The 270982-nt window shown below is 45.2% G+C and overlaps 3 protein-coding genes across 4 annotated transcripts; 1 reads left to right on the top strand and 2 right to left on the bottom strand.

The window, feature by feature from the left end:
- Positions 1-31103: 31103 nt before the first annotated feature.
- LOC143961472 (NXPE family member 3-like) lies at positions 31104-112888 on the bottom strand. 2 transcript variants are annotated; one of them, XM_077470767.1, is made up of 8 exons: positions 112771-112888; positions 60253-60471; positions 45967-46094; positions 44107-44607; positions 40051-40271; positions 38253-38326; positions 37110-37316; positions 31104-31875 (listed from the first exon to the last, which is right to left on the bottom strand). In XM_077470767.1, exons 3-8 carry the CDS (start codon positions 46060-46062, stop codon positions 31343-31345), a joined length of 1632 nt encoding a protein of 543 aa, XP_077326893.1. In that variant the 5' UTR covers positions 46063-46094; positions 60253-60471; positions 112771-112888; the 3' UTR covers positions 31104-31342. The 2 variants fall into 2 exon arrangements, with proteins under 2 accessions (XP_077326893.1, XP_077326895.1); XM_077470769.1 differs by lacking the exon at positions 60253-60471 and having other exon boundaries at positions 112771-112851.
- Positions 112889-125450: 12562 nt separating this feature from the next.
- Positions 125451-133686, top strand: LOC143961471 (olfactory receptor 11A1-like). Its single transcript, XM_077470766.1, has 3 exons — positions 125451-126864; positions 129604-129702; positions 131001-133686. The coding sequence occupies exons 2-3, from the start codon at positions 129687-129689 to the stop codon at positions 131960-131962; spliced, it is 978 nt and encodes a 325-aa protein (XP_077326892.1). The 5' UTR covers positions 125451-126864; positions 129604-129686; the 3' UTR covers positions 131963-133686.
- Positions 133687-135967: 2281 nt separating this feature from the next.
- Positions 135968-256603, bottom strand: LOC143961470 (NXPE family member 3-like). The gene is made up of 6 exons (XM_077470765.1): positions 256387-256603; positions 189659-190156; positions 169181-169401; positions 155935-156008; positions 143028-143234; positions 135968-136779 (listed from the first exon to the last, which is right to left on the bottom strand). Exons 1-6 carry the CDS (start codon positions 256438-256440, stop codon positions 136247-136249), a joined length of 1587 nt encoding a protein of 528 aa, XP_077326891.1. The 5' UTR covers positions 256441-256603; the 3' UTR covers positions 135968-136246.
- Between the last annotated feature and the right edge of the window lie 14379 nt (positions 256604-270982).

Raw genomic sequence — 270982 nt, 5'->3', positions numbered from 1 at the left:
TCTAGGCTGTCCTTAAAGCAGGAAAAGTAAGTAAAGCTGGGTCTTAAAGTATATTTTTTATAACCTAACCCTGCTTTAAATGTCCCCACAAATGTATCCCTGACCTGTCTGGTGTGTTCCTTGGCCTTCATGATGCTGTTTGTTCACTAAGCTTCTCTAACAAACTTCTGGGGGCTTCACAGAACAGTTGTATTTATACTGAGATTAAATTACACACAGGTGGACTCTATTTATTAATTTGGTGACTTCTGAAGGCAATTGGTTCCACTAGATTTCAGTTAGGGGTGTCAAAGTAAAGGGAGCTGAATACAAATGCACGCCACACTTTTCAGATATTTATTTGTAAAAAAAAATGAAAATCATTTATCTTTTTCCTTCCACTCTACAATTATGTGCCACTTTGTGTTGATCTATCACATAAAATCCCAATAAAATATATTTACGTTTTTAGTTATAACATGACAAAATGTGTAAAATTGTAAGGGGTATGAATGCATCTTCTCAAGGCACTGTATATATTTTAAAGTTGATTATTCCTGATGTACGGACAGTCTCTCATTTATTGTGGCCCTAAAATGCCAGAACAGTACACAAATCCCCCAAATTAAAAATCCATGTACAAATCCAAGAGCTTACTTTTTGTGGAAATCGTGATTTCAATGCTCCCTTCCTGTTATTAAAGCGGTGGTAAACTGCAAAAAAGAAATAAAAATTTTCTCTCCAAGTTTGTTTTCAAGTTAAGACTTACCTGAAAACAAAGCCCTCCAGTGGCGCGCTGTTACGGCTCACCGGGGGTTTCATCTTCACCCAATCTTCCTTCCAGGTTCGCTGGTTGTGGCTGTTTAACTGGCCAAGCCGCAAAGACATCATGGCCACAGCCCGGCTTTCTCTATGGATGGCATGCCATCCATTAAGTGCAGTGCACATATGCCGGTAACATCACCGGTGCTGCTAAAGTAAATATCTCCTAAATGGTGCATGTTTAGGAGATACTTACTGTACCTAAGACTAAGCCTTATTATATCATTATTTGTGGGTATAAATCATTACAAGGGCTTTACTGACACTTTAAGCCTGTGCTGTGTGGGCGGGGCAGAAAGAAAACATTATGTCACCACAGCTCCATTGACATCACCACAGCACAATTCATGTCACTACAGTTGTTTTTCAAGAGCTGCAAGCCAGGGACAATTGATGTAAAGCAAGAACAGCTGGGTGTGGGAAGTGGGTCATCAGCAGCAGCTCAGTTTAGGAGAGTGGTGCTTTGTAATTGTAGGTCGTTCAGCCCAAACGTTGGGAGAGGTCTAAAAAATCTAAGATGGTTATTATAATGGATTACAATATGCAATACAAAAAAGTTGATAATAATAATAATAGAATAAAATAGCTAGAATAGATAAATATTTGAATTCTGTAACACATGACAGACCTACATTTGTCTATAAGTGGGTACCAACATTAAGAGACAGATTAGTAAAAAAAAAAAATAGAGGAAAGGGGGACCTTTAGTGCTTCTATGATGGGAAAATATTATATTATTAGAAATTGTATATACATATTATAATAATATTGTGTCATACTGAGGAAGTGATCAATCTATTTTACATTTTCTACTAAAATCTTTTTCTATATTATGATTGATAATTGTAATACTGTATTGCACATTGTAATATTTTTCCTTTTTCCATCTTCAAGAGTTTTTATTGCGCCCCAGAAGAAGCATCATTGGAACGCGAAACATGTCGGGCATAATCATGGGATGCTAAATCAGCACATCTTTTTAGTGAATATACATGTGAATGTTTATCCTCAATGGGTTATGTTTTAGCTATTACATACTTACCATTATGTTGTGCTGTATTGTGATGTTATTGCTGATATAGGTCCCATTGAATGAACACAATCTCTGTTTATGGTTTTTAATCATTATTTTGAATTTTTTTGAATACATTTATAAAAAATTCATCGCATTTTGATTTATACTGGTGCCTTTAAAGTCCCCAAGTCCTGTGTAGTTTGTATTTGCTGTATTCATTATGGATGGTGGCACCTTCTTTTTTCTTTGAATGATTATTTTGGGATATCCACTTCTTACCACAAAGTGTTGCGAAGATATCTCCTAGTCCTTTATTTATTGTTTCAATTTGTCGAGATAGTTTTGTGATTTCCCCTTCTCTCTCCCTCTTCTTCCTGGCACCCCATTTTATGAGTTCTCCTCATATAACTGTTTTATGCGCCTCCCAATTGTTTAGTGGATTTTTGTCTTCTTCAGCATTATTTCTAAAGTAGTTGTTGATGGTATTGTGGATTTCATCTTTTATTGTTTGGTCATTGAGGAGGGTGGCGTTGAGTCTCCAGTTAAATGTAGGTTGATTGGGTGTATCTAGTTTTAATGAGATAGCTCGGAGAGGGCTATAATGCCTATCTCAGCTGTGATTAGGTTGTCTAGGTCTCTTTGTGAGATAAAGATTAGATTGATACGCGAGTATCTTTTATGTAGTGGAGAGAAAAAGGTGAAGTCTTTCTCTGTAGGGTGGGTAGCTCTCCATGTGTCTACTAGTGTCAAGGATTATAGTAGGGATGTTATTTGTTTGAGAATCTTACAGGTGACAAAGGTGTGTCCTGTCAAAGTGTCCTTGAGGTATGAAAGAGGAATGTTGAAATCGCCTCCTAGGATGATACAACCTTCCACGAACCATTAAAGTTCTTCAATTATTTTGCTACAGAATGATATGTGGGAGGTGTTCGGGAAATATACATTTGCTAATGTAATGGGAGAGCCTTCCCATGAGCCTTTTAGGAAGATATAGCGTCCTTCAGAATCAGTAAGTTGTTGTTTTAGTTCAAAGGGGGCGTCTTCGTTGAGTAGAATGGACACCCCTTTGGTTTTGGCTGGAGAGTTGGTAGCATGAAAGGCTTTTGTGAAAATATTGTCAGTGAGTTTAGGAATGTTCTTGTCTTTGATGTGTGTTTCTTGTCAGAATACAATTAAGGGGTGTACTTTTTTGAGTTCTCTTAATAACTTAGACCTTTTCTCAGGAATGTTTAGGCCATTTACATTATGTGAAATAATAGTTGGTGTTTTCCCTAGAAAAGCGTATGCCATTTTTTAGACTTAGAGGTGGGTTGGGTGAAGTCTTGAGAGTTTGTGCCTCTTTGCTGTGTTCGATGGGTAGGGAGGTAAGGTGGAAGGTGAGGGGGTACAGAGAGTTTGGTTTGAGTGAGAAAGTGGGAGTGTGGGAGAAAAGCATAAAAGTGAGGTGGGGAAGGAAAGAAATAGAGGGGCTGAGAGAGAGAGGGGTGAGAGGGATAGGACAGTGAGAAGAGGGTAGTAGAGCAGCTGCTCACAGACTGCCTGTAGGTGATGAGCTAGATTGGCGTCTGGAATTTGCATCACAAAGTAGCACTTTTCCTTTGGGGGAAAGTGGGAGGTGCACCAGTGGAGGACTGAAAGTGAAGTTTTGCAATAGTGATGTTTGGTTTGTATCAGTAAGAAAGGAATCGTGATAAGGAGCCTATAAGGGTCTGAGGGGCCTGAGAGTCAAGTAGAGAGATTGTGAATGGATTTCTTAGACCATCTTAGAAATTGGGTTAGGTAATAAGCAGGTAAGGGTGAGAGTTGTTTGATGACAGAGGTACCTAATAATTTGTTATTGACCAGTTTGTGAAATAATTACACAGTTTAAGCAATCTATATTCTTAAAAACTATATATTGTGTGTCAATGTAAACCACTGTAAACGTATAACCCATAATGTGAGAGCCTTAGAATGTTTGAGATATTTGTTGCATAATGGGCTCCAGACATCTCCATATCTGCAGTCCATTGGTCACCTATCCTTAATACATCAAAAGTAAGCAAACAAAATAAAACAATTATGTCTCGAGAAAGCATTTATAAAGAATGTTAAAGTAAGTTTAATCTCCTTCACCTGTAAGAGTGAGGTAGAGCACCCACAATGTTGTACTTTACTCATTTCTAGAAAGGACATTCAAACCTGGGTAGGAGTAGATTATCTCAGCCTCAGGTCAAGTGAATTTTTACAAGGTAAAATGATAAGGCGACAAGGTCTGAATGTGAGATGTGACATTGTTTTCTTCTTTGAGATACTTATTGCCATTTAGGGCCAATAGGGGGATACACATCACCATATTTTGAGAGAAGGTGAGTCCTGAGTGAGGTAGCAGGTACACAGTCTATAGTGGTGAAAGATTATTTCCAAGCACGTTATATGTGACTTTTTCCTTTCTTTACTCCTATCCTTAAATGGACAGGGGGTGATTTCCAAATCTGATTTAGGAGGAGTAGGCAATAGTACTCACAGTTAAAGTGGAGGGCCACTCTAAAAAAAAATTGCCTAAAAATGTTCCTAAAAAAATTGGAGGAAAAAAAAAATTTAATTTACCAGAAATGCCTGTTGCTAGGCAGATCATCCTAATCTGCCTCTTCCTATTCCTCGGTGATCCTCAGTCTTCTCCTCCTCACGTCATCTTCTAGTGAATGGCACGCGGTGTGTTCTGGGAACTGTGTGTCTCCCAGAACACAGCGCGCCCCATTCATAAAGCGCTGAGTGACTCGTGCATGTGCAGTAGGAAATGGCAGGTGAAGCAGCAAGGCTCCACTGCATGTTTTCCTTAGTTGGAATGGCGGCGCTGAGACCCGAGAGCCGAGGGATGGTCGGCCTCGGGCGGCCGACATCACGGGCACCCAGGACAGGTAAGTGTCTTTATTAAAAGTCAGCAGCTACAGTGTTTTACATTTTTTTTTCCTGGCTGGCTCCCCTTTAAGTAAGTTTGAAGAAGGGGTCTTCTCAGTAAAGTATAAGAGTGCTTCATGCTCCATGGAGACGTCATCATTGGTAACCTGCTATTGTGGATGTGAATTCCATTTGGATAAGAGATAAAGGATAAGTTGCCAGCTCAAATAGCTTTGGACGCTGGTAAAGTAGATTGGTGGTGTCACACAACAGGGTGGAAGAATGATGCTCATGTAAGCCCTTGTACACACGGTCGGACATTTCGACAACCAAATCCGTCGGATTTTGTCCGTCGGATTTTGTCCGAAACAGTTGCATACACACGGTTGGACAAAGTTGTCGAAAAATCCGATCTTTCAGAACGGGATGACGTAATTTCGTTACGATGGGACTACGTTCAGGCTAGTAGCCAATAGCTTTGATGTAAGAATTTGATCTGAGCATGCGTGGCACTTGGTCCGATCAAAATTCTCTACACATGATCGGAGTATGTCCTATCGGACCAGTTTGTTGGAAAATATTTCCAGCAAGTTTGAAAATTTGGTCTGACTGATATTCCGACGGAAACAGTCCGATGCATACCACATACAGTCGGATTATCCGACAACACGGTCCAATAGGACACATGGATTCTCTGACCATGTGTAGAAGGGCTAACAGAGGATTGAAAATACGGTTTACTTTACAGGCTGGAAAAAAAAAAAGATTGAAATCAAGATTCAATGAGAACTTAAAGTGGAGGGCCACCCTGAAAAACAAAAATACATTAAAATTTAGAAAAAAATCTGAAAAAAAATGATTTTTTTTTTTTTATAACTTACCAGAAATGCCTGTTGCTAGGCACATCGTCCTAATCTGCCTCTTCCTCCTCCGTGGTGATCTTCTGTCGTCTCTCCTCTGCATGGTGTCTTCTGGGTAATGGGTCACACTGTGTTCTGGGAACTGTGTGTCCACAGAGCGCCCCATTCACAAAGCGCTGCGCGACTCACGCATTCGCAGTAGGAAACGGGCAGTGAAGCCGCAAGACTCCACTGCCTGTTTCCCTTAGCTAAAATGGTGGCGCCGGGACCCCGAGAGCTGAGGGACGGGTCAGCCTCGGGTGGCCGACATCGCGGGCGCCCTGGACAGGTAAGTCTGCTTATTAAAAGTCAGCAGCTACAGTGTTTGCAGCTGCTGACTTTTAATTTTATTTTTATTTTTAAATTGGCCCTCCTCTTTAACAAAGTGCGTTTCTGGAGCAATGGCTTCCTCTAGTGGAGACAGAGGGGAATAACCTCTAATCAACATTAAGATATGTGTGTTTAGAATTAAACATCATGAGATTGTTTTCTGAAGACAACTGTTAAAAGATATTGAACTGATTAAAGTTAACTGGTAACAGACATAACTATAGCGAGTTGAGGAGAAAATTGTTTCGGTATCCTCTTGTTTCTCTCATTCTTGGACTTTTGGTATTTTTAGATGAAGCAAGGGAGTCATAGCCTTTTCTGTCAGAAATTCTGCGTTGTTTTACTTGTTGGTAGGGAGAATTTGCGATGGATGGTCCTGGTGCAAATTGTGGGTTGTTGATTGCAGGCGGTATGCAAAATTCAGCGTACCACCCCGGAAGATCTACTGGTGCGATTTGTAAGTCTTCGCAGAATTTTTGCAGGTCGTCAGGTACTTTTAGCATGTGTTGTTTACCTGTGTAATTTGCTTGTAGTGCGAAGGGGAACTTCCATCTGTAGTTGATGCCTTTTTGTCTCAGTACTTCTAAGAGGGGTCTCAGTGCTCTCCTGTTCTTAAATGAGATGAGTGATAGACATGAGCACTGTCAAAAAATTTGTTTCGTATCGTATGACAAAAAAATTTGTATTTGAATTTTCATTAGATTTTAAAACTTTTCATTAAAATAACAACAGTTCGTTATGATGAATTTATCATTATGAGGGGTTCCCACCATCCCTGTGCTGTGCTGACTTCCTCTTATTGGTGAACAAAACACCAGTCATGTTTCTGTTCATTTGGTCCTGAAATTCGTTATTTGTGTGCAATTTGTAAGCATAGAAATTCCCATAGGGTTCCCACCATCCCTGTGCTGAGTTCTCAGATCTGTACACCTGCTGTGTGTCCATTATGAGTGGCTCCCACCATCCCTGTGCTGTGCTGACTTCCTGGGTTTTTAACTTTTCGTTTCGTTAACTTTTTTCGTAAAAATAATAACAGTTTGTTATGATGAATTTATCATTATGAGGGGTTTCCACCATGTCTGTGCTGAGTTCCCAGGTCTGTACACCTGCTGTGTGTCCATTATTATGGGTTCTCACCATCCCCATGCTGTGCTGACTTCCTGGGTTTTTAAATTTTAGGTTTGTTAACTTTCCGTAAAAATTGCGAATGTTCGTTATGATGAATTTATAATTATGAGGGGTTAATTTTGTTTATTGAAAATCTTACAAACAACAACTTATATACAATAAAACCATAATAAATAAATAAAACATATTTACAAAATAATTGAATATAATTATACAAACCAGAAAGAACAAGAATAAAATAAACGGTGCAAACTAAATTGTGCCCAACATAATCCCTATGGGAGAGCCAGACTAAGGAACATCACCATCACCATGCATGTAGCCTTCTATCAAAATTATATTGGATCTGAAAATCTAGGGGAGTGAAAGAAGAATACAAAGAAAGCCACACACCCCAAGATCAACAGGCAGCAGCTACAGAGTCCTGATATTCCTCCACGCCTATTTCCAGGCCTCCTGCTGTCACCTGTCTTTCTAAAGACCCCAAATCTTCCCAACCTCACCCAGAATGTTCTGCATCACCATTTCCACAGGGAGGATTTTACCCCGTAAGGATACCTGACACCGTGCACTCCACATGAAATAACGGACTACTAAACTAACTAAAAAAATTGTTTCCAAATCATAATCCCGACGAATCTGGAACGCCCCATACATCCACTCTGCATAACTCATATGGGGGAGAAAGGGTATACTCAGAGCCCTCCCCACCCTCTTGTACACCTCTATATTAAAAGGACACTGAAGTAGAAAGTGATCCATGGACTCCACCACTCCTCCACACTCCACTCTCGAGCAGCCCCGATCACTCATGGAAAGAAACTTCAAGTTGCCCTTCACATATAGTTTTCCATGAAAGGCAAGCCAAGCCTGATCCCTAAACTTCATTGGGATTCTCTACAAATTAATCAATCACAAACCCACCCCCAAAACCAGCCTTGGGCAATCCCTCAAGGCCAGTGGCTCGCAAAAAGCAGAGCTCATGATCAGCTTCTCAAGAAGTTTCCTTGGAAGAGATCTGACTTCTCCTGCTGTTACTTGCCACTGCCGAAGTATTTTCAAACACGGGGCAACATAAGCCGGGAGCTTATCATGCTTGGCCCTCAGGCTTTTCACTGGCCCACCATTTTCCCAGTCTCACAGAAAGGGCCTAAACCAGGACTGGAAAATACCAACCCACCCAGGCGGTCTCTCTGCCAACATGTTACTAAGCTTGTACTTCACAAACATCAGAGAGAAAAAGACTACAGGGTTGATCATCCCTAGACCACCCTCCCACCTAGAAAGGTAAGTCACATTCCTTTTGACAAGTTTTATTCTGTTCCCCCATAACAGCTGGAAGAAACAAGTATAGACCCTGATATAGAGAGAAGCTGGCAAAACAAAACGGACTATTAGGAAAATCTTAATCAGGTAAGTTTTGATCAGATTAACATTTTCCCTCAAGGAAAACTGCCAACCTTTCCAGCTTGCCACCTTGGCATTGGCATTCTCCAGCCTGCTCACCCAATTTGCATGACCATAGTCACCTGGGCCAAATTCAATGCCTAGAACTCTAATTTTTTGCTGGGGCTCCGGGAAGTCATCCGGGAGAACAAAGCTCTCACCTTCCACACCCATCCAGAAAGTTTCACACTTATCCTGGTTGACCTTTGAACCTGATGCCTCTGTAAACTGCCTTATCACTGAGACCACCTCCTGCGCCTCCCCAGTCCCAGAGACAAAAGCGTCATCAGCATAGGCCACAACCTTCAAAGGAGGCTCACCAGCGATGCCCATAGGTACCCCACACAATGGTCCATTCTGCAGCCTTCTAATGAAGGGGTCGATTGCAAACACGTATAACAGAGGACTCAATGGGCACCCCTGACGCACATCTGAGCCGACCACAAAGGGTTGCCCGACCCAACCATTAACCAGAGGAAAGCTTTCAGCCCCTTTGTACAAAATCTTGAGCCAATCAATGTAACCCCCCTCCAGGCCATATCTGCCAAGAAGGAGCCATAAGTACTCATGATTAACCCTATCAAACGCCTTAGCCTGATCCAATGTCAGCAAAAATGTACCCCAACCAGCAACCCTACAATGCTCTAAGGCCTCCCGGACAGCTAACACTGCTGAGAAAGTGCTTCTACCTTGGACCGAACAGTGCTGATGGTGGGATAACAAACTGCCTGCCACTGGCGACAATCGCCAGAAAAAAATCTTTGCCAGTATCTTTCTGTCGACATTAAGATGGCTAATGGGGCGCCAATTCTCAATCATCAAAGGATCTTTACCCTTTGACAGAAGGATCACTGCAGATTGCCTCATGGAGGGAGGGAGGGAACCCTCATACAAACAGCCATTAAAAACCTCCGCAAGGTAGAGAGCCAGGATCGTCTTAAAACATTTATAAAATTCAGCTGTCAACCCATCTGGCCCTGGCGTTTTCATGATGGCCAGTTTATCAATAACCTGGACTACCTCATCTGCAGTGATTTTATCTGTCAAACCCATCAAAGGAACATTACTTTCCAGTCCTGGTGTAGAGTCCAAAAAACCCAACATCCTTGTCTGATCAAGGTTCCTTTCTCCCAGGAGATCGGCATAGTATGACCTGACAACCTCCAGGATCCCTGACCTAGACTTCGTTCAGAGAGCCCGTACTGTCCTTCAGGCCATTGACCGTCTTAACTGCTACGGTCTGTTTACAGTTCTGGTAAGGGTCAGGCGAATGGTATTTCCCGTAATCCCTCTCCTGAACCAAAGAGGCATGCCGGTCATATTCATGTCTCCTAAGGAGGAGCTTCACCTCAGAGATCGCCCCAGAATCTCCTCCATTCGAAACAAGGCGGTCAAGTTTCCTCCACAAACGCTGGTAAGTGATATACTTATCTTGGTGCTTCTTTCTTCCTATGGCCTTGAAAAGCCTAACAGTCCGCTGTTTTACAAGCTCCCACCATTCTGACTTGCTGTTGCAAATGTCTAGGATTGTTACCTGTGCTTGAAAAAAATCCTCAAAGGATTGTCTTACACTCTCGTCTTTCAGGAGTCCTGAATTCAATCTCCAGATACCCCTCCCCCTAGGTGGCATGTCTGAGGCATTCAGAGTCACAGATAGAATACAGTGATTAGAAAACTCCACTACCTGACACAGAGGTGCCGAAAAAGCAGAGTCTCCCTTTAAAAAAAAAACCTATCTATCCTACTCTGACTACTACCTCGCTGAAAAGTGAACCCCGTGCTGTCTGGGCAGTGCTTAATGAGCGCATCTACCAGACCTGCTTCCCTAACTATCGCATTGAGAAAAAGGGTGTCATAGCCCAGCTGATCTCTGAAACCTCTCCTGTCTTTAGACCTAGTAATGGTGTTGAAATCACCTCCAAAGATAACCTGCTGGGCCGTAAAAAGAAAAGGCTTAATCTTTGTAACAAGGCATTTCCTGTCCCACTTCGTCTGGGGACCATAGATGTTAATCAGGCGCCAGTCCTGGCCCCTTACAGAGACGTCCAAGACCATGCATCTCCCAATCTCTACCTCAATTACCCGCCAGCATGTTACCATACCAGAAAAAAGGACTGCAACCCCGCTGTAAGGTTCGGCTGCAAGAGACCAAAATGAGGGACCACATCTCCACTAGTGATGGGCGAACGGTTTGCCCGGCGGACGTTTCGCGGCGAATTTCGGCTGTTCGCCCAGTGGACTTCCGCGTTTACTGTGTAAAAGAAATTTGACCTATGATGACACATCCATCAAGGGGTACAGGATAGCCAATTGAGACATTACAGCACATGGACACTTGGACATTCCCCCTAACTTATAAATACACCCTATCCGGCGGCCATTTTACATTCTTTCTTCTGTCACTATAGGGAGAGGTTGCTGTGTGGAGCAGGGAGAGATTACAGCGACCAAAACCACTAGCTATTTGGTACACAAAAGTTATTTTCAGGACTGGTATAGGTGTTAGGTGTATATAGGTTTGCTGTGCTACTGATTGTTGCAGCAGCCTGAGTGTCTTTTGTCAGTTTAGAGAAAGGGACAGGACGTTGTGTCTGCTGTAGGGACAGTCAGTTTAGTCATCATCATTAGCTGTTACTATCAGGTCCACAAAAGAGCTATTCCAGTTATTGTTCCAGTAGCCTCTGTTTTGTCAGTTTATATAGGGACAGGCAGGAAGCAGTGTGTGAGGCAGTGAGGGTCAGTTTAATCAGTAGCTGTTACTATTAGTTCCACAAAGGTTCTTTTCAGGACTGGTATCAGTGGTATGGTAATAGGCTTGTACACGTATAATATTCTTTCTTCCAAATATAGAAAGAATATTATACTTGACTGCTGCCCTTCTGCTGCAGTCTGCTAATCAGTCACAACTCACTTGTTCCACAAAGCTCTTTATCAGGACTGGTAACTTGGTCTGTCTAGGGTGCTACAGTACATAGGGTTGAGTGAGGTACAGTCTGCTATTCTATAAGGACTGGTATCGGTCCACAATACATAGGGTTGAGGTGCACTACTGCTGACCGCTGCCCTATCCTGCAGCATTCCTTCATCGGTATAGGGACTGACGTACAGTCTGCTAATCACTCACACACAACTTACTTGGTCCACAAAGCTCCTTATAAGAAACTGGTAACTTGGTCTGTCTAGGGTGCTACAATACATAGGGTTGAGTGAGGTACAGTATGCTATTCTATAAGGACTGGTATCGGTCCACAATACATAGGGTTGAGGTGCACTACTGTTGACCGCTGCCCTATACTGCAGCATTCCTTCATCGGTATAGGGACTGACGTACAGTCTGCTAATCACTCACACACAGCCTACTTGGTCAACAAAGCTCCTTATAAGGACTGGTAACTTGGTCTGTCTAGGGTGCTACAGTACATAGGGTTGAGTGAGGTACAGTCTGCTATTCTATAAGGACTGGTATCGGTCCACAATACATAGGGTTGAGGTGCACTACTGCTGACCGCTGCCCTATACTGCAGCATTCCTTCATCGGTATAGGGACTGACGTACAGTCTGCTAATCACTCACACACAACCTACTTGGTCCACAAAGCTCCTTATAAGGACTGGTAACTTGGTCTGTCTAGGGTGCTACAGTACATAGGGTTAAGTGAGGTACAGTCTGCTATTCTATAAGGACTGGTATCGGTCCACAATACATAGGGTTGAGGTGCACTACTGCTGACCGCTGCCCTATACTGCAGCATTCCTTCATCGGTATAGGGACTGACGTACAGTCTACTAATCACTCACACACAACTTACTTGGTCCACAAAGCTCCTTAGGCCGCGTACACACGGGCGGACTGTCTGGCCAACTAAGCCTGTCAGACAATCCGACAGACAGTCCGTCCTACTTTTGAATGAACGGACTTGACCACACACGATGAACAGACAGTCGGCTGAAAGCTTGCGCGATGACGTGTACAGCACGTACGACGGGACTAGAAATACGACGTCCAATACACTGCAATGCAACCTTCGGCCGTGTAAATCCTTTCTGAGCATGCGCCATACTTAGTGCGTCCAATTTGCCTACTCACGAGCGGACTGTCCGCTGAAACCAAAGTTGGACGGACAATATTACGGAAATTCCGAAAGACTTAGTCTGCCAGACTGTCCGCTGAAAAAGTCAGCTGAAGCCCACACACGAGCGGACTGTCCACTGAAACACGTTTCAGCAGACCAAGTCCGTCAGACAGTCCGCCCGCGTGTACGCGGCCTAATAAGAACTGGTAACTTGGTCTGTCTAGGGTGCTACAGTACATAGGGTTGAGTGAGGTACAGTCTGCTATTCTATAAGGACTGGTATCGGTCCACAATACATAGGGTTGAGGTGCACTACTGCTGACCGCTGCCCTATACTGCAGCATTCCTTCATCGGTATAGGGACTGACGTACAGTCTGCTAATCACTCACACACAGCCTACTTGGTCAACAAAGCTGCTTATAAGGACTGGTAACTTGATCTGTCTAGGGTGCTACAGTACATAGGGTTGAGTGAGGTACAGTCTGCTATTCTATAAGGACTGGTATCGGTCCACAATACATAGGGTTGAGGTGCACTACTGCTGACCGCTGCCCTATACTGCAGCATTCCTTCATCGGTATAGGGACTGACGTACAGTCTGCTAATCACTCACACACAACCTACTTGGTCCACAAAGCTCCTTATAAGGACTGGTAACTTGGTCTGTCTAGGGTGCTACAGTAAATAGGGTTAAGTGAGGTACAGTCTGCTATTCTATAAGGACTGGTATCGGTCCACAATACATAGGGTTGAGGTGCACTACTGCTGACCGCTGCCCTATACTGCAGCATTCCTTCATCAGTATAGGGACTGACGTACAGTCTGCTAATCACTCACACACAACCTACTTGGTCCACAAAGCTCCTTATAAGGACTGGTAACTTGGTCTGTCTAGGGTGCTACAGTACATAGGGTTGAGTGAGGTACAGTCTGCTATTCTATAAGGACTGGTATCGGTCCACAATACATAGGGTTGAGGTGCACTACTGCTGACTGCTGCCCTATACTGCAGCAGTCCTTCATCGGTATAGGGACTGAGAGTTTTGTCACAGGGTCATTTAAAAAATGACAGGCAGAGGAAGAGGCAGGCCCTTTCGCAGGGGTGGTAGGGGTAGGGCAGGAGCAACAGGCTTGAGCCAAAGTGGGAAGTTGCAGAAGGTGCGTTCAATTACTTTAAAGGGCGCACCAGACTTGGTTGAATGGCTCGCTCAGCCTTACTCTTCTGCACCCTCCTCATCCTCTCTATCTGCACCCTCTTCTTCACTCTCTGCTATGTGCACCCCCAAAGACACTACCACCACCACCACCACCACATACCTTCCGCTTGAGTCACAGGAATTATTTTCTGATCCATATCAAGAGGACATTTCTGATGCGCAGCCACTCTTGGTATTGGATCAGGAAGAGGAGGTAGCAACAACCGCTACTCAGCAGTCTGACGACAGTACCCAGATGAGCCCAAGGAGGAGGTTGGTCCCCGGTGTTGCTGCCTACTCCGAGATGTCTACTTATAGCGGTGGGGAAGGTGACGTTGATGATGACGTGTCTAGTGATGTCACGTGGGTGCCCACAAGAGAGGAAGAGGAGGGGAGTTCAGAGGGAGATATGGACCAGCAGATAGGAAGGGAGAAGCAGGAATAACTTACATTGCACAGGAGGGACAAAACAGACTGCAAATGTATCAGGAGCGAGTCATCGACCATGTACGGTCACATCTGGCGCTTCCAGGACACCGGCACATGGCTCCGCAGTGTGGGCTTTTTTTAACGTGTCCGCTGCTGACAATAGCGTTGCCATCTGCAATCTTTGCAGTCAACACATTAGTTGCGGTAAGCCCAACACTCACCTAGGGACGACCGCCTTAAAAAGGCACATGGGCAGCCATCACCGAGCCGAGTGGGAGCAACGGAACACACAAAGCCACACTGCAGGCTCTCACCGTCCAGCCTCGTCTTCTACTTCTCCTTCTCCTCTCTCCTCACAATTGTCCTCCACTCCACCTTCCATCACGCCAAGCTCACATTTTTCTGCAAAAAGGCAGGCTTCCATGGGCCTTATGTTCGAGCGTAAAAGAATGATGACGCCGGATAACCCTCTTGCCCAACGGTTGACGGCTGGCTTGTCAGAACTCATAGCCCGCCAACTACTGCCATATAAACTGGTGGACTCGGAGGCCTTTCACAAATTTGTGGCCATTGGAACACCACAATGGAAGGTCCCAGGAAGGAAGTATTTCTCAGAGAAGGGCATCCCAGAGCTATATGGCCATGTTCAGCGGCAAGTGAATGTATCTCTGGCACACAGTGTCGGTGCCAAGATACATCTGACCACAGACACATGGTCTAGCAGACACGGGCAGGGAAGGTATATCACTTTTACTGCCCACTGGGTGAACCTTCTGACGGCCGTCAAGCATGTAACCCGTGGCACCCGTGTAGATTTTTTTTACCGCCACGGATTGCATGCAGGACTGACTCTTCTTCTCCTCCTCCTCCTACTCTATCCTCCTCCCTCTCCTCCTCAGCTGACTCCTCCTTTTCCGCTGCTAGCGTCTCTTCCGCTTCGCCGCCCAAGCTCCCCAGAACCTATTCGACATGCTAGGTGAGACGTTGCCATGCCGTGCTGCGTCTGTTGTGCCTGGAAGCCAAGAGCCACACTGGCCCGGCAATCCTTTCAGCTTTGCGTTCACAGGCAGATCAGTGGCTAACACCGCTCAATTTGACAGTTGGTAAAGTGGTGTGTGACAACGGTGCCAATCTGCTTAGCGCATTGAAACAGGGCAAAATCACGCACGTGCCATGCATGGCACACGTCTTAAACTTGGTCGTGCAGCGATTCGTTGTCAAATACCCTGGGGTCCAGGACATCTTGCGGCAGGCAAGGAAAATCTCAGAAATCTCAGAAAATTTCAGAAGATCTTACACGGCCATGGCTCGCCTTTCTGGCATTCAGCGGCGACACAATCTGCCGGTCAGACGTCTTATTTGCAATTGCCCGACGCGATGGAACTCAACCTTCTATATGCTTGATAGGCTGCTCCAGCAGAAACGTGCAGTTAACGTCTACCTGTATGAACTCTGCGGCAGAACCGGTTCTGGGGAGCTGGGTTTTTTTCACCGCGCCAGTGGCTGCTCATGCGCGACACATGCAGACTTCTGCGCCCATTTGAGGAGATCACCAAACTGGTCAGTCGCAGCCATGGCGCCATCAGTGACATGGTACCTTATGCCTTCTTTATGTAGTGTGCATTGCGTCGTGTCATTGATCAAGCTGTGGAGGAGTAGGAGCGGGAAGATGAGGAAGTCGCAATGCTGGAAGAATTCCAAGGGGGGGCTACTCTATCTGAGACAAGTCAACAACAGGAGTCTGAAGAGGAGTCAGAGGAGGATGGTGCCGGGGCAGATGAGGAGGAGCAAGAAGAGCATGCTTTAAACATTTCTGGGATCCCTGTTGTGCGAGGATGGGGAGAGGAGAATGAAGAGGACAACATTATTCTGGATGATGAGCAGGAGCCAGGCCACCACACCGCTTCCACTTTAGTGCAAATGGGGGCCTTCATGCTCCAGTGTTTTAATAGGGACCCCCCGTATAAAAATCATAAGGGTCAAGGACCAGTACTGGGTGGCAACGTACTTAGACCCCCAGTACAAACACAAAATGGCGAAAATGTTACCGCTGTCACAGAGGGCTGTCAGAATGCAGCACTTCCAGGCCTTGCTTCGAGAAATGCTGCATTCTGCTTTTGCGTGCGCTGGCAGAGGAGCAATTCCCACTCCCAGAGAAGGAGTTGTGGGTACCAATCCAACAGCGCCTGCAAGAAGAGGCCGGTTTGAAGATGTGTTGGTGACTTCGGATATGAGGTCATTCTTTCAGCCGACCCATCGACAGGTGTCACCCGGATCCAGCATCAGGGAACGCCTAGACCGTCAGGTGTCCGACTACATCGGGTTAACGGCCGATGTGGATGCTCTGAGGAGTGATGAACCCCTGGACTACTGGGTGGGCAGGCTTGACCTCTGGCCAGAGCTTGCCCAATTTGCAATGGAACTGTTGGCTTGCCCCTCATACAGTGTCCTGTCCGAAAGGACATTCAGCGCAGCGGGGGGACCGTGACCGATAAGTGTACTCGCCTAGCTCAAGACAGTGTTAACTACCTCACATTTCTAAAAATGAATGAGGCATGGATCTCGGAGGAATTCAACACATGTGACCAGTAGACCATGTATATGTCTATAAACAATTTTTTTAATCGAGCACAGAGACCTTCTTTCTTCATTTGGCTCACTTCCTTGTCCAAAAAAAGCACACCGTACTATATGCCCGTACCCTCCTCTTTGAAGAGGTTGAGCGGTGTCATATTTCTACTGGGGCTGCTTATTATGAGGGGCTCCTACCATCCCTGTGCTGTGCTGACATCCTCCTGGGGCTGTACCTCTGCTGTGCATATTATGAGGGGATCCCACCATCCCTGTGCTGTGCTGACTTCCTCCTGGGGCTGTACCTCTGCTGTGCATATTTTGAGGTGCTTCCACCATCCCTGTGCTATGATCATTATGAGGGGCTCCCACCATCCCTGTGCTGTGCTGACTTCCTCCTGGGGGCTGTACCTCTGCTGTGCATATTTTGAGGTGCTCCCACCATCCCTGTGCTATGCTCATTATGAGGGGCTCCCACCATCCCTGTGCTGTGCTCACTTACTCCTGGGGCTGCTTATTATGAGGGGCTCCCACCATCCCTGTGCTATGCTGACATCCTCCTGGGGCTGCTTATTATGCGGGGCTCCCACCATCCCTGTGCTATGCTCATTATGAGGGGCTCCCACCATCCCTGTGCTATGCTGACTTCCTCCTGGGGCTGCTTACGGTGCAGGTGTCAGTGCTGTATATCACGGTGCTGATGTCAGCGCTCTCTATCACGGTGCTGCTGTCAGTGCTGTATATCACGGTGCTGGTGTGAGTGCTTTATGTCACGCTGCTGATGTCAGTGCTCTCTATCACGGTGCTGCTGTCAGTGCTGTATATCACGGTGCTGGTGTGAGTGCTTTATGTCACGGTGCTGATGTCAGTGCTCTCTGTCACGGTGCTGCTGTCAGTGCTGTATATCACGGTGCTGGTGTGAGTGCTTTATGTCATGCTGCTGATGTCAGTGCTCTCTATCACGGTGCTGCTGTCAGTGCTGTATATCACGGTGCTGGTGTGAGTGCTTTATGTCACGCTGCTGATGTCAGTGCTCTCTATCATGGTGCTGCTGTCAGTGCTGTATATCACGGTGCTGTTGTGAGTGCTTTATGTCGCGCTGCTGATGTCAGTGCTCCCTACCACGGTGCTGTTGTCAGATCACTCTATCACGGTGCAGGTGTCATTGTTGTATGTCACGCTGCTGATGTCAGTGCTCTCTATCACGGTGCTGCTGTCAGTGCTGTATATCACGGTGCTGGTGTGAGTGCTTTATGTCATGCTGCTGATGTCAGTGCTCTCTATCACGGTGCTGCTGTCAGTGCTGTATATCACGGTGCAGGTGTCATTGCTGTATGTCACGCTGCTGATGTCAGTGCTCTCTATCACGGTGCTGCTGTCAGTGCTGTATATCATGGTGCTGGTGTGAGCGCTTTATGTCACACTGCTGATGTCAGTGCTCTCTATCACGGTGCTAATGTCAGATGACTCTATCACGGTGCAGGTGTCATTGCTGTATGTCACGCTGCTGGTGATCATCTCCTGCACCCTCTTCTTTGCCTACCCTGGTCCCTGACCTTCCCTCTCCTCCATTGCCTTCATGCGCTCCACAGTCCTGAATTGTCACAACAATTTCCCATATAAAAAAAGAATGCTTGTAGTTATCGATCCCAGATTCACCTCATACATGTGTTATATCATTGGCCATGTGGTGGGACTATGTTTGCACAGCTATTAATTATTTTGTGGCTGCAAATTTGACCTGTAGGTTTGCGAAGTTCGCCTCCCATTGAAGTCAATGGGGCCCGCCGCGAACGTTCTGGTTCGCGAACTATCCGCCGCGTTCGCGAAACGTCCCGTCGGAAGTTCGTCCATCACTAATCTCCACTCCTTCTTTGCCAGATGTATATCAGCCAGACTACTCAGATGGGTCTCTTGTAAAAACAAAATGTCAGCATAAAACTCGCTGAGCAAAAATAAGGCCATATGACGAGCGCTTACTGATCTTAAGCTGGCAACATTAATGGTTGCCACTTTTAACGGAGTGGGAACTGCCATTAGGGTAGTTGAGGCAGACGTTTCTTAGCCTGACTACTCCCTCTCCTTGGAGAACCAGCACGCTTTGTTGCACCCTGGCACTCATCATCCATAGAGGATGCTGAACTGAACGAGTCCCAATCATCATCATCATCATCATCTGACAGTACCTTAAACTTATTTTCCAAAGGCAAAACTTTAGGATTGAAGGGAACTGAACCCCTTTTTTTTATTCTTTTGCCCCTTCTCCTCCTATCCTCCAACCACTCCATATCATCCTTGGATAAACAAGAACCAGCCTCCCCACACCTATCCTCCCCTTCAACCCCCTCCCCCCCATTCTCCCTTTCCTTATCTACCACCAGGCCAGCCTCCCCACTATTTTCCCCAACCCTCTGCACCCCACGATCTGCAATAGAAACCCTGCAGCGTCGGGGGAGGGGGACTGGCACCACACCTGACACACCTCTTGCTGCCTCTGCAATTTTAGAAGACACGGAAGGATTGGACACATTCTTGACAACTGGAACTTTACATACAGACTGGGAAGACACGGGCACACTAGGTACACGCACAGACTGGGAGGACACAGACACATTGGGTATTGGCACAGACTGGGGAGACACAGACACATTGGGTATTGGCACAGGCTGGGGCACCACAGACTGGGGAGACACAGACACATTGGGTATTGGCACAGACTGGGGAGACACAGACACATTGGGTATTGGCACAGACTCAGATGGACTCACAGGCCCTCCAGCTACTGAGCTCTGTGCATCCTCCATGTCCAGATGAAAGAACTCTCTCATGAGCTCAGGCTTGTTGTGCATTGCCTCAGGACATTGACTGTAAGGATGCCCCACTGCATTGCACAGATTTACACCTGATGATATTACAGTCCTTCGCCAAATGTCCTACACCCTGACACAGAGAGCACTTCATCACTGGACAGGAGGATGCAAGATGTCCTTTATCACCACACTTGTTGCAGAGCTTTGGCTGCCCGGGTAGAAGATGGTCAGCCTGTCCCTCCCCAGGAAAGCCAAGGATGGCAGATGCTGGACAACATTGTCAATAACCTTTAATTTTAGCTGCACAGACCATCCCCTGTCCATATTCCCCGATCGTCTAAAATCTTTCTTAGGGGGCTCAGGACATCCTCATACCTCCTCAACCATACAATGAAATCCCCTTGTGGTATGGACTCATTACGGACAAGAATTGTCACCATTTTAATGGAGGGTTGGTGTGATATAAGCTTGGGGATGAGCCCTTTCCAGTCCAGCAGGCCCCTACACACACACACGTGTTCAAACTTCTCCCAAAATATGTCCAAAGACTCTGGACGGATAAAGGACAAATCATACTCATAGGAACCTGCCGGACTGATCAGGGCGAAGATATCTGCAGGCCTAAATCCCATCTGCAGAATTTTATCCACCACTGTCCTATGTGGGGGGTTTCCATCGCCTTCCCATTTCAACAGGACAACATTCCTCCTTTTAAACAGGGAGGAAGATAGAATGTTCCCATGCTCCTTCCCTGCCTGCTCCCCCTTCCCAGAACCTGTGGCAGCAACACCAGCATAAGTTTTTCTTCCACCACCAGCATTTGCAGTCTTGTCCTTAGATACATTCAAACCTGCTGGCAGAGAGTCTGAATCAGCTGGGATAGCAGTCTTCTGATTAGCAGAGGCAGGACCCACCCCCTCCCCCGAACACTCAGCTTCAATCCTGGGAGCCATCACAGTCTTGGCTGCTTTAGACTCCTGGAAAGTTGTAGCACTACTGCACCCAGCATCTCCTCCACCATTTACAGGAACAGCCGCTGTGCCTGGTCCAGGCAAAGTCTCTGTATTGGCCATGGACCTCTCTGCAGACTGAAGCTGACAGTTATTAGCAGATGTTATTGCTTTCTGTATTTTGTCTATGGGTCTGGGCTGACTGTCTGTAGCACTACAACCCTCAGCAGGCCCATTGTCATTAAAGTTCCCACCATCCTGGACACACACTGTACCTGCACCTGCTCTCTCCACAGGTCTTTCTTCCACAGAGCTAGGAACGGTGTCCATCTTCTCCTCACCATCCCGGGGAACTGAATCTGGAGTGGACTCCAGTCTATTGATCAAATCCAGCATGTCAGAACTTTCAACCTCCTGCTCAGATGTTCCACATTGCTGGGGAGGGAAGGGGACAGAGGCCTCTGCCATTGAGGGATCCGCCATCCGCTTCTGCATTTCCACAATCCTCCATCTAAAGGCAGACAGAGATTCATCCTTCCTTGGGCCAGGCCCAGTATCTTCCACAGGCTGAGGCCTATCCAGGGGACCCCCACCAGGGTCCTCCCCAGGATCCAGCATCCTTCCTGGGGCAGAGAAGTAACTCTAGCTCTTGGTCTCTGGAAGCACAGGAGCAAAGGAACTAGCAACCTCACACCTCGCTGTCAAGGAGTGGAATGGCATTATGATGGGTTCCCACCATCTCTGTGCTGAGTTCCTGGGTCTGAGTGTACACCCGTTGTGGCCATTATGAGGGGTTCCCACCATCCCTGTGCTGTGCTGACTTCCTCTGATTGGTGAACAAAACACCAGTCACGTTTCTGTTAATTTTAATCCGAAATTCGTTAATGAAATTTTGTATTTTGTATGAAATTCGTAAGCATAGAAATTCCCATAGGGTTCCCACCATCCCTTTGTTGACTTCCTGGGGTTTTAACGTTTAGGTTCTTTAAATTTTTGTAACAATTACAAATTTTCGTTATGATAAATGTATTATTATGAGGGGTTCCCACCATCCCTGTGCTGTGCTGACTTCCTGGGTTTTTAACTTTTAGGTTCTTTAACTTTTCGTTAATTACGAATTTTCGTTATGAATTTGGGTCTGAAATTCGTCAAAGAAATTTCATATTTCGTACGGAATTTGTATGCATAAAAATTCGTATTCGTACGAATGTACAAATTTCCGGAAACTCGTACGCATTTTCCTTTCGTACGAAACAAATCACACATGTCTAATGGGTGATAAATCTTGAAAGATTTGAATCGTTGCTTCTTCAAACACAATCTGTTCCTTAGACCTTGCTTTTTGGAGAATGTCTTCCTTCAGGGAGACAACATATGATATCTCTTGGGGGGTTTCCGTCTTGCGCTCTGGGTCTAAGGGCCCTGTACGCTCTGTCAAAGTCAATGGGGGATTGTTCAGGCCTTTCAATCTAGAAGCATATACACGCCTCCTGCATGTATACTTTTCTGTCAAATGTCTCCCCTCTGCCTGCTATGAGACCTGAAAAACTACAAATTTTGTGGGCCCACCTCTACACTCCCCTTATCAACATGCATTTTCTCCTGTGTATTTCTTACACTGAACTTCTGCTATGATCACTAACATCCAGTCGAAACCCAGAAAAGTCCCCACATGACTTCAGCATGCCAAATCATCCTGAGGTGTGGAACAGCCAATCCTTGCAGAGCAGCAGAAGAAAGGAGTGGGAGGGAATTAAAAAATAATGCATGTCTCTTAGGCCAGTGCACAAGATATGTAAATCACCTGTCCAGTGCTGGGACAAGGTCATCAAGAGCACAGGGTGACCATGCCAAATTGCGCCCCCTCTCCATATTTATGAGCATTATGTGTAAGCAAAAAAAAAAACTTCCCTTCCAAAAAAAAAAAGATTATGCTCAATTCCTAAGGAAGAATCCCCCCCCCTCTCAGTACAAATCCCCCCCCCCCAAAAAAAGTCCCCCCTCCTACCACATATCCCCTAACCCTCAAATTACCCATCTAGGCACAAATCCTCTCCCACACTCCAAATCCCCCTTTCCAGCACAAAGTCCCTTCCCCAATCTGGCACAAATTCCCTCCAGCACAGATACCCCCAACCACCCCTACTAACGCAAATCCTCTTCCCCTATCCCCCCTCCCAACACAAATCCCCCTAAATCACCATTCCTAGCATACCTCCCCATATTTGTCCTCCTAGGACATTTCTTACCCACTTCCTCCCCCCAAATTCCACTTCTGAACACAAATCCCCTCCCCCATTGCCTTGTAGTGCCCCCCCCCCCACTTCACATGATACCACAGTGCCCATGGCAACTGTCCCTCCTGCCCACCCCATGTCCCGGCCCTGCACCTGTCACTCGCAACAAGGGGGAGGATTTGACAACGTTTTTCTCTGTTTGTCAAGATTTATCTGACTGAACAATAAGAGAGGATTGCTCAGAGCTGGATTAACTCTTTGTGGCAAGACTGGGCTCAAATGATAGGACATCTTATACTCTACATTATGACATCAACAACAAAAAAAAATATGTTTTTTTTCGGGTTTACATCCACTTTAACAACACCCCAAAATCGGTTCACAAAGCACAGTGCAATTTGCAGAATCTGATCGCATGGGTGTGAATACCCATGAGCTCCGATTCTGGTGTGGCCAGAAAAGGGGTCCTGCACGAATTTGGTGCAATTTGAGCAATACGGAATAATGGCTCAAATCGCACTGCTGAAGATTTACATGTGATTTGAACAGGAATGTGGTGCGGTTCCCTTGCACTGTGTAGTGTGAACCAGGGCTCAGAGCTATCTGTAACCCACCTTGATCACCCTGGGAATGTAAGTGTAAATGCAAACAGCTTTGTGAAACAACAATTGATGTTTCAGCAAGCGCTGGTCTGCTCAGATAAAGAGACAGCAAAGAGATTGTGCTTGCATTTCCAGCCAGCCTCCCCTGCAGCTTGCCAGGCTGAAGCAGTTAATATTTCACTTTTTATTTTTTTATAACCCTGTGTACAGTCTTTTGTTAGATAAACCTAAACAGTAAATGATACTTGCTTAGTGGACCTTGCCATTAGAGAAGCTATATACTTCAGAGATGAGATAGCAAAGGGTAACTCTACTTTTGTGGGGGAAAAAAGGCAAAAAAAAAAAGATAATATAGCATATACAATTGCTACATATATGAGGTTCACCTTCCAGCAGGACAATGACCCCAAACACACTGCTAAAGCAACACTTGAGTGGTTTAAGGGGAAACATGTAAATGTGTTGGAATGGCCTAGTCAAAGTGCAGACCTCAATCCAATAGAAAATCTGTGGTCAGACTTAAAGATTGCTGTTCACAAGAGCAAACCATCAAACTTGAAGGAGGTGGAGCAGTTTTGCAAGGAGGAATGGACAAAAATCCCAGTGGTAAGATGTGACAAGCTCATAGAGACTTATCCAAAGCGACTTGGAGCTGTGATAGCAAGAAAAGGCGGCTCTACAAATGATTGACTTTAGGGGGGGGGTGAATAGTTATGCACATTTACTTTTTCAATTATTTTGTCCTATTAGTTGTTTGCTTCACAATAAAAAAAAAAAACATCTTCAAAGTTGTGGGCATGTTCTGTAAATTAAAGTGGAGGTCCACATTAAAGTGGACCTTCCGCTCATTGGAATACTCCCCCCTCAGGCGCCACAATTGGCACCTTTCAGGGGGGAGGGGGGTGCAGGTACCTGTACAGTACAGGTATCTGCACCCACTTCCGGGATAGCTCTCTGCGGAAAGGGGCGTAGATTACGCCCCTTTCCGAAAGTCCCCCGCTGCCTGCTGGGAAACACACAGATCCCAGAGGCAGCAGGTCCATCCTTATTGCGCAGCGCGACTCGCACATGCGCAGTAGGAAACCGGGAAATGAAGCCGAAAGGCTCCACTTCCTGATTCCCATACCCAAGATGGCGGCGGCAGCACCCGAGAGACGATTGAGAGATCGTCTTCGGGTGCCGACATCGCGGGCGCGCTGGGCGGGTAAGTGTCCTTATTTTAAAAGTCAGCAGCTGCAGTATTTGTAGCTGCTGGCTTTAAAAAAAAAAAAAAAATGGCGGAACTCCCGGTGGACTCCTGCTTTAAATGATGCAAATCCTCAAACAATTTATGCTAATTCCAGATTGTGAGGCAACAAAACACGAAAAATGCCAAAGGGGGTGAATACTTCTGCAAGGCACTGTAGATTAAATTTGTTTGGTAAATAAAAATACATTTTGAAAAAGTCATTTTTTTTTTATTGGGGTGCAATTATAATATTGTAGTTGAATGTTATTAAAAATATCCTTTCCTTTTCAAACGGCATTGCTATAATTTCCTAAAACATGCAATATGGCCACCTGCAGGCATACTGTACACAGAGGGTGTGCAGAATGCATGCCCCCACCACCCCCCAAGATATGTCATTTCCTGCTTGTGTCATTGGCTCACTGATTTTCCCAGACATCTGTAAGATACAAGTCAGATTTTGGGCATCCCCTGCAAACAAGATGCCATTTTTGGTGAGATACTCCCAAAAGGAAATCATGTCTAAAGAGATTGTAGCGCCGGTACTCCTGAAGAGTATGCGCTATGTTGTAAATTTATTTTTTTCCCAAGACTATAGTTGAGTCTTGAGTTTAATTGTGCTAAATTGTGGTTTTAACATCAGTTTGGCTGGGCTGTATTATGTTCTGCCTGGTCATAGGTGTAGGTAGCACCTTTGACAAGCATTGGAACGCAGTCTGGTTGGACGCATTGGGTACCAATCTCTCTCTCAGAGCCAATCAGTGAGTGCGTTGTCTCACTGTGTATTCCAGGAGAGGGTACTTAAGGTGCTGAAGATACAAAGTTTGGGGTTGCGGTCCAGAAGTATTTTCTGACTCCATGGTCCTGGTCCTTCTGACCAGCCCCCAGAGGCCCTCATGGCCTGGGGTGGGGATCCATCTGTTTCCGAGCCTCAGAACCGGCTAGTCCGAGGTGCAGTAACTGGAAGGAGGATTCTAAAGTGGTCCGGTGCTGTCTCGAGTTTTGGAGAGGCCCAGCAACTCCACATGCAACCAGGGGAGGACTCTTCAGAAGAGGGCCATGCATGAGGCTGGCTGCTCGGTAAGAGCCTGGAAGCTGAGCTGTAAGGACACTAATTGAATCCACATTTCTTACGGTATTGCCGGATCAGCTGCAATATTCTGGTACGGTAAGAAGGTTCCTAATTTTATCCTTCAGTTGCAACTAAGTTCCTGTGAGAGACTTTTTGTGCTCATGTAAAGTTTTACAACCAAGTCTGTGGCAGAGACTTTGCTAAGCTAAAATCACTTGTTGGCTGCTAGATCCACAAACAAGGATTTATCCAACAGTTGAAGTATCTAGTTGAGAGTGGCTACTCCTTGGATCATCTAGAGAGAGACATTTATAGAGTTTCAGCAGTTCCAAAGTGTCTGAGCTCTATTCCCAACTGAGAGACTGGGTTTCTGTTCTATTGTATTAAGCAAATAAAAATTCCAAAAGAAATTCAAGTGTCGGTCTCTGCAGTTATTGGGCCATCAGCCTCGGGAACCCCTAGACAAGAACGACGAGCTATGAGGTGGAGAAGGTAAATGGTAAGCCCAAACAAACCAGCCGCTCCTTAGTGGGTCAGTGTTACAGAATGTAGACCCTGCAACTTTCCTTATTAGAACTCTGCAAGTGCAGCAGCTAATTGATAATTATAAAACAACTTCCATTCACATTCACCTTGCACATGGACACAGAAAAGCAACAATTTCTTCAGAATAAAAAAAAGATAGGAATCTGAAGCAATGTTTGTTAAAATTCCTGCAATGTACACAGATCACTCAGAGTGATGTACATGTTTTTTAGTAGACACGTGCACTTCCGAAAAAAATCAGAAAAAAAAAAAAATTTGGATCAGTTTTATTCATATTACAAGGAATGTAAACATCCTCTGTAATAGAAAAAAAAAACATGAGAGGACCTCTTTAATGTGAGATCTGGGGTCAAAAAGACCTCAGAACACATATTTACAATATTTTTTTTTCAATAACATTTTTTCCCCTTTAAGCCCCTGTACACACGGTCGGAGATTCCGTCGGAAAGTGTCCTATCGGACCGTTTTGTCGGATATTCCGACTGTGTGTGGTATTCATCGGACTACTTCTGTCGGAATATCCGTTGGACCAAATTTTCCAACTTGCTGGAAATATTTTCCGACAAACTGCTCCGATCGGACATACTCCGATCATGTGTAGCCTACTCCGACGGACAAAGTGCCACGCATGTTCAGATCAAATTCCTAGACCAAAGCTATTGGCTACTAGCCTGAACGTAGTCCCATCGTAATGAAATTACGTCATCACGTTCTGAAAGATCAGATTTTCCGACAACTTTGTCCGACCGTGTGTATGCAACAGTTTCGGACAAGATCCCTTGGACAAAATCCGACAGACAAAATCCAACGGATTTGGTTGTCGGAATCTCCGACCGTGTGTACAAGGGCTAAGGGCATTGGGCAGAAGTGACGTTTGACGTTGCTTCCATCATTCCATGTTATGAAGCCGAGTGGGGGCCATCTTTCCCTCACTCAGCTCCAGGCCTCTCAGGGCAAAGGATTGGATCATATCCACCGCTACCAGTGGCTCCGGTAGGCAGCGGAGATGACCTTTCCCACCGCTGATAAAAGTGATCTTGTGGCGATTCCACTCGAACAGGACCGCCCGCCGTTTAAGAATATACCGGGGTTTATGGCAGCTATCTGCTACCATAACCCCAGTATTCTACATCAAAATACCGACATACAATGACGGTGGTTTGTGGGAAGTAGTTAATAAATATAAGTATTGGGGCCCCTGCCTTTCCACACACATGAACTTTAATGGCATCCCAGCCTTAGTCTTTAGGGTTCAACATTGTGTTGGCCCACCCTTTTTCAGCTATAACAGCTTCAACTCTTCTGGGAAGATTGTCTACAAGGTTTAGGAGTGTGTCTATGGAGTGTGTCTACTTTAAAAAAACATTTTTTTCTAAATAAAATTGATGTACTTCTTTTTAATCAGTTTTTTTTAATTACTGGGTATCAAGACAGTACTTAATCACCACAAGGGTTACATGGTAACCTATTTGGAGTAGCCAATGTTAACCCACCCCTTCTTCCGCTTTAACTTAATGAGGATACCAATTTATATATTCAAACTTTAAATTCTTATGAGGCATTACACTTATTACATATGTATATGTATGTGTGTATATCTCTGTCTCTCTATCTCTCTATCTCTATCATCATCTCTATCTCTATCTCTGTCATCATCTCTATCATCATCTCCACCTCTATCATCATCTCTATCTCTATCATCTCCTCTATCTCTATCATCTCCTCTATCTCTATCATCTCCTCTATCTCTATCATCTCCTCTATCTCTATCATCTCCTCTATCTCTATCATCATCTCTATCTCTATCATCATCTCTATCTCTATCATCATCTCTATCTCTATCATCTCTATCTCTATCATCTCTATCTCTATCATCATCTCTATCTCTATCATCATCTCTATCGTCATCTCTATCGTCATCTCTATCGTCATCTCTATCGTCATCTCTATCGTCATCTCTATCGTCATCTCTATCGTCATCTCTATCTCTATCATCATCTCTATCTCTATCATCATCTCTATCATCATCTCTATCTCTATCATCATCTCTATCGTCATCTCTATCTCTATCATCATCTCTATCTCCATCATCATCTCTTACCTTAGAAATGGATTTATAAATAAGGTCCCAAGTGATTTAAACCAAACATTGGCTTAAAACTAAATTCACCTTTGTTCACCTTTTTATTTATTTATTTTTTTACATTACAGCTATCCCCTATGCACTTGTTTTGCAGAAATGATAAAGCGTTCTATTTATTCTACACATGCTTACCTCACTGTCCTCATGGCACAGGAGACCCCAAAAGAGGAGGTTCAGGGATGTTCTGTACAACACCATTGCACAGAGCAGGTAAGTATAACATGTTTATTATTATTATTATAATAAAAATACAAATAAATACCCATTATTACCACTTTAAGACTAGTGCATGTATGTAAAAAGAACACTAGATGGTGCTAGTATACAGTGCATCCGGAAAGTATTCACGAGCTTCACTTTTTCCATATTTTGTTATGTTACAGCCTTATTCCAAAATTGATTAAATTCATTATTTTTTTCAACATTCTACAAACAACACCTTATAATGACAACATGAAAGAAGTTTATTTGAAATCTTAGCAAATTTCTTAAAAATAAAAAATGAAAAAAAAAATCCCATGTACATAAGTATTTACAGCCTTTACTCAATACTTTGTTGAAGCCCCTTTGGCACAAATTACAGCCTCAATTCTTTTTGAGTATGATGCTACAAGCTTGGAACACCTATTGTTGGCCAGTTTCTCCCATTCTTCTCTGCAGGACCTCTCAAGAGCGCTCTGGAGCAGGTTTTCGCACTGAGTCGTTTTGCAGGCGCTATTGCGCAAAAAAAATAGTGCCTGCAAACCGACCTGAAACAGCGGGTGTTGCCTCCCCAATGTGAAAGCCCGGGAGCGGTGCGCTAGCAGGACGGTAAAAAGAGTCCTGCTAGCAGCATCTTTGGAGCGATGAATGAGCGGTGTGTATTGAAATCAATGGCGCTATACCACCGGCAAAGCACCTCTGCACAGGCGATTTGTGGTGGTTTTTAACCGCTTGCCGATCGCCCGGGGCAATGACGCCGGTGCCGATGCATGTGGCCGGTGGCTGCAATGTCCACCACGATCGATTCAAAGTGAGCCAGAGCGGGGATCTGTGTATGTAAACAAACAGATCCCCATTCTGACAGGGAAGTAGAGAGGGATCTGCTATCCCTAGTGATCAGGAACAGTGATCTCTCTCTACCCCCAGTTACACTACCCCCACAGTTAGAAACACCTCTCTAGGGAACACTTAAACCCTTGATTGCCCCCTAGTGTTAACCCCTTCCCTGCCAGCGACATTTATACAGTCATCAGTGTCTATTTTTAGCTCTGATCGTTGTATAATGCAGCAATGTACAGATACATCCTTAGGCCCCTTTCACACTGGGGTGGGAGGTGCGTCAGCGGTAAAGCTCCACAATTTTTAGCGGCGCTTTACTGCCGGATTTGCGGCACTATTTGGCCTCTAGTGGGATGGTTTTACCCCCCGCAGTTAGAGGAGAAAGGGTTAACCACTTCAGCCCCGGAAGGATTTACCCCCTTCCTGACCAGAGCACTTTTTGCGATACGGCACAGCGTTGCTTTAACTGACAATTGCACGGTCATGCGACATGGCTCCCAAACAAAATTGACGCTCTTTTTTTCCCACAAATAGAGCTTTCTTTTGGTGGGATTTGATCACCCCTGCGGTTTTTATTTTTTGCCCTATTAACAAAAAAACTGATAATTTTGAAAAAAAAACACATTATTTTTTACATTTTTCTATAATAAATATCCCACAAAAATATATAAATAAACATTTTTTTTCCTCAGTTTAGGCAGATACGTATTCTTCTACATATTTTTGGTAAACAAAAAAATCTCAATAAGCATTATTGATTGGTTTGCGCAAAAGTTATAGCGGTTACAAAATAGGGGATAGTTTTATGGCATTTTTATTAATAATTTTTATTTTATTTTTAAATGGCGGCGATCAACGATTTTTATCGTGACTGCGACATTATAGCAGACAGTTCGGACATTTCTGGCACATTTTTGGGACCATTGTCATTTATACAGCAATCAGTGCTATAGAAATGCACTGATTGCTGTGTAAATGACACTGGCAGTGAAGGGGTCAACCACTAGGGGGTAGTGAAGGGGTTAAGTGTGTCCTAGGGGGCGTGTTTCTAACTGTGGGGGGGCGTGGCTACTTGTGACATGTCACTGATCTCTACTCCCGATCACAGGGAATAGAGATCAGTGACACTGTCACTAGGCAGAACGGGGAGATGCTTGTTTACATTACCATCTCCCCTTTCTTCCTCCCCGTGAGACGATCGCCGGTATCCCCGCAGCGATCGAGTCCGCAGGACTCGCGACCCGATTCACAGAGCTTGCCCAGGGGCCCAATAATCTTCTCCTATTGCCCCATGAGTTGTCAGTCCACCCCTGGCATTATCCTATTTGCTTGATCCTAATGAAATTCACTTATAATAGGCCAAATAATGACCGACCAAACTACTCCATGACTTCCTATAGGAAAGGATTTTCCACATCCCCTGCCCACTGGTATATGCATATATGGTGGTGACGATTGATGATCTGTACCGTAAATAATATATTTATTTTTTTCATGACATACTAACTGTACTGAAATATCCCTATCCCCCCTCCCTCTTCCCTCCCTCTCCTTTTCTCCTTCTTCCCCCTCCCTTACTCCTCCCCCCCCTGTTTTTGTTATTAATATTATTGTTTCCATGTACACTTATACAAGTGTAAGATATTGTAATCTGGTTATTTCTATATTTTCAATAAAAATACAATAAAAAAAAAAAAATAGGCCAATTAATAGAACCCATTCCATTTTAATTGAACAATTGAGTTTACTCTGAGTGGCATATGAATAAAAACTGAAGTCTGATCAGGCCACAGTGGGCTGGTCTACATTTGAATATGTTTGCTATTTGCTCAGAAGATTTGTCCATCAGCAACCAGAGCAGTTCATAACATTTACTGTGTTCTTTCTATAGCAGGTGCTACTAAGATCTACAGAATGTCCTCCAAACACTATTAAAACATGATTCTTACTGAGGACATATAAATGAAAGCATCAAGTCTACCTCATTTTTAATAATTATCTTTGGGGGATGAATATTTTCAGGTTCTCGGTGGCAAGAGGTCATCTGCCAAACGTCAAGAATGGTGACTGGTAGCTTAGAGAACATAGCCCTCATCAAAGTGTCCAGCTGCAATGATAACCAGTCACTTCCATGGACAAACCCATAGCCAGTGTTGGCCGATTTGATGATGATCTTCGTTTCAGGGCTGCGCTCTAATAGCTGAGATACCGCTTCTCGAATATGATATAGCCGTCGGATATACAGTCCAACAGGGTAAGTAACGAAGTGACTCCAGCATGTTATCACAATGACCATCCCGTTCCGGATCCCCAATTCATCCAACTCTGAAGCAATGTAGTGTATGTCACGTACTCCAATACGTGCCATACGTAAAGGTTTCTGGTGGGCTCTCCACTGGACCAAATAATTGAGTTCTGCATCTGTGGCTAGAATTGGACCTATTGCTTGAGGAGCATGAAGACTGATCACCTTCAGAGCTAAGATTTTGAAAATACAATAAAAGGCATCATTAACAAATTAATCAAAATTAAAGGGGTTGTCAACCCTTTGTGCTTTTTCACCTTAATGCATTCTATTCACCATTGAAAACAGCTCAAAAACATATAAAAAAGGGACCCAATAGTGGTTTCTGTTTTGAACTGTAGGTCACTTTATTAAAACACTTTAAAAACCACTACTCAGCATACATTGTTGTGCATGAGATAAGAAAAAACACACATAGAGGGGTATACCCACGGCTCACCACTATACAGGAATGTCCCACTGACAGCTCAGGGAACTGATGGACACTCTGTAGCTACCATGCCCGGGGAACCACTGTTCTGGAGCCGCAAAGAAAAAATCTCAGCCCTACACGTTTATCATAAAAGATTTACTCACCGAGGCCAAGATGCCGAAAGTGAACGCTATTGCGACTCGGCGCACACCTGAAGGTGGCACAGAGGGTGGTTGGCACCAAGAGGCAAAAGCTACCAGCGGGACAGTTACTTGCTAGGAAATCAGTAGGTAGCTTGAGCCGAGCAGGTAAGTAGTGACCCGTGCGGGTCCAGGAACAGCAGCAACAAGTCCGTCAGGCAAACAGCAAAGTCCAAGAAGCAGGCAGAGGGTCAAACACAGTTCAGATCAGGAATCAGTAGTAACCAGGAACGCTGAAACGAAAGGGTAATCCAAGAACAGACCAAGGGTCAATCACAGGAGACAAGAGACAAAGTCCAGGTACAGGCCGAGGGTCAAACACGTGAGAGAGCAGAAGTCCAAGAAGCAAGCCAGAGGTCGGGTCCAGGAGAGGATCAACGAGGTCAAAAGGCAATCCGGGTCACAAAGGGTAAGACAGGTCACAAGAACAAACACAGGAATCACAGGTAGCTGAAGACGAATTAGCAGTTTGCTTGAGTGCCGATGCTTCCTTTATGGGTCAGCAGAAAGGTCACGCCATGCGCCGTAGCACAGTTCTATTGCGCACAAATGTGTGCGGGAATGCACAACTAGAACAGCCTATTCTTATGACAACGTTATGTGAAAAAAATCAACTTTATCAAAGCCTTAGCTTTTTAGTTTGTGCCTCCAGAGCAGTGGTTCCCCAGTCATATCAGCTACAGACTGCCCATCTGCTCCCTGAGCTGTCAGTGAGAGATTCCTTATAGCAGTAAGCCAGGGGTATATGGCTCACTGCTATATGTGTTTTTTTTTTCTTATCTCATGCACACTTACTGTATGTACTCTTAGAAGTGTTTTTAATGCTTTTAAAAAGTAACCTACAGTTTGAAACAGAGACACTATTGGGTCCCTTTTTTATATGTTTTTAAACTCCTCCTTTCGAAGATGAGTTCATCTGGGAGAAGGGGGAGAGATGCATATGGAGTGATGGCTGTGGTAAGCTGATCCTGGCTTACTAAAGGGGAATAAGTGTGTCCTGACCTTTGGAATTAAAGTTCTATGTTTAAGGTGAGCTGATAATCTGTGTAGTGGTGGTTCCATCCCCAGCACGTTTTAGAGGTGATTGATCCTATTCGAATTACAAGATGTTTTAAATTTACTTCAGGACTTTGAGGAATTGCAATTTACTAAGATATAGTGATCATCTATGTTTCAAGGTGGTGGAACTTTTATATACTCACATTGGTGGTTCGTTTACGTATAAAACCACTTCCAACCCTAGCCAATTCTGACATTCCTCTCCTACATGTAAAAACAATCTTTTTTTTTTTTGCTAGAACCCCCAAATATTATATATACATTTTTTTTTTTAGCAGAGATCCTATGGAATAAAATGGCAGTTGTTGCAATTTTTTATGTCACATGGTATTTGTGCAGCAATTTTTCAAACATGATTTTTTTGGGCAAAAAAATAAAATAAAAAAACACAATATTTACCCCAATTTTTGTACAATGTGATAGATTATGTTATGCCGAATAAATAGATACCTAACATGTTAAACTTTAAAATTGGGCCAAATTTCAGTACTTGCCGACCGCCGCACGCCAATGTACGTCCCTACTTTGGGGACGGATATTGTTGTTATGGCAGCAGCTAGCTGTCATAACCCCGGTACCCCTGTGTTCGGCTGGTGGTCGGCTACAAGATAAAAGTGGTCTCTGTGGCAGAGGCAATCGCGTGTGTATGGAGACGAGTGAGGGGAAGATGGCTCACCCATCTCCATACCATAGCTGGCCTGAAGTGACGTCAAAATCTCACTTCTGCCCATACTTCTTAAAGGCACTTTTTTTTAATGTCATTTATCTCAATAAAAATTTTTTTTTGCATTTAAGTCCAAATATGTCATCTGAGGACTTTTTGACCCCAGATTAAGAGGATCTGTCATGCTTTTTTCTATTACAAGGGATGTTTACATTCCTTGTAATAGGAATACAAGTGATGCAACTGTATATTTTTTTTAAACAGTGTAAAAATAAAAAATAAAAGGTAAAATAAATAAGAAAAAAACATTTTTTAAACGCGCCCGTCCCACCGAGCTCGCGTGAGAAACAAACGCATACATGAGTAGAACCCACATATGAAAACAGCACCAAACCACACATGTGAGGTATCGCCACGATCACTAGAGCGAGAGCAATAATTCTAGCCCTAGTACTCCTCTGTAACTCAAAACATGCAACCGGGAGAATTTTTTAAATGTCGTCTATGGAGATTTTTAAGGATAAATGTTTGTCAGTATTCCACAAGCGGGGGCAATTTTGAAGCGCGACATGTTGGGTATCAATTTACTCGGCGTAACATTATCTTTCACAATATAAACAAATTGGGCTAACTTTACTGTTATCCTATTTTTTTATTCAAAAAACTGTATTTCTTCAAAAAAAATAAGCTTGTAATATGGTGTGAACTAATAAACAGAAGTAGTGGTGCGCTGTACTATGACAGGAGGTCCAGCCTTAAAGCTGGTGGGCTGTATAGGCACTTGAATAATATAAAGTTATTAAGAAGCTAGTTTGTCGTCAAATACGACAAAACGTATATATAGGTCAGTGTGCGCTTTTATGGGGGGATAGTAGAGAACCCTCAAGAGCACTGTAACATTCCTTATAACATCAAAGGTATATTCAAATGTAAGTGAAAAATGCAGAACAAAACACAATCAAAATATTTAAAACCAGTGATTCCCAATGCGATTTGTTATAGCTGCCAAAAATCGCATAAAGTGCCAGTGCCAGAAAAAAATCAATACTAAAATAATAAGTGCAAAATTCATCTACACCCTGAAGAATACTGAAACAATACAGATAAAACAATGAATAGAATATCCGTTCTACTGTGCAAACTGTGGCAATTACATCCAAAAAAATCGCATAAAGTGCCAGTGCTGAGGGAATAAAATATAAGTGCAAAATCCCTCTAAAACAATATGAAAACTATGCAAATACAATGGCGAAAGAAAAAGAAAGAATAAAATTATCATAAAAATGTCCGTTACACTTGTGCAAAAGGTGGCGATTATATCAGAAAAAAATGGAAATAAGGTGCTAGTGCTTAAAAAATAATAAAATGTGCACAATATTATGAACGCAATGCAATTGATGGTGATGCTGGTGATGGTGGGTATATCCCTCGTGATCCTGTGTGGTCAGGTTATGGGTGTCCCCTTACCTTACAGCTGTAAGGTAACAGCATGTAACATGTATATCCTCGGGGCCCTTGTGCTTTATATAAGGAATTTTTTTATAAGGAATACTTTCTTATACTTGTAATATGGTGTGACAAAAAGTATTGCAACAACCACCATTTTATTCTCTAGGGTGTTAGAAAAAAAATGTATAATGTTTGGGCATTCTAAGTAATTTTCTAGCAAAAAAAATGTTTTTAGCTTGTAAACACCGAGTCTGAAAAAGAGGTCCGGTCCTTAATTGGTTAAAAATCTCCATAGGCGACACTTTAAAAAATGTTTACAGTTTAACAGTTTAGAGATACAGAGGAGGTCTTGTGCTAGAATTTTGCTCTCACTCTCATAACATTTACGGCAATACCCCACATGTGTGGTATGAACGCCATTTACATATGCGAGTGTGACCTACGTATGCAACCGATTTTGAGTACAAGCACGAGGGGATGGGGGCTCTTTAAATTTATTTATTTTTTGTTTATTTTATATTTATTTTTTATTTTTACACTCTCTCTTTCATTTTTTATTTTTTGATCACTTTTATTCCTATTACAAGGAATGTAAACATCCCTTGTAATAGGAATAGGGCATGACAGATTTTCTTTATGGAGAGATCTGGCCTGAGATTAAAAAAAAAAAATCGCTCTAAGGCTTTCCAGACAAAAAAACATACATCTGCTAGAGTTGGAAGTGATGACATGACGTCGCTTCTGGCCTCCAAGGGTCATAGAGATGGCTGGGGACCATCTAGTCCACAGCCAGCTCTATGGTAAACTGATGCCAGCGGCAAATTTATTCTCTGGCTCCCCAATTGCACAGAAAAAAAACAGAGAAGCACTGGAGGGCAGCGGGAGGGGGAGCTTCGTCTCCCATCACCTGTAAAAGCAATCAAGCAGCTAAACAGCCAAAGATGGCTTTAACATGTGAGGGAATTGCCAGCTGAAAAACAGATATCTGGATGATGCTTGAAGCTCCAGCCTCCACTCAAATTGCAGGACTTCATATGATGTTGTCCACCTGAGAAGAAGTCGTTTAGAACACAATCAAAGACTTTTGTTTGAGATACAAGGACACTATACATTATACCTTATATAATTTATAAAGTTCATACACTCTTCACAGGTAATTTGTAATGTTTTGTCATGTATTGTCAAATTATATATATATATATATATATATATATTTTTTTTTTTTTCACCATTTTGTTGCACATGTGATGGTATTTTTATTTATTTTTTTTAAGTTAGAAACTTTATGTACTGTAGCCGCGTTTTTTGGTCTTTGTGATTGTTATACTTTATTTTATAGATGAGAGCAGGAGTGTTTTGAATTTTATTTAGGCACATATCTCCACTACTCTTCTGCAGCACACCAGGAATGCATTGAGATATATTTGTAGTGTGGGAGAAGGTTGGAATCAATGGTAAATTGTCATTGCTGTATGTTTCCCTATCAGAGATGTGCCCTTTTATTTCCTTCTGCAATGACAACTTTGTTACTTGGTCAAGAAGCAAAGGGAAATGTACCCAGCAAGACATAAAGAGTGCGAAAACCTGACAGGGAATCTACTTGCTTTCTGTTTTATAACATACTTGGTATGAAAGCCACAAGGTATTCCCACCACTGTCGCAATGTGGAGTCTCCAAACATGTAGACAATCTTCCCAGCAAGGCATTTTGCTGCTTCACTATGATTATCGAACTGTTTATTGGAGCAGACCAGAGACTTCCAGACATCTTGGTAATAAAATCCTGAGGGGTTTGGATTCTTTAGTCCAGGATTACAATCAACTTTTGTACCTAGAGCAAAAATAGTAACAATCACTATTGTTATAGATGCCATCAACATCAAATTTACATTTACTACTGTGAATGTGGCTAAGGCTTGGTTCACACTGCCACGACCTGAAAGCCGTGTGACTTACAGTGTGACTTTGCCAGGCGACTTGAGTACTACTTTGATAAAAGCATGGAATAGAATTCACATAGAAGTCACCTTGCAGTAGTACAAGAATGACTTCAGTAGTGCTAATTAAGACAGCTTTCATTGACTAACATTGAATTTTGCATGTCATTCAACTTTGGGTCTCAAAAGTTGGATCCCAAGTCTAATGCCACGTACACACGATCGGAATTTCAGCCAGCAAAAGACAGATGAGAGCTTTTCATCGGAAAATGCGACCATGTGTATGCTTCATTGGAATTTAGCTGTCCGAATTTCCGCCAGCAAAAAATTGATAGCATGTTCTCAATTTTCCGGATGGAAAAACTCACGCATGCTCAGATTCAACTACGAGATGGAAGCTATTGGCTACTGGGTATTGAAATTCCTTTTTCTAGTCCCGTTGTACGTCACCGAGTTCTTGGCGGTCAGAATTTGGTGTGATCATGTGTAGGCAAGACAGTTTCAGCAGAATTCCGTTGGAATTCTATCGGAAAAACCATCAGAGCTTTTTCCGTCGAGAATTCGGATCGTGTATACGTGGCATTACACTGTTTTTTTTACCATTCCCTATTTATTAAAAACAGAAAAAAAAAAAGAATCAAATATTATCCTTGAGCACAAAGACTTGCTTTAATTAGGAAAGTTCCTTTATGCACATGAATCGGCAAATATCAATAAAAAAAAAAAACCTGAAGGTTTGACATAGTATAGAATAGTTTGGCACATGGTTCAAGCAAGTTGGATTCAGTTGCATTTAGTAAGAAACATGTTTTTGAAATTCAAAAACATACCCTTTGTGACATTCTTCTGAGGAAGGACGTTAAGCGACCCAAGTTTTGATGGGATTTCTTGGTCAATGAGTGACCTGACAGGGTTGAAGAAATAAGGTTCTTAAAAGTTGAAAAGTTGAAACTGTGGCATTTATTCCTTAATAAATCATATGAAAATAAAAAATGTTGGACAGAAAACTAGTACTGTATGCCTGGTTAAGTATTTTGTTCGCTGTGAAGATTTTTTTTTTCTAGTTTGCGTGAGAATAAACATGTACCTGCTTTAGTGACCTGCTTCTCTTAACTATGTTTCAGCCTTTTGTCTAGCATCCCTTCATTGGGGTTGCTTGTTCAATGTGATATTCATTGCAGACATACCAGGGATGTTACTTCAGTGCCTTTCATTACTTCCAGAGCACACAGCCTATGACAGTTTGTGTGAGCTAACTGTCCCATCCTTCTGTCTAGTGTTAAAGTACACTTGTCTGCTGTCTAGCCTGATCTGTAGCCTGAACCAAACCACATCTCTGTATTATTTTGGCACTTTCCTAGCTTGCTGTCTATTTGTCATTTGTTCCCCAAGAAAGCCAAAGAGCTGTAGCCTGAGAGTTGCCAAGCAGCCCTAACCAATCAAAATTTTGGAAAGGTTACCGTTGAAAATTTTGTGGGTTTCTTAACTAATTCATGCTCTAGGATTTACCTTAGACATCTACTATTTTTTCTACACTGGGTGCAAAATCCCAGGATCCCCTATCAGCTTGACACCCAAGGTCTAGATCTGAGCAGCTATGAAAGAGCCCTGGGGCCACCCTAAACTTTTTTAAACACAATTCTGAGTTTCAAAATCAGAATTCTGAGATTAAACGTCAGACTTCTGAGATTAAAACTTTGGGTCATACAAAAAATTCTTAAACACAATTGTGAATTTGAAAGTCATAATTCTGAGATTCCCAGGGAAGCCAAAGAACTGTAACCAGAGATTTGCTAAGCAGCCATAACCAATCACCTTTTTTTGGGGGAAAGGTTACTGTTAAAAGTTTTGTGGACTCTTAACTCATGCTCTAGAATTTATCGTGTACATCTACTATGTTTCCACACTGGGTGGATAGTGGCAGGATCCCCTGTCAGCTTGACACCCAAGGTGTAGAAGTGAGTAGCTATGGAAGAGCCCTGGAGCCACCCTAAGACATTTTTAAACCCAATTCTGAGTTTGAAAGTCAGAATTCTGACATTAAAACTTTGGGCTGTACACAATTTTGAGTTTGAAGGTCAGACTTCTGAGATTAAAAGTCGGAAATTCTGACTTTGAAAGTCAGAGGTATGACTTTCAAAGTCAGAATTCTGTCTTTTAATCAGAGAATTCTGACTTTCAAACTTAAAATTGTGTTTGATACATTTTTAGATGGCCATATGGCTCTTCCATTGAGTAGCAGAGCCACTGTGTGGATATTTTTTCACCAACTGCTATAACAGCATTTTATTGTAAAGTTTCCTTTAAAATGCAAACAAAAAATGTTACAATGCAATTAGCTGCAGTTGTCAGTTGCAGAAAACTAGAATGTAACTTTTGTTTGATCTGGAAGATGGCCAGCCCTGGATCGCAAAACAGCAAGTCAACATGAGACAGCACAGGGTGAGTATTGCAAGGAATGATTTATTTATTTATTTATTATTTTTAAATGTGAAACACACACAATTAAAAACATGGGGGGACTGGCTTTGGGTTATAACTAAACTTTACTATAGCTTGGCTATAACCACTCAATGGTTAATAAACAGTATTGCGGAACAAGGTGAAATTAGAAAAAAAAAAAGTTACATTGAGAAGAATGGCTTCTCTTCTTTGCTGAGGACATTGCGAGTTCCTCCCATTGAGTGGTAAAAATAGGAGTCACATGGCAGAACTTTTGGCCGCTGACACACCCACTTTTCACCATTGCGCTGATCATAATATTCACAGACGTCCTGCCCGGGCAGATCAAAATTGCATTCAACCACTTCCTGGGTCCCATTTTTCTCAAAGTAGCCATTAAAAAACACCTGTAAGCCAAAAAGAAAACACATTAGAGGGGATTTACTAAAACTGGTGCACACAGAATGTGGTGGAGCTGTGCATGGTAGCCAATCAGCTTCTAACTTCCGTTTGTTCAATTAAGATTTGGCAATAAAACCTGGAAGCTGATTGGTTACTATGCACAGCTGCACTAGATTCTGTGTACACCCATTTCAGTAAATCTCATGCAGTCTAACAAAATATTCATGAGGATTTCCAGTAGAAGTGGAAAATAACTATATGACTGGGATCTATCCTTGTAGTAAAATAGAATCATCCCTACATATTACAATTCCCAAAGGAACAAAAGTGAAGATATAGATATATATATATATATATATATATATATATATATATATATATATATATATATATATATATATATATATATATATATATACACATATACATACACATATACATATATCATATACACCCCTCCCATTTTTGTAAATATTTTATTATATCTTCCCATCACCTTTACCCTCAGTTTTGGCATGGGAATGGTTGTCTTGGAGGTGTGTTTGGGGTCCTTGTAATTGTCATGTTGGAATACTGCCCTGCGGCTCAGTCTCTGAAGGGAGGGGATCATGCTTTGCTTCAGTATATCACAGTACATGTTGGCATTCATGGTTACCTCAATGAACTGTAGCTCCCCAGTGCCAGCGGCACTCATGCAGACCCAGATCATAACACTCCCACCACCATGCTTGACCGTAGGCAAGACACACATGTCTTTGTACTCCTCACTAAGCCCAATGTTCAAGTCGAACGTAAGTTCGAATGTAAGTTTGACTGCCGAATAGCGAACAATTTGGGGTGTTTGCGGCAAATTCGAAAGCCGCGGAAGAAAATAATGTGTGTACAGCTTGTAACAGTGTACATTTGCTCTCACCTCAAAATAACTCAACACACAGCCATCAATGTCTAAACCGCTGGAAACAAAAGTACACCCCTAAGTGAAAATATCCAAATTGGCCCCAAACTGTCAATATTTTGTGTGGCCACTATTATTTTCCAGCACTGCCTTAACCCTCTTGGGCATGGAGTTCACCAGAGCTTCACAGGTTGCCACTGGAGTCCTCTTCCACTTCTCCATGATGACATCACAGAGCTGGTGGATGTTAGCGACCTTCCGTTCCACCACCTTTCGTTTGAGGATGTCCCACATATGCTCAATAGAGTTTAGGTCTGGAGACATGCTTGGTCAATCCATCACCTTTATCCTCAGCTTCTTTAACAAGGCAGTGGTCATCTTGGAGGTGTGTTTGGGGTCGTTATGTTGGAATACTGCCCTGAGGCCCAGTCTCTGAAGGGAGGGGGATCATACTCTGCTTCAGTATCTAAACAGTGCTGCGCAAAGAATATATTAAATGTCCATAATCTATGGAAGACAATCCGAAAAGGTGCAGGTGGATAGATGTAGATGGATAGATCTGATATTCAGTGATCCCTTCACCACATAAAAGGATGGCCTCTCACCTCCAACCATCAACCTAAAAGGTCACTATGCAGTAAACGATTGGCAGGATTCATACATCTTACGACCATCAATCTATTGCCAATCACTATAATGTGAACGAACGGTGAATTAAACAGGTCCTTGTATCATGGAAATGTCAGGATCCGAAGTTTTAAAAGGTCCTTTGTAAAAAACGAATGGAATTGCACTTACAAAATATCACACTCAAGCCGAGTCTGCTTGAGTGCAATATTTTGTAAGTGCAATTCTGTTTGTTTTTTATTATTGACCAACGATAGTGGTATTACTGCTTTGTGTATTTGAATTATTATTATTATTATTATTATTATACAGGATTTATTTAGTGCCAACACTTTACGCAGCATTTTGCAATTTAAAGGAACAGTACGATTACAACATAGTTCAATACAGAAGGAATAGGAGGGCCCTGCTCATGGAGCGTAATCTAAAGGGAGGTGGAGATGGTACAAAAGGTAATAGATGTGGGTGATGATTTGATGGAGGTGGCTCGGGTAAAGTTCTTAGGTGGAGATGGGGTAGGGGTCCCTGAATGAGTGAGTTTTCATGGATCATCTAAAGGTGGACAGGATAGGGATTGACCAGACATACTGGGGCAGAGAGTTCCAGAGGATCCTGGAGGTGAGAACCTGTTTTTTTAATTGCTTTTATTTGGTTAGGGTTTAGTACGGTATGTCCTAAACCAGGATAGGTGTGGCTTTTTTTGCACTTGTATTGTTTCTAAGTTTTTAATGATGGTATTTTTGTACTTTTCAGATTGTTCAGTTAGCCATTAAATAAATGCTTTTTATATGTAGCACCCTTCTAGAATAGGTTGCTAGAGAGCCTTAGGTAACTCTATTATTTGGCTTCTCTGTAAACATTGGAGCAGTGTGTGATTATTTATGGCTGTTCTAGGTCTCACTGACTGCAGCCTCAACTATTTCTTTTTGCCTTCTACTGGATTCTAGAATGTGGTGGGTTGGAGGAGGCCAACCCTTGGCCTGAATATTTATGTGGTCTCAGCCAATTCCAGGGGGAGAATGACCATTAGGTGACTAAGGGGGGGAATAAATAGTTTGATGCCTGGAGTAGCAGGGTTCTTGTCCAGTAGGAGAAGATTCCAGCCTAGAGGGCTGCAGGAGTTAATCGAGGTCTCAGTGAGACCTGGGTGGCATATTTGTTGGAAGGAGTTGGAGCCAAATCAGGAGAATTCACTGAGGATTTGGCCTGGAGACTCACAGGAGAAGTGTCTGGCCGATATTGGACAGAGACATCTAAGTATATGGGGACATTGTGAGTATAGGCCTGGATATAGGACCCTAGCGATTGTTCACTGCTTTAACCCCTTGGGTGTCTGCTCCAGGGATGTTGTATTGGGACCTTTCATTTGCTTTGAGCCCCAGAGTGGCTCTCCTCCTATTGTTTGCTAGGAAGGGAATTATCTTGAAGAGTGTAGACATGGCAGAAAGTGTCCTCTGGTTTCTTTTTGCACTAAATCCAGAGTATCCCAAAGCTCACCCTGCACCCCAACCAAGTTCAATGAGCATTAAAGCATAAAAAGACATCCCTTGCCTGGTCATTGAGTTGTGAGACTGTCTGAGTTGTTGTGTGTCTGGCTGTGTGTATACCCCCTAGTCCTCTGGCATGTCAAGTTTGTGATATGGGAGCAATTGTACATTTATATGCACATTGAATTAGTCAAGGCCTGTGGTGAATATACTACAGAGCAGATACAGCAGATACAGCAGATAAGCAGCTTAAAGCAGAGTTCTGCCCAGAAAAGGAACTTCCATGGATCAGATTCCTCCCCCACTCTGGTACCACATTTCGCACCTTTCAGGGGGGAGCGGATACCTGTCAAATTCAGGTATCTGCTCCCACTTGTGGTGAAAGATTGGCACAATCTGTGTGGTGAACTACGCAATGTCCAGCCCCTCTTCCTTCCCCCGCTGATATCAGGGAGACACACAGGTCCCAGAAGACAGCAGGGACCATTCAGAATGAGGCTTCACTCCCTGTTCCCCTTTGTAAGGATGTCGGCACCTGCACCCGTAGCCAAGGGGCAGGTCGGCTTCAGGTGCCGACATTACGGGCTGCATGGACAGGTAAGTGTCCTTATGTTAAAAGTCAGCAGCTACAGTATTTGTAGCTGTTGACTTTTTTTTTCCCAGGCAGAACTCTGCTCTAATAAACAAAAATAGGAGTATCTGCTTTAGTACAATTTTTTCAAAATTTATTTAGATGAAAATGCTCTGCTCATTACCGTAAGCAGAGGTAAATGTAACTCTTTCTTGGAGAACCTTTTCATTATTATTTTAACCAACCATGCGTTGCATTACCTTGTCTGGTCGGGTATCCCTCTTCTGATGTAAAATTGCGATAGCTTCACTGGAATGCATGAGTCTAACAGAGATCATAGTTTCTCCAGACCACTGAAGAATAAACCTTGCTGTATAGGAACCATTATTATGGTCTGTAACAGAACCACTCACTCCGGCTTTCAGACTCAAAGAGTGAAGCTTCACATGAAATAAATCCCCTCCATAGTTCTTTGTCCGACCTTTGTGGTCCTTAGCTATAATTAGAACCTCCAGCGATTCACCAATCACATAAATAGCCTGAGGATTGATGATAAAATATTTGGAAGTCTTTGAGTAGGTGGAAAATTCTAAGGATACATTGGTTGGAGCCAGGGGCCATTCAATCATCTTCAGCAGATTGTTAAGCTCTTCACTTTGAGGACTGGTCACTGGAAATGTTGGTGTAGATGTGGCTTCAAATGTAACTGGATGATTACCCAAAATATTGAAATGGTCTCTCCATAAAATATTGGAAATAATCTGGTAATAAACATAGGTTAAATAATATTAATAACAATTGGTGCTAGTTATTCATAAAGCATAAGTTCCGTTTGGCCAGACAGGTTACTTAATATGAAAAAAGGAACCTTGATATGCAAAAAGAACCACCTTCCTGCTGTCAATGGTTTCTAAGGATGCCTGGTTGTGCAGGCACCATCTAGTCCTTCACTAATAGTGATGTGGCCAACCCCACTGACTTAAATTGACAGGAATTCCAATCATGTAAGCAACTTCATATATGAAGGAGACCCTGCCCCGTTGTGTATAATGGCTGTCATCCACCAAAATTTCCATTCAGTGGATGATATGAGAACGAGTAGGATATATCTCATCAGCTAAAGGTTTTATTTTTCTTTTGGTGATGACCAGGGCCGTCTTTAATATTGATTGGACCCCGGGCAAAAACAAAATTTGGTGGCCCCCCTCCCATGCAATTTCATTCTCCACCTGCTCTGAGACATACAATAAATAGAAGTTGGACTTAAAATCAGTTTAGTGTATCAGATCAGGCAGCAATTGTGATTGGTTGCCAGAGGTTACAGCATATCATTACTGCTTACTGACTGGTTGCTAGAAGTTACAGCACACATTACGGCTCACTGATTAGTTACTAGAGGTTACAGCAAATGATTTCTGCTTGTTAATTAGTTGCTAGAGATTACTGTACAGTATTACTGCTCACTGATTGCTAGAGGTTACAGCACATCATCTTCTCACTGCAGGGAAGCATGATATACATATGAATGCCACCTTTATTTACATATCAATGCAGATGGCCACAGCTCTTTTCTTAATAATGCCACTGCTATTTACATATGAATGGCAGTTATTTACATGTAAACACAGGGTCTGCGGGTGAGTCATCTGTACACAACAACAGGGCTAAAACTTCAAAGGACAAGGACATTTAAACTGGGATAGTTGGCAAGTATGAGGCAACTGCTTTGGGCCCCACAACAATGACAGGGCCCAGGGCAGCTGCCCCTTTTGCCCTGCCTTAAAGACGGCCCTGGTGTTGACATGGATTTGCATTGCTGGGCAACATGATTGCCAATAGATTACAAGGGGATTTTTGGGGCTTTCTCTTTTTTTTTTTTTCCAAAAAAGGACTTGTCAAATGTTTGGGTGTCTTTGTTTCTAGGGTCACAGCTTTTTCTTTTGTGAATGAGTATTTCATACTCATCGGGAAGATGCCATCAGAGTTCTTAACTCTCCAGTAGCCACCAAACAATCAACTATCTGTTTTAGACCAAACTAACTGAAGCCTGGGATTTCAAAGATGACACCAAGAAATGAGGTGTATTTGACTAGAAAACGTAGAGTGAAATTTAGACTCACCCCTGTAAAACAGACGACGCCCAATACACCGAGAAAGACAACTAGTTTCTTCATCTTCTCTAAGTGAGGTTTACAAGAGTTATTAGTCCAGAACATTCATATCAGTTACAACTTTGAAGGACTTTGTCCTGTTAATATAGTGATAAAAAAGAGAAAGTAATGAAGTAAATATTGCCATCAGCAATCTCAGTGGCAAGCCAGAACAAAACAATGCCAGTGCAGTATATAATGCAAACAATAATGTGTAGCTAGCATAATCCAGTTACAGAATGCCAAGTGTATCCAGCTGGTTTGTGTTATATACTAAACCTGAACGTCAGGTAAACAGCTGAACTCCCATTTTCACCTACTGTACCAAAGAATATGCTCAAGTCTGCCAGTCTTGTGATCTAGGTAACCCCAACAGACAGCATTGGCAGATTCTTAAATCCTTGAGACCTCTCAGTCTGTATCTGAGCAATGCAAACTGGTCTACGACCGGCTCCAAACTTTGAATGGACTTTTGATAATTGTTTACACAGGAACAGCAGTCCATCAACTATTATCATTCTACTCTGGTCAGAAAGCTTCCAGTGTTAAACAGACAGCACTGTGTAATGAAATTGAGACTGACAGTAGTGCACAGGGTGAGCTGGGTTTGCCTAGGTTTGCCCTGCTCCCTGGGGCCCCCTGTCTCCCCTTTGTAGAGCAGTCAGCTTCTCCCCTCTTCTCTCCCACTGGCTGCTGCAGGGGAAGTTTCTGGAGAAGTTTCAGGATGGAGAGTGGAGAGTTCCTTTTCTGATAGAGCACATTAGTGATCTGTACCAGTTGCACTTGTGTTTATTCTTAACATAAGCATAATAAACTCTGTGAAAAATCAAAAGTGCTAATTTTAAGGGTTAATATGCAAGTTATTTTCATAAAAAGGGTTTGGGGACCCGGCTCCTGCCCCAGGGTATATGTATCAATGCAAAAAAAAAAGATAAAAAAAAACAGTTTTTTCAGGAGCAGTGATTTTAATAATGCTTAAAGTGAAATAAATAATATAAAAGTGAAATATCCCTTTAAATGTCATACCTGGGAGGGGTGACTATAGTATGCCTGTAAAGTGGTGCCTTTTTCCCATGTTTAGAACAGTCCCTGCACAAAATGACATTTCTAAAGTAAAAAAAGTCATTTAAAACTACTCAACTAATGAATTGTCTATGGGAAAAGTCAAAAGTGCTAATTTTAAAGGCTTATATGCATGGTATTTGCTGCTATAATAAATTGTCTGGTCTCGGCAATGCAGATAAAAGTCATTGAAAAAAATGCATGGGAGTCCCCCCAAAAATCCATACCAGGCCCTTTGAGTCTGGTATGAATATTAAGGGGAACCCTGAACCAAAATTTTTAAAAAGAATTGTGTGGAGGTCCTCCCAAATTTCATACCAGGCCCTTCAGGTCTGGTATGGATATTAAGGGGAACCCTGCACCAATTTTTAAAAAAATGGTGTGGGGTCCCCCCAAAAATCCATACCAGGCCCTTATCCGAGCACGCAACCTGGCAGGACGCAGGATAGAGGGGAGACGTGAGAGCGCCCCCCTCCTGAACCATACCAGGCCACATGCCCTTAACATTGGGTGGTTGCTTTGGGGTAGCCCCCAAAGCACCTTACCCATATGTTGACGGGGACAAGGGCCTCATCACCACAACCCTTGCCCAGTGGTTGTGGGGGTCTGCAGGCAGGGGGCTTATCGGAATCTGGAAGCCCCCTTTAACAAGGGGACAAAAGATCCCAGCTCCCCCCTGTTTGAAATGGTACCTGGTACATTGTACCCCTATCATTTCACAAAAAAAATGTCAAAATGTTAAAAAAGACACAAGGCACATCTTGGGACAAGTCCTTTATTAAAAAAAAAAAAAAAAAAAAATGTCCCATGAAGCCTTTGTCCCCATCAACATGGGGACAAGGTGCTTTGGGGTAGCCCCTGTTGAGGGCATGTGGCCTGGTACAGTTCAGGAGGGGGACACTCTCTTGTCCCCCCCTCTTCTTCAGCGGCCTGCCAGGTAGCGTGCTCAGATAAGGGTCTGTTACGGACTTTTGGGGGGACCCCACACCATTTTTTTTTTACTTTGGTGAGGGGTTCCCCTTAAAATCCATACTAGGGGGGGCGTGGCTAGCGCGCAGCGGCATGGACGTGCAGTAAAAGAGCTCCGCTCCAGCGACGGGATCTAAAGCAGACGGAGGCGGCGAATCTCCACTCCAACTACACTAGATCGCTCCTGAACACATACTCACCCACCGGAGATGACCCGCAAACGGAGCAATTCCTCCCAGCCGAAAAAACTCCGGGACTTCTTCACTCCTAAAGGCCGCGAGGCCCAAGATGGCGCCGGAGGCGGCTCCTCTTCCCCATCGGCCGGACCCCTCTCTCCATCCCTATCAGCGACGCCGAGTCCGGGATCGGACAGGGAATCGCAGCGGCGCTCTCCGGCTGTCTCGACGCCACTGTCCTGCAGTCCAGTTAAATCAAAACCTCGCCTGACGGCAGATCCACCGGGAGAAGAGGTTAGTACGCAGATGGGATCTCTGGATGACATTAGAGAGTTAGCTGACACCATCAACTCTTTTCCTACTACGAATCAGCCTATATCTGATACTACCCTAAAAGACATGCTAGTTTCCCTGCGGGGCTCACTACATTCAGATATGATGGAGTGCATGAGGAATTTTAAATCGGAAGTGACTGAATTGGGATGTAGAATTGATCATGTTGAGAAAAAAATGGGGGGATATGCCACGTCATACAACACACTAGTAGACTCCCATAACGACCAGGCGGATGAAGTGGCCTGGCTTAAGGCTAAGCTGGCGGACCTCGAGGATAGGTCCCTCCGTAACAATATTAAACTGCGTGGGGTGCCTGAGACCGTGCTCCCTGCACATCTGCACCAATATGCCAAAGACCTTGTATTGGCATTCCTACCCTCACTCCCATCCACTGAACTGGTCATAGACCGAATACACCGCCTCCCTAAGCCGTCACACCTCTCAGACAACATACCCCGAGACGTGTTGATGAGGGTGCACTTTTACCATGTGAAAGAACACCTTATGGCTGCCTATCGTAAGAATTCTAATTCCCCGGAACAATACTCAAATCTACAACTGTATGCGGACCTCTCACAATACACTATGCAAAAACGTAGGTCCCTTCTATCAGTCACCAAAGCATTGAGGAACCACAATGTCATGTACAGGTGGGGGTACCCGACCAAACTTATTGTCACTCGGGACGGTAAGACATTCATAATCTCTGACCTGGATGAAGGCTTAACCATGCTTCGTTCGTGGGATATTTTACCAGCCCAGGTCTCTGACGACCAAGCCACTACTTCACCGCCGACCATAAGTGATGAATGGCAAGTCGTGTCCCGCAAGAGACATAGCAAGAGGTCTGACAAGTGAACACTCCGGCCGGATGGTAACTAGACCGACAAGATCCCTGGCGCTCTGGAGCTCTCAGCCCGTATTTCTCCCCAGTTTCTATTATGTGCAGTTTCTCTGCCACCGGATTCCTGAAGGAATCTAACTTTTTACCTCTTCACAAGTTGATGTTTTGTCTTTACTTGACTGCTGTTTTTTTTTTTATATGTTTATCCCTTTTATCCTTCTCTTCAAAACTCGGACATGGACATGCCGGACCGCACAAGGAGACGACTTCTTCGACATCCTCACCAATGGCCCTCTCCACCGGACTTCCGAGACACTAACTTAGTCACTAAGGTACTTTCTTTTGCAGTTCTTCACATCTACAATTTAAAATTCAAGGTAACCTCTTTTAATGTTCGGGGTTTAAATCACCCGGCCAAGCATGCCTCACTGTGGAGGGAGGCCCTAAAGCTGGGATCGGAAGTCCTGTGCGTACAGGAAACACATTGGTCATCTTCCAGTGAACCTATTTTTAAACATAACAGATTCCCACATATTTTCAGAGCCTCTGCCCCTGCTAAAAAAAAAGGGGAGTTCTCATTGCTATAAAAGACTCACTCGCTTTCACTCTCCAGGATTCCCTCATTGACCCTGAGGGACGGTACATTGTATTAGTTGGCAACTTCGACAACAAACTTGTCACCTTGGTTAATCTGTACGCACCCAATACTCATCAGATACGCTTTTTGAAAAAGCTTTTACATAAAGTAGAATCACTGAAACGAGGCGAACTGTTAGTCTGCGGAGACTTTAATATTACGCCTAACTTTGAAGTGGACACAACCTCTAAAGCGCAGCGTCCCCTACCTACCCTGCAACCTTTGCTATATGCCGAAGCCCTATATGATGTCTGGAGATGCCAACACTCCACTGAACGTGATTACTCCTTCCATTCTTCCAGGCACAACTCATATCCCCGTATTGACTTATTTCTAACTGACAAACTTTTGCTTCAAAAAATTTCATCTTCAACTATCCACGACATTACTTGGACAGATCACGCCCCCGTGTCCATTACGGTGGATGGGGGGTGCGGTCGGACACCTGTTAGTGTCTGGCATGCCAATCCTCATATCCTTCAACAACCGCAGCAAGTTGCTTTTATTTCTAAACAACTGAAAGAATATTTTTCTTTTAATACTACATCTGTAACTAGCCCGTTTACTGTATGGTGTGCCCATAAGGCTTTCATTAGAGGTATCCTTATTCAGCTCAGCTCGCGGGCAAGGAGGCAGAGGACACAAAAACTAGATTCCATTCTCTCTGAAATTAAACAATTAGAGGCCAAAAACAAAACCTCAAGCAATCCCAATACCACTGTAATGCAACAATTATCCAAACTACGTTCGGATCTCAGGCTCCTCCTATTGGAACAATATGACAAACATGTCCACTCTCTGAAGGTATCTCATTATGCATCTGGTAACCGAGCCGGTAAACTATTGGCTCGGAGATTGAAAGATAGTAAAATCAAAACCACTATCCCATTTTTAATCCGCACTTCTGATAATGGTAAAATATACAATCCTCTAGACATAGCAAATTCCTTCGCAGAATACTACTCTTCCTTATATAACCTTAAGAATGATTCAGCCACACCACAACCTACTATTGCTGACATTCAAAAATTCTTTGCCGACCTTTCCCTTCCCACTCTATCACAGGAGCAGTTGGAATCCCTTAATTCGCCGATCACGGAGCCTGAGATCCGACGGGTTATAAAAACTCTTCCTCAAGGAAAGTCCCCGGGACCTGATGGACTCCCGAACTGTTACTACAAGAACTTCTTGGAAATTTTGTCCCCAGCTCTAGAAGCGGTCTTTTCAGCCACTGTGTCCTCTGCCTCATTCCCCCCTGATATGCTTAACGCATTTATTGTTACTATTCCGAAACCTGGGAAGGAGCCTACTACCCCAGCTAACTTCAGGCCGATATCACTATTAAACACTGACGTGAAGTTATACGCCAAAATCCTGTCTCATAGGCTCCTTCCTATTCTGCCATCCCTGATTGGACCGGAGCAAACTGGTTTCACAAAGGGTAGACAGGCATCAGATGCCACTAGGAGGGTGGTGGATGTAGTTTACCATGCTGGATCCTGTCGGATGCCTTCTCTGCTGTTATCTTTGGATGCGGAGAAGGCGTTCGACAGGGTCCACTGGGGATATATGACTCAGACTCTGGGTAGGTTTGGGTTTTCAGGTCCCATACTGTCGGCAATTTTAGCTTTGTATTCTTCCCCCTGTGCCCAGGTATACACCTCCAACATGTTATCTTCCCCATTTTCCATCTCAAATGGCACTAGGCAGGGCTGTCCCCTGTCCCCCTCCATTTTTAACTTGCTGATAGAGCCCCTTGCCGAAAAAATTAGAACCCACCCTGATATATCAGGATTCAAGTTCTCTGGTAAGTCCCATACTATAAGCCTCTTTGCAGACGACGTCATCCTATTCCTCTCCTCCCCATCTACTTCTTTGCCCAGTGCTCACTCCATTCTCAATGATTTTAGTTGTATATCATATTATAAAGTCAATTTTACGAAATCCCTCATCCTAGGCCTTAATCTCCCACCTCCACTACAACTTAGTTTAAAAAACAATTTCCCCTACTCATGGGCTGACACAAGTATTACCTATCTAGGCTTACAGATAACGTCTGACTCATCAAAATTGGCTGATGCCAATTATATTCCACTTATTGCCAAGATAGAAAAAGAGGCGAACAGGCTCGCAAAAACAGAACTTTCCTGGTCAGGTAGACTAGCGTCTTTCAAGATGCTCTTACTACCTCAGATATTATACGTGTTCCGTACGTTGCCCATACCTCTTAAAAATAGCCATTTAAAAACACTTAACCGTATTTTCCGACAATACATCTGGGGGGGTAAACGACCTAAATCCCCCCGAACTCTTCTAATTAAACATAGGTCGGTAGGGGGAATGGGTATGATAGATTTAAAAGACTACTATAGAGCAGCCATACTCACTTCACTTAAATACTGGTTCTCTCCCTCGCAGGATATTCTCTGGTGTGGAATAGAACAAACTCTCAGTCCAACAAAGGATTTGCGTCTGCTTTTAGTTCTGGACGCATGGAGACCCCTCTCCTTACGCGGCCTTCCTCCGACTCTTCAGGCCTCTTTGATGGCTTGGAGGGATGTATGTAGCCTAGCTGACATGTCATCCTCAGTCACTAATATTCCTGTATCTGTAGAAATTTTAGATCACATGATCCCACATACAGATTTCTCGAGGTGGAAAGCCCAGGGTATCTCTCTCATTGAGAATCTATATCAAGGCGACTCACCTAAACTATTCGACACACTTAGAGTAGAATTCGATTTACCTCCTACGGAATACTACCGCTATTTACAAACAACACACCTTCTCAAAACGTTACGCTCCCCTTACGTTCCTATTCCAGATAAAATTTGGCAATTTTATACCAAGTCTCCGCCCTCCCCTAAGGGGATTTCCCTTTTTTACTATGTGTTTCAACACAAACGTACGTTCACTAACTCTGGCCCTTTCGCTAAGTGGGCTTCAGACTTTAATAAACATTTTGCCCCGCAAGACTGGCAGGTCGCATTTCAATCTATCCATAAAGCGACCAAGTGCGTGAACCACTGGGAACTTTCACAAAAAATAGCCTTGAGATGGTACTGGACACCATTTCTTATAGCAAAATTTTCATCGTCCAACTCCCCTCTGTGTTGGAGGGGATGTGGCGAAGTGGGCACCATCTCACATATGTTTTGGTTCTGTAAACACCTTACCAGTTTCTGGAATACTGTGTTCCGTTGCATCTCACGCATCACAGGGATATTAACTCCACTAAACCCGGAATTTGCAGTTTTAAACCTGGACATTCAGCGTTTTCCCCATAGCTGCCGCACGGTTATCACACACGTCCTATTAGCTGCTAGACTATTGATTGCCAGAAACTGGAAGTCCAATAAGGCTCCCAATCTCTCTGATGTGCTAGATTTAACTAGACAGAATCACATCTTCGAGTCATTGATAGCCAGTAGAAATGGGACTCGAAAGAAACTTGACAGTAAATGGAAAATATGGGTTGACTGGTTTGAATTGAATTATTGATGTCCAGATGTCTTTTGTTGTTCTTGATTACGAGTATATCCTTGCTACTTCTCGTTTAATAGAAAATTTCAAGGTATTGCACTGCATTGCTAGCCTCCTTGTCTGTATCTCCATTGGTCCGAGTTCCCTGTATTTCCCCTGCTTTTGTTTCTCCAATTGTTACCCCTATTTTGCTTTTATGTTTCCCTTTCCCTTTTTCTTTTCGTTTTCTGTGCGATGGATTATATTTTCCATACAGTGATAAGAACTACATGTATGTATGTAAACTTACTATGCTAGACATATACATCTCTCCCTACTTTGTGTATTGCTATTGCACATGCAGTGTAATGTGTACACTTCTTGTCTTTCTTTGTTTGATAAAAACTCAATAAAAACTAATTAAAAAAAAAAATCCATACCAGACCTGAAGGGCCTGGTCTGGAATTTGGGGGGACCCGACACAGTTTTTTTTTATTTTGGTTCAGGGTTCCCCTTAATATTCATACCAGACCCAAAGGGCCTGGTATGGATTTTTTTGGGGGAGGGGCCAAGCCTTTTTTTCAATGACTTTTATCCGTATTGCCGAGACCCGACAATTCATTATAGCCATGTAGTTTTAAATGACTTTTTTTCTTCAGAAATGTCATTTTGTGTAGGGACTGTTCTAAACACGGGAAAGGCATACTATAGACACCCCCCAGGTATGAAATTTAAAGGATTATTTCACTTTTATTGTTTCGCTTTAAGCATTATTAAATCAGTGCACCCGAAAAAAATGTCAGTTTTGAAAACTTTTTTTTTGCATTGATACATGTCCCTTGGGGCAGGACTCAGGTCCCCAAACACTTTTTATGACAATACCAAGCATATAAGCTTTTAAAATTAGCAATTTTGCTTTCTCCCATAGACTTTTAAAGGGTGTTCCACGGCTTTCGAATTTGCCACAAACACTCCAAATTGTTCACTATTCGGCGAACAGGCGAACACTCGATGTTTGAGTCAAACTTACATTCGACTCGAACATTGGGCTCATCCCTAGTGAGGAGTGCAAAGAAAAACCGGAGTTAGACTTACCGGTAACTCTTTTTCTAGGAGTCTTCCAGGACAGCCTTTGAGATATAGGGCTCCTCCCTCCGGGACAGGAAACACGTCAAGCCAATTAAATAAAAGGTGTGGTCCTCCAGGCCCTCCTCAGTTTTACTCCAAGAACCGCCGGGAGGCTCTGAAAGACATAACACACTAACAATCATGTTAATACACATCCTCACCACTTAGTCCAATTTAAACAACTTTGGGTGGGAAGCCAGGCTGTCCTGGAAGACTCCTAGAAAAAGAGTTACCGGTAAGTCTAACTCCGGTTTTCTCATATCGTCTTCCAGGACAGCCTTTGAGATGATAAGCAAGGAGCTCACCTTGTCAGGGCGGGACCACTGCCTGGAGGACCTTACGTCCAAAAGTCTGCTCTTTATCAGACCATAAATCCAGACGGTAATGTCTTGCGAACGTTGAGTAGCTGGACCACGTTGCTGCTTTGCAGATCTCCTCCGGAGAGGCTCCAGCCCTCTCTGCCCATGATGCGGAAACCGCCCTTGTAGAGTGTGCCTTAACTAAGGGTGCCTGCTTCCCCTCTAACTCATAGGCTTTAACTATCGCCATTCGTATCCACCTGGCGATAGACGCTTTGGACGCCTTGCAGCCCTTGCGGGCGCCCGAAAAATTAACAAAAAGTGAGTCTGACTTCCTGAAGACCTTAGTGGCTTCTAAAAAAATCAATAGACTTCTCCTGACGTCTAACAAACTTAAAGATCTCGCCTCATCCTTGTCTGAGGTTGAGAAAAAAGCTGGCAAAATAATATCCTGTGTCCTATGAAAAGTGGACACCACTTTAGGAAGAAAACTAGGATCAGTCTTAAGTACTACCCTGTCCTCTAAGATTAACAGAAATGGCTCTCTGACCGAGAGCGCTTGTAGATCACTGACCCTTCTAGCTGACGTGATCGCTATCAAAAATACAGTCTTTAGTACAATCCACTTAAGTGAAGCCCCCTCTAATGGTTCAAATGGATCTTGGGTCAGAGCTCTAAGAACCAAGGCCAAATCCCAAGTAGGACAGGACTTCATTCTCACAGGCCTGGATCTAGATAGAGCCTTGAAGAAGTTCCTGACAAATGGATTCTGCTGAAGGGAGGACTGAAGGAAAACACTTAAGGCCGCCACCTGTACCTTTAGAGTGCTGATAGATAGGCCCAGTTCTACCCCTGCCTGTAGAAAATCTAGGACTGCCGGGACCCCGGGACTTGCAATCCCCTGTTCTCGCAACCAGGAATTAAACCTCTTTCCTACCTTGGCGTAAATTGCCCTAGTAACAGGTTTACGGCATTCTAACAAGGTCCTAATCACTCTCTCTGAGAAACCCTGTGACCTTAAGATTTGTTCCTCAGATACCAGGCCGCAAGCTTGAGCCTCTCTATCTGAGGGCACAGGATCGGCCCCTGGGAAAGTAAGTCCTCCCTGACTGGTAGAAACAGCGGAGGATGTACGGCCAATCTCTTTATGCTGGCAAACCAGGGTCTCCTTGGCCAAAAAGGAGCTACTAAAATGAGGTCCGTAGTTTCCGAACGGAACTTCTGCAGAACCTCCGCCACCATCCTTACGGGAGGAAAGGCGTAACACAGGCCAAACATCCATGGATTGGCAAGGGCGTCTATCCCCCTGGCCCGATCCTGTGGGTGAACCGAAAAAAATTGTGTCACCTTCCTGTTGCCTTCTGTTGCAAATAGGTCTATTTCTGGCCTTCCCCAGCATGACACGATCTCCTCGAACACTTCCTTGTTGAGGGCCCACTCGTCCTGACCTATCTTCTGGCGACTGAGAAAGTCGGCCAGGAAATTCTGGGTTCCCTTTAGGTGAATGGCTGATATTGAGGACAAATTCTTCTCTGCCCAGCAGAAGATTTTGTCCGCAATTACCTGCAGTGCAGGGCTTCTGGTTCCCCCTTGCTTGTTCAGGTAGGCTACTGCTGTCACATTGTCTGAGCGAACTTGCAGATCCCTGCCATGTAACCGGGACTGGAATGTTTCTATAGCTTTCCAGACTGCCAGAAGTTCCTTCTGGTTTGAGGAACGACCTGTCTCTAGGTTCGACCAGGAACCCTGGGCTAAGGTTCCCTCTAGGTGGGCACCCCAACCCAGCACACTGGCATCGGTCGTGACCACCACCGTAGCTTGTGGGGACCAGGGAAGACCCCTGTCTAGGTTGACCTGGGCCCGCCACCACCAAAGAGACCTCCTGACTGCCGAGGATAGGGGCATAACCTGATCCAGGCTCTCCTGCCTGCCATCCCAATAACGGAGCATGAGTCTTTGTAAAGGACGCTGATGATGTCTTGCCCAGGCCACCGCTGGAAAGCATGATGTCATCAACCCTAGGACTCTCATCACCTCCCTGATCTGGGCTTCCCGACCAGATTGAAGCTGGGCTACCGCCTGCTCTAGCTTGCCGATCTTCTCCTCTGGAAGAAATACTCTCATTTCCACTGAAGAAATCCTGTATCCTAAATACAGGACCTCCTGTGAGGGGGTCAGCTGGGATTTTTCCTGGTTTATCAGCCACCCCAGTGAGCGCAGGAAAACCAAGGCCTCCTGTATGTCCCTCTGCAGCTGTTGGGCCGACTGGGCTATGAACAGTAGATCGTCCAGATATGGGATCACTGTTATAGCCTTGAGCCTTAATGGGGCCAGTGCCTCTGCCAGAACTTTTGTAAAGACTCTTGGTGAGGCTGAAAGCCCGAAGGGGAGAGCTCGAAACTGGAGGTGTAACACCCCCGTGTTCAACCTCACCGCCAACCTGAGAAATCTCTGAGATTCCGGATGAATCGGGATATGCAAATATGCATCCCTGAGATCCACTGTGGCCATGTGACAGCCCTGAAACAGGAATTTGGTTACCGAGAAGATTGACTCCATCCGGAACCGCTTGTATTTTATAAATCTGTTCAGGGGACGGAGATTCAGTATTAACCTGAACTTCCCCGAAGGTTTCTTTACCACGAATACGTGGGAGTAAACCCCCAAGCCTCGCTCCTCCTGAGGTACCTGCACCATTACTTCTTGGTCCACCAGATCCCCCATAAGAAGAGCCAAAGCCTCTGCTTTCTCTTGGTCCCTTGGTAACCTTGTTACTTGAAAGTTCGGGAGGGGAACTGAACCAAACTCCAACCTGTAGCCGTTCCTTACAAGATCTCGAATGAACGGACTTTCGGTTGAAGCTTCCCACTGTGGGAGGAACTTCCCCAGTCTTCCTCCCACCGGGACGCAGGAGTCACTGGGTTTTAGGGGAGGGTTGAGGAGGATTGAATAAGATACCTCCTCTGCCTCTTCCCTTGTGACCCGTCCAATGCTTTTTGGGGCGAACCTCCCTTTCCTGCAGGTTTTGCTGCCTGGGGCTTCGAAAAAGGCGTTTCCCTTCAGGTCTCTTTTTCCTTTCTGGGAAAGCTTTCTTCCTATCCTGCGTGCGCTCTAACGCCTCTTGCAGGCCGGGCCCAAACAAATGGTCCCCTGAAAAGGGTAATCCACACAACTTTAGTTTTGAAGCTGTGTCTCCTGACCAGGTCTTAAGCCAAACGGCCCTTCTGGCAGCGTTCACTAGTGCTGCTGATCTAGCAGCCAGTTTGACTGATTCTGCCGAGGCATCCGCTAAAAAGCCCACCGCTTTAAACAGTAGCGGAAAGGACTTCAACAGCTGTTGCCTAGAAGTACCTGCAGAAATATGTGATTGTAACTGTGTAAGCCAACACTCCAAGTTTCTGGCCACACAGGTAGCTGCTAGGGCCGGTTTAAGCCCGATGGAAGAGGCATCCCAGGCTCTCTTGAGCAGCAGATCTCCCCTCTTATCCATAGGGTCCCTGAGTGAACCCATATCATCAAAGGCCAAATCTGTCTTCTTAGAGACCTTAGCCAAGGGAGCGTCTAATTTGGGAACCTTGTTCCAGGGATGCACCGCATCCGATTCAAAAGGGAACCTCCTTCTAAGGCTACCTGAAAAAAATGGCCTTTTTTCCGGTTGTTCCCACTCCAGCAGAATCGCCTCCACTAGCGACTTATGGACGGGGAATACCCTGTCTTTCATTACACTCGACCCTTGATACATCATGTCGTGTTTTGAAAGCTGGACCTGTTCTTCTCTGATCTCTAAGGTGTCATATATAGCCTTGAGGAGGTCACCCACATCATCCAAAGACAGCTTGTATCTGGCTGATCTAATGGCCTCTTCCTCCCCCTCAGATTCTGAAGTAGACTCTGTCCTAGAGGAGGCTAATGACCTGGATAACCTCTCCCTATCCACCCTGACTTGGTTCGGATAAGGAAGGCATACTCACGGCTCTGGGTAAAGAGACAGAAGGACCCTGCATCCTATCCATCATGTTTTTAAAAGATTGGAAGGTGGATGCAATCTCATCCTTTACGGATGTTAAAACATTGTGACAAGCTGCCACCGAGTCCTCTTTTACCAGGCTACTGACACAATCTGGGCAAAGCGGCTTCTCCCAACCGGTGCCTAACTTAGCCCCACACACGGCACATTTCCTTCTGGGTAAAGGTATCTGGGCTCTGTCCTGTTTAACCTAAAAACAAAGAAAAACAGGGTCCCATTAAAATACCACCCCTGACCACACCACTGTGCTTCTAGGGTCTGTTTAGGAAGTGCCCCCCTTCACCAGCAGGTTCTCCACCCCGGGAAGGTGCTACGGGTCAGAGTGACCCCCCACCCCCCAGTGTAAGTCCTGGTCTGCCCTCACCAAGCTTACCTGAGAGGTACTGGAGCCTGTTGAACCGGAGTCCACCTGCACAACCGCACTCTCCATGGTTCCTGTGTATCACTCAGTCTCTCTGAGCCTTCACACTGCTCCAGGCAACCCTGTAGTCACACCGCCGCGCCCAAAGGACTGGAACGGGTCCTGCGGCGCCCCCTGATGACGCGAATCCGGCGGAAGTGCGTCTCTCCCACTTCCGTACGCCAGAGCGCAAAAACTCCGCCCCGACGCCGTGCGTTCTTACGAACGTACCGCTCACAGTACCCGAACGCCGGTCGGTAGAGCGAACGTCTCCCGCCGCCTCCGACCGACAGGTACGAGCGGTTAGCGCTCCGAGGGGGAGATTGCCGCGTATCGGGGTCCCGTTCTCTCCGAACGTTTAAATGGCAGCGGGGACTGAAAGCTACCCTCTCCTCCCTTCGTTCGGACCGAGGGGTGCTAAGGGCCAGGTCCATCAAGGCGCTCTCCCCAGGTAAAACCCCTGAGAAGGAGCTCCCCTTACCAGTTCCAAGACGTGCTCCTTCCCGTCCGGCAGGAAACACAAAAAAACTGAGGAGGGCCTGGAGGACCACACCTTTTATTTAATTGGCTTGACGTGTTTCCTGTCCCGGAGGGAGGAGCCCTATATCTCAAAGGCTGTCCTGGAAGACGATATGAGAAAGTGTGTTTTGCCCACAGTGAAGCATGGTGGTGGGCAGGCCCGGACTGGGACAAAAAATAGGCCCGGGCATTTTAGCTTTTTGGCTGTTGTTGGTCCTCCACACTGTAATGTGCAGGGACACTGTGATATAAAGGGAACTGCACTAAAAAGGGGCACTGCAATGATTACAGTGCCCTTTTACGGGGCAGTCCCATTTATATTATAGTGTCCCAGTCCTATTGTGGCCATGCCAGTACTGTCTGTCTCCTATTGTGTCCATGGCCCAGTGACACTGACCTGCTCTCTGGCGCTGCGGGTACAGGGTGGCTCCCTCTGGTGCTGTGGGTACAGGGTGGACTCCAGGAAGCTGGGTAGATCAGCTTGTTTCGTAGGGTAGATTGCTTGCCATCCTTAATAGCAGAGAGGCTAAACGGGAAGCTCCACCTGTAAGGCAGTTGAGCATCTTGTAAAACCGCCAACAATGGCTTCAGAGTGCGGCATTGCATCAGTGTGCATCTGGAGAGATCCGGGAAGAAGGTTAATTTGGCACCTCAAAATCCACATCACTAGACAAAAAGTAATAATCAGACTAAGCCCTTGTACACTCGGTCAGAGATTCCGTCGGAATGTGTCCGATCGGAGCGTTTTGTCGGATATTTCGACTGTGTGTGGTATGCATCGGACTGTTTCCGTCGGAATATCCGTCGGACCAAATTTTCCAACTTGCCGGAAATATTTTCTGACAAACTGCTCCGATCGGACATACTCCGATCATGTGTAGCCTACTCCGACGGACAAAGTGCCACGCATGCTCACATTCAAATTCCGACACGGAAGCGCTCGTTCAGGTAAAACTACTGCTCATAATCGATATAGCACATTCGTCACGCTGCAATGTTAAAAATTCTTTCATGAAGCTTTTCTCTTTCTCTTTTCAAATATTTTATTGAATATAATGCAATAAAAAGAGTCATACAATAGATTTATAGTTAAGTAGAATGTATAAAAGTGTGAAATGAGGCTTCTCAGTATATTAACAGGAGGTGAATACTATAATAACAGTCATGTAATTTGGGATAACATTTTAGCTAAAGATAAACATGTATAAAGTTTAATAACTGGATTAGATACATAGTAAAAATTGTAGTTTCAAAGTTTAGGGTTGGAGGAGATTTGGTATAATATAGGGTAAAAGAAAGGTTGTTACCAGGAAGGTATAGAGAGGTAAGTAGATAATTCAGGGCCAAGATCCAACCATGTGGCTTGGTTATTCCCTGAATAAAAGATACTTAATTAAACCATCCCTAAAATCTCCTCTATAGTAATAACATTAGGAAATATATAACTCATTAATTTAGCTTGTACATCTATATATAGTAAAAGGAGAGGGTGTGGGGAAAGCAAGGGTGGGGGAAGCATATATAAGGGTTGTGGAGGGAGGAGACCACTCCGAAAGAAAATGGTATGTTAATAAATTCTACATGTAACATAGGGGGTAAGATATTTGTTTGATTAGTTGTTTCATGAGAATATAAGAGATTGGTCTAGACCATGTGGTAAGTAGTGTTCAATCCAAGGAAGCCATAATGATTCGAACATGGGAACTTTATCTAGTACGGTTGCCTCTATTTTAGCGTGAATCATGGCTTGCGTCACTCCATGTTTGAATGATACCATGCATAAAGTGGGTGTTTTCCAGGCTTTTGCAATATTTTGTTTGGCAGCCGTGGTTATCGATAATAGAAGTTTAAATTGGTGGTGAGTTAAAGTTTGAGGTTTATTATTCAGGAGTGCTACCGTAGGGTCTGGTTCTACTGTGGTTTTGAAAATGATAGAAAGAATTTTGAATATTTCTGACCAAAAAGCTCTGACTATGGGACAATCCCACCAAATGTGTAAGTGTGTGCCTAAGTCAGCACATCCTCGAAAGCAGTTAGCTGGGTATTGCGGGAGGAATTTTGAAATGAAGCACATTCTCTTGTTCTTTACAATGCTGCAAGAAGGAACTTCTTTTGATGCTCATAGTCACACACACTTCTCCCGAACGTATTTCATGACTCTTTTTTAACCATTTCGGCAATACAATTTTTGTTTGCGTCACATCTACACAATTTTAGATTTAGTTTATTCTTTTTTGATGCATTTTTTTTTCATAAACATCTCCTTTAAAGACAGTTTGCTCATTTCTCCTTTTTTTGGGGTGTTTTTTGTGTGTAAACTTACCACAACAACATTATTGTATTTTTTATATTTGGTTTTTCGTTTTTTAATATACAGGAGGTTGTTTAGTGTTGGTACCCCTTGTTATTCATTTCACTTTGTATTTTTGAAATGTACCTGCCTGCTCACAAATAAACTAGCCTTTTGGAAGTAAAACACATCCGCAAGTATTTCATCCAAACCAAAAAACCTTTATTTTGGTCTCAAAAAAAAAAAGGGGAACGCAGCGCTGGAGAAACTTGTTACTTTGGTGCAGCCTTTGGCCCCCAGGGCAGACATGAACAAATTAGAATAAGAAAAATTGGCGGCCTGAGAAGTACATATCTCAGGGAGAGAAGTCTGGTCCTGGGGTCCTAGAGAACAGGAAATTCAGATGCCATTTATGTACCCAGGATGTGGTTCTTCAAGAGGCTGCATCTTCTGGCAGACCAGACTGAACCCAGGCCATCACTTTCTAGTCTTCCTTAGGCACTTCCCATCAGGCATCCTTCGAGGCTGTGGCTGGGCTCCTGTAGTTGGGGCAGGAGGAGGAGAAGGAGGGTGTTGGTCGACCTCCTGGCTGCCACCTGCCACAGCCTCCCCCCGACTGAGGTCTTCCTGTGTATGAAAAGGGGACATAGTTTTAGTTTTTTGCTCATCAATCACACCATTTTGTGCTCCTGGCTTTTGCAAATTGAATGTTACCAAATAGAACAGACTATCATTCTGAGCCCAGCATTTTTCTTTCCTGTCCCAATCATTTTTGGTCACTACTGTCTCTTGATATGTAAACCACTTTGTTAAATCACAACTTACTGATCAATAATAACATCTAGTTAACATCATTAAATGTAACACAAGAAATATGTTCAACAATGCAATACCTGTCTCAAGCTGGGCCTCACCACATGTTGCTGCCTGGAAGGCCCAGGTTTGGCGTTGGAAGCCTCAACTGGGGGTGAAGGATGTCTTGAAGGAAGACGGTCGAATGGTGGCCTGGGTACCCCCTGGTCTACCAGAAAATGCAGCCTGTGGAAGTAAACCATCCTGGGGTAATAAACTGCATCTGGATCTGGTGCTCTCAAGGAATCCAGGTGCGTCTTTCTCTCCCTGAGATATGTAATCTTCATGGCCCCAATTTTCATATTCATATAGGCCATGTCTGCCGTGGGGACCATGATCCGCACCAAAGAAAGAAGTTTCTCCAGCTCTGCCTTCCTCTTTATTCTGTCGTAATAAAACTTGTTGTTAATCTGCCACAGGCAGGGCATCTCCCTGTACATTTGGAGGAATAGCCCCATAAAACTGGGGTTTTGGAATGGATCCATATTGTCTGCAAGACACAACACAAGACCCTCAAATACTAATAATGCCATTAAAAACCCTCATAATCTTGTCCCAACATCGGCCTAGATAGAAGCAGTCTAGTCTAGTGATGCACCAAGTTAAAAATGTTACCTTCGTTTGCACGATCGTCGTGTCCGCGCCTCTCTCTTCCCAGATCGTACGGACGACACACACGTGTTGCGTTTTATATACAGTGTGCATGCGTGAAACTCCACCCGCCCCTGACGTTCTTTCTAGACTATTCCCCGCCCCTTCGCTTTCGGCGCAGTGGGGAGAGCACATGGCGGAGAGAACGCAGGTGCGCAATCACAGTTCCACTAACGAGGAGGAGAGCCCGGAGCCTGAAACGTCCCGATCCAGGAAAAGAAGATTTAAGGCCTCAAATATGTCTTTTGGAGAGATGTTGGAGATGGTGGACATATTGAACAGGACTGACTATGATGGGAAGTATGGACCTTACCCAAACCCAAATATCAGAAAGGCCAAGATCATGACTAAAGTTGTGAAGAGTCTTCAGAAGAATTTTGGGGTACGCCGATCCAAGGATCAACTGAGAAAACACTGGTCAGACCTGAAACTGAGGGAGCACGAGCAGTACATAAGGATCAAGCATGTTCTTAAAAAAAGTAAGTAGTTGTTGTGTGTTCATATGATTATTCTTGCTTGCATACTGCTCCATGTGCTTTGATTTCATGTTGTGCATTTTAAAATGGCCACTTTCAAGTTCATGGTTTCATTCGTTCATAAGAAACATCGTTCGCCCGGGAAGTATTCCAGCTTAACAAAGTGTCCACAATAATGTTCTCACCTTGGAACTCAGCCAAAAAACACAATTGTACAACACTTCCAAGCAATGTTTCATATTCCTATTTCTGCCCTCTGTGTGCTATTATTTTTTTAATACATTCTCATAGGGGAGAGAAGACTCGTCAAGTATGAGGACACCAGGGACCACACCCCTTCCAAAGAAGGGCAACTTCAAAAACCAGAAACAGAGGAGCAGGAGGAGGAGGAAGAGGAGGAGGAAGGAGAGATTGTTGAGGTTGGGCAAATTGTCACCACAACAGGTGAGTGTCGGAGAACACAGCTTCCGGTAAGCTCTTCAATGTATGTCACCATATTTTTATTACATGGTGTGTTTTTTTGCTTTGTTTTGTAGGTGATGTGGAAGAAGATTCCCGTTTTACCAGTGAAAGTGCCCATATCCTGATTGGGGAGATAATGGGGTGCAATCGGGATTCGGAAAATATACAGCAAAACATCAATGATGTTAAAAATAAAATGAAGAACATCATTGATGTTTTGGGGAGAGTGTGTAACACAAAAAACTAGCTAGGGTTTTAGTTTTGATATTTTAAAACATAACTTTTGTATTTATTGAAATTACAAATTTGGAAGATGCACAGAGTGGGTAAACATGCGCTATCTCCCATCATGGGGGATCAATGTACGTGTTTTGTGGAAAGTGGGTAAGATGAAGGGATTGCAGCCCCAAAGCATGTACATTGATCCCCCATGATGGGAGATAGCACATGTTGACACTGTATGCATCTTCCAAATTTTGTTTTACAGGGGTCACACCCCATGTGATGAAGGTAATATCAGCCCAGTTTGTACATACTCATGTCTGATATTGTCTTCACTTTTCAAAGTTGAACTTTGTAAGTTCCTGTGTTCTGTAAATTTCGCTTTGATACATACCTGTTTACACAAAAACACCAAGTTAAAAAAAAAATTGACGAAACTCTGTTTTTGATACACACAATTTGTTGGTTTGTTGTAAAAACCTTTTCTAAACGCACATGTGAATGTGCTTGGATTAAAAAGTGAAATTATCAACAATGTGTGGCTTCCTTTTTCATTGTGCCAAAAATTTATTTGTAGTAAAATTTTAGTTTGTGCTGAGAAGGAGTGTGATTTACTAAAGGAAACTCCACTTTGCACTCTAAGTGCAGTTTCAGGTGTACTTTTGCAGTACACTTGTAGGGCATAGTGGATGTGCCTTTAGTAAAAAACATCCACAGTGAGGTGTAAATTTGGACAATCATGTCATTTTCCTGCCATGGTGCTGAAAATGAGCATGATTTTGGTCAGTAATTCACTACATACATTAGTTACCAAAAAAAAGGTGTGTGTGTAGCAGCCCCACAACATAATAAGATTATCTGAAGAAGAGGCTGTCCCCTCATCACGCTCTGAACTTGGGTTTGCACTGTTGTTGAAAAAGGCACAACTTGAAAAAACATAAATATACCTAGGAGACACCTAAAACCAAGCCAAGCAGTAAATGAAGGAGTTTCAATGAAAAATGTATTGTGAAAATGCCTCTCAGCCATTGACTGGCATATCAATGGCCCCCCTACCCACAAAGTAGTCCATGTATTGGGTTCTAACCTCACGGGCGCATTGGGGGGGCAAGCCAGGATGAGCAGGTTCAAGGCCCGTGAGGTTATCATCATTTTGCAGCAAGTCTGCTTCTTGTTGGCCAACTGAGACCACATAGTTTGCAGAAACTTTTTTTTTCATAAAATTGTGTAGAACACAGCACGCCAGCACTATATGATTGAGTTTTTATTCCGCCATGTGGAACCGGCTGGCCAGTATACCAAAAGTGTTCTCCACCACACTTCGGGCTCTGGACAGGCGGAAATTAAAAATACTCTGGTCCGGGGTGAGGGTCCTCATCGGGAAAGGCCGCATCAGATGGTTCGCCAGGGCAAACGCCTCATCCGCGACAAATACGAACGGGAGTCCTTCCTGATTCTCCTCTGGGGGTGGCAAGCCCAGACTGCCACTCTGGAGTCGCCAGTAGAACTCAGTCCGTGCGAAGACTCCACCATCCGACATCCCTCCATTTTGCCCCACGTCCACATACAAAAACTCATATGTCGCAGACACCACTGCCAACATCACGATACTATGAAACCCCTTATAATTATAATAGTATAATAGTTGGGTGGTGGGACAATGCGGACGTGCTTCCCATCTATTGTTCCTCCACAATTGGGAAAGTCCCAACGACTGGCAAAGTGGGAGGCCACAGTCTGCCATTCCTGTGGCGTTGAAGGACACTGTGGAGTGAAACAAGAACCAAAATTAGTAATTTGACAAATCAACATTGCAAGCAGATTAGACACCAACATATTTGGACTAAATTAGTCAAACATTTTGGGAACTGAGTAGTAAAAAACCTAAAGTCTAAGGTCCCCTTATGAGAGTCATCACCCCCATCTCTCCCCCACCCCCCATCCCCCCATCTGATGGGCCCTTGCTAAAAAAGGAGGGGGGGGATGTTTTGGACAGGTAACCCTCTCCACTTGATTGAGAGCTGAATGCCTAAATAATGTGTGATACTTCGGGAAGCCCCTCCTTAGTTACACTATTGGCAGCCCACCGGACAGGTAAGAAGTGTCATAATCCCAAAAAGAAACCAAAATGAAAGCACATTTTGACATTCTGCTATTAATTATCCAGATAATTAATAGGTTAAAAAACAAAATAAAAATAGCATTTGAAAGTATTGAGGCAGGCCCTTGCACTACATGCTTAGGTGAATTCATCCATAAATGTGATCATCAAAAAGTAAGGTATAGTGTGTATTGGGTTTGGTAAAGTCATCATATAGAGGATTTCTGTCAGCTGAGCTAGCAGTTGGGGGGAGGGGGGTTCCTAATGAGTTTGGCACAACCCCAAAAATTTAAAAAAGTGACTCTGCATGAATTAAAGCACACACATCACATTTGTAGATATTATAGGGGGTGTTTAGGGGAAAGCAATACTATGGAGCTGACAAAAGACATTGGTAAGTGACTAGACTATAGTTTTATGGGCCAAGAAGAGCATGGTGGTGAAGTTAGTGAGGCAAATATGCCTGAGGACAAAGGGGCAGAGCATATGAATTAGAGCATATTGCAATGATGGTAATTAGGGAATGAGGAAAGAGATGCAAGACATTAGCAATCATGAAATACGTAGAATGTGATGCTAAAGGATAAAACTTACCTTCATATAGTCCTTCTGCAGGACCTGAATGATGGCAAAACAGGTCTCTGGAATAATGATCCCCAGAGCCTGGGGGGAGATGCCTGTAGAGAACTTGAGGTCCTGAAGGCTTCTTCCTGTCGCCAAGTAGCGCAACGTGGTGATGAGCCTCTGCTCCGGAGTGATGGCTTGCCGCATGCAGGTATCCTGCCTGGTGATATAAGGGGTCAGCAAAGCCAGCAGACAGTGAAAAACAGGGTCCGTCATCCGTAGATAATTCCTGAAATAATCAGGATTATTCTCGCGGATCTCACGGAGCAAAGGCGTGTGCGAGAACTGGTCACGCTGGCGCAACCAATTCTTGGTCCACAAAAGCCTCCCCTCCCTGTTCATGGACCGGGCTTGTGTCAAAGTAAGAACCCCAACACGAAGCCCCTGCACAGCACAAACTCTATGACGAGTACGTAGACGAATGGTTTCATGGTTTCAAAATGGTCGGCTTGTCAGAACGGACAACAGAAAGCACCGATAAACAGCAAGGCCTGAAAGAACGACCTGAATAGCAGAAGCAAGCAGACAATAAGAAATGCAAATCAAAGTGTACTATACCAAGATATAGTCCACAATGATAAACAAATACTTACTGACTGCACACACTGATTATCAGATACGCACACACAAGCACAAACCGAAGAGCAGTAGCGATCTGAATCACTAATCTGAAAAGCGTGAATCATCTCTCACCAAACTTCTACTAACACGCGATAGACAAGATCAGCAGAAGGAGCCTAAAGGGTGCCAGACGTGGTACTGAACTTCCCTTTCGTAGGCCCGCCGTACACGGCTTATGTCACCGCATTCTTGGCAACCGCAAATTCCGACAACTTGGTCCGACCGTGTGTATGCAACATCACTTCCAGACCGGGTCCGTAATTAATCCGCCGGAATTTGCCTCCGACGGATTTGGTCGTCGGAATGTCCGACCGTGTGTACAAGGGCGAAATCTAAAAATTACTTCCTCAGCGCCCTTGGACACAGCTATTTATATCTAATCAGTATCAGCAGCAGCTACTATCTAAAACTTCATGATGATCCTGATAAGCCCAGAGACATTATCTGCAATTTATAAAAGTACTCACTTAACCACTTCCCGACCGCCGCACGACGATGTACGTCGACAGAATGGCACGGGCAGGCATCGTGGCGTACATGTACGTCCCTGCCTTCCCGCGGGTCGGGGGCCCGATCGGGCCCCCGCCCGGTGCCCGCGGCGGTCGGTATTCGTTCGGGAGCGATCCCGGACGAGGGGACGGCCATTCATTCATGGCCACCCCCTCGCGATCGCTCCCGACGAATGAAAATGCTCCGTGACATCACTTCCTCTCCTGTAATGTAAACACAGGAGAGGAAGTGATGTAATCTCTCCTCCGTGTCGGTATTTTTCGTTCCGACACCGAGGAGAGAGGATCGGTGAGTTGCACCAACACGACACTACACAGTAGAACATGCCAGGCACACTCACACCCCCCCGATCACCCCCCCAATTACCCCTGCCCCCCAGTCACAGTGACACCAATGTCATTTTTTTTTTTTTTTTGCATTGGTGTCATTTGTGACTGTAATAACTGTTAGGGCAGTTAGGGTTAGCCCCCTTTAGTTCTAATGTACCCCCCTAACCCCCCCAATAAAGGTTTAACCCCGTGATCACCCCCCGTCGCCAGTGTCACTAAGGCTGGGTTCACATTGCAGCGGTTTATGAGAACGAATGTGATTCGCACCGCACTGCAGTGCAAATCACATCCGATCTCTGTGCGATTCGAGTTCAGCCATTCGCCGCACCCGCCGCACCCGCCGCACCCGCCGCAAATTCGCACGGGACCCTTTTTTTGGTCCGCAGCAGAATCGGATCGCATGGGTGTTCACACCATGCGATCCGAGTTTGCAGATCGCACTGCGATATGCGAACTGATCTGGGGGTGTCATTAACATTTCACTGACACTCCCAGCAGTTCGCATAGGGCAGTGTGAACTGCCGCCGGGAGGCATGCGATGCGGGAACCCGCCGCGGATTCGTGGCGTTCCCGCATCACTCCAGTGTGAACCCAGCCTAATAAGCGATCGTTTTTCTGATCGCTGTATTAGTGTCACAGGTGACGCTAGTTAGGCAGGTAGGTATTTAGGTTCGCCGCAGCTTTTTATAGCGCCAGGGACCCCCATATACTACCGCATAAAGCCCCCTGATTGCCCCCTAGTTAACCCTTTCACCAGTGATCACCATATAACTGTTACAGGTGACGCTGGTTGGTTAGTTATTTTTTTATAGTTTCAGGGCACCCGCCATTTATTACCTAATAAAGGTTTAACCCCCTGATCACCCAGCGGGTGTCATTTGTGACTGTAATAACTGTTAGGGCAGTTAGGGTTAGCCCCCTTTAGTTCTAAGGTACCCCCCTAACCCCCCAATAAAGGTTTAACCCCGTGATCACCCCCCGTCGCCAGTGTCACTAAGGCTGGGTTCACATTGCAGCGGTTTATGAGAACGGATGTGATTCGCACCGCACTGCAGTGCAAATCACATCCGATCTCTGTGCGATTCGAGTTCAGCCATACAGATAGTATGGCTGAATTCGTGTCGCACCCGCCGCAAACTCGCACGGGACCCTTTTTTTGGTCCGCAGCAGAATCGGATCGCATGGGTGTTCACACCATGCGATCAGAGTTTGCAGATCGCACTGCGATATGCGAACTGATCTGGGGGTGTCATTAACATTTCACTGACCCTCCCAGCAGTTCGCATAGGGCAGTGTGAACTGCCGCCGGGAGGCATGCGATGCGGGAACCCGCCGCGCATTCGTGGCGTTCCCACATCGCTCCAGTGTGAACCCAGCCTAATAAGCGATCATTTTTCTGATCGCTGTATTAGTGTCACAGGTGACGCTAGTTAGGCAGGTAGGTATTTAGGTTCGCTGCAGCTTTTTATAGCGCCAGGGACCCCCATATACTACCGCATAAAGCCCCCTGATTGCCCCCTAGTTAACCCTTTCACCAGTGATCACCATATAACTGTTACAGGTGACGCTGGTTGGTATTTTTTTATAGTTTCAGGGCACCCGCCATTTATTACCTAGTCTCACTAGTGTACCCCTAAATTTAGGGGTGTCTACTTTCCAAAATGGGGTCATTTGGGGGGGGGGGGGGGGTTTGTGCCATCTTGGCATTTTATGGCCTTCAAAACTGTAACGCCCTTAGAAAGCCTGAAGGCGGTGCTTGGTTTTCGGGGCCCCGTACGCGGCTAGGCTCCCAAAAAATCCCACATATGTGGTATCCCCGTACTCAGGAGAAGCAGCAGAATTTATTTTGGGGTGTCATTTCACATATGCCCATGGCATGCGTGAGCAATATATCATTTAGTGACAACTTTGTGAAAAAAAAAAAAAAAAGTTTGTAATTTTCCCGCAACTTGTGGCAAAATATAAAATATTCCATGGACTCAACATGCCTCTCAGCAAATAGCTTGGGGTGTCTACTTTCTAAAATGGGGTCATTTGTGGGGGTTTTGTGCCATCTTGGCATTTTATGGCCTTCAAAACTGTAATAGGTAGTGAGGAGTGAAGTCAAATATTTACGCCCTTAGAAAACCTGAAGGCGGTTCTTGGTTTTCGGGGCCTCGTACGCGGCTAGGCTCCCAAAAAATCCCACACATGTGGTATCCCCGTACTCAGGAGAAGCAGCAGAATTTATTTTGGGGTGTCATTTCACATATGCCCATAGCATGTGTGAGCAATATATCATTTAGTGACAACTTTGTGAAAAAAATAAAAATAAATTTTTTTTGTCATTATTCAATCGCTTGAGGCAAAAAAATAAAAAATATTCAATGGGCTCAACATGCCACTTATCAATTTCCTTAGGGGGTCCACTTTCCAAAATGGGGTCATTTGGGGGGGGGGTTTGTACTGCCCTGCCATTTTAGCACCTCAAGAAATGAGATAGGCAGTCGTAAACTAAAAGCTGCGTAAATTCCAGAAAACGTACCTTAGTTTGTAGATGTGACAACTTTTGCGCAAACCAATAAATATACAATTATTGACTTTTTTTTTACCAAAGACATGTGGCTGAATACATTTTGGCCTAAATGTATGACTAAAATTGAGTTTATTGGATTTTTCTAATAACAAAAAGTAGAAAATATCATTTTTTTTCAAAATTTGCGGTCTTTTTACGTTTATATCGCAAAAAATAAAAATCGCAGAGGCAATCAAATACTATCAAAAGAAAGCTCTATTTGTGGGAAGAAAAGGACGCAAATTTTGTTTGGGTACAACATTGCATGACCGCGCAATTACCAGTTAAAGCAGCGCAGTGCCAAATTGTAAAAAGACCTCTGGTCATTTACCAGCAAAATGGTCCGGTCTGAAAGTGGTTAAAGAACGCATCATGAATCAAGTCAGAGGAGTCAAATATGTGGATTTTGATACTCACACAATATGTCACAGGGAAATTTCCATAAGACATTAGCAGCGCTTTTTAAAATCATCCTTAAAGGGGCGTGGCCGGCGCGTGACCATGATGGCTGCATGAGGAGACTGCTCTTCCCCAAACGGCGTATACAGCGACATCTCAGCGACCCCAAACCGATTTTCCTGCTTCTGGCAACCTGGGGGAACACCCGCTCTACCTCCCGGGATGTCGCTTAAGCGTAAAGACAGTCGGCTTCCCCGCAAACTGACGGCATATATGTATCAGCCGTTCGCGCGGAAGAAGCAAGATGGCGCCAGCGCGGACTCACAGATTACACAGGCTGAGGCCGCATCTCGTCCGGACAAAGGGGGAACCTACCGCCTCACAACAGACCCTCTGGTAAGCAGGGAAGGATTATCTTTCTCACCCCCGGGGTCACCCACAGCCCAGAGCCCAGTTAAGGCCAAAATGCGCCTAGATGGCACGGGGCCGGTCCAGTGCATGGCTCAGAATAGCGGGATTCCTCAGGCCTACCCTCAGCAGCACCAACAGCCTGATGCCATAGCAGCATTTCCTACCACTGGACAGACTGTAATAGACTCTACCTTGAAAGACATGTTCATGTCTCTTAGGAGCTCATTACAATCTGATATGCTCTCCCTCATGAATAGTTTTGGCAACAAACTAGGAGCAATGAACGACAGGATTACACAAATGGAGGTTCCTGTAGGTGACATCACGGGCACAGTGAATGATATTATTGATACTCAGGAGGCACAATCTCAGGATATTGTTTGGATAAAAGACAAAATGGCGGATTTAGAGGACAGGGCCAGACGTAATAACTTTAAAATCAGGGGGATCCCAGAATCTGTCCAAAATACTGAGCTACCTGCCTTTGCTAAAGGTCTCATCAAAACTGTGCTTCCTGAGGCGAAAAATATTGAGCTTGTCATTGATCGCATTCACAGGCTACCTAAACCCGCATTCTTACCGGATGCAGTGCCTAGAGATGTCATCCTAAGGGTGCACTTTTATCACATCAAGGAGCAGTTTATGCACAAAATGAGGGGGATGGAATCACTACCAGACCCGTACTCTCGTCTCCAAATCTATGCTGACCTCTCACAGCACACCCTGAGTAGACGGAGACAACTTAACACGATAATTAAAGCTCTCCGTAACCATCAGCTCCAATACCAATGGATAGCACCTGCCAAATTGTCCATCCATCGTGAAGGGAGAAAACACGTAGTAACGTCTTTGCAACAAGGTTTGCACCTATTACAAAGATGGGACATTATCCCTGCTCCCCCCGATGCAGCACCCATGGACCAAAGTAATACAGGCTCTCTCTCAGCCCAACATCTACCCCCAAGGAGCCAGAAAAATGCCTCCCTCTAGTTATTTGGTTTGGGACCATGCATTACAACTGCCGTTTGGCGTTGCCATCTGCTCACACCCGGTCTTAAGACTCGTTACCCCTGTTTAGTGTTTCTACGCGCTGAGGTAGATCCTCACTCGAAACACTTATTACAGCTTACGGTCAAATACCACAAGGCTTTACAAGCTACATCACCTCACTGACTTTGCTGCCTTTGGGACCGTTAAGCTACGATTGTGTGTTTTTGTATTTTTCTTTTTTTCTTTTTGGTCTTTCCCTACACTCTTCTCCTCCCCATTTTTCTTCCTTCCCCACCTGTTTCTCTGCCTTACACAGCACTCCGAGAGCCTCAACTTACTTGACTGAACGTACCTATTCCGGATTTACCCCTACCTCTACTACAAGCTCATCAGCACGGTTCATACACCTCTTGTTGTCCACCTTCAAAGCTCACTCATTCTGAAAGTTGAAACATCGTTCATCGCTCATTGAAGTCCCGGTCTCCTCTAGTAAAGCGCCTTACCAGGTAATACCTTTTTCATCTTTTTTGACACTCCTGCACTCCACATGCCATTGTCACAATCAATGTAAAGGGGCTAAATCAACCGGCGAAGAGAAGATCTTTGTGGGCACTGACCAAACATACCAAATGTGACATTCTATGCGCACAGGAAACGCATTTCCAAGATAGTAACCCCCCTACATGCACCCATAGAGACTTCAGTAATATCTTCACAGCTAATGCAAACAAGAAAAAGAAAGGAGTGCTTATTGCTATCAAAAACTCTCTGGAGTTTCAACTTGTTCAGTGCACCATTCTTATAATAATCCTATCTTGTATCATCAATGTGGCTCCTTATACTTTTGTTAATGTCTACGCACCCAATACCCATCAAGCTCATTTTTAACACAAATTATACAAAAGAGTAGAAACAAACAAACAAGGGCTACAATATGGTGTGGAGACTTTAACCACTTTCAGACCGGACCATTTTGCTGGTCAATGACCAGAGGTCTTTTTACAATTTGGCACTGCGCTGCTTTAACTGGTAATTGCGCGGTCATGCAATGTTGTACCCAAACAAAATTTGCGTCCTTTTTTTCCCACAAATAGAGCTTTCTTTTAAAGGTATTTGACTGACTCTGCAATTTTTATTTTTTGCGATATAAACGTAAAAAGACCGCAAATTTTAAAAAAAATTATATTTTCTACTTTTTGTTATTAGAAAAATCCAATAAACTCAATTTTAGTCATACATTTAGGCCAAAATGTATTCAGCCACATGTCTTTGGTAAAAAAAAAGTCAATAACTGTATATTTATTGGTTTGCGCAAAAGTTGTCACATCTACAAACTAAGGTACGTTTTCTGGAATTTACGCAGCTTTTAGTTTACGACTGCCTATCTCATTTCTTGAGGTGCTAAAATGGCAGGGCAGTACAAAACCCCCCCAAATGACCCCATTTTGGAAAGTAGACCCCATAAGGAAATTGATAAGAGGCATGTTGAGCCCATTGAATATTTTATTTTTTTGCCTCAAGCGATTGAATAATGACAAAAAAAAAATGTATTATTTTTTTTACACAAAGTTGTCACTAAATGATATATTGCTCACACATGCTATGGGCATATGTGAAATGACACCCCAAAATAAATTCTGCTGCTTCTCCTGAGTACGGGGATACCACATATGTGGGACTTTTTGTGAGCCTAGCCGCGTACGGGGCCCCGAAAACCAAGCACCGCCTTCAGGCTTTCTAAGGGCGTAAATTTTTGATTTCACTTCTCACTACCTATTACAGTTTTGAAGGCCATAAAATGCCAAGATGGCACAAAAACCCCACAAATGACCCCATTTTAGAAAGTAGACACCCCAAGCTATTTGCTGAGAGGCATGTTGAGTCCATGGAATATTTTATATTTTGCCACAAGTTGCGGGAAAATTACAAACTTTTTTTTTTTTTCACAAAGTTGTCACTAAATGATATATTGCTCACGCATGCCATGGGCATATGTGAAATGACACCCCAAAATAAATTCTGCTGCTTCTCCTGAGTACGGGGATACCACATATGTGGGACTTTTTGGGAGCCTAGCCGCGTACGGGGCCCCGAAAACCAAGCACCGCCTTCAGGCTTTCTAAGGGCGTTACAGTTTTGAAGGCCATAAAATGCCAAGATGGCACAAACCCCCCCCCAAATGACCCCATTTTGGAAAGTAGACACCCCTAAATTTAGGGGTACACTAGTGAGACTAGGTAATAAATGGCGGGTGCCCTGAAACTATAAAAAAATAACTAACCAACCAGCGTCACCTGTAACAGTTATATGGTGATCACTGGTGAAAGGGTTAACTAGGGGGCAATCAGGGGGCTTTATGCGGTAGTATATGGGGGTCCCTGGCGCTATAAAAAGCTGCGGCGAACCTAAATACCTACCTGCCTAACTAGCGTCACCTGTGACACTAATACAGCGATCAGAAAAACGATCGCTTATTAGGCTGGGTTCCCACTGGAGCGATGCGGGAACGCCACGAATCCGCGGCGGGTTCCCGCATCGCATGCCTCCCGGCAGCAGTTCACACTGCCCTATGCAAACTGCTGGGAGTGTCAGTGAAATGTTAATGACACCCCCAGATCAGTTCGCATATTGCAGTGTGATCTGCAAACTCGGATCGCATGGTGTGAACACCCATGCGATCCGATTCTGCTGCGGACCAAAAAAAGGGTCCCGTGCGAATTTGCGGCGGGTGCGACGCAAATTCAGCCATACTATCTGTATGGCTGAACTCGAATCGCACAGAGATCGGATGTGATTTGCACTGCAGTGCGGTGCGAATCACATCCGTTCTCATAAACCGCTGCAATGTAAACCCAGCCTTAGTGACACTGGCGACGGGGGGTGATCACGGGGTTAAACATTTATTGGGGGGGTTAGGGGGGTACCTTAGAACTAAAGGGGGCTAACCCTAACTGCCCTAACAGTTATTACAGTCACAAATGACACCCGCCGGGTGATCAGGGGGTTAAACCTTTATTAGGTAATAAATGGCGGGTGCCCTGAAACTATAAAAAAATAACTAACCAACCAGCGTCACCTGTAACAGTTATATGGTGATCACTGGTGAAAGGGTTAACTAGGGGGCAATCAGGGGGCTTTATGCGGTAGTATATGGGGGTCCCTGGCGCTATAAAAAGCTGCGGCGAACCTAAATACCTACCTGCCTAACTAGCTTCACCTGTGACACTAATACAGCGATCAGAAAAACGATCGCTTATTAGGCTGGGTTCACACTGGAGCGATGCGGGAACGCCACGAATCCGCGGCGGATTCCCGCATCGCATGCCTCCCGGCGGCAGTTCAGACTGCCCTATGCGAACTGCTGGGAGTGTCAGTGAAATGTTAATGACACCCCCAGATCAGTTCGCATATCGCAGTGCGATCTGCAAACTCGGATCGCATGGTGTGAACACCCATGCGATCCGATTCTGCTGCGGACCAAAAAAAGGGTCCCGTGCGAATTTGCGGCGGGTGCAGCGGGTGGGGCGCGAATTCAGCCATACTATCTGTATATAAATACAGAAAAAATCAGCGCAGTACAACCCCTTTACGAAAAGCTGCTGAACACCAAGGATCAATTACCAAATCCCAAAATACAATATATCAAACAGATGGTACAGCGCTCTAACTAAAATAAAATGATTACTAACATATTAAAATTAATAAAAAGTCCAAAGATAGCTTTTGAGTCAAAAAGTCCACGTGAGGAATCTTCAGTGGTATACAGTCAGTTCATGCATAAAGTGACTTAGTGCCAAGGGGGGGACCACCACCAATGGTAAAATTGGCTGCTCACCTCATCGTATGCACTTAAATATCAACTCATCCAATCGCTGTACTCCTCTCCGACAATATCCGACCGATTCACAAACGAAAACACAGCTTTCTCCCATTCAGAGTCAAATGAACTGACACGTTCGTGGAATACCCACACTGGATCGGTATATAGCAGTATTCACAATTCCTCAGACCATGTGGATAGAAAGACAGGCCATAGTGCTCTCCATAGAAAAACGTTTTAATGATGAATATACATAAAAAAGACACTTACAATAACGAAGCTTCATACGATCTTTAAAATGATCAATGACCGCGGGTGACGTCACGTGATCTCCGTCCGTACGTTACGTCCCTATGGGCGGGACTTCATCAGCGGACACGGAAACTACGTGACACCCGATATATGAATAGACAATACGGGGTTCCTATAGTGCGCTTACGGTGAGCACGACGTGACGGACAGCCTCTCCATGTTTACGAAAGTTACCAAGGTAACAACACATCCTGTCGTGTAGTACGAATCTACACGATAACAGGCAAAGACCTCAGGGAAGCCCTTGTGAATTTAAACAAACGTTACCATGGTAACGGCTCATCCCATCATGCCTATCCGCACTATGCAAATGAGCACAGCAACGAGCGGAATATAAAAAAGGAATCATATAAATATTTGCAAACATCGCCGTTGCCACAATGAATCCCTTCCCCTTATGTATATAATGTAATCAAACAAATAAAAACTGCTTAATGGGTACCAATACAAAAGAACCCCATTATTAAACACATTTTTAAATTGCAAAGCATGAACTTTTTTATCCAAACTTGAGTTTACAAAGTCCACCTCCTACAAAATGCAAATAAAGATGTGTTTCGAACTTAATATTCAAAAACAATTAAGAATATTAAAATGTGTATAATACACATATATCAACGTGACATCACCTGCAGCCAATAAATTAAATAGTACTAAAAATACAATAAAAAGTAAACAATAAAATCATCGATCAGTAATAAAACAGTTAATATCAAAATCGACATTCAATCCACCAGGCATTAATACATTGGTCTCATGTATCCAGTAAGATTCCCTACGACTTAACTGGCGTATGAAATTACCCCCCCTCCAATGTTTTGTGACCCTCTCAATCCCCCAAAACTTTAGGCCTTTAGGGTTTTGCTGATGGAATTGTTTAAAGTGTTGGGACACATTGTGGGTTTTCAGACCTTTTTTAATATTATCTACATGTTCTGCTAAACGCACATGTAAAGGTCTAGAAGTGCGTCCTATATATTGTAACCCACATTCTCACTCTAACATGTAAACCACTCCGATCGTGTCACATGTAATCAATTGCCGAATATTGTATTCCCTATTAGTTGCAGAGGCCAGAAACGTCTTCCGTTTCTTAATGTTGACTTTAGAATGCTTACACGGCTTTCACCGCCCACAAGCATAAAACCCCCCCAAAAAGGAGAACAATCGGTTCTCTGATGGAATAGGGGGGTTAAGAACGCTGGGAGCAAGACGGTCCCTCAGAGAGGGAGCTTTTTTATAAATAAACTGTGGACGAGTAGGTAGTACGGGTCCCAAAATTTTGTCCTGCTTTAAAATGGACCAATGTTTAGACACTATCTTTTCGAATTTTTTGTGTTGAACATTGTAATCTAAAATCATTCTAAAATTTTGCTCACTATTATTAGTCTCCCTAGGTTGACTGGAGACTAAAGTAGTCCTATCAATCAATTTGACCTTTTCAAATTCTGCCTTCAAGACCGACCGATCATATCCCTTTTGTTCAAATCTGGAGATCAACACATCGGATTGAGATATGTAATCCTCACTCCTCGTACAATTACGATGTAACCTAATGAATTGTCCCCTGGGGATGTTGCACAACCAAGATTGGTGATGACAACTCCCCAGGGGAATATAAGCGTTACGATCAGTAGGTTTAAAATGGTTAACCAACCTGAAGTTACCCAAATCTTTGTTGATCTCCAGATCCAAAAAGACTATATGATCTTGACTCACATTCCATGTGAGCGAAATATTCCTATCATTGGAATCCAATGATTGAATAAAAATATCGAGTGACGATCTAGTACCATCCCATCTTGAAGGCAGAATTTGAAAAGGTCAAACAGATTGATAGGACTACTTTAGTCTCCAGTCAACCTAGGGAGACTAATAATAGTGAGCAAAATTTTAGAATGATTTTAGATTACAATGTTCAACACAAAAAATTCGAAAAGATAGTGTCTAAACATTGGTCCATTTTAAAGCAGGACAAAATTTTGGGACCCGTACTACCTACTCGTCCACAGTTTATTTATAAAAAAGCTCCCTCTCTGAGGGACCGTCTTGCTCCCAGCGTTCTTAACCCCCCTATTCCATCAGAGAACCGATTGTTCTCCTTTTTGGGGGGGTTTTATGCTTGTGGGCGGTGCAAGCCGTGTAAGCATTCTAAAGTCAACATTAAGAAACGGAAGAAGTTTCTGGCCTCTGCAACTAATAGGGAATACGATATTCGGCAATTGATTACATGTGACACGATCGGAGTGGTTTACATGTTAGAGTGCGAATGTGGGTTACAATATATAGGACGCACTTCTAGACCTTTACATGTGCGTTTAGCAGAACATGTAGATAATATTAAAGGTCTGAAAACCCACAATGTGTCCCGACACTTTAAACAATTCCATCAGCAAAACCCTAAAGGCCTAAAGTTTTGGGGGATTGAGAGGGTCACAAAACATTGGAGGGGGGGTAATTTCATACGCCAGTTAAGTCGTAGGGAATCTTACTGGATACATGAGACCAATGTATTAATGCCTGGTGGATTGAATGTCGATTTTGATATTAACTGTTTTATTACTGATCGATGATTTTATTGTTTACTTTTTATTGTATTTTTAGTACTATTTAATTTATTGGCTGCAGGTGATGTCACGTTGATATATGTGTATTATACACATTTTAATATTCTTAATTGTTTTTGAATATTAAGTTCGAAACACATCTTTATTTGCATTTTGTAGGAGGTGGACTTTGTAAACTCAAGTTTGGATAAAAAAGTTCATGCTTTGCAATTTAAAAATGTGTTTAATAATGGGGTTCTTTTGTATTGGTACCCATTAAGCAGTTTTTATTTGTTTGATTACATTATATACATAAGGGGAAGGGATTCATTGTGGCAACGGCGATGTTTGCAAATATTTATATGATTCCTTTTTTATATTCCGCTCGTTGCTGTGCTCATTTGCATAGTGCGGATAGGCATGATGGGATGAGCCGTTACCATGGTAACGTTTGTTTAAATTCACAAGGGCTTCCCTGAGGTCTTTGCCTGTTATCGTGTAGATTCGTACTACACGACAGGATGTGTTGTTACCTTGGTAACTTTCGTAAACATGGAGAGGCTGTCCGTCACGTCGTGCTCACCGTAAGCGCACTATAGGAACCCCGTATTGTCTATTCATATATCGGGTGTCACGTAGTTTCCGTGTCCGCTGATGAAGTCCCGCCCATAGGGACGTAACGTACGGACGGAGATCACGTGACGTCACCCGCGGTCATTGATCATTTTAAAGATCGTATGAAGCTTCGTTATTGTAAGTGTCTTTTTTATGTATATTCATCATTAAAACGTTTTTCTATGGAGAGCACTATGGCCTGTCTTTCTATCCACATGGTCTGAGGAATTGTGAATACTGCTATATACCGATCCAGTGTGGGTATTCCACGAACGTGTCAGTTCATTTGACTCTGAATGGGAGAAAGCTGTGTTTTCGTTTGTGAATCGGTCGGATATTGTCGGAGAGGAGTACAGCGATTGGATGAGTTGATATTTAAGTGCATACGACCCTCTGTAATTTAAAGGGTCCATACGATGAGGTGAGCAGCCAATTTTACCATTGGTGGTGGTCCCCCCCTTGGCACTAAGTCACTTTATGCATGAACTGACTGTATACCACTGAAGATTCCTCACGTGGACTTTTTGACTCAAAAGCTATCTTTGGACTTTTTATTAATTTTAATATGTTAGTAATCATACTATCTGTATAGCTGAACTCAAATCGCACAGAGATCGGATGTGATTTGCACTGCAGTGCGGTGCGAATCACATCCGTTCTCATAAACCGCTGCAATGTGAACCCAGCCTTAGTGACACTGGCGACGGGGGGTGATCACGGGGTTAAACCTTTATTGGGGGGGGGGGGGGGGGTTAGGGGGGTACATTAGAACTAAAGGGGGCTAACCCTAACTGCCCTAACAGTTATTACAGTCACAAATGACACCAATGCAAAAAAAAAAAATGCAATTGGTGTCACTGTGACTGGGGGGGCAGGGGTAATTGGGGGGGGGTGATCGGGGGGTGAAGGGGGGGTGTGAGTGTGCCTGGCATGTTCTACTGTGTAGTGTCGTGTTGGTGCAACTCACCGATCCTCTCTCCTCGGTGCCGGAACGAAAAATACCGACACGGAGGAGAGATTACATTACTTCCTCTGCCTGTGTTTACATTATAGGAGAGGAAGTGATGTCACGGAGCATTTCCATTCATCGGGAGAGATCGCGAAGGGGTGGCCATGAATGAATGGCCGCCCCCTCATCCCGGATCGCTCCCGAACGAATACCGACCGCCGCAGGCACCGGGGGGGCCCGATCGGGCCCCCCACCCGCGGGAAGGCAGGGACGTACAGGTACGCCCATATGCCTGCCCGTGCCATTCTGTCTACGTATATCGTCGTGCGGCGGTCGGCAAGTGATTAATAGCACCCCTGATCCTGATCTTGATTCATCCTTCCAGCCTAGGCAAAGTAGGCTGGCACTGAATCCTTTGCTGAATACGCTACAACTTCTGGATGTTTGGAGATGTCAACACGCAGATGAGAGGGACAATACCTACTTCTCCCCAGGACACAACTCCTATTCCCGCATTGACCTCTTTTTGACAGACCCCTGGACTCTTCAAAACGTATCCTCCTCTACCATACACCTGACTACATGGTCACACCACTCCCCCGTCAGCATAACCCTGGAAGACAATATCAGGCATTCTCCAGCGTATCTTTGGAGAATGAATACCAGAATTTTACAATCTGAACCCTATGCTCACACACTGAAAGACGAATTGGAGGCCTTCTTTTTCCACAACAAAGACTCTGTTGCAGATCCCCATATTCTATGGGCCTCGCATAAAGCATTTATGCGGGGACTTTTCATTCAACTTGGAGCTAGGGACAATAAGCGAAGGAGGCAGCAGATGGCCGCACTTCTCATGCGCATCCAAAATACTGATTTACTTAATAAATCCCAACCCATCCAAGCACTTAAATCTGAATTAATATCATTAAGACTAGAACTTAGGGCTCTTCTACTAGAAAAACATGACCATATTCAAAGGAGGCACAAAATGAAATTTTACGCTGCAGGTAACAAATCTGGCAAACTACTCTCCCACCAGATTAAAGGTCCTATCACTAGACGTCCAATTCCTTATATTCACCATCCTGACTCTAACTCCAAACTGCAAAATCCACAGGACATCGCTAATGCCTTTAGCACATACTATGGCAAGCTATACAATTTGAAAAACGCTACTGACCAAACCCAACCCACTCATTCGCAGATACAAGCATTCTTAGACTCAGTGAAACTCCCCAGCCTGTCTCTACAACAGCTGGAGGAATTAAATGCCCCTTTCACACAAACAGAAATTCAATCCGCTATCCTAACGCTACCCAATGGTAAAACACCTGGCCCTGACGGTTTTGTGGGAGAGTATTATAAACAATTCAGCTCTATTCTCACTTGGCACCGCTGTTCAACTCTGCTGCCTCCTCTGCCTCTTTTCCGCAAGAGATGCTGAAAGCCCTAATAGTGACTATATCGAAGCCAGGGAAGGAACCAAACTTACCTCAAAACTTCCGCCCTATTTCACTATTGAACAATGACATGAAACTTTATGTTAAAGTTATATCAAAAAGATTGAACGACGTCTTGCCAATGCTGATACATCCTGACCAATCGGGATTTGTTAAGGGGCGCCAAACCTCGGATGCTACACGACGGATGATCAATCTTATCCACCACGCAGTGGCCCATCGAACGCCTTCTCTGCTTCTCTCGTTGGATGCGGAGAAGGCGTTCGATAGGGTTCACTGGCACTACTTAAAATTGACCTTAGAGAAATTTGGATTTCAAGACCATATTCTTTCAGCTATTCTAGCCCTTTATTCCAACCCTTCGGCCCAAGTTTACTACTCGCCCATGCTATCAACGTCATTTCAAATCACGAACGGCACTCGCCAAGGATGCCCCTTGTCGCCCCTGATCTTTGACCTACTGATCGAACCCCTGGCTGCTAAAATTACATCCCACCCCACCATTTTTGGCATCAACATTGGCAACACTGACCACAAAATCAGCCTTTTTGCTGATGATGTTATCCTCTCTCTAACTCAACCCACAGCTTCCCTGGCTTTGGTACAACAAATACTTGATGAATTTAGTCTTGTTTCATATTACAAAGTGAATGTTTCTAAATCTTATGTACTCCCCTTGCTCTTATGGGAACACCAATCTCTGTTCCTACAAAATCGTTACCATTATGCATGGTCTACAGGTTCTCTGAGCTACTTAGGTATCACCCTCACTTCTCGCCCTAAAGATCTATTCAAAACCAACTTTGTCCCTTTTCTCAATCAACTCTCACCAGAATTAGATAAAATGTCCAAACTGATGCTCACAAGTTCGGGTAGACTAGCAGCGTTTCAAATGATCCATCTTCCCCAACTGTTGTATTTATTTAGGGCAATGTCAATTCCCATACCTTCAACCTTCCACACGCGAATCCAAACACTCCTTAGAAAATTTGTGTGGCAGGGAAAAAGGGTTAGAATAGCACACAACACCCTCATGAAACACAAACAGGTGGGAGGTATGGGCTATATTAATATTAGAGACTATTACAACACGGCTATACTGGCTCAAATTAGAGCCTGGTTCAATCCTGATCCTTCCAATCAATGGAGCTCCATAGAATCCTGCCAAATACCTGGTAAAAACCTGGGAATGTGGCTCCTGTCAGCCCCTAAACTAAGAGCGAATTGTACTCGCCTTTCCCCACCCATAATAGCATCAGTGTTAGCGTTCAACTACTTGATCGAACACACAAAATCGAACATCACCAATTGTAAAATTCCCCTCCCAATTGATACTATTGGTTTACTAATCTCTCCAAAAACAACTTGGCAATACATCACGGGTAATAATGTCACAACCAAGGGTATCTCTTTGTTTTATGCCACACTTAATGATAAAAAGACCTTTGCTAAACTACCCCCTATGGTGAAATGGGAACAAGACACTGGTACATCATATTCATCACAACAATGGTCACTCACATATAAAATTAATCTTAGATGGTACCTCACCCCAACCCTTCTACACAAATACTTTGAGAACGCAAACTCTACCTGTTGGAGACAATGTGGCCTCCCAGGAACCCTTTGTCATACCCTCTGGTCCTGCCCCAAACTGGTCCCCTTCTGGACAGACATATTCAATCTTATATCAGAAGTCACCCACACTGTTACCCCAATTGATCCTGCTCTAGCTCTATTCAACATTGGCATTGCACAATTCCCACATAGACTTAGCTGCATAGTAACACACATTTGCTTAGCAGCAAGATTGACCTTGACCCGAAATTGGAAATCCCCTGACACGCTTTCCTGTGCTGAAGTTGTGAGAACAACACATCTACACGGAATGTATGAGCGCATGTACGCCACTGCTGAGGGTCACCTACCCAGAACCATGAAACTATGGGAAGCTTAGTTAAAATGGTTTGACAACTCTCATCCCTTACTTGTCTAATACTCATGATCCAACATAGGCTCACGTACCCGCTCTCCTTCCCCTTCATCTCTCACCTCCCCAAGTCCGCCTTTTCCCCATCTCCCCTCTCCCCTCCCCCCCCCTCCCAACTGTTTTTGTTTTTGTTTTTGTTTCTGCTTCTGCTTTTTGTCTTCTCACCTACTACCATAATCGTGCTCTAATACATTCACTATTTACCCGGATCCAAGTACACATGAGATAGCTATTATCTGTTCTTGAATTTGCTCCATCCAGAGGAATTTGAGCGTTATATATGTTTTTTTTTCTTCTAAAGTTGGTTATATTTGACTCGAGTTGTTTAACTTTACTCTCAGGGAAAACTTTAGTACTGTACTTTTATTCTTATGCTGATTTGAGGCTGATCCTTGACCCAGTACACAGCAAGATCCCATTTGGGGTGTCTGGAAAGAGGATACTCCCTGAGTACTGATGTTCATTCTCTTTACTGTTATAATTTTACATTACAAGCAGCTCTAAATTAATCTGTTCAGTTTCTGGATTCACGGTGGATTGTATCACTAATGACTGTCATATTGGTACTACGCTTGTCTTTTATTTTGCTCTTTTGTTTCTTGTATTACTACAAATTTCAATAAAAATCATTGAATCATAAAATCATCCTTAAAAAAACTCTTAATAATTTTACATAAAATTTCAATGTGCAGTCTAAAATCAACACAACATTATATTACAATCCCTGCATTCATTCAGCCGCAATTCATTAGCAGTCCATTATAAAGTTCATTAGTGAGCTAAAGTGACTGTGCCAACACACACAAGATCCATATGATAAGGTTGTGTGCACCTGCCTTGCCTAAATCCGGTACTCATCTGGCTCTTTCTATCATGTTGCAGCTTCCCGGAAGGAATATCCCAGTATCAGTCATCATTGACTCCGGAGCATGTAGCTGCTTCATTGACCTAGTCTTCGCTAACCAACCACTAGACATGTGCAGAGTAAAATATTTTGTTTCGGAATTTCGTTTTCGTCCGAAAAATTAATTTATTTAGTTACTCCCGAAATTTTTATTTTTTTTTTAAATAAAATTTTATTGAAAAAGGCATAGAACAAATTGTACAAAATACAAAGATGAAAATTTTTCTCATTGAAATAGAAAGATCGAGTGAAAACAATCATTCAGCTTAGGGTTTGGTAGTAACTAAACATTGTGCACATAGCTTAAGGGAAGACTTACCATTCTCCCCAAAGAAGGGAGAAGGGGAAGCTTCAACTGGATGGATCTGGAGGTCAGAAGGTAACCTGGTATGTTTTATAAAAGCAAACTACAGGGTAAAATAAGGTATATAATGAATATGAAATAAAATAAATATAAAATAAAATAACCGTGGGGGGGGGGAGCGGAGGGGGGAATGGTCAGTAGTAGGTGCAGTTCATTGCATAGTGGGGGGGGGGAGAGGTGCTGCACAGATCCCGGCTGTCCATGAAAGGTGGTGAGTCCCCGTGTGGGGGGGAGAGAGTCAGGAGCACAGAGACCCGCTTGGTACGGTTTCAGGTTGCAGCGATTATCGCTGTTGGCGCGTGTCCCTTATGGATGAAGGAGTGGTCCTCAAGGTGGGCTCGTTCCTGTGGGGTGAGTCTAGATGCCATATATAAGCCCCATCTGTTGTGAAAACGTAGTTTGGCTTTGGCGTGAAGAAAGCTAGTATTTAATTTGTCCCGAAAGAGGAGATGCATAAGTTCTCTGTCTATTTGTGGAACAGAGGGTTTAGTCGTGGTTGTCCAGTTGGCTAGGATGGTTCTCCTAGCGAGTAACAAGCAGAGCAAGGCCCACTCCTTGCCCAGAGGTGTGGGGGTAGCCGACCAGGGGAGCAGTTTGGGGTCCCAATACCCAAAGATAAGGAGTAGCGGGTCCTTGGGGAGTTTCAGGAGTGTTATCTTGAAGATAAATGCCAAAATTCCATCCCAGAATGAGGAGATGACCAGGCAAGACCAATAGCGGTGAGTAAGGGAGGGTCTCGGATGCTGGCATAAAGGGCACAGAGAAGCAGCGGATTGACACGAAGGTGAGGAATGTAGAAAAGGTATGTGCGCTCGATGTACAATTTTTAGTTGGGTTTCCCTCCAAGTTTCATTTGGGACCAAATTGTAGACTGATTTGAGTCCGTGTAGGATCTTATCCACAATATCGGTACTTGGGAAATCTTTGGCCCAGTTAGAGACCGAGGAAGATTCCAGAGAGGGTGTAGTATTCAGTAGTAGAGGTTTGTAAATATCAGAGATGCCATAAGAGTCTTTGTGGAGAAGTACTTAGATGAAAGAGGATTGGAATCTTGCATGTTCCGCTCTGCAAGTTTTCTGCAAGAAGCTGAGGCATTGACCATGGTGGAAGGCGGATGAATCCGGCAAGGAGAACTTGACAGCTAGCCGGCGGAAGGGAAGTGCTCGACCAGAGTCCGGGTCACATAAGGAGAAGAAGGTGTCGAGGCCCTGTTGACGCCATGTTTCATAGGGTTGGCGATCCAGCCCCGGGGTAAAGTTCGGGTTGCCTTGTATCGGGAGATGTCTAGAAATGAAGGGAGACAGCTTAAGGCTCTTCCGTGTTTCTCTCCAGGCAATAGCCGTGTCTCTCAGTAAAAGGTTGTGTTGCAATGACGGATCTAATTGTTTCCATTTGCAGTGGAGAAGAGCAGCTAGGGAGTAAGGGTGGGTCATTGCAGCTTCCAGTGGGTAATTAGAGCAGCGGGATTTTTGGGATATCCAGTCTAGACCTACCCTCAAAAGACATGCTAAGTTATACATTCTAAGATTGGGAAGGTTAATTCCCCCTTCGCTCCTGGGAAGGTGAAGCTTAGAGAAGGCTATGCGGGGTCTCTTGCCTCGCCACAGGAATTTAGAGATTGCTGAGTTTAAAAGTTTTGTATCCTTATGTCTAAGGAGTAAGGGTATCGTCTGAAGGGGATACAGGAGGCGTGCAAAGCTGACCATTTTTACCAGGTGGCACCTTCCCAAGAGCGAAAGAGGCAGATCCATCCAGTTGTCTAATTCCTGTATAAGTTTGGTAAAGAGGGGGGGGGGGGGGGTAGTTCAGGTGATAGAGAGATGAGGGGAGCCTCCCTATCTTAATGCCCAAGTATGTGATATGGGTTCTAGCTACTTTGAAAATGGAGTGGTTTGCCCATGTCGGAGGTGGAAGGGATCCCAAGGGGAGTATTTCGCTCTTGGAGTAGTTAATACGCATTTCCGAGCACTGTCTGAAACGGTCAAATAAGGATTTGATCGTGGGCATGTCTGTTGAAGGGTTGGCAGAGAATATCAAGACGTCGTCGGCAAAGAGGGAGGTTCTTAATTCATGCGACCCGATTTCGATCCCGTGTAGCGGAGCTTTATATGTCAGGTATCTGGATAGCGGCTCCAAGGCCAGATTAAAGAGGAGTGGGGACAGGGGGCAGCCTTGTCTGGTTCCCTTATGTAGCCGGAACTCATCTGAGAGGAGGCCAGCGGCCACCAGTCTGGCTGCAGGGGAGGTGTACATGGAGCTGATCAGGTGTAGAAATGGTCCGGCGAAGCCCATATCCCCCAGTACCATGGAAAGCCATTCAAAATTGACATTGTCAAAAGCCTTTTCGGCATCTAGAGTAATAATGGCTAGATCGCTGGTAGGGTGACATCTGGCATGTTCTAATGCCATCATCACCTTCCTGATATTGATAGTTGCCGTTCTGCCCTTGACAAAGCCTGACTGGGCGGAGTGGATCAGGGAGGGGATGATGTCAGCCAGTCTATTAGCTATTATTTTGGAAAGAATTTTGACGTCAAGATTTAGAAGCGAGATGGGTCTATATGACCCAGGCTCTTGTGGGTCTTTACCCTTTTTTTCTAACAACTTAATAATCGCTTGGTTACCGGACGGGAGATAGGGGCCACCAGACCATATATGTTGGTAGACATCGGCCAGGGTCGGGGTTAGAAGTGCGTTTAAAGATTTATAAAACTCGCCTGATAGGCCATCCGGGCCTGGGGCTTTGGAGGAAGCTAGCTTACGAATCGTATCGGATATCTCCGAGGGGGAAATGGGGGCGTTTAACGAGTCGAGTTGGGAGGGAGATACTCGGGTCAATTGTACTTCGCCGAGGAAGTCGCGAGCAGTGGGTCGGTCAATAGGGTCCGCCGCATATAGGGAGGAATAAAAGCGGAGCATCGCCGCATTGATGCCCTTCGGAGTGGTCATGACTGTGCCATCGGGGTCGCGTAGCGACGATATGACCGTGGGGCGGTAGGTTCCCTTGCATAGTCTGGCAAGAAGCTTGCCAGCCTTGTTGCCAAATTTGTGTAGAGTGGCGTCGAAGTGAGCTTGTTTAGTGGTTTCCAAGGTTTCGGCCCAAGTGTCAAATGACTGCTTGGCTGTATGCCAGGCCTCGCGATTTTCGGGGGAGTTTAAGGCAGAGAGTGCTCGCTGGGCCTGATGTAATCTGGAACTGGAGGCTTTGTATTGAGACTGGGCGTGTTTCTTGAATGAGGAGGCATAAGAGATAATGCGTCCCCTAAGGAACGCCTTACCTGCGTCCCAAAACAAGTGTGGGTTATCAGCATGTATTGCGTTTGTCTGTGAATATGATGCCCATTCTTTCATCATGTAAGCTTGAAAATCTGCGTTGTGCTGCAAATAGGAGGGGAAACGCCATATTTTGGGATTGAGGTGTATGTCAGGGGTCTCTAGAGTCACTGATATCGGAGCATGATCTGATATGGCTATGTCATGAATTTCCGCTGTCGGAAGGAAGGGGATTAAGTCATTAGAACTAAAAAAATAGTCAATCCTAGAAAAGACATTGTGGGGATAAGAGTAAAAGCAAAATTCTCGGTCGGTCGGGTGGTGTAGTCGCCAAATGTCATGTAGGTGAAGGGATTCCATAGTCATTGCCAGGCTCGTGGGAATGGTAACAGTTGAACAGAGTATGGGGCGCAATGATGAGGATTTGTCATCTACCGGGTGGGCAACAGAATTGAAGTCGCCCCCCACCAGATGCGGGAGGTGGGGGAAGCGCAGAAGCCAACTAGTCAATGCGCCGAAAAAAGGTTTTGTGGGGCTATTGGGGGCATAGACGTTTGTAATAGCAAGTTCCTTGGTCCCTATGAGGGCCCTGATCGTGAGGAGTCTGCCCTGTTGATCTGTGTCCGTAGATAGGATCTTACAAGGAAGATTCTTATTGATAAGAATAAGAACCCCTGCTTTCCGGCCTACAGCCTCAGAACCTACCACCTCACCCACCCAGAGCTTCCTCATCCGAACAAATTCCGATGAGGAGAGATGGGTTTCTTGTAGCAACGCTACGTCTGTTTTGAGTCTCTTGAGGTGTCGCAGTATCTTCATACGTTTGTTGGGGGAACGGAGCCCTTTAACGTTCCACGAGACTACTTGTAGCATGGTGGAGCGTTAAGTGCAGTAACAGTGGGGATTAATAGTACCATGTGGTAGGGAGGACCTGGGGCATGTAACAACAGGAGCTTTGCTCCAGATAAGGCCAGGGCGGCCCCTGGTATGGTAGCAGCAAGGGAGAGTAAATTGGGTAAAAGTGCAGCTATGGGAATAAGTAGAAGGAAGGGGCGGGGAAGGGAGCGGCAAATGTGCCAAGCATAATAACAAAGAAAGTAAGAACAACTCACTGTGAACTTCACTTTTTTCCGCATGGGGGTCACTGTGTAGACCAGCTCCCAGAACCAGGCCTTCGAACTGACATAGAAATGGCTGCCCTAGAAAGAAGGAGCATGGCATGCCGTCAACCCAGGCAAGGATCAGAACGAAGTGAGATGGTCTGCACAGAAGAATCCACAGGGGGAACAAGTGGGTATAACCTGAGAGAAGAGAAAAAAAAACACATACATTGAGGAAAAACAGTTATAATAGGACAATAAAAGAACAACCAGAAGCCGAAGGCGTATGGGGCATGGTAAAAGACATAAGTTCAGTCAATGTAGCGCACGGGGCCAGTCACGGCCCTGGTCAAATATTACCTGAGGAGCGCATGCATAGCGCAAGTGGCCCAGGAGGGGATTGATTCAAGCAGAAGCCACTTCTACCGTGAGAGAACGGGTGGTAGGCAAAGCTTCGTCCCTGAAAGGGAGGGAAGACAAAAAGGTAGCAAGGTCCTGGGGTTCATCAATAGTGATGGCCGAACGGTTCGCCCGGCGGTCGTTTCGCGGCGAATTTCCGACTTTCGCCGTCCGCGGGTTCGAACGCCTTTTTCCGTCGTTCGCCCCGGCGGACTTACGTGTTTAATGTATACAAGAACTTTAACCTTTCGTGACACGTTTATCATGTGTTACAGGACAACCAATTGAGACATGACAGCTCATGGACACTTGGACATTCCCCCTAACCTATAAATACACCCGATCCGGTGGCCATTTTACATTCTTTCTTCTGTCACTGTAGGGAAAGGATCCTGTGTGGAGTAGGGACAGAGAAAACGCTAGCTATTTGGTACACAAAAGTTCTTTTCAGGACTGGTATAGGTGTTAGGTCAGCAGCCTGAGTTTCTTTTGTCAGTTTAGATAAAGGGACAGAGCGCTGTATGCTGCTATTTTAGGGACAGCTCAGCCAGATTAGTCTTTCTTCATCATCATCATCATCATCATCATTAGCTGTTACTATCAGGTCCACAAAAGAGCTGTTCCAGCTAATCGTTCCAGCCTACTCTTTTTTGCCAATTTGTATAGGGACAGGCAGGAAGCAGTGTGTCAGGCAGTGAGGATAATTTTAAAGACTTGCTGTTACTATTAGTTCCACAAAGGTTCTTTTCAGGACTGGTATCAGTGGTACGGTAATAGGCTTGTACACGTATAATATTCTTTCTTCCAAATATAGAAAGAATATTATACTTGACTGCTGCCCTTCTGCTGCAGTCTGCTAATCATTCACAACTCACTTGTTCCACAAAGCTCTTTATCAGGACTGGTAACTTGGTCTGTCTAGGGTGCTACGGTACATAGGCTTGGGTGCGGTACAGTCTGCTGTTCTGTAAGGACCGCTATCGGTCCACAATACATAGGGTTGCCGTGCACTACTGCTGACCGCTGCCCTATACTGCAGCAGTCCTTCATTGGTATAGGGACTGACGTACAGTCTGCTAATCACTAACACACAACCTGCTTGGTCCACAAAAGTTCTTATAAGGACTGGTAACTTGGTATAGGGTGCTACGGTACATAGGCCTGAGTGCGTTACAGTCTGCTGTTCTGTAAGGACCGCTATCGGTCCACAATACATAGGGTTGCCGTGCACTACTGCTGACCGCTGCCCTATACTGCAGCAGTCCTTCAGCGGTATAGGGACTGACGCACAGTCTGCTAAACACTAACACACAACCTGCTTGGTCCACAAAAGTTTTTATAAGGACTGGTAACTTGGTATAGGGTGCTACGGTACATAGGCCTGAGTGCAGTACAGTCTGCTGTTCTGTAAGGACCGCTATCGGTCCACAATACATAGGGTTGCCGTGCACTACTGCTGACCGCTGCCCTATACTGCAGCAGTCCTTCATTGGTATAGGGACTGACGTACAGTCTGCTAATCACTAACACACAACCTGCTTGGTCCACAAAAGTTCTTATAAGGACTGGTAACTTGGTATAGGGTGCTACGGTACATAGGCCTGAGTGCGTTACAGTCTGCTGTTCTGTAAGGACCGCTATCGGTCCACAATACATAGGGTTGACGTGCACCACTGCTGACCGCTGCCCTATACTGCAGCAGTCCTTCAGCGGTATAGGGACTGACGTACAGTCTGCTAAACACTAATACACAACCTGCTTGGTCCACAAAAGTTCTTATAAGGACTGGTAACTTGGTATAGGGTGCTACGGTACATAGGCTTGAGTGCGGTACAGTCTGCTGTTCTGTAAGGACCGCTATCGGTCCACAATAGATAGGGTTGACGTGCACCACTGCTGACCGCTGCCCTATACTGCAGCAGTCCTTCAGCGGTATAGGGACTGACGCACAGTCTGCTAAACACTAACACACAACCTGCTTGGTCCACAAAAGTTTTTATAAGGACTGGTAACTTGGTATAGGGTGCTACGGTACATAGGCCTGAGTGCGTTACAGTCTGCTGTTCTGTAAGGACCGCTATCGGTCCACAATACATAGGGTTGCCGTGCACTACTGCTGACCGCTGCCCTATACTGCAGCAGTCCTTCATTGGTATAGGGACTGACGTACAGTCTGCTAATCACTAACACACAACCTGCTTGGTCCACAAAAGTTCTTATAAGGACTGGTAACTTGGTATAGGGTGCTACGGTACATAGGCCTGAGTGCGTTACAGTCTGCTGTTCTGTAAGGACCGCTATCGGTCCACAATACATAGGGTTGACGTGCACCACTGCTGACCGCTGCCCTATACTGCAGCAGTCCTTCAGCGGTATAGGGACTGACGTACAGTCTGCTAAACACTAATACACAACCTGCTTGGTCCACAAAAGTTCTTATAAGGACTGGTAACTTGGTATAGGGTGCTACGGTACATAGGCTTGAGTGCGGTACAGTCTGCTGTTCTGTAAGGACCGCTATCGGTCCACAATACATAGGGTTGCCGTGCACTACTGCTGACCGCTGCCCTATACTGCAGCAGTCCTTCATTGGTATAGGGACTGACGTACAGTCTGCTAATCACTAACACACAACCTGCTTGTTCCACAAAAGTTCTTATAAGGACTGGTAACTTGGTATAGGGTGCTACGGTACATAGGCTTGAGTGCGGTACAGTCTGCTGTTCTGTAAGGACCGCTATCGGTCCACAATAGATAGGGTTGACGTGCACCACTGCTGACCGCTGCCCTATACTGCAGCAGTCCTTCAGCGGTATAGGGACTGACGTACAGTCTGCTAAACACTAATACACAACCTGCTTGGTCCACAAAAGTTCTTATAAGGACTGGTAACTTGGTATAGGGTGCTACGGTACATAGGCTTGAGTGCGGTACAGTCTGCTGTTCTGTAAGGACCGCTATCGGTCCACAATAGATAGGGTTGACGTGCACCACTGCTGACCGCTGCCCTATACTGCAGCAGTCCTTCAGCGGTATAGGGACTGACGTACAGTCTGCTAAACACTAATACACAACCTGCTTGGTCCACAAAAGTTCTTATAAGGACTGGTAACTTGGTATAGGGTGCTACGGTACATAGGCTTGAGTGCGGTACAGTCTGCTGTTCTGTAAGGACCGCTATCGGTCCACAATACATAGGGTTGCCGTGCACTACTGCTGACCGCTGCCCTATACTGCAGCAGTCCTTCATTGGTATAGGGACTGACGTACAGTCTGCTAATCACTAACACACAACCTGCTTGTTCCACAAAAGTTCTTATAAGGACTGGTAACTTGGTATAGGGTGCTACGGTACATAGGCTTGAGTGCGGTACAGTCTGCTGTTCTGTAAGGACCGCTATCGGTCCACAATAGATAGGGTTGACGTGCACCACTGCTGACCGCTGCCCTATACTGCAGCAGTCCTTCAGCGGTATAGGGACTGACGTACAGTCTGCTAAACACTAATACACAACCTGCTTGGTCCACAAAAGTTCTTATAAGGACTGGTAACTTGGTATAGGGTGCTACGGTACATAGGCTTGAGTGCGGTACAGTCTGCTGTTCTGTAAGGACCGCTATCGGTCCACAATAGATAGGGTTGACGTGCACCACTGCTGACCGCTGCCCTATACTGCAGCAGTCCTTCAGCGGTATAGGGACTGACGTACAGTCTGCTAAACACTAATACACAACCTGCTTGGTCCACAAAAGTTCTTATAAGGACTGGTAACTTGGTATAGGGTGCTACGGTACATAGGCTTGAGTGCGGTACAGTCTGCTGTTCTGTAAGGACCGCTATAGGTCCACAATAGATAGGGTTGACGTGCACCACTGCTGACCGCTCACCTATACTGCAGCAGTCCTTCAGCGGTATAGGGACTAAGAGTTTTGTCACAGGGTCATTTAAAAAATGACATGCAGAGGAAGAGGCAGGCCCTTCCGCAGGGGTGGTAGGGGTAGGGCAGGAGCAACAGGCTTGAGCCAAAGTGGGAAGTTGCAGAAGGTGCGTTCAATTACTTTAAAGGATGCACCAGACTTGGTTGAGTGGCTCGCTCAGCCTTACTCTTCTGCACCCTCCTCATCCTCTCGATCTGCACCCTCTTCTTCACTCTCTGCTATGTGCACCCCCAAAGACACTACCACCAACAACACGACCACCACCACCACCACCACATACCTTCCGCTTGAGTCACTGGAATTATTTTCCGATCCATATCAAGAGGACATTTCTGATGCGCAGCCACTCTTGGTATTGGATCAGGAAGAGGAGGTAGCAACAAGCGCTACTCAGCAGTCTGACGCCAGTACCCAGATCAGCCCAAGGAGGAGGTTGGTCCCCGGTGTTGCTGCCTACTCTACTTATAGCGGTGGGGAAGGTGACGTTGATGATGACGTGTCTAGTGATGTCACGTGGGTGCCCACAAGAGAGGAAGAGGAGGGGAGTTCAGAGGGAGATATGGACCAGCAGATAGGGAGGAGAAGCAGCAATGACTTACATTGCACAGCAGGGACAAAGCAGACTGCAAATGTATCAGGAGCGAGTCATCGACCATGTACGGTCACATCTGGCGCTCCCAGGACACCGGCACATGGCTCCGCAGTGTGGGCTTTTTTTAACGTGTCCGCTGCTGACAATAGCGTTGCCATCTGCAATCTTTGCAGTCAACGCGTTAGTCGCGGTAAGCCCAATACTCACCTAGGGACGACCGCCTTAAGAAGGCACATGAGCAGCCATCACCGAGCCCAGTGGGAGCAACGGAACACACAAAGCCACACTGCAGGCTCTCACCGTCCAGCCTCGTCTTCTACTTCTCCTTCTCCTCTCTCCTCACAATTGTCCTCCACTCCACCTTCCATCACGCCAAGCTCACATTTTTCTGCAAAAAGGCAGGCTTCCGTGGGCCTAATGTTTGAGCGTAAAAAAATGATGACGCCGGATAACCCTCTTGCCCAACGGTTGGCGGCTGGCTTGTCAGAACTCATAGCCCGCCAACTACTGCCATATAAACTGGTGGACTCGGAGGCCTTTCGCAAATTTGTGGCCATTGGAACACCACAATGGAAGGTCCCAGGAAGGAAGTATTTCTCAGAGAAGGGCATCCCAGAGCTATATGGCCATGTTCAGCGGCAAGTGAATGTATCTCTGGCACACAGTGTCGGTGCCAAGATACATCTGACCACAGACACGTGGTCTAGCAAACACGGGCAGGGAAGGTATATCAGTTTTACTGCCCACTGGGTGAACCTTCTGACGGCCGTCAAGCATGTAACCCGTGGCACCCGTGTAGATTTGGTTTTACCGCCACGGATTGCATGCAGGCCTGACTCTTCTTCTCCTCCTCCTACTCCATCCTCCTCCCTCTCCTCCTCAGCTGCCTCCTCCTTTTCCGCTGCTAGCGTCTCTTCCACTGCACCGCCCAAGCTCCCCAGAACCTATTCCACATGCCAGGTGAGACGTTGCCATGCCGTGCTGCGTCTGTTGTGCCTGGAAGCAAAGAGCCACACTGGCCCGGCACTCCTTTCAGCTTTGCGTTCACAGGCAGATGAGTGGCTAACACCGCTCAATTTGACAGTTGGTAAAGTGGTGTGTGACAACGGTGCCAATCTGCTTAGCGCATTGAAACAGGGCAAAATCACGCACGTGCCGTGCATGGCACACGTCTTAAACTTGGTCGTGCAGCGATTCCTTGTCAAATACCCTGGGGTCCAGGACATCTTGCGGCAGGCAAGGAAAATCTCGGCCCATTTCAGAAGATCTTACACGGCCATGGCTCGCCTTGCTGACATTCAGCGGCGACACCATCTGCCGGTCAGACGTCTTATTTGCGATTGCCCGACGCGATGGAACTCAACCTTCTATATGCTTGATAGGCTGCTCCAGCAGAAACGTGCAGTTAACGTCTACCTGTATGAACTCTGCGAAAGAAACGGTTCTGGGGAGCTGGGTTTTTTTTCACCGCGCCAGTGGCTGCTCATGCGCGACACATGCAGACTTCTGCGGCCATTTGAGGAGATCACCAAACTGGTCAGTCGCAGCCATGGCGCCATCAGTGACATGGTACCTTATGCCTTCTTTCTGGAGCGTGCATTGCGTCGTGTCATTGATCAGGCTGTGGAGGAGCAGGAGCGGGAAGATGAGGAAGTCGCAATGCTGGATGAATTCCCAGGGGGGGCTACTCTATCTGAGACAAGTCAACAACAGGAGTCTGATGAGGAGTCAGAGGAGGATGGTGCCGGGGCGGATGAGCAGGAGCAAGAAGAGCATGCTTTAAACCTTTCTGGGATCCCTGTTGTGCGAGGATGGGGAGAGGAGAATGAAGAGGACGACATTATCCTGGATGATGAGCAGGAGCCAGGCCACCACACCGCTTCCACTTTAGTGCAAATGGGGGCCTTCATGCTCCAGTGTTTTAATAGGGACCCCCGTATAAAAAGCATGAGGGTCAAGGACCAGTACTGGGTGGCAACGTACTTAGACCCCCGGTACAAACACAAAATGGCGGAAATGTTACCGCCGTCGCAGAGGGCTGTCAGAATGCAGCACTTCCAGGCCTTGCTTCGAGAAATGCTGCATTCTGCTTTTGCGTGCGCTGGCAGAGGAGCAATTCCCACTCCCAGAGAAGGATTTGCGGGTACCAATCCAACAGCGCCTGCAAGAAGAGGCCGGTTTGAAGATGTGTTGGTGACTTCGGATATGAGGTCATTCTTTCAGCCGACCCATCGACAGGTGTCATCCGGATCCAGCATCAGGGAACGCCTAGACCGTCAGGTGTCCGACTACATTGGGTTAACGGCCGATGTGGACGCTCTGAGGAGTGATGAACCCCTAGACTACTGGGTGGGCAGGCTTGACCTCTGGCCAGAGCTTGCCCAATTTGCAATCGAACTGTTGGCTTGCCCCTCATCCAGTGTCCTGTCCGAAAGGACGTTCAGCGCAGCAGGGGGGATTGTGACCGATAAGCGTACTCGCCTAGCTCACCACAGTGTTAACTACCTCACATTTCTAAAAATGAATGAGGCATGGATCTCGGAGGAATTCAACACATGTGATCAGTAGACCATGTATATGTCTATAAACAATTTTTGGAATCAAGCACACAGACCTTCTTAATTCATTTGGCTCACTTCCCTGACCCAAAAAAGCACACCGTACTATATGCCCCTACCCTCCTCTTTGAAGAGGTTGAGCGGTGTCATATTTCTACTGGGGCTGCTTATTATGAGGGGTTCCCACCATCCCTGTGCTGTGCTGACTTCCTCCTGGGTGTTCTTATTATGAGGGGCTCCCACCATCCCTGTGCTGTGCTGACTTCCTCCTGGGGGTTCTTATTATGAGGGGATCACACCATCCCTGTGCTGTGCTGACTTCCTCCTGGGGCTGCTTACGGTGCTGCTGTCAGCGCTGTATGTCACGGAGCTGCTGTCAGCGCTGTATGTCACGGAGCTGCTGTCAGCGCTGTATGTCACGGAGCTGCTGTCAGCGCTGTATGTCACGGAGCTGCTGTCAGCGCTGTATGTCACGGAGCTGCTGTCAGCGCTGTATGTCACGGAGCTGCTGTCAGCGCTGTATGTCACGGAGCTGCTGTCAGCGCTGTATGTCACGGAGCTGCTGTCAGCGCTGTATGTCACGGAGCTGCTGTCAGCGCTGTATGTCACGGAGCTGCTGTCAGCGCTGTATGTCACGGAGCTGCTGTCAGCGCTGTATGTCACGGAGCTGCTGTCAGCGCTGTATGTCACGGTGCTGCTGTCAGCGCTGTATGTCACGGAGCTGCTGTCAGCGCTGTATGTCACGGAGCTGCTGTCAGTGCTGTATGTCACGGAGCTGCTGTCAGCGCTGTATGTCACGGAGCTGCTGTCAGCGCTGTATGTCACGGAGCTGCTGTCAGCGCTGTATGTCACGGTGCTGCTGTCAGCGCTGTATGTCACGGAGCTGCTGTCAGCGCTGTATGTCACGGAGCTGCTGTCAGCGCTGTATGTCACGGAGCTGCTGTCAGCGCTGTATGTCACGGAGCTGCTGTCAGCGCTGTATGTCACGGAGCTGCTGTCAGCGCTGTATGTCACGGTGCTGCTGTCAGCGCTGTATGTCACGGAGCTGCTGTCAGCGCTGTATGTCACGGAGCTGCTGTCAGTGCTGTATGTCACGGAGCTGCTGTCAGCGCTGTATGTCACGGAGCTGCTGTCAGCGCTGTATGTCACGGAGCTGCTGTCAGCGCTGTATGTCACGGTGCTGCTGTCAGCGCTGTATGTCACGGAGCTGCTGTCAGCGCTGTATGTCACGGAGCTGCTGTCAGCGCTGTATGTCACGGAGCTGCTGTCAGCGCTGTATGTCACGGAGCTGCTGTCAGCGCTGTATGTCACGGAGCTGCTGTCAGCGCTGTATGTCACGGTGCTGATGTCAGTGCTCTGTATTACGGTGCTGCTGTCAGTGCTCTGTATCTCCTGCACCCTCTTGTTTGCCTACCCTGGTCCCTGACCTTCCCTCTCCTCCATTGCCTTCATTAGCTCCATAGTCCTGAATTGTCAGAACAATTTCCCAAATAAAAAAAAAATGCTTGTAGTTATCGATCCCAAATTCACCTCATACATGTATTATGCTATTGTCCAGGTGGTGGGACTACGTGCTACCCCCTAATAATTACCCCGTGGCCGCAAATTCGACCTAAAGGTTTGCGAAATTCGCCTCCCATTGAAGTCAATGGAGCCCGCGGCGAACGGTCGTTTTCGCGAACGTTTGTGTCCGTTCGCGTTTCGCGTTCGCGAAACGTCCCGTCGGAAGTTCGTCCATCACTATTCATCAACGTGGGTTGAGAGCGTGAGGAGCTGGACCTGAGGCCCTGAAGCGCTTGGGGGAATCCTTCCGTGGGCTCCTCTGGTCAAGGGCCCTATTGACTGGGGCCGCTTTGGGAGCCGGGCTGAGTGGAGGGCCCGAGCGTAGCGATTTCAGAAAACGCGATGTATCGTCTGGGTCTTGAAAAGAGAGCTGTTCTCCATTGGGTGCTTTGATCCGTAGGATTGCCGGAAATGCCAGAGTGAATTTCATCTGCCGTTGGAATAGTTCCGTACAGATATGTTGAAAGGCCTTCCGTTTCTTGGAAACATCCACTGAATAGTCAGCAAAGATCAGGATTTTGACCCCGTCGATCTGAAGTGATCTGGACTGACGATACTGCTGCAGAATGGAGGCTTTGTCTGAGTAATTCAGGTATTTGGCAATTATCGGGCACGGGGACTTGTGATCCGAGTTGGGCGCCCCCACACGATGTGCTCGTTCCACGACGAAGGGTCCCCCCAGGCCCAGAGCCTCCGGGATGCGGCTTGCACACAGGTCTGACAGGGCAGATTGGTGAAGCGACTCGGGGATACCTACAAAACGCAGGTTGCTCCTCCTGGACCTATTCTCAAGGTCATCGAGCTTTTCCAAAATATATTTGTTAGTTCTGTCCTGAGCTTGTTCCAGGGACTGCGTTTGGTATAATTCTTCCTCTAAAGTAGAGATGCGATTTTCAGCCTCATTGAGTCTGGATGCATGTTCCCCGAGTTGGGCTTGAAATTTATGCATGCCTTGGGTGACAGCTTTCTCAACAGAGGCAGCTATCATAGGGGAGAGGAGAGCAGCAACAGCTTGTGCCAGAAGCTCTGTCTGTGGATCCTGCAGCGGTGGGGATGGCAGAGAATGCAGCATGGTCACAGGCGCCACAGGCCCAGGTACATGTGTGGAGGTTGGAGATTGTAGGGAAGAGGGTGCCTTGGAGGTTGTCTGGCCTTGTGCTGGGTCTCCTACCTCCATGGCTGGTGCTGGCTCCTCCGGATAGGCCGCGCAGGCCGGAGCGGTGACCGGAGCGGTGTAGGCCGAAGCCGGGGCCTCGATTTGCGGTGCGGCCTGCCGCGCGGTGGCGGCCGCGTACGAACGCGGCCCGGTTTTTTCCACGAACCGGTCCATCCTGGAGCTGGTAGCGTGGGGAAGTCAGCTGGCCGGTGGAGCGGGCGAAATCGCCGGATTTGAAGCCAATTTAGAGGCCGGTCTGCGGGAGCTGTGAGAGGGGACAGCTACTCCATGCGGCGCCGGAACCGGAAGTTTGAAATTTGTTTTTATTTATTTCGTTTTTCATTAAAAAATTGCATTCGTCCGAAAATCCACATGAATTACGGTCCAATCTGTCTTTGAAGGCTTATGGTGTCTGTCAAATGTATAAAGAAGATTCGACGGAGCTAGTATATAGCATACTTCGTGTGAACTTTAGAACCCTATTAAAGTCTATGGGACTCCAACGTTCAAAATCTAAAGTGCTAATTTTAAAGGCTAATATGCAAGTTACTGCCCTAAAAAGTGTTTGGGGACCCGGGTCCTGCCACAGGGGACATGTATCAATGCAAAAAGAAGTTTTAAAAACGTCCGTTTTTTTCGGGAGCAGCGATTTTAATAATGATTAAAGTGAAACAATAAAAGTGTAATATTCCTTTAACCACTTGACCACTGGGCACTTAAACACCCTTAATAACCAGACCAATTTTCAGCTTTCAGTGCTCTCACATATTGAATGACAATTACTCAGTCATGCAACACTGGACCTATATGAAATTTTTGTTCTTTATTTCCCACAAATAGAGCTTTCTTTTGGTGGCATTTAATCACCGCTCGTTTTTTTATTTTTTGTGCTATAAAAGAAAAAATACCGAAAATTCTGTAAAAAAATAAATCTTTCTTTGTTTCTGTTATAAAATTTAGCAGATTAGTAATTTTTTTCTTCATAAATTTTGGCCAAAATTTATACTACTACATATCTTTGGTAAAAATAAGTAGACATTGGTGGATATTATTTGGTCTTTGTGAAAGTTATAGAGTCCACAAGCTATGGTGCCAATATCTGAAAATTGATCACACCTGAAGTACTGATGGCCTATTTCAATTCTTGAGACCCTAACATGCCAGAAAAGTACAAATACCCCCCAAATGACCCCTTTTTGGAAAGAAGACATGTATGTATTTAGTAAGAGGCATGATACGTTTTTTGAAGTTGTCATTTTTTCCCACAATTGTTTGCAAAATCAAGATTTTTTTAACTTTTTTTTTTTTTTTTTTTTTTTTTTACAAAATTGTCATATTATTAGTTTATTTCTCACACACAGCATATGCATACCACAAATTACACCCCAAAACACATTCTGCTATTACTTCTGAGTACGGCGATACCACATGTGTGAGACTTTTACACAGTGTGGCCACATACAGAGGCCCAACGTGCAGGGAGCGCCATCAGGCGTTCTGGAGCACCCAGGACAATTCTGACATTTCTCTCCTACATGTAAAAATCATCATTTATTTGCTAGAAAATTACATAGAATCCCAAAATATTATATATGTTTTTTTAGCAAACACCCTGGAGAATACAATGGTGGTTGTTGCAATCTTTTATCTCGCACGGTATTTGCGCAGCAATTTTTTGAATGCTTTTTTTTTGGAAAAAAAAACTGTTTTGTGCTTAAAAAAAAAAAAACACAGTAAAGTTAGCCCAATTTTTCCATAATGTGAAAGATGAAGTTATGCTGAGTAAATAGATACCTAACCTGTCACTCTTCAAAATTGCACACGCTCGTGGAATGGCGCCAAACGTCGCTACTTAAAAATCCCCATAGGCGACGCTTTAAATTTTTTTTACTGGTTATATGTTTTGAGTTACAGAGGAGGTCTAGGGCTAGAATTATTGCTCTCACTCTAACGTTCGCAGCGATACCTCACATGTGTGGTTTGAACACTGTTTTCATATGTGGGCGGGACTTACGTATGCGTTCGCTTCTGCATGCGAGCACATGGGGACAGGAGCGCTTTAAAAAAATATATTTATTTTAGTTTGCCATTTTTTTCCCCAAAAATAAATTTTTTGATCACTTTTATTCCTATTACAAGGAATGTAAACATCCCTTGTAATAGGAATATGGCATGACAGGTCCTCTTTACAGTGAGATATGGGGTCAATAAGACCCCACATCTCACCTCTAAGCTGGGAAGCCTGAAATAAAAAATAAAAAAAGATTCTGGCTTTGATCGTATTGGCGAGTCGGTAGAAGCACCGGAAGGCGGCGGAAGGGGGGGATGTCTCTATGGCTGGGTATTGCAGGGTATCACCAAGTATGGCTGGGTATCTCCGGGTATGGCAATTTATGGCAGGGTATTGCAGAGTATTGGCTGGAATTGTACTGCAGAGTATTGGCGGGTACTGCGGGTGTTGCAGAGTATTGGCGGCTGTTGCAGAGTATTTGCTGGTACTGCAGAGTATTGCAGAGTATTTGCTGGTACTGCAGAGTATTGGGGGGTATTGCAGAGTATTTGCTGGTACTGCAGAGTATTGCAGGGTATTGCAGAGTATTGGCAGGGAATTGAGGGGTTAAATTTCAGTGAGCAGCGATGTGAGCACTGCAGATGCAGCCCAGAGCGCTGCTGACACCGATCTCTTCCCCTCCGCTGTACCGATTGGTACAGAGAGGGGGAGGGAGGAACCGGCGTCATAACATGACACCGGTTTGTTTACAAGTGATCACTCCGTCATTTGACTGGTCACGGATGCTCTCGAGTGCGCGCCCCAGGGGGCGCGCGAGAGCGGAATTCTGGGAGGACGTCATATGATGGCCTCCCAGAGTTAAAGAACCGCCCTGTAGCCGTCATTCGGCTATGGGCCGGTTGTTAAGTGGTTAAATTTCATACCTGGGGGGTGTCTATAGTATGCCTGTGAAGGGGCGCATGTTTCTGGTGCTTAGAACTGTCCCTGCACAAAGTGTCATTTATGCAGGAAAAAAAAGTCCTTTAAAATCACTCGCAGCTATTATGAATTGTCGGCTTCATAATACAGAGAACACTCATTGAAAGTCATTGATAAAAATAAATAAACTAAAAAAAAAGCGTGGGGGTCCCCCAAATTCAATTATCGGGCCCTTCAGGTCTGGTATGGATATTAAGGGGAACCCTGCATCAAATTGAAAAAAAAATTGACGTGGTGTTCCCCTAAATATCCATACCAGACCCTTCAGGTCTGGTATGGATATTAAGGGGAACCCCGTGTCAAATTTAAAAAAAATTGACGTGGGGTCCCCCTAAAATTCCATACCAGACCCTTTATCCGAGCACGCAACCTGACAGGCCGCAGGAAAAGAGGGGGGAACAAGAGAGCGGCCCCCCTCCCTCCTGAACCATACCAGGCCTCATGCCCTCAACATTGGGAGGATGCTTTGGGGGTCTTAACAGATCCCACCCCCCCATTTGAAATGGTAAGGGGGCACAAAAGTACCCTTACCATTTCACAAAGAAAGTGTAAAAAATTGTTAAATAACACAAACACACTTTTGAAAAATTCCTTTATTAAAAATAAAAAAAAATAAAAAAAAAGATTCCAGCGGTGCTAATCCACTCTTGCTATCCAGCGATGGATGAATGATCATCTCTCCGGGGTCCAGCGATGGCTGATCTTATCCAGCGCAGCGAGTCCATCCATCTTCTGTCTCCACGGAGGAGACACTGCGGGGATCCCGGCGGCCTGACGTTTGTTATATGCGGAGGGCGGGGCCACCCATCACCTGACCCCGCCCCCTCTGACGCAAGGGGAAACCCGGGCTTCCCCATGACGTATGGGTGACCCCGCCCCCCTCTGATATAACAGGCAGGTTTCCGTTACATCAGAGGGGGTCACAGGTTGTGGGGTGGTATGATTCAGGAGGGAGGGGGCCGCTCTCTCGTCCCCCCCTCTTTTCCTGCTGCCTGCCAGGTTGCGTGCTCGGATAAAGGGTCTGGTATGGATATTTAGGGGGAACCCCACGTCAATTTTTTTTTTTTTTTGACGCAGGGTTCCACTTAATATCCATAGCAGACCTGAAGGGCCTGGTAATTGAATTTGGGGGACCCCCACACTTTTTTCTTTCTTTATTGTGACTTTCAATGAGTGTTCTCTGTATTACGGAGCCGACAATTCATAATAGCTGCGAGTGATTTTAAAGGACTTTTTTTCCTGCATAAATGACACTTTGTGCAAGGACAGTTCTAAGCACCATAAACATGCGCCCCTTCACAGGCATACTATAGACACCCCCCAGGTATGAAATTTAAAGGAATATTACACTTTTATTGTTTCACTTTAATCATTATTAAAATCACTGCTCCCGAAAAAACGGCAATTTTTAAAACGTTTTTTTGCATTGATACATGTCCCCTGGGGCAGGACCCGGGTCCCCAGACACTTTTTAGGACAGTAACTTGCAGAATCTTTTCTCTCTGTCAAATCTTTTTTCTCTGTCGAATATTTTCTCTATATAATCTTGGACTAATAGAGGTAAGGTTAGGCACATTCGACCACAGGTTCTATAGACACAGATTGTTATTGTCAGAGTTACATCGAATCTCCTATTCTATATCGAACTGTTGTAACAACGAAAATGAAAATAAAGCATTTATGCCGGATCTTTTGTTTTTCGGATTCTGTGCTTTTGTTATCGTTTGTCAAAACGAAAACGAAAATACCTGAAATTCGGACAAAAATGCATTCAGATGAAAACGAATGCACATGTCTACCAACCACGGTATTCCTCTCCAAGCTAAGGCCCAGTGCCTTGCAGTACACCTGGCAGATGGCTTCAACCTCAGTCCCTTGCTGGCCGTCATGGGTCCCCATCATCAGGAACTTCTATGTTTGGATGCCATCTCATCTCCTCTCTTCCCAATCATCCTGGGAATGCCCTGGGTGCAGGCCCACAATCCCAATATTAACGGGTGAAATCCAATTCCTTTCTGAATACTGCCAGCAGCACTGTCTACGTGGAATGTCTGTGAAGTCATCACAACTTCTCTTCTTGGGTTCAGACACTGAGTTAACCTTATCAGGACTTTCTGGATGTATTTATAAAAAAGGGAGCAGAGACTTTCCCACCACACAGGCCTTATGACTGCCTGATAGAACTCTTACCCAGGACAGAAGTCCCCTTTGGAAGAATCTTTCCATTAACTGAACAGGAGTTAGGCATCTTGAAGGACTACATAGATCAAAATCTGAAGAAGGGATTTATTTGTCTTTCCACCTCCCCAGCCGGTGCGGGCATTTTCTTTGTCGAAAAAAAGACCATTACATCCCTGCATCGACAAACCGGGAGTTGAACAAGATTACTATAAAAAAACGATATCCGCTGCCACTAGTACCTGAACTTTTCCAAAGACTGGGAGCCGCAACCATTTTCACAAAGTCAGACCTCCGCGGAGCTTACAATTGAATCCGTATCTGAGAAGGGGATGAATGGAAGACGTCCTTTTGTACTCAATTTGGGCACTTCGAGTACATTGTTATGCCCTTGGGTTTGTGCAATGCACCAGAGACATTCCAACTTTTTGTCAAGGACATCTTCCGTGATTACCTGGACTTGTATGTCATAGTTTACTTTAACGACATCTTAATTTTCTCTGCTTCACTGGCCGATCACCAGAGGCATGTCCGGAATGTACTTACTCGACTCAGGCCAAATGGGCTTTATGCTAAACCCAAAAAAATGCAAGTTTGAACTCCAGTGCGTTCAATTCTTGGGCTTAGTCTTCTCAGCTGAGGGCATTAAGATGGACCCCCGAAAAGTATCTGCCATCCTGGACTGGTCTGCACCCGCAGATAAGAAAGGGGTGCAGCGCTTCATTAACTTTTCCAATTTCTACAGGAAGTTCATCAGAGGTTTCTCTTCAATTATCGCTCCTATTACCGAGCTAACCAGACAAAGGACCTGATTCTGCTGGACTCCTAAGGCGCAGTTGGCCTTCGAAAAACTCAAACAACTGTTCGCCTCAGCTATTATTCTTAAAAACCCTAATTCTGCTCTACCCTTTGTCTTGGAAGCCTCTGAAATTGCAACAGGAGCGGTGCTCTCCCAATGGCAGGGGCCAAGGCTCTCCTTTACCCAGTGGGGTAACTTTAAACATCGGAAAGGAATTACAATGTGGGGGATTGGGAACTTCTAGCCATCAATGCGGCTTTTTTGAATGAGTGGCGTTATCTACTGGAGGGTGCTGCACATCCCATTTTGGTCTATACTGACCATAAAAATCTGGAGTACTTGAGAACAGCCAAGAGACTAAAACCTCGGCAGGCCAGATGGGCACTTTTTTTCTCTAGATTCCAGTTCCATTTTAACTACAGACCCGTCTCCAAAAATATCAAGCCAGACGCTCTCTCCCGTATGTTAAATGAACCTTACCTCTGGACACCATTCTTCCTTCTGGGAACTTCTTGCTTCTTCAAGGGGATCTCATCTCCCTGATTAGATAGGCCTCTATGGGAATGTCCCCGTCTGCTGAGACTTATGCTAAGGACGGCCTGTTCTGACACAAGGGCAAGATTGTGGTCCCTGGGGGCCTAATGCCCTGTACAAACGGTCGGACATTCCAACGACAAAGTCCATTGAATTTTTTCAGACGGATTTTGGCCCAAACTTGTCTTGCATACACATGGTCGCACAAAGTTGTCGGAAAATCTGATCGTCCTTTGTCCATCGGAATTGTCTGCACACGATTGGAATTTAAGTGATCGGATTTTATTGTCGGAAAATTTTAGATCCAGCTCTCAAACTTTGTGTGTCGGAAATTCTGACGGAAAAAGTCAGATGGAGCCCACACACGATTGGATTTTCAGACAACACAATCCGATCACACATTGTCCATCAGAAAGTCCGACCATGTGTACAGAGCAAAAGAGTACATGTACTGGAGCTTTGCCACGACCATAAGTTGGCCGGACATTTTGGTGCACTGAAGACTACTGACTTGGAAGAGCATACCTTCACCTGATCAAGGACTGTAAGGATTATGTTGACTTGTGCAATACTTGCGCCCAAAGTAAGAACAGCCCGGGACAAGAGCCTGGGGTCTATTAAGACTTTTACCAGTCCCAGAGAGACCATGAAGTATGATCTCAATGGACTTCATTGTTGAAATCCCTCCATCAGAAAGCTTTTCCTCCATCTTTGTTGTAGTGGACAGGTTGTCCAAAATGGCACATTTCTTTCCTATGAGGGGTCCCAATGAGTATTGTGTCCAATCGAGATGTCCAGTTTACTTCTAGGTTCTGGAAGGCCCTCTGTGGCTCCCTGGAAATAGAATTGGCATTTTCTTCAGCTTATCGTCCCAGATGAATGGGCAAACTGAGAGAACCAATCAAACTCTGGAGCAATACCTCCGCTGCTTCTCCGATTTCTCTCAGGATGATTGCGCCTCCTTGCTCCCTGTTGCTGAGTTCTCTTATAACAATTCTTTGCATTTGTCCATCAATCAGATGCCATTCTTCGCCAATTATGGTTTCCACCCATCTTTTCTGCCCAGATCAATACCTTGGATTTCTTCTCCTCTAACAATAAATTGCTGTAAGAAACCATGGCCAAGGCTCAAGAGTATTATAAGAAGATGTTTGATAGGAAGAGGCGCAGGGAACTTATTTTGGAACCTGGCAACCAAGTGTGGTTGTCTACTGCCAATCTGAAATGAGCTTGTCTTTCTAAAAAATTGGGCCCTACGTTCTTGGGTCCTTTCTCGGTGAAAAGGAAAATGAATGATGTCACCTATGAACTTGACCTGCCTGACTCCCTGAAGGTTCACCCGGTCTTTCACGTGACTCTCCTGAAACCTGTTACTCCTAATTCCTTTGCTGGTCGTAGTACCAGCCCACCCAAGCCTGTTGTAGTCAATAATGAGGAGGAATTTGAAGTGAAAACAATTCTGGATTGCAGGAAAAGATGCAATCAAACCCAGTATCTCACCAAATGGAGAGGGTATGGCTCCAAAGACAGCTCCTGGGAGCCCGAGAGTAACCTACGTGCCAGAGAACTTTTACAAGCATTTAATAACTCTCATGCCTCCAAATTGGCTCAACTAGGCATCCAGAGTCTACCCTTGAGGAGGGGGCAATATCAGAGAGGTTACCTGGATGGACGAGCTGCTGGCCACTCTGGTGGGCGCCAGTGCGCGCGTTCCTGTGCATGCTGGTGTGCACACTCCTGTGGGCACTGGCGTGCATGATCCAGTTGGCCTTGGTGTGCGCGCCGGTGTTCGGGCGCAATCGCGTGTGTGTGCTAGTGCGCATGCCCCTGTGGGCGCTAGTCTGCATGTTCCTATGGGCACTGGTTTGCGCGCTAGTGTTCGGGCACACGCGGGTGTGTGCGTGCCTGTGTGCATTTGCGCGTACACACGTGCGCAGCTTTTGGTGCCAGTCAGCCTATTTAGGTCTGCATCACACTCTGCTTGGTGCTGCCTGATCATCAGCTCCCTGTGTCCTTGCTCCTGTACCCGTATCTGCTTTCCTGATCTCCTGATGACTCGGCTTGCTTCTCGGATTCCCTTGACTTCTGCCTGCACCTGACCTTGGCCTGTTTGACTACTCTTCTGCCAGCTCCTCTGTACTTTGTTGCCCGCTTGTTGCTGAACCCAGCCTGTACCTGGACTTGCCTGCTCTGCTCCTGCTCAGCACCTGTTGCCTGTATTCCTGTTTACCAACCTGCTGTCTGAAGATCACCTACCTTCCAGCATCAGGATTCTTACTATCAGGCTCTCATACCACTCCGTACTGCCACGCCTGTTCTCTATACCAGGAGCCACGAGTCGGACACATAAGGGAGACCACCCTCTGCCCAAGCGGACTCATCAGTCAGATACGTAGAAGTCTGATACAGACAGATTTGGGTGTCATCGGCGTATAAGTGGTATTGGAAGCCGTGGGTGGTTAACAAGTGACCAAGGGAGGAGGTGTAGATAGAGAACAGAAGGGGTCCAAGAACAGAGCCTTGGGGGACCCCCACAGAAATGGGCAATGGAGAGGAGGAGACAGAGTTAAAGGTGACACTGAAGGAGCGCTGCAATAGATAGGCAGAGAACCAGGATAGAGCAGAATCTCGGAGGCCAAAGGAATGTAGTTTATTGAGAAGGAACAGGTGATCAACAGTACAAAAGGCCACAGAGAGGTCAAGTAGTAGGAGTATGGAGTACTGGCTGTTGCTGTTATAAGTTAGTAAATCGTTAGTGAGTTTTAGTAAGGCAGTTTCCGTGCGAAAACTGCCGAAAGCCAGACTGTAATGGGTCAAGAAGGTTATTTTCACTGATGTAGGAGCTAAGATGGTTGTAGACTAAGCATTCTAGAAGTTTAGAGGTGAATGGGAGCAATTAGATGGGTCTTTCGTTGTTTAGGTTGGTGGGTTCCAGTGAGGGCTTTTTAAATATGGGAGTGATCTGTGCATGTTTTAGAGGGGAGGGGATGGTGCCACTAGAGAGAGATAGATTGAAGATGTAACTGAGGGAGCATAGGATAGAAGAAGAGGGTGACTGTAGTAGTTGTGAGGGAACAGGATCCAAAAGACAATTGGTTAGGTGGGCATCTGAGAAAAATTTTGTAACCTTTTCAGTAGTAGCCAATTCAAAAGAGGAGAGTGTTGATTGTGTTGTTAGGTAACGTATTTTCGGTGGGGAAAATGTATGCACAGTTGAGGTGTCCTCACAAATTTCATCAATCTTGTATTTGAAGTGATTGGCAATCTCTTGAGCAGTGAGTGAGTTAGTGGGTAGAGGGGGTGGGGAATGAAGCAGAGAGTTAAAGGTTGAGAAGAGCCAACGGGGACTGGATGACAAAGTAGTAATACGAGAGACAAAGTAGGCTTGTTTGGCAGCATGGAGGCAGGAATTACCTTAAATTTTTATTTCCATGGTCTCTGCTTTCATAAAATATATGATGTTTTCGGATTTTTCATTAGTTCTCAGTTCTAAAATTATTTTTTAAAACACCTCTGGTGGCAAAAGTGTACTAAGTGATCATTCATACATTACAACTGAACAGAACAACCCTTTATCTATACATTAACTTATCAAAATCTCTGTTCCCACCTTTGGTGCAAGTCATTCTTAGCATCTAAGATTTACATCCATAAATGATAAACTCTGTGCTTTTTTAAAGCCAAATCCTTCCATTTTACATCAAGGCCTTCAATGAAATATCCTATAATTTCTGTCTTTCCTGTGTTACACATGGCACTGGCAACATTCCAAAGAATATGAAGGACCTTGGAGGTCCTTCACTTGAGCCCGGGTTTCCCCTTGCATCAGAGGGGGGCGGGGTCTGGTAACGGGTGGCCCCACCCTCCGCATATAACAAACGTCAGGCCGCTGGGATCCCCGCAGTGTCTCCTCTGTGGAGACAAAAGATGGATGGATTCGCTGCGCTGGATCAGATCAGCCATCGCTGGACCCCGGAGAGATGATCATCCATCCATCGCTGGATAGCAAGAGTGGATTAGCACCGCTGAAATCTTTTTTTTATTTTTTTTTATTTTTAATAAAGGAATTTTTTAAAAGTGTGTTTGTCTTATTTAACTATTTTTTACACTTTCTTTGTGAAATGGTAGGGGTACTTTTGTACCCCCTTATCATTTCAAACAGGGGGGGCGGGATCTAGGGGTCCCCTTGTTAAAGGGGGCTTCCAGATTCTGAAAAGCCCCCTCCCCGCAGACCCCCACAACCACCGGCCAGGGTTGTGGGGATGAGGCCCTTCTCCACATCAACATGGGGACAAGGTGCGTGCTGGGATAAAGGGTCTGGTATGGATTTTTAGGGGGACCCCCACGTCATTTTTTTTAAAAATTTGACACGGGGTTCCCCCTTAATATCCATACCAGACCTGAAGGGTCTGGTATTGATATTTAGGGGGGAACCCCACGTCAATTTTTTTTTTTATTTGACGCAGGGTTCCCTTTAATATCAATACCAGACCTGAAGGGCCTGGTAATTGAATTTGGGGGACCCACACACTTTTTTGCTTATTTATTTATTTTTATCAATGACTTTCAATGAGTGTTCTCTGTATTATGGAGCCGACAATTCATAATAGCTATGAGTGATTTTAAAGGGCTTTTTTTTCCTGCATAAATGACACTTTGTGCAAGGACAGTTCTAAGCACCAGAAACATGCGCCCCTTCACAGACATACTATAGACACCCCCCACGTACAAAATTTAAAGGAATATTACACTTTTATTGTTTCACTTTAATCATTATTAAAATCACTGCTCCTGAAAAAACGTCCGTTTTTAAAACTTTTTTTTGTATTGATACATGTCCCCTGGGGCAGGACCCAGGTCCCCAAACACTTTTTAGGACAGTAACTTGCATATTAGCCTTTAAAATTAGCATTTGATTTTGAACGTTGGAGTCCCATAGACTTTAATAGGGTTCTAAACTTCACACAAAGTATGCTATATACTAGCTCCGTCGAATCTTCTTTATACATTTGACAGACACCATAAGGCATAAGCCTTCAAAGACAGATTCAACCGTAATTCATGTGGATTTTCAGACGAATGCAATTTTTGAACGAAAAACGAAATGAATAAAAATGAATTTCGGGAGTAACTAAATTAATTAATTTTTCGGACGAAAACAAAATTCCGAAACTAAATATTTTACTCTGCAAATGTCTACTAACCACATCCATCAAAAATGAGGAGGAAACTACTGTCATTTTTCCTCAGTGTTGCACATTTTTCCTTCAGATCTCTATTGCAAATTCCGGAATGGCAACATGATTTACCACCACTCATTATCCCAGTTACAGCCTATACACATTATTTACAGAAAAAAAAACAAAAAACTTTTACTTACAGACAATAAGCTCCTGTATTTTAACTGATGACTCCCACTTTGTCCGCAAGCTAGTATGTGAGTAAAGTCCTTTCGGTTTAATTCAGGTCAAAGATCCTGGGCACACCTAACCCCTCCCTTTTATTAGTATAGTCAGGCAGTAAAGTAAAAAATGAGCTTTATACCTTTGTGAAAAAAAAAAATAGCTTTAGAATGTATCATGAGAGTGAGAGATAAGAGAGAAATACATACATTTTAAAAGGGGAAGTCCCTGATTCACAGCCCGTGGTCCTTTGGTACTTACGTGGCCCTTAGATGACAGCACTCTGCAGTGGTAGTGGGATGGAGAGTGGAAGCATTGATTTATAAATGGATAATAGCAATGATCACTAATAGTCTCACTGTCTTCTGCAACATGTCTGCAGTTTCCAGCAATATGTTCTCTCTAGTATGTCTCAATCATCTGATGGCAATTTATAGTATTATATATACTGTACATTATGTGTTGCAATTTGTTCAGGGGCTGCATTTGAGGGTGACTATATCTCCAAAAGTGGGGTTGAAATTTGTGTTTAGGTCTAACATGGGTTTGAGGTGAACTCAATACAGGGCCGGGACAAGAGGAGGAGAAGGGACACTTGTTCTGAATACTAATGTGATCTAAGGTCAAACGGGGGCTCCATTGGCATAACTGCATATTCCCTGCATCTCTTGTCGGGTGCCCTGGGTCTCTGAAACTGTTGCAGCTGGCATCTTCCCCATTGTTGTATATTTTAGAGCCAAGGGGAGCTTCCTCTTCAGCTCTGATGTTTCTTATGGAAAAATATGAGGAGGAGTCTGGGAGAAAGACAGACCCTGCAGTGTGCAGGGTCTGTGCTGGGAGGGGGGATGGGAAGGGGGAAGTTAAGGGGGTTTTGTTATAGAAGAATGGCTTTGTAGGCCAGGGAGACTTTATGGGAGGGGGTTGTGGGGGTTGTTCTGAGAGGGGGATTTGGGGATCAGGATTCATGCTAGAAGGAGGAATTAGAGGGGAGAGGTTTTGTGCTGGGAGGGTGTGGAGAGAGGGAGGATTTGTGTAGAAGGGCATTTGGAAAGGAATATATATATATATATATATATATATATATATATATATATATATATATATATATATATATATATATATATATAGCACTGGCTCCTGACGAGCATGCACTATATGTTTTGAAAATTAATATTCCTGAAACCACAGTTGGTTTTTAGGGCTAATCTTATTAAATTATGATTTCAGTATCCGTCCAGCTGGGTTGCACTGGGTTCTCATTGGCCGCAGGTGTCACTGTCACCGCCGACAAGTGGTAGAACGCAGTTTAGCTGGGTGTATTGAGTGTCACGTTTTCTTGAAACCAGTCGGAGTGTTCTCCTGCTATGCATTCTGGGAGGGGGTATTTAAGGTGCTGTCATCACATGTGACAGGGTTCTGTGCCAGAGGATTTTCTGTCTGTTTGGTTCTGGTCCTCCTGACCAGCCCCCATGGCCCTCCTGGCCTGGGGTGCGGTTCCATGCATTTCCAAGTCTCTGGTTCGGTGCCGTCTCATCTAAGGAGAGGCCCAGCAACTGGAGAAGCATCCAGGGGAGAACTTTTCAGGAGAAGGCTATGCACAAGGCTGGCTTCTCTGAAGGAGCCTGGAGGCTCAGTTGAAGGACACTTCATGGATCCACACTCATACAGTATCGCCAGATCGGCTGAGAGATACTGGTACCGTATAATAGCTCTATAAATTTGTCTATGTCCCTCAGTTACGCTCAAGTCTACGGCAGAGACTTTTTCTCAAGTATTCTACGCTCAAGTCTGTGGCAGAGACTTTTTCTCAAGTATTCTACACTCAAGCCTGTGGCAGAGACTTTACATTACTTAACACCCTACCAGCTGCTAGGCTTAGTGAGAGGAGGTCTATCCGGGGGGTTGTGGAAATCCAGCTGTGAAACGGTTATTCTCTGGATTCTTTCTATAAAGACTTTCCATTTTTCACAGTCCAAAGTACCTGAAGTTCCTCCTAACCCTCTACCCTAACCTGAGAGATCTTGTTTCTTTTTCAAATAAATAACCCAAAAGAAGATCCAGTGTAATTTTTTGCATTTCTTTGGACCATCTACCATGGGAAACCCTAGACAGAGACGAGGTCAAGAAGGTATAGATAAGCCCAATAAAACCAGCAAAACCAGCAGCTCCTTCGGGGGTCAGTGCTACATATATATATATATATATATATATATATATATATATATATATATATATATATATATATATATATATATATATATATATATATATATATATATATACTGAGCAAAATTCTAAATGCAACACTTTTGTGTTTGCCTCTATTTATCATGAGCTAAACTCAAAGATCTACGACTTTTTCTATGTACACAAAAGGCCTATTTCTCTCAAACACTGTTCACAAATCTGTCTAAATCTGTGTTAATGAGCACTTCTCCTTTGCTGACATAATCCATCCACCTCACAGGTGTGGCATATCAAGATGCTGATTAGACATCATTATTATTGCACAGGTGTGCCCTAGGCTGGCCACAATAAAAGGCCATGCTAAAATGTGCAGTTCTACTATATTAGGGGGGGGGGGGGGGGGTCCAGGGGGTCTGAAAAACAGTCAGTATCTGGCGTGACCAGCATTTGCCTCATGCAGTGCAGTACATCTCCTTCGCATAGAGTTGATCAGGTTGTTGATTGTGGCCTGTGGAATGTTGTCCCATTCCTCCTCAATGGCTGTGCGAAGTTGCCGGACATTGCCAGGAAATGGAACACGCTGTCGTATATGCCAAACCAGAGCATCCCCGAATATGTTCAATGGGTGACATGTCCAGTGAGCATGCTGGGCATGCAAGTTTTGGGATGTTTTCAGCTTCCAGGAATTGTGTACAGATCCTTGCAACATGGGGCCGTGCATTATCATGCTGCAACATGAGGTGATGGTTGTGGATGAATGGCACAACAATGGGCCTCAGGATCTCATCAGGGTATCTCTGTGCATTCAAAAGGCCATCAATAAAATGCACCTGGGTTCGCTGTTCATAGCATAAGCCTGCCCATACCATACGCCTGCCCATACCATAACCTCTCTGCCACCATGGGCCACTCGATCCACGACAATGACATCAGCAAACCGTTCACCCACACAATGCCAAACATGCTGTCTGCCATCTGCCCTGTACAGTGGAAACTGGGATTCAACCATGAAGAGAACACCTCTACAAAGTGTCAGACGCCATCGAATGTGAGCGTTTGCCCACTCGCTTACGACAATGAACTGCAGTCAGGCGAGATCCTGATGAGGACAACAAGCATGCAAATGAGCTTCCTTGAGATGGTTTGACAATTTATGCAAAAATTCTTTGGTTATGCAAACCGATTGTTGCAGCAGCTGTCCGGGTGGCTGGTCTCAGATAATCTTGGAGGTGAAAATGCTGGATGTGGAGGTGCTGGGCTGGGCTGGTGTGGTTACACGTGGTCTGCGGTTGGATGTACTGCCAAATTCTCTGAAACCCCTTTGGAGAAGGCTTATGGTAGAGAAATGAACATTAAATTCAAGGGCAACAACTCTGGTGGACATTCCTGTAGTCAGCATGTCAATTGCACGCTCCCTCAAAACTTCCAACATCTGCCGCATTGGAACTGATTTACAAAAGGTTTGCGCCATGAGTTGCGGTGCACGCCGATGCGCAATGGCCATTTTCGTATTCGCAAAGCATTTGTGCCTGTAACACATCGCAATTCCCCATTCACTAATAACATGCCAGCGCACGGGAGGCGGCGATCGGTGCGCCACTATAGACCTGGTGCACGCATTATTCAACTCAGAATTAAAAGAAGGTGGAAGTGCCAATATTATGGGGGTGATGTGGGTGATGTGAGGAAGTATAGTTATAACTGTCCAAGTAACAAATATGTCCAAAATAGAACGGAAAAATAACTTTCTGTGAACAAGCTTGCTGCGCCTGCAAATACACTCAGAACTGCGTGAGATCATTTTATGCACTGCACATGCACATGCACAAGCGACATTTGCGCACGTTCAAGTGCTCTGGTTCACTGCCCCGGCAAAATCTTAGTAAATGTCAAGCCACAGAGATTCGTTTGCATAAGCTGAACGGGCGCACCTCTCAATTTTTTTTTTTTTTTTTTTTTTTACGCTGGTTCACTTCTATGGGTTTTTTTAAGGCTTTTGCACACAGGTCATGTTAGCATTAAGAAAAAAAAAATGTGTGGGGGTCTCCCTCAAAATCCATACCAGACCCTTCTGGTTTGAAGGGTCTGGTATGGATTTTGAGGGGGACCCAGATGCCATTTTTTTTTAAAAAGTCGGCCTGTAGGCAACTTAAAGTCGCGTTGTAAGTCGCCCCAAGTTACGCTGGGATTCACACTCAAGTCGTGTCCAAGTTGCCTCCCAAAGTCGCGCTGGAAGTCATGTTGCCCCTGTGTGAATGGACTGTTAATGATACAACATTCGCTATTATCAATGGGAGCTTATTATCGCGTGCGCATATTATCTGTTGCGCTTATGCATGCACAGGTTCATACGCTCACTTAATAATTTATCTGCCGTGCAAATTGAGGTATGAACCGGCGCAGGACATTCATCTTAGTAAAGCAGCCCCATTGTGCTGTGTGATAAAACTTCACATTTTAGAGTGGCCTTTTATTGTGGTATTAAAGTCTAAGGCACATCTGTGCAATAATCATGCTGTCTAATCAGCATCTTGATATGCCACACCTGTGAGGGGGATGGATTATCTTGGCAAAGAAGACGTGCTCACTAACACAGATTTAGACAGATTAGTGCTCTATTCAAATTATAAAATTGTACATGATGTTGCATAGGAAAAAAAACCTAGAGGGAGCTGGAACACATATCACTGTGCATGTGTGAACCAGCTGCGGCCATCTTAGTTTCTGGCAAACTGACTAAACATGTGATATAAAGTGTTTGTATACCATCCCCTATTAAATAGTGTATACTTTACTGCTTTACACTATAGCAAGTGCTTTTTTTCCTTTTATAACATCATTACTATATTGTGTTTTGTTGCGTACGGATTGGTGGGAAACATAGCAGTGTGGCTGTTTGGCAAGGTGCTTGAGAGAAGTTGGAGGTTTCTAGGAGTACAAACTAGGCATTGTTCTACCTTTCTTTATTGGGGGTCATCTGCTTTTGGTAAGCCCCCACCTTTTCAAGCAATGTGCTGGTTTGCAATCCTATTGTTGGGAAGCTTAAAGGTTGTTGGGATCCACATCTGTTCTCCTCTTGTCACATACAGAGAAAATTGCTTCATCTTTCCTGTCTCTTCATTGGGACTTTTGCTCACCACTTTTATGCACTTATTTGATTAACACAATTTTTTATTTTTTAGTATACACTTTTCTTATTCAACTAATGTGATTCCTAGATCGCTGCACTGTTGTTTTCTATATTTTATGTACACCACGTTTTAGGGTATTCTGCTAGCTGATATCTCTTATTAAATATTTTGGAGTCCTATCATGATTTCTTTGAAGTTCAGGGTTTATATGTTGGGGGAAGTATTTTTATTTATCTCAGCACAGCCCCGCCTTTACTCTGCCCCCTCTTTTGCTGAAGTGGAAGCGTAGGTTCGAAGGTTCGAAGGGAGCACGCTCAAAAACCCGGACGTTGAGGAGAACATACAGAGAGGAAAAAGCCTATTTATCTAACAGGTAAATAAAAAATTTCAGCAGAAATAACAGCTAGATTCACGATCTATATAGCATATAGATCATATAGATCAGATATTGGCAACAGATATTGGCAACATTTTTTTTAGCTTTACGACCCCTTTAAAAATGCCCAGTGCTGCTTTTTCTCTGTGTGACGACGAACCTGACTCACACTTCCAATTCAGCAAAAAAGGGGGTTGAGTAGGGCGGAGTAAAGGCGGGCTGTGCTGAGATGGCCATTCAGATTACAATAGCAAGGCATGGAAGGCGGAGCTACAGCGTCTTGGACATGCCTGCGGCTCCCCTGCCTCCCGTGCCTGTGAGCGCAACAGTGTCTCTCCGCAGGGATGTAGTCACAAGGGAGAGGGTGGGCACGCTGACTAACCCCCAGCCACAATGGCTTGGACGATGGGGGAAAGCTTGTAGAGGAGGAATAGGAAGTTGAAAATTCACACACAGAAATAAAGCATTTACAAAGGATAACCGGCCGAAAGGTAGAACTTTCATTCAAGCTGTCCTGGATGGCCTCTATATCAAGGAAAATGGGAATGACGCCATCTATTTCCCTTGGCATCCTTTTATCTGGTGGTGTGATTGCACAAACGTGCGCAATGGCGTGGTGCACATTGATGCATCACTGCGCATGCCAATGACGTCACTGCGCATGTCTGTGCGCCATGGTGCATATCCGTGCGCCATTGCACATACATATACACCACGGCGCACATTAAATATATTGCTTCATACTGCATATTTGTGCGCCACGGCGCACATTGGTGCGCAACAGCGTTTCGGCGAAGAGCAATTGATCTGATATCCTACCCGTTGTCATTGGGCCTGCAGAAGGCCTTTGACTCTGTGTCGTGGCCCTACCTTTTTGATATTCTAGAACGCTGGGGGTTTGGTGACGGATTTCTTAAAATAATACACACACTTTACTCATCCCCCACAGCTCAGGTGTGACTAATGGGTCACTACTCCCAGCCTTTTGACATTTGCAGGGGAACCAGGCAGGGCTGTCCTCTTTCGCTCTTGGTTTTCGCAATTGTGATCTAGACATTGGCCATAGCCATAAGAGCAAATAAGAACATCAAAGGGGTTCAATTCAGCCAAGAAGAACATAAGTGTGCCCTCTTGCAGATGACATGTTATTATTTGTGACTGCCTCTAATCTCCATCCCCAATGTGTTCCGACTTCTCCAGGAATTCGGAACCATTTCGGGGCTTCAGGTCAAGGTTTCCAAATCAGTAGCCCTCAACTTATTGGTCCATACTGACATAACCGAGTGAGTTAAACAACATTTTCCCTTCACGTGGTCAGGAGACGCAATTCCCTATCTGGGCATCAAACTGACTAAATGCATTGACAACCTATATAATGCCAACTACCCCCCCATGTTCCGTTCACTAGAGACGAACCTAACAAATGGTTAAAGGAGGGCCTATCCTGGCTAGGTAGACTGAACACTGTCAAAATGAATCGTGCCCTGTATTTTATATTTGTTCCGCTCCCTCCCTAATCCTAGTTACAAAATCTATCCTGTTAAACTTTCAATCCAGGGTGGTTATAATTGTCTGGGGAGACTGTGGTCATCGCTTTGCAAAGGATTCTGACTTAAGACTCAGGATGGCTTTATTACCAGGCAGAACAGCTGGCTCCGTTTTCTGCCATATAAAGTACCAGACCTGACTGGATTTCCCTCGAAAGGCAGGCAGTACCACATTTTACACTCGACTTCTTAGCATGGAGACCTTCCAAACACAGACCTGTCATATTAGCCCCTACTATATCCCACTCTCTAGCGCTCTGTGATCAGCTATATAAAAATGTGAATTTGATTTCTCCCCTAAAGCCCCTCACGCACTGTCACGTACCTGACGGTAGAGCCTGATATGGAGCGGACGTCCTCTCTTACATCTCTGACTCGAGGCCCCCCCGGTAGAACAGACAGGGAGCGCAGGAGTGCAGAGTCACATTAGTGCCTGATTGGTTGCAGACCATGGAATCCGAAACAGCTGTAGAAAGAGCGGTAGCTCAACAGGATTTTCCAGGCAGAAGAGCGGGATGGTACAGGCAGGCCGGGTCATACATTGGTGGACACGTCAGGATCAGATTCAGAGGCAGAAGAATAGTCAGTATGCAGGCCGGGTTGGCAATGGGCTGGCAGCAAGGTAGCAGAAGGAGCAGGCAGGTGCGGTGGTCAGACAAGCTGGGTTAGGTGCAGGTGGAACACCTACGGAGGTGTTCATATTCTTTGGCCGCCATCTTGGATATTGGCTAGCCTTCCTGACACGCACCTATTTCATAACCCTCACTTCCCTCCAGAGATGAATATACATGCGTTTCACTGGTGGCTGAACAAAGACCTCTTCAGAATAGGCAATTTCTTTACACCTAATGGCCCTATTTCCTTGGGTCATTGCCTGAGTACACTAGAAATGCCAGCTTCTGAAAAATTTAGATTGTCACAGATCAGGCACTTCCTTTGCACACTCTGGACTGACAAACTGAGCATCCCTAAAGTCACAACATATGAGCAATGGTGCTCTAATATAGGACCTCAAAAAGGCGGGATCTCCATTATTTACGCTTCCCTGGCACATAGGACAGGCGCCCCCCTGTATATGCTCGATCCTGGGAGTCAGATATGGCCATCCATTTGGACCCTGATATGTGGTTCCAGGCCTTCAGCAGATCATCCAAAGGTATCTTAAACATTGCTTTGATAGACGCTAACATTAAGGTTTTCACTAGGTGATACTATGTCCCTGCCAGGCTCTCCAAGATATTTCCAGATGCCTCCCCCCTCTGCTTCAGAGGATGCGGACATGTGGGCTCGATGCTTCATATATGGTGGACGTGCCCCCACATACGGAGCTACTGGAAGAAATTTCTCCACCTTCTATGAAAGGTCACTGGTATTGATGTTCCTCAAGATCCCACATACATCCTACTAAGCTGCAGAGTGCGCAACATGCCTAAGACCACACATTATCTCATTTTTTTTATGTGTTTGGGAGCCAAGATCACATTAGCGAAAGCCTAGAAAATTCCCACAGTGTCAATCTTGGCTACCAAACAGAAAATTTGTGGATCATGTCACAGGAACAAATAGTGGCAAAACTGCGGGACACGGTACAGCGCTTTGAAGTGATCTGGGACCCATGGGCCACATATCAGTCAGGATCCCCCTTTACCCAGGTCACCTACTAATGCGAAGGATGGTCCAGCAAGACCACACTCCTTTATTCTACACCCTTCTCCTACCTCCTCACTCATTTCTTTCTTTCTATCCTGCCACTTCTTCCTCTCTCATTATCTATCATCAGATACTGGATTTACAGGGGGTAAACCATTCCGTAGGCTCCACATGGATCAACCTCAGATGTATGTTAGATAACCCATAACAAGGAACAGCCAATCACTTTTGGTCACCCAGTCATGGAAAAGGACCCGTTTGCTTCATCCTGGGGGATACGACACCCGGGGAACTTCCTGGCGGGTGCGTCTTCTGGGAGGAGCTGATGGGTAATAGGCGGGTCTTTCTGCCGGGAGTGGTCCTGGAGCTCTCTCACTCCACAATGTGTACCCATTGGGGTGGGGTGATGATCTCGGGGACTTGCTTAGGGAGGCATCCCTGTCAAAATTTCTCTCATGCTGACCATTATCTGTAGTATCTGTGGTTGCCTTCCCCCCCCAGTCTGGTGACTCATAAACACCCGAAGGAGCCCACTTTAAGTTACTTAACATGTACTAGCTTTTCAAAACCTGTTTTTGGGAACCATTATATCCTGAGATTTAATGTTTTCCCTAGTTTTGGTTCCAGTATCTCTCAGATTTTTGTTCCTTCCTTGCAAGTTATAATTTATTGGTTACAAAATGGGAGGGTACCTTATTAGACTTACAGTATTATATCTGTAGACATATCAGTGCCTTAATGTTGTATTACCCCTGTAAGAGATATCTCATTTATTTAAATGTATTTTCCTCTTTTGGCTATCTTGGCCAGTGAGGAGTCTTATTCAGGTTTGAAATGTCATTGTTAATATTATATTGCAAAAACTTAAATAAAAATATTGAACAAGACAATAAAAAAAAACCTCTGCTATTGAAATACATTTTTAAACTGTGCAGACTGTTTATAATTTTTTGACAGGATGGTAAATGTAGGGGGGTAGTAGAGTATGGTGGCAGCTGGTGCTATATATTTGGGGGGGGGGCAGCAAACAAGACACCCTTCAAAACCCCCGGGTTGGGCCGTCCATCCTTCGCACTTAACCCATCTAGCAGCTTCGGCTCCTTCTTGCGTCTCCTCTTCCATAGAGGCAGCTTCATCCTCTGTGATTTCCCTTCTCCTTCTAATCTATTCTATTGGCCAACTAGTGTTGTCGACCCACAGACGTAAGATGACTATACCCGAATCAAATTACACCCAATTCCCATGGAATCAGCCAAAGTATGTTCATTGGGTGACTCTTTCCATATCACCCAACCTGGCAAATTTTTCAACTGACTTTTGGAGTTGGGTGGACAATTCTGTGAGTGCCAGCTGTCAGCATAAAATATCCAGCATTAATGATTCCTCTCTCAAAACTGTTTAGCCTGGGTGGGGAAATCAAGTGAAGTCTTAGCTTGTATAGCCAGATTTACATTATTGATTATTTTTTAGAAGAGTATTTATTAAAGTTTGTTGTCCCATAAACACAACAGCAAACGAGAGGAAATCCCTTCCAAAAGAAGGCAATCCCCCGTTGTCACTATGGTCACCAGAACTAGTGTCCCCATTGGAAGATGTCCCCACTATCCCTGTTCTGGTGACAACCCAAATTTTGAGATTTTCTTTCACTTTCATTCTCGCTGATAACAGTAAACAGGACAAATAGAGAGGGTAAATCTTCCTAACAGGGCACATACAGCAATAAAAACCTGTCTCTATCCAAAACTTTAAACAAAAAAAAAGTTTTACCTAAGTTATATTTTAGGCTGGTTTGAGTTGGCCTTTAAAAATGTTGAATGGGTAGGAGGGAGATTTAACTTTGCCTGGAGAGGAGCTTTGTATGAGATTTTAGTGATTGTGTTCATCTCTTTGGTTGGATTATCAAAAATCCACACACCTTTGTAGAACAGCCCAATGGTCAAAGACTTCATACCGTGAAAATATTTGCAATCCAACAACTGGATAATTGTGATACAACTTCTAAAAGCCAACCTGCCACAGTACATGTGCAGGAGCTGGTCGGCTAGTGGTTAAACTACCTTTCATATATCATAGGTTTTATATTAAATTATACTTTAAAGTTTTAAGTTAGGGTAGGAAAGGTGTTAATTAGGACACTAGAAAATATACAGGTTTGTTTATCAATCTCACATTCCATGCCAGAAAAGGTTAAGTATATAATTTCCACTGAGGGACTACTCAGTGTGGTCTGGGGATTCAAGACTTAATTGATCCCATAGAGAATGAACAATGTAAAATACAGGCTTGAAAGGATTGGCGTATACATAAAAACCTTCATTCCATGAGCATGCAGGGCTACTCCAAATATCTGTCTTCAAGTCTATCTATCTATCTATCTATCTATCTATCTATCTATCTATCTATCTATTTATCTCTCTTTAAGCTTTCTTTTTCGTACTCTCACTCTTTCTGTCTCAGCAGTTAACCTGCTTAAATTCTTACTCTACAGGTTTTCACATTCAGACTCCCAGCTCCTCAAATACAGAGACCAATGTCATCACTCAAGTTGGCTCCTCATCTTCTGCATCTTTTGCTAGAATAATACTAGGAGAATGGAACAGAAAGGTGAAAATGATACATAACCAAAAAGGCAAGTGAAAAGGCTAAATTTTTATTTACACAATTTCAGATCAATGTTCCATCACACTGCACCCTTACCACCACTTCTAGTAATGGTAACCCTTGTTAGGGAATTCATAACCCGTGCCTTGTAATGAAATAGGCTTTAAGTTGCACTTTAGGGCACTTTGCACTCAATGCAGTTGGAAAACTATAGATAAAAGAGATCACACATGTCACATAAAAAATATACAACTTGTTTGGCACTCTTTAGACAATCGATATCATGTTTGTTGCCCAAGGCCTGTCCTTAGACGCGGTGGCTATATTTTTTAAAATGTTTATTTCCCTTCATTTTTCCCTGTTACTCGTACTAGTAACCCACCCACTGTCCTAGATAGCACCATGTACTCACAATACTGTGTCTATGAAGAAGAAATCTTGTCACTCTAGGGCAAGACTACAGAGATCTCCCTCTTTCTTTTTCTCCATAACACAGATGAGATGGATTCTGTAGTCTGTTTTTGCACTTCAAGTTTATCAAAAGGCTTTCAATGGTATGTTTAATTGACCAAAAGAAACCAAATAAAATATGTTTTAGTTAGGGTTTACATACACTTGAAGACACAGTTAAAGCGGATGTCCAGGCATTTCCTAACTAAGTTTAAACCTGCTCCCACTTCCCTTCTAACTCTTATTTCAACTACTCTGTGGTATTCTGGGAGGAGGTTTTCACTATCCTCAGAGTCAGCTTGGAGCTTGGGCGAACTGCTATCTCTTGTTTAGCCGGACATCATCTTGGAGGGAGCAGAGCAAGCTTGTACAGCTTGTGTACCGGCAGCTTCTTTCCAAGGTTTGTAATACTGGCTCATCCTCTACTAGAAACAGACAGGTGTGAGCAGAGTCTCCTGAGCATGATCCGCAGGGCCAAAAAGCTGGTGCACTGTCTGAAGAAGGTTGGCCTATGCCCAAGATGAGCACAGCAACTTCAAAAGGCAGTCATATTCTGTTGCAGCACACATGAACCCCGTCTAATTACTCTGTGAAAAGAAGATGTGTATACATACCTATCGTGAGAGCCTTCTGGTCCAGACATGTGATTGGCTCTCAATGGTGGCTTCAGGGAAGAGAAGGAAAAGCCAACAACAGATGCCCCATAGTATGTCTATGGGTGGCATTACTGCACAAGCATTGCAGCCGTTATTGGCGATCTCTTCTCTCTCCTAAAGTCAACTGATGGGGAGGGTTTGTGACCAATACCAGAGCACCCTCAGGGTAGGAAAGTATAAGCATCTTCCTTTTACAAAAAAAGTTAGAATAGGAGTAATATGGGGGGGCTGGAACAAGTTTAAGCTTAGATAAGAAAAGCCTGGTCTTCACAATAAAGTCCAACTCCAGAAATTACAAGACATCTACCTTTGCAGTGCCACCCCAGCCCCCCATACTCCTGGGTACAGGAACAGGGATGATTACTTATCCCATACCTGGCTTTTGCCAGCTCCAGTGCTCTTCTATTCTCTCTGAAGCTCCAGTCTGTGGGTGGTCCCTTGACATTATCACATACAATGCAGGGCTACTAACCAAGTATTAACCTTTTTACTCAAGCATTTAACCATGGCCAGGAGTGCCCTAAAGAGAAGGGATTGCTGAAGTGACCCTGCTGGAGCACAGAATAAGGTAAGTATTTCTTGTATTTCTTCTTATTCCCTGCTGATGGGGAAGGCCTCCCACAGCACCATTGTATTTTTCCAGCGGAGGGGCATGGGGAGCCATCCCTGCCGGGAGAACACAGGGATTACTGCTAGCAGCTATAGCCACTGGCAATAATCACATACTAAAAATCCATAAAGCTGGCTGTACCTAAATTGATTGATGGACCAACTCTGCCTGCCCATACATGAATCAAAATTCAGCCTGTCCCTGGCTGTTGAACTGGCCAAATTGAAATCCATGCATGGCCAGCTTTAGCATATGCACCCTCTGGTTTGTAACACATTTTGGAATTCTTTAAATTAAACCTGTAAAGGGGAAGTCCGACTGACGTGCTGTTTGTACCCAAGTCAATTGATGGATCGACTTGGATACAATCACTCTGCCCATAAATGGTTTGAATCTTGGCCGGGTCCTGCTGAACCATCTATGGCTGGATTAAGGCAAATTTTGATAAGTCATAACATGAAAAAAATTTGTACACACAGTAGTTACCTTCAGCAAAGAAAACAATCAGTCAATCCTGAGATATAGCCAAATAAAGTTAACGGTAAAGTTCAAGTTTTTTTGTAAATGACTGTCCTGGCTTCACCACCTCCAGCCACCCAAGGCTCCCTGTCTGTCAATAAAATCTATCCAAAACCAAAACTTATCCTTTACAGTTCAGAAAGAGTGTGGAAGTTTTGAAGTCCAATTGAACCCTGGAGAGGGACAGTCCACCACTGGAGCATAGAGAGGTGACTTCTCCTGGGAAATCAGAAGATCTCCTAACAGTAAATGAGCAACAACCGCACTGCAAGGGAGAATTTTTATATTTCTCAGAATTGAGCTTTAAACTCTTCTAAAGCAATCCTTGTACGATATACAGTAATGGTAAGTGAGCAGAGGATTACCTTTTATATACATGGGCCACTGTCATATTAAAACTTTGCCATGCAGTAGAGTTGGACCAATGCACTTTGTGTGTAAGCAGCAGTGGTCACCCATGTTGTCTCTGATTTAGAGCCACTGTGCTGGGCGGACTTTTTTTATATTTAATAATTCTTTATTAAGGTTTTAACAAATACAAGAAATAATACATAAATAAAGTTGTAGACAACTAACAGTTGATCCGTCTTGGAGGATCAGTACATATTATGGTAAGTCTAGGTTTACATCTATGCGGATGTGCTTGATGCATTTTTAAGGCATGTTTTGCAGTGAGTTTTGCATTTTCAAACCCTCGCTTTTTATGCATTTTTGCATGCGGTTTTCATGCATTTTGCGTTTTACGTTTTTTTTTCACTCTTTAATCACTTCAAAGCAGAGCATTTTCACCCACTTCCTGCCCAGGCCAATTTTCAGTTTTTCAGCGCTGTAACATTTTGAATAACAATTGCGTGGTCATGCAACACTGTACCCAAATGAATTTTTCCCCACAAATAGAGCTTTCTTTTGGCGGTATTTGATCACCTCTGCGATTTTTTTTTTCCGCTATAAATCAAAGAAGAGCGACAAGTTTGAAAAAAACTAATTTTTTACTTTTTGGTATAATAAATATCCCAATAATTTTTTTAACAATTTTTTTTACTCAGTTTAGGCCAATATGTATTCTACATTTTTGTGGTAAAAAAAAATCACAATAAGCGTATATTATTTGGTTTGCACAAAAGTTATTTATGACTTATGACTAGATTTATGGCATTTATATTATAATTTTTTTTTCTACTAGTAATGGCGGCGATGAGCGATTGCGGCGGACATATCGAACACTTTTGACACTATTTTAGGACCATTCACATCTATACAATGATCAGTGCTATAAAAATGCACAGATTAGTGTATAAATGGCACTGACAGGGAATGAGTTAACACTAGGGAGTGATCAAGGGTTTAAATGTGTTACCTAGGTAGTGATTTTAACTGTAGGGGGAGGGGCTGACTAGGGGAGGAGACCGATCGGTGTTCCTATATACTAGGAACACACAATATGTCTCCTTTACGCGGACAGGACGTGGATCTGTGTGTTTACAAACACACATATCCACGGTCCTGCTCTGTAACACTTTATACTGCCGGGAAGCCGAGGACGTCATATGACGCCCGCCCAGGATGGGAGATCCCATCTGCGGACGTCATATGACAATGGGCAGGTAGGGAAGTGGTTAAACACACTGTAAACACACTATATATTGCTGGTTGCTAAAGAGCGAGTTAGGAAGCCAGGCGCTGTGTCCTTAAAAAATTATGAGTCATGAATGTAAAAAAAAATTGCTGGAAAAAAAATTGCTGAAAAAAGAAAATGTGAAAAAAAAAACAAGGTGAGGTCCCCCCAGATCCATACCAGGCCCTTTGGTTCTGGTATGGATTTTGAGGGGACACCCCTACGCCAACATTCTTTTTTTAAATGGTGCACCCCCCCCAAAATCCATACCAGACCCTTATCCAAGCATGCAGCCTGGCAGGTCAGGAAAGGGAGAGGAGAGTGAGCCCCCCCCCCCCTCTAAACCATACCAGGCCACATGCCCTCAACATGAAGGGGGGTGCTTTGGGATGGGGGGCTCTGCCCCCCCACCCCAAAGCATCTTGTCCCCATGTTGATGGGGACAAGGGCTTTATCACAGCAACCCTGGGAGGTGGCTGTTGGGGTATATGGTCGAGGGTCTTTTTTCTGGAATCTGGAAGCCCCCTTTAACAAGGAGACCCCCAAGATCCCATCCCACCGTGTGTGAATGAGTATGGGGTACATTGTATCCCTACCCATTCACCAAAAAAAAAGAAGTATAGTGTTACAAAACAAAATAGACAGTTTTTGAAAAGTCATTTATTAAAAATGTGTCTTCTTCCTCCCGTGTTTCTTCATCCTTTTCTCTGGTTTCTTCTTGCTCCATCGCTGTCTGTCTTTGTTTTGTCGACTTCCGCTGTCTGCCATGTCTTATATAGCCATGGAGCATGGCCATCCGGTGACATCCCTCGGAGAGCCCGCCCCTTGTGGCATCACATGATTTTTGCAACTGATGACTCATTGGTTGTTAAGGACATGGTGGCCCACTTCTCGCTCCACTCCTTAGCAACCGGCTATATACAGTGTTTAAAAGAGGAAAATAAAAACCGCAAAACGGTATCACAAACACAATACTTGCATTTCTGGTGTGCTTCCATTGAAGTCTATTACACTGAAAATGCAGAAAAAAGTCCCCCTTTTAAAAAAAACACACTGGCTGGAAAATGCATAGTTGTGAACGTGTACCATAGGAAACCTTGTTAAATGGACTGTAGTGTGTTTCTGCAAAACATACTAAAAAATGCATGGGTGTGAACCTAGGGTCAGTCGTGAAAGAATGATAGAAACAAAGGAACATGCTTAGAAGCACACAAAGGGTTGTGGTTCTAGACTGGCAAGGACTTTTTAAAAAAAAAATTAAGGTTTGTTAATATACTTTTGCTGTTTATTATACAGCTTCTCTATTTATGTGTTGTCTTCTTTTGTGCCACGATGTAGGAATGCACACAAGTTAGGATTTTACATATGACATTAAAGAGTAGCTCCACTTTTATTGAGAAAAAAAAAAAAAAAGTCATTTCTACAGACAGCTTTCTGTGAGAGAATAACTGAATAATTTGGATGTTTAGATGTTCTCCCCACCTTCACCTCTCCTGAATACTGATGAGCAGACTCCCCAACATGGCAAATCGATCTTTTGAATTATGGAATTATGGATATAACAAGAGGTAATGCACAACTGCAATTATGTATACACATTCAATTTCAAAATGTTTGCATTGAACCCATACACTTTTCGTATGATTTAACCAGATGTTTTTAAGCATTTTTTCATGTAAAGCTTTCCATTGGCAATACAAAAACACCTGAAAGTCCAATACACATGTAAAAGCTTGAAACATATTTGTATACACAAAAATATGCCCGAAGACACCTGAAATTCACTTTGCTCAGGTGTGAATACAGCCTAATGAATAATATAGTATATATAGACATGTATAGTATAATAGTATGTTGCATTATTATATATGTGTAACCACAATGCTTCTCCTTCTTCTTCTCCTCCTCTTTCTCCTTCTTCTTCTACTCTTTTTTCTCCTTCTCCTCCTTCTTCTCCTCTTTCTCCTTGTCCTTTTCTACCTTCTCTTTTTCCTCCACCTTCTCCTTCTCCTCCTTCTCCTCTTCCTCTTTCTCCTTTTCCTCCTTCTTCTCCCCTTTACCCTTCTCCTTTTCCTTTCCCTTCTCCTTCTCCTTCCCCTTCTCCTCCTCATTCTCCTTCTTCTTCCCCTCCCCTATCTCCTTTTCCTCCACCTTCTCCTCCTTCTCTTCCTTATTCTACTCTTTCTCCTTCTCTTTTTTTCCCTTCTCCTTTTTTACACCACAATCTCATTCTTCTCCCTCTCCTCTTTCTCTTTCTTCTTTTCCCATTTTTGCTTCTCCTCCCCTTTTTCCTTCTTATTCTTCATATCCTCCTCTTTCTCCTTCACCCTTACCTCATTCTTCTTCTTCTCCTTCTCCTCCTTTTTCTCCTTTTCTTCGTTCTCCTTCTCCTTTTCCTCCTTCTCCTTCACCTTCTTCTCCTCCTCCTCTTTCTCCTCCTTTTCCCCTTCTCATGTTCCTTCCCATTCTCCTTCTCCTTCCCCTTCTCCTTTCCCCTCTCCTCGTTCTCCCTTTTCTTCTCCTCCTCCTCTTTCTCCTCCTTTTCCCCTTCTCATGTTCCTTCCCGTTCTCCTTCTCCTTCCCCTTCTCCTTTCCCCTCTCCTCGTTCTCCCTTTTCTTCTCCTTCTCCTCTTTCTCCTTCTCTTTCTTTTCCTTCTCCTTTTTATTCCACAATCTCATTCTTCTCATCATTCTTCTCCTTCTCCTCTTTCTCCTTCTCCCTTTCTTACTTCTCCTCCCCTTTCTGCTTCTCCTCCTCTTTCTCCTTCTCCCTTACCTCATTCTCCTTCTTCTCCTTCTCCTCCTTTTTCTCCTTCTCCTCCTTCTTCTACTTCTCCTTCCCTTCTCAATTTTTACTCGCCTTCAGCACATGCAATGAATAGGACACACATTTCAGAAGTAACAATTCTTGGGTTTGGAAACCTTCAACATTTTAAGTATTTTTTTTTCTTATTATTCTTATTCATCTACCTGTTGACCATAACTGGAAATTCTGTCATTATTTTATTGGTGTCAACTTATTATCGCCTTCAATCACCAATGTACATTTTGCTGGGTAACTTATCCTTCTCTGATATCCTGCTAACCACAAACATTGTCCCTAGCATGCTCAATGTAACACTATTAGGGGTTAGCAATGTATCCCTTAGAAGCTGTATTGTGCAGTATTTAGTGTATGGAGGTTCAGCATGCATGGAGTGTCTTCTGCTCACTGTTATGTCCTATGATCGCTACCTGGCCATATGTAATCCCTTGCACTATACCACAATTATGGACCTTAAACTTTGTTTATATCTGGTTTTATGTTCCTGGATATTGGGATTTACTGCAACACTCATCCCAGTACTGATCATGCAAACCTTGTGGTTCTGTGGTCCCAATGTGATTGACCATTTCTTCTGTGATTTTGTCCCTCTCTTGGAATTATCTTGCTCAGATGTATCTGTAGCAAAGTATGTGGTGTTTGCCCTATCCAGTCTAGCAACAGTTCTACCATTTGGTTTCATCACCTTCACTTATGTCTGCATTTTTTTGACCATCTTGAGGATCACTTCAGTCACCGGAAGACAGAAAACCTTCTCCACTTGTAGTTCCCATCTTGCCATTGTATGTATCTATTATGGCGCACTGTTTGCCATGTATGCGGTGCCCTCAGGACAGCAATCTGTGGCCATGAAAAAGGGGGTTTCACTGATGTACACTGTGGTCACCCCATTACTGAACCCTATAATCTACAGCTTGAGGAACCAAGAGATCAAGTTGGCCATACAGAAATACCTATCTGTGTGCAGGATATGCTATAGAAATTTAATTAAGGTTAAAGCGTAATTCCAGTCATACCCTAACTTAGTCTAAATCTACATCACCGACAGGCCACACAGCCACCCTTAGTCCCCCCTACTCCTCCCAACTTCCAGGAACTGTTATCAGCTGGGAGGGGGGAATGCAATTAGTGTCAATTTCTGTTATCAGCCTCTTAAAGTCCCTTTTCAGTAGGGCTCAAGTGTGAAAGGAAAAATCAGCAGAAGGATCCAATCAGTTCATGTGTTGACAAGGAACATGCTGATAGCAGAAGAGACCAGAGTGACAGAGAGGTGAGCTCATCACTGTGCTGGTTCTCCTTTCACAAGTCCAGACACAAGTTGGGGGCTGGTCTGGCACAGTCTGTGCTCAGAGGAAGTGAATTGAATAATTGTGTGTTTTAGTTAGTAAATCATTGTTGAGTTTATTAGGGCAGTTTCTGTGAAGTGCTGTGAGCGAAAGATAAACTGTAAGAGGTCAAGAAAGTTGTTGTCAGTGAGGTAGGAGCTCAGATGGTTGTAGACTAAGCATTCTAAAAGTTTAGAGGTAAATGGGAGCAAGGAGATAGGTCTTAGGTTATTAAGATTGGTGGGGTCCAGTGAGGGCTGTTTAGGCTTTGGGGTGATCTGCGCAAGTTTTAGCGGGGAAGGGAAGATACCAATAGAAAGAGAGATGGAATCATAGGATCGAAAAAAAAGGATGATAAAACAACACCTAACTTTGGTGCATTATGTTTTGTATAGTCAAAAGTTTAAAAGCCACTGCAGGTCATTATTTTAGTGTTATCCATGAATAATTGCCCTAGAATTATTGTTCTCGGGCGTGTGTGGTGATATGTAATATGTGTAGCGCAAAATACATTTCCGTACATAGTCTCCCACAACAGATGTGCTTGTTCCTATGTGGGGGGCAGGATAGGCTCAACTTATTTGGGGGAGTTTCTAAATGCTTGGGTGTAGACATGTGCAATTTGTTTCGGACACATTTTTGGTTATGCAGAGATTCAGATGTATCCGAATCTCCGAATGAAATAGTAACACATTTTGTTGAAATCCATAAAATGTGTCTTGTTTATAAATTTTCTAACGAATTACAACTTTTCAGAACAATTTGAATTCGGATTGGTCAAAAAACGATCGACCAATTCGAATTCTGTGTAAAGAAATAGCTGGTTGTTATGCAGTGGGTCGTGATGCTGGCCGCCAGTGTCCTTAACAACCATGAGTCATCATCTGTCAATGGAAGGGCCTGGTATGGACTTGGGGAGGGACCCTACACCATTTTTTTAAAGATGTTTCTATTACCAGGCAATTGCTGGCATTCTTTATCTTTATATTCATCTGTCAATGGGGAAGCCCGCCAACAGATGATAACTCATGGTTGCTAATGGGAACCCCATGCTTCCCCCCAAATCCATACCAGACCCTTATCTGAGCATGAAGCCAACTCAGGAAATGGGGGGGGGGAATGAGTGAACACCCCCCCCGAACCATACAAGGCCACATGCCCTCAACATGGGGGTGCACTCCCTCCACAAAAGCACCTTATCCCCATGTTGATGGGGACCGCAACCTCTTCCCGACAACCCTGAGCTATGGTTGTCTGTAGGTGAGAGCTTATCAGAATCTGGAAGCCCCCTTTAACAAGAAACACAGGAAACAGTTTTGGACAAATCCTTTATTAAAAGAAAAAAAAATAGTGTCCCTTGATGTACATCCATCATCCATCACGACACCCCCTGACCCAAAAAATAGAAAAAATGTAAAAAAAATAATAAGTATATATATATATATATATATATATATATATATATTTTTTTTTTTTTTAAATATGAATTCCACCATTTCTATTGATTGGACTGGGGGGGGGGGGGGGGTACCATACGCCATTTTAAAAAATATTTTTCTGTTGTCAGGCAATTGCCGGTATCCTTATCCTTATATTCATCTGTCAGTGGAGAAGCCAGCTGGTTGTTAAGGATGCAGGCAGCTGGCTTCCCGGCCCGCTGCTTAACAACCAGCTATTTCTGTTTTCAATTCTAATCGTTCTGAAAAGTTGGAATTCGTTAGAAAATTGATAAATGAAACTAATTTTAACAAAAATTCAACTAAACAAATTCCAAAACCAAACTAAACGAATTCCATAACGAAACAAAATTTGTAACATAACAAAACTATCTGAAATAAAACTAAACATTTTTTTCCCTTCTGCACATGTCTACTTGGGTGTAACTATTTACCCATTTTTAAATGTTATTTATATTACATATTACTTTATGATATGATCTTTTTAACTTCTTGCTGCCATATCACATACCCGTACGTCATTGGCTTCAAGTGGTACCCCGGTACTGTTTTTTGGAGCTGACGGTCGGTTCTCTAGTAATTACAACCGATGCAGCTAAGTAACCACTCGGCTGTAATTACAAGCATGTCTCTCACAACCCACGGGGAGACTCAAGTGACCACCCAGCATATCCGCCGGGTGGCTGGAGACCCAAAAAAAAACATAATTGGCTTTGATTGGGTCTCGGATGTAGTAACCTGGAAGCAACGTCACAATCTCACTTCCAGTTTACTCGGAAGCCAACGGTGGCAGTTTTAAAAGAATCTAAGGTATTTAAAAGAGCAGATCTTGGCATTTTGAATACTTTCACATGCAGAGGAGGTGTGTGGGTCTTATAGACCCCTGATCCTGTACTTGTCACTGTTTATTACTGTCACAAGGGGTGTTTACATTCCTTGTGACAGAACTAAAAGTGATAATAAAAAAAATTAAATAGACAGTATAATAAATTGTAAAAAAAATAAAAAATACGTTTTTTAAAGTGTCACCTTTGGAGATTTTTAAGTACCATAGTTTGTCGTCATTCCACAAGTGTGCACAAGTTTAAAGCATGACATGTTAGGTATCTATTTACTTAACATAACATTATCTTTTTTTTTGTTTGTTTTTTTAATTCATTGAAATAATTTTCGGTTCTCGGGAAACCCCTGATAAAACCCATTCATTTGGGGTCAGTGATAACAATGCCCCTTACTTTGGTGTTCAGTGAGAAGAATGGCCTTTTTTACAGTAGTGGCAAGAATGGCCCCCTTACAGAAAGCTATAAAGATCATTGGTGTCATACCACTGGCTCCTCCAAGTGGCATTGGCTCAGAACTATGTAGACACCATCAAACGGGAGGTAAATCAGCCACAGCTCAAGGAACCCCTAGCCACCTCTGAAGGAACCCTAGGGTTCCATAGAACCCCGGTTGAGAATGGCTGCTCTAGGGCATCTGCTAATATATAAATATATAATATATATATATACATATATAATGTTTGGGGGTTCTAAGTAATTTTCAAGCCTTCCATTAAAACTAATGCTGCGTACACACGATTGCACATTCGGACAACAAAATCCATGGGATTTTTTCAGACGGATGTTGGCTCGAACTTGTCTTGCTTACACACGGTTGCACAAAGTTGTCAGAATTTCCAAGCATCAAGAACGCGGTGACTTACAACACGTATGGCAAGCCGAGAAAAATTAAGTTCAATAGCCAGTGCGGCTCTTCTGCTTGATTCCCGAGGATGCGTGGAACTTTGTGCGTCGGAATTGTGTACAAGCGATCGGAATTTACGCAAACGGGTTTTGTTGTCGGAAAATTTGACAACCAGATCTCAAATTTTGTGTGATGGGAATTCCGATGGAAACTGTCTGATGGAGCCTACACATGGTCAGAATTTCTGACAACAAGCTCCGATTTGCCGTTGAAAAGTCCAACCACCTGTACGCGGCATTATGGAGCACTCTCCATTAGCTCCATCCCTGGTCACAGCAGCTGGAAAATTTGACACAAGAAACTGGAAGTGATGTTATACACATCACTTCTTGGTTATTTGCCACTAGGGGAGCTCAGCAAATGGATCTAGACTGGTCTCCCTCACCTCCACCCAGTGACACCCACAATGTGGGTCACGGGATGCATGTGGGACAGCAGAGAACGAGCTACAATGAAGTGAATTACATTTACTTCAAATAGATATGATAAAAATACATTATTTATTTTAATTTAATCAAACAATCAAGTTTACATTAAGATCCATATAAATAAAATCTGCAGTCCAATCAAGCCACAGTAGGCTTGTCTACACTTGACCACATATGTAGCTATCTGCTCAGTAGATTTGTCCATCTGCAACCAAAGCAGTTCATAACATTTTCTGTACTCTATATATATATATGTATAGCAGGTGTTGCTTAGACCTGGACTTCCCACCGAAGAATGTGCTCTAAACAATATTAAAACACACCACTGATTGTCAATGAGGACATATAAATGAAAGCATCAAATCTATCTCATTTTTAATAATGACCTTTTTAGGGTGGATATTTTCAGGTTCACGGTGGCAAGAGGTCATCTCCCAAACATCTAGAATTGTGACTGGTAGCTTAGAGAACATAGCCCTCATCAAAGTGTCCAGCTGCAATGATAACCAGTCACTTCCATGGAAAAACCCATAGCCAGTGTTGGCCGATTTGATGAGGATCTTTGTTTCAGGGCTGCGTTCTAACAGCCGAACTACAGCTTCTCGAATGTGAAGTAACCTATTGATATACACTCCAACAGGGTAAGTAACAAAGTGACTCCAGCATGTTATCACGATGATAATCCCTTTCCGGTTCCCCAATCTATCCAATTCTGAAGCAGTGTAGCGCAGTTCATGTACTGCAGTACGTTCCATGCGTACAGGCTTCTGGTGGGCTCTCCACTGGACCAAATAATTAAATTCTGCATCTGTGGCTAGAATTGGACCTGTATTATGGACCGTATGAAGATCGATCTTCTTTAGAGCTAAGATTTTGGAAATAAAATGCAAGGTAAAATTAATAAGTTAATCAAAATTAAGATAATGTACACTATATTGTCAAAAGTATTGGGACCCCTGCTTTTACACACACATGAACTTTAATGGCATCCCAGACTTTTCAATTATTTTTTTATTAGGGTATAACATTGTAAATGAAAGTACAGCAGTAGCAACGCATATGATCATAGATAATAGTAGTAAGTTTACATCAATATTACCTGAGTATTTATCCTTTATTCAGAGGGTGCGTACATCCTACTACACAATGTGGATGTCACGCCCCCATGAACGCTCTGGTCACAGGTTAACAATAAGATTTCAACACATACAAGTTGTTGCTTGAATCGTACAGACTACCATTGCATTATCTGTTGATAGTTATAAAAGTTTAAAGAAAACACTAGTGTAAAGATACCAATGAAAACAAAAAAAGAAAACTGTACCAGATCACGAGAATAGTCCTTTTAATACCGATTTGTGAGATTTTTACTGATGAGATCAATCATTATCAGGAAATCTTGATGTCCAAGGTGCCCATTGGTTATTGAAGGATTTTAGATTATTAGTTTGGGTGGCAAAGTATTTTTCATATGAGTGTTGAGTTTTAACCCTGCGTACCACTTCCTCAGTGTCAGGGGATAGGGTGGTTTTCTATTTGGCTGTGAAAGTTAATTGGGCTACTATTAGCATATGTGTTGCAATACTTCTAAATTGGAATGGTATTGTGTCTATAGATAAATTAAGTAGAGCTAAATGAGGGGTAGGTTTAATCATTAATCCAGTTACTGAGGTTATTAGTTTGAAGATTGCGCACCAAAAGCTATGTATATTTTTGCAATCCTATAGTATGTGAATAATACTACCTTTTCACCCACATTGCCTCCAACATGTATTCGTTACAGATGGAAAGATTAAAGATAGTCTTGCTGGGGTGAGATATGATAGATATGATCTATGAAGAATTTTAAGTATTTGATCCCAGTGATTGGTGCGGTGGGAGTGGCGGAAGTTAGATTGGATGGCAGTTTTTGGGGAGTATATTGATCCAAGTTCTTTTTCCCAGTTAGACATATTAGATGTCTTTACAAAATTATTATTATTTTGAAGTAGGGAGTAGAACCATGATAAGTCTTTAGGTTTATCGTATTGGGTAATTTTGTAGTGTAAATCTGAGTGGGTAGCATGATGCTTTAGTTGGATCAGGGCGTATGAGGTGGGCTTTGGTTGTTTTGATAGTAGTTCTTTATATGTCATTATTTATCTTGTAGCCAAGGGTGAATTCTAAGATTAGGAATTGGAGATGGGCAGCAAGATCAGCTTCATGAAGATGAATTTTTCAGTCCTAGGTATCCAGAGTAGGGTAAGGATGAGATATTCTTTGTGTTCCACAAGTACATTAAAAACATGAAAAACAAACAATATTAGAAACAGAAACAGAAACGTAAAAAAAATTGAATGGGTTCAGAGTGTGAATTTTTTTTCCCCAAAGGATAAGAGGGGGTTTTAGCTTCCAGTAACCTGAGACAGACGTCCTGATATAAGTATGCCCATGGCAACTTGTACACAAGCATCTGTAAGGCAGTATTATTGTGGAACTTATGGAGATTTCCATTCCAAAGCCACCCTGAGTGGTGGGGATTTTGAGGGGAGATTGTCATTCTCTTCAGGGAGAAAGTCCCATCTCCTTGCAAGATCAAATTCATCTTCAAGTGTTGTTATGACATGAGTACGATTCTCTCTTTTGATGAGGATTTTGGTGGGAAATCCACATGTATATTGGATCTTATGATTCTGGAGCAGTTTGGTCAGTGTAGAGAGGCTCCTGCATGCTGCCATGGTATGTTGAGGAAGGTCAGCGAACACTGATAGGTCAGAGTAGGGGTTCAGTAGTGTTTTATTCTTCCTAACAAATCGCATGACCTCATCTATGATGTGAAAAAAAAATGGATGCGGGCAATAACATCTCTGGGGATTTTTTCTGGTAGGAACTTTGATTTTGGAAGGTGGTGGGCTCTGTACACTATTACTTCACTGTCAGGGGTATCAGGTAAAATTGTCGCTATAAACTGTTGGACGTATTGCTTGAGTTCTGCTTGGAATCACCGATTCTTCTACCCCCCGCATTTTGATATTATTCCTTCTCAATCTATCTTCTAAATCTGCGTTTTTATCTTTCATGGCTTGCATGTCCCCCTCTGTGTCATTATGTGCATCCACCAGCTCATTATGGGCAACTGTAAATTCCCCCATCTTATCCTCAATATGGCTGACTCTGTCAACAATAGAAGAGACATTGTTTCTTAGTTCTTTTATCCAGTTCATCATATCTCTATGCAGGGATCCTCTGAGGGTGATCAACATGTCTCTCATTACAGTGTCACTTAATTGTTGTCCTGTGGTGAGGAATTTGTTAAGCTGCTCTACAAATTCCCTAGTAATGTCCTGTGACATATTCTGATCACCAGTCTTACCTGCATTTGTATGTGCTGATGATCTTTTCTGGGATGATTTCTGAAGACTGTTGATCGGTGATACCCCTGATGTGGACCCTCTGTTGCTGGCTCGATAGGATAAGCTTTGTGGAGATAGACCTGAGCCTGCACAGTGACCGTCATGTTGCAGACCACGCCTCGGACCTGAGGCCCCGGTGCTATTTTGTGGCCTAGGCGTGCCTTCAGCCTGATAGAAATCTGTATGTTTTGGAGGCGTCTTGTCTTTCTTTCTTTTCTCCATGTTGTCCAGGGTGATCTCCAGGGTGCAGAGAGCCAGGTAGTTGTCACGGATGGTCTCCCACATTTCATGATTAGGCTTTCTCTGTATAGCCATTAGCTCTGGCTGCCGGCCATGCCCCCCGGCATCCCAGTCTTAGTCCGTAGGGTTCAATATTGAGTTGGCCCACTCCTTGCAGCTTTAACAGCTTCTATTCTTCTGGAAAGGTTGTCCACAAGGTTTAGGAGTGTGTCTATGGAAATGTTTGACCATTTTTCCAGAAGGGCATTTGTGAGGTCAGGCACTAATGTTGGAGGAAAAGGCCTGGCATGCAGACTCCACTCTAATTCATCCCAAAATTGTTCTATTGGGTTGAGGTCAAGCCTCTGTGCAGGCCAGTGAAGTTCCCCCACCCTACACTCACTCATCCATGTCTTTATGGACCTTGCTGTGTGCACAGTCATGTTGGAAAAGGAAGGAGCCATCCCCAAACTGTTCCCACAATGTTGGGAGCATTCCCATAGACACACTCCGAAACCTTGTGGACAGCCTTCCCAGAAGAGTTGAAGCTGTTATAGCTGCAAAGAGTGGGCCAACTCAATATTGAATCTTACGGACAAAGACTGGGATACCATTAAAGTTCATGTACGTCATGTGTAAAGGCAGGTGTCCCGGTACTTTTGACAATATCGTGTATCTCTAGGCAACCTTTTATTTTTTTTATTTTTTTTAGCAACTGTTTGTTGCCCTGTTTGCCAAATTTTTCACTGCTCAACACAAGGAGAGGAAGTAAGGGTAAATCTCTTCAACAGTCATAGAAATGTAATAAAAAAAAGATAGCTTGCAATGTAGGGAAAGACTGGAACCAACATTAAAGTATAACTAAAGACAAAACTTTTTTTTAGCTTTGGATAGAGTGGGGAGGGATTAGAATGCTAGTAATTTTTATTGCTAGTGCTCTCTGTGCCCCCATTATGGAGATTCACCCTCTCTATTTGTGTTGTTTACCATTATTATTGAATGTGAAAGAAAAAGGACATCCCAAATTATGGGTTGTCCCCAGAAAGGCAATAGAGGGGAAATCTTCCAATGGAGACACTAGTTCTGGTGATCTGGGCCCCCCAGGTAATTCCCTTAATTTGCAAAGATTTCCTTTCACTTCCTGTTTTGCTTTTGGACAGGAAGTGAAGATAAATCTTCCCAATGGGACACAGATGGTGGGAAAAAAAAGCTGACATAAGTTATAACCCTCCCTTACTCTATCCACAATGAAAACAAAAGTTTTGCATATACTTCTACTTTAACATTTCTTTGCTGCATGTGTCCCAATAGGAGATGTGCCATTTTTTTTTCCTTCCACAATGAAAACATTGGGGTCAATTCACTAATGCCCCGTATGCACGGGGTCTGATGAGAGCTTTTGGTCCGAAAATGTGACTGAGTGTATGCTCCTTTGGACTTTTTGTCCAATGGAGCATACACACGGGGTCTGATGAGAGCTTTTGGTCCGAAAATGCGACTGTGTGTATGCTCCATTCCTACGTAATGCTCTGAAACAATTTGACGCATGCTCGGAAGCATTGAACTTCATTTTATCGGCTCATCGTAGTGTTGTACGGCACCATGTTCTTGACGGTCGAAAGTTCCGCAAACTTTTGTGTGACCGTGTGTATGCAAGCCGAGTTTGAGCAGGTCCATCCAATATTTTTCCAATGGAAATTCTGCTCATGTGTACGTAGCATATGAGTTAAATAACGGCAAATAAAATGCGGTAAAATAACAAATGTGGTAAATCAGTTGTGAAAGTTTAAGAATTTAGCATTAAATAACGAATACAGTATTTTTTAGATTGTACAATAACTACTGCATTTTCTCATGTTTTCTCATGTGGTAATCGGTTGTTTAAGGTAATTTCCATAAGAATAAAAATCTTTTTTCTTTTGCAAAAATCTTTTTTTTTTAATCTAACATTTTTACTAAATACATCATGTATGGCCTACTAAAGCTGTTGAAAGTGCTCTTTACTAGATTGTTCTATGTTTTTGGCCTGCTGCCTATGTTTATATCGTTGAAACTATTTTTTTTATTTATTTTTCATGTTCCTATCCAAGTGGTTACTTGTCGTAATTTTGTTTATAACCAAAGATATTACAGTGGCCACTTCAAGAGGTAACTTCTAGGTAGAGTAATTGTCATGGTTGACATACTCTATTGTTGTACTTTTGTAAACAACATGTACTTTAATAAAAAATAAAAAAAAAATAAAAAAATATATATATATATATATATATATATATATTTTAATTTTTTTTTAAAGCTCTGGATGTTAAATTATAGCCGATGGTTGCATTTAATTTGCACTGCACGTCATGCCTTTTTGATTTAAAAAAAAATAAAGAAATAAATACTTGTGTACTTGTGATGTATAATGCCACATTTTTGTGTGGTCACTGCTGGTGGAATAGTGTTAGTTTTCTGTGGGTCTTGTTAGAATTAGGCACATTTCTGTGGGTCTTCTGTGGGTAGAATTAGGCTCCCGGTGGGTGGAATTAGGCTCCTTTCTTTGGGTCTTCTGTGGGTGGAAATAGGCCCCTTTCTGTGGGTCTTCTGTGGATGGAATTAGGCACCTTTCTGTGGGTCTTCTATGGGTAAAATTAGGCCCCTTTCCGTGGGTCTTCTGTGGATGGAATTAGGCTCCTGGCGGGTGGAATTAAGCTCCTTTCTATGGGTCTTCTGGGGGTGGAATTAGGCCCCTTTCTGTGGGTCTCCTGTGGGTGGAATTAGGCCCCTTTCTGTGGGTCTTCTGTGGGTTGAATTAGGCTCCTGGTGAGTGGAATTAGGCTCCTATCTTTGGGTCTTCTGTGGGTGTAATTAGGCCCCTTTCTGTGGGTCTTCTGTGGGTGGAATTAGGCCCCTTTCTGTGGGTCTTCTGTGGGTTGAATTAGGCTCCCGGTGGGTGGAATTAGGCCCTTTCTGTGGGTCTTCTGTGGGTAAAATTAGGCCCCTTTGTGTGGGTCTTCTGTGGGTTAAATTAGGCTCCCAGTGGGTGGAATTAGGCCCCTTTCTGTGGTCTTCTGTGGGTGGAATTAGGCTTCTGGTGAGTGGAATTAGGCCTCTTTCTGTGGGTCTTCTGTGAGTGCAATTAGGCTCCCGGTGAGTGGAATGCCTCTTTCTGAGGGTTTAAATAGGCCCCTCTTTCTGGTACCGCACTGGTTATTGCCACCAAAACCCCTTTTTTTAAGTTCCTGTATAGTTTGTGGACTGGACAGATTACCGCACAATTTTTGGGTGATATTTACCGTCATTTTTTAAATTTTTTTTGTTTAGAGCAAAATTGTTATTTTTTTATGAATTCGAATTTATCTACCATGTGCGATAATTTATGCAAATTAGTAACATGATACACTTACCACATGCGGTAAAGGTCACTAGGACAGGCAGCAAAGGGAAATCTTCCCAACAGGACACCAATAACAATAAATACCTGATAAGGGTTCTACTTATTCCCTGTTATGTAACATACTTGGTATGAAAGCCACAAGGTATTCCCACCACTGTCGCATTGTAGAGTCTCCGAACATGTAGACAGTCTTCCCAGCAAGGCAATTTGCTGCCAAAGTATGATTATCAAACTGTTTATTGGAGCAGACCAGAGACTTCCAGACATCTTGATAATAGAATCCTGAGGGGTTTGGATTCTTTAGCCCAGTTATACATGGAACATTTGAACCTAGGGGAAAATAATAATAAAGATCACCCTTCTCATGCCACTAACATCAAATCTTAATTTTTAGTTATGGATAATTATTATCTGTAATTATATTTTATTATGAGTAGTTGCAAAATTACTGATGAACTAAGCTGGGAGAAAGCCACACGTAGACTCTTGAAGCAATCTAAATATTCAGTCTTAAAGTGGAACTTTAGTCAGAAAACATTACAAATGAGTAAATGAGTACCTATATTGTTGAAAATCCAGTATTACACTGTCTCGCCCTGCTTAGTTGCTCTCCATTTTTGGCATTGTGCTGAAGATCAGAACCACTAGAGGCCTATCTGCTGACAACCTAAAGGTCTACTGCTGCTCAGGGACTATGGGCTTCAGAAAAAATGTCTGCCTTCTTCAAGAAGAAACAGAAACAAGGCTGGAGGCAATTTACAGATCATACTAATTTTGGTAGCATAATTATTAATGTGGAATCCTTGCTAAAGAACATTATTTTTTATCAAGCTGTTATGGGTAAAGTTTCACTCGAAATGATTATAATATTCTTGTTTAGCTTTACCAATGGCTCCATTTTCTCCATTATTAAAGGCTAAGTTCACCTTTTGACATATCATGTTTGGTCAAATTGTGCTTTTTGTCCCTTTTTCTGGGCCATAGTTGATGCTTTGATGTACCCTCATTTTAATCTTCAGTACATGTTTCTTCCTTTTAATCCACTCAGAACCAGGCACTCAAAAAACAAAATATAGTGTTTATCCTTTTTAAAACTTTTATTGCGATGCCACAAAACAACAACTCCACACTCACATTTTATAAGTGCTAAATCACACCAGATACAGTATACACAGCATTGTTTAATAAGTCCGGAGAACCTGTATTCTGTATCACTTACTGCACTTCCTCATTCCACTTGAGTGTCACAAAGTCATCCAAGTCCCACTCCTACGCATTTCGTCAAATCTCATGTGACTTCCTCTGAGGGGAATATTCATATAACTAGTTGGAGTTTGTTCTAATATTGCATAGTTTATTTAGTTTACACCAGCACTGTACATTGAATTAAAGGGTACTGTTATTGTATTGGTAGATGATGGGTCTATGGGGCTTAGACTGCAAGTCAGGAAAGTCAACCAGGGTTTCTCACTTTGGGTTATGTGGAACCCTAGGGTTCCATGATAGGTCCCCAGGGGTTTCCCCGCTGGGTGTGGCAAAGAAGGTGTGTAGAAAGCAATGTGTAGTTTACAGGAGCAAGGTAAGGAGAAGACAGAATTAAATACAGTGAAGAACATGCAGGTAGCTTACAGTGCAATGAGAACAACCCCCCCCCCCCCCCCCCCCCGCATGTGGACCTAGCAGAGACAGTGGCCAGGAAGTGGGAAGGACATCAATGAGGAATCAGTTGCATTTGTCACACACTATAATTCTCAACCTAAAACTGTGGCAGCTTTGGTGCAGTTCAGGGCTTCTTTGAAGTGGGTAATAAGTTTGTAAATAGCATAATAGAAAAGCAGCCCTACCTATCACTGTCAGCCCAGGGTTTAAGATGGTAGATAGGAGAACAGTTAAACATTAATAATGGCAGTGTGATTATTCAAGTAAACAGAATTACTCCAATTACGATGGTGATGATGATGATAGTAATAATAAAAACAACACTACTGACTTAAGCTGGCCATATAGGAAAGACTCTTGGATTTTCCCATCAACACTGACTGTGTGAATCCCTACCATGGAGCTATTGTGTTCTCCCAGCGGGGGTGGGGGGGTGGGTGGGGAGCCATCCCAGCGAGGAGATAACACAGTGATTATTTCTAGCTGCTATAACTACTGGCAATAATCGCACGAAAACTCAACATTTTTAATGTACCAAAGTTAATTGACTTGGGTACAATCAGCCTGCCCATACATGGTTTGAATCTCTGCCAGTCCCTGCTAAACCGGCCAAGATTCGAACTGTCTATGGCCAGCTTAAAATGGGGCTTCACCCAAAAGGAGTCTTCCTCCTCCCCTCTCTCCACTGCAACATTTGGCACCTTTTTTTTTTGGGGGGGGGGGGGCGGTACCTGGTGTTGACAGGTATCCGCTCCCTCTTCTGGCACTGTTCTGGGGGGGGGGAAACTCAAACTGAGCCAGAAGTTTGCCCCCCCTTTGCAGGCAGCCGGCCCATTCACAATGCTCACTGTGCTTGCGCAGTAGGGAACCCTTAGTCAAGGTTTCCTTTAATCAAGATGTGGTGCCAGCACCCAATAGCCAATTGAAAAGTTGGCTCGAGTGAGGACACCACTGGATTGCTGGACAGGTAAGTGTTCTAATATTAAAAGTAAGCAGCTACAGCATTTGTTGCTGGTGACTTAAAATGTTTTGGGGAGAAGCCTGGAGATCCTTTTTAAGTTATAAGATAAACAATAGTTGGGGTAGTTCTTTCACTTGCTGCCCAGTAACTCATTATACATAAATCCTCACACTACCTGTAACGTACTGTAACGTACCTGTTGATGGAACCCGAAGTGTAGAGGAAGGCCTCTCTTACATCTCTGGGTCAGGAGCCCTGGTAAAGTAACAGGGAACAAAGGAGCACAGAGTATGATCACAAATGCATGATAAGACTTCTGCCAGAGAATGCTGATGTGCGTCAGGATACGCAGGAGCAACTGACTGGCAGAAGAGCAGGAACTGATGACAGGCACAGCTAGGGCTGGATCGGGTGCAGGAAGAAGAGCCAAGGCAAGGTCAGACAGTCCAGGTCAGCAACTAGCAGGCAGATCAGACACAGGCGGCAGGCAGAAGAGTAGTCAGAAGTCAGGTCTTGGTCCCTAACAACAAAGCAGATGATCAGGAGGATACGGCAGAAGTGGTAATATCTTAGAAATAACTTGTAATGCAGACAGGGTGGTCAAATGATTAAGCTTCTACCATAAAAAGGTGTCCGGAAAGGGAACGGCGGCTGACAATGGTGGGTCTCCCAAAAATGTAGCTAGGGGAGATACTTTAGAGGTTAAAGTGGATGAAAACCCTCACATATACCCATAGTTGCCAACATTGTAAAAAAAATATAGGGACAATTTTTTGGCTGTGAAGTCTTATTATAATTAGGGGGTGGGGCATGTGTTTGTAGGCATGGCATAGCCAAAAAATAAAATTAGGCATGGTTTACGTGAAATAGTGGTCGTGGTTTATATGGGCATAGTTCAAATGGGGGTGTGGTTAGAGTCTAAGATGAATGAGAGATGGAGAAAGAAAGGGGAAAAGAGGGAGGGAGGGAGAGAGAAAGAAGGAAACAAGGAGGAAAGGAGAGAGAAGGAAGGAACGAGGGATGGAGGGACAGCAGGCCCAGATCCTACTCCACAATAGAAATGTGTATAAAAGAGTTTAACAAATCAGCAAATAAAGATACTCCAAACACTTGGTGTTAGCGCTTCAATCATCCCAGCACCATGGTTGTTGTGGTGTCTGGATGATTGAAGCGCATTATTACTATTATTACATTGTAATATAGAATGAAATCATTTAACTCACTATAATCCAGAATCAGTGGTACCCCTGAGCATGTCACCTGCCATATCGCCTGCCACCAGATGCCATCAGGTGCCCCTAGCAGGGTTCGTCCTTACATCAGGTGCCCCCAACAGAGTCTGTCCTTACATCAGGTGCCCTCAGAAGCAGAGGCCCTATATACAGATCTGTGTCCCTGGCAGCGGAGCCCCTCCTTACATCTGGTGTCCCCAGCAGAGGAGCCCTCCTTTACATCTGGTGTTCCCCAGCAGCGGATCCCTCCTTTATATCTGGTTCCCCCAGCAGCGATGCCCTCTTTTACATCTAGTGTCCTCCAGCAGCAGAGCCCTCCTTTACTTCTGGTGTCCCCCAGCAGCAGAGCCCTCTTTACAGATCTGTGTCCCCCAGCAACAGAGCTCTCCTTAATTCAGTTTCCCCAGCAGCTGACAGTAGCGGAGCCCTCCTTACAGAGCGATCTGTGTCACTAAGCAACAGAGCCCTCCCTACTTCAGTATCCCTGGCAGCAGCAGTGGAGCCCTCCTTACAGAGCGATCTGTGTCCCAAAGCAACAGAGCCTGCCTTACTTCAGTGTCCTTGGCAGCAGCAGCTGGGCCCTCCTTACAGAATGGACTGTGTCCCCCAGCAACGGAGCTCTCCTTACTTCAGTGTCCCTGGCAGCAGCAGCGGAGCCCTCCTTACAGAGCAAACTGTGTCCCCCAGCAGCACGGCTGCTACAGTTCCCGGAGGTTCCCAGCTTTCTCGTGTGTGTTCAGTGGAGAAACTGATTGGTTGCCCCCCCTCTCCACTGAACACAAGGGGAAATAATCCTTTCCATCTATTTGTAGCCCGCCAGCCATTTTTTCCTAAAACATTCCCAATTTTCCCAGGACAAAGGCAAAATCCCAGGAAATTAATCGGGACAAGGGTCCCAAAAACAGGGTTGTCCTGGGAAAATCGGGACTGTTGGCAAGTATGTATACCCAGTTAAGTGAACAGCCTCAGATGATACACAGGGATGAAACACATCTCCCTACATAAGTTTTACATGCTGCTGTCTTCAGCTTTATATACTGTTTAGAAAGTTCAAATAGTGTTAGGGGATGTTCTCTTCCTGTTCAACACTGCAGTGAAGCCTGGCCATTCAGCCAAAACAGCTGATTGGAGGAAAGGCACACACCCCTCTCCTCATAGGTGGAGACTTTCAGATATTTTCATTGAATAGTTCAGGGCTCTGCTAAGCTATTTATAGCATCCTCCCCAACACAAAACTCAGGCTGCTTTTATTATGTGATGGAGAATTTGTCAGAAGTTATCAGGCTGATAACAGAAGAACGGAGCAGGAGAAAGCTATGGAGCATAGTGCTTTAAAGAGAGATAAGAGAACACTGCAGATATATGTGCCAGTGCCCACCTCAAATTGAATCAGGTTTACATCCACTTTAAAGCGGAGGTCCACCCTAAAGTGGACCTTCCGCTCATCGGAACCCCTCCCGCCACAATTGGCACCTTTCGGGGGGAGGGGGGTGCAGGTACCTGTACAGTACAGGTATCTGCACCCACTTCTGGGATAGCTCTCTGCAGAAAGGGGCGTAGATTACGCCCCTTTCCGAAAGTCTCCCGCTGCCTGCTGGGAAACACACAGATCCCAGAGGCAGCGGGGACCGTCCTTATTGCGCAGCGCGACTCGCGCATGCGCAGTAGGGAACCGGGAAATGAAGCCGAAAGATAGCGGTGGCAGCACCCGAGAGACGATCGGGAGATCGGCTTCGGGTGCCGACATCGCGGGCGCGCTGGACAGGTAAGTGTCACTATTTTAAAATTCAGCAGCTGCAGTATTTGTAGCTGCTGGCTTTTAAAAAAAAAAAAAAAAAAACGCGGAGTCCCGGCGGAGTCCCGGCGGACTCCCGCTTTAAGTAATACTTATGTTTGGTTTCACAAACAGAGGGATTCTGATACTATGGTGTTAAGAGGGGCTATGAGGGAGTGAAAAACGTAAGATGACCATATTAAACCCAGTAGGTACAGTATGATGTATTTACAGGGTGGTCACATACAGAAAGTGAGGTAGTAAAAGCTTTATTTTACCCATTTGCTGTCTATGTTGTTGTTTTGATTATACTTGTTCTGTATAATTGTTATCTAGTGTGCACTATCAAGAAGAAGATTAACAAAATGATTAATAAGGCTGATGATCAGTCTTGGACAAGCCTGCTGCCCAAATTATTTAGAAGGGTTTATCATATTCATGATAAAAGAGAGGATTGAAGCTTTAATGGTGTTTCTATGCTGTATATTTTTCTTTATTTTTCATGGAATTATGTGTGGTCCATAGTCACAACATCTTGTTTGTTCAGACATGTTTAGATATGCCTGACTCTGCAGAAATAGTTTCTCGTGAGAACATCTTAACATGTGGTGTTTACCAAAAGTATCATGAGACTATGAGTTATAACTAACCTGGAACCAGTCCCCCTATTGATCAAACTGTATACAAACTGTATACAAACTATGGAAATCCCCTGAATAAACTGGACATGTGTTGAATCTATCCTGTGGGTGATGCCTCTGTGTGATCCCAAGGCTTCCTAGGGAAATCCCCAGCCGTCCGGTTCTGAAAGTTCCCAACAATATGGATGAATAGAAGTGGTTTTAAATTGAATCTAAGGAACTCTAGATTCAAATATGTTCCAGTGCACTAGATGAGTCAATCTGACTGCCAGATAGTATAGCTGAAACTGTGAAAGGCCAAAACCCCCAGACAACGGAGAGGCATAAAAGAAGTGTTTCGAGACTCTAGGATGTTTATACACCCAAAAAAATGTAATATTTTCTCTTTAAAGAACCATGATAGGCAAAGCCCTTAAGAGGTAGAGCAATTTTGGTAATACAATTATTTTATTTGTCCCCACTCTTCCCAGTAAAGAATTAGGGTAGTATTTCCACAGTTTCAGCAGACCACATTTTGTTGAAAAGGCAGGGGCATAGTTTTATTGAAATATGTCAGAATATGTAGGTGTGATGGTGTGGCGGAGTGCAGGTCCCTTTAATTCAAACTCCCACAATCCTCTGGGCTCCCAGAATCCCCTGAGATCTTGGACACGCCCAGGAGGTATAAATTCTGGCTCCTCCCTGCTTCCTGTGCTCACAGAGACCCTACCTGATGGGACAGCAGTGACTGGGAAGGGAATGTGAACTGTCACCATGTGCTGGGTTCTCCCCCGTGAAGTCTGATGTACGGGCCACCAGCAGTGAGCACAAGAGCATGCAGCATCTATCTAAGCCCCAGTCACTGGAGAGGACTTTGCTACAGTCAGTTTGGAGAGGTTATCCATGCAGTAGGGTGGTTCTATCCTCAGCCACCAGAACCTCCTGTCCAAAGACAACAGCAGTCGTGCCAGTGTGAAGCCAGCCACAGATGTACCCAGCCACTAGCTTTTCAGAACATTACTTCATAAGGTGGACACATGAAAGACATTATCTTCTTTCTCACTCATAAGCTGAACTGAACTCAGAAACTTTAATGCCATCTAGTGGCCATCTGTAGTATTGATCTCATATGTACCACCTGAGGATACATTTTTAGGTAATGCTATTGATTTTGATTCATTTTCAGACCAGAGAGGGAGGAAAACTTGTGTAGGACCAAGCGGAGGTTAGGAAGGGTGATACAAAATTTAAGAATGGTTTTCTGTTCATTTGGAATGTGAGCTTCTCAGTGGGTGAGGCACCTACAAGTTTACAGTTTTGGTTGATTTTTTTAAATGTATTTTTTTGTGTGTGTTTTGTTTAGTATTGTTTTGCTTTATGAATTGTTTTGTATTTTGTGTGTCCTTCTGTTGTTGACCAGTGTTTGGTCCGGATTCATCCAAACTCTGGACACACTTTTTGTTGTGACACTGCATCTGGCTTCCCAGGGTGGAGTCACAGAGTAGGCTGGAGCAACTTCTGGTTTTACAAAATCCCACTTCCGGCCTCCATTTTGCTACATCTGCTGGTGCCACTTAGGCACCTTGATATAGTAATACATAGTAATACATTAATCTTTATACCGTAGGTCCAGTCCTCTATTGCCGCGTACACACATAGCAGACTATCCGACAGACTTTCTGAACGGGCTACTTGCCCACACACGGCACTTTTTCAGCGGACTAATATGGCGTACTAAGTCCGCCGTACTATCCGCCCTACTTTTGAAATGAACGGACTCGCCCACACACGCGGAGGAAAGTCCGCTCATTTCGAGCGCGTCTCCAGGTAGGTGGGGCCCACGAAGGAGACGTCGCTGACCCCGCCACCTGGTATGGACTTAACAGGGAACCCCAACACCGAAAAAAAATCGGCGTGGGGGTTCCCCCAGGTCCACAACAGACCCTTGTCTGAGCACGCTCCCCGGCCGGCCAGGAAAGGGGGGGGACGAGCGAGTGCCCCCCTCCTGAGCCGTACCAGGCCGCGTACCAGGCCGCATACCCTCAACATGGGGGGTGCCTTGGGGAAGGGGGGGCAGCTGATGTCTGATGTCACAGTCCTAGCATCCTCTGTGACTGTGACACCATAATGGGCGGGAACATCATCCCGTGATGTCCCTATATAAGTCGCCGCGCGTCCCGTCAGAGCCATTGTGAGCGGAGGATCCGACGAGGCAGCATCTGAAGAGAAGAAGAGAAGAACAGAAGGCGGCGGCGACAGCGGTGACAGAAGACCGGGCCATCGCCTGTAAAAGAGCTATAAGAAGGCACGGTGGCCAGGCAGAAGAACCGAAGAGGGGGACAAGACCCCCGAAGTCGGAAGAAAGGTGGCGGCAAGGAAGAAAGCCGGGCTCCTCCGCTAGCAAAAGAGCTAGAAGAAGATAGCGGAGGAGTCCGGCGAGAAGACCCCCCCCCGAAGACGGAAGACCCCCGGAGCTGTGCAATAAACTATTCTATCTTGTGTGATGTGTTTTTTTTTGTACTTTATTTTACAGGTGAATGGGTAGGGGTACATTGTACCCCATACTCATTCACATAGGGTGGGAGGCCGGTATCCGGGGGCCCCCTTATTAAAGGGGGCTCCCGGATTCCGATAAGCCCCCCGCCTGCAGACGCCGACAACCAACGGCCAGGGTTGTCGGGAAGAGGCCCTTGTCCTCATCAACATGGGGACAAGGTGCTTTGGGGTGGGGGGGCCGCGCCCCCCCTTCCCCAAGGCACCCCCCATGTTGAGGGCACGCGGCCTGGTACGGCTCAGGAGGGGGGCGCTCACTCGTCCCCCCCTTTCCTGGCCAGCCGGGTAGCTCAGACAAGGGTCTAATGTGGACCTGGGGGGACCCCCACGCCGATTTTTTTTCGGCGTTGGGAGTCCCCCTTTAAGTCCATACCAGGTGGCGGTGCCAGCGACGTCTCCTTCGCAGGCCCTGCCTACCTGGAGACCCACTCGAAATGAGCGGACTTTTCTCCGGGCGGGAAAAGTCCCCTCATTTCAAAAGTACGGCGGACTGGCATACACACGGCCAGATTGTCCGCCGAAATGCGAGTCCGGAGGGAAGATTGGAGTGCAAAATTACTTTCTAAGTCCACCGTACTTTCGGGTCAAAAAAGTATGCCAGAGGCTACACTTGGGGGGATTGTCCGGCGGACTTCAGTTTGCCGGACTTTTCCACCCGATTGTTTGATCGTGTGTACAACTGCATTAATGGGTAACTGGTAACTGTGTCCACACAGGGTGTTGTTTGTATGTTGTTTATATGTTGTACTTTACTATACTACTTTACCGCTTTTACTATTGCTGAGGTTATGTGATACAATTGATACCACCCAACACAAATGATTGTTTCTTTTTTATGTGTTACATTATGCTAGGAATTCTGGCACATTACAGCAGTGGCGCTCCCCAGGAAACAGATTATTACCTCTGTATAAGCATACCTATTTTTCCCGTGATTGCCCTAAGAAGTTTAACAAAGTATGGAAGGCATGGGGTAAGGTCAGAGATTTAACACTGTAGAGTTTGTAGAGCCAAATTAGCTGGTGCTTCTCTAAGGCCGTCCATAGACATAGTTCCTGCTGAACTGGTTGAGATTTGAACCATGTATGGGCAGGTTGAGTGTACCAAGTTGAATGATCGATCAACTTGGGTACAACCAGCCTGCCGGATTCACATAAGATTATTGCTAAAGGCTGCTAAAGGCAGGAGGGATTACCCTTTCAGTGCTATTTGTGCTGTTGGGGGAATCATGCAAATGTATTTCCTGCAATCCAAGGCTGCAGGAAAGAAATTTGCCCTGTCTATGGCTGGCCTAAGGCTGTGTGTTGAGGTTTTTTATTACCAATTTCCGCACATGCCACTGTTGTTTTTTTCTTTTCTATTATTGTATTTTTACGTTGTGTAAAAGTTAATAAAACTGTACCTGTTAAAATATTAGACATGTGCAGAGTAAAATATTTCGTTTCGGAATTTCGTTTTCATCCGAAAAATTTATTTAGTTACTCCCGAAATTCGTTTTTATTTATTTCGTTTTTGGTTCAAAAATTGCATTCGTCCGAAAATCCACATGAATTACGGTCGAATCTGTCTTTGAAGGCTTATGGTGTCTGTCGAATGTATAAAGAAGATTTGACGGAGCTAGTATATAGCATACTTTGTGTGAACTTTAGAACCCTATTAAAGTCTATGGGACTCCAACGTTCAAAATCTAAAGTGCTAATTTTAAAGACTAATTTGCAAGTTACTGTCCTAAAAAGTGTTTGGGGACCCGAGTCCTGCCCCAGGGGACATGGATCAATGCAAAAAAAAGTTTTAAATAGGCCGTTTTTTCGGGAGCAAGGAGCAAGAAGGATGCTGCGCTGATTCAGATGAGCCATCGCTGGACCCCGGAGAGATGATAATCCATCGCTGGATAGCAAGAGTGGATTACCCCCGCTGGGATCTTTTTTCTATTTTTTTTTATTTTTAATAAAGGAATTTTTCAAAAGTGTGTTTGTCTTATTTAACTATTTTTTACACTTTCTTTGTAAAATGGTAGGGGTACTTTTGTACCCCCTTACCATTTCTAACAGGGGGGGCGGGATCTGGGGGTCCCCTTGTTAAAGGGGGCTTCCAGATTCTGATAAGCCCCCCGCCCGCAGACCCCCACAACCACCGGCCAGGGTTGTGGGGATGAGGCCCTTGTCCTCATCAACATGGGTCACACAGACACAGACCCCCAAAGCATCCTCCCAATGTGGAGGGCATGTGGCCTGGTATGGTTCAGGAGGGAGGGGGGCGCTCTCTCATCCCCCCCCTCTTTTCCTGCGGCCTGCCAGGTTGTGTGCTCAGATAAAGGGTCTGGTATGGATTTTTAGGGGGACCCCCACGTCAAATTTTTTTTAAATTTGACGCGGGGTTCCCCTTAATATCCATACCAGACCTGAAGGGTCTGGTTTTGGATATTTAGGGGGAACACCACGTGAAATTTTTTCTTAAATTTGAGGCAGGGTTCAGCTTAATATCCATACCAGACCTGAAGGGCCTGGTAATTGAATTTGGGGGACCCCCACGCTTTTTTTTAAATGTATTTATTTTTTTTTTATCAATGACTTTCAATGAGTGTTCTCTGTATTACGGAGTCGACAATTCATAATAGCTGCGAGTGATTTTAAAGGACTTTTTTTCCTGCATAAATGACACTTTGTGCAAGGACAGTTCTAAGCACCAAAAACATGAGCCCCTTCACAGGCATACTATAGACACCCCCCCCCCCCCCCCCCCCACGAAATTTAAAGGAATATTACACTTTTATTGTTTCACTTTAATCATTATTAAAATCACTGCTCCCGAAAAAACGTCCGTTTTTAAAACTTTTTTTGCATTGATACATGTCCCCTGGGACAGGACCCGGGTCCCCAAACACTTTTTAGGACAGTAACTTGCAGAATCTTTTCTCTCTGTCAAATCTTTTTTCTCTGTCGAATATTTTCTCTAGATAATCTTGGACTAATAGAGGTAAGGTTAGGCACATTCGACCACAGGTTCTATAGACAGATTGTTGTCAGAGTCATGTCGAATCTCCTATTCTATATCGAACTGTTGTAACAATGAAAACGAAAATAAAGCATTTATTTATGTCGGATCTTTCGTTTTTCGGATTCTGTGCTTTCGTTATCGTTTGTCAAAATGAAAACGAAAATAGCTGAAATTCGGACAAAAATGCATTCGGACGAAAACGACTGCACATGTCTATAAAATATACTAGAACCAAACAATTCACAAAATCCATATAAATATTATATTTGTTAATTTATCTTGAGCACTATATTCTTATTTCTTCATAAACTTAAGTTATAAATTTACAATCAATAAATTAAAAAAACATAAATAAAATGTATAAAAAATATTGTTAACAATTAATTAAATAATATGTTAAATTAAATATTATATAAAATCCATGAATTGTTAAAAAAGATTAAACAGAATCAATGAATTCATGAAGTATTACATAGATAAATCAACCTTGAGAATCCCATTTCCATATCAAATAATTAAACAGGGAGTGCCTAAAATTAGTGTCCCTATATACCTACTGTATCAGTATCTATTTCCTAATAATGGTTTATGTAACAATTCAAATCTGTTTCTATGATAAGGCCACTTTTAAAAGGAGCATTCAGTAAATAAATCCAATATGGTCTCTTATTTGGACACCTCACTCACTCCATTGAAACCCTGCCACTGTGATAGGATCCCTATTATATTCCATCCTAAAATGAAGGGAAACACTGTGCTGTTTAAATTCTTTCTGAATATTATTAATGTGTTCTGCTAACCTTTTCTTCTTTTAGTCTGCCCTACATACTGATATCCACATGGGCATTGTAATACATAAACAACATATGCTTATTTCCCCTACTCAATCCCTACAGAAAAAAATAAATAAAATGAATGCTTTATTTTAGGAAGATAATTTTCTTAAGTTTGGAAATCTCTGTTAAAGCCCAATTCTGGCAATAAAAAAATATCTCTTGCAGTGGAGCTGTGCCCACACTACAAGGGTTAATTATCCAGGGGAACTAAATGGGGACAGATGGAGGGGGGGGGGGGGGTAGTATCGGTTGGTTGCTTTATTTATATGGAAGTCTTATGTAAATATTTTGTATGATGTTTTTTGAAATGCAAAAATAAAAGAATAAATAATAAAAAATTATCCAGGGGAACAAAAAAGTCACATGATTCAAACAAGTTAGAATGTAAAAACACCTACCACTTGTAACATTCTTCTGAGGTAAGACATTAAGCGACCCAAGGCTTGATGGGATTTCTTGGTCAATCAGTGACCTGAAAGAGCCAATAAAAAAAAGTGCTTAAAAGATGAAGCCTTGGTATACATTTATTATTAAAGCTAATGCTATCTTATGAACAGAGCCCTCTTAATCTTCCTGTATTGTAATTGTACTGTCTTCCTTTAGTTTGTAAAGCTCTGAACCATTTGTTGGCAATCATGTTTAAAGATTCTTTACACGCACATGAACTTTGAGATTATCCCAGTCTTAGTCTTTAGGGTTAAATATTGAGTTGGCCCACTGTTAGGAATTTCCCTTGTGATCAGTAAAAAAACTTCAGGTATTCTGAGAAGCAGGAAAATTTATTTCTGATGTGGCCCACAACAGAGAGACATGCTTACAGCACGAAAGCTGAAGAAAAATGTCTGCCAAAAGACCGTGTTACGCCCTCACATACCCCATAAGAATAACATCTCTGTGCTTCTATTGGCTGAGGGAACATAAATAACGTTGTCATGGCACAGGCTAGCATTTTATTAGCTATCCATGTTCCCTGTACATTCTTAGGCTATCATATTTAGTTAAATCTAATCATCCTACCTACTATGGAGTTAATTAAGACAAAACAATACAATGAGTTAATACAATAATGTGCTCAGAAGTAAGCTTTTTAACAAATCAGTCTCAGGACTATTGTTTTTCTAATAGTCACACAATAAACATTTAAAACTTTTCTAACACCCACCCTATGCAGCTATAACAGGTTCACCTCTTCTGAGAAGGCTGTCCACAAGGTTTAGGAGTGTGTCTATGGGAATACTTGAAGATTCTTCCAGAAGCGTATTTACGAGGTTAGGTATTGATGTTGGAGAGAAGGCCTGGCTTGCAGTCTCTGCTTTAATTCATCTCAAAGCTGTTCTATCGGGTTGAGGTCAGGACTCTGTGCAGGCCAGTCAAGCTCCTCCTCCCCAAACGTGCTCATCCATGGGCCTTGCTTTGTGAATGGGTCCAAATCATTTGGTGGAGGGAGGATTATGGTGTGAGGTTGTTTTCAGGGGTTGGGCTTGGCACCTTAATTCCAGTGAAGAGAACTCTTAAGGCATCAGCATACCAAGACATTTTGGACAATTTCATTCTTCCAACTTTGTAGGAACAGTTTGGGAATGACTCCTTCCTGTTCTAACATGGCTGTGCACCAGTACACAAAGTAAGGTCCATAAATACATAGATGAGCAAGTTTGGGGTGGAGGAACTTGACTGACCTGCACATTCCTGACCTAAACCCAATGAACACCTTTGGGATGAATTAGAGCGGCGACTGCGAGCCAGGCTTTCTTGTCCAACATTCCCATAGACACTCTCCTAAACCTTGTAAACAGCCTTTCCAGAAGTATTGAAGCTGTTATAGCTGCAAAGGATGGGCCAACTCAATATTCAACCCTACAGACTAAGACTGGGATGCCATTAAAGTTCATGTGCGTGTAAAGGTAGGTGTCCCAATACTCTTGACAATACAAAAAATTGGGCAAAAGAAAGGCTTGCCTGCTGAGTATTTTGGTCACTATATTAATTTAGTTATTTCCCAATATTTCTAGTACACCTTTTGATATAGCTGATGACAGCTTGGGGAGGCAAGAAGTAGCATCAGGATTTAACATATGCTGCATCTGTCAGGTTTTTACTTTTGGACAGTTGGGGGTTGGTGAGCATCAATGCTTGATGAAGGGATATTTTTGGAGATTTTCTTTTTTTTCAATAAAAGACTTTTCAAATGTTTGCATGATTATGCCCCTTTCCGAAAGTCCCCCGCTGCCTGCTGGGAAACACACAGATCCCAGAGGCAGCGGGGAGCGTCCTTATTGCGCAGCGCGATTCGCGCATGCGCAGTAGGGAACCGGGAAATGAAGCCGAAAGGCTCCACTTCCTGATTCCCATACCCAAGATGGCGGCGGCAGCACCCGAGAGACGATCGGGAGATCGGCTTCGGGTGCCGACATCGCGGGCGCGCTGGACAGGTAAGTGTCACTATTTTAAAAGTCAGCAGCTGCAGTATTTGTAGCTGCTGGCTTTAAAAAAAAAAAAACGCGGAGTCCCGGCGGACTCCCGCTTTAAGAAAACTCTGATTCCAGTCTGAATTATTTTGTGCATTAGTACATGTTTCCCAGGTCAGTGATTCCCTTCCAACTCTATGCTGTTTTTTGATAACCCTTTGCTAACTGGCCCAGAAAATGGGCATTTTAAATTTGACAGATTCAGCTCCTATTGATTTCAATGGGGTACACAGTGGCGTAGCTACCGGGGTCAGTGGGGTGACCCCGCCCTTGCTCTGGGATGGAAGGGGGGCGTGCTTCTGGTAGAGAGAGACTGTCAGACTAAATTCCCCATCGTGTATTGGCACTGGGAGCGCCATCAGACAGTGAACACACTCAGATAGGTGAAAGCAAAGGAGGAAGAGGTGTCTCTTCTTGAGTGCTGTGCTCTCTACCTCCCTCTACAGTGCAGTACCCAGCTGTGTGATTAAAGGTACTCTACTGCTGATTGTTTTAACGCCTGTGTGGTTGTGTGTGTGTGTGTGAATATTTATGTGTGTTTCTATATCTTCTATATCTTTTTGTATGCGTATATATGTGTGCAGAGCATTCCATCCATCACAAGACACACTGCAGAGTACTCCACCCAACCCATTATACACTGCAGAGCATTCCATCTATCACATAACACACTGCAGAGCATTCCATACATTCCATGTTAATGCAGAGCATTCCACCCATCCTATGATCCACTGCAGAGCATTCCATCCATCCCATGATGCACTGCAGAGCATTCCACCCATCCCATGATGCACTGCAGAGCATTCCACCCATCCCATGACACTGCAGAGTATTCTACCCATCCCTTGACACTGGAGAGCATTTCGCCTATCTGATTGACACACTGCAGAGCATTCCACCCATCCCATGATATACTGTGGCGAGGCAGTCGCTGTATGCCAGATCACGTACCTAGTACGTGATCCTACATTTCCAGGTCTAGGGCGCATGGGCGTGCCACCAAGGACCCACTATGGCTGTGATTGGACTTTGTGTCTGATGGGGCGCACCGATTATTCAGGAGGCAGGCAGAATAGCGGTCTCACTATGTAAACAAGGCAGGCGGCCATTCTGTGAGAGGAGAATGTACCGATCCTGTGTTTCTGCTAAGCAGGAACACAGATATTTGCCTTCCTCAGTCAAAGCACCTCCGCCACAGTTAGCAAGCATTCCCTAGGATCACATTTAACCCTTTGATCACCCTATTTTTTTTTTGTTTTCAAAAAAGTTTTATTAAAGCTATTAACAGAAATACAAAGTCAGCAAAAGAAGTCATATTTCAACATTAGCATAAGTAGTTGGATGACAAGATTACAGGGAGGTGATAAACAAATAACAGAACACCGCAGGTCAAACCACAGATTACTGGTTAACAGTATGGGTCTTACATCCAACAACAGGTTATAAAAAAGAGAGAGAATGACACGTTCAATGTGCTGACCAACAAAACCAAAATACATAAGAAAGATCATGTCAAGAGAGAGAGGGGAAACAGAGCAGAGAGAAACAAAGGGAAAAGAGGAAAAAATGCAGACAGAAAAGAGAAGAAATATGAAAAACCCAAGGTGCGATCACTTTAGTAAGCGAAATAGGAACCATGGGTTCCACTTAAGGTCATATATGCGCGTTGTGTCCTGCAGAGTGTGGAAGATCTTTTCAGACAGCATCACTTGGTCAATACGTGAGAGAACCTGTGCTAACGGTATCGACGGGGATTTCCAGTGAAGTGCTATAGTCCATAGCACAGCAACACACATAGAGTGCACTAACCTTACAAAGTGTTTAGGAGTGTCAGGGGGGGTCTGGAAGAGGAGACAGTGGTGATAAGAGAGGGACAATGCTCGGCCAGCGAACCCGTCCATCAGCCTTAAGACCTCCTGCCAGACTGGGCGAATTAAATCACAATCCCAAAAAATGTGAATAAATGTGCCAGGGTGATTGCATCCTCTAAAACAGTTGGGGGAAGTGAGGGGATAAATCTGGCGCAAACGCACCGGGGTGTAGTACCACCTGGTGAGAACTTTGATGGCCGTCTCTCTAATAGTCAGGGATCTGGTGCATTTGCGCATGTTGTTCCAACCCTCCTCCCAATCCACCACTCCGGTCTCCAGAGCCAACTCCTCCTCCCAACGCGATCTATATCGCAGAGGCTGACACACAGAATGTCCCTCCAGAGCCCTGTATATCAGGGAGATCAGGCCTTTTTGGCGTGGGAAATTAAAACATAAGTCTTCGAAGATAGTGAGCTGTGCCTGGGGCCGGAGCCCATAACGGGAGAGAAAGAAGTGGCAGATTTGTAGGTATCTAAAACGTTCAGCATCCGGGAGTTGGTGCCGGGTCTGCAGTGTCGAAAAAGGAACTAAGCCAGAACCCGTCACAAAGTCCTTCAATTGGGTAAGCCCACATTGGACCCACATACCAAAAGATTCAGGATGGAGATAAGCTGGGGGGAACCTAGGATCACCCAGGAAGGAAGCACCCATAGAGCAACCCAGGGCGAGGTTGTATTTATGCTTGAAGCGGTGCCACAGTAGGAGGCTGTCCGCCACTATAGTATTAAGGGTGGTTAAAGTCGAGTGAGGACGATGAGTCGACCACATAAGTCCAGGGATATAAAATGGAGTAATCGAGTCACTCTCAAACCTCACCCAGGGGACCCTAGAATTAGGGATCGACCACTGTGCTTGTTGAGTAAATCTGCAGGAAAGATAATACAACCAAATTTGAGGAACCCCCAGACCACCATTTTTCATAGATCTGTAGAGTACCCCCCTCGCAAACCTGGGAGATCTATTATTCCAAATAAATCTGTTGAAATGGGATTGAAGGTTAAGGAGAAAATATTTGGAGAGCTTAACCGGTAGAGAGCGAAATAGATACAATAGCCTGGGGAGGACGACCATTTTGAGCGCTGTGATTCTTCCTATAAAGGGGATACGTAAAGAGAGCCAGCCTTTTAAGGTGTTTTTAAGTTTGCTAATCAGTGGGGGATAATTGACCCCAAAGAGGTCACGGAAATTCCCGGGTAGTCCCACTCCCAAGTAGGGAATGTGGGAGGCAGCCCAAGTAAAGGAGTAGTTTTGTTTAATAAGGGCCAAGTCATTGGGAGTAAAGCCTATAGGGAGGGCTACAGATTTGGAAACATTAATGGAAAGACCAGAGACCTTCGCAAAGTGAGACAGTGTCAGAAAAAGGTTGGGAAGGGAGACATGAGGGTTTGTTATAAACATCAAAACATCATCAGCATACATGCAAAATTTGTACATTTCGTTACCCTTAGTGTAACCAGTAATGTCAGGATGTCTCAGGAGGAGATGTCAGATGTCGCAATCGCAAGGGGCTCTAGGGCTAAAGCAAAGATTAAAGGGGAAAGGGGGCACCCCTGTCTAGTGCCTCTACCTATGGGGAAGAATTCTGAGCTACAGCCAGGCAACTTGATGCGGGTCATAGGATTATTGTAGAGGGCTTGGAATCCCACCAGAAAGCTGCCCTGAAAGCCCATGAGTGGTAAAAGTGTGTCTAAGTAGTTCCATGTAACACTGTCAAACGCCTTCTGTATGTCTAGGCTCAACAGGAGGAGCTTACGGGAGAACAGGTTGGCATCTTGAATAACGTTTGAGGCTAGGCGGATGTTGTCTGTGATAAAGCGATGTGGAATAAACCCAGATTGGAAGGGGGAAATCAGGGAAGGGATACATTTTGCCAGTCTGTCCACTAAGATTCTACTAAATATTTTGATATCGTTATTTATAACCGAGATGGGCCTAAAATTTTGAGGTAAATTATGATTTTTGTTGGGTTTAGGGATCAGTGACATGTTAGCTAACAGCATTTCTTCCGGGAAGCTATCGCCTAACAAAATTGAGTTGAAGAGTTGCATCATTCTAGGGGCTAAGATCATGGAATATTTTTTGTAATAAAGAGCCGAAAAGCCGTCCGGACCCGGGGCAGAACCCAATTTTAGTGACTTGAGAACCCCTAAGATTTCTGGGACCGTGATAGGGGCATTCAGTGCCTCCATTTGTGAGGGGGAGAGTGTCGGAAGAGGGATGTCATGTAACCAGGACAGGTCAACGGGAGAAGGAAGAGTGTGGGGGGATTCTAGGAGTTTGGTATAGAATTGTTCGAAGATCTTGAGAACTTCTTTGGGATGTGACGATACAAAACCGTCTCTATTAGACAGCCGGTATACATGAGGCGGGCGAAGTGAGTTAGACAACTTCCTAGCAAACGAGGTCGATGCAGAGTTGTTGAATAACAAACTGCGGGCCTTGGCCCAGCGTAGTGTCTTCTCAACCTTGGATGACAACAAGGAGTCCAGTTCCAGGCACTTCTGGTCTATGGAACGCCTGGTTGAGTCCAAGTGCAACAAGGACGAGTCTTTATATAAGTGACCTAATTCTCTGGTTAATTCAACTATCCTAAGTCTGTTGGATTTGTCACGGGCCGCAGAAATACTGATAAGTCTTCCTCTAATGACGGCTTTATGTGCCATCCAGAGAGTCGAGGGCTGCATATCTGGGCGAGCATTCAAGGAAAAATACTCTTCCAGAGACTGAGCTACCTGGGCTTCCACCCCTGCATCCGAGAGAAGGGATTCATTCAATCTCCAGGAATGGGGCATGGGGGCGAGTTTAATAAATCCCGTAGTAAAGGAAATAGCCTGATGGTCTGACCAAACACAGGGATGTATGGAGGCATCCAAAGAGTTAGCAAGTATAATTGGGGTGGAGTATATGTAGTCTAACCTCGCATAACTATTATGCGGGTGGGAAAAGAAAGTGTACTCCATGCAGCCTATGTTGTGGGCTCTCCAGGTGTCAGTGAGTTGCAGGTCCCGTAGGCCTCTAGAGAGCGACCTCGGGAAAGCTCTAGAAGCGGTCGAAGTCGACGAGCGGTCTAGAGTGGCGTTGGCTACTGAATTAAAATCGCCACCCATGATCACATGGGGGGAGTGGTATTGTGCCAATTTCTCAAAAAATAACCCAAAGAAAGTAGCTGAGCCCTCATTGGGTGCGTAAATACTGGCAATGGTAAGTTCTCTGTTGTGGACAATGCCCTGAACAATAACATATCGACTTTCGGGGTCTCTGAATATATGTTTAACCTCCATCGGGAGGGAAGAGTGGAGAAGTATGGCGGCACCCCTGGTCTTGGACGAGTGGAGCGAGTAAAAGGCCTGAGGAAAATCCTTATGAAAAAATTTAGGGTGGGAGGAGCGGGAGAAATGGGTTTCTTGGAGTAGAAGGATTTTAGCTCCAAGACTTTTATAAAAGGAAAAGGCTTTACGCCGTTTGGAAGGTGAATTAAATCCCTTAACATTATGGGAGATGCATGTTATTGCCATGGTAAATGAGAAAAAACAACGTTAGTTGAGAGATCAAATCTGGTAGCGGGGGGGGAGGGGGAAACTCTCAAGGGATACTCGTCCAACAGGCGCAAGATAAACAGGGGGACCCTCATATCGTCACCAAGGTAACAGAAAAATAAGGCACAGTACAATAACACCAAGCGTAGCATGAGAACACTAATCCTGAGTATAAAAGGAGCCTGAGTTGCTGAAGGAACATAGGACATGAAAAATGATTGACCTAAATGGGAGAAAATCGAAAAACATAAAGTAAGAAAATAAACATTAGAGAAAAAAAGCCCAGAACCTAACCTAGGACTGGGACACAACATTACTGCTAAACGTGGTAGCGTGTGAGAAAGAATAGCCACACCAAAATAACAGTCTGATACCGAGACTACAAGGTCTCGCGACCAGTAGGGTTGCGCAATGGTAGGGGGCACCCACCAGAGAAGCAACCAACCACTGGAAAGGGGAGCCATACAACAGCTCCTAGGGACTTGTACATGACCAGTGGGATGGGCAGGAAATCCTGGAAAACATATAACCCCTCTCTCCAGCCCGCTCCACCACCCCCCAAAAAGATGGAGGCGCGGAGCGAGCGGGAGAAAAGAGGAAGAAAAAAGTAAAAAAAACAAAAACCCAAACAAACTCTACCCTCGAAAATGTACCGTATTTTTCGGACTATAAGGCGCACGTAAAAGCCTAAATTTTCTCACAAAATCGACCGTGCGCCTTATAATCCGGTGCGCCTTATATATGACCTGTTGACATGATGGCAAGCACCAAATTCGTTTTCTTCACTTGGGCTTTAACAGTATCTGTCAGATGGGCGCGCATGGAGTCACAGATCAATAGGGATGGAGATTCGTGGAAAAAGCCACCCGGTCTCTTACCGTAAACTGACGTACCGTAAACCTCTCTCAGGTTGTTCTACTGCGTGACTGATAGCGATGAGTTTGAAATCCGCTTCGTAAGCATGTCTCTTAACAGGAGCCATTTTTGGGGCAGCGGGTATACCGTAGAAAATGAACGAATGAATGCGCACACCTCCTGACTAAGATGGCCGTAATGCTCACGAAGCTGCACTGCTTGGATTGGGCATTACGGCCATCTTAGTCAGGAGGTGTGCGCATTCATTCGTTCATTTTCTACGGTATACCCGCTGCCCCAAAAATGGCTCCTGTTAAGAGACATGCTTACGAAGCGGATTTCAAACTGAAGGCTATCAGTCATGCAGTAGAGCATGGAAATAGAGTAGCTGCGAGAGAATTCAACATTAATGAATCAATGGTACGAAAGTGGAGGAAGCAAGAAGATGCCCTGCGCCAGGTAAAGAAGACCAAACTGAGTTTCCGAGGAAACAAAGCAAGATGGCCACGGTTGGAGGACAAAATTGAACAGTGGGTTATTGAACAGAGAACCGCAGGTAGAAGCGTCTCTACTGTCTCTATTCGACTCAAAGCAACAGCGATCGCACGCGACATGGAGATCAACGACTTTCGAGGAGGTCCCTCTTGGTGCTTCCGTTTCATGAAAAGGCGGAATCTCTCTATCCGCACAAGAACCACTATGTCACAGCAACTGCCAAAGGATTACGAAGAAAAGCTGGCCATTTTCCATACCTACTGCAAGATCAAGATCAATGAACAGAAAATCCGACCAGAGCACATCACCAACATGGACGAGGTCCCCCTTACCTTTGATATCCCTGTAAACCGTACTGTCGAGAGAACAGGGACCAGTACGGTATCTATACGCACTACAGGAAACGAAAAGTCATCCTTCACTGTAGTTCTCGGTTGCCAGGCTAATGGCCAGAAACTACCACCCATGGTAATTTTCAAGAGGAAGACTCTGCCAAAAGAAAAGTTTCCGGTTGGCATCATCATCAAGGCTAACCCGAAGGGCTGGATGGACGAGGAGAAGATGAGTGAGTGGCTGAGAGAGGTTTACGTCAAGAGACCGGGTGGCTTTTTCCACGAATCTCCATCCCTATTGGTCTGTGACTCCATGCGCGCCCATCTGACAGATACTGTCAAAGCCCAAGTGAAGAAAACTAATTCGGTGCTTGCCATCATTCCGGGTGGATTAACCAAAGAACTGCAGCCACTAGATATAGGTGTCAACAGGTCGTTTAAAGTTAAACTGCGAGCTGCGTGGGAGCATTGGATGACAGAAGGCGAACACACATTCACCAACACAGGGAGGCAACGCCGGGCGAGTTACGCCACTATCTGCCAGTGGATCGTGGATGCCTGGGCGAAGGTATCAGTCACCAGTGTAATCCGAGCTTTCAAGAAGTCCGGAATTATCACTGAACAGCTAAGTACCGGTACCGATGACAGCAACGAGCCTGACTCGGATACTGATGAGAATGATGAGAGGGATACGGGCGTGCTTGATGCCGAAATCGCCCAATTGTTAAACTCAGACACTGAAGATGAAGAATTTGATGGATTTGCGGGAGAAGAATAAAGTGAAAAAGTGAGTGTCTGGTTTTGTACGGTATTCACCGGTAACTGAACAGTGTTAAGAGTTATTGAAGAATAAAGTGAAAAAGTGAGTGTCTGGTTTTGTATTTAATTGAACAGTGTTAAGAGTTATTGTTATAGACCATTTTATGGTTGTTGCTAAAGAGTTGAATAAAATTTGACTTACAGTACCGCATCCGAGTTGTGTTTCATTAAATGCGCCTTATAATCCAGTGCGCCTTATAGTCCGATGCGCCTTATATATGGAAATATCCATTATATTAGCCGGTCGTTGCTAGTGCGCCTTATAATCCGGTGCGCCTTATCGTCCGAAAAATACGGTAAACAAGAGCACTTTATATAAGACCACTGGGAATTATAGCTAACCGCAGTCAGAGCTTCAAGATGAAGCAAAGAAAAGTATCATCAGCGAGGGCTATCTTCCACCCGATCCTCAGCACCATATCTGATCCTACACCTGTCCCTTCTGGTCGGGGGTGTTTGCCAAATAGGCGTCGCTCTGGGAGTGGAGGGCAGTCTGCAAATCATAGAGGCATCCAAAAGGCCAAGCTTCACCAGGATCTCCTGACCCTCCAGGACAGAAGTGGCAGAGTATGTCGAGCCATTATGAGGAATCACAAGACGAAACGGGAACCCCCATCGGTATCTGATGCGGGCTGATTGCAAGACTGTGGTTATCTCCTTCAGGTTCCTTCTCCGCTCCAAAGTCGCCGGGGCGATATCCGGGAAAATTTGGATTACTTTGTCATCGAGAGTTATCCTCTGTTTGTTACGAGCTGCTCTCAATATTTCCTCCTTGACCAGAAAGTCTTTCATACAGAGGATGACATCCCTGGGTGGTTTATCCTCCGGGGGTTTGGGAAGTAGGGCCCTATGTATCCGATCACATTTGAACATATTGGCTTCATGGTCAGGGAGCAAGGATTTAAACAACCTAATCACCACCGGAATGAGCCCAGATTCGGACTCAGGGATTCCATGGATGCGCAGATTATTGCGCCTGTTTCTGTTATCAAGGTCTTCTATCTGAGACTGTAGTAGCTGGACCATGGAGGATAGGGCCTCATGTTCTCTGCTAAGGTCATTATGAGCTATTGCCAACTCATCATGTTTAGTCTCTAGCCTCTCAGTCCTTGCGCCCAGAGCAGAGATTTCTTGTGAAAGTGCATGTGAAGTCTTTTGTAGTTCCGATTGAAACTTGGATGCCAATCTGTTGTACATGGATTCCAGACTGTCCTCCAGATCTGCTTTTTAGAGGGCACTGGGGCTCCCTCTATTCACCAATGGAACAGGTGAGGTTGGACCCAATGAGCATGGTGGGGTGGCGGGGTCAGGGGAGAGGCGCCCCCCAACTGCCCCCTCACGCTCCATACTAGATTGTTCCTGAGAGCGTAGAAGGTACTGTGTGAGGGTCTTTTGGGCGGTGCTCCGTGCCCTCTTTTTTTTCGCCGGCATACACCAAGGCTCTGCGGGTTAGGAGGTGAGTTAAAAAAAAAGGGGGTGAAACGTGGTGAAAATGTACCTCAGAGATAGGCTGAAGTCCCGGACGGAGCTAATCTGGAGCCTCAAACACCCATTTCGTAACTAGCTGCGGGTGCTGCTGCAGTGAGGGGGGGTGTGTTGAGACAGGAGCAGCAGGATTAGTGTCAGTTATCTATCTGTGGGCTTGCTGGGGCTTGCTGTACCACAGACTGATGCTGAGACCAGGCAGCTACCGGACCCAATGTGACAGGTGGAGGGGAACACTCCCCAGGAGAAACGTTCAAGGGGGGGTCAGGGTACCAGGCAGCAGCCAACACCAGGGGGGGGGGGGAAGGCTGTGCCGTACTCACTGCGAGTCCAGGGGAAATGTAGCGATAGCCGGGGCCAGGGATACTGCACACCGCAAGCACTTGAGGTGAAAACTTGTGATAGTGTCCAGGAAGTGGTGAGAAGCGGTGGCAGGAAAGACACAGTAGGCCCCAAATAGCACTCGCCGCCAGTCCGATCCACCTGTGGGCTGATTATTGCAGGAGGGGCAGAGACGGCCCCCACAAGTTCCAGAGTTTCCCCACTCCTCCCGAGGGAGCGGAACCAGGTAGGGGCGCCTCACCAGCGGCAGAAACAGGCACCAGAAGCGGGGGTGAGAAGTTGCGCCCTGCTCCGGGTGTACCAAGATGGCCGCCGGCCGGCACTTCAGATCACCAGGCCCCAATTCTCCAGGCGCTCGTCTCCTACCGGTCACGGCCACCCGGTTCCAGGTGGGGACGTCTCACTGTGTGGATGCTGGGCGAAAGGACCTTCTTCGGATGCGGTGAACGTCCGGATGCACGGGAGCCGAGGTAGGCCGCAAGATGGCGGCGGAGCGCCACTTGTGCTAACAGCAGCCTCCGGACGGACCGGAGCTCGTAGGCAACCCGGGGTCACTCCAAAAGGCCCTCGATCGACAGCGGGCAACCACAGCGGACCGTGTGGATGGAGGAGAGATCCTCTTGCAAAGCCTGGAGTCCGGATGGCGGTAGATGAAAATAGGCCGCCGCGGAGCTCTCCCTGGAAGCGACCGTCCGCTTCAACTTCCGGCCACGCCCCCCTATTTTAACCCCTTCACTGCCAGTGTCATTAGTACACTGACAGTGAATATTTTTTTTTTTTTTTTAGCACTGATCACTGTATTAGTGTCTCTGTTCCCCAAAAAAAGTGTCCAAAGTGTCAAGTAGGTATCTGATTTGCCTGCCGTAATATCGCAGTCCTGCTATAGGTTGCTGATCGCCGCCATTACTACTAAAAAAAAAAAGAATTAAGAAAATATAAAGAAAATTATCCCACAGTTAATAGGCACTATAACTTTTGCACAAACAAATCAATATACACTTATTGGATTTTTTTTTTTACCAATAATATGTAGTAGAATACATATTGGCCTAAATTTATGAAGAAATGTGATTTTTTTTTTTTTATTATTGGATATGTTTTATAGAACAAAGTAAAAAAATATATATATTTTTTTCAAAATTGTCTGTATTTAAAAAAAAAAAAAACAGCAGAGGTGATCAAATCCCACCAAAAGAAACCTCTACTTGTGGGAAAAGAAGGACATGCATTTTATTTGACTAAAGAGTCGTACGATTGCACAATTGTCAGTTAAAATAATGCAATGACATATTGCAAAAAATGTCCTGGTCATGAAGGGGGGTAAACCTTCTGGAGTTGAAGTGGTTAACTAAACCTTGCTAGATGGTTGACAAAACCACTCATTGATTCAAGAACATATTGCAGTACAAAGAGAAGGTAGAAAGAACAGAAAAAAAATTACGCTGAGAAGAACGGTTTCTCTTCTTCGCGTTGGATGTTGCGGTTTTCTCCCGCTGAGTGCTCCCGGTATGAGTCACAAGGGAGCTTTTTTGGCCGTTGACACACCCACTTTTCATGATTCTGCTGATCATAATATTCACAGATGTCCTGCCCAGGTAGATCGAAATTGCACGTAACCTCTTCACGGATTCCATTTTTCTCAAAGTAGCCTTTAAAGAGCACCTGTAAGCAAAAACTAAACAAATTCAGTTTTAACAAACTGTGTTAATGAGGATTTCCAGTAAAAACTGAAGAATATCTATCTGACAGGTGTATTCTTATATCAAAATAAAAGTATACCCACTGCAACTCCCAAATAAATAAAAAATGATACTCCCATTCAGCTGTTGCGTACATCTTTTAGAATTGGAGAATTACCAATTATATCCAGTCATGTATTATGATTATTCAATTAGTGATGACATATCCATTTTACCGGTATCTCCCCCACTTAACACCCCATGCCAACAGGTACAATCAATACTCCCCTTATTCAATTCTACTAATATAGACAAGGTTGCTAAACTTATTTCTAAAGCCCACATACCCACCTGTCCCCTCAACCCTGCTCCCTCACAAATACTACGATTACCCTCTGACTCTAGCCTACAATCTATGACCCACATCTTCAATCTGTCCCTATCTTCTGCCATCTTCTCCAACTCTCTAAAACATGTACTAGTCACCCCCATACTTAAAAAGCCTTCCTTGGACCTTGCCAATCTTAACAATCTACACCCCATCTCCTTGCTCCCCTTTTCCGCTAAACTCCTTGAATGCCTGGTCTACAACCAACTGAGTGACCACCTCAATAGGAATAACCTTCTTGATTCCCTTCAGTCTGGACTTCACCCTCCACATTCCACTGTAACTGCTCTTCTAAAACTCACAAATGACTTACTAACAGCAACAAACTATAGATACTTCTACTTCTGGACCTTCCGGCTGCCTTTGATACAGTTGACCACCCCTCTTCCTCCAGATAAGAGTGGTGGATAAAGCTATAATATTTTGGTTTGACCATGGGGGTGGAATTGGCTAAAATGATGGGAGTACAATAGATAAGATAATCAGGGACATCTTTAAGGCAGGGCAAAAGAGGCAACTGCCCTGAGCCCCATCAGCTGCCTCATACTTGCCAACTATCCCAGTCACAATTCCATTAACGTGCCCCGCCATTTTGTGGTGCCTGCTGTAGAGGATAGAGAAGTGGTGCTTCAATCTAATTGTGGGTGGGTGGGCCAGAAGGTTAAAATCACCAACGAACATATGGGGTGAGATGTATTGTTCCAGAACATTTAAAGAAGGCTGAAAAAAAAAATGTTGCTTGTTCCACATTGGGGGTGTACACATTTTCTATTGTAAGTTCACACTTCAATCTGCTATCTGGATCCCCTAAAACACGCTGAACCTCAAAGGGGGAAGAGTTATTATTATTATTATTATTATTACTATTATTCAGGATTTATCTAGCGCCGACAGTTTGTGCATCACTTTACAATGTCGGGGCAGACAGTACAGTTACAATACAAATGAATACAGGAGGGATCATAGGGCCCTGCTCGTTAGAGCTTACATTCTAGAAGGGAGGGTCAAGTGGGAAAAAAGGCAATAACTGTGGGGGGGTGAGCTGATGGAGAAAATGAAAATACAGTTGTTAGGTGTGGGTAGGATAGGCTCCTCTGAGGAGGAGGAAGAGGAGGGTTTTCAGGGATTGTCTAAAAGCTAATAGAGTAGGAGATAATCGGACAGATTGGGGTAAGGCATTCCATAGGATTGGAGAGGCTCTGTTAAAGTCCTGGAGGCGAGCAAAGGAGGAGGTGAAGAGGCAGCTAGAGAAAATAGAATATCCAGCATTTGAAATTTGTGCTGGTCAGGGCTGGACTGGGGCAGAAATTTTGCCCTGGACTTCATCCAGACCGGTTCACTTTAATTTTGCAAACATGCACAAAAACAAGTGAACAAGTGAAGTGAGAGGGCTAACGTCATGCAGGAACATTTCTACAGCCTCATTGGCTGGAATTTCAGAAACCTGCATTGCTGCACAGCCATTGGTGGCGCTGAGGCTGAGCTGGGTTGCACACTATGAAGTGAGGTGATGGGCAGTGTGGATGACAATTCTCTCCCATACTAGCCGGCTGGACAAGCTTGCCACCCCTGCCAGCCCTGATGTCCACCCAAGCATCCCTCCCCCCTTCACTTGCCATGAGTGGTTCTACTTCATTTCTATTATAGGCAGGGCAAGACATTGTGCTGCCTGGGTCCAAGAATAAAATGCTGACCACCCACAAAAAAAAAATAACGCCCACTAAAAGGCCCCCACATCCATTAGTGTATATCATGAGAGGGTGAGAGAGAGAGAGAGGGGAGTGAGAGACAGGGGGTTGAGGGAAAGGGGATGAGAGGGGGTGAGTGAGTGTAAGAGGGGGGGGTGAGTGAGAGAGAGGGGGCTGAGAGACAGAGGGGGCTGAGAGACACGGGGGGGTGAGAGACAGAGGGGGGTGAGAGACGTGGGGCTGAGAAACAGAGGGGGACTGAGACAAACCACATAGCACTATCCTTATCTCCAGTCCCTCCTCTGTCTCCCCCCCCCCCCCGCAGGTTGTGTGTGTGTGGGTAGGTATGTGTAGGATGCTGGGTACTTGATAGCAGTGCTGAGTCTTCTCTTGTCCGGGGGCACTCTTGCTGCTCTGCTCCTTTCCGCGGCTCCTTGGCAGCCTCCGCCTCCCGCCTGTCCTCCTGTCCTCCCCGCAGGTTGTGTGTGTGGGTAGGTATGTGTAGGATGCTGGGTACTTGATAGCAGTGCTGAGTCTTCTCTTGCCCGGGGGTGCTCTTGCTGCTCTGCTCCTTTCCGCGGCTCCTTGGCAGCCTCCGCCTCCCGCCTGTCCTCTTTCTCTGGGTCCCCAGTCAGCCTGTTCTCTAGCCTGAGCTGCACTGTTCTTGGAGCAGATAGCAAAGGAGGAGGACAAATCGAGCTTCTGGGAGCGCTGGGGTGGCCGGGCCCACTCCTGTTCTCTTGTTTGGTGGTCAGGGAAGGGGTGTAGCTCTTCTCCCTCCCAGGCTCTCACAACTAACTGCCCTCCTCACTGGTCACCTTCCCTGAATCCAAGCCATTGTTTGCTGCCACGATCCTGCTGCCGCTGAACTCTACATAAAAAACGGCCCACTGGGAAACTCCTGATAGTCCGAAAGGCCAGTAGATGCCTGGTGCTGGTATAACATTGGCTCAGGCTGCCAGAAGCATAAACCTGAAACATAAAAAATTACAATATAAGGGACAAAAAAAGCCCCTAACTCCATGAGTCATATCCAGAGATATAAAGAGAAATAAAGATATGAGTGGAGTGGGGTAGCATCGACCCCCACAGACCTAGCCTGCTGAGAGAGTTTTTTAAAGCTATAAGTTGCACATCAAGTAATAGCTTGCAATAAAATTGTAAGGTATTGTTAGAAACATACAGTATATTCAAAGGGTCTGCTTAAAGACTAGTTTAAAATAGTCGTAAGTTAGAATGGTATAACCATGTCACTCATCAACCATTTGTTAAAGTGGTTGTAAACCCTTACAACACACTTTGACCTACAGGTAAGCCTAGATTAAGGCTTACCTGTAGGTCCAAGAAATATCTCCTTAACCTACGCGGTTTAGAAGATATTTACCGAAAGACAGGCAATGCTGTCTATGGCGCATGTGCCGTAGACATCGGCGCACAGGCGCACTAAGAGCGATATGCTGCGCATAGCGGCTCCCGTGTGCATGCTTCGCCGAATGACAGCGGCGGAGCGGCTAGACCCACCGAGAAGATGGATGCGCCACACTACAGGGGACAGCGGTGACTTCGCTGGCTCCTGTGTCAGCTAAGTGACACATAATGGACTACTATGCGATGCATAGTAGTTCATTATGCTTTACCTTTGCAGGGAATGAAAGAGGAAGTAAACTCATCAGGGTTTACTTCCTCTTTAAGTATCTTTCCCCCCCAAAAAAGGGAAACATTCAAGGGTGTAATATCAAAGGGCCACTAGGTGGCAGTGCCTATAGTGGAAAGTCCTGACTTTTTCTTCCATCTTTCTATTCTGATAGATTATAAAAGTCATTAATCAAGCTGTGTAATAGACTGCAATAAGTATACACCAAAAAAGGCCATGAGGTGGTGCTGTTAAATAAATATGAAAAGTTTAGTAGCAAGTTATCGGTATAGTTTTAATATAAGAGGATAGATATAATCCTGGCTCCTGTATGGATTAGAAGAGTAGTGGTCAGATGCAGCTGCAGCCAATTTCATGTCTTCTATGTCTGATTTAGCATCTTGGCAATGGGGTATGCCAGATAGGGGACAGGGCGAGGTGTGGTGGGTGATATTTACCTGGCACACTTTGGGCCCCTTAGTACCAGTTGAGCATCATTTAACTCCTTCAGATCCACGTTATAGCCGAATGATGGCTACAGAGCGGATCTGCTTTGCCGGGAGGCCATCAATAGACGTTAATAGCCACCTGGTGCTTCCTATGAGTAGAGGCGATTCAGTTCGCATTGTGCGCTATATAAGTATTTCATTCATTCATATGAGTGCCCATCAGTGCCGCCTATGAGTGCCCATTGATGCCACCTATCAGTGCCCATCAGTGCTGTATATCAGTGCCACCTATCAGTGCCCATCAGTTCTGCTTATCAGTGCTGCCTATAAGTGCTGTCAGTATGTGCCCCCAGAGCTGCTATCTCCTGTGTCAGAGTATTTGTGCTTTTGTGCAGTTCAGTTTGGAATTTGGTAGATATCTTGCTATAAATGGTTTCCAGAGGAGTACTCATTGTCCTGTGCAGGAATGGAGAAGTTCTATGAGAGCTGCGGTGTAGGGGAGGAAGGGCTGCTGGCGCTATTTTGTGCCATGTTGCACCATTCTTGTGCTCTCAGCAAGTAGGTGGTGAGAGACTTCTGTGCAGTCCCCTTGTTTTTTTTTTTTTTCTGGGGGTGATAGAAGAAACTTCAGGAGAAATCGCCGCATTCTGGCCCCAGGAAGAAGGCTGCATGGAAGAAGAAGAGTGGAGTTAAATGGAGGAAGAAGAGTCGGAGCTAAACGGAGGAAGAAGAGCGGAGTTAAATGGAGGAAGAAGAGTGGAGTTGAATGGAGGAAGAAGAGCGGAGCTAAACGAAGGAAGAAGAGCGGAGCTAAATGGAGGAAGAATAGTGGAGTTGAATGGAGTAAGAAGAGCGGTGCTAAAACGGAGGAAGAAGAGCGGAGTTAAACGGAGGAAGAAGAGTGGAGCTAAATGAAAGGAAGAAGAGCGGAGCTAAATGGAGGAAGAAGAGCAGAGCTAAACAGAGGAAGAAGAGCGGAGCTAAATGGAGGAAGAAGAGTGGCGCTAAACGGGGGAAGAAGAGAGGAGCTAAACGGAGGAAGAAGAGTGGAGTTAAAGCGGAGGTCCACCCTAAAGTGGACCTTCCGCTCATTGGAATCCTCCCCCCCTCCGGCGCCACAATTGGCACCTTTCAGGGGGGAGGGGGGTGCAGGTACCTGTACAGTACAGGTATCTGCACCCACTTCCGACATAGCTATCTGCGGAAAGGGGCGTAGATTCTGCAGAATCTACGCCCCTTTCCGAAAGTTCCCCTCCTGCCTTCTGGGAAACACACGGATCCCAGAGACATGCACAGTAGGGAACCGATTCCCATACCCAAGATCGCGGCGGCAGCACCCGAGAGACGATTGAGAGATCGGCTTCGGGTGCCGACATCGCGGGCGCACTGGGCGGGTAAGTGTCCTTATTTTAAAAGTCAGCAGCTGCAGTATTTGTAGCTACTGGCTTAAAAAAAAAAAAAAAACAGCGGAACTCCCGGCGGACTCCCGCTTTAAATGGAGGAAGAAGAGCAGAGCTAAATGGAGGAAGAAGAGAGGAGCTAAACGGAGGAAGAAGAGCTGAGTTAAATGAAAGAAGAAGAGCGGAGCTCAACAGAGGAAGAAGAGCAGAGCTAAATGGAGGGAGCAGAGCGGAGCAGCCGATCCCATGGAGGTTGCACATGCATTCCATATAGATTTTATTAAGGTTACCACATAGGCAGGTACATATATGTACAATTTAAACAGGTACAGCGTACAATACAAGCCAAGGCAGAACTTATGAAAAGTCAGGAGAGATCTCCTGGGTGTACCCAGCTAGAAATAGGGGGGAAAGTGCCCATTCCAGAAGATATGCTAGATTAAGTGCAGATGTCACTTTGTGTAAATATTGGCGTTAGAGGAGGTGACCTGGACAGCGACCAGCGCACGTCCAAGACGCCCGCATATAGATATGCGGGTGAGAAGGATCAATTATGAGGGAGACGGAGCAACAGGGTTTGGGGGGGAGAGGGAAAGAGAGAGGAAGAAAAATAAAAAAAAATAAGAAAAAGAGGGGGGGGGGGTAATGGGAGGAGGGAAGGAAAGAAAGAGAGAGAGAGAAAAGGAAGGAAGAGAAGAGAAACGAGGAGAAAAAAAAAGAAAAGAGAAGAAAAGAAAAGAAAAGGAAAGGAAGAGGAAAAGGAAATGGAAAAGGGATGTAGCACCTCAGCCAGTGTCTGTAGGGGGGGGAGTGGGGAAAGGTTTCAGGAACCCGGGGAAGGGTCTATGCACTAGAGGGGGGAGCGTGTCGTTTGAATTCTGTGGTAGTAATAAAGTGAGACCAGCAGGCCCAGGTAATCGAGAATTTCTCCGTCCTTTCCTGTGCAATATGAATCAGCTCTTCCATGTCACCAATTCTGGAAATAGTAGCGAACCACTCACCCAAGGTTGGGGCGTGTGTAGTCCGCCAGTGTCTTGGGATGCACAGTCTTGCGGCGTTGACCATGTGCATGGCTAGGGATTTGAAGTAGGCCCTTTTAGAAAGGGATGTGTGATGGAGGAGAAATTGCTCCGGCGTAAAGTCTAGAGTGTAGGTTGTAACTGATGAAATGAGTCTGTGGACTTCCCTCCAGAAAAGTTGGATGCTTGGGCAAGCCCACCAGATGTGTATCATCGTCCCAACATCAGTGTTGCATCTCCAACAGGTATTTGGGACAGCAGGGGAAAATTTGTGGAGACGGGAGGGGGTCCTATACCATCGAGTGAGGATTTTGTATCCATTCTCCTGGATAGCGACATTCATCGAGCCACCGTGTGTGTATTCGTGAATTCTAGTCCAGTCATCAGGAGATAGGGGGGTCGTCAGTTCCCCATGCCAGGAAGATTGCGATGGAGAGAGGGCCAGATCACCCGGGTCCAGTATAAGAGCATACAGGAGGGAGATGAGGTGTTTCTGAGGTGTCTTTCGGTTGCATAAGTCTTCGAACGGGGTTAGTCGTCTCGTCCAGCAGTCAGAAGCACTTCGGGTGGATAGAAAGTGGCAAATTTGTCGGTAGGTCCAGAACGAAAAGGATGAGGACTTAGATAGGCTCTTGAGAGTGTCAAGGGAGGCAATCCCACCCCCCGGGTAGAAGTGAGAGGAAGGAACGTCCTCAAAAGGCCATTCCTGCCGGAGAAAATTGGGTGAATTTCCAGGGGGGAAGTCGGGGTTGCCTCGCAGCGTGGTCAAGGGGCCTGGGGTCGGGGCAATACTTAAGCTAGCAGGGAGTTTCTTGTGTAGCATCAGGGAGGTATAGATAAACGGGTGTGTGACAAGCGCTTGAGGCCACTGTGTCTGGAGTAGCCAGGGAAGAAGGTGGATAGGAACAGGGGAGAAAGCGTTTTCCAGGAGAACCCATAATTTATCATGGGGATGAATATTCCAGTCCGCAATTCTGGTAAGATGGCAGGCTACGTAGTATTTATAAAGATCCGGGAGGGCAATGCCTCCTTTAGATTTGGGCAACGTGAGGCGGGTATACTTAATCCTCGGGGGCGAATCCCTCCATAAAAAGGCAGAGCATGTCCTCCGGTAAGAAGAGAAGAAAGAAGGGGGTAAGGCTATGGGGATGGTTTGGAATAGGTAAAGAAAGCGGGGTAATACAATCATTTTGATCAAAGCCGCCCGGCCAAACCATGATACGTTTAAATGTTGCCAGTCCTTGAGGTAATTTTGGGTTTGGACCAGGGTAGTATGGAAGTTGAGGGAGTAAAGGTCCGTAAGATGATGCGGGAGTTTAATACCTAAGTAAGAGATCGCGGTCCGTTCCCATTTAAAGGGAAAGGATTCTTGACAATGGGCTACTTCAAGGGGGGGCAGGGTGACATTTAGCGCCTGAGATTTGGTATAATTAATTTTGAGGTTGGAAATCTTCCCGAAGGCCTCTAGGTCTTGAAGTAATGAAGGCAGGGAGGTGCGCGGGGACGTCAGGGAAAGCAAAACGTCATCGGCAAACGCGGAGACTTTATATTCCCTGCCCCCCACTGTCACCCCCCTGACATCCGGGTTCGCTCTGAGCTTATTTAAGAGGGGTTCCAAAGTAAGGATGTAAAATAGAGGGGAGAGGGGGCAGCCTTGGCGAGTGCCATTGGTGATGAGGAAGGCGTTTGATAGGTGGCCATTAACTCTCACCGCCGCAGTGGGGGTGGAGTACAACGCCATAATGGAGGCAAGCATGCGGTCCCCTAGTCCCGTTGCCGCCAGGACTGCTCGCATGTAATCCCAGGCCACTCTATCGAACGCCTTCTCAGCATCAAGGGAAAGTAGAAAGCCTTGGGTTTTGGATGAAGTAAGCCAGTGATGTAAGTTTAAGGCCCGGGTGGTGTTGTCCCGGGCCTCCCTACCCGGGACGAAACCCACCTGGTCGTTGGAGATGAGATCGGGAATTAGGGGCAGTAGCCTGTTGGCAAGCATCTTTGCATAGATTTTTATATCTACGTTTAGTAGCGATATTGGTCTATAGTTAGCTGCTAGAAGGGGGTCTTTGCCTTCTTTAGGTATTACGGAGATGTGAGCCCTTAACATCTCACCTGGTTGCACCAATGGATCGGCCAAGGCGTCAAACGTGTGAAGGAGGTTGGGGGAAAGGACATCTCGAAAGGTCTTATAGTACTGAAGGGAAAGCCCATCAGGACCCGGGCTTTTACCGACTTTCATTTGTTTCAGTGCTGTATCTAGCTCGAGGAGCGAAAACCGTGCTTCAAGAGATTGTACACACTGGGGAGGGATAGACTTAGGGCCATGGAGAGAAAGGAACTCTGTGATAAGGGCGTTGTGCGCATCACGAGCGGTCTGGGACTGTCGGGCGGTTGGAGGTTGTAGAGTTTGGTGTAGAAGGTTTCAAATTCACTTGCGATATCTGCGTTTTTGGTTAGTAGGGAGCCCTTGGGGAACCGTAGATTATGTACAGTGGGAGACAGTTTGGCGGATTGAACCGAACGCGCCAAGAGACGGCCACATTTGTTACCATGTTCATAGAAGATCCGTTGGCCAAGGATGTATCGCCTCTTGGCGCGTCTGCCCAACTCCTCCGCGAGTAGAGTGCGAGTTTGGATCAGGTCTTGGAGGGTGGTTTGAGCTTGGGATTGTTTGTGGGATAGTTCCAACACTTTCAACCATTGCAGAAGGGAAGACATACGTTCCTGGTGGAGTTTTTTGGCCTGCGAGGACATGGCCAGCAATTCTCCTCTGATCACGCATTTGTGCGCCTCCCAGAGGGAAATCGGGGAGACAACCGAACCTGCGTTCTCCTGGAAGTATAGCCGCAGACGTGTGCGGATGCGTTCCAGGGCGAGGGAATCTTTAGCTATGGATGGGTTGAAACGCCAGATTTTCGTTTTAGGGCAGGATTCGGGGAAGGATAGTGTGAGCGTGATAGGGTGGTGGTCAGAGAGAAACATGGGTTCAATGGAGGAATGATGTAGGAGGGGGAGGTCAGCCTGGGACACAAAGAAGAAATCAATTCTGGAATATTTTTGGTGGGGTTCTGAAAAGTACGTGTAGTCTTTAGTAGAGGGGTAAAGGGTGCGCCAAGCATCATGGAGAGACAGGGCTTGTAGTTGAGATTTGATCTGGCGTAGGGCTTTGTAGGTCAGCGAGGAGGTCCCGGTGGACGTATCCAGCAGAGGGTTTAGGGGCACATTAAAGTCACCAGCCATAAGGAGCAAACCGCTCTGGAAGGAGGTCAGTAGGGCACAAGTTTTGCGGAAAAAGGTAACCTGATGCTCGTTAGGGCAGTAGATATTGGATAACGTGATCGGCGTGGATGCGTATGTACCCTTAAGAAAAACGTACCTGCCCTCAGGATCTATCAGGGAATCAGTCAGATGAAAATTAGCATGCTTGGAGATAAGAATGGAAACGCCCTTGGACTTTGCAACAGGATTGGTGGCATGGAAGGCAGACCTGTATATGTGGTTCGACAGTTTCAGAATGGCATCGGAACGGAAGTGTGTCTCCTGCAGGAGAATAAAATGAGCTTTGAATTTGGTTAAAGATGAAAGCACCTGGGACCTCTTTTCCGGCAAATTAAGGCCCTTCATGTTAAGGGATACACATTTCAACTGCAGAGGGTTACTAACCGGGGGAGAGGGCTGCATCGCCAGAGGCAAACAGAGACAGAAACTGTCACCCGGGGTTTGTAGGGGTAGGGGTCCAAACGGGAGAAAGAGGGACGGGGGCTACACCCCTAGGGGAAAGCGGCTGAAGGGGGCAAAGAGTGGAGGCAGTAGAGAGGGAGGGGAGGGGGTTGGAAAAGTCAGATAAGGAGAGAGGACAGGGAAGGGACAAGGGTGGAGACGGGGAGAGAAAGAAGACAGGAGAGAGAGACGGAGGGGGGAGAAAAAGGAGGCAAGGGTGGGGATCCAGGGGGGGAGCAACCAGAGGTAGGGTAAGACCAGCTACCCACCTAGAGGGGTGAGGGGGGGATTCTGGTATGTCAGCCCGATCTCAAAGAGACCGCTGTGTGGGGACCGTGAAACAGGCGGGGACCGCGGGATGGCCGCGGTCTGGGGGTGAGAATGAAAATAAGGGGGACTCCACCTACCGGGAGGTGGGTCCATGCGTAGTGGGGAGCCTACCAAGAAAAGGGGGAACCTGAGGAAGGAACATGTGTGCAGATAGCAATAATAAACCTTGTAAACAGTTTCACTTAGCCTTTACAAACAGAAAATTTGGTTATAACATAAACAATCGACAACCCATTGCAAAGAGAAAAAAGGAAAAAGCCAGAAGTTAGCCAGGAAGAAGGAAGTCCGTGGATTGACCAGCACGAAGTACCCAACCCTCCAAAAAAAAGGATACAAATAAAAGAAAAGAAAATAAAGCAAACGAAAGCATCCAACCGAGGCTGGAATGCAAAACCCAGGTGGGGGGGAGGAGGGAAGGAGGGGGAGGGGGAGGGGGGGGGGGAAGGGAAGGGGAAGGGAAGGGCAGGGGGCAAGGAGAGAGGAGGGGATGGGGGAAGGCAGGGAGGGGGGGGAAGGCAGGACGGGGGAGGAGGAGACAGGGGGGGGCATCAGGAACAACCAAGGGGTAGCAGACCCATCTAGGGGGTGGAATATAGACCAGCATACATCGTCTAAGGTTAGCCCCAGGAGAGGGTTAGATGGGTGGGAGCTGAGGGAGGCAACTGCGACTAGGGCCCGCAGTCTTCCAGTTACAGTTATGGGGGTGGGTGAAGAGCCAGGCGGACAGCCTGGACCGGGCGAGGGAGAAAACGCATGTCCCACTCCTGCAGGAATCGTAGAATGCACTGCATCTCAGGGCCTCTGAGGGTGATGAGCAGCAAAACACAATAAGAGGATCCATCACAGGGACGGTATGTGATAAGTCCATGGCCAGGAGCAGAGCGGGGGAGGGGGGGTTCCGGCAGGAGCCCGAGGAGGCATGGCAGGGTCTTCACAGCTATGATCCCCACTCCGGGGTACGGAGGCAGTGCAGCCCACGCTGTCAGGTAAGACATAAATTAATCCGATCCCCTCCCAGGCTCCCAAGAGGCCGAAGCGATGGCGTATAGTGAGACAGCACTAATGGCAGGGGGCGAGTTACACATGTTGATGGTGATCAGTGTGGGGACGGCTGCTCGGGGAGGCTGGATAAAGATTTGGGAGTCAGTCACATGTTCGGGAGGTGGGGGAGGCCTGTGGCCAAAATAAACACCCCGGGCCATCAGTAAAAACATATTGGGGGATAATGGAGGGGGCAAAGCAGGTCCCGAGAGAGATGGAGACAAGAGGGGTTGATGGGCTGGGAGGGGTACTCACGAACGACAGGTCTCCAGCGGCAGCAAAGTTCCTCAATTTTCCAAAGCCTCACCTCTCATCAACGGAGGAGAGGGGCTGCATGGACGCAGATCGCGGCGTAGCGGACGGGCATTCGGTGACATCGGTCCAGGCCTGCGATGGCGGGATCTCTGGCGAGCAGCTTTCGGTGAGGGGTTGAGCGATACTGGCCGCCAGGGTTCAGCTGGGAAGAAGATGGCATACCAGTCCAGAAGTTCGACGTGCGGGAGATCAAGTTGATCACAAAAGGCTGGAAGGTCTTCGGGTGTGCGGAGGAGAGCTGATCGCCCCTGGAGGAAGCAGAAAGGCCAAAGGGGAATCTCCAGCGATACTGAATGTTCCTGGTGCGTAAGGCCTCTAGTAGCGGTCGCAGTGCCTTCCTATTCTGGAGGGTAATCTGCGAAAGGTCTTGAAACAATTTCACCTCAGCCCCATTAAACGATATACGGCCTCTTATGCGTGCTTTGCGGAGAATTTCTTCCTTGAGGGGAAAGTCCACAATAAAGCAAATTATGTCTCTGGGAGGCTCAGAGTCTCTGGGCAGAGGGCGGAGGGCACGATGAGCCCTTTCCATGTCTATGGGGGAATCCGCCGGGCGCTCCATGAGGTCGTTGAAAATGGCGCACAGAGTTGGTTGGATAGCGTCGGGTTCGACAGTTTCAGGGATCCCCCGTACCCGAATATTGTGCCGGCGTCCCCGGTTATCCAGGTCTTCAACGTGCCTATGGAGCTCAAACACTTGGGCGAGCTGGGAATCATAGGCAGACTGTACCTGGCGAATGGCTGCAGCATGTGTCTGGGTGGTCTGTTCCACGTTGTCCATGCGGTGGGCCACAGCAAGCAGGTCCGCCTTAAGGTCCGCAATCGCCGCTGTCACTGTACTTTTAATGTCCTGTGCCACCTTTTCTAGGTCCAGGAGGCTCGGGGGGTGAGCCCCCCCGGTGGCAGATAAAGATGCTCCGGGCATGTGAGCGGGCGGCGGTTCGTCAGGCGAGGCCGGGGATCGGGCCTGCAAAGGTGCGTGTGCCTGGTGTTTCTGCGACCGGAAAATCTCCGGGATGTGTCTCCCCTGCGGGGTCTGGGAGTCCTTAGGGGTGCGGGAGACGAACGAGCTTCTAGTGGACCTGTGCATAGCAGGGAAGGGTGGTAGGCTCCCGTATTTGCCGATGATATGTCCCCAGAACGCGGGAGCTCCCAAGTTAGGCAGCCTTCTCGGTCTCCGTCCAGGCCACGCCCCCCCACTGCTGACTTTTAATCACTTCAGCTCCGGCCCACTTCATGACCTGTTTTTTTTTGCTATTCCGCATTGCACTACTTTAACTGGTTATTGCGCAGTCTTGGAATGCTGTATATCTATATATATATATATATATATATATATATATATATATATATATATATATATATAAATATATATATATATATATATATATAAATATATACATATACACATATATACTACACACATATATATATATATATATATATATATATATATATATATATATATATATATATTCTGTATACACTCACCAGTCACTTTATTAGGTATACCTTGCTAGTACTGGGTTGGACCCCCTTTTCTCTCAGAACTGCCTTCATTCTTCATGGCATAGATTCAACGAGGTCTTCGAAACATTCCTCAGAGGTTTTGGTCAAAAATGACATGATCCCAAAGGTGCTCTATTGGATGAGATCTGGTGAGTGCTCTATTGGATGAGATCTGCTGAGTGTGGAGGCCATTGGAGTACAGTGACCTCATTGTCATGTTCAAGAAACTAGTGGCGAGATGATTTGAGCTTTGTGATATGGTGGATATCCTCCCTCATTACATCAGGGTCCACAGAGAGCTTCCATCTTAAATCAGGGTCCCCAGAGCCCCCCCCCCCCACATCAGAGTCCCCAGAGAGAGGGCGGGCAGTGAGAGAAAATGTAATCTCTCTGCTGCCCGCAGCTGCACAGTGAGGGGGAACAGTGGTGATGCAGGGTGGGTGGTGAGAAATGATCTCTCTGCTCTCTCGCCTGCCCAACTGCTCTCCGGCTCTACTGTGCTGCCCACCGGCTAGCTCTCTTGCTCTGTCATGCAGCCTGTCCGCTTTACGTCTCTCCTGTTTTGCCCGCTGGCTCTGTCATGCGGACCACTGCACTTGGGTTCTGACTGCAGGGAGACCGTGGCCCGGTGGTTGGGGGACTCTGTAGAGACTCGGGGCTATAGCCCCAGAAGCCACCCCCTAGCAATGCCACTGCCATTAGGATCTTGTTATGAGATAATGGTTGTAAGCCCTGCACTATAATATCCTTCCCATATATACCACAACATCATCTTATTGTCATCTTAGATGGATCCCCTTATAATATCCTCTGATCAATACTTCGGATGGATATCCCTTTAAACTGTCCTTATACCTATACCTATACTGTACTTATACCTATACTTTGTTGCCCTTTGTATACTCCCAGTATTACCCTTCTGGTTCCCTGGGAGCCACAGGTGAACCCTTGCTCTCTATTTGTCAGGAACAGCTGAGAGACAGCTTGAAATTTTTGAGGTTGAGGTTCAAACAATCCCCTTTACTTTTTCAAGATGTCCTTGTTCCCCTGAGGAAGAATTTGATTAATATGAACGTGTTGGGGTTTTCATGGACAGGTGTAATAATTATTGGACATTTCTGTAAATATTGTCACCTGGCATTTGTCTATAGGACATCAGTGTCTTGTAAATTGAGGCACACCATTGCTTACGTTTTTAAAACTGTATGTGGATTTGAATTTGATTCAAAAATCTTGACATTATAATTGTTAGTACATCCATTGTTACTGTTGCCTAAAAGCCCTTGGGAGATAATTTTTTCATGGTATTTGTAATAATTAGTAGGGTGAGCAGCACCTCTTATTCCTAGGCTTGTGTGTACCCTTTTGCATTTCAGTTACTGATGCCTTTCTTTTCCGAAAATTCTGATTTTCACATTTCAGAATTTTCGAATATTTGAATTTCTGAATATTCTGAAAAATTAGTTAAACGGGTTTTTGTTAATTCGGATATTTCCAAATGAACCAATTTGTCAAAATTTGTTAATTAACAAATTTGGAACGAAACTAATTGCACATGTCTAGTTAGCAATTTGTGTTACCAAGCAATTGAACAGGTGTACCTAATAAAGTGGCCGGTGAGCAGTGGCGGTATGCCCATTAAGCGTGCATGGGCGCTGCCCCCTCTCTCCAGCCATCCCCTATATCAGTGATGGTGAACCTTGGCACCCCAGATGTTTTGAAACTACATTTCCCATGATGCTCCACTATGCTACAGAGTGCAAGAGCATCTTGGGAAATGTAGTTCCAAAACATCTGGGGTGCCAAGGTTCGCCATCACTGCCCTATATGTATCATGGATAGATTCTTGCATAACATGAATCTATCTATGGCCACCGCTGCAGCCCCCTATTCAGGCGTCTGGCCCCTATTCGGATGGTGGGACCTTGAATTCCAGTGGCAGGGATGTTTTTTTGAAGCACCTAATGATTGTCTTCAAAAAATGTGGACTCGTGGCACAGAGCATTGCACTCGTAGCCCACCCACATATGTTAGAAAAGCGAATGAATATTCGCTTTTCTAATACTGAAGCGCCTCTCAGCCAATCAAGAAGCACTGGACTAATACCCATCACCTGATTGGCTGAAGGCACAAGTGATCCCATTGGCCACCTAGCAGAAGGCAAGAAGAGACACACGGAGGACACAGGAGCCACTGCTTGACCCGCGCTACCCATCCCACAGCTCGCCACCGCCACCCACTGCCTGACCCACCACCACGATCGGGTAAATGCTGAGCAGACAGCGGACGGGTGTCACAGTGGCTGCATATGATGGGCAAAGTGGCTGTATATGATTGGCACAGTTGGCTGCATATGATGGGCACATTTGGCTGTATATAATGGACACAGTTGGCTGCATATGATGGGCACAGTTGGCTGTATATGATGGGCCACAGTTGGCTGCATATGATTGGCACAGTTGGCTGCATATGATGGGCACATTTGGCTGTATATGATGGACACAGTTGGATGCATATGATGGGCACAGTTGGCTGTATATGATGGGCCACAGTTGGCTGCATATGATGGGCATAGTTGGCTGCATATGATGGGCACAGTTTTCTGCATATGATGAGCACATTTGGCTGTATATGATGAGCACAGAGGCTGTATATGATGGGCACAGCTAGCTGCATATGATGGGCGCAGTGTTTGCATATGATGGGCGCAGTGTTTGCACATGATGATGATGGGCACAGCTGGCTGCATATGATGGGCGCATTGTTTGCATATGATGGGCGCAGTGTTTGCATATGATGGACATAGTTGGCTGCATATGATGGGCACAGTGGCTGTATATGATTGGCACAGTTGGCTATACATGATGGGCATAGTTGGCTGCATATGATGGGCACAGTGGCTGTACACGATGGGCATAGTGGCTGCATTTTATGGGTTTTTTTTCAGTATTTTTCAGAATCCTTCAGTTCGTTTGAGGGACCTCCCAAAGATTTAGGGCACCAGCTGCCACTGCTGATAAGTGTCGATCATACATTACCTACTTCTCACCAAAAGTGTTCATGATCTCAACAGTTACTGGTTGCTCAGCACAGATAAAGTGTTAGCTCTCTGTCTGTTTTCAATGTATATAAAATCATACGTAATGGCAGCATTCTACCTATAAAATAATGATTGTGCTCAGGTTTGTACATGTCTGTGAGAATCCGGCTTGCAGGATAACAATTTCAACATATTTTACAAGAAGGCTTTTGTTTTATTTAACCATCAAAGCCCCTCCCACTCTCAACGCGCGATACATTACTATTCTACTTTATTAACCCATAACGTTATCTAGTATGACCAACTATTGTGTTGTAGTATGGGCAATCGAGGATGTGTGTTTTTCTGAGCAACCACAGATGTAGCAATTCAGTATCTTTTATTTATCTATGTATCTCTATGACATATATATTTAATCATTGATTTTTGTAATAATAATATAATAATATGTATATATATATATTTTTTTTTATTTATCTTTTTTGCAAAGTTTGTCACTTATCGCTTGTTCTCAGTATTATTTTGACACCTGAAAGTCCTCTCAATGATGTGATGTCAACACACACAACCAAGACTGTAATTTTTTACTATTTTTTTAATTTTTTAAGTTAAAATATTTTTTTTTGCTAGAAAATTACTTAGAACCCCCAAACATTATATATATATATATATATATATATATATATATATATATATATATATATATATATATATATATATATATATATATATGTGTGTGTATATATATATATATATATATGTGTGTGTGTATATATATATATATATAATTCATTTAACACACCAATTGAATTTCTTGACACATTGCTGTGTCAGCTTAACCTTCACATATACCTGGGCCATGTCTAATAGTGGGCTTCAGTGCATAACACATATTCCACACTTATACACACTTATCCCCTATTGTACACCTATGGAGGTAAAATTTACTCCTCACCCATTCACTGCTCCCTTTCCAATCCATTTGATTCTCTACACTTCCCCCCTCTTTAGAACAACAACTAAAAAGCAAAGGGGCAAAAAAACAGGCTAGTGAGAGAAAATGATCAAATATAGTGGGGTAATTACTGGTCTACTCAAGGTATAGCATAAAATGGATCACTTCCCCATTGTTGCGAGGCATGGAGTGAACCGGCAAATGGCCACCATTAAAATGCCCCGGGTTAAGGGCGTGCACACGCCAGAATCATGGAGAGTCGTCAGAACGGCGTATAAGAATGGGGGCATTGGCAACATGCTTGCCCACCCTCTTGTGACGATGTATTGGAGTGGTCCTGTATCCTTGGCTGCTTTTTTTCCTCAGGTCTGAAGTTTATCTTCTTGGGGAATGCTCTCTGCCTCAACCTCGGGTGAAACTATGTAACCCAGTCCACCGATATTACCCTCCCTAGGAGCAGTGATCGATCTGTGGTTTTCCGTAAGTAGTATTTAGCCAGGTGTCTCTTGTTTACCTACTTCTTACCTATATAGAAGGCCCCATATCTTAATAGATGCGCTATCATTATTTTTTAGTTACATGCGCATCCGACTCCTGATGATTGGTTGAAAGCCAAGAAATGCATTGCGTTACCAACTAATGGACGCCTCAAAAATCTGTATATTTATTAATTTGTTTATGCATTGATTTCTGTATTACCTGTACTAATCACGTTTATTATTTGATTCATTTTTGTACCAACTGTATCATGTCCAGTGATTAATCATATTAAATATTTTTATATGAATATTATTATGTAAATCCTCTGTGATTACACTATTCAGTCTATATTATTGCATATTGATATTTTTAATACCATGGATTATTGGTTTGATATTTTTAAAAAAATTTTTAGACAGCCTAGAGAATAAAATGGCGGTCCTTGCAATACTTTATGCCACCCAATATTTGCGCAGCAGCATTACAAATTATTTTTGTTTAGAAAAAATACACTTTTTTGAATTACAAATTTGAAAACAGTAAAGTTAGCTCCATTTTTTTTCTATATTGTGAAATATAATGTATAACCTTTCCAAGTTCAAGCTTTTGCAATAAAGCATCAGAAAAGCATACCCCAATACTGATTACTGAACCAAGAGAGTGACTGTCCTTGTGTGCTGGCTGTGGGTGCAACTTCTAGGAAAAAGCCTGGGGACCTAAACAATGGGCTCCTACGGGGTGAGTGATACATTAGCATGCAGCTTGTTAAATACTTTTTGCCTGTATGTACCCCAATTACTGCAACAAAGGATTTTGTCTTATATGTCCGATAATACCATAATTTGTTGCTTGTTCGAAGAATGCTCTTCAACTGTAAGCTGGATGTGTACCCATCTGTGGAAATGTTGACTAACCACAAGTGATATTTTTCTGTAGTGGTCTAAGCAAGGCCTTCCAGCTGTGATGCATGTGCCACAGAGTTAATTTTTTTTTTGTTTTTGTTTTTTCACACCAGCAGCTTAATGAGCAAAATTGGGATAATTTTGGTTAGCACAATTTCGCCATTGCAATATCTATTTAGCCAAAATTACGCCATAAGCTTTCAATAAGCAGCAAATAGTGATACATTCTGCTCTTTCTTGGAGAACTTTTTCATTATTATTGCAGCAGATGATATTTGGGATCAAATGTCATACGCATTGTAAATTTAGTTTTTGGTCTCAGAACAATATAAGTTCTGAGGGTTAATTATGTAGGTAGACCTTACCTGGCCAGGCTTTGTTTGAAAGTTCTGCTTGGTCATGTAAACGGTGAGGTGCAGAACCAAGTCTGGTTGTCTGGTTGGATGTTTGGGTATCAGCCTTCTTGGAGCCCATCAGTGGGAGTGCCGGGGCCCGCTGAGGAATCTGGGAGGGGATACTTAAGCAGGTGTGGGTCACGTGTTCGGGGTTCCAGAGTTGTTCGTGAGACCCGTGTGGTCTGTTCTGGTTCCAGGACCGGGGTAACCCCGCGATTGGTCCCGGTCATGGGGTGTTCGACACCCCGCAACCTGTTCCTGTCAGTGGCCCCTGATAGACCTGCCTGGTCTGGGGTAGGGATCTGTCTGTTTCTGTGTCTCTGAACCTGCTGGTCCTAGGCACAGTAACTGAGGGAGGATTCACAGTGTCCGGGTGTGCTTTTGGCTTGGAGGGACACCGCAGCTTGTGGAAGTGACTGTGGGACTCTTCGGAGGAGGGCCAGCAAGTGGCATCCTGAGAAGTGCCCCTGGTTACTGAGTTGAGAAGGACATTGACAAATTCACACTTTTCCAGTACCATTGAGAAAACGGGAAACGTTCCAGGTAGGGTGGAAAAATGTTCCTGTTCACCCTTAGTTGATTGTTCAAGCTTTGAGTCAACATGCTGACTGCCATGATCTCTGGCTGGAGATCTGTTCAGCCTTGAAGTAGCCATCTGCGAGTGGCTTTAGTGGATATAGAGACTTTGCTAAACCTGCAGTTCAAGGTGCCTGAGTTCTTCACCCGTGCCCTCTGTTCCCTAAGAGACTGTGTTATTTGAAAGTTCTACTGCAGAATAAACCTTTTTAAAAGGACTTCATCTGTGTCAGTGTGCAAGTCACCGGGTATCAACCCTGGGAACCCCTAGACGTGGAAGAACAGGCCAAGAGAAGGTAACTGGTAAGCCCATCAAGTTAAGGCCGCCCTGCAACAGGTTATGGCCGCTACATTATTTTAACTAGCTAAATTGCATTTACATTTATCTGATCAATTGTATTACCTTGTCTGGTCGAGTATCCCTCTGCTGATGTAAAATTGCAATAAGTTCACTGGAATGCATGAGTCTAACAGAGATCATAGTTTCTCCGGACCACTGAAGAATAAACCTTGCTGTATAGGAACCATTATGATGGTCTGTAACAGAGCCACTCACTCCAGCTTTCAGACTCAAAGAGTGAAGCTTCACATGAAAAAAATCCCCACCATAGTTCTTTGCCCGACCTTTGTGATCCTTAGCTATAATTAGAACCTCCAGTGATTCACCAATCACATAAGTAGCCCGAGGATTGATGATAAAATATTGAGAAGTTTTTGGGTGGGTGGAAAATTCCAAGGATACGTTGGTTGGAGCCAGGGGCCATTCAATTATCTTCAGCAGATTGTTAAGCTCTTCACTTTGAGGGCCGATTACTGGAAATGTTGGTGTAGATGTAGTCCTCAGTGGAGCTGGATGACTGTCAGCATTGGAATAGTCTCTGAATAAAATCTTGTAAATGAACTGGAAAGAAACATTGATGAATTAATGTTAATAATAATTGATGAAGTATCCATAAAGTAAAGGTACAGGTTCACTGAATGGTTTTCTAATGACATATTTTGTATATCATTTTGTTAAAGCTCAACTCAAGGCTTAGATTCTCAGTTGTTCCTACCTCCCTGGATGACCGTCAAAGTGTAAGTCTTTTTTTTTTTTATCAGAAAAGTTTTTATTAGAGAAACATAATGGTACAAGACATCCATACAATGACCTCATATAATGAGAACACATACAATATGAAATCAGAGTAACAAACAAAATCTTCCCAGAACCAGCAGATCAAGGAGGTGCAGTTAATAAGAATGAGGGAGACCGGAGAACAGACAGGATGTCAGCAAATCTGTCTGCAGCATAAGAAGCAAGAGGGAGGAAGGAGAATACTATCGTGTAGTACAGTGTTCAAATTGTACATTTTCTTAGTCAATAGAAGCAAAATTATAAAAAAAAAGATAGATAATAAAAGAAGAAATAACAGAGAGAGAACGCTGAATAAACTAGGGGGGGGGGGGGGGGAGAGATAGTCAGAGATCCCTGAGCCACAGAACATATAGAAACAGTATCTTACGCAATACCCACAGTTATTGAAATACAGGAGTATGATTCAACATTTGTATACACCGAGTCAAACAGGTATGACAGGACCCATGGGAAATATCAAGGACAGATCAGCCCTGCAGTAACCTATTCTGAATCAACTGGTGCGGCGCCAGACCTGGGACGTCTAGCCAGTCCTGCCACATATTATAGAACCTTTGAGGGGTATTCCTATGTTGGTATGCCAGCTTTTCACGTATCAACATCCCGTTAACCCGATCAATCCACTGTTGCCTGCTGGGTACCCTGGGCGTGATCCACATCTGGGCTATCAATTTACGAGCCATATAAAGCAGCCTGAGGATCGCCGTGCAAACGGCCGGGGTAAGGGACTCCTCGTCCAGGGCCCCCAACAGGCATATCACCGGGCTTGTGGGAATCATGATTCGAAATACCTGATGAATAGTTTTCAGAATCGAAGTCCAGTAACGAGTCAATTTAGGGCACCTCCAAAACATATGGAGAAGGTCACTGTGGTCTCTCCTACATTTAGGGCACAGGGGGGAGTCCCGGAGGCCCCAAGCATGCAATTTAGCCGGCGTCTTATAGGCTCTATGTAATAGATAAAGATGGGAAAGTCTCTGGGAGGCCGACACTGATACCCTGTGGGCAGATACAAGACAGAGATCCCAGGTCTCACCATCTAGAGGTCCTAGGTCCCCTTCCCATCCACTCCTGCACGGTAACGTAGCCGAGTCCTGAAGCACCCCGGCAATAATAGCATACCCCTTAGAAATCATACCCTTCCTGCTGTCCGTCATCATGATAGAGTGTATAATTGCATGGTCAACCAAGACAAGTGGGGTAGCTCTGGACTGAGATTGTAAAGCGTGTCTCAGCTGAAGGTATTTAAAAAAATCAGTGCGTGGTAGTGCGAATTCCCTCTGCAGCTCTAAAAAAGACTTAAGGGTGGGGCCATTGTATAACTGGGTCAAGTATTCCAGACCTTTCACCTGCCAACTGCGGAAACCCTTGAGTCTCAGCAGCTGATAATAAAACCCATTGTCCCAAATAGGGGTCAGAGAAAAATAGCCCTTAATTTTCAATAGTCGCTTAATATATTTCCAGAGTGTATTTAATAAGACCACAGTCGGAGCACCCTTAGGAAGATGAGGGAAGCCTGCCTCTAAGTTTGAGAACGCTACACGGTGGTGAGCCGCATTGCTCAGCAGCTTGCGAACAGGGTCCAGTGAATCTTCCAGTCCCCAGCCACCCAGCTGCTGTAGTTGAGACGCCAAAAAATAGGCCCTGGCATGCGGAACAGCCAGGCCCCCGTCCTCTTTGCCATACTGTAGCGCCCGCAGACTAATCCTGGCAGCTTTTTTACACCAAATTAGTTCTCTGAATTGGGAGTCTATTTTGTCAAACCAGTATTTGGGTATCCACACCGGGGAGTTGTGGCAAACGTATAGTAGTTGGGGAGCCCAGACCATTTTTATAAGATTAGCCCGCCCCACCACTGATAACGGTAATTTGCACCAAGCCTTGCATTTTTCCCTAAATTTAGTCAGCAGGGGGACCAGGTTTAATTGAACATACTGTGTGACCTCTCGGGAAACTTGCACCCCCAAATATCTAAAAGTGGACACCACTTGAATCATAGCTGCACAGTCAGGGAGGGCGGTCGGTAAGGGGTCTAGGGGTAAGAGTACTGACTTATTCCAGTTAATAGAAAAGCCAGAAAGAGCGCCAAAGTCCGTAATTAGGGTCATAACGGCCGACAGGGAGTCCTGCGTGTCGCCCAGGTATAGCAAAGTATCGTCTGCATAGAGTGACACTACATCCACACCTGTGTTACGAATAAAACCTTTAATACCGGCATCTCCCCTGATCCTGGCAGCAAGAGGCTCGAGAGCCAGAGCAAAGAGCAAGGGAGATAAGGGGCAACCCTGCCTGGTACCACGAAACAAGGGAAAGGGCTCAGACGTTGTAGAGTTAACCCTAATCCTGGCTACAGGGTTAGCATAAAGTAATTTGACCCATCCAATAAACCGTCTGCCCAGGCCCATCCCCTCCAAAACCTTCCACAGGTAAGGCCATTCGACACTGTCGAAGGCCTTAGCTGCATCCAGCGAAAGGATGGCTCGGTTACCAGGGTTCAATACAGGGACTTGCATATTTAGATAAATACGTCGTATATTTTGTGCTGTGGATCTCGTGGGTATAAAACCCGCCTGGTCATAATGCACTAACCTCTGAATAACATGAGACAGTCTGGTCGCCATGACTCTAGCCAGCAACTTAACATCCGTTGTAAGTAGGGAGATAGGCCGGTAGGAGTCAGGGGACGTTGGCTCCTTACCTGGCTTCAATAATACAATTATAATGGCCTCATTCATGGAGTCCGGAAGCGTGCCAGAGTCCAATGCGTTATTAAAAACACTCAAAAGTGTCGGCAACAAGGTGGCTGCATATCGTTTATACACCTCAGAAGGAAGCCCATCTGCCCCCGGAGATTTATTGTTGTGGGTGTGTTCCAATGCAAGAGCAAGTTCGTCTATGGTCAATGGGGCATCCAGCTCACAAGCATCAGAGGTAGACAAGCGAGGTAGGTCACTCCCAGCCAGAAAAGCATCAATCTCTTCCGCGCTGGGATGGACCTTAGATGCATACAAATCGGCATAAAATGATCGGAAGACTTGCAATATGGAGGGAGTATCCGTGTGGAGTACCCCCCGCGTATCACACAGGGAGGAAACCATCGGAGTGGATCCCTGCGCTCTCGCCAACACAGCCAGCATGTGACCAGTGGATTCGCCCTCCTCAAAATGTGACTGTTGCAGAAAAAATCGCTTATTTTCCGCCAACTGTAAAGTCAGCTGAGTAGCCATAGCCTGTGCACTCAGCCAAAGCTTTTTAGTATCATCTGAGGGATGGTTGATATAACGGTCCTCTGTATCCTTAAGGGTTTTACAAACCTCCCGCTCCCAGGCCTTAGTGTTTGTTTTAATAGAAGTAATAGCGGCAATAAATTGACCTCTCAGAAAAGCTTTTGCCGTGTCCCAAACCGTACCCAGAGAGGCGGAACCAATATTGTCCCGGAAAAAAGTCTGGAGGTTATCACTAATGGGGTCGGGTGAGGGAAAAAGCGTCAGCCAGAAAGGGTTCAGCTTCCATAGGCTCGGGGTAGCTGCGGTAAATAGATTAAGTTCGACCCAAAAGGATGAATGATCAGAAACATGTCTGTCCCCATAACCAGAATCAGCGACAAAAGGGAGCAAGGCCGCGTTACCCAACCCCAGGTCAATGCGCGACAGGCTTCCATGAGCGGTAGAGCAGCACGAGTAGCACCTGACCCGGGGGTGGAAAGTCCGCCACACATCCGTCAAACCAATTTCAGACAACAGGTCTGCGAACGGGGTATCACCCGCAGGGCGGGAAGGCATGGGCGGGGGGGCGGGAATCTTATCCCATCTATGGTTAAGATAGTTGTTAAAGTCACCCAGCGCTAGCAGGGGGACCGTATGGTAAGGGGCCATAAACTTGACCAAACATCGGAGGACCTCAGCTGAGTACGGGGGTGGCACATAAATATTAGCTATAATACATGCCCAATTACCAATCCTGCCATGCAGAAAAATATATCTTCCCCCAGGATCAATAACCGCCCGAGAACAGGTAAAGCGAGTGTCCTGACGTATCAAGACACTCACCCCCCTAGCAAATGCGGAGAATGTAGAGTGAAACTGAGTAGGGTATGTCCTCGGGCTAAAACTAGGTATGTGATCCGGGGGGAAATGAGTCTCCTGCAGGCAGACAATACCCGAACCCATGGCCTTCAAATGCCGGAGGACAGCCAGGCGCTTCACAGGGCTGCTCAGTCCCCTGACATTCCAGGAAAGGCACTTAACGGTGGTCGACATTAATCAGTAACATAAAAATGTGTACACTCAACATATGTGATAACAGCATCAAATTAAACAGGAAGGTAATAGCAGACCAAAGTACCCCAGCACAGTCGCACCAGAGGCTAGAACACCTGGGCAGGACAAGCACAGAGCCCCCCGTCATATTTCCGGATGCAGGTATGTAGGCATTATCTGCGTAGCAAGGAGAAAGTTGTGGAAGCAGAGGGATTCTGTAAAAAAAGGAAAAGAAAAAGGGGGAAAAAAAGGGAAACAAAGCAAAAAAGAGACAAAAAATAAAATCCAAAAAGCAGGGGGAGAAAAGAAAGAGGTCAGGTGTAGAGCCAAACAGGCCCTGAGTCTGCATAACAATGGTGGGACGTGCCCCCACTATCCTTATGGGGGGATGGGGGGGAAGGCCACGGAAACACCCAGAGGAAATATTCTCAGGTAACAAAAGGGGTTTCACCCAAACAAGCAGCATAGTCTGTCAGTAGGTAGTAAGAAACACTGAGTCCTGTATGCTCCGCCGTACCTGGAGAAAAGATAGTCCCCATCAGAAGAAGACAATCGGATCCGGGATCAAACAGGAGGGCGTTGTTGTCTGGCTTCTCTATAGGCCTTATCTTCTCGGTCCAGCCATTGCCTGGCCGCAGCAGGGCTATCAAAGAAATGGGTAGAGCCCAGGGCGGAGACTCGAAGACGGGCCGGGTACAGCATGCCATATTGGACATTAAGATCCCTGAGCTTCTTTTTGACTTCAATAAATGTTGCCCGTTTCTTCTGCAGTTCTGCTGAGAAGTCAGGAAACAGCAATATTTTGGCATTGTCAATCACCATCTTGTCAGAGAAGCTTCTGGCCTTGGAAAGTGCCGCATCCCTGTCTTTGTAGTTGAGTAGTTTAAACAGGAAGGGACGTGGGTGGTTACCAGGAGGCAGCGGGCGGGATGGCACCCTATGGGCACGTTCCACAGCAAAGAGGGGAGAGAAGGAGTCCCTGCCAAAAGTTGCAATCAACCAGTTCTCAATAAAGTCTACAGGATTTCTGCCCTCAGCCTTTTCCGGAATCCCCAGAGCGCGCACATTATTGCGTCTCATGCGATTCTCCATTTCGTCAAGTCGCATAGCGTGTTGCTCAGTAAGATGGCAATTGAAACGCAAGTCTCTCTGCATGGGAGCCATGTCATCCTCCACTGTGCTCAACCTGCCCTCCAGGGCTGAGGCCCTCTCCCTAAGCTTCTGCATATCATGACGAACAAAAGTAATCTCGGCTTTCACACCTTTAATGTCAGCAGAGAGAGCGGTTATAGAGTGATTACATGAGGTAACCGCAGTATATATGTCTCTCAAAGTGGGTTCTGATGGATCAGCAGCAGGGGAGTGAGCATGTGGCTCAGGGACACCGCCATCAGGGGTACTCACTGTGTTCCATGGCGCAGGGAATCCATCAACATCCTCCAAGGGAAGAGTGTCATCAGCTTCAGGGGACCCTTGGGGGGTAACCCCTGACGAGGGTGGGCCGGCTAGGGCTTCTTTATAGGATTTCCCTCCATACAGGAGTTTCTGCGCTGCCTCCTTGTAACAGTCTTTCGCCGTCCTCCGCGCGCCGGCGCCATCTCTGTCAGGAGGATCCGGCTGGGCCTTGCTCAATTTGTATCCTTTAGACATGTCCGGAGGCAGAGCCCGGTCGTCTCCCGGTACCCAGTGGAGCAATTCTGGAGCTTTTCGCCGCACTAGTGCGGGCTGGGGAGGATGAATGTGCGGATGAACAGCGGAGCTCCGGGAACACACGTCTGCCTACATGCGCTGCTTGGCCACGCCCCCCAAAGTGTAAGTCTTTAATTGTGTTTCTACGTATCTTATTCAGAATCTTCGACTGTGTGATGCACTGGACTTCCTTCTTGCATCTGGCAAAGTCCTCTGTTGATGTAGAGAACAGCACTGACACAATGATGATTAGTGCCTCTTTTTGCCCATGCAGCACACCAAAGATGGCGCCAGAGCGGCACCCTGTGCCTCCTCCTCTGACACCAGAGGACTGCAGGAACATGACGCTAAATCAGGTGAGATGGATAGCTCAGCTCCTGACCCCAACTGTTCTCAGCTATCTCCTGCTGACATAGGTAAACGAACTGCACAATAACCAGCCCTCTCTCCTAATAAAGTTCCCTTAATAAAGAAGCAGCACTTGGATTCCCCTGCAGACAGCAGCTCCAAGGAGAATTACTCTGACTCCCTTGCTGTTCTCCTTGCCACAGATCAGCCAAAATCTGAATATACCCTGAAACTCATGAATGTGAAAAACGAATGCGCTCCACCTGGCTATTAATAAATGTGTAGAATAATGTCTAAAAGAAATGTGAAACTAAAATTATATCAGAATAAGTGTAAATATGTGGAAGCCGCCAGCAAAAAATAGTGATCTCTGCACCAAAAGAATAATATATAAAATGAACAAAATTGCGGCGCTACCTGAAAAAAACTAATATAATAAAATGATGAAACACATATAGTGCAACGGTGAATCCACCTCACTAAAGTGATAAATGTGCAATATTAAACCATACATACTGTTACATCCGATGAAATAATAAATGTGCATAAACAATCAAAGCATCATGCGTGAAATAATGCCAGAATACTAAGTATATCAGTAGCTAAATAAACACTCATAAATGAACAATACCAAAATAAATAAATAGTGTTTCTCAAATAGAGTCCATGCAACTAATCAGTGAACATATAACACAGTCCATGCAAAAAATATATATATAGTGATCTCCAAATCCGTGACTGTCCACCGACCAACTTCAGTGCCCAACTTCAGTGCCACACTTCAGTGCACCACCAGTTTCCCCCAGCCTCTCATCTCAAAAATCTAGTATACAGGCACTGTAAATAACCAGATATTCACTCGTCCTTATCAGTCCAGCTTCAATAGTATACCACTGTGCATATACGATAACTCTTTCCCCAGTATCTTCAAATGGGTGCAATTAACGTTGGTGGTACATAGAGCATAGAGGAAAAACAAGAGGAGGCTCTCATGGGTAGTAATCAATAACAGCGATTTAATAGGTAAAATTATCCACTTACATTAAAGCAAATGACAGCAAACTTCGCAACACACACGGAACTTCCGGTCTCGGCCGCGACCGGAAGTGATGAGTGCAACACCACAGCTCCTTCCCTGACGCGTTGCGTCACGACCTCGTGACTTTTTCAAAGGGTAAAGGGAGAATGGTGTTGACGGAGCATATATGCGGTCAGCGCCGTCGTCATGGCAACCACGACGGCGCCTCCGCATATGTATAACGAATCAAATCTTCAATAACATTTATATATACTGATGGCTGCCATATTTAAAATACAAACATATTATTTTCTCAAACCATAAGAACAATATTTAAAATTTCTAAAGAATAAACAGTCAGAAATATTAATATATATATATAGAGCGACATCTAGTGGTTAAAATTCAAATCTGCTCTTCTGCTAGTCTAAACCTGTTATATATATAAAATTATATAAAGATGTATATATATATATATATATATATATATATATATATATATATATATATATATATATATATATATATAAAATTCGATAAAATATATGGTGTATCATTTTTTAATCCATAAAAATAAAAACCAAATCCTATAAAATGAAAAAATGAGATAAAAGAAGTAAAAATCCGAAAAAAATATATGTATAAAAATATATGTATATAAAAAATAGTAAAAAAATTTTTAGTAAAATTATTGTCTCCCCAAATTATTACTACCATTAATTATTAAATGAGTACCGTCTCCATCTATCAGTAGGTATAGAGAATAGTAGAATATAATATTATGCATCTATAAATATAAAATAATGAAAATTGTCTTTTTGTCCTGCCCATGCCACATTAAATACGTCGGTAGGACAAAAAGACAGTTATGGAAAAGACTTAGAGAACATGTTCAGAACATTAAAAAAGGTTTTGACAAACATAGTTTGTCTAGACATTATGCAAAATTCCATAAAAAAGATCCTTCATCACTTATTATTTGTGGTATCCAGAAGTATAAACCACACTGGAGGGGCGATAACAAGGTGATCAAAATTAGTCAGGCCGAATCTCGGTGGATACATGAACTCCGTACTTTGACACCTTCAGGTCACAATGTAGAATTCGACCTCAATTGTTTTATTTCCAATTTTTAATAAGCCCTCTCTTTTTAATATTTGATGAGATACAATTTGCAACTTATATATTCTAAAAAAATATTTTTCTATGATTTTCATTATTTTATATTTATAGATGCATAATATTATATTCTACTATTCTCTATACCTACTGATAGATGGAGACGGTACTCATTTAATAATTAATGGTAGTAATAATTTGGGGAGACAATAATTTTACTAAAAATTGTTTTACTATTTTTTATATACATATATTTTTATACATATATTTTTTTCGGATTTTTACTTCTTTTATCTCATTTTTTCATTTTATAGGATTTGGTTTTTATTTTTATGGATTAAAAAATGATACACCATATATTTTATCGAATTTTATATATATATATATATATATATATATATATATATATATATACATCTTTATATAATTTTATATATATAACGGGTTTAGACTAGCAGAAGAGCAGATTTGAATTTTAACCACTAGATGTCGCTCTATATATATATATATTAATATTTATGACTGTTTATTCTTTAGAAATTTTAAATATTGTTCTTATGGTTTGAGATAATAATATGTTTGTATTTTAAGTATGGCAGCTATCAGTATATATAAATGTTATTGAAGATTTGATTCGTTATACATATGCGGAGGCGCTGTCGTGGTTGCCATGACGACGGCGCTGACCGCATATATGCTCCGTCAACACCATTCTCCCTTTACCCTTTGAAAAAGTCACGAGGTCGTGACGCAACGCGTCAGGGAAGGAGCTGTGGTGTTGCACTCATCACTTCCGGTCGCGGCCGAGACCGGAAGTTCCGTGTGTGTTGCGAAGTTTGCTGTCATTTGCTTTAATGTAAGTGGATAATTTTACCTATTAAATCGCTGTTATTGATTACTACCCATGAGAGCCTCTTCTTGTTTTTCCTCTATGCTCTATGTACCACCAACGTTAATTGCACCCATTTGAAGATACTGGGGAAAGAGTTATCGTATATGCACAGTGGTATACTATTGAAGCTGGACTGATAAGGACGAGTGAATATCTGGTTATTTACAGTGCCTGTATACTAGATTTTTGAGGTGAGAGGCTGGGGGAAACTGGTGGGGCACTGAAGTGTGGCACTGAAGTTGGGCACTGAAGTTGGTCGGTGGACAGTCACGGATTTGGAGATCACTATATATATATTTTTTGCATGGACTGTGTTATATGTTCACTGATTAGTTGCATGGACTCTATTTGAGAAACACTATTTATTTATTTTGGTATTGTTCATTTATGAGTGTTTATTTAGCTACTGATATACTTAGTATTCTGGCATTATTTCACGCATGATGCTTTGATTGTTTATGCACATTTATTATTTCATCGGATGCAACAGTATTTACGGTTTAATATTGCACATTTATCACTTTAGTGAGGTGGATTCACCGTTGCACTATATGTGTTTCATCATTTTATTATATTAGTTTTTTTCAGGTAGCGCCGCAATTTTGTTCATTTTATACCCTGAAACTCATGTTGCTGTCCCTAAGAAAAGACATGCATAATGAGCTCAGGTTCTCTATCACTACATTACATTCTAGAATTTACATAGTTGCGGAATGCATGGATGAATTGGAAAAATTGGCAACTGAACACACCACAGCCTATAATGAAATGCAAATGCCTGTGACCACCACACTGAAGAAATACGCTTTTTGCAAGCCAAAGTGACTGATCTGGAGGACAGCGTCAGAAGGAAAAACATCAAATTTCGGGGTATAGTGGAAATGGTTAAAACCTCTGGACTTAGTCCCCTATCTCCAACAACTATTCCTCCTGCTCATCCCTCAACTTAGTCCAGCGTAATTAATTATTCACCGTGCCCATCAAATTGCCAAACCTAATCACCTCCCTGTGTCCATCCCACAGGATGTGCTGGTACATATTCACTTCCTTCACACCAAGGAATGGATCAGGGCTGCAGCCTGATCCAAATCTCCACTACCAGACCCCTATTCATCCATTTCTATTCACGGATATCTCAGCTGCCCCCGCTCAAAAGCAAAGAGAATTCTCTCAGTTTAAGGACAATGTTCTATATAAGTGTAGCTTCCCTGCTAAACTAGTGGTAACATTTCAGAACCTAACCACCAATATCTTCACACCTAAAGGTGGCATCAAGAGATTGCTGAATTAGGGCCTGATCACCTTGTCTCCGCCTGATCCTCAACCACACCATCCCAGGATCCTTGGCACAATGCCTCTCCGTCAACACGCCGATAACTGTCCTTGCATCCACATACCTAAAAGTTATAACGTGACCCTTGTTACTTACAATAGAAACTAATAGTACTTGCTGTATACCTCCAAGTTCCATGGTGACCCTTGTAATGCCGATAATACACACGACCAGACTTTCCAGCAGACTAGGTCCAACAGGATCACTCCGTCGGACAATACGATTGTGTGTGGACTAATCTGATTGTTTTTCATTAAGAATCTGATGGACCTAGAAATAGAACATGTTTCAAATCTGTCCGACGGACTCAATTCCTATTGGGAAAACCGTTCGTCTGTATGCTGGTCCGACGGACCAAATACGACGCAAGGGAAGCTATTGGCTACTGGCTATTGAACTTCCTTTTTTAGTCCTGTCTTAAATCATCACATTCAAAATGAATGGACTTTCGTGGAGGATGCCTGTTTTTCTTTTCATACCCCTGCTGGTGATGCTCCTACATCGGGTGTATACAGACATTGACACTCCTGGCAATATGTGAGCTGTGGGTTGGCAATTGCTCCTTTTCAAGGGCACGGACAGGAGTCAACAAAAGAACAGATTTTTTCTCTTCCTATTTTTGGACTGCCTATTTTCGTAGGTTCTTACTATAAACAATGTTTTGGACCTAAATTTTCTCTTTTTTGTTTTTCTTGGTCACGTTTCTTGTAAGTTGATCTAGTTTCTGGACTACGCTGCATGTATTGGTTAAATGTTTTACTCAGCAGCACAGAATTAATGCGGGATTGGGGATTTTTTTTTTATTTAGATGTGCAATGTGCCATACTCTACTCTTGGCTATCTGAGATCTACACAATTGATGAGACTCTCAGGTGTCACTGGTCGCTAGCATTTATGCTATTTTTTGTATTATTTTTTTAAGGTAGCTCTATGGAACAGTAATTGATTTGTTGTCTTGGAACGTTAGAGGCCTTAGCGATAAATTCCGTTGTGCCCTAATGTTCCAATACTTAAACCTCTTTGTTTTGAATATGCGGCTCTCCTGAATCCAATATGCCATACATGCTACTGTACATACTCCACGTATGCCAGGGGGATAGCTATTCTGATCAGTTAAACAGTCTCATGCACTGCTCAACAAGCAAGGAGATAAAAATGGAAAACTCTTAGCTATGGAACAGAGAGTCCAGACCAATACCCCTTGTATTACCAATTCTCAGGGAACTCTACTGTCAGACCCAAACGACATTCTAAACACCTTTGTAGACTACTATAGCATACTCTACACACCTATACCGATATATGACAAACAGGATCTTGAATCCCTGCTTACCTCCATCCGCATTCCAAATCTATCTGAGGGGGACAAAATCAGCCTAGAGGTAGAGATCACCGAAAAAGAAACTGAAACTGCTTTAGATCATTCCCACTGCACAAGTTACCCGGGCCAGGTGCATTTTGCATAGAATGGTATAGGTTACACCTGGAGACTCTTGTGCCAAGACTTAGGACCTTGTTTCAATATTGCCTTGAAAACAAGATTTTACCAGATTCTCTCATGGAGGCTTGGGTAATCCTGCTGCCTAAACCAGGCAAAGACCCTCTGAGCTTCTCTTCATATAGACCCATAGCTCTCCTTAACCAGGACCTTAAGATTCTTACAAAAATGCTAGCCACTAGATTATCGAAGGTGATCACCACAGTGGTAGATAAAGATCAAACCGGCTTCACCCCTCAGAAATCCACTGATACCAATCTTTGCAGGCTATTTGCACACTTACAGATTAAACATACTAACCCTGGGGCCAGAGTGATAGTGTCCTTAGACATGGTTTAAAGCCTTTGATTCTGTGGACTGGCATTATATGCCCATGGTACTACGGATTATGGGATTGGGAGATATTTTCCTTACCTGGATTTCTCTGCTTTATAGCAAACCCAAGGCAACCATTAAGATAGGCATATCAGTTTCCACACAGTTTTTGGTGGGTAGGGGAACACGTCAGGGATGCCCACTCTCCCTGGATTTATTTGCCCTGGCCATAGAACCCATAGCTATTGCTCTAAGAACATCCACAGAGGTGAAGGCCCTTGACATAGGAGGACTTTGTGAATGCACTGCCTTGTATGTGGTTGACATGTTTCTTTTTTTAACCTTAACCTTAACCTTCACTGGAAGCAGCATTTGAGATTCTAGGCACCTTTGCAAAGTTTTCGGGCCTACGAGTTAATTGGGAGAAGTCCAGTCCAATGTCATGGCCATTGACGATGGAGCTCAGGCACAGGCATCACCCTTGGTCCCTATAGCTTGGGTTTCTGAATTCAAATAGGTGGGTGTTCCTTTAACCCCCAAAGTTGGTGATTACCTATTACTCAATCTAATGCCATTACTCCCAAAGTTTAAGATTAGGGATGGCCTTGCGGTTCACCCGGCGGTCGGTTTGTGGCAAATTTTGCGTGTTCGCGATTCGCCAAACCAGCGGACTTCTGATGCTGTTCGCACGGCGGACATATGCATTTACATTGTGAAAGAACTTTGGCCCATGATGACACATCCATCATGGGGTACAGGACAGCCAATTGAGACATTTCAGCACATGGACAATTGGACATTCCCCCTACCTTATAAATAGACCTGATCTGGCGGCCATTTTACATTCTGTCTTTTGTCAGTGTAGGGGGAGGTTGCTGTGTGGAGCAGGGACAGACTGTAGTGACACAAATCACTAGCTATTAGGTCCTCAAAAGTCCTTTTAAGGACTGGTATAGTTGTAGTACAGTATATAGGGTTCTGGTGCACTGCTGCTGACTGCTGTGCTGCTGATTGCTGAGTGCACTGCTGACAGATTCTGCAGCTGTCTTTTGTCAGTGTAGGGACAGGACGCTGTGTGGAGCAGGGACAGTCAGTTTAATCACTGGCTATTACTATTAGGTCCACAAAGGTCCTTTTAAGAACTGGTATAGGTGTACAGTATATAGGGTTGTACACATATAATATACTTTCTTTCAAATATAGAAAGCCTATTATACTTGACTGCTGACCGATTCTGCAGCTGCCTTTTATCAGTGTAGGGACTGAGGGACAGTTGGCAAATCACCAGCTACTAGGTTCACAAAGGTCATTTTAAGGACTGGTATAGGTGAACTATTTGGTGTATATAGGGGTGTAATACATTTATAAAATACTTGCACATATAGAAAGCATAGTATAGTGCATTTCCACTGTGCAGCATTGTGACTGCTGAGCGGTTCTGCAGCGATACTACAAAGAGTGACAAACGCAATTAAAAAAAAGTATTATAACTGGTGTGATAGACCAGTGGCCCCCAAAAACGACAGATTGAAGCGGGGTGTTATATACCTTCTTCCACATACATACTGCACTTCTCGAGGAACTTTTGTCACAGGGTCATTTAAAAAATGACAGGCAGAGGAAGAGGCAGGCCCCTCCGCAGCAGTGGTAGTGGGATCAGCACTGGACTGGCACCTCCAGACCACCGCAGTGGAGCCCTGCATAGGTGGGGGTAAGGGCCGGGCAGAGGGAGGGGCTCAAGCACAGGTTGGCACACTGGGACACTGGCACAGGACTGCGCTGCCCTGACTGTGGTACTGATCATCTCCTGCACCCCCTTCATAGCCTGCCCTGACCTTGCCCCTCTTCTATGGCCTTCATATGCTCCTGAATTGTCAAAATTTCACAGATAAAAAAAGAATACTTGTCGCTGTCAATCCCAGATTCATTTAATACTTTTGTTATGTCAGTGTCCATGTTGTGGGACTATGTGTGCACAGCTAGTAAGTATTTTGTGGCTGAAAATATGACCTGTAGGTTTTTAAGGTTCGCCTGCAATTAAAGTCAATGGGGTCCGCCGCGAACTTTGCGGTTTGCAAACTTTTGGCCGCATTTGCGAAACGTCCCATCGGAAGTTCGTCCATCCCTAGTTAAAACATATATGGACACCTGGAAACATTTACCACTTTCCCTAATCAGTAGGGTAAATCATTTTATTTTTTGCGCAATACTAGAATATGGGTCCCATGCTCGTTCTTTAAGCGCGCAAATAGCCTGTTCAGCTCTTTCCTGTGGTGCGGGGTTATCCTAGAATAAATCTCCATACATTGCAGGAACCCTATGGTCAGGGAGGATTAGCTCTCCCTGACCCCTTAAAGTATTTTATTGCAGCACAAATGGTATTGCTTACTTTTGATCAATTAAAAGATAGAGACAAAATCCCAAACTGGTACATTTTCCGTTATTTGCAGCTGCGGCACGCATTCACCACACAGTTTTGTGCAGTTTGGTGGAACTTCAAACTTCAACCCTGGAACGATTACTTTGTGACAAATACGTGCAAAAGACGCTGTCAGAAACCTATAAAGAGCTGTTTGACGACAGACCCCAGACACTTGGAAAGTGTAGGTATAAATGGAGCTCACTAGTCCCTAATTTTCAAGGGGACAACTGGAACGATATGTGAGACCGCCCATTTTGGGTCCTGGTATCCGAGCATGATTGATACATCCAATAGCCAGTAAATATGGTTCAGATGATGCAAATTGCTGGCAGTGTACTACCGCGATGGCGGATTTTGATCATATATTCTGGCATTGTCAACCAATGCAGGAATTTTGGACAGGGGTTACGAGAACCATTCAGGGACTAATCTAACTACCTGTCCCCGTGACATTATCAGTATGTCTGCTGGGTCTGGTGGAGGAGGTAGCGTGGCTTAGGGCGCAGAGAACCATGCTTTCCCTCACTTTATTCTATGCACGCAAAGCTATACTGCTATGCTGGAAAAAGTCTGAAGCCCCATCCCTAGCCTACTGGAAGGGCCTGGTGAATAAGGCACTGCCCTTCTATAAAGCCATGTTCTTGAGTAGAGGTTGCCCCAAAAGATTTGAGAAGGTATGGCAATGCTGGCTCTCATCAGATGACACCCTGTAATGGAAGGGTTTAAGTAATACATAAACAGAATCTCCACTAGTTGGACCAAGTGATCTGGCTTACTGTTACTTACTGGCTTACTGTTCTATATCTCATTAGTCTACACTGCCTTAATTGATGTAAAAATGCTCAGAGGACCACCAGGCTTGAGGGGAAAACGTATATGGAAATCACGGAGGAGAGCAGGAGCATGCACGTCCAAAGATGAGACCCAGGAGCGTTCCTCCGGGCCATACCCCTTCCAATGTACTAGGTACTGTATGCGCCCATGGAACCTACGGGAGTCAACAATGGATTGTACTTCATGGTTCTCAACCTGTATAGGGTGAGGACGTAGCACCAAGGTGTAAAGTGGTTGCAGACCAACGGTTTCAATAAGGAGACATGAAACACATTCAGATGCGCATACTAGGAGAAAGGTCCAACGCGTAAGCCATTGGGTTAAACCTGCGAAGGATATGGAAAGGCCCAATAAACTGAGGTGCAAACTTCAGTGAGGGAACATGAAGTAGGAGGTTGCGAGATGACAGCCAGACCCTGTCCCCAACCTGGTAGGAAGGCACAGGCAGGCGTATGTGGTCAGAATAGAGTCTGTACCTATCATTAGCATGATGCAAAGCCTCCTGTACTTGCGCCCAAGTGGAACGAAGATCATGGAGATACTCCTCTAGCGCAGGAATACACTGCGGAACAAACGAGTCAGGAAACATGGAAGGTTGGAAACCATAATTCGCCATAAATCAGGAAGCAGAATTCAGGTACTGTTGTGAGAAAACTCAGCCCATGGTAATAGGTCTGACCAGTTGTTATGATCATCAGAAATATAGCAAAGTAGCGACGTAGTAGTAACGATCCAAAGGTGCGCCATGTTGCTTGCTATCCTATATACCCCTTGCAGTATTGCAAATTATCATGCCTGACATCTCCTTTTCTAAATGGACCACTGCAGGCATCTCCACTATTGGGGATTTATATGAGAATTTGCTACTCTCCTCCTTCCAACATTTGCAATCCAGTAGGAATGTTGCCTCCAAGAACTTCTTCAAATACATCAGGCTCCGTTAAGCCCTCTCCTGTGCATTCTGGTCAGTCAATCTCACATTCTGGCACATGGTCAAATTCTTAGATAAAGTCTCCACTCACCACCTAGGAATCTCCTATATTTATAAACTCCTCATTGACACCTCGCACAACTTAAAAACTGCTACACTGCGACTACACCCCTAAACAAGGGTACTGTTCTCTACAAATGCCTCCGGAAGATACTACATTGGCAATCTGCCCAGAAAATATTTCCCAACTGGTATCTCCAAGGTAGTCTTTAACCACTTAAGGACCAGGCCTCTTTTTCAGATTTGGTGTTTACATGTTTAAAACAGTTTTTTTTGCTAGAAAATTACTTAGAACCCCCAAACATTTTATATTGTTTTTTTTTCTAATACCCTAGAGAATAAAATGGCGGTCATTAATATACTTTTTTTCACACCGTGTTTGCGCAGCGGTCTTACAAGCGCACTTTTTTTGTAAAAAATTCACTTTTTTGAATAAAAAAATAAGACAACAGTAAAATTAGCCCAATTTTTTTTTATATTGTGAAAGATAATGTTACACCGAGTAAATTGATACCCAACATGTCATGCTTAAAAATTGCGCCCGCTCGTGGAATGGCGTCAAACTTTTAGCCTCAAAAATCTCCATAAGCGTCATTTAGAAAATTCTACAGGTTGCATTTTTTACGTTACAGAGGAGGTCTAGAGCTAGAATTATTGCTCTCGCTCTACCGATCGCGGCGATACCTCACATGTGTGGTTTGACTACCGTTTTCATATGCGGGCGCTACTCACGTATGCACTCGCTTCTGTGCGCAAGCTCGTCGTGACAGGGTGTTTTTAAAAACTTTTTTTTTCTTATTTATTTTAATTGATTTTATTTATTTTTACACTGTTTAAAAAAAAAAAAAAAAATGGATCACTTTTATTCCTATTACAAAAAAGCATGACAGGTCCTCTCAAATATGAGATCTGGGGTCAAAAAGTCCTCAGATATCATATTTGGACTAAAATGCAACAAAAAAAAAAAAGAAAAAAAGAAAAAATGACATTTAAAAAAAAATATACCTTTAATAGGTATGGGCGGAAGTGACGTTTTGACGTCGCTTCCGCCCTTCTATGGTATAGAGACGAGTGGGGGCCATCTTAGCTTCACTGGTCTCCATACCCAGCTAGCAAAAGGACCTGATCGCCTCTGCCGCTACCGACGGCTCCGGTAAGCGGCGGAAGGTGCGGAGGGTGACGGGAGGGGGGGTGGCACCTCTCCCGCCACCGATAGCAGTGATCTCGCGGCGAATCCGCCACAGAGACCACCGTTATCATACAGACGACCGGCGCCTGAAGAGATGGATATCTCGGTTGTGGCAGCAGCTGCTGCCGTTACCGAGATATCCCTCTTCAAAAATAGGACGTACATCGTCCTGCGCTGGTCGTTAAGTGGTTAATATTGTTTGGACCCTGGGCAAACATTTCCTTGGGCCCACTTAATGCAAGTTTGCTCGTCACCTGCTCTGAGACATAAAATAAATAGCATCTAGACTCAATATTAGTTTACTGAATTGGATCAGTCAGCGATTGCGATTGGTTGCCAGAGGTTACAGTGAATCATTACCTCTTACTGACTGGTTGCTAGAGGTTTCAGCACACATTACAGCTCACTGGTTAGTTGCTAGAGCTTACAGCACATTATTTCTGCTTGTTGATTGGTTGCTAGAGGTTACTGCACATCATTACTGCTCACTGATTGGTTTCTAGAGGTTACAGCACATCATCTCCACCTGCCTGCACACCATGGACTGGGATGGTGAGGGGACCCATTAATAGACAGAAAACTCCTAGGGATTCTAGAACTCTTGGGATCAGTGGCAGAACTGGGGGGAGGGGAGGGTGTGACCAATGGCAATGCTGATTTCTTTTACCGACTACCAAAATAAAGAGGAGTTTCAACAATCACCACCAATGTAATAGGGGTTTACACTGACCACTAATGTAATAGAAGCATTCACAATAACCACCAATGTAACAAAGGATTTTCACTGACCACCAATGTAAGGGGGACTTTCACACTGACCACTAGTGTGAATGAAAGCATTATACCCCAAGCCCCAATGTAATGAGAAGTTTTACACTAACCACCAGTGTGACTGAGAAATTTATGCCACGTACACACGTAGCGGACTATCCGGCCGACTTAGTCTGGCAGACTTCCCGCCGGACTTTCCGAACGGGCTACTTGTCCACACACGGTACGGCGTACTAAGTCCGCCGGACTATCCACCGTACTTTTGAAATGAACGGACTCGCCCACACACGTGGAGAGAAGTCCGCTCATTTTGAGCACGTCTCCAGGTAGACGGGGCCCACGAAGGATGCGTCGCTGGCCCCCGCCACCTGGTATGGACTTAAAGGGGTCCCCCCCAGGTCCACATCAGACCCTTGTCCGAGCACGCTACCCGGCCGGCCAGGAAAGGGGGGGGACGAGCGAGCGCCCCCCCCTCCTGAGCCGTACCAGGCAGCGTGCCCTCAACATGGGGGGTGCCTTGAGGAAGGGGGGCAGCGCGGCCCCCCCACCCCAAAGCACCTTGTCCCCATGTTGATGAGGACAAGGGCCTCTTCCCGACAACCCTGGCCATTGGTTGTCGGGGGCTGTGAGTGGGGGGCTTATCGGAATCCGGGAGCCCCCTTTAATAAGGGGGCCCCCGGATAACGGCCCCCCACCCTATGTGAATGAGTATGGGGACAAGGTGCTTTGGGGTGGGGGGGCTGCGCGGCCCCCCCTTCCCCAAGGCACCCCCCCATGTTGAAGGCACGGAGCCTGGTACGGCTCAGGAGGGGGGGCGTTCGCTCGTCCCCCCCTTTCCTGGCCGGCCGGGTAGCGTGCTCGGACAAGGGTCTGATGTGGACCTGGGGGGACCCCCACGCCGATTTTTTTGGCGTTGGGGTTCCCCTTTAAGTCCATACCAGGTGGCGGGGCTAGAGACGCATCGTTCGCGGGCCCCACCTACCTGCAGAAATGCTCAAAATGAGCGGACTTTTCTCCGGCGGGAAAAGTCTGTTCATTTCAAAAGTACGGTGGACTGGCATACACACGGCCGGATAGTCCGGCGGGAAGATTGGAGTGCAAAACTACTTTCTAAGTCCGCCGTAATTTCGAGTCAAAAAAGTCCGCCGGAGGCTACACACTGGGAGATTGTACGGCGGACTTGAGTTTGCCTGACTTTTCCACCCGACTGTTTGATCGTGTGTACGCGGCATAAGCCTGTATGTCGGGAACCCATGCAAAATCACTTTCCTGACACCACAGAAATGTGCTGCCCTTTAGCAGATACACATCAGTGCCATTAATTGTTAATGACACCCTCACGCATCTGCTGACGTGCAGTGGAACCACGTGATTTTGAAGAAGCGCTAGGGACATTCTTCCACATTTATGGGCATAATGGGCATATAGCAGCCCATTGAATTGAATGGGCTGCCCTACATGTGACCTACATCTTTATCCACCCTGTCAGTATTCTTTTGCATCCTAAAACCCCTGCTTACCTCTGAACCTCAAACCTCCCCCATCCTCTATACTCCAACCCTCCACCCCTTTAACTATACCTGACTCCTCTACTCATCTTTGCACCCACCTTCCTTACCTCTACACATTCCCTACTTGCTCGCCTGTGCACCCCAAACTGTGATTTCTTCTCTGCTTACCTCTGCACACCCCACACTACCCTCCCTCCACCAATTTGCTTACCTTTATAGAACAGGCTGATGTTAGGCTTAATGACCCCAGTTCTAGGCAGGACTTTCAAGCACCCCCTTTACCTCCCCAGTGGACAGCATTCAGAATAGGTGATGGTGGATATGACCTCATGGGGGGCATGATATGATATACATATGAATGTTGCCTTTATTTACATATCAATGCCACTGATCTGCAGATATTTACATATGAATGCAGATGCTATTTACATATCAATGCTGGTTATTTACATGTAAACACAGGGTCTGCAGGTGAGTCATCTGTACACAATAGGGCAGAGCTGGGCAGCATTAGTAGCAGCACTTCACACTGAGATATCATGACACAGCACGGGACTAAAACTTTAAGGGACATGGGAATTTAAACCAGGAAGTATGAGACAGCTGCTTTGGGCCCCACAACAATGATGGGGCTCACAACAGCTGCCCCGTTTTCCCTGCCTTAATGATGGCCCTTGGTATCCCACCCCTTCCAAACTTGATCACATTTACCCTTCTACTAACCTATGCTGGAGGAACTGTGGTAACTTGGGATCCTCTTTACATATTTGCTGGAACTGTCCTATACTAACTAGATTTTGGACCATTCTGTCTAAGTATATTTTCTCTATTTTACCAATCCCATTTCCCTTTTGCCACAGATGGTACTATTAGGCTTACACATAGATACCTGGCCTCGCTCCTCCCACACAGTCATATCTCAAATATTCATAGCCACCCGCCTGGTTATTGCCAGAAACTGGAAAGCCCATCGTCCTCCTTCTATCTCAGAAATGATCTCCATCCTGTATAACCATTATTTGATGGAATACATGTATGTGAAAGCTCATCACCAAATCCCAGCATTTCAAAAGCAATGGGACCTTTGGCTCAAACATCCTAAGTACCTGGTCCTCTCCATACTGAACTGTGAGCATGGAGGCGGTATGTAGGCTTTTATATGTGCTCAATCTGAACACTGTCCCTGCCGTTTACCACTCCTAACTAGGGATGAGCTTGGTGTTCGAGTCAAATGCATGTTCTACTCGAACACTGGCTGTTCACCCGTTCGGCGAAGCCAGAACTCTGTGGGCCATTCGCGCCATATTCGTGTGGCGCTCACGGCCCACAATGCACTGCACGATTGCAGTGCATTGCTGGCTCATGATTGGCCAAGCATGCACTGTGACCCCACATGCTTGGCCAATCACAGCTCCGGCAGCAAGGAGAGCCAGGATGCCTGTGGCCAATTATAGCTCAGGGGTTTAGTACACGCCCCACACTATATAAGGCTGCCAGTTACGACGTGCAGGGAGAGAGCAGGACAGGCAGGGACAGTGTATTCTTTTCTTGTAAATCTGCAGCAGTTAAAGTGGGTGTTGTGTAGTATACAGCTGAAGCTACCCTTTATTGCTGGTGTTCTCTAATACAGGCATCTGCAGGAGTTAAAGTGGGCGTTGTGTGCCTCCAGAACAGTATACACCTGAAGATACTCCTTATTGCTGGTGTTCTGTAATACAGCCATCTGCAGCATTTACAGTGGGTGTTGTGTGCCTCCTGTACAGTATACACCTGAAGCTACCCCTTATTGCTGGTGTTGTTCTGTTTCTGTAACACAGGCAGGCAGCTACAGTAATTACAGTCGGTGTACTTTCATCTGCTCAGTGTGCACCTAAAGCTACCCAATTGCTGGTTTTCCCATCTCCCTGCAGGCCTTTATTATGTCTGGAAGGCCAACAAGGAGAGGCAGACAGTCACGAGGCAATAAAAGAGGGCAAGCAGGCTCTGTGTCTAGAGACAACAGTGCTGGTCGTGGATGCGGTGCATCGTCATCAGCACGTGGCCATGGGACACGCTTGTCCTTATATTTGGCAGCTGGACTTGTTGAGCCGCATCATGTCGAAGACTTGGTAGAGTGGATGACCAAGCCCTCCTCATCCTCTCTCACCCAGGCACAGGGTACTAGCAAAGCAGCTGCCGACGCGTCCTCTTCCCTCATTTCAATGACATCAGTCACTCCTTCCCTAGACCCACCATGTCCTCCTGAGGAGTCCCCCGAACTGTTTGAGCACAGTGTTGGGTACATGCGAGGAGGATGCCCAGTGTTTTCAAGGCTCTGATGATGATACCCAAGCTAGAGGAAGGCAGTAGCGTGAGTGCAGAGAGAGGGGATGCTCAAGAAGGACAGCAATCTGGCAGTCATGTTCCACCAGCTGCAGCATACTGCCAGGTTTGCTCCAGTGATGAAGAGGGAGGGAATGATGAGGTCACTGACTCCACATGGGTGCCTGATAGGAGAGAGGAGGAGAAGGAGGAGGCACATCTCCAATGAGGCAGGATGCCCTCCGGGGGCCAGCTTAGGGGCAGAACACTGACTGAATCACACCGCAGTGCTCCGCTTGTGCAGGGCGCTGCCTCTGCGCATTATTCCAAAAGTTCTTTGGTGTGGGCCTTTTTTGAGACGAGTGCATCAGATCGCACAGCTACTATCTGCAACATATGACTCAAGCGTATCTCGCGTGGCCAAAACATCAGCCGCTTGGGCACCACATGCAGCTCGTTGGCAAGTGTACCTTAAAGACCCACACCAAAGAACAAAGCGGACCTCTCCTTGCTCCTCATCAACTGGGATCTCCAACCCCACTAGACCTTCAGTCCTCTCTGAAACTTGCACTGAGAGGAATGAAGGTGTAGAATTAGATGTGTCACAGCCAAGTACTTGCAGGCACTCTGCTGGCAGTACACCCATGTCCGATTGTAGCAGGCAAATTTCCCTGCCCCCGCTGCTGAACCATAGAAAGAAGTTCACTCCCAGCCATCCACATGCCCAGTGGTTGAATGCTAGCTTGGCTAAATTGCTAGCACTTCAACTGCTGCCTTTTCAGTTGGTAGACTCGGCCCCCTTCCATGAGTTTGTGCAATGTGCGCTTCCTCAGTGGCAGGTCCCCAAACGCCACTTTTTCTCACGGAAGGCGATTCCGGCTCTCTACCGGCATGTGGAAGGCAATGTCCTTGCCTCGCTGGACAGGGCTGTCAGCGGTAAGGTGCATATTACCGCCGACTCATGGTCCAGCAGGCATGGACAGGGACGTTACCTATCTTTCGCGGTCCATTGGGTCACTCTTCTGGCAGCTGGGAAGGATGCAGGACAAGGTGCAGTAGTGTTGGAGGTTGTTCCGCCACCACGCCTCCAAAATGCTACTACTGGTTGAGACACACCTCTTTCCTCCACCCCCTCCTCTTCTTCTTCCTCCATGGCCTCTTCCAGTGCTTTGTCCTTGGAACCAGCAGTGCTCCGTAGGCGTTCAAGGGGCTACGCAAGTATGCAGGCAAAAAGATGCCATGCCATGCTTTTGCTGGTTTGTTTGGGGGACAGGAGCCACACTGGGGCAGATATTTTGTCAGCTGTGCAGGGGCAGGCCGAGAGGTGGTTGACGTCATGCCAGCTTAAGCCAGGAATGGTGGTTTGCGACAATGGCACCAACTTCCTCTCCGCCCTCCGACAGGGACAGCTGTTCCATGTGCCTCGTGGGGCTCATGTCCTTAACTTGGTGGTGCAGCGGTTCTTTGGCAGGTACCCGGGCTTACAGGATGTCCTGAGGCAGCCCAGGAAGGTCTGTGTGCATTTCTGCCAATCATTTAATGCCAGTGCTCGGCTGGCTGAGCTCCAAAAGAAGTTGAACCTGCCCAAGAACCAACTTATATGTGACATTCCCACCAGGTGGAACTCAACATTGGCCATGCTGCAACAGCTGCACATACAGCAGAGGGCCATCAATGAGTACCTGTGCGACTACGGCACCAGGACAGGGTCAGGGGAGCTCGTTTTTTTTCACCACACCAGTTGGGCATGATCAGGGATGCATGCACTGTCCTGTCACCATTTGAGGAGGCCACAAGGATTGTGAGCAGTGCCAGTGCATGCATCAGTGACACTGTACCTCTTGTCCACCTGTTGGAGCATATGCTGCATGGAATAATGGACAGGGCACTTGAGGCAAAACAGAGGCAGGAAGAGGAGAACTCTCAAGGCCTCCTTTATCCAGACAGTGTTCCTGCTGTACCACCCATCACACAGGAAAAGGTCAAGGAGGAGGAGGATTATGTCAGCATGGAGGTGGAGCAGCATCAGCATCAGCAGCAGCAGCAGTCTTTTAGGGATGATTTACAGTCCCAAGAAACCTGTGGACTTGTACATGGCTGTGAGGAGGTGGCTGCGGATCATGTTGTCCTTAGTGACCCATAGGACTCCGGAACGAATGCCTCAGCTAACCTAGGCTGCATGGGCTCCCTGATCCTGCAAAGACTGCGGAAGGATCTTCGTATTATTCAGATCAAGGAGAGGGACCATTACTGGCTGGCCACTCTCCTTGATCCATGGTACAAGGGTAATGTTGCAGACCTTATCTTGCCATCGCAGAGGGAGCAGAGGATGAGACATCTCTGGGAGGCTTTGCAGAAAGGTCTGTGCAACGCATTCCCAGAGACTGGGAGGTTACAAACTCCTGGTCCTGGACAACGTGTTGCTGAGGCTTCGGTTAGTCACAGAAGGAGCGGTGGAGAAGGTGGGCGTCTGACCGATGCATTCAGACAATTTTTTGGACCGCAGCCCTAAGGTATGATCGGTTCCAGCAACCATCGCCAGCATCTGATTTACATGGTGCCAGAATACCTAGGGGCAAGGTCAGACTTGGACACCTTTCCCACCGAAAATCCTCTGGCTTACTGGGTCTTGAAGATGGATCACTGGCCAGAGCTTGCACAGTATGCAATTTAGCTACTGGCCTGTCCTGCATCCAGCGTTCTTTCGGAACGCACCTTCAGTGCTGCTGGAGGCTTTGTAACCTATCACAGGGTGTGCCTGTCCACCAACTCGGTTGATCGACTGACCTTCATAAAGATGAATCAGTCTTGGATCACCACCACCTACCAAGCACCTGAAGCTGATGTAACCGAATCATTTTTTTTTAAATGGCACATCCCTTCAAGACTGCCTATGCTGATGCTGAGTGACTGTCCTGTTATGTTGACTGACTACCCTCTTCCTCCTCAATGATCCTGCTGATAGCTTGGAAGAACATTTTTGGTTTGGGGTGATGCCACCAGCCCAATTTTTCAGCCCCTGTTTAACAGGGGCATGTAATTACAATTTTGGATGCAATGATTTGCAGCAGGGCTCATTCCTGCACTCCAACTAGAGTATCTGGGAGAGATTGCAGCGTTGTGGCACAAGTAAGCAGTGCCTAAGACCCAATTTTTCAGCCCCTGTTTAACCACTTCCCGACCGGCGCACTCCGATGTGCGTCGGCAGAATGCCACGGGGCAGGCAAATGGGCGTACCTGTACGTCCCTTTAAATTTGCCGCCCTGCCATCTCGAGCGCACTGCCGGTCGGGACCCCCATGAGTCTGGTCGCAGGTCCCACGGACTCGATCACCGCGGGGATACCCGCGATCATCTCACAGGGTGGCTGAACTGGGAGATGCTGTTGTAAACAGCATCTCCCCATTCTGCCTAGCAACAAGTGATGCTGATCTCTGCTCCATGTGATTGGAGCAGAGATCAGTGTTCACTAAAAGAAAGCCCAGCCCCCAACAGTTAGTAACACGCCCCTAGGAACACTTAACCCCTACACTGCCACCCACTGGTTAACCCCTTCACTGCCAGTGTCATTTACACAGGAATCACTGCATTTGTATAGCAGTAATTGCTGTATAAATGACAATGGTCCCAAAAATGTGTCAAAAATGTCTGATGCATCCGCCAGTCGCAGTCACAATAAAAATTGCTGATCTCCGCCATTACTAGTAAAAAAAAAATATTAATAAAAATGCCATAATTTTGTAAACGCTATAACTTTTGCGCAAACCAATCAATAATCGCTTATTGCAATTTTTTTTAACCAAAAATATGTAGAATACGTATCAGCCTAAACTGAGGGAAAACATTTTTTTTTTTATATATATTTTTGGGGGATATTTATTATAACAAAAAGTAAAAAATAATGCGTTTTTTTCAAAATTGACGCTTTATTTTTGTTTATAGCGCAAAAAATAAAAACCGCAGGGGTGATCAAATACCACCAAAAGAAAGCTCTATTTTGGGGAAAAAAAGGATGTCAATTTTGTTTGGGAGCCACGTCGCATGACCGCGCAATTGTCAGTTAAATTTGGTCTGATCTTTGGCCAGCAAAATGGTCTGGGGCTGAAGTGGTTAACAGGGGCATGTAATTACAATTCTTGATATAATATTTCACAGCAGGGCCCATTCCTGCGCCCACCGAGAGTAACTGTGAGTACTTATAGTGTTGTGGCACCAGTACCACCACCACAACCACCAAAGGCCCAATTTTTCTACCACTGTTCAACAATGGCATGTAATTACAATTCTTGATATAATCGTTCACAGCAGGGTGTTCCAGCGCCCACCAAGAGTCACTTTGAGGGCTTAAAGTGTTGTGACAACACCAACACCTTAGGCCCACATTTCTGCAGAGCATGTAGGGCAGGCCCCTACTTTCAAACATCCAACTTACAAATGTCTCCTACTTGCAAACGGAAGGAGACAACAGGAAGTGAGATGAAAAAAGACAGACGGCAAAACAAATTATACAGGGGTGATAACCCTTCCCTATGTTTTCCAAAAAGCTTAAAAATCGATTTTTTGACTGGAGCTACACTTTAAAAATATACCAGTTCAAAATTACAAACAGATTCATACCATACTATAGACACCCCCCAGGCATAATATTTAAAGGAATATTTCACTTTTTTTCACATAAATCGTTATTAAAATCAGTGCTCCCAAAAAAAACGTCCGTTTAAAAAAAAAAAATTGGCATTGACCACCTGGGGCAGGAACCGGGTCCCCAATCCCTTTTTAGGACAATATCTTGCATATTAGCCATTAAAATTAGCGCTTTTTATTTCGTACGTTCAAGTCCCATAGACTTCAATGGGGTTCTAAAGTTTGCACAAATTTTCGGTCCGTTCAAAATTTCTGGTGCGAACCGAACCGGGGGGTGTTCGGCTCATCCCTACTCCTAACATATAAGTTTGGCTTTAACCCCCCCATATGTATATTACACCTCCTGACTTCTATTTACAAATCCAGCAATGTTCTTTACCATTTACTAACCCTCTTACCTAATGAGACAACCTTTAACTTGCATCATTGTACTTTCATGACCTATGTACATCTAATTTTCTTCTGTTACTTTGTTAGCTTTATGGATTGTATACTCAACAAACTAATATAAGGCTTTGTACTTTGTACCTTGTACCTTGAAAAGGTCAAATAAAAAAAAAAAATGCTTGCAGTACTTTTACTATGAATGTCCCAAGTTAAAGGGGTTGTAAAGGTAAATGTTTTTCACCTTTATGCATTCTATGCATAAAGGTGAAAAAAACATCTAATGCCGCGTACACACGACCGGACTTTTCAACATCAAAAGTCCGACGGAATGATTCCGGCAGACCATTCGATCGTGTGTGGGCTGCAGCGGACTTTTGATTTGCAAAAGTCTGACAGACTTTAGAAATGGAACATGTTTAAAATTTTTCCGCCAGAACTCCGCCGGACCCAGTTCCTATCGAGAAATCCGCTCGTGTGTGTGCTAGTCCGACGGACAAAAACCGATGCGAGGGCAGCTATTTGCTACTGGCTATGAACTTCCTTATTCTAGTCCAGTCGTACGTCATCACGTTCGAATCCGTCGGACTTTGGTGTGATTGTGTGTGGCCAAGTCCGTTCATTCGGAAAGTCCGTCAGAACTCTGTCAGAACTCCATCAGAACTCAGTCGAAAGTCTGTCGGACCTAGTCCCTCGAAAAGTCTGGTTGTGTGTATGTGGCATTACAGTGCCGCAGCCCCCAGTCCCCCCGTTTTACGTAATTGACCCCTCGAAAGTCCGCGCTCACCCCCGACGTCCTCTTTGCCACTCAGCCACTGTTCAATGAACACATGTGAGATATTTCTGTGATCATTAGAGCAAGAGCAATAATTCTACCACAAGACCTCTGTAACTCTAAAATTGGTAATCTGTAGAAATTTTTAAAGCGTAGCCTATGGAGATTTTTAAAGTACCATAGTGCGTCGCCATTCCAGGAGTGTGAGCAATTTTAAAGGGTGACATGTTAGGTAGTCTATTATTATCTTGTATTAGCATGTGAATGCGGCCCTCCATGCATTCACATACAATGAATCTGGCCTGTAAGTGGAAAAAGGTTGCTGACCCCTGTGCTACAGTCTTGAATCTCCACACCTACCTATGTTTTCATAACTCAAAAATCCAGCCTTCTATTTGGCCCTTACATCTCCGTCATGAACATTTTTTATGTGAGACCATCATGTCCTTTCGCTAATCTCCGAACTTTACTTATTACTACTTGATAAACCTGGTTGTACCCCCAAGAATATACCAGCAAATGGGAAATGAACCAGGAAGTCACTTTAAGCCCTTGTACACACGGTCGGAGATTCCAATGGAATGTTTCCTATCGGACCGTTTTGTCGGATATTCCGACTGTGTGTGGTCTGCATCAGACTGTTTCTGTCGGAATATCCGACAGACCAAGTTTTCCAACTTGTCCATAAAATTTCCCGACAAAATGCTCCTATCGGACATACTCCGATCATGTGTAGCCTACTCCGACAGACAAAGTGCCACGCATGCTCAGATCAAATTCATAGACCAAAGCTATTGGCTACTAGCCTGAACGTAGCCCCGTCGTAATGAAATAACGTCATCACATTATGTACAATCGGATTTTCCGACAACTTAGTCCAACCATGTGTATGCAACATCACTTCCGGACCTCTTCTGGAATTAATCCGTCGGAATTACTCAGACGGATTTGGTTGTCGGAATCTCCGACCGTGTGTACAAGGGCTAACTCCTGATGATTGGAACACAATATGGAACAATGCAAAATCTCTGACGCAAAATATCACCTCCCTGGAGACAAACTATAAGGCAGTGATTCTCAACCAGGGTTCCGTGGAACTCTAGTGTTCCTCCAGAGGTTGCTAGGGGTTCCTTCAGCATTGGGCAATTTCTGCCTCTCAGATAAGTTCCCACTGACACCATTAATCTTTTTAGCTATCTGTAAGGAGGTAATAATTCTTCCCAATGACCACAAGTGTAAGGACCATTCTTCTCACTGACCATCAAACTATTGTATCATGAGTTGTAGATTTCTAATTTTTAGCAGGGGTTCCCCGAGACCGGAGAACTATTTCAAGGGTTCCTCTGTGTTGAAAAGGTTGAGAAAGGCTGCTATAAGGTCATGACTCAGTGGCACCTGGTCCTGGCCAGAGTGTTAAAATACGTCCCCTCCTGCTTGCCTTTCTGCTTCTGCGGCATGGGCACCTATTTCAATATTAATTGTTCCCCATGGTATGTTCATTCTAGACAGATATTTTTCACATTCTGTACATCCAGTTCTCAAAAACGATCACCCCTGACCCACTTATAGCACTTTTGAACCACCAATCAGATAAAATTCTAAAAGATCCCATTTGAAACTATTACTACTTGTTTTTTTCTATAAAATAACAAATATATTATACTTACCTGCCCTGAGTGACCCGAACCAAGTCACAGCTCCCTTTGTCCATTCAGACACAGAGCTGCAGCCTGGCCCCACCTCTTCTCTCTCCTGATTGGTTAACTGACTTTGACATCGCTGGACAGAGATGGGGCTCAGGTAAGTATTAGAGGGGGCAGAGGGGGCTGCTGCACACAGAAGGCTTTTTACTTTACAATCCATTAACCACCGGGCACTTAAGCACCTTCCTGCCCAGACCAATTTTGAGCTTTCAGCGCTGTCGCACTTTGAATGACAATTGCGCGGCCGTGCTGCACTGTACCCAAATGAAATTTTTATCATTTTTTTTCCAACAAATAGAGCTTTCTTTTGTTGGTATTTGATCACCTCTATAGTTTTAATTTTTTGCTAAACAAATTAAAAAAGACCGAAAACTTTGAGAAAAAATATGTTTTTTTTTGTTTCAGTTTCAAAACTTTGTAAATACGTAAGTTTTCTCCTTCACTGATGGGCACTGATAAGGTGGCACTGATGGACACCGATGAGGTGGCACCAATGAAGTGGCACTGATGAGGTGGCATTGATGGGCACTGATAGGCGGCACTGATAAGTGGCACTGATAGGTGGCACTGATGGGCGACACAGATGGGAACTCATAGGTGGCATAAATTGGCACTGATAGCTGGCACAGATAGACATGGATAGGCGGCACAGATGGGCATGCATAGACGGCACGGATGAGCATGGATGGGCACTGATAGGCGGCATTGTATTGTATTATATTGTACTGATGGATGCCAATCAGTGCCAAACAATAATGCATGCCAATCAGATGCCCATTGTGGGCACTAATTGGCATCCATTGTGGGCACTGACTGGCATCCCTGGTGGTCTAGGGTGGCATACCTAGTGCTGGGCATCCCTAGTGGTCTGGTGGCATCCCTGGTGGTCCAGTGTGGGCATCCTGGGGGGGGCTGCACTGATAATCAATCAGCACAGACCCCCGCTGTCAGAGGAGCAGCCGATCGGCTCTCCTCTACTCGTGTCTTACAAACACGAGTGAGGAAAAGCCGATCAACGGCTCTTCCTATTTACACTGTGATCAGCCGTGATTGGACACGGCTGATCACGTGGTAAAGAGTCTCCGTCAGTGACTCTCTACCGAGATCATAGTTGCGGTGTGTCAGACTGACACCCCACAACAACGATCACCGCGATGCACGCCCCCCCCCCCCCCGGGACGCGCAGCGGCTCAAAATCCTGAGGACGTCATATGACGCCCGGTCAGGGTTTGGAAACCACTTTGCCACCATCATTCTGCTATAGGGGGGGCGGCAAGTGGTTAACTGTTGCTACAGATAATCATGGCTACCAAGCAAACCAAAGCAAAAGCATGGAAATCCCCTTCACTCCACTTGATTAAGACAAAAAAAAAAGGATGATGCAAGCAATGAACCACACTACCATTGAAATTGTACTGCAAGGCAGAGTCACAAAATATTCTAAGTTGTGGCAGCCATGGTTAGAACCTTCACGCTGCATTACTGCTTCTGAACTGATCTACTTTCAGCATTTGCAATATATTACTCTCACCTGCCCCCATCTGGTCGACCCCTTGGGACCCCAATCCCACCAATGATCCCTTTTCCTTTAAGAGCCTTGTTTTCTCTCATCCTACCCCCTTCCTGCCTTGCTCTCCCCAAATTGGTAGGCATCGGTGGGGGGGGGCGCTGGCCCTGACACCCCCCCCAGCGTGTGGCACACGGGGCGGCACGCCCCCCGCCCCCCCACTTAGTACGCCACTGGGCTTATGCATCCGAAATGTACTGTAACCGCATAATTCTCTTTCCTGCTTGTAGCCCTTTACTATTATTATTATGCGCCCGATTTATTCTCCTATAAACTCATCCCCTCTGGTGTAACTAATATCCTATCTAGCTGGTGCTCTCCTACCCCTCCCCCTCCCCCCCGCACTGGAGATATTGCATTACTACGTTACTATCCTAATAGTTAAACTTGATCCACCTTTAGTTAGGGACTGGTTTTGCATTACTTAACTCTACTTTTGTATGCTTTGCCTCTGTTTGCTCTAATCATCCGTTATACTGTTGTAAATGTTTATCTTGTTTACCTTACTGCAATTTAATAAAGATATATTGAAATAAAACAAGTGGAAAAAAAATAACTCTCATATGTATGTAGCACTAACCACCGAAGGAGCTGCTGGTTTTATTCGGGCTTACCATTACCTCACCTGCTCGCCTCTTCATCTTAGGGGGGGGGGGGTCCCATGGAAAGTAGCTCAAATGATGATAGATCAGACACGTGGTCCTTTTTGAAGATTTGTTTAGGGGTAACCCCAAAGAAAGGCACAAGACACAGTCCTTCACTAGAGGCTTAGAGGATAAGGGGAGTTCAGGCACCTAGTAATTGCGGGTCAGAGGTATTAGTCAGACCCAGGAGACAAACAGCTCCACAGACTGGATCCAGCAATCACCGGATAGACCCCTCTCACTTGATCTAGCAGCCGATGCTAAACAAAGTCTCTGCCACAGACTTGTTAAATTAACTTAGAGGTTTTGAGAGTAGATACACAACAGAGTCTCTACCACAGACTTGTTACTTGAACTTAGAGGTTTTGAGAGTAGATACACAACAGGGTCTCTACCACAGACTTGTTACTTGAACTTAGAGGTTTTGAGAGTTTTTAGGAAGAACTACCATACAGTACCAGATTCTTTCAGTTGACCCGGCGATACTGTAAGGATATTGTTTCATTTAGGCTCTTGCGCTGTGTATGGAATAAGGAGTGTTAATGTGTCCGATTAGCTGGATGCTGCAAACGCTTCCATGAGACACGTACTCATGTAAAGAATAGGTATAAAAAAAACAATGGTGCTGCGCTTCCAAAGTGAAATTAATATAAAAAGTAAACACTATAACACACACTAGAAGGAACTTATTGCTAAATAAATATGTGTAACCTAATGGTGCGCGATCACCTCAAATAACCTTGGGACCAGCCTAAAAGGTTCTATAATGAAAACTACTCATATATAAATCTAAAATTAAAATTAAACTAATTAAAAAACAATGGCTGGAGGTCCCCTCCAAAATACATACTAAACCCTTATTCAGGCATGCAGCCCGCCTGACCAGTAAAGGGAGGACAGTGAATTTGCACCCATCTCATACCTGAACCATACCAAGCCTTAGCCACCAGACCTTAACATGGGAAGAATACCTTTGGCAAGTGGATCCTGTAAATACGACATGGGGTCAGCAGGAAGGATGTATCAGAATATGGAAGCCCTCTTTAAAACAAGGGTGTCCCCTGTTATCCAGTACTTTATGTGAATGTGTATAGGGTGCATAGTAAAACATTAAAAACATTGATCACTATAAAAGATGCCCTACGCAAACACAATGATCCTCTCTTGACACACCCTAAACACAAAATACAGCTCCCTATCTAGCTGAAGGGTAAACAAACTGGCTGGTGATGCTGGCAGATACCATTCATCAAGAACTAGCTAATGTCATCACCTTGGATGCCTGCCAGCTTATGAGCAATTTGAAACACGTAAGTACAGTGCATTAAGAAAAGTATTAATATCCCTTGAACTTTTCCACATTTTGTCACGTTGCAACCAAAAACGTAAATGTATTTTATTGCCATTTTATGTGACAGACCAACACAAAGTTGCACATAATTGTGAAGTGGAAGGAAAATGATCAATGGGTTTCACATTTTTTTTTACAAATAAATATGTGAAAAGTGTGGGGAGCATTTGTATTCAGCCCCCTTTTAATCTGATATCCCTAAGTAAAATCTAGTGGAACCACTTGCCTTCAGAAGTCACCTAATTAGTAAATAGAGTCCACCTGAGTGTAATTTAATCTCAGTATAAATACAGCTGTTCTGTGAAGCCCTCATATGTTTCTTAGAGAACCTTAGTGAACAAACAGCATCATGAAAGCCAGACAGGTCAGGGATACAGTTGTGGAGCAGTTTAAAGCAGGATTAGTTTATAAAAAAAAATATCCCAAGCTTTGAACATCTCACGGAGCACTGTTCAATCCATCATCCAATAATGGAAAGAGTTTGGCACAACTGAAAACCTACCAAAACATGGCCGTCCACCTAAACTGACAAGCCAGGCAAGGAGAGGATTCATCAGAGAAGCAGTCAAGAGGTCCATGGTAACTCTGGAGGTGCTGCAGAGATCCACAGCTCAGGTGGGAGAATCTGTCCACAGGACAACTATTAGTCGTGCTCTCCACAAATCTGCCCTTTATGGAAGAGTGACAAGAAGAAAGACATTATTCAAAGAAAACCATAGGAAAGTCCTGTTTGAAATTTGCGAAAAGCCATGTTGGGGGACACAGCAAACATGTGGACGAAGGTGCTCTGGTCAGATGAGACCAAAATTAAACTTTTTGGCCTAAAAGAAAAATGGTGTTTGTGATGGAAAACTAACACTGCACATCACCCTGATCACACCATCCCCATTGTGAAATGCTTGTCTTCAGCAGGGACAGGGATGTTGGTCAGAGCTGATGGGAAGATGAATGGAGCCATATACAACCTGTAATGCCCCGTATACATGATCGGAAATTCCGCCAACAAAAGTCAGATGTGACCATGTGTATGTTCCATTGGACTTTTGCTGGTGGAATTCCCGTCAGCAAAAGAGTTGAGAGCAGGTTCTCAATTTTTCGGTCGGAAAAAGTTCTGATCGGAAATTCTGATCGTCTGTACCAATTCTGACGTGCAAAATTCCTATGCATGCTCAGAAACAATTTGACGCATGCTCTGAAGCATTGAACTTAATTTTCTCGGCTTGTTGTAGTGTTGTACGTCACCACATTCTTGATGATCGAAAGCTCAGAGAACTTTTGTGTGACCGTGTGTATGCAAGCCAAGCTTGAGCGGAATTCCATCAGAAAAACCATCCAAGTTTTTTCTGATGGAAAATCCGCTCGTGTGTACATGCCATTAGAATCTGCAAAAAACTTGAGACTGGGGCGGAGGTTCACCTTCCAGCAGGACAACGACCCGAAACATACAGCCAGAGCTACAATGGAATTATTTAGATCAAGGCATATTCATGTGTTAGAATGGCCCAGTCAAAGTCCAGACCTAAATACAAATGAGAATCTCAGTCAAGACTTGAAAATTGCAGTTCACAGATGCTCTCCATCCAATCTGACAGATCTTGAGCTATTTTGCAAAGAAGAATGGGCAAAAAGGTCACTCTCTAGATGTGCAAAGCTGGTAGAGACATTCCCAAAAAGACTTGCAGCTGTAACTGCAGCGAAAGGTGGTTCTACAAATTATTGAGAACTATTTATCATTTTCCTTCGACTACACAATTCTGTGCCACTTGTATGTTGGTCTATCACATAAAATCCCAATAAAATACATTTATGTTTTTGGTTGTAACATGGCAAAATGTGGAAAATTTCAAGGGGTATGATAATTTTTCAAGGAGCCCTGTAGGTGGGTAGCTGGAAGCATCCTTTAGTGAGAATAGTAATTAATGATTTCTGGCTGCAGCAGCTGGTGGTTCAGGTGACCAGGCAAGTAGGCTAACTGGCCAAATCTGACCATTAGATTTTACCCTTGTTTTCGCCATTAAAAATCAGTACGGTAATTCATAACTCTACCACAAATTATTGTTATTCAAAAGCAGCTATTGAAGAGTTGTTATGCTTAAACCTATAGTGTGATATCAATAACAATCATATGTTGTTGAAAATGTCAGAGGCAGTTATACAGATGAAAACAGGTTAGGGTACACACAGAGGTACTTTTTTGATCATGTAACTCGCTATCTTTGCGGAAGCAGCCCACAGCTCTCATTTAGGTTATCTGCCTGGAGTTCTACTTCCAATGCCGCGTACACACGACCGGGCTTTGCGGCAGACTAGGTCCGAAGAAATCAGTCCATCGGCCAATCCGATCGTGTGTGGCCTAATCTGATCGTTTTTCATTTAAAAAATCAGACAGACCTAGAAATCTGTCCGACTCAAATCCTATCAGGAAAACCGTCCATCTGTATGCTGGTCCGATGGTCCAAATACAATACAAGGGAAGCTATTGGCTACTGGCTATTGAACTTCCTTTTTTAGTCCTGTTTACATCCTCACGTTCAAAATGAATGGACTTTCGGGGGCGTGGCGACCGAGCTCCAAGATGGACGCTTGAATCCAGAGCTCCGTTCGCCTACCAGAGAGATCCCGTCGTATCAGTGCTCACCGGCCGAAATTCAGCCTCCGATCCTCCGGAACGTTCGGTGGAACAGTAGGGGCATGTCACGATGGCGGAAAAACACAGTCCAACCGCAGAAAATAGCTCAGTTCTTCGCGGCAAAACCGTGGGCCTCCCCAAGATGGCGGCGGACAGCGCCCTCACGATGCAGAACCACAGGCCGCACACAGCAATACGAAGGGAGGAGGTCCCCTCACGTCCAAGGGACATGCAGACCTTCGTAGTGGCTCATCCTCAGGTACACCAAGCCCCACGACCAGGAGTCAAGCCAAATCAAAGCCCAGACTGCTCTCCCCTGACAGGCAGCAAGAAATGGAGGTAAGCGCTGCCACAGGTGCACAGGCCGCACAGGCCTCACACACACAGGCCCCTGTTCCTATAGCGGACTTTCCCACAACTGACCAGCCGATTTCAGACACTGTACTGAAGGAAATGTTGATTTCACTTCGGTCAGCTCTTCACAGCGACATGGTGCAAGGCATCAATCAGTGTCACAGAGAAGTGCAGGCTTTGGGAGCCAGGGTTGACAGAGTTGAGAGCAGGATGGAAGATTTTTCAGCCACATACAATGTAATGGTGGATGCACATTCAGCACAGGCAGAAGACATAGCTTGGTTAAAAGATAAAGTCACAGACCTTTAAGACCCCAGCAGACGTAACAATATTAAACTGCGGGGCATACCCGAATCGGTCCCTGCACAGCAACTTTTACAATTCGCACAAACGCTATTTCTTGATCATACATCACGGGACACAGGAGCTTCATTACATAGTGGGTTATATAGGCACCTCTGGTGATTGGACACTGGTTGACCCTAATTAAAGAGAATTCCTCCCCTATATAACCCCTCCCATTTGGGAGGCACCTCAGTTTTTTCGCCAGTGTCTGGTCGATGGTCACGTAAAACTTAGCTCTATGCGGGTCCCGGCGAGGGCCGAAGGGCTACAACAAACCGGATCCATACCTCGGGCCGATATTTGACTCCCAAGATGGTATGGTACCCGGGCCTCGTCTGCCGAAGAAACGAGGTTTTGCCTGTAAGTCCTCTCCATTGGAAGACTGGGCTCTGGGACAACCAGACTTGGGGTACTGTTGACTCAGGGCGCCCGTAAGTTTCTGGCAGAGCTTTTTACATGGCCCAGGTAGGAGGATCTTTTCGTAAGAACCCCAGATACGCCTGAAGGTTGGCTAACAATACCCGCCGTGATGGGTGAAGGCTGGAATTGGTCTGAGATCAGCAATTCCTGCGGCGGGGAACAGGTAAGGGAAGTCATCCTATATATTTTAAATATATGAATGGATTTCTTCATTGTGAGTAGTTGTATGTCTTACCTGGTTTCCATCACTAGAGGGAGTAAGAGCAGCCTGATGCATACTTACATGCCTTTCAATACAACACGCTCAGTGAAAGCCTGGTTCTCCAGCTACTCACGTCTCCCTTACAGTTCCTGCCACAGTTAAGGTAAAAAGGGGTCCCATGCAGGTCCAGGGGTCCCACGTTGCTCCCTTTGGGTTCTCCCCCCCCCCCCTCGGATCCCGCGGTCCTCGTGCACGCACACGGGTGCGTGCACGTGCGCCGGGCGTGCTCCCGGCCTAATGGAGGAGGGGGGTGTGGTTGCGAGCCGTGCACGTTAGTGTGCACAACGCTGTACTGCAGGCGCCAAGTGGCAGTTTTAAAAAGCCCAGAGCGTCAGGGGACTGTAACTGGAGACACAGGAGCTGTGGGCTGTAAGCATCCGTGGGGATTGGATCCAGGCAAACCTTAAGACACCTACTCAGCATCAGGTTGTGCAATTTAAGCATATATTGATTTATTGTGAGACTTTAAGCGCAACAGTGATTGCATTTGTACTAGTACCTCTGCTTTGTAGCTTAGTACTATGTCTCCTCGTAAGAGGATTTCAGGGGCAGGTAATAAAAGCACTGGCAAGTCACCGCCTGTTCCAAAAGTGCCTGTGAATTACCATCCCCCTCTGCAAGACTGGAGCCAGCCTCTCATAACGAGTCAGTGCACCTGTCAGATTTTGCAGCCTCTCCTAATGTCGCAGCCCCGGTTTATATCACTGAGGACTCCCTTAGGGCTACATTGGAGGGTTTTGAAGGGAGGATCATGAATTTTATTTCTGCTTCCCTAAAAGATAGCAGGAAAAGGGGTAGATCCCCTCCCTCTGCTGAAATCCCTCTCTCAGATAGTTGTTCTGAAAATGAGGAGGGATCCCTATCTTTGGATAAGGGATCATGAGCAGTCGGATAAGTCAGAGGTAGAGGAGATAGTCCCCTCCTCCCAGGCACTCAGAAAGCAGGTGCAGTATTATACTGAATTGGTGCGTACCACATTCAGAATGCCTGCTGCTGAAATCGCTACATCCTCTGTCTTTTCCCTGGGAGTCAGGAAAGCCCCACAGACTGCTTGTTCCTTCCCAATTCATCCTTTAATGGATAAATTGATGTATGAGGACTGGGGACATCCCGATAAACTGTTTACTCCTCCCAAGAGGTTTTCTATGCATTATCCTGTGGAGGAAAGTTTCACCAAGGAATAGGGGGTCCCATCTGTCGATGCGGCGGTTTCTTGTGTGAATAAAAACCTAGCTTGTCCTTGGTTAATGCGCAGGTATTTAAGGATCCAGCTGACAAAGGGCTGGAAACCTTATTAAAAGCCTCCTTTTCCATGGCTGGCGCTGTGGTGCAACCTACAGTCGCAGCCGTGGGGTTGTGTCAGTTCCTCAAGGAACAGGTTAAACAGATGTTTGAACTCCTTCCCAGTGAGGAAGTAGAGAATTATGCAGAATTGCCTCACATCTTGTGTTTCATAATTGATGCGATTTTGGATTCTGTCCAACAAGCATCACGTTTGTCCCTCATGTTGGTTCACATGCGAAGGACCCTATGGCTAAAGAATTGGGCTGCTGAGATGTCATGCAAAAAACATTTGACTGGGTTCCCGTTTAAAGCTCATAGAGTGGTCTTACAGACTGCGAGGTTTCCCAGTTCGGATTCAGTCCGACAATGCCACCACAGTGGTTTATATCAATCACCAGGGCGGTACCAGAAGTCTGGTGGCCCAAAAGGAGGTGAATCGCATACTTGTCTGGGCAGAGGAGCATGTTCCATGCCTCTCTGCAGTCTTCATCCCAGGAGTGGAGAATTGGCAGGCGGATTTTTTCACCCGCCAGCAGTTATGCCCAGAAGAATGGGCTCTGCACCCCGATGTGTTTCGGAACATATGTTACGAGTGGGGCACTCCAGACGTGGATCTTTTTGCGTCCAGATTCAACAGGAAACTGGACAAATTTGTGTCAAGGACAAGAGATGCACTTGCTCAGGGGTCAGATGCTCTGACGGTTCCCTGGGATCAGTACAATCTGATCTATGCCTTCCCCCCGAGCCCGCTGCTATCGCGGTTCCTGGGAAGGGTCAAGAGGGAGTCGAAGTCGGTCCTTTTAGTGGCCTCGGCTTGGCCCAGGCGACCATGGTTTGCAGAAATCATGAAGTTGGCAGTGGGCAGGCCATGGACCCTCCCTCTCCGGCCAGATCTGCTCTCACAGGGTCCAATTTACCATCCTGCTTTACGCAGTCTGAATTTGACGGTCTGGCTGCTGAGACACACATTTTGAGAGACCGTGGTCTTTCGGGGCCAGTCCTTTCCACTCTGGTCAATGCCAGAAAGCCGGCCTCCAGGCGTATCTATTACAAGATCTGGAGGACATATGTTTCCTGGTGTGAACCCAGGAGATGGCATCCTAGAAGGTATGTCATTAGCAGAATCTTGGCCTTTCTCCAATCAGGCCTAGAAATGAATTTGGCCATAAGCACCATCAAGGTGCAGATTTCGGCCCTATTGGTCTTTTTTCAAAGACCTCTTGCATCACACTCCCTAGTACGGGCTTTTATCCAGGGGGCTATGCAGATAAAACCGCCAGTCAAACCTCCGGTATGCCCATGGGATCTGAATTTGGTTCTCTCGGCCTTAGAGGCCCAACCATTTGAACCTCTGCATCTGGCTTCTTTAGCTCTCTTGACAAAGAAGCTGGTCTTCCTAGTAGCCATATCCACGGCTAGAAGGGTATCAGAATTGGCAGCTCTTTCCTGTAAAGAGCCCTATTTAATTATCCATAAGGACCGGTTGGTTATGCGTCCCAACGGGTCCTTTCTACCTAAGGTGGTTTCGGGTTTCCATCTGAATCAGGATATAATCCTACCATCCTTTTTTCCAAATCCTCAGTCCATAGAGGAAGAGTCCTTACACACTTTAGATGTGGTTAGAGCAATCAGTCTTTATCTTCAAGCATCTGCTCAGATAAGAAAAACTGACTGTTTATTTATTCTGCCAGAAGGCCCTAGAAGGGGTCAGGCAGCGTCAAAGTCCACTCTCTCAAGGTGGATCAGACAGGTTATTTCTCAGGCCTATAGCTTAAAGGGGAAGATTCCTCCTTTTCAGGTGAAAGCGCACTCTACTAGGGCTGTCAGTGCTTCTTGGGCAGTGCATCACCAGGCCTCCCTGGCTCAGATCTGTAAGGCTGCGACTTGGTCATCAGTCCACACATTCACCAGATTCTATCAGGTGGATGTCAGAGGGCAAGAGGATATCGCCTTCGGGCGCAGTGTACTGCAGGCTGCAGTTTAGGTCCTCAGGTCCCTGGCGGTCTATATTTATGATCTGTGTCTCCCTCCCCTCAACCTGAGCATTGCTATGGGACATCCCACTATGTAATGAAGCTCCTGTGTCCCGTGATGTATGATCAAGAAAATGGGATTTTTATATACAGCTTACCTGTAAAATCCTTTTCTTGAGAGTACATCACGGGACACAGGGCTCCCGCCCCTCTTGGGTTTTACGTGGTTTCTTATTGCTTTGCTATAAAACTGAGGTGCCTCCCAAATGGGAGGGGTTATATAGGGGAGGAATTTTCTTTAATTAGGGTCAACCAGTGTCCAATCACCAGAGGTGCCTATATAACCCACTATGTAATGAAGCTCCTGTGTCCCGTGATGTACTCTCAAGAAAAGGATTTTACAGGTAAGCTGTATATAAAAATCCCATTTTTCCTCCCTGCTACCTAACCTGACTGCACAAGATCTTATAGTGGACCGCATACACAGGATCCCTAAACCCTCCTTTTTACCAGAGGGTACCCCTAGAGACACTCTCCTGCGGATCCATTTTTACCACGTTAAGGAACAAATATTTCAAGCTGCACGTAACCCTGACAATATACCTCCTCAGTATGATGATTTGATCATCCCTCCAGATCTCTCAAGACATACCCTGCAGAGAAGGCGCAATCTGGCCACCATTACTAAAGCTTTGAGGAACCACAAGATTCCACATAAGTGGAAATACCCAGCCACACTTGTCATCACACACAATGGAGTCACGAAATCCATCAACACTCTGGAAGAGGGCATAACAACCCTAACGCAATGAGGGATACTACATGACCCACAACCCGCTTCAACTTCTCCACCACATCCTCCTTCGTTCGGGGGGAATGGCAATTGGTTACACGTAAGCGCCAAAACAAACATCAGGCCGGGAGCAGCTCCTAACTACCAAATGACTTTCATATCTTATCTCTCTGACTGACGGAGTCATCTACTAGTCTCCGATCACCCTGTTACTCAATTCAGCAGACATGTCTGCACGCGGATCAGTTGTAAGATCCTTTTTTATTCTACAACAGTTGCTTGTTTTTACCTTCTATTTTTGTTTTTTCCCTTTCTTCCTTCCTTCTGGACACGGTGGACCATACACCTGGAATGTGAATACACGTGTGGATACATTGCCAGCACCTTTTCCTGCCTTGACAGGATGCAGTAACAGTGAGTACCCTACATCTGTCGCATTACAAACTTTTCCCGCACCACTTCAATGACCATTAAGTGTTTGTCCCTTAATGTCCGTGGACTGAACCATCCTGCCAAATGCTTTTCCCTATGGTGGGAGGCTCACACTCAGAAGGCGGACATTCTCCTCATTCAAGAGACTCACTTCCAACTAACGAAAACACCGATCTGCACACACAAAGATTACCCGCACATTTTCTTAGCATGCACCCCTGACAAAAAAACAGGGGGGGGGGTCATGGTAGCCATAAAGAATACAGTGTCCTTTCTCCTTAAGGAATTGTTCATTGATGCTAAAGGTAGATTTATAATACTAACAGGTGACTTTGATTCCCAGCCCCTCACACTAGTGACACTGTATGCCCCCAATCTTCATCAGCTGAGGTTTCTCAGGCGAGTACTCAAAAAAGCCGAATCTATGCTTTATGGTAACCTCCTCATTGGAGGGGACTTTAATCTCATTGCGGGTCATAATCTGGATACGACGGCTACTCATCAACGCAGATCATCACCTCTACCTAATCTTTTACACACAAAGAACCTTTTCGATGTCTGGAGATGTCATCATGCTATGGAACGGGACTATACTTTTTTTTCAACAAGACACTGCACTTATTCACGTATTGATATGTTCTTGACTGACAAATGGCTTTTGCAGAAGGTCCGGTCCACTACGATACATGATATCTCATGGTCAGACCATGCTGCAATTTCACTGTCTCTTGATTCACATGGTACCGCCTCCTCACCACCTATCTGGCGTTGCAACATATGGCTCCTTCAGGAACCAAAGCTCGCACCACTTATCTCTCAGCATCTCAGGGATTTTTTCCACAACAATTCTACCCCGGGTATTGACCCATTTCTCCTTTGGAACACTCACAAAGCCTTCATTCACGGCATTCTCATACAATTAGGGGCCAGAGAGAAGAAAAAATATAATGCCCTACTTCAGGGTATTCTGAAGGACATACACTCACTAGACACACGCAACAAAGCCTCCCTTTCACCCGCTACCGTGGCTACACTCACGGACCTTCGGAATACATTAAAGGACCTACTTACCCAAAAATTTGATAGACACCTACGCAAGTTACAACTTAATTCTTACGCACACGCCAATCAAGCCGGGAAATACCTAGCCCATAGCATTAAAGCGGCACGTACCCATTCTAAAATTGCTTACTTACTTCATCCACTCACCCACCATAAAATTGTGAATCCCCAAGACATAGCGGATCAATTTGCGGAGTATTACGGGGCTCTCTACAATCTACACGACGACGTGCACACTCCCCAACCGACTATATCAGGCATTCAAACCTTCCTGCAAAATATTAATCTCCCCTCCATATCAGCAGATCATATCACCTACCTTAATGCTCCATTCACACTCCAGGAGCTACAAAAAATAATTCGCTCGATGCCCAGTGGTAAATTCCCAGGCCCGGATGGCTTCGGGAATGAATATTATAAAATCTTCCAAGATTCAACTATCCCCACACCTTCTGGAAGTTTTCACTAAAGATCAACTGACCTCTTCCTTCCCCCCTGAGATGCTGAGAGCTCATATAGTGACTTTACTGACACCGGGTAAAGATCCTACTACTCCTTCCAACTTTCGGCCGATCTCTCTCCTAAATTCTGACACAAAAATCTACGCAAAACTACTAGCCAACAGGCTGATGACAGTCATACCACACCTTATATCTAAAGACCAGATGGGCTTTGTGAGGGGGCGGCAAACCTTGGACGCCACCAGGCGCATTGTTAATGTTATTCACCATGCAAGATCATCGCGAACGCCTTCTCTGCTTCTCTCTGTAGACGCAGAGAAGGCGTTCGATCGAGTACACTGGACGTATATGAGGGCTGTGTTACATAAATTTGGTTTCCAGGGGCCAATACTAAATGCCATCTTGGCACTTTATTCCTGCCCATCGGCACAGGTGTACACGGCGGGCCTGTTATCCAAATCTTTTACCATAACCAACGGCACTCGCCAGGGCTGCCCTCTTTCCCCTACCATATTCAACCTAATCATAGAACTGTTAGCAGAATCTATACGGGCGAATGATCTCATCAAAGGTTTCTCCTTTAATAAATCCAAACATGTCAAAACTTGTTTGCCGATGACATCATACTATTGCTAACAGACCCTATACGTTCCCTCTCTCAAGCCCACAAAGTTCTATCGGACTTTGGAGATGTATCCTACTATAAAGTTAACCACACCAAATCATTGATCTTGGATCTAGGAGTCCACCCAACTGCAAAAATGCTCTTGCAAACTACCCTCCCTTACTCCTGGTCTAACACAGGTATCACTTATTTATCAACTCAAACATTGGTTCCGCTCTGTAGAAAGCCCACAGTGGGTGACCATAGAAACCTCTATGCTCCCCGTAGATGACCCCTCAGACTTCCTACTCAGCGATGCATGGGACCCCTGGGTCACTAGTCATATGTCCCCAACCATACAGGTGTCACTACAAGTGTGGCGATATCTCCTTAAATGCAAGAGCGCGGAAGCGACTGAGCTACACTATGACTTACCTATAGAAATCTTATACGCCAAACTCCCATCACTACAGACATCGCGCCTCAAGGCGAAAAAACGTATGCTATATACAGGACCTGTTCCAGGACGCAATGCCTAAATCAGTAAATCACATTATGTCAGAATTTGACTTATCACACTCAATGTGGTTCTCATGCACTCGCGCACATCTTTTTTTAAAATCACGCCCGATACCTACTATCTCACTGCCCACCAAAGCCTGGGATTTCTACTCAAAATCAAAACCGAATACCAAAGGTATCTCGCTGTTTTATAACACCTTCCAAGACAAACAACAATTTCACAAACAGTCTGCCCTTAGTAAATGGGAAAGGGATTTAGCAACCACCTTCACCGAAGAACAATGGCTCTCTGCCTTCAAAACCATCCAAAAATCATCTCACTGTGTTAGTCACTGGAAAATGACCCTGAAAATTTTACATAGATGGCATTATACTCCTTACAGGTTGTCTATCATGTTCCCGTCCTCCTCACCTCTATGTTGGCGTAACTGTGGTCAAATTGGGAACCTGCTACATGTTTTGTGGGACTGCAGGTGCCTGAGAAGCCTATGGAACAAGACATTCCAAACAATCTCAGATCTAACGGGTATTCTAACTCACCCGAACCCTAATTTAGCCATCTTACACATAGGTATAGACGCGTTTCCATGTGGCGACAGGGCCATGGTAACACACATTCTCCTGGCAACACGTAACCTGATTCTTCGTAATTGGAAGAGTACTCTAGCCCTCAACTTCTCTGAGGTGATTGCTATTGTGAATAGAAACCACTCCTTTGAAAGATTGTTGGCACTCAATTCTTTTTCATGTAAAACCTTTGATAGTGATTGGAAATTATGGACCACTAGGTTTAAACCTTGTTAATGGTATTATCTTCTTGCATTGTCTATATTGCAGATACTGTATGATCTTCCTTCTTCGGATCTTTCCATGCTTTACTGTGTCCAATAACCCAACCCAACCCACCTTTCTTTATTTCCTTGTATTTTGTTTTGTATATCTATAAAAATTCCAATAAAAATTCATTGAAATAAAAAAAAATGAATGGACTTTCGAATGGACTTAGTCTTTAGTTCATGTTTGGCCAAGTTAGTTTGGAAAGTCCGTCGGAACTCCGCCGAAAGTCCGTCGGGAAGACTGTCGGACCTAGTTTGCCGGAAAGTCCAGTTGTGTGTACGTGGCATTAGTGAAAAGGCTAGACATGTGTAGGAAAGTGTTCTTTGGTATCCTACCTGTGAGGTTGTTTACGTTCATGCCTGGTTCCTATTTCTGTTAAGAGGTTGTTTCCTGTCCCTGCTTAAAAGGTCAGGAGACCCTTCAAGGCTATATACATGGATGTCTTAGCCCTTGTACACACGGTCGGAGATTCGGACAACCAAATCCGTCGGATTTTGTCCGTCGGATTTTGTCCGAAGGATTTTGTCCGAAACTGTTGCATACACACAGTCGGACAAAGTTGTCGGAAAATCCGACGTGATCACGTTATTTCGTTACGACAGGACTACGTTCACGCTAGTAGCCAATAGCTTTGGTGTAAGAATTTGATCTGTGCATGCGTGGCACTTTGTCCGATCGGAATTCTCTACACATGATCGGAGTATGTCCGATCGGAGCATTTTGTCGGAAAATTTTACCAACAAGTTGGAAAACTTGGTCCGTCGGATACTCCGATGGAAACAGTCCGATGTAGACCACACACAGTCGGAATATCCGACAAAACCGTCCGATCGGACACATTCCGTCAGAATCTCTGACCGTGTGTACAAGGGCTTACAGGAAGTGAAAGGGAGTATGACCAGACACATGCTTTGCAAGCCAGGAGGTGCTGGAGACTGATTTTGTTCTACATCTTTCCAGGCTGAAAAGGGACAATAGGAAAGTGTTACTGCACTGTGTAGCTCACTGTTTGTTAAATTACTGTCACGTCTGTGTGGGAATCAGAGATATCAGTCAAAGGCTTCTCTGATTCACTGAAACGTTCTATTTGCATACTGCAATATACTTGGGCTATTCTCAAGTGTAAGCGAGCAAAGCTCATTTGATTATAACCTATCAAGTGACTAGTTTTGTGTTGAAGTGTATATCTGCCACTTCATTATTTAAAGCAGCAGTGTTCCTTTTTGGCCTGGGAGTTTCCTAGCTAGTATTAGCCTAGGGAACTGTAAACAACTCAGAGTAGCGACAGGCTAGGCTTCTGATGGCCACTTAGATGGATAGGAGGTCCCATTTCATTGATAGCCTATAGTCAGGTTAGGGACCAAGAGATAGGCTAGATAGGCCTGATTTGCCTTGTAGGTGACGTGTTCCAGACTTCTTCGCCGTCAGTGTGTTCTTCTGTACGAGCGTCTCCAGGAAGCCACCGCTCCCCAGATGCATCAGCGTATGTCCTCTCAAGCCGGATTGTGTTACATCTTGCAAGTCAACTCATCAGGGGCCCCTGCAACTGAACTTTGCCACAGGGCCTAATTGGAGGTATTGGTGTCAAAGGCCTTTAGTTATACAGAATCTCACAAAAGCGAGTACACCCCTCACATTTTGTAGATATTTTATTATATCTTTTCGTGTGACAACACTGAAGAAATTACACTTGTATACAATATAAAGTAGTGAGTGTACAGCTTGTATAACAGTGTAAATTTGCTGTCCCCTCAAAATAACTCAACACACAGCCATTAATGTCTGAACCGCTGGCACTAAAAGTGAGTACACCCCTAAGTGAAAATGTCCAAATTGGGCCCAAAGTGTTAATATTTTGTGTGGCAACCATCATTTTCCAGCACTGTCTTAACCCTCTTGGGCATGGAGTTCACCAGAGCTTCACAGGTTGCCACTGGAGTCCTCTTCCACTCCTCCATGATGACATCACGGAGCTGGTGGATGTAAGAGACCTTACGCTTCTCCACCTTCTGTTTGAGGATGCCCCACAGATTCCGAATAGAGTTTAGGTCTGTAGACATGCTTGGTCAGTCCGGCACCTTTACCCTCAGCTTCTTTAGTAAGGCAGTGGTTATCTTGGAGGTGTTTTTGGGGTCCTTATCATATTGGAATACTGCCCTGTGGCCCAGTCTCTGAACAGAGGGGTCATGCTCTGCTTCAGTATGTCACAGTACATGTTGGCATTCATGGTTCCCTCAATGAACTGTAGCTCCCCAATGCTGGTAGCAGTCATGCAGCCCCAGACCATGACACTCCCCACCACCATGCTTGACTGTAGACAAGACACACTTGTCTTTGTGCTCCTCACCTGGTTGCCACCACACACGTTTGACACCATCTGAACCAAATAAGTTTATCTTGGTCTCATCAGACCACAGGACATGTTCCAGTAATCCATGTCCTTAGTCTGCTTGTCTTCAGCAAACTGTTTTCAGGCTTTCTTGTGCATAATCTTTAGAAGAGGCTTCCTTCTGGAATGACAGCCATGCAGACCAATTTGATGCAGTGTGTGGCATATGGTCTGAACACTGATAGGCTGACCCCCCACCCCTTCAAGCGCTGCAGTAATGCTGGCAGTACAAACGTCTATTTCCGAAAGACAACCTCTGGATATGACGCTGAGCACGTGCACTCAACTTCTTTGGGTGACCATGGCGAGGCCTGTTTTGAGTGGAACCTGTCCTGTTGAACCGATGTATGGTCTTGGCCACCGTGCTGCAACTCAGTTTCAGGGTCTTGGCAATCTTCTTATAGCCTAGGCAATCTTTATGTAGAACAATTATTTTTTTCAGATTCTCAGAGAGTTTTTTGCCATGAGGTGCCATGTTGAACTTCCGGTGACCAGTATAAGAGAGTGAGAAAGATAACACTAAATTTAACATACCTTCTCCCCATCCACACCTGAGACCTTGTAATGAATAACAAGACTCCGGGGAGGGAAAATGGCTGCTTGGCCCTAATTTGGACATTTTCACTTAGGGATGCACTTACTTTTGTTGGCAGCAGTTTAGACATGAATGGCTGTGTGTTGAGTTATTTTAATGGGACAGCAAATATACACTATTATACAAGCTGCATACTCACTACTTTACATTGTAGCAAAGTATTATTTCTTCAGTGTTGTCACATGAAAAGATAGAATAAAATATTTACAAAAAATGTGAGGGGTGTACTCACTTTTGTGAGATACTATATCCGGATATATATATATATATACATATATACACTGTTCATTTCAGAGATATGTAGATTCTTCCTGTTGTTGCTTTGATTCTATGTAATGCCATCACTTTACCATATATAAGATTATATTAATCACCTGCTGGTATGTCTGCATATCTTTGCTCTATCTATGCTGGGTGTATTAGTACTACTGCTGTCAGTTATTTTGAGTTACTAGTTACTGTCCTAGAAAGGGATCATCTCTACATACACTGGAGCCCTGTTCTAGGCGGAGGCACTGCCAATTATATATTCATAGTCCGCTCTTCCTTTAGTAAAGGCTCTGGCTCTTTTGGTTACCCGCAGGTTAGCGCCATTGCCTGTGTGGAGAGGGCAACTTCATATGACCCCAGGGTTACACATGTTTTATTCTAATGCATTCTATGCATTCAGATAAAACTGTCCCAGTAACCGTATTGCCACTTCACCACACCTAAAAACTTACCCTAGGCCTTAGCCCATCCAGCGCTGTGCCCATCTGTAATGTCTCTCTCCCCTGCCCCCATTCTCACAGATTTTATGAGGCAGCAGGAACAATTGGCTCTTGCTAGTATCAATCAAATCCTGTATGGATAGAACAGGAGGCAGGGCCGAGCTATGTTGTGTGTGTCTATAGAAGCACACAGCCTGCCTCAGGAGTGAGCCCATAGGTGCACCACCATAGGAAAGTTAACTTCCTATGGGGGCACACCAAGAAGAGGAGGAGCCTAGAGCACCAGTGGGATATCCCCGAAGAGGAGGTTTGGGACCACTTTGTGCAATATCCTTATACAGAGCAGGCAAATATAACACGTCTGTTATTCTAAAAAAAAAAAAATAATTGCTTTATGAATAAGATTCGAAGCCTAAACAGTTGACCTAAGAGTGCTGCAATCAGATAGTGCTTAGGTTTCCAATAGAGGATGGTAGAGCTTACTGGCATCAGATCAAAAAGAAAAAGGATGGCGCAAAAATATTTGCCAATGACAAGAAGGGATAAATGAGAGCAAAGTCTATAATAAACTGAACAGGTGTTTAATATAAATCTCTTTACAAAGTTCATAATGTCCTTAGAGTGAGAGAATAGCACTTGTGGCAGTTCCCCTGAGAGTGAAGCAATTGTCTGGAAACAAACAAAGGAACAGCAAGGTGCGCCAAACTAAGCGTGGCAGAAGTCAAAGGAGGATTTATTCAAAGACAGCCAAATGGCTACTCACATGAAATTGAAGACGAAAGAGCAATATGAGTGAAGTTTTTGGTCAATATAGGTGCCCCATGGAGTATCACTGTGGGTTTTCCATGGCATTGGCAGGGTAGATGTCTCAACTAGCCAGGTCTCTACCTCGCGGTGTGTGGACCAGCATGGAACGCACTCAGAGCTGGACCAGACGTGACGTCAAGATGTGTCAGGCAAACAAGATATTTGGGGGGCACACTCTAAAAAAATGCATAAAGATGGTGCTGCCATAAGACCATACAACAGAACAAAAATATTACAGCGCACATATGCAAAACTTAAGCCCACTTACTGCGACAAAGTACACCATGATTAGTGGGTCCTACACTATCCATAGACTAGGAGATCCTGCTTCTCTGAACCATGGGCGCTATACTCCTCTATATGGGAGAAAATTCCACTATGACACAGGTGGTCACTAATAAGAGGTACTTACTGAGGGAGTGGGGTGCTCCACCTAACAGGATTTGGTCAGAATCCATACAATAGACAAAAAAGATATTTATGCATTTTTTTAGGGTGTGCCCCCCAAATATCTTGTTTGTCTATTGTGTGGATTCTGACCAAATCCTGTTGGGTGGAGCACCCCACTCCCTCAGTATGTACCTCTCATTAGTGACCACCTGTGTCATGGTGGAGACCTCATGTTCTCCCATATAGAGGAGTATAGCTCCCATAGTTTAGTGAAGCAGGATCTCCCAATCTATGGATAGTGTAGGACCCACTAATCATGGGGTACTTTGTCGCAGTAAGTGGGCTTAAGCACCGTATAGCAATATGGTGTGACCAAATCCCCATTTTTTTTTATGTTTTTTGAAAATGTCTTGGTGTTTTTAAATAAGCCTTGCTGGAGGTAAATGTTAGTTTTGCATATGTGCGCTATAATATTTTTGTTCTGTGAAGATGTGTCAGGCAACGCGTTTCAAAGCATCGGCTTTTTCCTCAGACTTCTACAGGCATCAGATGACTGCATTAGGGCAGGAAATGTTCTTGTAGCTCAGCATATAATCAAGGTATTCGGCTTGTTCGCACTATTGTAGGTGGTTGCAGGTGCGAGAATTGGAGCAAATATCACACTCGCAACCACCAGCGTTCAAAACGTGGTGCTCTTTAAAAACACGCGGAGATGCCGTTCATTCTTAACGGCATACCCACGCATTTAAAAATGCAGCACGTTTGCGGGTGCAGGAACCACAGGGAAATCCCATGGTGCTTTTGCAGCCACTTTATTTTTAAAGTGAATGGGCTGCCATGCCTGCACAGACAAGAGCCGCAAACCTGCAAGACTGTAAATCTAGAGAAATCTTTCTTCAAGCCCTAGCAGAGCTACGTTTTTATGCATGCTTAAAATGAAAATGAAAAATAGTAATATTAAGTTGTATACCGGCATATGTTGGTGGAATTATGATACTCCATTATTTAGCACAGAATTAAAAAGCCAAGTGTTCTTCCTTGTATACATGTTTCAGCCTTGTATAATTAATAATAATGCATGCATAATTGCAGATCTGTTGAACCTTTTGCATTATTCATATGGTATATTATCTATATCCGGTTTTGCCTACCATATTTATCAGCATTCAATGCAGATGATGAAGGTGGTGCTACCATCTGAGAGTAGCAGAATGTTCTCTGTAGAAAATATGTTAATTATTTTCTAGGAATTGTGTGAGTAATAGGGCAGTTCTGTCCCCACCCCAATCCTCCCTTCCTAAAGCCATGTTCACGTTAGTGCGAATTGGGTGTGAGCTTTCCCATGTAGAACCCTCTACATAGATAGTTGCTAGAGTCTAGTTGTTACTAGTTACTAGTATAGTCAAATGTAGGCAGGCCTAGTTTGTTTTAGTAATGTGTTTTTATGATATGCGCTGTACAAAATGCTAGTTTTGTGAGTGTGTAATCCTGGAATTTTATCAGAATAAATTGAATATTGTGAACGGGATTACGATATGTAGCAGGGGTGGACTGACAACTCATGGGGCCCCCCGGGCAATAGGAGATTATGGGGCCCCCAGGTAATCCGAGATTATGGGGCCACACAGTATACACACACACAGACACACAGTATGCACATACATGTACACACAGTATACACAGACATGTTTCTATTGGCTGAGGTACTGGAATGTACTGGAGAGGTGGGGCAGCTATAATCTCAGGATTTTTAGACCAAAAAGATGTCGGTAAGGGACATTTCAGAGATAAATATGTAAAAAAAAAAAAAAAACACAGATTTTTACACACTGTCCCTGGTTTTACTGAGGCTGGCAACCCTGATGGGGCCCCCTTGTGGCTCGGGGCCCTCGGGCAGTGGCTGAGTGTCCCAATGGTCAGTCCGCCCCTGCTATGTAGTTTTATATATTTTTTTACATGTGCAAAGTGGCATTGGAGAGATATTGAGACATATCTGAGGAGACATATCTGATGGCTTTTTACTAAAGATAGTAATTAACGGAATTCAATCAATGAGAGACGTGTAAGCAAGTGAGAGCGGTCATCTGTTTATAAGATAAGCGTTTTAACCAGGGGTTTCTGGTAAGTGCAAGAACCATAGGGAGCTGCACAGGAGGTGTGGTGGAGGATTGCCGAATAGTAACGAATCTCCTATCAACACTTTTTCTTTACTTTCACTTTCCAATAAACTATACATATGATTAGATACATCTGCAATGATTTGTTTTATGAATATGCTGAACTAATTATCTGCTCATATGGAGAAAAAAATTGCAATTGAGATTTATTTATTGCGATCGAAAGTGTTATGATATTATTTTCAGAGATCACGCTGAATTAATTATTTACTCACATGGAGAAAAATTGCAATTGAGTTTATTATATATTTTTCGATATATATTCATCCCATATAGGTTTATATTTGCATGTACTCAGATAGGGGTTTTTATTTATTTATTTATTTATTTATATACACATTATTAAGATTTTGAAATAGCAAGATAGCAGCAGCTATATTTTAGGTTTCACCGTGAGCGCTGATTGAGTGCGATTTTGGATATTTCTAATTTCTCGCTCTTTGTATTTTGAGGTTAAAGGGGTTGCAAAGGAAAGTTTTTTATTTTCTAAATAGGTTCCTTTAAGCTTGTGCATTGTTGGTTCACTTACCTTTTCCTTCGATTTCCCTTCTAAATGTTTTTATTTTTTTGTCTGAATTTCCCACTTCCTGTTTCTCCTCAGTAAGCTTCACACCATCATCCGAGCGGTGTTTAGTCAGCCAGAACAGCTTACTGAACAGTTTACTGAGGAGGAACAGGAAGTGAGAAATTCAGGCAAAGAAAACAAAGAAAAAAAAACATTTAGAAGGGAAATCGAAGGAAAAGGTAAGTAAACCAACAATGCACTAGCTTAAAGGAACCTATTTAGAAAATAAAAAATTTACCTTTAAAACCCCTTTAAGTAAGTAGTGTGACATCCATGCTGATATGTCACTTAATAAGTTAGTAATGCGAGAGGAGACTGAAGGGGTGAGGTAGGGAGTAGAGAGATAGATTTGGGTGTTTTCAGCATAGAGATGTATTGGCGGCCATGGGAGTTTATCATATCACGTCGCTCAGTTTCACCACAATCTCGCACCCCCAGGGGCACGCAAGGAAGAGGTGTAGATAGATTAACCACTTTCAGACTGGACCATTTTGCTGGTAAATGACCAGAGGTCTTTTTACACTTTGGCACTGCGCTGCTTTAACTGGTAATTGCGCGGTCATGCAATGTTGTACCCAAACAAAATTTGCGTCCTTTTCTTCCCACAAATAGAGCTTTCTTTTGATGGTATTTGATTGCCTCTGCGATTTTTATTTTTTGCGATATAAACGTAATAAGACCGCAAATTTTGAAAAAAAATGATATTTTCTACTTTTTGTTATTAGAAAAATCCAATAAACTCAATTTTAGTCATACATTTAGGCCAAAATGTATTCAGCCACATGTCTTTGGTAAAAAAAAAGTCAATAATTGTATATTTATTGGTTTGCGCAAAAGTTGTCACATCTACAAACTAAGGTACGTTTTCTGGAATTTACGCAGCTTTTAGTTTACGACTGCCTATCTCATTTCTTGAGGTGCTAAAATGGCAGGGCAGTACAAAACCCCCCCATTTTGGAAAGTAGACCCCCTAAGGAAATTGATAAGAGGCATGTTGAGCCCATTGAATATTTTATTTTTTTGCCTCAAGCGATTGAATAATGACAAAAAAAATATTTTTTTTTTTTTTACACAAAGTTGTCACTAAATGATATATTGCTCACACATGCTATGGGCATATGTGAAATGACACCCCAAAATAAATTCTGCTGCTTCTCCTGAGTACGGGGATACCACATATGTGGTACTTTTTGGGAGCCTAGCCGCGTACGGGGCCCCGAAAACCAAGCACCGCCTTCAGGCTTTCTAAGGGCGTAAATTTTTGAGTTCACTTCTCACTACCTATTAGGCCGCGTACACACGCGCGGACTGTTCGCCCAACTTTGTCTGCTGAACAGTGTTTCAGCGGACAGTCCGCTCGTGTGTGGGCGTTCAGCGGACAGTTTCAGCGGACAGTTTGACGAACAAAGTTTTTCGGAAATTCCGAAAAACTGTCCGCTGAAACTTTGTTTGAGCGAACAGTCCGCCCTTGTGTAGGCTTGTTCGACAAACTAAGTTCCGCGCATGCTCAGAAAGGCTTAACACGCCGAAAGTTATAATGCAGTGTATAGAACGTCGTATTTTTCGTCCCGTCGTACGTGCCGTTCACGTCATCGCGCACGGTTTCAGCAAACTGTTCGTACGTCGTGTGTGGCCATGTCCGTCCATGCTAATTTTGAGCGGACTGTTTGCCGAAACTGTTTGACGGACAAAGTTGGGCGAACAGTCCCCGCGTGTGTACGCGGCCTTACAGTTTTGAAGGCCATAAAATGCCAAGATGGCACAAAACCCCCACAAATGACCCCATTTTAGAAAGTAGACACCCCAAGCTATTTGCTGAGAGGCATGTTGAGTTCATGGAATATTTTATATTTTGCCACAAGTTGCGGGAATATTACAAACTTTTTTTTTTTTTTTTTTTCACAAAGTTGTCACTAAATGATATATTGCTCATGCATGCCATGGGCATATGTGAAATGACACCCCAAAATAAATTCTGCTGCTTCTCCTGAGTACGGGGATACCACATATGTGGGACTTTTTGGGAGCCTAGCCGCGTACGGGGCCCCGAAAACCAAGCACCACCTTCAGGCTTTCTAAGGGCGTTACAGTTTTGAAGGCCATAAAATGCCAAGATGGCACAAACCCCCCCCAAATGACCCCATTTTGGAAAGTAGACACCCCTAAATTTAGGGGTACACTAGTGAGACTAGGTAATAAATGGCGGGTGCCCTGAAACTATAAAAAAATAACTAACCAACCAGCGTCACCGGTAACAGTTATATGGTGATCACTGGTGAAAGGGTTAACTAGGGGGCAATCAGGGGGCTTTATGCGGTAGTATATGGGGGTCCCTGGCGCTATAAAAAGCTGCGGCGAACCTAAATACCTACCTGCCTAACTAGCGTCACCTGTGACACTAATACAGCGATCAGAAAAACGATCGCTTATTAGGCTGGGTTCACACTGGAGCGATGCGGGAACGTCACGAATGCGCGGCGGGTTCCCGCATCGCATGCCTCCCGGCGGCAGTTCACACTGCCCTATGCGAACTGCTGGGAGTGTCAGTGAAATGTTAATGACACCCCCAGATCAGTTCGCATATCGCAGTGCGATCTGCAAACTTGGATCGCATGGTGTGAACACCCATGCGATCCGATTCTGCTGCGGACCAAAAAAAGGGTCCCGTGCGAGTTTGCGGTGGGTGCGGCGGGTGCGACACGAATTCAGCCATACTATCTGTATAGCTGAACTCGAATCGCACAGAGATCGGATGTGATTTGCACTGCAGTGCGGTGCGAATCACATCCGTTCTCATAAACCGCTGCAATGTGAACCCAGCCTTAGTGACACTGGCGACGGGGGGTGATCACGGGGTTAAACCTTTATTGGGGGGGTTAGGGGGGTACCTTAGAACTAAAGGGGGCTAACCCTAACTGCCCTAACAGTTATTAGTCACAAATGACACCCGCCGGGTGATCAGGGGGTTAAACCTTTATTAGGTAATAAATGGCGGGTGCCCTGAAACTATAAAAAAATAACTAACCAACCAGCGTCACCTGTAACAGTTATATGGTGATCACTGGTGAAAGGGTTAACTAGGGGGCAATCAGGGGGCTTTATGCGGTAGTATATGGGGGTCCCTGGCGCTATAAAAAGCTGCGGCGAACCTAAATACCTACCTGCCTAACTAGCGTCACCTGTGACACTAATACGGCGATCAGAAAAATGATCGCTTATTAGGCTGGGTTCACACTGGAGCGATGCGGAAACGCCGCGAATCCGCGGCGGGTTCCCGCATCGCATGCCTCCCGGCGGCAGTTCACACTGCCCTATGCGAACTGCTGGGAGTGTCAGTGAAATGTTACTGACACCCCCAGATCAGTTCGCATATCGCAGTGCGATCTGCAAACTCGGATCGCATGGTGTGAACACCCATGCGATCCGATTCTGCTGCGGGCCAAAAAAAGGGTCCCGTGCGAATTTGCGGCGGGTGCGGCGAATGGCTGAACTCGAATCGCACAGAGATCGGATGTGATTTGCACTGCAGTGCGGTGCGAATCACATTCGTTCTCATAAACCGCTGCAATGTGAACCCAGCCTTAGTGACACTGGCGACGGGGGGTGATCACGGGGTTAAACCTTTATTGGGGGGGTTAGGGGGGTACATTAGAACTAAAGGGGGCTAACCCTAACTGCCCTAACAGTTATTACAGTCACAAATGACACCAATGCAAAAAAAAAATGACATTGGTGTCACTGTGACTGGGGGGCAGGGGTAATTGGGGGGGTGATCGGGGGGGTGTGAGTGTGCCTGGCATGTTCTACTGTGTGTGTAGAGTGTTGGTGCAACTCACCGATCCGCTCTCCTCCGTGTCGGAACGAAAAATACAGACACGGAGGAGAGAATACATCACTTCCTCTCCTGTGTTTACATTACAGGAGAGGAAGTGATGTCACGGGGGATTTCTATTCGTCGGGAGCGATCGCGAGGGGGTGGCCATGAATGAATGGCCGCCCCCTCGTCCCGGATCGCTCCCGGACGAAAACCGACCGCCGCAGGCACCGGGCGGGGGCCCGATCGGGCCCCCGACCCGCGGGAGGCAAGGGACGTACATGTACGCCCATATGCCTGCCCGTGCCTTGCTGTCGACGTACATCGTCGTGCGGCGGTCGGCAACTGGTTAAAGAACCTTGGGGAACTCCTACAGAAAGAAGAAATGTGGCAGAGGAGACAAAGTTGTAGGTAACACTGATAGAGCACTGTGATAGGTAGGAGGAGAATGAGGATAGAGCAGAGGCTTGAAGGCCAAGAGAGTGGAGCTTATTAAGAGGGAGCTGGTGGTCAACAGTATCAAAGGCCACAGGCAGGTCTAGTGGTAAAAGTATGGAGTATGGCCATTGGTTGATGCCCTGATGATCAGTACAGGTCTTCCCTGTGAGGAGATGCCACTAATAAGCTCTCCTCTCCTCACACTCTGTCAGTGTGAGTCAAAGAGAGTCGATTACTGGCACTTTTGTTTTTACATGTGATCGGCTGTGATTAGACACAGCCAATCACATGGGTAAAAAGCTGCATCATCGGCTCTTTAGCGATATCTGGGTCTGCAATTGCCATGCTGCACGCCCCTGGGGGTGCAAGATCGCAGTGAGACTGGGTGACGTCATATGACATTAGCCCAGAACTAGAGGGCATGCCGCCCGCCATCATTTGTCTATACTGCGGGCGGGAGGTGGTTAACTTAGATAGGGATCTAGTATGGATTTTTAAGGGGGACCTCATGCAAAAACAAAAAAAAATGCATAGGGTCCCCTCCAAAATCCATACTAGACCCTTATCCTAGCATGTGGCCTGCCTGATCAGGAAAGAGAGGGTCACTGAGAATGCACCCACCCCATCTCCATCTGAACCATACCAAACCACCAGTCATCAACATGGGAAGGGTAACTTTCCAGGAGTCCCCCCTCCCCCTAGCAAGGTATCATGCCCCCATGTTGATGGAGACAAGGGCCTCATCTCCACACTGTTGGCCCTATGGATATGGATCAGGAAGCCCCTTTCGATTGACAAAAATGATTGCATGTACTGATAAGAATTTTCGTGCAAACGTTCACACAAAATTCTACTAGTGTATGGACAACTTAGGAACCCATGTCTACTTTTTTGTTCTTAATCTTAAAAAAAATGATTCTTGAGTGGGTGAGGGGTTCAGATGACCCCTATAACACATTCCTGGAGTATGAACTGGAAAGAGAATCCTATTTAAGTCTGCATTCACACCTGAGCATTTTTTTTATTTATTTTTTTGCATATTTTGTTACAGGATTTGAAGTGATGACCTTGGTGCTGCAAGGTAGAAGTGCCAACCACTTAGCTTTGCCTAAGTGTCTCTGAAAATGTTCTTACGTTATGAAGCAGGTCTGTAATCGTGTATATCGCTGGGAGCTGTGGATAATCACTATATAAATCATTTTATATTTTGGAAAATAAATAAAATAAAATAATTTTTTAGAGGCAGCAGTGGAATATTTCCACTATAATAACCATTGGTTTGTGCAGCCTATTCCATTGGGGTGTGCACCCCAGAGCATAAACACACATGTGTGTATATTACCAGAGCGGTGGACGGTGTCAGTAGTTTTTATTTTTATTATTTTTTATAATTTCATGTTTTTAATTATTTTTTACAATATTGTTTTTTTATTATTTGCATACATTTTTTTTTAGGAGTCTCGTTAGGGGGCTTTGATCAAATGTCAAGGGTCTAAACAGACCCCTGATGTCTCACTTTTGAGACAGAGAAAGGCACTGAGGACAGAGATTCCTCAGTCCCTGTGTCTGCAGCCTCAGCTACACTGGACAGTGAATAAAATGGAAGTGCTCTGTTCTGAGCGCTGCTGTTTAATCACAAACTGAAGCATAGTAGACACAGTTCGCTATACTTCAGTTATGAATGAATACAGAAACGAATGTACAGATCACACAGAAAAGAAAGGAACCGGCAAATAAAATATATTTACCAGCCCTTTCCCCCACTGCTCTCCATCCTGAAAGATCCTTGGCAGCAGCCAGTAGGAGAAGAGAAAAGCTGGCAGCACTGCAGGGGAGAGACAGGGGGCACCAGGAAGCAGGGAAAATCGGCGCCACACCGGGTGATTAAGGTGTGTCCAGGCATGCCTATGATAATAACAATTGTAAAATCAAGGTAAAAAAAAAACCTTTCCGTGACAGCTCCCCCCAGCCCCCCTAAATACTTACTTGAGCCCAATCTTGATCCAGCGCTGTGTTCGTCTGCAGCAGTGCTGCTCTTCTCTCCTCTCTGCTCACAGGAGGACCAGCATCAGCAGGAGCCAGTAGTGGCCCCTGCATTAGGGGCACATGGGTGCCACCCCCCGTCCATGCATCTGGCCCACTGATCTACATACAGGGTGACAGACCATGGGGGGGGGGGGGGGGGGTTGAAGCACATGATTAGAGCCAATAAAATTGGAAAATTAGACATATGTTGCACCAGGAACCTTGTGAATGTCCGTCAAGACCCCAAAAAAGCAACTGTGTGGATGAGCACACCAGGAGGGGTGTGAATACAAGTAAAAACATTCAGGGGCAACCACAATTGCGCTGATCAGGATAGTCTTCAAAGGACAAAGAATCAAAAAGGTCAATGAGATAAAATTATGTGCCGGTTTAATAATGACATATACTTAGATGAACAATTGTCTAAAAATCTCCTTGTGTAGATGGAGCAACTGCAAAATGTCCTCCTCACTGTGACAGTACTTTGAGCAACAGTCGGTGGTGGACTGACTTGGTGAAGCAATGCTGTGATGGCAAAACCTTCATGTATTCCTGGATATCACTAGGAGGAGGGAAGCCAGTGTGTGCAGAGCCAGATGGACAATATGAGGCCTCGATCAAACCCCCAATGATATGTGGCAGGGTGGTGGAACAGCCACGGAATAAGGGACCGAGAGGCCGTCCGAACAACCACTGACCAGAGCTGGTGGATGGAAACACCTGAGTGTGACGTCTTACGATTGGGGAACACAAGTCCAAAACGAGGCTTGAAGCACAAAGGGCTGTCCTGTATGTGCACTGGAAGATGAATTGGCGGGTCGAAATGATTTTTATTGGGCGAAGTGTATGTGATGCTGAAAGATGAACCAATGTCCACATCAATGGGATCAACTGGTGAAACATGGTGGGAGGCCTTCTCAATGGGCAAGTCAACTACAGGGTCAACAATGGGAGAAGCACTATTAGGTGATTTGTTGTAATATTTATTTTATTTTTTTATTTTACTTTACAACATATTTTTTTCCTAAATCGTGACAATTATTTGATTTATTATTTTTTATTCATATTCTAACCATTTTTCTGGTCCATTACTTTTATTGTTCCCCTTGTCTTTGTTTGAGTAGTTGAGAAGTTGCAGTGTATGTAGATGAAATTATTGTCATCAGGTTGCTTAAACAATGGAGGTATGCTGCGGTGGAGAAACCAATCATGGTTCCTTTAACTGGTTGCCTCCCGACCACCTTCAAATGACGGTGGGGCGGTGTGGCTCTTGCGACCCCAGCCACACTGTGTTGCTTGGACGCACGACCCCGATCTGTGGAAAGAGCCGCATCCATGGCTCTTTAAACATGTGATCGGCTGTGTCCAATCACAGCCGGTCACATGTAAACAAGGAAGTGCTGGTAATCGGTGCTCCTCGCCTCACACTGACAGGGTGTGTGGCGAGGAGAGCGCGATCAGCAGCATCTCCAGGCAGGGGGACATTTAGGAATGTAATCAGGGCACTGATCATCAGTGCCCTGATTACAATAGTGAAAAACAGTGCCATAAATCAGTGCCCACCAGTGGCTGCAATCAGTGTCCACCACTGCCCACAAGTGCCACCAATCAGTGCCCATTAGTGATGTCAATCAGTGCTGGCAATCAGTGCCGCCTATCAGTGCTGCCCATCAATGCTTATCACTGCTGTCAATCAATGCCCATCAGTGTCGCCCATCAGTGCCACCCATCAATGCCCATCACTGCCCATCAGTACCGCCTATCAGTGCCCACCAGTGCCACCTAACAGTGCTCAGTGCCACATATCAGTGCCACCTATCAGTGCCCATAAGTGCAGCATATTAGTGCCTCCTCATCAGTGCCACCTAGTCTGTGCCCATAAGTGCCACCTCATCAATGCCTATCAGTGCCCATCAGTGCCGCCTCATCAGCGCACATCAGTGAAGGCGAAAAATGACTTAGTTACAAAATTCACTGACAGAAAAAAAAGGGATAAACATTTTTTTTCAAAAAGGTTGGTCTTTTTTTTGTAAAAAAAAAAAAAAAAAAAAACAGCAGTGATTAAATACCACCAAAATAAAGCTCTATTTGTGTGAAGAAAATTATAAAAAAATGTGTTTGGTTATAGTGTAGCTCGACCGCGCAATTGTCATTCAAAGTGTGGCAGTGCTGAAAGCTGAAAAATGACTTGGGCAGGAAGGGGGTGTAAGTGCACGGTAGACAAGTGGTTACATTTGTGATCCTTCCTGTGGTCCACCCCTATTTAAACCCCATTTGCTGTCTATGTCACATGACCTGAAGAAGGTCCACACCCCGATATGCGTTGTCAAGATGACAGCTATTCCCTCTCTCCATTCTCCTCGGCCTTCTCTTCACCCTTTGTGCTTCAAGCCTCGTTTTGGCCTTGTGTTCCCCGATCGTAAGAAGTTTCCATCCACCAGCTCCAGTCGGTGGTTGTTCTGGCGTCCTCTCTGTCCCTTCCTTGTTCCGTGGCTGTTCCCCCATCCTCCCACATACTGTATCATTGGAGATTCGATTAAGGCCTCATATTGTCCATCTGGCTCTGCACACGCTGGCTTTCCTCCTCCTAGTGATGTGACCAGGGCAGCCATCAGAAATGTTGGGGCCCCTTACACAGCTTTAGGTCTGGGCCACCCTGGGCCTGACCACAACCATTCCTCAAGGCCCACCCACTGGCTGTCCAACTGAATCCAACCATTGGCTATCCCACCAAGTCCTTCAGTGCACCCACTTTTATTTTAATACTCTTACAACCAAATATATCCTCCATCCCATGTCCTCTTCCTCCTCCACTCCCATATCTTCCATCCCTTGTCCTCCTCCATCCCATGTGCTCCTCTTCCAGTTCTTTCACCCCCATCCCATGTCCTCCTTCTTCAGTCCCATGTTCTCTTCCTCCTCTACTCCCATATCCTCCATCCCATGTCCTCCTCCTTTTCCATCCCATGTGCTCCTCTTCTTCTTCCAGTCCCTTCTCCCCCATCCCATGTCCTCCTCCATCCCCTGTCCTCCTGCTCCTCTAGTCCTCTAGTCCCATCACCTACATTCCACATCATCCTCCTTTTGCAGTCCCATATTTGCCATCCCGTGTCCTCCTCTTTCTCCATTCTAGGTCCTTCTCCTCCATCCCATGTCATCCTTCTACAGTCTCATCTCCCCTCTATGTCGGTCCTCTCTTGCAATGTGCCCCCTCTGTAGTCCTCCTATGCCATCATTACAGCCCTGATCCAGTGTAATTCCTCCAGTATGTAGAGGAGAGGAGTGTGGAGGTATGACAGTGGCAGAATGGGGAAGGATATATTTTAATGACAGTCTTCGGGTGACCAGGGAGTGATGTTGGGAAGATAAGGGTGCGAGTGATGTCCAATGTCATTCAGCTGGATATATGAAGTGGTCTGGGGTTGATGCAAGCTGGCGGGAGTAGGGGGTTGAGATGTGGTCAGTGATGTTTATAATTTAAAAGAAAACTATTGTGCTCATCTACTAATATATACAACAATACATAACACAAAATTGGTATGTAAAGAAAGCATCCTCCTTTTGTAAGATGTAAATATATATCTATATGTAGTACTGACCCTCGAAGGAGCTGCTGAATTTGTTTGGGCCTTTACTCTGCTAGTGAACCCCCACTGACTTGGCTCAGTCCCCTTGACACAGCTGTGGTGCAACGTTGATGTGAAGCTAATGGTGAAGAATGACCCCACAATATACAATATAATAACAGTATACCTCTTTCATTCCCTGTAAAGGCAAAGCATAATGGACTACTATGCATCGCCCTCCTCATATAAGAAATGTCAGGCCGCCGGGATCCCCGCAGTGTCTCCAACAGTGGAGACAGAGGATGCATGGATGGACTGCACTGGACTGAGAAATCACCCATCGCTGGATCAGATCAGCCATCGCTGGACCCCGGAGAGATGATTGTCCGTCGCTGGATAGCAAGAGTGGATTACCACCGCTGGAATCTTTTTTAATTTTTTTTATTTTTAATAAAGGGATTTTTCAAAAGTGTGTTTGTCTTATTTAACTATTTTTTACACTTTCTTTGTGAAATGGTAGGGGTACCCTTACCATTTCAAATGGGGGGCCAGGATCTGGGGGTCCCCTTGTTAAAGGGGGCTTCCAGATTCTGATAAGCCCCCCACCCGCAGACCCCCACAACCACTGGCCATGGTTGTGGGGATGAGGCCCTTGTCCCCATCAACATGGGGACATGGTGCTTTGGGGGGGACCCCAAAGCATCCTCCCAATGTTAAGGGCATGCAGCCTGGTATGGTTCAGGAGGGGGGGCTCTCTCTCGTCCCCACCTTTTCCTGCGGCCTGCCAGGTTGCGTGCTCGGATAAAGGGTCTGGTATGGATTTCTAGGGGGACCCCCACGTCATTTTTTTTTATTTGATGCGGGGTTCCCCTTAATATCCATACCAGACCTGAAGAGCCTGGTAATTGAATTTGGGGGAACCCCACGCTTTTTTTTAATTTTTTAAATTTTTTTATCAATGACTTTCAATGAGTGTTTTCTGTATTACGGGAGCCGACAATTCATTATAGCCGCGAGTGATTTTAAATGACTTTTTTTCCTTGCGAAATGACACTTTGTGCAGGGACAGTTCTAAGCACGGGAAACATGCGCCCCTTCACAGGAATACTATAGACACCCCCCAGGTATGAAATTTAAAGGAATATTACACTTTTATTGTTTCACTTTAATCATTATTAAAATCACGGCCATTTTTAAAAAAAAAATTCGCATTGATCCATGTCCCCTGGGGCAGGACCCAGGTCCCCAAACACTTTTTAGGACAGTAACATATTAGCCTTTAAAATTAGCACTTTAGATTTTGAACGTTGGAGTCCCATAGACTTTAATAGGGTTCTAAAGTTCACATGAAGTTTAGGTCTGTTCGCAGGTTCTGGTGTGAACCGAACCGGGGGGTGTTCGGCTCATCTTTAGTGTGCAACTAAACCCTCTGTGTTTAATGTAAGTTGTTAGACAAAGTCAAATATATTTATTTATTTTGCAGGCCAACTGGTAAGTGTGCTGGGAAATCTTTTGTCTGGTTGTTACATAGTTACATATTAGGCGAGGTTGAAAAATACACAAGTCCATCAAGTCCAACCTATGTGTGTGATTATATGTCAGTATTACATTGTATATCCCTGTATGTTGCGATCGTTCAGGTGCTTATCTAATAGTTTCTTGAAACTATCAATGCCCCCTCGCTGATACCACCGCCTGTGGAAGGGAATTCCACATCCTTGCCGCATCCTTGCCGCTCTTACAGTAAAGAACCCTCTATGTAGTTTAAGGTTAAACCTCTTTACTTCTAATTTTAATGAGTGGCCACGAGTCTTGTACTCTAGGTTCTGCAAAAAAGTTTTTTCCCTATTGTAGGGTCACCAGTACAGTAATTGTAAATTGAAATCATATCCCCTCTCAAGCGTCTCTTCTCCAGAGAGAATAAGTTCAGTGCTCGCAACCTTTCCTCATAACTAATATCCTCCAGACCCTTTATTAGCTTTGTTGCCCTTCTTTGTACTCGCTCCATTTCTAGTACATCCTTCCTGAGGACTGGTACCCAGAACTGGACAGCATACTCCAGGTGCGGCCGAACCAGAGTCTTGTATAGTGGGAGAATTATTGTTGATCCCCATTTTAATGCATGCCAATATTTTGTTTGATTTGTTAGCAGCAGCTTGGAATTGCATGCCATTGCTGGGCCTATCATCTACTAGAACCCCCAGGTCCTTTTCCATCCTAGTTTCCCCCAGAGGTTCTCCCCCCAGTGTATAGATCGCATTCATATTTTTGCCACCCAAATGCATTATTTTAAATTTTTCTACATTAAACCTCATTTGCCAAGTAGTTGCCTACCCCATTCATGTATTCAGATCTTTTTGCAAGGTTTCCACATCCTGCAGAGAAGTTATTGCCCTGCTTAGCTTAGTATCATCCGCAAATACAGAGATTGAACTGTTTACCCCATCCGCCAGGGTTGGTCCCAGCACAGAACACTGGGGGGCCCACTACCCACCCCTGACCATTCCGAGTACTCCCCATTAATCACCACCCTCTGAACTCGCCCTTGTAGCCAGTTTCCAATCCATGTACTCACCCTATGGTCCATGCCAACAGACCTTATTTTGTACAGTAAACGTTTATGGGTTGACTGTGTCAAATGCTTTTGCAAAACCCAGATACACCACACCTACGGACCTTCCTTTATCTAGATGGCAACTCACTTCCTCATAGAAGGTTAATAAATTGGTTTGGCAAGAACGATTCTTCATGAATCCATGCTGAAAATATATGATATATGATATGCAAAGCCCTTCCGTGTCCACCTTACTTTCAAAAGTTCGTTATAAATTGATCTTTAGTGTCTACCACAACCTGAAATATCCATTTTAATTGGAATGATCATTTAACACTGAAACCTGATATTTCTAAAAAAAAACACCATCAAGAATTTAGTTCAAGTTGCCCTGAAGATATACAGTATACACTGAAATTTAGACTTACCCCCATAAAAAAGATGATGACCAATGCACAGAGAAAGACACCCGGTTTCCTCATATTCTTCGAGGGATGCTTCCAAGTGTTGGCACTCTATAATCACAAACGTATCTTGGACAGTTGTGTAGGATAAACTCTATAACCCTTTGTCTTGTTGTGATACATCAGAGAGTACAATAAAGTAATAAAATGCATTTAACATCCCAAGGTGAATTCCAGAATAATAAAGTTTCAGTGCCGTAAATAATAAAAGCATCAATCAATGGGTAGCTAGCAAGAGCCAAGAGCTATGTACAGAATGCCGGGTGCATCCAACTATTACTTGTTATATATTACATCGTAGATCCAGGTTACAGCTACTCTACATTTGGAAACTTGTTTTCACTGCCCAAACCTGTTCCTCTGCTTCACTCTGGCAGTTTTATAGACTTACTTTAGTGAAACAAAAAAAAGAATAAAAAACAATTATAAATGTTGATTGATAATTAGTGAGGTGAAGCAGCTGCACTCACAATGTTGTACACATTAACAAAAGCAAGTAGAAATGTAACAGTGTTACACAGCCATACAGTGTGTGTATAATACACAACTCAAACATGTGTATAAATGTTGTATGGACCAATCATTATAACATTAACCACTTCAATACCGGGCTTCACTGATGAGCACTGATGAGGCTGCACCGATGGGCAGTGATAAGACAGCACTGATTGGCACTGATGAAGTGGCACTGATGGGCAGTGATAAGACAGCACTGATTGGCACTGATGAAGTGGCACTGATAGGCAGTTATAAGAAAGCACTTATTGGCACTGATGAGGCTGCACTGATGGGCACTGATAAGACAGCACTGATTGACACTGATGAAGTGGCACTGATGGGTAGCGATAAGACAGCACTGATTGGCACTGATGAAGTGGCACTGATGGGCAGTGATAAGACAGCACTGATTGGCACTGATGGGCAGTGATAAGGCAGCACTTATTGGCACTGATTAGATGCCACTGATGGGCAGTGATAAGACAGCACTGATTGGCACTGATGTGGCACTGATTGGCACTGATGAGGTGGCACTGATTGGCACTGATGAGGTGGCACTGATGGGCAGTGATAAGACTGCACTGATTGGCACTGATGAGGTGGCAGTGATGGACACTGAAGCTGAGGCACTATTATGCAGCACTGATGGGCACTGATAGGCAGAACTAATGGGCACTGATAGGTGGCACTGATATGCAGCACTGATGGGCACTCATAGGTGGCACTGATGGGCATTGAAAGGCTGCACTGATGGGCACTTATAGGTGGCACTGATGGACACTTATAGGTGGCACTGATGGATGGCACTGGCCACTTATAGATGGCTCTGATAGGCAGCATTGATGAGGAGGCACTGGCCGGCAATACTGTTGGGCACTGATTGGCACCTCTAATGGGCACTGATTGGTACATCTAATGGGCACTGAATGGCATCCCTGGTGGTCATGGGTGGGCATACCTGGTGGTTCTGGGTGGGCATCCCTGGTGGGCACGGTTGGGCATCCTCAGGGGGGATGCACTGATAATCCTCCCCATCAGGAGAGCAGCCGATTGGCTCTCCTCTACTCGAGTCTGTCAGTGCGAGTGAAGGAAAAGCCCATAAATGGCTCTTTCTGTTTACACTGTGATCAGTTGTGATTGGACACAGCTGATCACATGGTAAAGAGCCTCCATCAGAGGCTCTTTACCGAGATCGGCGATGCGGTGTGTCAGCCGGCGGGCACACGATCGCGGCTTATCCTGCTGGACGTCATATGACAGCCAGGCAGGATAATGAAACCACCTTACGCACGTAATTCTGCTATATGGTTAATCAAACACCACAAAAAAAGATATAACCATTTGTGAATGCAAGACATTTTCACTTTAGGGGTGTACTGACTTTTGTTGCCAGCAGTTTAGACATTAATGGCTGTGTGTTGAGTTATTTTGAGGGGACAGCAAATTTACACTGTTATAGAAGCTGTACACTCACTACTTTACATTGTAGACAAGTGTAATTTCTTCAGTGTTGTCACATGAAAAGATATGTTTTTGTTTTTTTTCAGATATATGTTATGTAAATGGGAGTGACATGTTTTCATTTCTAACGTGTATATATTATTACCTTCTTCTTTATTATAATAATGGTTCAGTGTTGATATGGTGCCCATTACATTATAGTCTAATATCTTCTAATATCTATATAATAACTTCTGTAACAATAACTGTTGATATATTTTTATGCCCTTTTATGTAACACTATTATTACTGTATTTTTCTAAATATAAATATGACAAAAAATAAATAAAAATACTACTTTTGTCTACTACGGTAGATGGTCTCCCCGCTCACTCACCTCCATCACCTCTCCTAAATACTGATGAGCACACTGCAAATTGATCATTTCAGTTATGTATAATACAAAAGGTAATGCAGAATTGCAATTACGCATGCTCAATTTTTATTTTTAATTTTTATTTATTTATTTATTTAAATTTTTAAAATGCTTGCATTAAAAAAAAAAAAAAATGCTTTAGTTCTGCTTTAATGCCCAAGTCACACCTGAGTATTTTGTAGCTTGAAGCTCCTAAACGCTTAACATCGTAAAGAACTGAAAATTGTAATTTGTTGTGTTTACAGCAAGAAAGCCTGGAGCAAAATAAATAAAATAATAAGCGCAGGGCGGGCATGACAGGGTTAACAAAGTGAGCACAGAATAGAGTGAGGAGAAAAATAGGTTAGAGATTGGTTTAGAGGCTGAGGAGGGGAGGAGCAGAGTTACTGTGCAGAGCGGGTGGTCCCTCTCCAGCTCACTCAGCACGAGGAGCAAGCTTAGCAAGCTGTGAGGGAGAATGGCTGCCGTGGAGGAACTGTTTGCGAAGCTGAAGGCGGAGGCGGCGTCCAGGGGCCCTGGATGGCTGGAAAGCAGGTTAGCGGCGGCACTGGGGGAGGCATCACCAGCGGCCAAACCAGCAAGTCACAAGACAGCGCAAGCGCGGCATTTGTGACCGTCGGCTCGCTTTTTACCGGATCCCCCTACCCTCCTCCTTCCTGGGACTGATAAGAGGCATTTCAGGGCTGGCAGGGCTCCTTCATGCCCGCCCGCGAAGCGCACGGCGGGACCTGCAGCTCAGGGGGTGGCAGTCAGCGTCAATCGGGCGGGTGGACTGTGAGGGGTAGCACCAGCAGGCCTGTGGTGGCTTTGGGGCAGAGAAAGAGGCCTGGATACAAGAGGCCCCTTCTCCAAGCCTTGAGTCGGCGGGGGCAGGGCTTAGGCGGGAGGTGTCCCTGAAAATGGCTGCTGAGCTTCCCTCACATGCAACATGCAGCCTTTGCAGGGATGGATGGACAGCAGATGATGGCAGCCGATGGGCGGAGGGATGCAGTGGACAGAGGACAAATGGAGGCAGCTGGCAGTGGCCTGAGGCGGCACTGTGAGATGGTGAGATGGGGCAAGCAGGTCATGGCATGGTGCAGAAGAAGTCAGCAGGCGGATCGGGCATTTTGCGGAAGAACAGGGAGGACAACGTATCCCCGGCATCCAGTGACGCATCCGCTGGAGGGAAATCGGCTAGCGAGGCAGAGTTGGCAGACATACGATCTGAGGCAGAGCTGTCGTAGTCGGAGGACGATGGGCAGCAAGGACGTCCAGCAGCAGTGGAATCTGGACCTTCGGCTGTGGGACCCCATCCAGGCACCGCGGTAAGTCTGCTAATGTTGTTTCTGCTATAGCATGTACTGTGGGGGGAATGCGGGGGTGGGGCAGGCCATAACGGGGCGGTCTGTTGCGACCATGCCTCCCCCTCTGGCCGTGTGCGGAAATGGGCCTTCAAGGGTTCTTAGCGGGATTGAAGGAGCTGGTCCAGCGGCTTGAACCGGGGGTGGGGGGGTGCAGGCCCTGGCGTCCGCATGGGTGGCCCCGGGTACTGGGGTTGGGGGTAACTCTGGGGCACAGGGTGGGTCGGGGGTTCCAGCGGTAGTGGCTATGGAGCTGGAGCGGCGTCTGCGACTGAGGTTGCTATGGCAGCTGACAAGGAGGTGGGGCAAAAGCCAGCGGGGGGCTGCCACTGAGACCACTAAAAAACAGGAATTTGTGCGGTTGGTGGATGCAGCAAAATGTGAGGTTTATGTGTGCTTTGAGGGGCCCCTCGGGGCTCACCTGAAGCCGGAGGTTAGGGAGAAGATCTGGAAAGGAGACTACGTTGAGATTTTCGCTCTTCTACCGCTGGAAAAGTTTAACTTGGATAGGGTGAGGCCGGAAGACCATGGGAGAGGCATACCGAGTTTACAGGGGAACATCATGGCTGCACTACGACGAACAGTTTCGTCAGCAGAGGGCTATTCGCCCGTCCTTGAGGTGAGATCATAAGGACATCAGTTTGTGGATGCGCCTTATGACCTCGACTAGGCCAACCAGTCAGTTTTTTCAAGGGGGGGCCAGTGGGTCCACCAACCCCAGACAATCGGCCACAAGAAAAAAGGGGGTGTGTTGGCAATTTAATGAGGGCTCCTGCAAGTTTGGGGGGTCGTGCAAGTACAAGCACGAATGCTCTGGCTGTGGTGGGGGACACCCCATGTCCCGCTGCTTTAAGCATGGCAAAGGCAGGACAGGCGATGCTGTTGGAAAAGGGGACAATACCGGTGAAGGTGGGAAAGATGCAGCATTTCCTCTATAGATATCCACATAGGGAAGTGGTGCAGTTGCTGGCCCGGGGGTTTTCAGAGGGATTCCGGATTCCGGCGCAGCTGGTCAACACTCCCCTGGTGGCACGCAATCTGCGATCAGCGTTACAACACGCTGGGGTGGTGTCGGATAAGCTTAAAAAGGAGGTGGCATTGGGTCGCATGGGGGGCCACTTCCCTGTTGGGCCCCTTCCCTGTTGCGTCCATACCGGTGGTGGTGTCCCCTTTGGGGGTAGTGCCCAAAAAGGAGCCTAATAAATTTAGGCTCATCCATCATTTGTCGTATCCGAAGGGGGTTCGGTAAACGACGCCATTGACCCGGAGATCTGTGTGGTGGCTTATACATTGTTTGATGCAGCAGTCTTTTGGGTCAGGAAGTACGGGAAGGGAGCACTGATGGCTAAGACGGACATAGAATCGGCCTTCCATTTGCTCCTGGTATATCCTGAGAGCTTTCGGCTGTTCTACGTCGATAGGTGCTTGCCCATGGGCTGCTCCATATCCTGTGTGTTGTTTGAACGGTTGAGTTCATTCATTGAGTGGGTGGTGTGGGACTGAATTCAATAATACACTATTTGGACGACTTCCTCTGCGTGGGCCCGCTGGCGTCGGAAGTTTGCGCGGTCTTGTTGGCTACGTTGGAGCACATAGCGGAGAAGTTTGGAGTTCCTTTGGCCCCGGACAAGATGGAAGGTCCGACGACTGTGTTGAGTTTCTTAGGCATTGTGTTGCACTCTGAGAGGATGGAATGTAGGCTGCCAGAGGAGAAGCGGGGGATGATGGGATTACTCAAGGTGCAACTTAAGCCGTTACAATCGCTGTTGGGTAAGTTGAACTTTGCATGTCTCATCTTGCCGATGGGGAGGGTGTTTTGTCTACGGCTGTCAGCAAGTACCGCGGGGGCCACATCCCCAAAGCACTATGTGTGCTTGGTTAAAGCACATAGGGAGGATCTGGCGACATGGCACATGTTCCTGGCTAACTTCAACGGCAGGGCGTTGTGGATGTTGGGCCCTGTTAGCAACTTTGACCTGGAACTGTACATGGATGCAGCGGGGGCTGCGGGCTTCGGTGCCTTTTTCCAGGGAGAATGGAGCGCAGGGCCATGGCCGGACTCATGGAAGGAGGCAGGCCTCATGAAGAACATGTTACTGCTGGAACTGTTTCCGGTGGTCCTGGCAGTGGAATTGTGGGGCGAGGCCTTTCGGAATTTAAAAGTTCGGTTCCATGGGGATAACTTGGGGGTGGTACAGGTGATCAACAAGGTATCGGCGGCTTAGCCGCCGGTGGTTAGGTTGCTCAGGCACCTTGTACTACGCTGTATGCAGTTGAACGTGTTCATCTATGCTGTGCACCTCCCGGGGGTGGAGAATGTCATCGCTGATGCTTTGTCTCGCTTTCAGTGGGACAGGTTTCGGGAGCTGGCACTGGGGGCGGAACAGCAAGGGGTCCCTTGTCCAGAGTGGCTGTGGAGAATTGTCTTGGACGAGTAGCAGGATGGATCAGACAGTCAGTGAGCGAAGCAACGTGGTCAGCATACAATAAGGTGTGGGTGGAATGGGTGGCCCTCATGCAGCAGGTCACAGAGGAACAGGAGGAACGGGACCTCCGTCTATTAGTTCTGTATTTTGTCTCCAGGAATTTGGAGGGAGGGGTGTCGGGTCTTGATAAGAAATTGACTGGGTTGGCGTTTTGGTTCAAGTTCAAGGGTTTGCCGGATATGACAAAAGATTTTTGGGTGCGACAGGCTATGAAGGGTTACAGGCGTTCTCAACCAAGCAGGGACTCGAGGCACCCGGTTTTGTTTGAACTCTTGGGTAGGTTATAGGGTCAATTATCGGTGACATGTTCGTCAGCATATGAAGTGGCCTTGTTTAAGGCGGCGTTTGCATTGGCATTTTTTGGGGCGTGCCGGGTTAGCGAACTCTAGAGTTCCTCAAAAAAATAACATGGGGGTTTAGGAGTGGCTGATGTGGTGTGCATGGGGGACAGGTTGTCCATTGTGGTGCGCAGATCATAAACGGATCAGCGGGGCAAAGGCAAGACAGTGCAGGTGTTTTCACTGCCCGGACCGCCTTTGTGCCCTATTATGTTGGTGCAGGGTTTCTTATCTGTATGCCCGGAGGTAGGAGGGTCTTTATTGGTGCACCAGGATGGGTTGTCCATCTTTCGATTTCAATTTGCAGCGGTCTTTAACCACTTCAATACAGGGCACTTAAACACCTTCCTGCCCAGACCAATTTTGAGCTTTCAGCGCTGTCGCAATTTGAATGACAATTGCGCGGTCATGCTACACTGTACCCAAATGAAATTTTTATCATTTTTTTCCCACAAATAGAGCTTTCTTTTGGTGGTATTTGATCACCTCTACGGTTTTTATTTTTTGCGCTACAAATAAAAAAATACCGAAAATTTTGAAAAAAAAAATGTTTTTTTTGTTTCAGTTTCAAAACTTTGTAAATAAGTACGTTTTCTCCTTCACTGATGGGCACTGATGGGGCTACACTGATGGGCACTGATAAGGCGGCACTGATGGGCACCAATGTGGCACCAATGAAGTGGCACTAATAGGCAGCACTGATAGGCGGCACTGATGGGCGACACGGATGGGCGACACGGACGGACACTGATAGGTGGCACAAATTGGCACTGATAGCTGGCATGGATGGGCGGCACGGATGGGCGGCATGGATAGGCGGCACAGGTGGGCACGGATAGGCGGCACAGGTGGGCATGGATAGGCGGCACAGGTGGGCGTGGATAGGCGGCACAGGTGGGCACTCATAGGCGGCACAGGTGGGCACTCATAGGCGGCATCGGTGTTATACTATAGTAATGGATGCCAATCAGTGCCAAACAATAATGCATGCCAATCAGTGATGCCCATTGTGGGCACTGATTGGCATCCATTATGGGCACTGATTGGCACCCATTGTGCTGACTGGCATCCCTGGTGGTCTAGGGAGGATTATGACCTTTATTACCTTTTCCCTGGTGGCATGGTGGCGTCCCTGGTGGTCCAGTGTGGGCATCCTGGGGGGGCTGTGCTGATAATCGATCAGCACAGACCCCCCCTGTCAGAGGAGCAGCCGATCGGCTCTCCTCTACTCGCGTCTGACAGACGCGAGTGAGGGAAAGCCGATCACCGGCTCTTCCCATATACACTGTGATCAGCCGTGATTGGACACGGCTGATCACATGGTAAGGAGTCTCCGTCGGAGACTCTTTACTGAGATCGTAGTTGCCGGGTGTCAGACTGACACCCCGCAACAACAATCGCCTCGATGCACGCCCCCAGGGGCGCGCAGTGGCTCATAATCCTGATCACGTTATATGATGTCCGGTCAGTGGTTAAGAAGTATTTGGAGGCGTTGGGTTTGGGGGATCAAAATTTTTCCTCTCACTCATTTCGCATAGGGGCGGCTACAGAAGCCGTCAGGTGGGGGTTGGATGAGGCAGCAGTAAAATGAATTGGGAGGTGGGAGTCTAGGAAGTTTCAATCGTATGTTCGTCCTCACCTGTTGATTGTATGAGTTGGCAGGGGGAAGGGGCAGCAAGGGACGTTATACTTTATGCTTGAGGTAAATATTGATGATGTTGGGGGTTGTGTTTTCTTCTTGTCCTTTCTTGCAGGTAGAACACAGGGACTGGTCTGGATAGTAGGCCACTCTTATGTTTGTTGGGGGGCTAGGAAAGGTGATGCTCGTCCGGACGGAAGGCAACTTGGGTTTTCCAGACAGGATGTATGTATCAGATGGTTGGGAGTGCCGGCATGCTGTGGGGCAGGGCAGTGTCGGAGGTACATAGATTTGCACGTCTGGACAGGCCTCCGGATGTGTTGGTACTACATGTGGGGGGCAATGACCTAGGCAGTAAGACCATGCTGGACTTGATGAGAGACATTAAATTCGATTTTTGGCAGCTCTGCCTTGCCTTTCCACACATGATAATTGTGTGTTCAGACATGGTGGCCAGGACCTCGTGGAGATTGGCGAGATCGGTGGAAAAGATCAATAGGGCCAGGAAGAAAGTGAATAAGGAGGTCAGTGGTTTTGTGGTCAGGAATGGGGGGGTTGGCTATATGGCACTTGGAATTGGAAGTGGACACCTGGCGTTACTTGAAGAGAGATGGTGTTCACCTGAACGATGTGGGGATTGATTTATGGTCCTTGGGTCTACAGGATGGGATACAGCGAGCGTTGAGGGTATGGCAGGGCGCGCAAGGGTAAGGTTTTGCCCTTGCGTGCTGTGGCATGTTGTTGGTCTGTGCAGATGAAGGATTAACCCCAGTGATGGAGGAGTTCGGGACCTATTGGTGGCATGGTACCCGTGGGTGGTGGTCCGGCTAACAGTAGTTTAGCTGAAGTTGGTTATCAGGCGCACTGCGGTCAGTGTTTGGCCTCTGAGCTAGCATGTCAGCTTGAGGCCTATTCTGGTTTGGGTACCGCAGTGCCGTAATGGATATGATGGTATGATTGGTGGGTTTCTCCTGCACAGACCAACGGGAGTAGTTTATTAGAGGAAGTGCTCTTATTCAGTTTTGTTAATTTATGTTAATTACTTGAATATTTCATAATAAAGATAATTGGCTGCTACGGCCATGTTTTACTCCAGATTGGTGTGGTCTCAATTTCTGGGGTTATGTTAAGGGGGGGGGGGGACGTAGCAGTTGGAGGTATGTTTGTGGTGGTGACAAGTAAGTAAGACACATCTGTTATACAATGGTCATGTTTACTGAAATCAAAAGCTATTTCAATCAAACTTTGAACAACATTTTAACTTTTTAAACATTTTAGCAGGTCACGTTGCATTTTAACATAGGACCTCTTATTTGATAGCAGCTTCACAAGTCTTGGCATCCATTGAACTTGTGAGTTTGCGGACAGTTCCTGCTTGGATTTGTTTGCAAGATGTCAGAATAGCCTCCCGGAGCTGCTGTTTGGATGCAAACTGCTTCCCATCCTCATAGATCTTTTGCTTGAGGATGCTCCAAAGGTTCTCAATGGGATTGAGGTCAGGGGAGTATGAAGGCCACACCATGACTTTGAGAAATAGGAAGAAGGGAGCACCCACAATGCCACATCCGTAATGTATCAAGGGAAAACAAAGAAGATACCAAATAGATATCAACAGGTCGGACTTTTAGGGCAATGAAAGCAAATAGGAAAGTAGAAAAAAATATATGTTTTATTGAAAAATACAATATCATAACAGTGTTCAAAACAATATAAAAATCATATGAAATTATATAATTTGTACATTGAGCCCTTGTGCGTCGCGTTTACGCGTTTCGCCATAAATGCTTCCTCAGGCGTAGCAAGAGAGAACAACGATAAATCTGACTATCTGCAAATGAGCTGTGCCTCAAGTACAAATGTCATAGCAACCAGGACAGATCCAAATATATGGAACGGTCTACCACGCTGTGATGGAGTGGACAGCAAATTCTGATGAGTACAAACAGAAATTCATAGTTGCTTATAACAGGGGCAGGAAAAAAGTCTCAGTCAGTAAATTACCATCAATGGGGATGGCCAATAGAGGACCAAATCCCATCCACATAAAGCTTAGTAGATGCTGGTGACACATAGTATGGCCATAGTTCTCTCTTGCTAGGTCTTTGAACCCTTTTCCCTGTCCTGAGGAAGCCTTCATGGTGAAACACGTAGACGCGACGCACAAGGGCTCAATGTACAAATTATATAATTTCATGTGATTTTTATATTGTTTTGAACACTGTCAAGAGAGAACAACAATAGATCTCACTATCGTCTTCTGTGCACAGCATTGGGCAGTCCCCTAGGGGTATGCCTTGTCTCCACAAAAATACTTTTAACTTTAGTCTTTATATGCTGTTTGGCCATACTATGTGTCACCAGCATCTACTAAGCTTTATGCATTGACAGTGAGATGCATTGCTCTCCTTCTGTGTATTAGCTATTCACTGTCCATCACTTATCAACAGCATAATTTGTTCCCGGGTGTTCTATACTTAATTGTATTGTGTGATTGGGTGGGTCATTTTCAGCATACCATACTCAGGGCAGCAGCGGGTGACATCACGTTCCTGTGAACTTCCTCAGCGGGACACCCCACTGAGGAACAGTGCTTGTGCTGTCTAATCTGCCCTCCCTGAACTGTAAAAAACCTGGCTGATCCTGCCACTTCCTGAGTCCCCCTCTCTGTGCTGACCACGATAATCATGGCCAGAGGCGGCTCCAGGCTTTGTGAGGCCTTAGGCATAACTTAGACATGAGGCCCCACTCACGTTCATAAGGGAAAAAATAATTCAAGCAATAAAATTGAATTGCATATTAAGAGTACTGGCGTCTGTGTCCTCTATTTCAAAGCTGGTGTCAGTGCTGACACGCTCTCAATACTGGTGTCAGGGCACTCCACCTCAGTGCAGTATGCTCTCTCTCAGTGCTGGTGTCAGTGCTCCGTCTCTCTCAGTGCTGGTGTCAGTGCTCCGTTTCTCTCAGTGCTGGTGTCAGTGCTCCGTCTCTCTCAGTGCTGGTGTCAGTGCTCCATCTCTCTCAGTGCTCTGTCTCTCTCAGTGCTCTGTCTCTCTCAGTGCTGGTGTCAGTGCTCCGTCTCTCTCAGTGCTGGTGTCAGTGCTCCGTCTCTCTCAGTGCTGGTGTCAGTGCTCCATCTCTCTCAGTGCTCTGTCTCTCTCAGTGCTGGTGTCAGTGCTCCGTCTCTCTCAGTGCTGGTGTCAGTGCTCTGTCTCTTTCATCATCCCTGTTGGGCAGCAGTAGGTCCCCTTGGACTCCTCATAGTGGAAAAGCTCCGGGTGGGAGATAGCCACAGAGAAGCCGATCATGAGCAGTGCCAGCGCAGAATGAAGAGCGCCTTGCCCACCTTGGTTGAGGATCACACTGGACTGAGCTGGGACCTCCCGACCACCGCAGTGGAGCCCTGGATGGCTAGGAATGGGGGTGGGGTGGACTTAGGTCAGGAGGACACGGGTTGTCAATCACAGGCAGGCACATTGGGACACTGGCAGAGGACTGAGCAGACCTGACTGTAAACCCCAGTCACATGTATCCCCCCCAAGTCAAATTCGCACCTCCAGTTGCATGCTCCCCCCCGTCGCATATACCCCCCCAGTCACATTCACACACCCCCAATCACATGTTCTCCTCCCTCTAGTGATATGCACATACCTCCCCCCGTCACATGCACACACCTCCCACCCGTCACATGCACACACCTCCCCCCGTCACATGCACACCTCCCCCGTCACATGCACACCTCCCCCGTCACATGCACACACCCCCGTCACATACACACACCCCCAATCACATGTTCTCCCCCCTCTAGTGATATGCACACACCTCCCCCGTCACATGTACACACCTCCCCCCATCACATGCACACACCTCCCCCCCGTCACATGCACACACCTCCCCCCGTCACATGCACACACCTCCCCGTCACATGCACACCCCCCATCACATGCACACCCCCGCGTCACATGCACACACACCGCCCCATCACATGCACACACCCCCGTCACATACACACACCCCCGTCACATGTTCACCCCCTAGTGACATGTACACCCCCCCAGTCAGATGCACACACCTCCCTCAGTCACATACACACCCCCCCATCACATGTGCCCCCAGTCACATGTTCACCCCCCTAGTGACATGCACACACCCCCCCAGTCACATGTTAACACCCCCCCAGTCACCTGCATGTACCCTCCAATCACATGTTCACCCCCCTAGTGACATGCACACACTCCCAGTCACATGCACACACCCCCCAGTCACATGTTCACCCCCTAGTGACATTCACACACACCCCCAGTCACATGTTCACCCCCCCTAGTGACATGCACACACCCCCCATTCACATGCACACACCTCCCCCAGTCACATGCTCACACCCCCCCAGTCACATGCATGTACCCTCCAATCACATGTTCACCCCCCTAGTGACATGCACACACCCCCCATTCACATGCACACACCTCCCCCAGTCACATGCATGTAGCCCCCAATTACATGTTCTCCCCCCTCTAGTGATATGCACACACCTCCCCCCGTCACATGCACACACCTCCCCGTAACTTGCACACACCTCCCCCCGTCACATGCACACACCCCCAGTCACATGTTCACCCCCTAGTGACATGCACACACCTCCCCCAGTCACATACACACACCCCCATCACATGTGCCCCCAGTCACATGTTCACCCCCCATAGTGACATGCACACACCCCCCCCGTCACATGTTAACACCCCCAGTCACCTGCATGTACCCTCCAATCACATGTTCACCCCCCTAGTGACATGCACACACCCCCAGTCACATGCACACACCCCCCCAGTCACATGTTCACCCCCCTAGTGACATTCACACACACCCCCAGTCACATGTTCACCCCACTAGTGACATGCACACACCTCCCCCAGTCACATGCTCACACCCCCCCAGTCACATGCATGTACCCTCCAATCACATGTTCACCCCCCCTAGTGACATGCACACACCCCCCATTCACATGCACACACCTCCCCCAGTCACATGCATGTACCCTCCAATCACATGTTCACCCCCTAGTGACATGCACACACCCCCCATTCACATGCACACACCTCCCCCAGTCACATGCATGTACCCTCCAATCACATGTTCTCCCCCCTCTAGTGATATGCACACACCTCCCCCCGTCACATGCACACACCTCCCCCCGTCACATGCACACCCCCCGTCACATGCACACACCCCCCCGTCACATGCACACACACCCCCCGTCACATACACACACCCCCCGTCACATGCACACCCCCCGTCACATACACACACCCCCAGTCACATGTTCACCCACTAGTGACATGCACACACACCCCAGTCACATACACACACCCCCATCACATGTGCCCCCAGACACGTTCACCCCCCTAGTGACATGCACCCCCCCCAGTCACATGCTCACACCCCCCCAGTCACCTGCATGTACCCTCCAATCACATGTTCACCCCCCTAGTGACATGCACACACCCCCAGTCACATGCACAGACCCCCCAGTCACATGTACACCCCCCTAGTGACATTCACACACACCTCCAGTCACATGTTCACCCCCCCTAGTGACATGCACACACCCCCCATTCACATGTTCACTCCCCCTAGTGACATGCACACACCCCCATTCACATGCACACACCTCCCCCAGTCACATGCTCACACCCCCCCAGTCACATGCATGTACCCTCCAATCACATGTTCACCCCCCTAGTGACATGCACACACCCCCCATTCACATGCACACACCTCCCCCAGTCACATGCATGTACCCTCCAATCACATATTCACCCCCCTAGTGACATGCACACACACCCCATTCACATGTACCTCACACATAAAGGCTCTGTCCCCTCACAGCTCGGTCAGCACATCCTCAGCTCACTGAGCTCAGTAGTCAATCGGCTGCACACAGACAGGCTACAGCGAGAGGACTGGAATTGGCTCCGCCTCCACCACAGAAGCCCCGCCCTGGAAGGAGGGTGGACTCGCAATCCTGCTGAGGTGCTAGCTGCACCCAGCCTTTGCACAAGATATCGGCTCAAGGGACGGACATCATTTGCTGGCGGGGCTGTGAGGGGCGGGGCAGTTGCTAGTCTCTGTCGGCTGTTCCAATGGAGACTGGGCAGTCATCTCATGGGGCAGAGCAGAAAGGAGGAGGAGGACTGTTTGTAAACTGAAGGAGGCGGGCACAAAGCTCCCCTGCGCTGACTGTACTAGGATTGATGCAGGAGGATAGTAGAGGCAGCTCTTTAGGCAAACTAGGTGGTGACGAGGCTCCTGAGAGGGCGAGGCCCTTGAGAGGGCGAGGCCTTAGGCCATCGCCTAATTTGCCTAATTAGAGAGCCGCCTCTGAT

The sequence above is a fragment of the Lithobates pipiens genome, unplaced genomic scaffold (genome assembly GCF_037356315.1).
Source record: "Lithobates pipiens isolate NorthernLeopardFrog02 unplaced genomic scaffold, aLitPip1_a1.2 Scaffold_8, whole genome shotgun sequence".
In the NCBI taxonomy this organism is placed as follows: Eukaryota; Metazoa; Chordata; class Amphibia; order Anura; family Ranidae; genus Lithobates; species Lithobates pipiens.
This window is presented reverse-complemented; position numbering and strand designations above follow the sequence as displayed.

Bases quoted from the DNA above. Each gene is read 5' to 3' on its own strand.
- LOC143961472 (XM_077470767.1), bottom strand. From the start codon at position 46,062: ATGTTCTGGACTAATAACTCTTGTAAACCTCACTTAGAGAAGATGAAG. The intron at 40,272-44,106 runs GTAATGCAACGC...TTTGGCTTACAG, and splicing joins GGGATACCCGACCAGACAAG to GTGTTTTTTAATGGCTACTT. The intron at 31,876-37,109 runs GTATGTTATAAA...TCAAAATCTTAG, and splicing joins CCTTGTGGCTTTCATACCAA to CTCTGAAGGTGATCAGTCTT.
- LOC143961470 (XM_077470765.1), bottom strand. From the start codon at position 256,440: ATGAGGAAACCGGGTGTCTTTCTCTGTGCATTGGTCATCATCTTTTTT. The intron at 169,402-189,658 runs GTAATACAATTG...TTTTGCTTACAG, and splicing joins GGGATACTCGACCAGACAAG to GTGCTCTTTAAAGGCTACTT. The intron at 156,009-169,180 runs GTAATTTTTTTT...TGGCTCTTTCAG, and splicing joins GAGAAACCGTTCTTCTCAGC to GTCACTGATTGACCAAGAAA.